Here is a 271,436-nt window from a genome sequence, read left to right as displayed (position 1 = left end):
ACACACAAGATAGTGAAAGCTGGGTCCAGGGGGGTCACCACCTTCTGGTCCTGTGGTGCTGCCAATGCACTGGATATACCAGCATTTATTATTAAGTTTAGTGAGGGCGGGGGTAGGTTAGTGAGGGATTTAGAGTCGTTTGATTATGAGGTGAGATGGTCACATGGGGATGGAGTAATTCTTTAACATAACATCTGTATGCAGAAGTACAATATACAGAGATAAGAATTTACATCAGTCATTTCTAACAGAGCCTTAAAACAGAAACACAGTCTTTCCATAACCTATGATTAGCAAGATATTAATCAGCAGTAACTGTTGCAGCAAAAGCTGGTTACAAACAATCCATAGAAACAGGACGTGAAGCTAGACAACCAGTTAGACCAGAAATTCTCAGAAGGGAGTATGCCTTAACCCTAAAGAGGCCTAGAAGAGCTGTGGCAAGATGTGGGCATTTATAGCCCTATCTTATCCATATGAACAGGTGCCCCTCATGCATCTGCTTATAGGCTCTCCACAAGGGTTCCATTCCATTTCCAGAGCTATGAACATCTGCTTTTCTGGGATAGGAATCTTGGTGATGTGAAACCTCCCTGACTGCACATCTGTTCATAGGCTCTTCACAGGGGGAAGCACATCATGCACTGTTGGCTCATTCTGGCAGCCCAACCTGGCATTGTCTTTACACAATCCTGCATGCAACTTTGTATTTACAATAACCAGGAGCATTTCATCTTTTATTCTGTAGCAGTAGTTTCAGGGGGTCTCCCTACAGAAGATGATACCTCCTCCCACCCCTCAAACATCTAGGCAGAACTTGAAATACATACTTGGTCATTTCAGGGAGCAAGTTGCTTTTCTTGGCAAATCATATTCTATTGCACCATAAATTCTCAAGGGTCCTATTTCAGAGCACTGAAATTTAAAATGTCTTGCTTTTCAACTGCTCTTAAGAATCTAAAATGTGCTTATTATTTATTGTTACAGATATTTAATTTCTCTTCCTATACTTCTTGCTAATTACTTAATTTCATGACAATTGATTTTTCTCAAGACTATTTTGCAAAAATATTCATAAGTTTAGCATTGATATTACCCTCAACACTGAAAATCTTTCCTTACTCTAAGCACGCATTTATTTAGCTTCCCCACATAGATTGCAGTGTACTGACCCAGGTTGGCCAGCAACAGGCAGTAGGTAACAAAGTTAGTTGTGTTTTTGTGTTTGTTTTTTCAAATTTAACCAAAGCCAGGTTAATATTAGTTAACATTCATTGAGCATTTCTTAAATGCCAGTCACTGGCCTAAATTCTTAAATGTATTAGCTTATTTAATCCTGAAAATAGTCATATGTAGAAAGTGCTGATATTGTTCTCCTTTTACAGTGAGGAAACAGGCATAGTAGGTCAACTAACTTGCCCCAGGTTGTAGTTAGCAATGACTGAAGCAGAGATTCAGCCATGCAGTCTGACTCCAAGTCACTACTGGGTGCTGCTTCTCAAATTTCTAACAAGTGTAAAACCTTGGTGCTCTAGATATATCTAGTTATTAATAGCCCACTTTCAAGTACAATCGTTATCTACAAGATTATGAAATAATGATTATAGCCTTCAATCACTTGATAATAAAGACAATGAGATCAGATTTCTTCTTAATGTCATCTTTTATTTTTATTTTTTGAAGCAAGGCCTTGCTCTATCTCCCAGGCTGGAGTGCAGTGGTGCAACCATGGCTCACTGCAGCGTCGACCTTGCAGGCTCAAGTGATCTTCCCACCTCAGTTTCTTGAAAAGCTGGGACTACAGGTGCGACACACCTGGCTAATTTTTGTATTTTTTGTAGAGATGGGATTTCGCCATGTTGCCCATGGCTGGTCTTGATCTCCTGGATTCAAGCGATCCCCTCACCTCAGCTTCCCAAAGTGCTGAGATTACAGACTTGAACCATCGTTCTGGGCCCTAAATGCCATCTTTTAATCCAGTGGTCTTTAAAGTTTTTTGATTGTGCCATTAAAAATTTTTGAACACACACAATTGTATGTTAATATTAATATATGATTATAATAGTATATAATTATATGTATATTAATATATAAAATACATTTTATAATACCCACAAAATGGAAATTTTAAAATAAAAAAAGCTATTTTATCTGTGATTAATTGTGGTAGTTTCAATCAATCATTGGCCAATCTCAAGGGAAATACACATATAGGTCAAAGTTAATTATAAGTTATAGTAGATGGAAATTTTTATTGCTAATAGCCCTCCTAGGTAGAGGGCTAAATTCTTATATGTATCATTTTGACTGACCTCGTCAGATGTTACTAGATCACCATTAGTTTTACACCACAATGAATGTGATGAGGAGTTTGTACCAGAAGTATGAGAAATGTCGGCTCTGTCTCTTTCTTTTTTCTTTTCTTCTGCTTACAATTTTAACAAGAGTTCCTGTCCAATTCTTTGCAGAAATCTTTTAAATTATGTTCCCATTTTTTGAGAGTTAATTCTCTATAAATCTGTTTAGCTAAGCCCAGATAAATGACAGTAAATACCAAGATAAGGAAAGTGACTGACTGAGAGCCAGAGCCACCATCAGCCTCTTCCCCAGGGGAGGCACTCGCATTCCTCCTCAGGACACCTTTTATGTGACAGATGATGACTCCCTGGCTAACTGAGGGTTCTACTGTTATAGTAAAGCAAAATTCTTATATTAGTGTATATTTACTAAATATAGCAAAGTATAGGAAAGCAAAATTCTTTCTAATATTTTAGATTAAAAATTAAAATAGAATTTGTTTTCACATCTCAGCAGATCAACTTGCTCATCCACTTTCAATAGCATTGTAATCAGTTTTAGCATTTACCATTTTCAGAAGAGCATTTCAAGGAAAGACATTTGTACATCATAGCAAGTCTGAAGAGTTGTATGGTACAAAGGCTGTGTGTCTGCTGAGGAAAGCCAGCTGTCTGTGCAGGCAATGCCATTCAGGGACAGTAGAACTCTAGTGGTATAGACAGAGACTGGGTCTCATGAGTCTGTGTCTTAGCTCTGTGGGCTGAGAAACACAATCTTGTTGGTACTGTCAGAGGGGGCAGATTCACACTAAGCAGACTCATAAGAGATGGATGTACACATCAGAGTGTCAGTTTGTTGACATGCAATGAGAACTGTAACAGATAAACCATGTATTTGTGTTCACAGATCAATGCATTTTCTTCCACTAGGAAAATAAATCCACATGAGGCGTGAGTTTATTAGCATGATTGAGGTCAGGAGGTCAAGTGATTAGAGTGGAGGGAACAAAAGCAGGAACAGTCAGAGATGAGGTAGAGAGATAGGCAGGGGCTGGGTCACGTGGGCCCTTGAGGCCATGTTAAGGAATCTGGATTATAAGAGATCACAAGCTATTGGGGGTGGTTTAGGTAAGAATATGATCTGATTTTCAAAGGGTTAATTCTGCATGCTGAGTGGAGAATCAACTCTAAGGGGATAGAAAGGATAGTTAAGAAATTAGAAAAGACAGGGCCAGGTGTGGTGGCTCACGCCTGTAATCCCAGCACTTTAGGAGGCTCAGGTGGGTGGATTACGAGGTCAGGAGATGGAGACCATCCTGGCTAACACGGTGAAACCCCGTCTCTACTAAAAATACAAAACAATTAGCCGGGCGTGGTGGCGGGCACCTGTACTCCCAGCTACTCGGGAGGCTGAAGCAGGAGAATGGCGTGAACCCGGGAGGCAGAGCTTGCAGTGAGCCGAGATCACGCCACTGCACTCCAGCCTGGGCGACAGAGTGAGACTCCATCTAACAAAAAAAAAAAAGAAAAGAAAAGAAATAAGCAAAGACAGTGCTGCAGAGGTTTTGACAAGAGTGGATGGTGGCTTTGGACTAGGGAGTGAAGCTGGGAAAAGGATGGATTTGGGTTGCTTTTTTTTTTCCATGGTAGAGCAATTAAGACTTGCTGAGAGATTAAGTAGGTGATTCCATGCTTACCAAACAACCTTCCAGCTGTAATTTGTCTTCTTAGTAGGTTTTCCTTCTAGAGAAGGAAGCACTGGTCAGGGAACATAGGGATCTGATATTTCTGCTGGTTCCAATTTTCTTCCCTGAGAATGTGTACCCGAGTCTAAGAGGGTTGTCTCTCTCTCTGTCTGAGCACCTACATATTTGAAACACTCTGAGCTCGTCCCAGTCATGTTAGACATGTGGGTTGAGAAGTGGAGGAAGATGATCTGAGCTACAGAGAAAGAGAAAGCAGACCACACCTCAAGCAGAGAAGAGAGCTAGAGAAAAGTCCTGGGCACATTTGAGTGCCCACTCCAGCTGTCAAGACCCAGTGGAATTTCTCACTGTAGGTTTCACAGACACTTTCCTAAGTCTTATACTCCAAACCGCACTGGGAATGAAATAAAGATTCTTATTCAATGTATCTATTAAATTTGTGATCTAGAATACAGGGAAATCATCATTGATTATATATGGTCCCAGGTTATACAGGCAGTATGAAATAAATATCAACCTCCAATAGCCACAAGGATGTGGGATGAGTAGTTATTGAGAAAGATTTCTATTTGTTGCCTAAAACCGAAAATGAGTTACCTTTGACTCACCTCTCTCCTTCACACCCTATCTGCCATCAGTCAATACGGTCTGTGGCTACTCCCTGTGTCCCACCCTCCTCCTCATCCCCACACGCTCACCCTCTCCCTCCCATCCTCATCTCACTCCTGGATTACTGCAACAATTCCTGGGGTGGTTTTTCTGACTGCTTTTCTATGGAGATGGGGTTGCAGGAGAGGACAAGAAGAGGGCGGAATCACGTAAGAACATCACAGAGGTGGCTTTGGGAAATGGCTTCAATTTCAACAGAGCAAGGGGTTGATATTAGGAAATGGGAGGCAGTCTGGAAGGAGATTAATATTGTTTCTGGGAGGGCCTTGAGTTTTGCACCAAAAAGTTCAGACTATTAGGTGGCCAAAGAAGAGTCATTTTTGGCTTTTGAGCAGAGACGTCCTCTTGTGTACCATTAGAAAATCAAACATGTGGCTGTGTTCAGGATGGCTTGGGCGGAAGTAGTGGGAGAGATGGCAGAGTGTTGAATACAAGGTCACTGCAAATAGGCAAAGTCATGAAAGCCTAAGCCAGGGTAGCATTCATGGAATGGAAATGAAAGGCCAGAAGGGAGTTAAGACACATTGTTTAAATTTGATTTTATCATCTCACTTCTATCTATAAAAACCTATAGAGGCTGTCTTTTGTTCATTGCCTTATTCAAATTCAGGCTCTTATACAAGCCTTCATTATTTGAGTCTCCCCTGTCTGATTGGTCGGATTTCTCAGTAGATGGTAAGCCCTTTGGAGGCAGGGACCACACTTTCTATTTATGTATACTACAGTGCTTACCACAGCACAGATGAATGATACATATTTGCTAATTAGGTGCACTGGAGTCAAAAACCTCCCTGCTTCATACAGGCACCATATCCTTTTTCTCTATGGTCTTTTCCCCCAGCTTTCCTTGATTTACTGAGAGAAACTTGTTCTTTAGCTCTGACTTAAGATGTAGACATTTATACTAATGCTTTAGCATATTCTGAGCAAATTTTGTTAGACATAGTGTTATTTATATTTATATCTCTTTCAGCTTATGGTTTGCCACATGGCAGGAAACATGCCAGAATATATGAAATCAGAAATGTTCTGGGGGAAAAAAAAGAATGTATTAAAATTCCAGTATGTTTAACGGACAATCTGTATTCTTGTTTTGAGAGTAACTTTGAAAAGTAGACCCAATGTAATTTATTGTTGAGTGCTTAGCCCATGCTCGTCTTTGATATCTCTGTATCTACATTTCTATTCAGATCTATAACTATACACTTTGGAAAGACAAACACCAAAATGTTAGCCATGATCACCTATAGGAAAAGAAATGGAATTGAAGAAGTGGGAAGGAGAGCAGCAAGTTGAACAAAAAGCTTTTATTTTAAAAATTCTGTAGTCTTTTGTATTTTTGGCACTTTTGAGCATATATTCTTAGGTTACTTTTTTGTCTTTGTTTTTTTCTTTTTGTTGTATTACTTTTATTTTAAAATATACTATTAATTAAAATACATATGTTATTAAAATTCAGAACAAAAATTCCTATCTTATGAAATTTGGGCCAATATCTAGAAATCAAATGTCAGGAGGATAAAAAGATTGATGACCAAATAAATTGCCCAGAGAGAAATCAGGCACAGCAAATACATTCCCAAGTAGTCCTGCCTCTCACCACATCAATCAGAGAATTAGGCCAGATCAAATCAACCTTGCTGTATGGAAAAATACAGTCTCATCCTGAGAAGCCTGCAGCTGCAGAATGTCATGGTGCCTCCCTCTTTGCCCTTTGAGATGTCAGTGAATAAAGAACCAGAATTTTCCCAGTCTGGTTTAGGAGAAGGCCACAAGTGTTCTAGGACAATAACCTGCTAGATCCCATGGCCAACCTTAATAGTCACTTTTGAAAAGTCCTGGAAATACAACAATTCAGCAATCTGTATGTCATTTACCATAGCTATACTGGATTGAGATGTACCGATCCCAAGATTCACTGCTGTTACAACCTGACAGACTGCATCAGAGTTAATACATTCATTCCCTTAGCTTATGTATTCATGGTATTTAAAACACTTTAAATGCAGTTGAAATTCAAATGTAAGAGGAAAATTTTGCTTCATGTGTCTGTTGCCAACAAGAGTGCTAGTACCATTTTAAATGAGAATACAGCTTTACTTAAATGAAAATCCCAATGTTTCTCTTGGGGGTAGACCTCATTCTTTCCTTCATAGAAAGAACTGTAAACTCAATAAATTCTTAATCTCTTGTATAATAATTAGATGAGAGCCAAGCATTTTCTTAAAGATCCTCTAAAAAGAATGGCTTTGGAATGACGACTAGAAAACATTTATGGAGTGTGGGAGCTATGCTTGCATTATTTGCTTAATTAATGTGCTTGGATGTTGTGTTTTCAGTCTATTCAACAATATTTAATCAATTATTAAATTTTCTTAGGGACATACACTTAAATGAAGCATTTTAATTGACTATTTTTAAAAAAACTCTGGGCTGCATGTAGTGGCTCAGGCCTATAATCCTGGCACTTTAGGAGGCTGAGGCAGAAAGATTACTTGAGGAGTTTGACACCAGCCTGGGCAAATGGCAAGACCCCACCTATACAAAATTAAAAATTAGCCAAGCATGGTGATGCATGCCTGTAGTCGCACCCAGCTACTCAGGGGGCTAAGGTGTGAAAGGTGTGAGGATTTCTTGAGCCCAGGAGTCTGAGGCTGTAGTGAGCTATGATTGCACCACTCCACCTTAGCCTGAGTGACAGAGCAAGACCCTGCCTCTAAAAAAGAAAAGAAAAGAAAACAAACAAACACACAAAAAAAACCTCTGAGGGTTTAAAAATCTTTCCAGAATAGCTGATCTGCTGATGTCAGCCTTTTAAAAAATATTATTACTGTCCAGGCACAGTGGCTCATGCCTGTAATCCCAGCACTTTGAGAGACCGAGGCAGGTGGATCACTTGAGGACGGGAGTTCGAGACCAGCCTGACCAACATAGCGAAACCCCCTCTGTACTAAAACTTTAAAATAAAATAAAATAAAATAAATTTCTTTCTTCACATGAATACAACCCTTCCCAATAACAGAGCTGCTGAAAGGCATCTTTATTATGGTCCTTGTTAAACTTTGTTGACTAAAAAGACAACAGGAACTCTGTATACCTGAATAACAGAAACTCAAATGACTCACTGAAAATGAACAGTTACTCATGGGAGAAATAGGTATGTGTAGAGGAGAAACTTGCTTCAGTAAGTTACTGGAATCTTCCTGAGGGAAATGCGTTTTACATGCATCTTTTAAAAATGGGGCCGGGCGTGGTGGCTCATGCATGTAATCCCAGCACTTTGGGAAACAGATGGAGACCATCCTGGCCAACACGGTGAAACCCCGTCTCTACTAAAAATACAAAAAATTAGCCGGGCGTGGTGGCGGGTGCCTGTAGTCCCAGCTACTGGGGAGGCTGAGGCAGGAGAATGGCGTGAATCTGGGAGGAGGAACTTGCAGTGAGCCGAGATCATGCCACTGCACTCCAGCCTGGGCAACAGAATGAGACTCCATCTCTGAAAAAAACAAAACAAAACAAAACAAAAACAACAACAACAACAAAAAAAGGTATTAAAAATGATGTCTCAAGCTAGCTAAGTCATACAAACTATTCAATTTGCCTTAGGATGCCACAAAATTGTAGTGGCATGATTAATTCTCTAACCCAGCAATTCCACACCTAGGTATATCCCCAAACAAATTGGAAACAAAATACTCGGACAAGAGTCTTCATAGCAGCACTATTCACAATGGTCAAAAGGTGAAAACAAGTGACCATCAATGGGTGAATGGACAAACAGATGTGGTCTATCCATACAATGGAACGTTATGCAGCCATAGAGAATCGAAGCACAGGTGTATGCCACAATGTAGATGAAACTAAAAAGCATGCTGCTATTAGAAATAAACCAGACATGAAAGGTCACATACTGGTTGATTAAATTTATATGAAATATGCAGAATAGGTAGGCCCATAGGAATAGAAAGCTGATTGGTAGTTACTAGGGGCTGGGGGAAAAAGGGAATAGGAATTTAACTACTTACCAGGTACAGAGTTTTATTTTGGGGAGATGGAATGCTTTAGTACTAGATAGAAGTGGTGGATGCACAACAGTGTGAATGGACTACATGCCACTGAATTGTTCACATTAAAATGGTTAATTTTATATTACGTGAATTTCATCTTTTAAAAAAAATGAAAAACCTAGCCAGGCGCAGTGGCTCACTCCGGTAATCCCAGCACTTTGGGAGGCTCAGGCAAATGGATTGCTTGAGCTCAGGACTTCAAGACCAGCCTGGGCAACATGGCAGAATCCAGTCTCTACAACAAATACGAAACAATGAGCCAGGCATGGTAATGCATGCCTGTAGTTCCAGCTACTTGGGAGGCTGAAGCAGGAGGATCACCAGAGCCCAAGAGATTGAGGCTGTGGTGAGCAGTGATTGCACCACTGCACTCCAGCCTGGGTGATAGAGTGATACCCTGTCTCAAAACAAAAACGAAAACAAAGCAAAACAAAAAAATCCCACACCAAAACAATTTGAGGTGTTCAAGAATAACAATTATACTCAAATAGCAACATTTCCCAAAATATGATCTGTGGGCCACTGGGCCACTGGGAGATTCTCAAACAAGGCTTCTGTGGTCCAGTGACCTGGAAAACACTGCATTCCATATTTCCACTTAGAGATTCACAATGCACATCACCTTATGAAGGCAGCTGAGAATGCCTGTAGCAAGGGAACCTGTGGAGCTCTGTTTAATCCTGAGTTTCCAAAACCTCCTGGGTCACAGAATCCCTTTGATGTAGACAGCATATTACTGAGACTGTGGGAAATGCTGCTCTGTGATGATAGATACACTGACTTTGATTTGTTTAGGATGATTGTTCAGTTCTTGAAGAACCATATTCAATAAAATCCTAAATTTTCCAGAAAATTGAAGATAAGCAATAGTGTGTTATCCAGAAAGGGAAGAATTCCAAATCTTTACATTGTTCTGGTTTGTCACTGACTGGGTTTGTGGGTGATAACCTTTCATTACAGGATTGACTTATAGAAATATTGCATGGCTTTGCTGGTTAAACACCTGATAATCAGTTTGAAACTGCAGGGCTATAAAAATATCCATCAACCTCTATTAAATGCAGTGAGGGTTGCAGTCTGGCAAAAAATAAGGTTCAGATTGTAAGGCTGAGAGCAAATATGATAGAGCCCAAAATTATTGATTAAGCTAGAAGAAAATTGGGCGCTTTGGCTTTCTATTTCCCATCATTCTTATTTTGTTCCTTTTTGTTTCCTTTACAATTGTCAAAGCAGTTTACAGGTTTAATAGAACAGGTTAGACAACTTCCTGGAAAAGTACCTAATTGGCATCAATAATAGTGGCAGGCCTTGTTAGGCCAGTAGTTTCTCGACACAAAATGCTTGCTCTAACTCATTGAAACATTTTAGTAAGTGTCAGTATTAATACATATTTCTTGCTGCAAATAAAATTTATTTCTAAATTCCAATTTAGAGAAATCTGGTGGCCTAGAAAATACTGTTCCCTGATGTAATGTGATTTTCCATGCTGTCATTCAATTGGGAATTTTCTCAGTATTTCAAATCACTAGTGAATTGATAATAACAAATTATATTGCTGCATTTGGCCATTACAAGTCCTTTTGCCATTTTGATTTAGTGGGTATGGTAGCCGATGGTCCTCTGAACTGCTGTAAAGAGGCAAATAACAGTAAACACTGGTCTGCTATGGAACAGGGGGTGTTTTCTGGGTTCTCAGCCAGGTGTCAAAGAGGAAGGTTTAGAGGTAATGTGAAGACCATTTTTTAGGAAGAATATCTTCCACCTCGCCTAGAAAATACAAGAAATTAAAAGGTTCTCTCAGGAAAAAACTTAAAATACTTTTTTTCCTTGAATTAATGTCATCTACTTTGTAAAAAATAATCTCTTTTGTAGAGTTATTTTGTATCTAACTTTGACCACCTATCACTGTGTTGGAAACAAACACAAAAACAATTAAAATCCAGGGAAATATTGATAAATATTTATATTTGCAAGTTAGGATTAGACAGGAGTGACAAAACCAATCCTGTGGACAATAAGACCTTTGAGTATAATAATTTTGGTCTGCCTGCAAAGACCTTTCCTACTTTCCATTCCTGGAAAACTCATATTTGTTCTTCAATATCAAGCAAATGTTACCTCTTCTATCAAATGATCCCTAACTTCCAGGTAGATATGGTATTCTACGTGTATAGTACTTGATCGATTCCTTTACTATTGTACTAAAACAACTTTAATTATTTGTTTACATGCCTCTTCCCCCTACTAGACTATGATGCCCAGAGAGAGCAGGAATTATTATTTATTCAATATATATTTATTGAGTGCTTACTATGTGCCAGGCCATTTTGCTTCTCCTTAGGACCACAATATACATCTCTTTATTCCCAAAATTAGTACATGCCTGTCCCCTCATGGAGGAGGCACTCAATAATCAGTTGCTAAATAAACAGCTGAGTGAGTGAAAGGGTGAATGAATGAATGAGCCCTATTGTGTAAGGTACAAAAGGCACCAATTTTACAGTGATGTTTCAGTTTCCCAATTTGCAAACAGAATTGGTATAAAGATAAGTTAAGCTACTAAGGAGAGCACGATTTGTCATTCTGCAGGGAGATGCAGTGACTCAATTCCTGGTTGACCTGTGGGGTTTACAGAAACTAGGGCTTAGTTTCTTTAAATTAACTTTAGGAGATGACAGTCCTGGCCTTGTCCCTTTTATGTGCTGGAGCACCACCCTAAAAACTGTTGGCTGGCTACATCATAGAGAATTCCCAGGGCTCTGTTGCTAGCAACCAGAGTGGAGAGAGGCAGGGAGGAAGGGAGAGAGAAAGAAAGTGAGAGAGAGAAGGAGAGAGAGAGAGAGAGAGAGAGAGAGAGAGAGATGGTCCAAAAAGGAAGGAATAATGCAAACTTGAGTCATTTGAAAGACAGTGGATTTTCCTGTTACTGCAATATGTTTGCTGCAGAATACATAAGGCTTGTTGATTATCCTCTTACAATACTTCTCTCTGACAGTCTATCCCTCTTCATAAATAATGTGCTAGACTTGATGTAGCTGTTGCAAATCATTTTGACATCAGGGAGTACTTTTCAAGATAAGCCTGGGCCATCCTCATCCCTGAACTCACTCATCAGCAGTTTGCCCACAAAGGTGGTCACTGGGGTAGGCTCAGAGAGGCCCCCAGCCTCTGAATTTCACAACTGAGATAAAGACTCATTATGTGGAGTCTGATCTGGTTCCATTAGCAAAATGATTTCTGTAGTTGGGTTTAGCATAAAGATAGGTAGGCTCAATCTTATCTGTGTTCCAAGTTAATTCCCTTTCCTGTTTTCTGCCTGGCTGTTCCAATCCCTTACCAGTCTTGCCAAGCCACCTCATTGTCAGCAGACAACATACCTCATATTTTAATGTTACAGAAGCATTTATCTTTTCTCCTTTCTATCTTTTCATCTTTCACCTGTTATTCTCTGATTTCCTTCTGCCTCAGAGAAAATGGGTATATATTAGTTACCCTTTGTAACAAATTACCCCAAAACTTAGCAGCTTAAAAGAACAAATATGTGTTATCTCATAGTTTCTGTGAGTCAGGAATTTGGAGGTTGCTTAGCTGAGTGGTTCTAGCACAGAGTCTTTCCATGAGGTTGCAGAGAAGATATCAGCTGGGGCTACAGTCATCTGAAAGCTAGACTAGGAGTGGAGGCTTCACTTCCAAGATGGCGTACTCACATAGCTGTTGGCAGGAGGCCTCAGTCCCTCACTGCCTGGCACCTCCCCAGACAGTGCTTGAGTGTTCAAGTGAAAAGTCAGCCGGCTTCCTCCAGATTGTGTGATCCAAGAGAAGAAGCATGGAGTAAGTCACATGCCCTTTACAACTTACTCTCAAAAGCTGAACATTGTCATTTCAACCACATTCTATTATTTAGAGGTAATTCACTAAGCATCCCTTGCACTCAAGAAGAGAGGAATTAGATCCTATTTTTTGAAGGAAGGGATAGAAAAGAATCTGTGGACATCTTTTCCAACCACCACAGAGGGATCTCTCTTCCTTTTTAGGGTGAATTCTTCAACCTGTGAGCTTGATCCCATCCCTTCCCACCTGGACTTGGCTAATCAATTATGCTGTCTCTCATAGTCTCATAATAGTAGATCCCATTTATTGAGTATCTACTATGTCCTGACCACGGTTCCAAGAACTTCATGTGGATAAAGTACTTAATACAAACAACAACTCCATAAGGTAGGGAAATGATTAACTCACTTTCACAATTGAGGAGACTAAAGCTCAGAAGATTGTGAGCCTCCTGAGCTCACAGAGGTGATATGTCCAACGTCACATAATAAGTAAAAAAGTTACACTTAAGGCCACTCCTGACTAATTTCATATCTATGCCCCCTCCACTAATCTATTTCCACAGCACCTCATATACTCCTTTAGTCTCTCCATCAGCTTCTTCTCCTTAGCCTTGACAAAGGCTCAAGTTGTCCTCATACAAAAATTACCTTCCTTTAAATCATACCTCATCTTGAGCTTTATCACATCTTCCCATCACCACAATTTTTTGCAATACTGGTCTGCACACCATCCGTGCATCTCTGCTGCATACAATGCCACAACTCCCATTTGTCCAACTCACAGCCATCTAGTGCTGCACTTGCCAATCTACTGAAATGGATTTCTCCAAGTAAGATCACCAGTGACTTCCTAAATTTTAAGTCCGATGCTTTCTTGTCAGCTCACATTCTGGTGTATTTGATCAATTCTAAGACATACAATTTTCAACATTTCTCAAATAGAGGTGTCTTTAAATCAATGGCACTTTGGGTTGATAAAACAAAGGTGTTTATACCTCCTGACATTTACACACTCTCCACTCTTGTAACATAGACATTTCTGTGGACAGGTTTTCCACCTTCCTGTCTGATAGCTCTACCCAGTCTTCTGCAGACCAAACTCAGATGGTGGTATAGACAAGCTGGTGGTAATCCATCTTCTTCCTTTATAAACTCCTGGGTAACATACTACAAAACCTTCCATACCACCTTTGTGCTGATAACTCCTTGTTATTCCTCCAGCCCCCATCTTTCCTTTTTATTTTTTTGAGACTGGGTCTCAGCTCACTGCAACCTCCACCTCTCAGGTTCAAGCGATTCCTGTGCCTCAACCTCCCAAGTAACTGGGATTACAGGTGTGTGCCACCATGCTGGGCTAATTTTTGTATTTTTTTAGTAGAGATGGAGTTTCCCCATGTTGCGCAGGCCAGTCTCGAACTCCTGGGCTCAAGGGATCCACCTGTCCTGGCCTCCCAAAGTGCTGGGATTACAGGCATGAGCCACTGCACCTGGCTCATCTTTCCTTTTAATTAATTGCTTATCTCCCATGCAACCTACAAGCACCACAAACTGCACGTTCCAAACAGTAACCTTCTTCCAGGCTAACTTCCTTGGTTTTATTCCCTGTCTTTGATGTTGTCATAACCATTGTCAAAGAGTGTCTCAGAGACATTTAGTTTTGTTTAAAGCACAGTTGACATTTATTAATATATGAGGGACACCAGTCCTATATAGATTTATCACCAAATAAGCAAGAAGGAAAAACCCTAGTCAATGGAACAGTGAGATGTTTTGTTTTGCCCTTTGGTGTGCTGATTGGCTGAAAACTATCAAGTTGTGCCTGAGCAGACTGCATGATTAACAGAGAAGGCAATTTCAGCTACTCATGATTTGTCTAAGAAATCTTGTGATTTCAGCTGTAGAGTAGGTAGGTGGTATGTTCATGTTGGGAACTGGCCGCTGGTGTGCTTCCTTTGTATCTGCAACTTAGCTAAGCTATTTCCTATTTCTCTCAGTATAATTCCTCACTTCCCTGTTGTGGTCAAATGCAGATCCAAGAGAACTCAGGTTGACCATGGAGACATTAGTATCTTCTTGATGCCGTACTGGATATTGGCTTGAGATAATAGCTCATAGTAACATTTAAGCAGCTGAATATCAGACAGCGGAGGAACTCAAGAAGTATGAGGACAATTGAAAATATAATTAAAAATTTTGTAATCCAATTGGTATCCAGTTTTCTAGTTGGCCTAGATCTAACCGGGAGAATAGTCCAATGTCTCTTTTTGACCCCTGATGTTCCTTGAATTCCCTTGAAGCTTTTTGAAAATTTCAGATTCCTTCTGCAGTGAATGGTTGGGCATCTAGCATTCAGTTAAGACACACAGACATGTTAGGAGGTCTTATTAGAGGGGTCCGAGGCTGGCTGGCAAATCTTTTAGTCGGGAAAATTGGCAGTCATTACAATGTTTGAGATAGGTGAATTAGGGCATTCACAGTTTATGGGAAAGGAGACAGCTGAGAGACGGGCAAAAAGGACTATGGCAGTCACTTTACAATCTAATACCTTGATACACAAAAGGAAAAAATGGAAGCAATAAAAGCAAGAGACAAGTAATAAAATGTAAACCCTAATCACAGATCCTAATCTGAAAGTCTTGTGTAGAAATTATACCTCATGTCATCTTCTTGATCTATGAATTCTTGGAGTAGCTATCTATTTTTGGAGCTGTGTGTATCTAAAAGGTTTGTTGTTGTTTTTTCTTTCATTAAACCTCAAGATTATATATCTCTAGTGGGACTGAATGTCCAGAATGTAGAATTCTTAGCACATTTACACTGGAAATCATTAATCCATGAGTTTACACCCTACAGCTGGTCAATATTTGTGGTTAAAAGTACTTGAGATGACCTTTCCATGGCTGATGTCTTGGGGCCTTTTTAGTATACCAAGTCTCTTGTTTTATATCATGTGTGACAGGACTGCGTGTGGGGAGCTGGGTGTGTGTTCAGGCCAGTTGCTTCTCTCTGTGCCTCAATGTTCCAGGTATCCTTAGAGGGGCTGAGATCCTAGGGATTCCTGGAGCCTGGCTGCATGGCCTGGCCACCCTCATGCCCTTGTGTTCTCCATGACAGGACAGCAAGGCTGAGGAGAATGGCTCCAACAGCTTCATGCACTCCATGGACCCACAGCTGGAGTGGCAAATGTAAACCACCCAGAACCTGGTGGACTCCTACGTGGCCATTGTCAACAAGACCATGTGGGACCTCACAGTTGGTATCATGCCCAAGACCATCATGCATGTCACGAGCAACAACATGCATGCACCGCCTCATGGGGGCAGGGGTCTCCTGTGGCACTGGGGAGGCAGGTGGCCATGTTGGCCTCAGGGAGATGCCAACCAGCCCTATGGGACCAGGTCCAGGGAGGGAGGCACAGTCCAGACCAGAGCTGTCTCATAGAAATATAACTTGGGACTGAGGACAGTGGCCCATGCCTGTAATCCCAGCACTTTCGGAGGCCAATGCAGGAGGATAGCTTGAGCCCAGGAGTTTGAGACCAGCCTGGGCAACATAGTGGGACCTGGTCTCTACACAAAAATTTTAAAAATAGCTGGGCTCGGTGGTGGCATGTGCCTGTAGTCCTAGCTACTCGACAGGCTGACATTGGAAGATCACTTTGAGCCCAAGAGGTTGAGGCTGTAGTGAGCAGTGATCTTGCCCACTGTACTCCAGCCTAGCGACAGAGCAAGATCCTATCTCCAAAAAAATTTTTTTTAAACTGAGTAGATAGGTGTCCTGGTGGCATGATAGGTCCTGGGTCCCCTCCCAGATCTGTGACCTTGGGCATGTGACTTTTCCTCTGGACCTCAGTGTCCCTATCTGAGTGAGAAAAGGGCAGTAGGGAGGCAGATCTTTGAGTCTAAGTGGTGTAGAAGCCACATCTGAAAAGCCATACTCAGGGCTCCAAGTCTAGCACACAGTCCCAGCAGGGCCCGGCGGGAGGCCAGGGCAGCACAGGCATCAGGTCCCAACCTCCTTCTTTCTTTGTCCACTCTCAGACCAGGGAGTTCATCTTCTCAGAGCTGCTGTCCAACCTGTACTCACGTGGGAACCAGAACACGCTGATGGAGGAGTCGGCAGAGCAGGCACAGCAGCACGACGAGATGCTGCGCAGGCACCACGTGCTGAAGGAGGTACTCAGCATTATTGGCGACATCAACACGACCACCGTCAGCACGCCCATGGGGGCCCATGGACAACTCCTGGCTTCAGGTGCAGAGTGTCCTTGCCAGACGCAGGTACCAGGGCTGGCCCCCATGGCCCCAAAGCCCCCCAGCCCTCATGGCTGAGCCTGGGGCCTCTTGGAACAGGCTTGGTGCCCAAGCTGGCAGATGTGGGTGCTCTCTGGAGCCATCAGAGAGCTCATGGTTTATGGTGTAAGGGCTGAGAACTTGGAGGAAGCTGTGTGTGGGGCTGTAGTCTGAGGCAGCCAGAGGCCTAGGAATGTCATCCTAGACCTGCCATACCTGTTGTGAAGTCTGAGTCATGCTGCCAGGGCAGGGCATCCAGCTCCCAGCCTGGGAGTGTTGAGAGCCAAATCCACTGCAGAGCAGGGGTAATAGTCAGGGTCCCACATCCTCTATCTGTTGGCAATCCAGTGGTGATCTAGGATAAAACCTCGAGAGTCCCATACACACGGTCAACCCACAACACACCTCACAGGCCAGGCAGGGACACACAGGCCCCTTCCCTCCCTCCCAGGTACCATCATAGTTGCTAGCGTGTGACTGAAGGCAGCGTCCCTAGCCCCCGCTGAAGCACTATCACCGGCCAGCAGGCTCATGCACCTTGGCCTGTTGCTCCTAGAGGTCGCCTCTGCTATTCAGCCAAGGGGACCACAGTGCCTGCTGGCCTGGCTGAGCTCCTCCAAGCAAGCCCACCCACCTCCCCAGCCATGGACTCTCCCTCTTCTGATTTTCCCAGCAGGAAGGGCCAAGCCTCACCTATGCGACCTGCAACCCCCAGCAAGCTGAGGCTCCCCTCTTAGACTTCTAAGTCTATAGCCAGTGGTATCCAGCCGCCTGCCCTCCTTGCTTCCCCCAGGGTCCCTTCAGAGGATCCTGGGCTTTCTGACTGCCCAGAGGGGGCTCCAGCAATCACTCCAGCCATCCATCCCTTTTAGCTTCATCATCCTGGTTCAAGCAGTGTCCTTTCCCTATCAGGCCTGGTGGCTGTTGCATTGGGCTCCCAAAGGTGAGAGGTGGCCTTGGACCAGTGGTTTGGAAGACAGGGTGACCAGAGAAGAGGGAAGCCCGAGGGTGGCCGAGCATTGGTCTTAACAATGGGTGCACTGCCTTGGTACTGTGGAAGAGGCCAGTGTGTGTGGGGTGGGGAGGGCTACAACAGCCCCCAGGAACTACCTGTGAAGCTCCGGCTCCTCCCTCTGCCTTCCTCCCATTTCCCTTCCAGCCCCTCTTTTCCAGGAATCTTGACACACCTGCACCTGCACCCTCCCCTCCCCGGCCCTCTCACAGCTGCTGTGGCACACCTGCTGTGGCACTTGCCTCACCAGCTCTCTGCTCACTTTTCTCTCTCCTGTTTTCTCTCTGCTTTCTCTCCAACTGCCAGCCGATTGGGTTAGGCAAGTCCATCATGTCCTGAGAGCCTCAGGCCCCACTTTGACCTCTAAATAGAGTCCTCCTCTTCTCAGAGACCTCCCTTTCCAAGCCTGCCTGGGCAGCCGTTCTGCGACTTGACAGTAGCTCCCTCAGCCCCAAAGCCAGCCCTCTTCATCTGTGACTTAGTCTGTTGTAGTGGTGAGCTGACACATCCAGGTGTGGCCGTTGCTGAAAACTTGTGCCCCCCTCTATGGCATGCCCTTGCCCTGTTCTATAAATATCTATAAATACCCATATATATATACATGTACACATGTAGGTACACGTGGCTGACCGCCTCACCTCTAGCGCTGGGAATCAATCACCGTGCTGTCCTTTTGGAGTCTTGTGGCCCAACAAGAGAAAGCTATCCCCTGACATTGCCCCTCCAGAGTGAACCACCTCCAGTGTGCCTCCCTGTCATGCCCGGCCTACGGAGAGCCAGCCCCTGCCATCCCTCCCATCCCCCACCAAGCATGGGAGCGCTGTGCAGGCAGCTGTGTGGCCTGACAGTCTCTACCAGTCCTGCTGTCCCTTGGCTGAGAATCAAACCCATTTCTGGATGGCGGGGAAATGTGTCCTCTGCTGGCTGTGTTCTCTGTGGAGCTCAGGGGAGGGGAAAGGCCAAGCCATTTCTAGGGTGCTGTTGGGAGCGGTGAAAAGACCGCACCCTTTCCAAGGGACAGTTTTCCTCGAAAGCCCGTGGAAGTTAGCTGGCTCTTATCCTGTGAAGCCGGCTCTGGCCACCAGGGGGCAGGGCCATGAACTCAGCCTAGAGGGAGTCTGGGGGGCAGCCGGCACTCTGGAGTGACACACAGAACAGGCCATCAGGTGCAGACAGGAGACAGAGGCAAGGGGACGGAAGAGAAGACACCTGGGGTGGGTGGAAGTCAGTTCCCTTAGGTGCTGGTACCTATCTTCCCTGCCACTGCTAGATCAGGCTTCTAGGCCTGTTGGCTGTCAGGGCCGGACTGCGCCCCATAGGTGCCATGGCAGTCCCCGTGGAATCCCCCAGGCGCCACCAGGCAGCATACTGCTAACAGGCCTGGAAGGTCCCGAACAAACTAGCTGGACATGCTCAAGACACTCTGGGGCTCCTTGTTCGATGGCACAAACTCCAGGACCCAGTGAGGGAAACGGGAACACACCAGGCTGAGCAGTATGGCTAAATCCATTTATTCCAAAATAAAAAGCAAAATAAACAGGAGTCGCATCACCAGGGAGCCACATCCCCATCCCCGCCTCCTTCCTCTGTCCTATGCTAGCAATAAATAAGTTTTCCAGCCACAAATAATTATTAGAACCTCCTCCCCATGTGCCAGCTCCAACCACCGCTAGGTACGATACAGGGGTGGCCCTATCCTCTGGAATATACAAAACGTTACACAGAAACAATATGTACACCGGGGAAGGGGGGCTACCCCAGCAGCCCATGCCCTCACCTGGTCCACAGTTAGCCCCACTGTCCTGCCTCAGCAACCTCTCTGAATAAGAAGATGGGAGCCCCCCTGAGGGAAAAGTTGCTATGGTGTGAGTAAGGAGGCCATCAGGCCTTCTCCAAACAAACCAACTCCACCAGCCTCTGGCTCTTAAATGACAATCATCATCATCCAGAAATTTAAGGACTCAGCCCTGGTCAGGGTGGCAAAGGGTCTGTTTGTCTTTCCCCATTAGACAGAGGTCTTGTCTTGCTACCCTAATTGTAAAGGGGTGACTGGGAAGGGGTGGTAGGGACATGGTGGCGGTGGAGACTCCAGCCCCACTTCTTCAGGCTTTGCTGACAGGAGCCTGCTTTTAACTTTTATTTTTATCCCATGACTTTTTTTTTAAATCCCATAACTTCTTTTTCATAACTTTTTTTGGTAACTTTTCATGAAACTTTTTTCTACTTTTTTGCCACAAGTTTTTTTGCCACAACTTTTTTACATTTTTTATCCCATAACTTTTTCACCCTGTAACTTTTTTAATCCCATAACTTTTTATTTTGTGTTCTTTTAATGAACACTTGCATAGTTATATTACAATTTTACAAAAATGAAACAGATTATCTCATGCCAAGCATGCCCAGCATTTGCACAGTATTAATACCTTTAATACTATAGTTTTCAAGACATGCAAAATAAAGTTTTAAGGCAAAAACAGCACTTTGCAACAATTTAATAATTTATTACATTACAGTAGCATCACACCAGCAGTCAATAATGCCACTTTAGGCAAAAGTATTTCAGTATTTCCATTATACATTCTATTTACAAGAATTCTTAAATTGGTAAAATTCATTCTAAGAAAACTTGGCAAATGAAGCTTTGGACTGGAATTGGCATTTCTTTCTCTACTTTTCCTTCCCATCATTTCTTTCTTTTAAACTACAATATTCATATTTTAAAATTTTTAGCTTATTACAGAACATTAAGATAGCAGTTTTATTTTTTAATAATTATATTATTTTAAAATGACTAAGATAAAATTTTAGAGAAACTATATTATGGATAGGGCTGATTTACATTTTCAAATTTTCTAAAAATCAGCTTTGGTTTTAGAGCTGATTTTTTTTCATGTCTGGAAAACCTATCAGGTTTAATCAAATACTTTTAAAATGATTATTATATATTGCAATCTTTAAATAGGTGTTTTGATTCTTCCTACAGAAATTCAAATTTATTCAGTTGAACTCACATTTTAAAATTCTATGTTTCTGATGAACTCTAACCTTCCAATGTTGCCTTCTAAGCAAATTGAAAGCTGCCTTATACTGAACGAGCAAAAGCACAAATACTTGGCTGAATGAAGTATCGCAAAAGACTGCATGCACTTTAAAGAAAGACTTAAGTTATTGTCATACAATTTCCATTCTTTTTAGCTTTTCTTAAATATATGACAAATACCTACACAAACAGTGGTGTTTCAGTTAATATAGTAAATTTATTTTCCAGACTGACATTCAGCTTAAATGTGCTGGTGTGTGATTTAATCCATAGGCACCTGATGAACACATTATTGTCAGATTGGTTACAGATGCTAAACGCTATCCGAGGGTCATTCCTAGTCACTGATATTTATCAGGGTAAAAGTGAAGTGGTTTCAATGATAAACTACCTTTGAAATAATTTATCAATGTATTAGATAAACCCAGTTTCAGAATGATAAAGAAAAAACATTAGACTAAATCATGTGGCTAATTAACAGTGGTCCGACAGTTACTTAAAGTAACTGTCTTTAAACTGAACTCAAAGATTGCAAAAGCGGCAAGTTCAGAAAAATAAAAGGCAAGAACAGGGCTTTAAGTTCATTTTAAACCCATGGGCTAGAAATCGTACCACTGTTAATTAGCCACATTATTTGGTCTAACATTTTTTCTTTATCATTCTGAAACTGGTTTTATCTAACATATTGATACATTCATACAATTTGGAAGAGTCAGTTGAAGTCACAAGGACCCAATATTTGCACTCTTTCAGTGAATGCAGGCAAATCTGTTATTCCATTGGTAAAATCATATTGTTGCTTTCCTGTTAATGTCATATTTATAAAAGTATCATGAGGATGACAAATGCTAAAAATGGAGATGGTTTAGTAACTAGAAATCCCCACCCCAGGGAGCACACATACATATCTTCCTACATCCTAATAATGTGATGTGTTTTGGAACACAGACACTAGAACTTCATGAAGTTTTAACTGTTGATTCTTTCTCAAGCATCATCAAGTTATGATTTAGGCAATGTATCACTGACATTCATTAATTCATCATGCATAGGCACAATCACATAAATATTGCACAAAACATGTCCCTAACTGAAACCGAGAGGTACAAAAACATATTTCACTCTTCGTAAAGAAATTTGTGAGGAAACATAACTCTGTGATTGTATAGACACATTTCCTGATAATACATTGACATTCACAAACAGTAGATTGTACTGCAGTTTGTAAACATTTTAAGTTGCATAAACTTCTCCTTGATTTTCAAAGATAGTGTAATACTGTCTACTAAAACTCTTTTTTGTTTAAACTAAGTACTCTCACATATATTAGTTTATAATAATGTTTGTTATTATTTTTTAAAGTGTTTTCCATTCAAGGAAAGGAAGTAAATTCCTATGTCAGAGTAACCAAGGTGGTTGAAGCATAGGTATTAGCCAGAGAGGTCTAGATGGTAAAATCAATCTTCAAGCCACAAAGAAGCTCCTTGAACAGAGAGGAATGCCAGGTGTCACACAGCTTTTTTTCATGCTAATTCATTCTTGACTAGAGCCTGTATGCCTCTTCCAGGGACATTTAAACTCATAAAGGATTTATTGTGATCTTTACTACATACGTTAAGAAAAATGCCAACCAGTGCCCTTTTGTGTACTGGGACATGTAGTCATGTGATTAAAACAGGTAACATGAACTCTGACTTTAAAATGTATTATAGATACAAATGCTCTAAGCTAGGAAAGGTTTTCCACATCCACAGTTAATATGGGAGCCTGTCATTCCTCAGAAATAATCCCTTTTTAAGTCATCGAAAAAGAGTACAACTGCTGCAGCTCATGATGCCATATCTTCATGAGCCCAGAGCACATACAAATCCTAAGGGAACTACCATAGTACAGCGCTAATTCTTGGCACTGGAACAAATGAAACACACTCTATCCTGCACATACTGCCAGAGCAGGCCACTTTCCTCTTCTGTGAAATTTAAAAAGCTCCTCCAAAGTGTTATTACTCCCATCATCAGTACACAGAAAATGGGGAAAAGGCTGTTTCCAGTTCTTGGCCTTTAAACAACTCTAAATGTCAGTACTCATAGTGGCATATTACAAAGTAATAAACAGGGCAAACCACATATTGAGCTAATGAAGAGCTCACTGTGATTAAGATTAGATCAAACAATAGCAGAACATAAGCAAATTTTATCTGAATTCTGTAATGAATATACAGGCTGCAATAACATTTAAAAAGCATGACAGCCTATTCCAAACCAGCGAGAATAGTTTTGTGCAAATAGTGGGTCTTTGTGTGTTTGAGCTCCTACCGTGTAAGGGCAAACTCGATATGCATGCTAATTACCTACAATTATGAAATTAAAAAAGAAAAATGCTAAAGGATGCCAGAGTGAACGTCAGTGAAAGCCACAGAGACCTACTCTCTTTTAACTTTTTACAAATAAACTATAAATTAGAAACGCAAATAATCATGAGTGGCTCTTACATTCAAATGAAGTAAATGCATTGTGTAGGAGATTAACCCCATAACTTGGTTTCTTTTTAAAAAATTTCTTGACCAGCTCTTTGATGATAGTGATGTTTATCTCTTTCTCAGCAGTCAAGCCCAGCAAAAGAATGGCACACAGGGATTGCTGCCCAAGCCTAGGTGCTCCTGGTAGTCCTGCATGATTGGCTGTGCAGTAGGGTTGTCGTGGGGAGCACCCTCCCTGGCCTCTCCTTGCGCAGGCTCCACCCTGTCTGTGAGGCTCACCTCACAAAGATCTTTGGAGAGAGGGAGGGGGGGATCTGAGTGCAGTGCGAGCTCCCCCTGCTCCTGCCTGCCCACCCTGCCTGAGGGCTCTACTCACCACCATGCTTGTCGGCAGCCCCAAGCTCCTGGGGGGCTGGGCTCCTGGACCGGGCTCATCAGCAGGGTTCTGGGAAGTGGCCAGGAATTTGCTGTGCCCCTTGTTGTAGTCGTCACAAGCCGCAACACCATCTCCTGCAGCTCCAGCAGCTTCACCTGGACGGAGGGGTGCTCAGCTGTCATGCTGCTGCCGGCGCCCACCCTCACACCGACCCCCACCCCCACCCACGCAGAAGATGTTGCACACCCTACCTTCATCTCCTCCCTGTCCTGGGCCAGCCTGATGATGTCTTTCAACTGGTGCCGCATCTTTGACACTGCCCCCTGGCTCTGTTTTGAGGTGATGAGCTTTCCTGCGGGAGGACAGGGCTCAGACCCTGGGGCCCCTCCGACGGCCCTGCAGGTCCCCCTGCTGTGCCCTGGCCTCCCACTCACTGATGGCATTTCTCTCTCCAGTACTGGATGAATTGAAGTTCTTGTTTCTCCACCAGCTCACTCAGGTCCGCCTTCTCCTCCAGGAGGTCCATAAAGCCGTTCTGGAGCCAAAATAATGGGGTCACATCTCGACAGCGACCTGCCACACCCATGCCCTTCTTGGCCCATGCCAGGACTCACTCACCTCCAGCTTCTCCATGACTTCCTGCAGGGCCCGGTGGGTCCCCCCACTCACAGACTTATCCCCAGTCCCTGGGGCTGGGACCGCTGCCTCTGGCTCCTTCTGGGCCAAGGCCACCGGGTTAGCCAGGCACTGGCAGCACACCCTCTGCTCTTTCACCTGCTCTCATAACTGTGCCTGCTTCTCCTGGGTACTGGCTCCAGCGAACTTGAAAAATGCCACCTGAGGGCAAGATGTGAGCATTCTTTTAGGGGCATACAGAAAACAAATGGGGCAGAGAGGTGGAGTGCAGCCCCTTCCCTTGGGACCTCAGAGTAGGCACCTGTTGGTCACAGGTGAAATGGTGTCTGACCACTGGCTCCCAGAAGCGGTGAGGGTCCAGAGAAATCAGAAGGCAGGGAAACTAAGATCATAAAGGGGTCTTGGAGGGACCAAAGAGGAAGGTGGCAAAATGGGTACAGGGGGAGTCAGGCTCACCATGGCCTCCCAGCTCTCCAGGTCCTCCGAGACGCTGGGCATGGGCCGAGGTGCCTCCTCCTCCTCACTGTCCAGATGTTCTCCTCCATCTCCTGTGGGAGGTGGCCAGAGGGGTCCTCAGACAACCCAACAACGGAGGTACTGTGGGCCCACCTCTGCCTCCCCCTCACTGTGTAACCCTGAGCCAGCCCCTCCCCAGAGAGGAATGAGCTGCTGTTCTTTATTTTTAAGAACCAAGATCTTACTATACCGCCCAGGCACAGTCCCACTACGAGTCGGTGCGGGAGTTCTGACCTGCTCCCTTTCTGACCTGGGCCAGTTCAGCCATCCTTAGGCAACTTGGTGGCCCCCTGCTCTCAGGAGGTCACCATATTGATGCCGAACTTAGTGCAGGCACCCGGTCGGCATAATGACCAGCTGTTCTAAAGGTCTCTTCCAACTCCTCAATCTTATGCTGCTAACAGTCCCCCCTTCCTCCTGTGGCTCTCTCCTCTTCTTCTGAGCGGTCTCCCGTACCTTCCCCAGGGATAGCCATGAGGCTCAACTGGGCCCGTAGCTGCTGGTTCTGCTGGCTGGCAGCTTCCAGGCGCTCCTAAGGGGCCAGGAAAGAGTGAGAAGGCATGGAGTTTGCCAGGTCATCCCCCTCATGGCCCCGTCCTCAGCAGCTCCGTCCCCTGGGTCTCCTGCAACTCTTGGTAGGCCATCTCAGCCACCACTTTGCCTCAAGCTTCCTGCTGCTGCAGGTGGTTCATTAGCTGGGTCTGCTGCAGTAACTGCCTGTGCACGCCTCCTTCTCAGAGATCAGCTGCTGATAGGCGGCCACCTGCTGCTGATAGGTGGTCAAGTACTGCTGCAGGTGACCCAGGTAATGTTCTGGCTGCTGCTGCAGACCCTGAGCCTCTTGGCTCTTCAGCTCCACCTGCAGGAAGACCCTGGATGTGAGGGCATATGGTGGCTGGCTTCCAGATTCTGGGCCCATTAATAGGGTAGTGAGGGCACTGTGGGGCTCTGTCGCCTGACCAGGCCCCTGGCCCCTTGCTCCACAAGGCCTAAGTGACTTCCTCCCTTTCCTAGAACCCCATACCTCCTTCCCCAGCCTCAAGTCTCATACCCTCTTCTGACCATTTAAACTAGGCCACAGACTGGTGGAAAAGCAGTGGGAGCCAACCACCATCTGCAAAGTATGCTGCATGCCTAATGCTTTCCATGTATTATTTCATTTAATCCTCAGCACCTCTGTAAGGAAAATGCTGACTTCCTTTTGAAGTTAAAGAAACAGAGACTTAGAGATGCAAAGTACTTGAATGGTGACCAGTGGAACTGAGGCTGGAACCCAGTTTTAATCTAAGGAGCCATTTTGTTTTGTTTTGAGACAGAGTGTCACTCTGTGGCCCAGGCTGGAGTGCAGTAGTGCAATCTCTGCTCACTGCAACCTCCCCCTTTTGGGCTTAAGTGATTCTCATGCCTCAGCCTCCTGAGTAGGTGGGATTACAGGCATGCGTGACCATGCCTGGCTAATTTTTGTTGTTGTTGTTGTTGTAATTTTAGTAGAGATGAGGTTTTACCATGTTGGCCAGGCTGATCTCAAACTCCCGACCTCAAGTGATTCTCCTGCCTCAGCCTCCTAAAATGCTGGGATTGTAGGCATAAGCCACCATGCCTGGCATAAGGAGCCTCTTATACCACTGTCTCTTCCCCTATGATTGGGAGTCTCCATGCCTCTACCTGGGATGATGATGTCCAGACCTGGGAGGAGCCCAGGGCTACCCACCTCTAAAAGTCAGAAGGCAGGAAGCAAGAAACAGTCACAAGACTGCCCTGGAGGGTGCTGGGGTCACGTGCCCCGAGGCTGGAGCTGCCTCTGGCCTGGCACCTCTCCTCCCCAGAGGCTGGTGCCTGCCTCCCAGCTCTTCTTGGATGGAGTTACCATCTCCTTCACCTCGCCCAGCTTCTCTTGCAGCTCCTTTACTTGCTGCTCCAACTGCAATGTGCTCTTGTTCTCATTGTTCTGGACAGAGAGAAGCAATCAGCAGACACCCACTGCAGCTGGAGACCCCAGAACTTGGTGTCTGCCTCCCATGGCACCGGGAAGGGTGGAGACAGGTTAGAAAAATCATCCCTTCTCTCCCACAGCCACCAGACCAGGACTCCGGCTCACAGGTGCCTTTAGAAGTAACATTTCATATGAGGGCTATACTGCCCCATTTTACAGGTGGGGAAACAAAGGCCTGGAGGGCTAGGGAGGAGGGCAGGCTCCCCAGGTGGGACAATGCACTAGCTCCTTGAAGCCACTCTGTGGCTTGGCCAGCTGCTGAAGCCTCTGCTCCTTCTCCTGAAGCCTCTCCTTTTGCCCCTGGTTCAGGAGACTTATGCGCTGATTGTTTTCAATCTGGGCCTGGAGCTCTCCTGCCACTCTTTCCAGTTCCTTCTTCAGGTGCTGCAGCTCCACCTCAGAGGGAACTGCTGGGGCCTCCGGGGACAGGGGTTCAGCTGAGAAGGGAAGCAGACACTAAGGGCCTCTGGATTCTCAAAAAACAAGAAACAAAAAAACCCTCCTCTTGGTGCACAGCTCCTCTCAGGCTCCCCAAACTTGGCCTCACTGCTGATGATTCCTTGCACCTAGATGGTAGCCAATCTTCCAAGCCACTTTCAGATAGCACTGTGGGTGGCTGACAATGGGCCCTCTTTGCTGATAGGGACACTGAGGCTCATGGAGATGATAAGACTTGCTGTCTCCTGGCACAGACCTCTTTCCCTCTGCCTCAAAGCCCTTCCATCCGCCCGCCTCCCTGGGGCATTCTAAGCCACCCACACAGCCCTCTGATACCAGTCCTGCTCCCAGGTCACACCAGCCCCAGCTTACTCAACTGCTTTTTGGACAAGCTCCTCTCCAGCTTCTCTAGCTGACGCGTATCGTGCTTCTTCTCCTTCTTCAATGTGCAAACCTGCCCAAAGCACATGGGAAAAGGGCCCTGGAGAGAGGGGCTGGTGGCTGGACAGGTTACCATCTCCCTCTCTGTCCCCACCTCCACAAAGCCCAGACCCATGACCACCTCTGGCTGTACTATTCCCATTTTACAGATGTCCAGAAAGATCCAGTGACCTATCTAAGGTGGGGACCTGAAGGGTCAGATCTCACCTCCTGCGACATTTTCCTCATCCTTTGCTGCCACCGGGCCCTCTCTCCTTTTATATGTTGAGCATATTCATCTCTCTCTAGCTGGACTTGTTTAAGTGACTCTTTCAACTGCAAGAATGGGCACAAAAGTTAGGAAGGGCTGTCACTAGTCCTCACCTGCTCCTGGACACCTGGGGTCATCTTCTTTCCACATCCCTCCTTCTGCAAAACCTCACCCGTATCAGGTGTGCTTTCAGCCATGACTTCTCCTGTATGGACTGCTCTAACTGCCACTCAATAAGAGCTTTACTGCAGCTCGAGAACTGGATGGCGAAGAGTGAGAAGTTTCGATCTGGGGACCCAGGGCCATTCCACACAGTGCCCCTTAAAAGGGCTAGGGCTAGGCTTAATATACAACTCGGTCAGTAAAGATCAAGGCATTTCCAAGCCCATGGTCTGGTTTTTAAAAGAACTCAGTCTAGTTTGGAAAGGACAGGGGAAGAGATCGAATTTACAGCTGGCTAACAGAGGCCCAGAGAGATCAGATAAAATTGCTATTGTTATCTGTTATTATTACCACTGTTTGAACCTTTATGGAGTGCTTGACCAGGTACCATGCTAGCAATCCCATTTAATCCTCACAACCACCATAGGAGACAGTTACTATGATTACCTCTATTGTGTAGATGAAAATACATGGAGAATTTAAGGTCAAGTGCTTGTCTAAGATCACTTAGGCAGAGCTGGGATTTGAACATCCAGGTCTATCCGATTCTCTAAGCCCATTTTTCTTGCTGGGGATGGAGGCACAGATAGGAAGGGGAAAGGTGATCTTTTGTTCACTTTTTGAAAGGGTGATACATTCGCATAGTCCAAAACTCAGAAGGTACAGAAGGGAAGTATCTCCCAGCCACCCTGTTGCTCTCTCCTGAATTTTTAATAAACCCTTGCAGACATGTTTTATGTATATTATCATAGTATGTACACACACACACACACACACACTTTTCCTCTCTCTGCAGAAATGGTAACATACTAAAGGTACTCTTCTGTACCTTCACAGTACAAGTACCCAATACTCCACCTAGGACTTGGCAAGGACCACAGCCAGGTAAGGGCAGGGCAGACACTTGGCCTCCAAGCTCTGCTTCCAGAGCTCACTCCCCACAGTGCCCCCCAACTCACCCACAGCAGCTGACTCAGCCCCAGGCTGCCTCTAACAACCATATACAAAAGCAGAAAGAAATGGCCATACTGCTCCTGGGCAGGACACCCCATCCTGCAGAAGGGGCTTTTAGGCTCACTCCTCCATCTGCAAAGCCAGGCTCCCAGGGAATGGGGCAAGCGGTTGAACTCACACTGATCTCCTTCTTCTCCTGTGTGGCAGCGACAACAGAGAGAGCCCGCTCTAACTCTCCTATACACTGCAATGTATATTGCAGGCGGCCAGCCAGATCCTTGGACTCTTCTGTAATGAGAGAGTTGAGATGGGGCCCAAAGGACTCTCCCTAAAGACCTGTCAAAGTGCCAGGTTGAAGGAGGACAGGGTGCCCAGATTCCCACCTTCAAAGTATCTGAGAGAACGTTTTGTGTGATATAGGTCCATATTTAGTTTCTCTTTCTGTATATTCAATCTCTGGATTTGAACTTTTGGGAGAAAAGCCAAGCAAGTGCTGAAAGAGAAGGAAAGAAACATTCTCCGGAGGACAGGAGGAAACTTCACACCTTCCACGCACCTCTAGCTCCCTTTCAGCTTTCTGTTTCTCATTGTTTGCCTTCTTTTCCTGTAGGAAGAGGAAGACAGAACTGTTACCAGGGGCAGGCAGAGATGGCACAGCAAGAGACAAGCCCCCAAAATGCCATCAATGCCCCAGGACAGGCCCACTCATGGGACCAGGTTATCAGGGACCCTGTGGGGTTGGGGTGGAATCTGAAGGGTGAGCCTTCTTCCCCAGGCTGGTAGTGGGCGAGATGAGACTGGGGCTTCTACATCTGAGTGCCCCCCAAACCCAGCAGTCACATCGCGAGGAAACAAAGAAATCACGTTATTTCTTCCAGCTGATGTTCCACTTGTTTCTTCTGTTGTTTCTGTGGGGAGAGTCAAATTAAGGTGATGGAGGGTGGCCCCCTCAACTCTATTCCCCAGACCAGGAAGCGGTAGGCAGGGGCCAGGAATGGATTTTAAAGGCAAAGTTCTCATGGGAACATGAACTGGTAAACTCTCCTCAAGCTCCCAAGGACAGAGGATTTGGGTCTTTGTTGGTTTTTGCCCACAGCTACAGAACTCGGTCTGAATCTGGAATCTCTTGAGAGGACAGCAATATAAACCTCTAGAGATGGAGTTTGAGAAAGGCCCCCCTTCTGCCAGCTTGTGATTTAGAAAAGTGCTTTCATTCAATAAACATTTACTGAGCATATGCGGGCCAGGTATAGTTCTTCACAGCAGATATAGGATGGAAAAGGACAGACAGGAGCCCTTGGCCCTGAGGTTTCCATTCTAGGGGGCCTTTAAATCTCACCCTCTCAGAGCAAACAGAGACCTTTGATACTCACTACCTCCTCTGGAAACACGAACCCAAAAGGGAGAGGTGGTTTGTCCAGAATCAAAGAGCAAATTAGGGACTGAGTCACAGCAGAAATATGGGGCCCCTGACAACCAGTCAGGCTAGCACTTCCCCGAGAGGTAACAACCCCAGGGCGTGTGTAGCAAGGACTGGAGCAGGGGTGTTTGGAGAGGAGAGAGTCGACAAAGAGGGCAGCAAAAGAAGAGCCACGCTGCATGCTCTGGGGTCCCTCTAGGTGAGGCTTGGGTGTCCCAGCTCCCTATTTGTCCTTGGCACCAGGGGCCCCCAGCTCCTTTCCTCAGGGCCCCAAGGGGAAACTGGAGCCCAGGATTGGCAGTGTGGAATCAGGGGATCCCACTGGACTCTTACCAAAGATTTGATGGTGTTATTCAGTTGACTGATTTTTACGGACCTCGAGTCCAGGACTACTGCTAGTTCTTGGCACAGGCTCTGAGGTGCATGCAGAGACGAGGAGGTGGAGGAGGAGTGAGGGAGAGGTAGAGAGAACAATCATTAAGGCTGGGGTGTGTGTGGGCTGTCTCAGCTGGCAGAGGGGCACCCAGTCTCCGCTGTGGGAGGAGGTTGGAGGGCTGGCCTGCAAGGTCACTGCACCTCCATCCAGAGCCTCTTACCTCTAGATCCTTCAGGGTAGCAGATGATGTAGGGCCCTCCCCGTGGATACTTGTTGCTGACTACAAGAGACGAGAGTGCACATGGAGATGTTCTGTCCCCCTCAGTGTCTAAGCCCTCTGACTTCCTTTCTTCCCCATCAACTGGCAACATTTTCTTTTCTGCCTATCTTGGACGCTTTGTCCCATAACTCCTTTGTGCCAACTTCTCTCATGGTTCTTATCTTCCCACCATCCCGCCCTGAGGCCCTTTCTGTGACTCCTGATGGCAAGTGGATGTTCTCATTGTCCTGGCTTCCCCTTGAGACTGGGGTCAGGAAAGTCAAACAGCAATGACCATATCCTGGGTGTCCTGGGTGTTTACAGCATGCCATATACTAGGGATTAACATAAAAACAACAATAACAAATCTCATTTAAACTTCACAAATGGAAGTCAAACAATACCACCTCTATTATACAGATGTAAAAAGAGAGGCCCAAAGAGCTCAAGCAGCTTGCCCTAAATCATATCCCTAGCAGATGGAGAGGCAGGATTCAAACCCAGAATTCCTTTTTTTTTTGAGACGGAGTCTTGCTCTGTCTCCCAGGCTGGAGTGCAGTGGCACAATGTCAACTCACTGCAAGCTGCATATCCCAGGTTCACTCCATTTTCCTGCCTCAGCCTCCTGAGTAGCTGGGACTACAGGGGCCCATCACCACGCCTGGCTAATTTTTTTGTATTTTTAGGAGAGACAGGGTTTCACCGTGTTAGCCAAGATGGTCTCGATCTCCTGGCCTCGTGATCCACCTGCCTCGGTCTCCTAAAGTACTAGGATTACAGGTGTGAGCCACCATGCCCGGCCAAACCCAGAATTATTAACCAGTACCCAACGGTCCATCCACAATCTTAACAACTACCCTCTACTGTGCCTTGGGCCCCCTGTCCCCAGGAGACTGGCCAGCCAAGACTCACATCCTCAGGTGGGTGGCAACCACCAGAAGTGACTGTTTCAGGGCTACTGCCATTTGTTTTCCTGTTCCTCTTCGCTCCTGCTGGAACACCAAGGCTGTTTCTCTGCCAATATTCTTTTAACTGTGGGAGAGAAGAGCAGTAACAGTCATGAGAACTATCAGCCCCTACAGCCACATCCTCCTTTACAGTTTTTACAAAATACTCTTATACACCATCTGATTTAATGACACCATCAACTGTACAAGGTGTTGTCACAATAATTTAGTAACTGAGAGGGATTGATATCATGGCTAGAAAAAAAAAAGAAAAAGGAGATACTGGAACTTTGAAACTCAGTCTTCTGACTCCAAGCTCTGGGGTTTTGCCAAGAATCAGCAGCTGCCAGGGACAAAAACCAGAGGCAGAGGTAGAAAAGTAAACATTAAGTAGGCAGGAACTGTATGCCATGTGGTTTAGAGTCATACATCCTCACATGTCTGTTAGTGTGAAGAAGTGCACCAGTACCTCTCAAACTTTTATATCAATGGGTCCTCATGGCAGAAGGCAGCCTTTCTGTTAAATCTGGGAATTTATCAGAAAGAGGACAACCCAAGCCTCATTTCAGAGAGAAATCTGGTATACTCTTAGAAACCTATGTGACTGTCATCCTTAAGTATATTAATGTTTTTTCTCTTGATCTCAAGAGAATCAAGGGAAACTGATGCTTCAGAAAGATGTCCCACATTTATCCTGTGGCACTCAAAGTACCCCAGGTTGAGATAATATGAGGAAGATTCAAGCTGTCAAGTTCAGTTTCCCAAGATCTATTCCACAGAAGATGAGCAAATCTCACTTCAGAGACTACTGACTGAAGGGCAGTCTGGTCCCTGAACCATGGAAAATTAGAATATGAGGTGGAGAACTCAGAAAAAAATGTTAAAATCTCTCTGGAAAGTAAAAGCCTGGGAGAAAACCAAACCAAACCCATTCTCCCATTGCCACCTAGAGATACTGTCAGCATTTTGAGCTCAGGGGGAAGTGTAGGCTTTTCCCACTCTCAATGTCTATGTTAAGGGAGTGAGGCAGCCTGAAACTTCTTGCCCCTAGGTCTCATAGTCTCCATTCTCCTTCCACCTGGAAATTTGTGCTGTGGCCAGAGGAACCAGAAATAGGGTGACAACATTTAGTGGACTGGGTCATAAGATCGAAGGCCAGTCTTGCAGTAATGACAGTTCCTAGGTGGATTGTGACATCACTACATTCCACTCCTCCTGGTCGGGGGGAGGGACCACATCAGCACATTATCTGAGTTGCCACTCCACGATGGGGGAGGGAAACACAGGGTTGGGACCCAGGTCCTTGGAGACACCAGTGCAAAGAGCCCAGGGAGGTTGACCTCGAGGCAGCAGGAGGGGGAGGACAGAGTCTTCAGCAGGAAGCCCCAGGAGTCACCAGCCCAAAGTCACCCAGGGAAAACTGGTGAGGGCAGGGCCTGTGGCTGGGGGACCCAGGTCCTTGGAGACGTGAGCCCAAAGAGCCCAGGGAGGTTGAGTTTGGGGCAGCAGGAGGTGAGGGCCCAGTAATGGAGTGGGAAGCCCCAGGAGTCACCCACCCAAAGTCACCCTGGGTGATTGGCGAGGGCAGGGACTGGGCTGTTTGCTGAAGGGGTGGGGCTGACTGACAAGACTTTGGTGGGGGAGGCCAGAGGTGCCAGGGTTGGGGGGCCCAGTCCGGTGTGCCTCAGGAGTGGTATGGACTCTGGCAGCGGTCTTGTCATCAGAGGGGATCTGTGGCTGGGTTGGGGGGCCATGACCTGATGCGTTTTTACCTTTTTCTTGGCTATGGCCAATTTGCCCTGTCGAGTTTCTTCTGCCATCGCGGGGTGGGGAGGGAGGCAGGGTTGGGGCCACTTCAGCAAAATCCCAGCGAGCACTGATCAACGCCTCCACTCACCTACCAGGCAGCTGTGCGACTGAGCCAGAGGAGGCGTAACCAGGGCACCAGTAGAATGCAGAATAGGGGCATGGCCTTAATGCTCCAAGCCCATTGGTCAATGAGAAAGATGAAAGGGAAAGGGGGTGTGGCCAGGCAGCAGTGTGTCCAGGGGGACCTGTGGCTCACAAGGAAAGCTGCCCATGCAAATACTGTCCCTGCCCACTCTGGGAGAGCAGAGGGGCCAGCTTTTGCTTTAAAGGCTTTAAAACTTTAAAAAATATATGTGTGTGTAATATATATATATATATATATGTATATATATATATCTGTGTGTCTGTGTATGTGTATCTATGTGTTCCTCTAGAGCTGTCTTCATTACCCAGCTTCTATGCAAGGTCTATGATTTTGGTCTATATTTTTCATCTTCAAATACAGTACAAAAATTACCAGTATTAACTTAACTGAGATATAGGTACTATAAAAATGGAAAATCTGTAGCATGCTTGATGATTAATGAAGCAGACAATATTATCCAACATTCCAATAAGATAAAATAATCACAATGATTTCTCTTTTCTGGAAAAACATTTCTCTCAAGAAACATGTCTAATATCTGTAAAAATACAAAGCTTTTGAGCCAGGTGTGGTGGCTCATGCCTGTAATCCCAGCACTTTGGGAGCCCAAGGCAGGTGGATCACCTGAGGTCAGGAGTTTGAGACCAGCCTGGCCAACATGGTGAAACCCTGTCTCTACAAAAATACAAAAACTAGCCAGGTGTGGTTGTGGGTGCCTGTAATCCCAGCTATTTGGGAGGCTGAGGCAGGAGAATCACTTTAACCCAGGAGACGGAGGTTGTAGTGAGCCAAGCTCACACCACTGCACTCCAGCATTGGTGACAGAGTAAGACTCTATCTCAAAAGAAATAAAATACAAAATAAAATTTAAAAGATTTCAATTTAATAAGCACTCAAAGCTCTTTACCAATTCAAAACAAATACAAGGCCTATTTTTCGAGAATCACCTGGCTTCTCTAAGCCTTGCAAATGAGACTGAATTTCTCACTTTGTACTTGGCTATGACTTGCAATCATGAAAACCAATAATTGGGTTATGTCACTGTGTACTGCTTGTTACCTGAATTTCACATGAGGCTGGGATCAAGGGTTGAATCTTTCATGATTTGCTCCATAACCTGTGTGCTTCTTATCCCAGACCAAACTAAGCTTTTGTATAGAGTTCTACAATTTACAGTTAGTAGACAAGAGTGGTTCTCAGTAATGTAGTCTCTGGACTAGCAGCACCAGCAGCACCTGAGAACTTTTTGTAAGTTCAAATTCTCAGGCCCTACCCTGGATCTGGTGAATCAGAAACTCTGGAGTAGGGCTCAGCAATCTGTGCTGCAGTAATCTCTCCAGGTGTTCAGGAACCTCTGGCATACAGCAGGTAGAAAAATGTGTTTCCTTCTGTAGGTCCAAAGCCAGGGATATTATATGTTCTGTCTCAATATGAAACAATGACATGCAATTAAAACTCAAAGTCTCCTTCCTACTCCCACCCTCCATCCAATGTGTTTTATTTTTATGAGTTCAATAAGAAAACAAGCGGCAATCAGAAGTTTAGTCTAAAAAGTATATTTACAAGTATTAGTTCTCATCCAGCCTGATCTCATACGTCCTCTTACAGCTAAAGTTTTAAAAAAGTATCTTCACAATATAAGTCTCAGGCATACTAGGAGTTCTATAATAAAACACCAAGTAGATCGGAATGTTCAAACTTACTAGAGAAGAAAAGTGGAATCATTGGCTATATTTTCAAGTTGGACTCAAAGGAAATTTAAGTTCTGAATATTTTTCACCTTCATACTTCCAAGTTAATAGAATTCAATCAGAGCACTCCATTCCTTCAAAGCCTGTAGCCAGGCAAAGTTTTACTGTATTACTTCTTGCTTTCAATGGATATAAATCAGTCCTGGTGGGCACATTTTGTATACCTGCAAAGATGCAGAACTAAACAGTTTCATCTGTTCCATATTAAAACAAAAGTCCTGTAAACCTTGGATGGTGAGTGTAATACTTCAGCACTAGCACCAAAGCCTCAAATATGAAAAAATACCAAGAACACCACTAGCAAACAAAACTAAACTCTCGGCCAGGAGCAGTAGTTCACACCTGTAATCCCAGGACATTGACAAGCCAAAGTGGGAGGATTACTTGAAGTCAGGAGTTCAAGACAAGCCTGGGAAGAATAGCGAATTCACATCTCCACAAAAAGTTTTAAAAAACACCTGGGCGTGGTGGCATACACCTGTAGTCCTAGCTACTTGGCAGGCTGAGGTGGGAAAATTGCTTCTGCCCAGGAGTTGGAGGCTGCAGTAGCTATGATTATGACACTGCACTCCAGCCTGGGTGACAGAGTGAGACCTAGATAATTACATTCTCTTCTGCTCCTGTTTACACTAAAATCACTAAGTTAAAACGCTTTCAAATTTGGCAGGATAAAAATTAAGTGAAATGTGACTTTGCAGTTTGGAGGGAGAAGGAAGGAAGGGAGGGAGGGAGGGAAGGAAGAAAGGAAGGAGGGAGGGAAGGAGGGAAGGAGGGAGGGAAGGAAGGAAAAGGAAAAGAAAGGAAAGGAAGAAGGAAGAAGGAAGGAAAAGGAAATAAAGGAAGGGAAGGAAGGAAAAGGAAATAAAGGAAGGAAAGAAAGGAAAAAAAGGAAGGAAAGAAAGGAAAGAAAAAAGAAAAGAAACGAAAAGAGGAAAGGAAAAAGGAAAGGAAAGGGAAGGAAATGGAAGGGTAGGAAGAAAGAAAAGAAAAAATAAAATGAAATGACAAATTACTTACTGGGAGAAAGTTTTTGTAACTTCGATGAAAAACAAAAGGTTTGTATCCTTAGCCTATAAAGAAATCTTTTAAATTACTCAGAAAAAAACCCAAATGATTTTCAACAGAAAATCGGCAATGGAGAAAGAGGCATTTCTCACAAAAATAAAAATGGCCAATAGATATATAAAAAAGGTTCAAAAGCACTAGAAATCAAGGAAATGTCATGAAAACAATGATATTTTCTGTATAAGGGCAGCAAAGATGACAAATGGGAGGGGAAACCTGGAGCTCTGTCCCTGCTGGTGGGAGTATAAACTGAGCCACTTTTCCTGGAGGATAATTTGAAAATTTCTATTAAGGACCCTAAAAATTATTACCCTCCAGAAATTCTACTTCTATAAATTTAGTCCAAAAATGCTTGCACGAGTCCATTAAAATGTATATATAAGAAAATTCTCCTCTGGGGTGGCAATGATTAACTTAATATACATCCAGCTATTAAAAATGATGATGCCAGGATATATTTACTGCCACAGAAATATGCCCAAAATATAGTAAGTGACAAAAGACTATCTATTATGGTTCTACTTTTTAAAATGTTTACATGCATAAAAAAGTATAAAAAGCAACAAGCCAGAATGTTTTGGGTGGAAAATTAAAGATTTTTCTTAATATTTGTCATCCAAATGATTACAAAAACAATGTGATTTCCTTTATAATCAGGGAGAAGTGTTGTTTTCATTTATTTATATTTAAATCTCTTTTCTTTTTCTTATTTTTTCTCCCATATGTATCCCATGTAGGTTAGCATCCCTGCCTCTTGAGGGAAACCAGCCCATTTTTGGGAAGTGCACTACATAAAGCTGCCCCATCTTCCTTTTATTTTAAGAGATCTGGAGACATTTTTATTTCAAATTGTTTTATTGTTCTCAGAATATTTTTTTTAATATATGAAATTGAAGAAAAGACAAAGGAAAGGCTGACTCCTTACCCTACTGGGGCTACTCTTCCAATTTTTGCTGCTACTGTTATGTATTAATATTCACTGGGTACTAAAAAGATGGGCAGCCCCTTAGATCCTTTTTTCTTACCTCTTTCTCATAATCCTACTTCATTCCTTCATTCACTTATTTTTGAAAGGGTCATGTGTACAAATACACAGCTCAGACAATTTTAAAATATAACTGTAAAAGTATGTGGCAAAATCCCATTCACAGTCTTATTCTCCCTCCACAGCCAAACACTTTTAATTGGTTTCTTATATATCTTTTCAGAATTTATCTTTGCAAATACACATGTATATTCTTACTCTACTCTTCTCTCTCAACACAAAAGGTAGCATACCATACATAGGATACCATTCCTTCTTCTTTTAAAAAAAAACACACAATCTATCCGAGTTCTTCTACATGAGTACAGAGGTCTTTCTCATTCTTCTTTTCAACTGCACAGTATGCATCATTTGGATGTACCACAGTTTACTTAACCAGTTCCCTGTTGGCGGACACTGAAATCGTCCCTATCATATTATTACAAACAATAATGCCAAGCATAACCACCTACGCACACCAAGTTCATTTCTGAATCTGCCTTTGATGAAGCCTCTGTTTGAATCACCACAAGGTCACAAGGCTGAAAAGTTAGCCCCTTTCTTAGTTTTCATTATGTACAGCAGTATGTAGCAAAAGACTCCCTCGGGCAAAGCAAACGTACTCTTTGGGGATTTACTTCATAATAATAAATGGATAAACAGAACACCAAGGAGAGCCATTTCTATTTAACCATGCATATATATGTATACAATACATGCATATGCATAGAAAGTATAAAATAAATAAATCCATCAAAACATTAAGCATTGTCTCAGTATGGTGGATCTATGGAGTGCTTTGTAGACCGCCCTCCTTGCCTATCAATTCTTTCTAATTTCACAACAGTAAATACGTACAATTTCTGCAATATAAAATTTCAAAAAATGTTAAATTAAGCTGCATGTATTTCTTCAGTCTGTCCTATATTTGTATGGTGCTCCAGAGTGCTCAAATATCACTTCATTAACAAAAAGTTATTTATTTTTCAAATATAGAGATGGCAGGGTCTTGCTCTGTCAACCAGGCTGGTCTTGAACTCCTAGCTCATCCTGGATCCTCCTACTTCCACCTCCCAAAGTGCTGGTATTACAAATGTGAGACATCACGCCCAGCCGGTTTCATTTCAGAAATCATTCCCCAGCACTCCATATATTACAAATAATTCCTTTCTTCTTCTTTAGATAGCATCGTAGTCATATCTCTATTACCTCACTTGTCACATGATAATCAGTTGCTCACCCATCCATCTCCCTTGATTGCTCATGAGCTCCTTGAGAAGAGTCTGATTTTCAGCACATTGATCAATGTGTGACACATACATGCTTCATACGCAGAGAAGGAAATGATTTCACTACAGTGTAATTATTCCCAGAATTCAATGCCTGTATTTCTAAATTGTTCTAGATACTCTGCCAACAACCTGAGAATGTTATGTTTTTTCCCGAAAACTTCCATGCATTACTGAGTGTCTACGGTCATAGTTAACTCAATTGCGATGTGACCTCTCGCCAAGCCCGTGCATAGTTTTTTTTTTTTAGGTGATTTTTAATTTTAATTTTTGATTTTGATTGTTTCCTTTTTGTTTTCTTAACTAGTAGTGTTTGGTAAACTTCAACATCTCTATATCCCTGTGTTTTTGCATCTGCTGGTCTCTGCTTCGAATAATGTCTCAAGGTTTTATTCACCTGGAAAACATTTCTACTCACCTTTAAAGAATCAGCTTAAATAGGCCTGGCATTGTGGCTCATGCCTGTAATCCCAGCACTTTGGGAGGCCAAGGCAGGCGGATCACCTGAGGTCAGTAGTTCAAGATTAGCCTGCCCAGTGTGGTGAAACCCCATCTCTACTAAAAATACAAAAAATAGTTGGGCGTGGTGGCGGATGCCTGTAATCTCAGCTACTCAGGAGGCTGAGGCAGGAGAATTGCTTGAACCTGGGAGGCAGAGGTTGCAGTGAGCTGAGATCACGCCACTGCACTCCAGCCTTGGTGACAGAGCGAGACTTCATCTAAAAAAAAAAAAAAACTTTAAATAATACCTTCTCTGAGAAGCCTTTATACTTCCTATTCTTTCAGGAACAGTTGAAAATTCCTCAATTTTTGAAACATTTGTACCTCTATTACTATGTATCAGGCACTGAACTGAATGCCTAGGATAGAAAGATGAGACTGTAGACCCTGCCCTCATGGAGCTCATGGTCTAGTATGGAAAACAGCCATATGAACAAATAACAACACTATAGGTATTCAGAGCTCAAATCCTATCCTAAATACTGCTAAATTAATGTTCTGTGAGGTTTTGAAAGTACTAGGGCCAGAGACAATATGGCTGCTTGGATGACTTTCCATCGAAGTTAACATTCGGCCCTCACCACCAAAGGTTGTGTGTGTGTGCCTCTTCCTTGCAACCCACCAAGGCCTAACACATCATATTGCCACTTCTGAAATTAGGAAACAGGCTCAGAAGTCCAAGAGCTTGACCAAAGTAACTAGCTGGTATGTAGCAGAACCAAGTCAGTATGATTCTTCTTCAATATCCTGCCTGTAACATGGGCAAGTGGCCTCAAAATCAACAAAAGACAAGTCGAAGTTGACATGCATCAACGGAGAGAGGCTCAAAAGGAAGAGTTTATACACAAGAACAGAACAGAAATGTTCTGGAAGTATGTCTGGGGATGTGAAGTAGGAGGGGGCACACCAGGTGTCACCTTGGTCAAGTGAATCTATAATTTCAACCTGGGCCTCACCCCCTGAGCTCCAGACTTAGCTATCTGTCTTTCTTACTCGAATATAAAATCCACAGGGCAGGACCTTAATCTCTAGTTTGTTCATCACAGATTAAAGCAGAGCTGGCTTATAGTAAGTACTTAATAAATACATGAATGAATAAATAAACTATCAAAGAAGCTAAAGAAACATTCCACACTCTCGGGGAAAGAGATTACCATGAAACAGGCCCTAGCAGTCACTCACAAATACAGTTGACCCTCATTATTTGTGAATCCCATATTTGCAAATTTGCTTACTTGCTAAAAGTGTCTTTGTAATCCCCAAATTAATACTTGCAGAGCTTTCAGGGTGGCTCCTGGATAGAGACACAGTAGTGAAAACTCTGTCACTCCTTGCACACGTCCCAAGTTAAGGTCAAATAAGGTAACCCTCAGTCTTCTTGTTTCAGCTCTCATACAAAGATGACCTGAGGACAGAGACAGTGGAGGACAGTGCAGGGTAGTGCAAGAAGCTGTGGCTCTGGGGTCTGATCAAGTCACCCCTTTCTTCTGTTAGGAAGCTTTCCCACTCCTCTGCCTGCTTTCGCATCTCTTCCAAAATACAAGCGATGGCGTGTGACTCCCTTGTTAGAGCAGGCTCTCAATAAATAGGCTTTGCTTGATTGCATTCGGTTCATCTTCGTTTATTTCCACCATAGAAAAAGTACCTTTAAACTGGCTGCCAGATATCATTCCCAGAATCAAAGGAGGAAAAACGTCAAATACTTGGTGAAGGTTCTTTGATGGGCGTAACTAAGTTTAGCCTTGCTTTGGGTTTTTCGAATTTGGCCCTCTTCAATTCCACGGGCCATGTGAGGGAAACACACAGCCCTCCCTGACAGGAGGGCCTTCTCCTGGCCTCCCTCCCTATACCCTGAACAGCGTAGCGGAGCCTGGCAATGTGCAGGAATCCCTTTCCCAGAGTGAGACTTTAGTGTAGAATAATGTGACCGAGGAGCTCTAACAGAGGAGTCCAGGCTGGGCATACGCACCCCAGGGTGGGGCCCTTCCAGCTCTCTCACACAAGGCAAAGCGAAGTCACAGCACTTCCTTTTGCGGAGTCTCCCAGTCCCACACAAGAGGATAACCCTTGGGCAGAAGCCCACACATAGAGCTCACATGGACAAACAATGCTCAGGGATGGTGCAGCGGGAACCTGTGTCAAGCAAGAGGAACATTATCCTAAAGCAGCATAATTGGAAATAAGGTTCCTTTGCCATAAAAAAACCTCACTCTTCCCATATGTTTGGAAGAATCATCCTCTTCCCTGCACCTCACTATGCAGAATTTTACTTGCACTTTGCTCTTCCTCCACTTACTGACCCTGCCTGGGGTCTTCCTGTCCGCCATTTTGGAGTCCTTGTTGGCACCCTCCAAACCACCTAATCCTCACCCTGTGCCTCGCTGACCACACGGAGAATGAGGAGGAGCTTGGAAAGCTGGTTTTCATTTGCAGTTCATATTCTTAAACACAGCTGTGTCTTCTCACAAGTCCAGATTAAGAAGTGACAGTATGAAGATTTGCTCTCCCCTTATCCAGAGCAAACCCTAAGGGGTAGGGGTGAAGATAATGGGGGGGGTGGGGAGAGTTTTTCTACTCAAACTTGTGTAGGAAGATATGACTTGAATATTGCTTGAATACTTACATATTTAAATATTGATGCTTTAAAATTTTGGCCTTTTTCTTTTCTTTTCTTTTCTTTTCTTTTCTTTCTTTTCTTTCTTGTCATCCAGGCTGGAGTGCAGTGGTGTGATCTCGGCTCACTGCAACCTCCACCTCCCAGGCTCAAGTGATTCTCCTGTCTCAGCCTCCTGAGTAGCTAGGATTACAGGCATGTGCCACCACATCTGGCTGATTTTTGTATTTTTATTAGAGATGGGGTTTCACTATGTTGACCAGGCTGGTCTCGAACTCCTGACCTCAAGTGGTCCACCCACCTCAGCCTCCCAAAGTGCTGGGATTACAGGCCTGAACCACCGCACCCAGCTCCCTTTTTTCTTTAGACAGGGTCTTGCTCTGTCACCCAGGCTAGAGAGCAGTGATGCAATCATGGCTTGCTTTAGCCTTAACTTCCCGGGCTTAAATGATCCTCCTGCCTCAGCCCCCTAAGTAGCTGGGACTACAGGTGGGCACCATCACACCTGGCTATTTTTTTTTTTTTTTGGTAGAGATGGGATCTCACTATGATGCCCAGGCTTGTCTCATACTCCTGGGCTCAAGTGATCCACCTGCTTTGGCCTCCCAAAGTGCTCTGATTACAGATGTGAGCCACCATGCTTGGCTACAGTTTTGTTTAACTGGGGGTAAAATACACATAAAATTTACCATTGTAACCATTCTTAAGTGTACGAGTCAGTAGTGTTCAGCACATTCATGTTGCTTTACAATGTGGTGACCACCCTCCCTTTCCAGGACTCTTTCATCTTAACAAATCTGAAACTCTTATCCGTTAAACAACAACTCTCCACGTCTCTCTCCCCACAGCCTTTGGCAACCACCATTCTGCTTCCTGTCTCTATAAATTTGGATACTGTAGACATCTCATATAAGAGAAATCACATAGTATTTGTCTTTTTGTGACTGGCTTATTTCACTTAGCATCTTGTCAATGTTCCTCCATGGTATAGCATGTAGCATGTGTCACAGTTTTCTTCTTCCTCTTCTTCTTCTTTTTTTTTCTTTTGAGACAGAGTCTAATTTTTGTATTTTTATTAGAGATGGGGTTTTTGCCATGTTGGCCAGACTGGTCTCGAGCTCCTGACCTCAGGTGATCCACCCGCCTTGGCCTCCCAAAGTGCTAAGATTACAGACATGAGCCACTGTGTCCAGCCCAGAGTTTTCTCCTTTTTTAAGGCTGAATAACATGCCGCTGTATGTACATGACACGTTTTGCTTATCTATTCATCCATGGTGGACACTGGGTTGCTTCCACCTCTTGGCTGTTGCAAACAATTTAGCTGTCAAATAGAGGTGTTGCTTTTCTTTTATTCCCTTGTTCTTGACCCTCCTTTGGATGGAGATTCTGACAGTACCTCAGGTAGTGTTGTTAGGGTAAAAATAATCAATGTTCAGTTTTTAAATGTAATTATATTATTTTACTTCTGAAATATACCTTGAAAACTAAAAGGAAGGGCTGAGGAGAACAGAGCCCTGAGTTTTTGCTAAGACAATTGTTGGGAAAAAGCTGAGTGTTGGGAGAAACTGAGGCAGGGCTTGCCTGTCTGACACATCCTCTGGAATGTATCTAGACTTGCTGGCTCTTTGCTTCTAGCCTTCCTAGGCTCCTACTCCCATTATCTCAAGTAGCAGAACATGTTCCATATAAACGCTAAACCATTACAGCTGTAAATCATGTGCTTAATGCAACATGTCCTTTTGACCTCCACATTCTCACCACGTTTCTTTGTTGGATTACCAATAAATAGCATGGGCTCCCAGAGCTCAGGGCCTTCTCAGTCTCCATGATGGTGATGGCCCCCTGGTGTCCCACCTTTCTCTCTCAAACTATTTCTCAATGCTTTGGCTTCGCCAGACTTTGTCACCCCCAAGACCTGGTGTTGGGTCTGATCACCCCAACATTCCTGGCTGCTCATTGTGGGGCAACAGAGACCCTGGTGAAGGAACGCTAGAGTGTGTGAAAGTGGAGGACGCATCATCAAAGGACATCCGAGGACGTCTAAAAGAAGCTCAGTGGCAAATCTGAGCACTTGGAAGAACCAGGGTAACAATGAGAAAAAGTGAAAGCAGACATTCTGCTTATTTAAATTTCTTACGGCATTTATTACAAAGATGGGGAGCGAAAGTTAGTACTCAGAATTTGTTATCACTCACTCTTTAGTGCAGTAAAGCAGTTTTGCCCATGGTTCCCGGAACAAGGGACTATGGAGTTGGAGGAATCGGAGAGAATTGGCAGAGATTTTTAAAAAGCGTATAAAGATGGAGCAAAAATTTCAGTCTTGGTTTGGTCAATATGGGCGCTAATAAAAGCAACTCTTGAGTCATTTCAAACAGATGATGAGGCAGATTCAGATGAGGAAGAGAAGGACGAGTGTAAAGAACTAAATTCAGATTCTGAACGTGAGAAACAGGAAATGGAGGAAATTAAAGAAAAGAAAGGGAAAATGAAAAAAGTATGTTTTACTAGCCCGTTGACTCCACCTGCTGAATTAAGTGAATAGCCACCTCTTCTCTCTTCCTTTAATGGGTGAGAAAATGAATTAGCTACAAAACTTTCCATTCCTGTAGTTGCAACATTAAAACTTGGAGCAATTGGTAGCACTAAGACCCAGTGGAATCTGAGGCTTGTTTATTCAGAGAGCACCTCAATAAACCAAGGCATATCTGGCACAGCCAGTGCCCTTACAAATGGCAACAATTGTCTGCCACCATGGTGGGCAGTGCTGCCGTGGACTTTTACAGTGCAGTTTCCATTTCTGTGCTTCCTGGGGAGCCACCGAAGGGGGTCCCCATGGGAGTTGAGGGACCTTGCCATCAGGAATAGTCAGTCTATTACTTGAAAGATCTAGAGAGGTTCCAAGATGGCTGAATAGGAACAGCTCCAGTCTACAGCTCCCAGCGTGAGTGACACAGAAGATGGGTGATTGCTGCATTTCCAACTGAGGTACCGGGTTCATCTCACTGGGGCTTGTTGGACAGTGGGTGCAGCCCAGGGAGCAGGGGAGGGCATTGTCTCACCTGGGAAGTGCAAGGGGTCGGGGAATTCCCTTTTCTAGCCAAGGGAAGCCATGACAGATGGTACCTGGAAAGTCGGGACACTCCCACCCTAATACTGCACTTTTCCAATGGTCTTAGCAAACAGCACACCAGGAGATTATATCCCACACCTGGCTCAGAGGGTCCCATGCCCACAGAGCCCACTCACTGCTAGCACAGCAGTCTGAGACCGAACTGCAAGATGGCAGCAAGGCTAGGGGAGAGGCGCCTGCCATTGCTGAGGCTTGAGTAGGTAAACAAAGTGGCCAAGAAGCTTGAACTGGGTGGAGCCCACTGCAGATCAAGGAGGCCTGCCTGCCTCTGTAGACTCCACCTCTGGGGGCAGGGCATAGCTGAACAAAAGGCAGCAGAAACTTCTGCAGACTTAAATGTCCCTGTCTGACAGCTTTGAAGAGAGTAGTGGTTCTCCCAGCATGGAGTTTCAGATCTGAGAATGGACATACTGCCTCCTCAAGTGGGTCCCTGAACCCCAAGTAGCCTAACTGGGAGACACCTCCCAGTAGGGGCCGACTGACACCTCATGCAGCTGGGTACCCCTCTGAGATGAAGCTTCCAGAGGAAGGATCAGGCAGAAACATTTGCTGTTCTGCAATATTTGCTGTTCTGCAGCCTCTGCTGGTGATACCCAGGCAAACAGCATCTGAAGTGGACCTTCAGCAAACTCCAACAGACATGCAGCTGAGGGTCCTGACTGTTAGAAGGAAAACTAACAAACAGAAAGGACATCCACAGCAAAACCCCATCTGTACATCACCATCATCAAAGACCAAAGGTAGATAAAACCACAAATATGGGGAGAAACCAGAGCAGAAAAGATGAAAATTCTAAAAATCAGAGCACCTCTTCTCTTCCAAAGGAATGCAGCTCCTTGCCAGCAACGGAACAAAGCTGGACAAAGAATGACTTTGACGAGTTGAGAGAAGAAGGCTTCAGATGATTGGTAATAACAAACTTCTCTGAGCTAAAGGAGGATGTTTGAACCCACCACAAAGAAGCTAAAAACCTTGAAAAAAGATTAGATGAAGGGATAACTAGAATAAACAGTGTAGAGAAGACCTTAAATGACCTGATGGAGCTGAAAACCATGGCACAAGAACTATGTGATGCATGCACAAGCTTCAGTAGCTGATTCAATCAAGTGGAAGGAAGGGTATCAGTGATTGAAGATCAAATGAATGAAATGAAGTGAGAAGAGTTTAGAGAAAAAAAGAGTAAAAAGAAATGAACAAGACCTCCAAGAAATATGGGACTATGTGAAAAGACCAAATCTACATCTGATTGGTGTACCTGAAAGTGACGGGGAGAATGGAACCAAGTTGGAAAACACTGTTCAGGATATTATCCAGGAGAACTTCCCCAATCTAGCAAGGTAGGCCAACATTCAAATTCAGGAAATACAGAGAATGCCACAAAGATACTCCTCAAGAAGAGCAACTCCAAAACACATAATTGTCAGATTCACCAAAGTTGAAATGAAGGAAAAAATGTTAAGGGAAGCCAGAAAGAAAGGTCGGGTTACCCACAAAGGGAAGCCCATCAAACTAACAGCGGCTCTCTCGGCAGAAACTCTACAAGCCAGAGGAGAGTGAGGGCCAATATTCAACATTCTTAAAGAGAAGAATTTTCAACCAAGAATTTCATATCCAGCCAAATTAAGCTTCGTAAGTGAAGGAGAAATAAAATCCTTTACAGATAAACAAATGTTGAGAGATTTTGTCACCACCAGGCCTGCCTTACAAGAGCTCCTGAAAGAAGCACTAAATATGGAAAGAGACAACTGGTAACAGCCACTGCAAAAACACGCAAAATTGTAAAGACTGTCGATGCTAGGAAGAAACTGCACCAACTAACAAGCAAAATAACCAGCTAACATCATAATGACAGGATCAAATTCACACATAACAATATTAACCTTGAATATGTAAATGGACTAAATGCTCCAATTAAAAGACACAGACTGGCAAATTGGATAAAGAGTCAAGACCCATCAGTGTGCTGTATTCAGGATCTCATGTGCAGAGACACACATAGGCTCAAAATAAAGGGTTGGAGAAAGATCTACCAAGCAAATGGAAAACAAAAAAAGCAGTAGTTGCAATCCTAGTCGCTGATAAAACAGACTTTAAACCAACAAAGATCAAAAGAGACAAAGAAGGCCATTGCATAATGGTAAAGGGATCAACTCAACAAGAAGAGCTAACTATCCTAAATATGCACCCAATACAGGAGCACCCAGATTCGTAAAGCAAGTCCATAGAGACCTACAAAGAGACTTAGACTCCCACACAATAATAATGGGACACTTTAGCACCCCACTGTCAACATAAGACAGATCAATGAGACAGAAAGTTAACAAGGATATCCGGGAATTGAACTCAGCTCTGCACCAAGCAGACCTAATAGACATCTACAGAACTCTCCACCCCAAATCAATAGAATATACATTCTTCTCATCACCACACCACACTTATTCCAAAATTGACCACATGGTTGTAAGTAAAGCACTCCTCAGCAAATGTAAAAGAACAGAAATTATATAACAAACTGTCCCTCAGACCACAGTGCAATCAAACTGGGACTCAGGACTAAGAAACTCATTCAAAACTGCTCAATTACATGGAAACTGAACAACCTGTTCCTGAATGACTACTGGGTACATAACGAAATGAAGGCAGAAATAGAGATGTTCTTTGAAACTAATGATAACAAAGACACAACATACCAGAATCTCTGGGACACATTTAAAGCAGTGTGTAAGGGAAGTTTATAGCACTAAATACCCAAAAAAGAAAGCAGGAAAGATAAAAAATTGACACCCTAACATCACAATTAAAAGAAATAGAGAAGCAAGAGCAAACACATTCAAAAGCTAGCATAAGGCAAGAAATAACTAAGATTAGAGCAGAACTGAAGCAAATAGAGACACAAAAAAACCCTTCAAAAAATTCAATGAATCCAGGAGCTGGTTTTTTGAAAAGATCAACAAAATTGATAGACCACTAGCAAGACTAATAAAGAAGAAAAGAGAGAAAATCAAATAGACACAATAAAAAATGATAAAGGGGATCTCACCACCTATCCCACAGAAATACAAACTACCATCAGAGAATACTATAAACACCTCTACGCAAATAAACTAGAAAATCTAGAAGAAATGGATAAATTCCTGGACACATACACCCTGCCAAGACTAAACCAGGAAGAAGCTGAATCCCTGAATAGACCAATAACAGGCTCTGAAATTGAGGCAATAGTTTATAGCCTACAAACAAAAAAAAAGTCCAGGACCAGATGGATTCACAGCCGAATTCTACCAGAGGTACAAAGAAGAGCTGGTGCCATTCCTTCTGAAACTATTCCAATCAACAGAAAAAGAGGGAATCCTGGAATCCTCCCTAACTCATTTTATGAGGTCAGCATCATCCTGATACCAAAGTCTGGCTGAGAGACAAATAAAAAAAGAGAATTTTAGACCAATATCCCTGATGAACATCAGTGCAAAAATCCTCAATAAAATACTGGCAAACCGAATCCAGCAGCACATCAAAAAGCTTATCCACCACGATCAAGTTGGCTTCATCCCTGGGATGAAAGACTGGTTCAACATATGCAAATCAATAAATGTAATCCATCATATAAACAGAACCAAAGACAAAAACCACATGATTATCTCAATAGATGCAGAAAAGGCCTTTGACAAAATTCAACAGCCCTTCATGCTAAAAACTCTCAATAAACTAGGTATTGATGGGATGTATCTCAAAATAATAAAAGCTATTTATGACAAACCCACAGCCAATATCATACTGAATGGGCAAAAACTGGAAGCATTCCTGGCCGGGCGCAGTGGCTCACGCTTGTAATCCCAGCACTTTGGGAGGCCGAGGTGGGCGGATCACGAGGTCAGGAGATCGAGACCACGGTGAAACCCCGTCTCTACTAAAAAATACAAAAAATTAGCCGGGCGTGGTGGGGGGCGCCTGTAGTCCCAGCTACTTGGAGAGGCTGAGGCAGGAGAATGGCGTGAACCCAGGAGGCGGAGCTTGCAGTGAGCCGTACCCCAGCCTGGGCGACAGAGCGAGACTCCGTCTCAAAAAAAAAAAAAAAACAAAACTGGAAGCATTCCCTTTGAAAACTGGCACAAGACAGGGATGCCCTGTCTCACCCCTCTTATTCAATGTAGTGTTGGAAGTTCTGGCCAGGGCAATCAGGCAGGAGAAAGAAATAAAGTGCTTTCAATTAGGAAAAGAGGAAGTCAAATTGTCCCTGTTTGCAGATGACAAGATTGTATATTTAGAAAACCCCATCATCTCAGCCCAAAATCTCCTTAAGCTGATAAGCAACTTCAGCAAAGTCTCAGGATACAAAATCAATGTGCAAAAATCACAAGCATTCCTATACACCAATAACAGACAGACAGCCAAATCTTGAGTGGGCTCCTATTCACAATTGCTTCAAAGAGAATAAAATACCTAGGAATCCAACTTACAAGAGATGTGAAGGACCTCTTTAAGGAGAACTACAAACCACTGCTCAACGAAATAAAAGAGGATACAAACAAATGGAAGAACTTTCCAAGCTCACGGATAGGAAGAATCAATATCCTGAAAATGGCCATACTGCCCAAGGTAATTTATAGATTCAATGCCATCTCCATTAAGCTACCAATGACTTTCTTCACAGAATTGGAAAAAAACTATTTAAAGTTCATATGGAACCAAAAAAGAGCCCACATTGCCAAGACAATCCTAAGCCAAAAGAACAAGGCTGGAGGCATCATGCTACCTGACTTCAAACTATACTACAAGGCCACAGTAACCAAAACAGCATGGTACTGGTACCAAAACAGAGAAATAGACCAATGGAACAGAACAGAGCCTTCAGAAATAATGTCACACATCTACAACAATCTGATCTTTGACAAACCTGATGAAAACAAGAAATGGGGAAAGGATTCCCTATTTAATAAATGGTGCTGGGAAAACTGGCTAGCCATATGTAGAAAGCTGAAAGTGGATCGCTTCCTTACACCTTATACAAAAATTAATTCAAGGTGGATTAAAGACTTAAATGTTAGACCTAAAACCATAGAAACTCTAGAAGAAAACCTAGACAATACCATTCAGGACATAGGCATGGGCAAGATCTTCATGAATAAAACACCAAAAGCAATGGCAACAAAAGCCAAAATTGACAAATGGGATCTAATTAAACTAAAGAGCTTCAGCACAGCAAAAGAAACTACCATCAGGTTGAACGGGCAACCTACAGAATGGCAGAAAATTTTTACAATCTACCCATCTGACAAAGGGCTAATATCCAGAATCTACAAAGAACTTAAACAAATTTACAGAAAAAAATCAAACAACCCCATCAAAAAGTGGGCAAAGGATATGAACAGACACTTCTCAAAAGAAGACATTTATGCAGCCAACAGACTCATGAAAAAATGCTCATCATCTCTGGCCATCAGAGAAATGCAAATCAAAACCACAATGAGATATCATCTCATACCAGTTAGAATGGCGATCATTAAAAAGTCAGGAAACAACAGATGCTGGAGAGGATGTGGAGAAATAGGAATGCTTTTACACTGTTGGTGGGACTGTAAATTTGTTCAACCATTGTGGAAGACAGTGTGGAAATTCCTCAAGGATCTAGAGCTAGAAATACCATTTGACCCAGCCATCCCATTACTGGGTATATACCCAAAGGATTATAAATCATTCTGCTATAAAGACACATGCACATGTATGTTTATTGCAGCACTATCACAATAGCAAAGACTTGGAACCAACCCAAATGTCCATCAATGATAGACTGGATTAAGAAAATGTGGCACATATACACCATGGAACACTATGCAGCCATTAAAAAGGATAAGTTCATGTCCTTTGTAGGGACATGGATGAAGCTGGAAACCATCATTCTCAGCAAACTATCGCAAGGACAGAAAACCAAACACGCATGTTCTCACTCATAGGTGGGAATTGAACAATGAGAACACTTGGACACAGGAAGGGGAACATCACACACCAGGGCCTGTCGTGGGGTGGCGGGAGGGGGGAGGGCTAGCATTAGGAGGTATACCTAATGTAAATGATGAGTAAATGGGTGCAGCACACCAACATGGCACATGTATACATATGTAACAAACCTGCACGTTGTGCACATGTACCCTAGAACTTAAAGTATAATAATAATGAAAAAAGAAAGATCTAGAGGTGTAACTGTGCATATGAGAATGATTGGTTCTGATTATACCGGAGAAATTCAATTAGTTGTTAGTTCCTCAACTCTGTGGTCTGCTTCCCTAGGAGAAAGAATTGCTCAGTTGTTGACATAAAGCTGGGAAGCAGCACAGTGAAAAGAACAGGAGGCTTTGGTAGTACTAATCCAACAGGAAAGGCTGTATATTGGGTTAATGAAGTATCTGACAAAAGACCTATTTGTACAGTAGACCTGCTGTTGGATGCTTACCGGTTGACACACAGGCTTGGTTGTCAGTAGCCCCCAGAAAAAATAAATAATGGGCTGCTTTGCATAGGGCAAGTAAAGTCATCTTGAAGCTTCCGTTTCATGGTTAACCTGCCTCTGCTAGAGAAGAACGATTTAATGAGCACACAAGGAACGTGTTCATTGTGGTATTTGTGGCCTTTATGATGGGAATGTTCAACCTCTACTCCTACTACATTGGTGCAAAACAAAATGAAGCCTTCACAACAGAGTTTTCAGACACTGTTCTGAGCTATATTAGGACTTTCTGAAGTGAAATCAGTGATCTTCAACTATAACCACAAATTCATTGCTATAATTTTCCAGGAAATCGAGGATGACACTGACGTGGAGTGGAAATTTGCAAGGGCCAAACTCTTGTTTTCCTGCTTTGGCGGGGGGGAGAGCACTTCCTGTTCTCTTCAATCTGGTGCAGGGTCCAGGGTCCCTGTTTTGTCTCTTGCTGAAGCTTAAGGGGTGGATTTCTGAGCTCTACTCAGGGTCATAAAAAAGGTTTCCAGGAAAGATGTAGAGATAAGTAAGTAGAGACAAGTAAGTAAGGAGGGATAAGTAAGTCTAAGTAGAGCTAAGTAAGTAGAGCTAAGGGAGATAAATATAGAGATAAATAGAGATAGGGACAGATAGAGATAGAGATAAATAGAGACAGAGACTTGCAGGAAATCACAGGAACTAATAGGTACCACAGGGACAGATAGGGATAGAAGAAGACTAGCAATATAAAATCAGTCCCCTAAAGAGGTACAAAAGCAAAGACTAGCAATATAAGGTCAGTGCCCTAAAGAGGTACAAAAGGAAAGACTAGCAAAGACTACCAGAGATTTGCAGGGACAGACGAGAACATTCTGAATTATGGAAATTAGCTATGGCTCAAAGGGCAAATATAAAAGGAATAGAGGGGAGGAAGAAAAAGCATAAAAATGCTTTTTCTTTTTTCTCCAACAGGACTCTTTGGTCCTTTAAACTTAAAGGAGGGATGCATTAGTGTCTGTGGTCTTTGCTGATGCACAAGCATTCCATTCTTTAATATGAGGAAGAAGATTTGTTTGTGTCTCTCCAGGTGACGATCAGGTGCCTGTGTGGGTGCTCACCAAACATCTGAAGATCTATCATGAGCCACAGCATCTAGTGGACCCACCTGTAGAGTGCAAATTGAAGGTTTAAGGATTGCTTTTAAGCCTTGATTTGCTTTGCTTGTGACTTCTGTTGGAAGGGGCTTGTTTCTCAATATCAGTGGCCTCCCAGCTACAGCCACAAAAGTTTTTGCTTCTGTTTCAGTAGATTTACTAACATGGGGGTGAGGGTATGCTTGTGTTCTTGCAGGAGATGAACGAACTGTGTGGATGCCCTCAAGATGCGTACAACCATGGAATGGGAGACTGGAGGGACCCATGGATCCTAACCATGGACCGGGTCCCCCAGTACGAGCCATGAGCCAGTTGAATCTGAATGAGAAGATGGAATGAGGGCCGACCGGAGTCATGATGCTTAACAGACTAATGCTTTCTGACTGAGCTCCTCTTTACCCTGAATACAAGAGACCCTAATAGTTAGGCAGGAGTATCATCACCCCTATTCAGCACGAAGAAATTACAGAAGACGGACCTTCATCCTTCTGCAACCCCTGTGATTAAGGGTCCTCTTGTAGAAGGGAAAGGGGAGATATGTGGGAAGCATTCAGACCAGAGTGACTCCGGTTTGAATAAGGGCTGAGAAAAATGAAGCTGGATCACCAACCGGCAATTAAGGGCTGCACAGCCTGCAATCACCTTGCTAATGATAGCTAGTAATAATGATACTTTCTCTTTTACAAAAAAGAGACGGGGGGCATGTTAGGAAAAAGCTGAGTGTTGGGAGAAACTGAGGCAGGGCTTGCATGTCTGACATAATGTCCTCTGGAATGTGTCTAGACTGGCTGGCTCCTTGCTTCTAGCCTTCCTAGGCTCCTACTCCCATTATCTCAAGTAGCAGAACATGTTCCATATAAACGCTAAACCATTACAGCTGTAAATCATGTGCTTAATGCAACATGTCCTTTTGACCTCCACATTCTCACCACGTTTCTTTGTTGGATTGCCAATAAATAGCATGGGCTCCCAGAGCGCTGGGCCTTCGCAGCCTCCACAATGGCAATGGCCCCCTGGTGTCCCATCTTTCTCTTTCAAACTATTTCTCAATCCTTTGACTCCGCTGGACTTTGTCACCCCCATGACCTGGTGTTGGGTCTCATCATACCAACAGACAATAGATTTGGAAAGAAAGCAGAGCTTCTTGGCTCTGGCTGCACTGGAGAAATTTGAAAAAGTACCAGTGCCCAGGCCCTCCACCCCAGAGAGTGTCAATGAATTGGTCTGGGCATGTTGGAATCAACTGAGAGCTTTTACACAGCACCACTGCCCAGGCCCCACCTGAGCCCCATTAAATTAGAAATGCTGGGGGCAGGGCCCAGGCACTGATGTATTTTGAAGCTTCCCCAGTTGAATTGATTCTAGCTGGAACTGAGAACCATTCCCATCTCCACCACACAGAAGGACCAAGGAAGGCCATCTGGGCTGGAATGGAGTTGGGAGAAGGCAGAGGCATGGTCTCATAGAAAGGGGAACAGCTGAGCAGAGTCATTCCCTAAATCTGTCACATCTGTATAAATCCTATCATTAAACTCTCCTCAATATGTAAACTACACTTACTATAGCTAATGTAATAAATGGAGGTGTTCTCAACATCTTCCTCCAAAAGCAAAAAACAAAAGCAGCTATCGTCAGTTACCTTGTGTGAGTGTCACCTGCTTCCTGCCAGATCCTGACTGATGTAGGTGTGCTGTGTTAGGCACCTGGTTGCAAAAAAATCAGAGGTGGTCTGGTTGCCACAAGCATGTGGTATAAGGCAACATCTGGACAAGAGCTGGACTTGAAAGCTGTTCACGAGCCTAAGTTTAGAAAACGCTTCTGCCACCAACCCTCGTTTCCCACGCCTCTCTCAGACCAGAATGGCCACATCTTCCTGTGCTGCTTTTGGCTCTGTTCTCTCCATGCCCATTACCTGCCCCAAATCTGCAGCCCAAATGCCAGCAGAGCACCAGTGTCTTGGGAGCTTCCACCTCAGGTCCTGGTGGGTATGGGGCAGTGGACACTACACCCACCTCCACCCAGAACAGTACCTTGTGGCTTCCCTGGGTAGAGGACTTCAGACAGGGTAATGTCAGCAAAAAGGGAACAACAAACTATGCTTGACATTTCCAGGACAAAGAACGATGACTACTCATTTGCTTGATGGATTTTATGCATTATGTTATTTTTGCTTTTTTGGTTGATTAATAAACTATACAAAGAGCATAAAACTTCAAGTATGCAGGTGAATACATTTTTATATATGTGTGTACCTGTGTAGCCGCCACTCTGAAGAAGATATAGAAACTTCCAACACTTCAGCAGACTCCCTGCACCCCTCCTGTTAGCAGTGGTAATTATCCATATGGGTCTGCAGCATCTTCAATTCTTGCCTCCTCCAAAGACAGAATTTGACTGAGGGGCATAAGGCAGAAGGAGAGACCAGGGGAAGTTTTAAAGCAGAAATGAAAGTTTACTGAAAAAGCTTTAGAGCAGGAAGGAAAGGAAGGAAAGTACACTTGGAAGAGAACCAAGTGGGTGACTTAAAAGACAAGTGCTTGGTTTGACATTTCGACTTGGGGTTTTTATACGTTGGCATACTTCTGGGGTCTTGTGTTGCTTCTCTCAACTCCTGAGATCTTATTGGGACGCTGCGGATCAACAGTATCAGGTGTTTCCTACCTATCAGGACAGTGTCTTTCCCTGGTGCCAGCTGTGACCAATTATTACTTTAGAAAAACGGTTCACAACTGCCTGACCATGACCTGATTGTTGCCTGACTTTCATGGTGTGTGTATGTGGGGAGCCCTCTCCTGCCCTGTTCACATCTGAGTAGCTACCCACGGTAACACTCCCAGTCAACTCTCCCTGCTCCCCACCCCCTGCTAAGGGCAACCATTATTTATTTTTCATTCTTTCACCATAGATTAGGTTATACTTACTCTTGAACTCCATGTAAATGGAATCACCTCTTATGTACTCTTTTATGTCTGGCTTCTTCCATTCAACATAGTATCTGTGAGATTTATCTGTGTTATTACATGCAGCAGTAGTGTTTTTCATTGCTATGTGGAATTTCCTTTATACATCTATCACAAATTATCCATTCTTCTGTTTTTTGTTTGTTTGTTTGGGACAGAGTCTCATTCTGTCTCCCAGGCTGGAGTGCAGTGGCACAATCTCGGCTCACTGCAACCTCTGCCTCCCAGATTCAAGAGATTCTCCTGCCTCAGCCTCCTGAGTAGCTGGGACTATAGGTACCTGACTAATTTCTGTATTTTTAGTAGAGATGGGGTTTCACCATGTTGGCCAGGCTGGTCTCGAACCCCTGACCTCAGGTGATCCACCTGCCTTGGCCTCCAAAAGTGTTGGGATTACAGGCGTGAGCCACCGCGCTTGGCCCCATTCTACTGTGAATAGACATTTGTGTTCTTAACAGTTTTGCTATTATGTATACAGCTGCTACAAACATTCTCAAACATGTCTTGAATACAAGCAGTAATTTCTCTTGGGAATAGACCTAGGAGTGGAACTGCTGGATCATAGGGGAGACACATGTTTTACCTTTAGAAGACACTGCCAAGTTTCCAAAATGATTGCACCAATTTACCCATCCACCAGCAATATATGAGATTCTCATGAATACTTGTTAGTATCAGTTTTTCTCACTTTGGCAATTCTGAGAAGGGTATGGTGGTATATCATTAGGTTTTAATTTGCATATTTCATATATTATTAAAGAAACCAATGAATTTATAAATCAAAAAAATCAAAAAGTTCCTTATGTAAATTGCCACCCCAACTTATTCCCAATAATCTTTTCTTGACTTTTCCCCAATATTTTATTATGAAAAATTTAAAATACAGCAAAGATGAAAGAATTTTACAGTGATATATATCCCACCATTTTTGTTCTTGTTTAATCACAAATATACCCATCTCTCCATTCTTGCATCCATCCACTTCACTTCTTTTAGTTTGTTTGTGATGGAATCTCCCTCTATTGCCCAGGCTGGAATGCAGTGACACAATCTCAGCTCACTGCAACCTCTGCCTCCTGGGTTCAAGTGACTCTCCTGCCTCAGCCTTCTGAGTAGCTGGGATTACAGGCACCTGACACCATGCCCAGCTAATTTTTGCATTTTTAGAAGAGATGAGGTGTCACCATGTTGGCTAGGCTGGTCTTGAACTCCTGACCTCAGGTGATCCGCCTGCCTTGGCTTTCCAAAGTGCTGGGATTACAGGTGCCTGCCACCATGCCCAGCTAATTTTTGTATTTTTAGTGGAGACGGGGTTTCACCATGTTGGCAGTGATTGGCCAGGCTGGTCTCGAACTCCTGACCTCAGGTGATCCACCTGCCTTGGCCTCCCAAAGTGCTGGGATTACAGGTGTGAGCCACCATGTCCGGCCCATCCACTTTACTTCTCTGAAGCATTTCAAATTAAATAGACATCATTACACCCTCTCCTTAAATACTTCACCATGCATATTATTACTAGAGTTTGATATTTCCTGATTTTTTCTTTTTGATCTTAGTAAAATCATATAAAACTTACTATCCAAACCATTTGTAAGTGTATAGTTCAGTAGTGTTAAGTACATTCATACTGTTGTGGAACCAATCTCCAGAACTTTCTCATCTTACAAAACTACAACTCCATACCAGTTAAACAACAACTTCTCGTTCACCCTTTCCCCCTAGCCCCTGGCAACCAACATTCTACTTTCTGTCTCTATGAATTTGACTACTCTGGGTATCTCATATGTATAGAATCACACTGGGTTTGTGACTGGTTTATTTTACTAAGCATAATGTCCTCAAGTGTCTTCCCTGTAGTAGTATGTAATAGGATTTCATTTCTTTTCAAGGCTGAATACTATTTTATTGTATGTGCTCAAATTTTTTCTTTCGATGTGAAATTTAAATTCAATGAAATAAAGAAAAAAACCCTTAAGTGCACATCCACTAAGTTTCAACAGTGTGTAATCCCAGATCACTCCCAAATGTTCCAGCACATCGCCTCTCAATCCATCTTTGTCCTCACCGTTCCTCCTAGAGGCAACTTCTCTTCCGAGTTAAAAACGAAAAAAACCCGTTTACTTTTAGGTTTGGAGGTACACGTGAAAGTTTGTTACATAGGTAAACTTGTGTCAAGGGGGTTTGTTGTACAGACTGTTTCATCACCCAGGTATTAAGCTTAGTACCCAATAGTTACCTTTTCTGCTCCTCTCCCTTCTCCCACCCTGCAACTTCATAAGCCCCAGTGTCTATTGTCCCCTTCTTTCTTTTTTTTTTTTTTTTTGAGATGGAGTCTCACTTTGTCACCCAGGCTAGAGTGCAGTGGCACAATCTTGGCTCACTGCACCCTCTGCCTCCTCGGTTCCAGTGATTCTCCTGCCTCAGCCTCCCGAGTAGCTGGGATTATAGGCACGCACCACTATGCCTGGCTAATTTTTGTATTTTTAGTAGGCATGGGATTTCATCATGCTGGCCAGGCTGGTCTCAAACTCCTGACAGGTGATCTGCCTGCCTTGGTGTCTCAAAGTGCTGGGATTACAGGCGTGAGCCACCACCCCCAGCCTGTTGTCCCCTTCTTTCTGTTCATGAGTTCCTATCATTTAGCTCCCATTTATAAGTGAGAACGTGGTATTGGGTTTTCTGTTCCTGTGTTAGTTTGCTAAGGATAATAGCCTCCAGTTCCCTGATTTTTCCACTATGGATTATTTTTGATTTTTCCACTATGGATTATTTCCACTATGGATTATTTTTCTGGAACTTCATATAAATCCAGTAATCTTTAAGTGTTTTCTTTCATTAGGTATGTGGCAGACTAGGGAAGCAAAAAACAGACAAAAAAAAAACCAAGATTGAGGTTTCCCCAGCCTCATGGAACTGTAAGTCCAATTAAACCTCTTTCTATTGTAAATTGCCCAGTCTTGGGTATGTTTTTATCAGCAGCATGAAAATGGACTAATACAGTAAAATGGTACCAGTAGAGTGGGGTGCTACTGAAAAGATACCCAAAAATGTGGAAGCAACTTTGGAACTGGGTAACAGACAGAGGTTGGAACAGTTTGGAGGGCTCAGAAGAAGACAGGAAAAAGTGGGAAAGTTTGGAACTTCCTAGAGACTTGTTGCATGGCTTTGACAAAATTGCTGATAGCGATATGAATAATAAGGTCCAGGCCAAGGTGGTCTCAGATGGAGATGAGTAACTTGCTGGGAACTGGAGCAAAAGTGACTCTTGTTATGTTTTAGCAAAGGGACTGGCAGCATTTTGCCCTTCCCCTAGAGATTGTGGAGCTTTGAACTTGAAAGAGATGATTTAGGGTATCTGGCAGAAGAAATTTCTAAGCAGCAAAGCATTCAAGAGGTGACTTGGGTGCTGTTAAAGGCATTCAGTTTTATAAGGGAAGCAGAGCATAAAAGTTCAGAAAATTTCCAGCCTAACAATATAGTAGAAAAGAAAATTCCATATTTTCTGGGGAAATTCACACCAGAAATTTGGTTAAGTAATGAGGAGCCGAATGTTAATCCCCAAGACAGTGGGGAAAATGTCTCCAGGGCATGTTAGAGGTCTTCATGGCAGCCCCTCCCATCACAGACCCAGAGGCCTAGGAGGAAAAAGTGGTTTAATGGGCCAGGCTCAGGGTCCCTGGGCTGTGTGCTGCCTAGGGACTTTGTGCCCTGCATCTCAGCTGCTTTAGTCATGGCTGAAAGAGGCCAATGTAGAGCTTGGGCCATGGCTTCAGAGGGTGCAGGCCTCAAGCATTGGCAGTTTCCATGTGGTGTTGAGCCTGTGAGTGCACAGAAGTCAAGAACTGAGGTTTGGGGACTTCTGCCTAGATTTCAGAAGATGTATGGAAATGCCTGGACGTCCAGGCAGAAGTTTCCTGAGGCTTCCCCAGCCACATGGAACTGTATGTCTGATTAAATCTCTTTCTCTTTCACTGCATGGAGAACCTCTGCTAGGGCAGTGTGGAAGGGAAATGTGGGGTTGGAACCTCCACACAGAGTCCCTACTGGGGCACCACCTAGTGGAGCTGCGAGAAGAGGGCCACTGTCCTCCAGACCCCAGAATGGTAGATCCACTGACAACTTGTACTGTGCACCTGGAAAAGCTGCAGACACTCAATGCTAGCCTGTGAAAGCAGCCAGAAAGTATCCTGCAAAGCCACAAGGGTGGAGCTGCCCAAGACCATGGGAACCCACCACTTGCATCAGCATGACCTGGATGTGAGACATGGAGTCAAAGGAGATCATTTTGGAGCTTTGACTGCCCCGCTGGATTTTGGACTTGCATGGGACCTGTTGCCCCTTTGTTTTGGCCAATTTCTCCCATTTGGAATGGCTGTATTTATCCAGTGCCCATACCCGCACTGTATCTAGGAAGTAACTAACCTGCTTTTGATTTTACAGGCTCATAGGTGGAAGGGACTTGCCTTGTCTCAAATGAGACTTTGGACTGTGAACTTTTGAGTTAATTCTGAAATGAGTTAAGATTTTGAGGGACTGTTTGGAAGGTATGATTGGTTTTGAAATGCAAAGACAGGAGATTTGGGAGGGGCCAGGAGTGGAATGATATGGTTTGGCTGTGTCCCCACCCAAATCTCATTTTGAATTCCCACATGTTGTGGGAGGGACCCTGTGGGAGATAATTGAATCATGGGGGCAAGTCTTTCCCATGCTGTTCTTATGACAGTGTATAAGTTCTCATGAGATCTGATGATTTTAAAAAGAGGAATTTCCCAGCACGAGTCTCTCTCTTTGCCTGCTGCCATCCATGTAAGATGTGACTTGCTCTTCCTTGCCTTCCATCATGATTGTGAGGCTACCCCAGCCACGTGGAACTGTAAGTGCAATTAAACCTCTTTCTTTTGTAAATTGCCCAGTCTTGGGTATGTCTATCAGCAGCATGAAAATGGACTAATACAATGAATGTCCCAGGACAGTAGATTCCAAGCTGTGCTCCCTGAAACCCCCAGGACTTTAGATTTAAATCAAATCCATGAAGTGGCCCAAGGGGATCTTCAGAAACTTAGGAGGGAGTTTAAGCTTAAAAATTGTAAAAGCCATTCTCCTAAATCAGTGAGCTTTAATGACTCAAAGGAACTTAAAAATTATATCATCAAACATTTTTACTTTCAGGTAAAGAAACCATGGACAGGTCTTGTTTCCCAGGACCTTCTGACAGAGGCTTTACTGATCTTGAATGCAGTCCACAGGTCTAAAGGAGGAAGGATGGACTGGCTGCTGGCCTGCCAACTGCAGGGGTTCATGTGGCTTGGTCTGCTTTACCAGTGTCCAGGTTGAACCCTTCATCACTGGTGTAATTCCTCAGTCAAGCCTACGCAAATCCAAGTGCTTATATTAAAATGAGTTATTTCAAATCAGCTTGCAACATGATGATGATGATGATGATTACTATTATCATTACCGAAACAGGGTCCCACTCTGCTGCCCAGGCTGGAGTGCCAGAGGCATGATCTCAACTCACTGCAGCCTCCACCTCCTGGGCTCAGGAGATATTCCCACCTCAGCCTCCTGAGTAGCTGGGACTATAGATGTGTGCCTTCACACCCAGCTAATTTTTATGTATTTTTTGTAGAGATGGGGTTTCACCATGTTGGCCAGGCTGGTCTGGAATTCCTGGACTCAACTAATCCACCTCCCTCAGCTTTCCAAAGTACTGGGATTATAGGCATGAGCCACCACGCCTGACCCAATTACTTTTAATAATAATAGTGCATGTGGTGTCGATTAACATTAGAGAACCCCATAATTAGAAGGACCCTCTGAAAGGCCCTAGGCAATGATTTTGAACCTTCTCTTTGGGCATGCACTGTTTTCAGAAGCTGATGAAAACTCTGGACCTTCCTCCCAGAAAAATGAACACACTTCCAGACACATTCCATCTGGCCCAAAATTTCAGGGGTGTATAAGACTCCTTGAAGCCCATACTTGAACTCCAGATTAAGTATTTGTGTTCTTCAGCATACACCCTGGGCAGAATTTTTCATCTGTCTTTGACGGAAGATCCAGATGGCAAAAACTTCATGGTTCACCTTTCCATCTGCCTGGTACACATCTTTTTATTTTAAACTTATTTATCTCATCAACACAGATGTAAAACAACAATCACAATCCTTTGAGTTATGCTAGAAAACGAAATAAGGAGACTTGAGTCAAGTAGCCAATACACATGGATAGGAGGGCACTTTTTCCTGTCATTAGTACCAAGATGATTGACATCTTCTCATCCCAGGCAAAGGGTGAAATGCACAAACCTAACGGCACTTTTTGCTCAGTTACTGTGTGACATATTCCTGATTTTAGATGCAGGTAAACTAACTCCCGAAAATGGACATTTAGTATTCATATATATACTAAATATTTAAGCTATGTGACCATCAGAGGTAATTTCATTACAACAAAGCATAAAGGAAAATATTTTTCAAAAGTACAGGAAAATACACATAATATGAGTTTCTCCAAGTCTTAAGAGGATGTGAGGAGCCTCAGGGGGTCACAGTAGCAGTTATAATCCTTGTTCCTACCTGCTACTGCAAGACTTCCAACCTCTTGCAAATTTCTCTCCAAATATTTCTCTTCCGCAGGGAGTGTCTCTCAGCGCTAGGGGTGCTGGACATGATGTCCTACACCATGATTTCCACCAGGTGGCAGCGCTATGTCAACAGGCACTGCCTTCAATTTCCGTAGGGAACCTTCCCCCCTGTGAGACAAAGAAAGCCTTTCTCCCTCTGCATTACTATCAGAGAGTCCCTAAAGAGACTAAAGTTTTGTTTTGCTTTGTTTTGTTTTGAGGGTACAGCTTGTTCAGCCCTTGTCTCTCCATAGGTATCAGACAGGCCCCTGAAAGCCAAATCGGAGACATGGCCACTGGGCTGTCTTTGGAATTGCTTTGCCCCTCTCATGACAAAGGCTTTCTCCCTGATTTGAGATTAGAAAAAAAAAAAAAAGACAAAGACGACAGGCTTTGCTGCTGGCTCTTCTCACCACTGGGTTGGTTGAGAGCTTGAGAATAAGACAAAGCTTGGGTGAGTCCCATCTCTGCCACTCACTAGCTATGAGGCTTCAGGCACAGTAACCTCTCCAAGCCTCTGTTTCCTCATCTGTAAAATGAGGAGAATGATGGTCCCTACTTCATAGGGCTGATGTACAGATTAAATGAGAGTCTAGCATAATCTCTGGTACATGAGATGCATGTAATCAATGCTAGAGCTTATTATGATAACCATATAGACCTACAGAAGTGACACAATTGCTAACAGTGGTTATTTCTGGTGGCGGGATCAGAGATGTTTTAAAATTTCTTCTTTGTTTTTCCAAATTCTCTTCAGCAGGCATGCATTGCTTTTACAATCATGAAAAGAGGCAATTAACATATAATAGATTGCTGATCCCATGTTCTTGATGATTTCTCTGAAACATTCAAACTTTCTCTGTGGCTCAATGAGCTCCCCAAAGCTGGGCCTATGTCTTATCTACTTTGGAGTCTTTAACACATAATTTGACACACAGTAGGCCATCAATACTCATTTCCTGAAAAAAATCTCAAAGGCAATTGCTTCAGTGTAACTAAACATCTTTTTTTCCTCCAAGAATTCTCTTTTCTCACTTAGCTCGAATTGCTAATCCTCTTGCCAAATTAATTAAAATCCTCTCCAGATTCTCCCCAGTCAAATTCCTTAGACTATTGAGTTGGTTTTAGGCGGTGACATGGTTTGTCTGTGTCCCCACCCAAATCTCATTGTGAATTGTAGCTCCTATAATTCCCATGTGTTATGGGAGGTAATTGAATCATGGGGGCAGGTCTTTCCATGCTGTTCTCTTGATAGTGAATGAGTGTCACAAGATCTGATGGTTTTTTAAAGGGGTGTTCCCCTACACAAACTCTCTTTTCCCTGCTGCCATTTAAGATGTGACTTTGCTTCTCATTCGCCTTCCACCATGATTTTGAGGCCTCCCAAGCCATGTAGAACTATAAAGGAAACCTCTTTCCTTTATAAATTACCCAGTTTCGGGTATGTGTTTATTAGCAGCTTGACAACAGACTAATACAGGCAGATTTCCAGAAAGCATTTTACCTGAGTTACCAGAATTCATGCTGGGGGGTGTATGGGGAGGGAGGTGGGAGGTGGTCATGGGTGGTTAGGTCATTGATTTGAGATCAAATCTTTTCAGTAGTTGAATGAAGACCTAAGAGCCAGAATAACCTAGATTATATAAAGAGATTATAAAAGGAAATAGGCATTTCTAAAAATGTATTACATTTTAAATTGAAACCCATAATGAAGAGGATGATTGTTCTTTACCCGTGGATAGAAAACACGGTTACTGATGATTACACTTGGCTATTACTGTCATTTGGTTCTTTTGATCTTTACTTTGAGTCAATGGAACTGTTCAGGCATTCTCTAAGGAGGACAGACACAAGCATGACACTGCATCAGCATTTCTTCTACAAAAGAAAAGTCAAAATAAACGACAGTAGCCCATAGCAGCTGATATATTTTAATCCTTTCCTCATATTATTAATAAACATGAGACTTTCTCTTTCCAGGGAAGTTGGATTTGTATGGGAATCCAAAGATAATTACAGCTGAGCCACTCTGAGGTAGAGCCCCTGAGAGGCATAGAAATCTCCAAAGTGGCCTCTTTTACACAGAATGTGGATATTCAGTTCTTCCTTTGATCCCAAGTTACAAACTAGGTTATTCTTTGCTTTAGATGTCCAACCATTCAGACTCCTAGCTGAGTCTTACAAGTTTCTAGCTCAGGAGAGAGTCGTTGGGTGGCAGGGGGTGGCTCTGTGGTTGCTGGTTATGTGGGGAACATGTGGGAAGTGCAAGGAGAAAGGAAAGCTCCAGGCTTGCACACATCAGTCAGGGCTGGTTCCTGTTCCTGTAACCTAAGATTTCTGTTGACATGGTGCCAATTCCCTGGCAGGCATGCAGAGAAGCCTCTGTTCTCTCTGCCACGCTGTGGTGTCCCACCTGGACACTTGGCCCCTGAAGCAGAGATCTGTCTGCTGCCGCCACAGGTCTTCTCTCCAGGCTGTTCAGATCTGGTCCTTGTAGGATGGAAGTGCACACACTGTCTCTGCCTGTCCCCAGGGAGCAAGATGTAAACTTCCTCCTTCATCATTCGGGCAAAAACTGAATAAATAGATGAACACCAAATTATGCAAATCTTCATCATGCAGGCCAGGTTGCCAAACATGCCCAGACCTGCTTAAGCTGAGAAGTAAGGGCTGATCAAGCTCACATCTAAAATCCTGGGTTATAAGAAAAATTCCAGCTGACTTGGAACACAGCCCCGACTCCTCTCACATGACCAGCAAAGAGCTGGTCCTGGAAAAATTCCACGTGTTTGGCCAGGCACGGTGGCTCACGCCTGTAATCCCGGCACTTTGGGGGGCCGAGGTAGGTGGATCACGAGGTCAAGAGATCAAGACCATCCTGGCCAACATGGTGAAACCCCATCTCTACTAAAAATACAAAAAATTAGCTGGGTGTGGTGGTGGGCACCTGTAGTCCCAGCTACTTGGGAGGCTGAGGCAGGAGAATCACTGGAACCCAGGAGGCAGAGGTTGCAGTGTGCCGAGATTGCGCCACTGCACTCCAGCCTGGCGACAGAGTGAGACTCCGTCTCAAAAAAAAAAAAAAAATCCACTTGTTCAAAGATGAGTCATCAAAAAGGAAGACATACAGGATCTCTGCAAATGTAGGAAAGGGATAGGAAAAACCAATGGCAGATGTGGAATACTCACCAGGAAGAGGCTGCCATGGAGCAGACACCGGTCTTAACCAAGCAATTGCCAGGCACTTAAAAACTTAATGAAATGGTTGCCTTTAAGAAAGAAAAGGATAAAATAAGCTCAGGGAAATGATGGTAAGATATCAGGAGGTGGAACATGAGCTCAGAAGAAAAGTGGAAAAGGAAAACAAAGGCAACTAGGACTAGTCAGGGTTCTCCAAAAAAACAGAACTAATATGATATCTGTCTGTCTATTATTTTGTGTGTGCATATAAAATATATATAATATTATACGTGTGTGTGTGTATGTATGTGTGTATATATATATATTCTAGAGGGAGAGAGAGAGTGAGATTTATTTTAAGGAATGGGCTGCCATGATTTTGGAGGCTGGCAGGGTGGGCTGGCAGGGTGGGCTGGCAGGATAGCCGCTGTTTCAGTACAAGTGCAAAGTTCATGTGCTGGCAGAATTCCTTCTTGCCTGGAAGAGGTCACTCTTTTGTTCTATTTAGGCCTCCAGTTGTTTGGCTGAGGGCCATCCACATTAGATAGAGTCATCTGCTTTACTCAAAGTCCAATGATTTAAATGTTAATCTCATCCAAAAACACCCTCATGGAAACATCCAGAGTAATGTTTGACCAAATATCTTAGTCTCATGACACAGCCAAGTTGACACATAAAATTTAACCATCTTACCTAACCAAACCAACGCAATGCTGATTCAAATCAAATTAACAACAAATTTCAAACTAGAGTGATCTGCTCCCCTTCAGATTGTCTCTTTGTAAGGGAGAATGGGCCATGAATGTCCTTCCATCAGGGATGAGGGTCTTTGCTCCCTACATTGCCTCCTGTAGTCACTGATAATGATATCAGTGAATCTAAACTCCCATGAGTGGGTCATAATGAATACTAGATTGATATTAGATTTTATCCTCGCTATCTGAAATAAGAATGACTGGCCTCCCTTGCCCCCAGAACTTTTAGACAGTTGGCTGAGCCCGGGACCCTGGGGACATGGGTGAGATCAATATGGCAGACTTGCCTCACTGTATTGCTTGAAGTCCTGTCAATAGCAGCCTTAATTTTAAATGTGATAGGAGTCAAATTAAACAGATTTGGTCCCTCTGTTGGTCAGACTAATCAGAGCAGCTGATGAGGTAGCATACTCATGGGAAAATGTGAATTTGGCCAAGGATCTGTTAGGCCTTGTGGTGGATTTTTGTGACAGGCAATTTGCCACGGGCTCTGATTGTCTCTGCATGCTCTTGCTGGGGATGACAAGAATGCAAGGTCCTGACTGTTGCTTGCTTGAGACATTTCTCAGGGTTGTGTTTGCAGTAGACAGCCTTGACAAAGCAATATCCCCCTGCCCCAGACAAAGGGCAAACTTGCTCACCACTTACTATTAAATTGTATGTTCCCAAGCTCAGTGTTCCTGTACAAACACACTGCGTGTACAGTAACCACCTGGGCCCCTCCACATCACCCCTGTGGGACTTGGGGACAAGGAAAACCAATGCTAACTAACACAAACCTCATGCAACTTGGTCTGCCAGAGTAGTGTAGTCCTTTGTCTCTGATCCAGTCTCATGTCATCTGCAAGCATCCATGAAACCATAACAGGCTTACTAGCTTGTAAGATAGGCAAAATTCCAGACTTTCATAGATTCCAACACACATGACCCAAGTAAGGCCAATCAGGTATTCTTCCCAAAGATATTTCCTCAAGAGCACTTCCCCAGAGTTCTTTCCCACTGATAGATGGGTGATGGGAAAGTGCCATCCATTTTATTTCTCTCTCCTTCCCTTTATTAGTTTATATACAAGTTGTTGGAAGTTAACTTTACAATTTGGTCTTTTGGTAACAGAATATTTACCTGTGATCAAATTTGAGTAATGAATATAGCCAGGGATAGATAAAATTGTTGTTGGCACTGAGTATCTTCTCATTTGGGAGAAAGGGTAGGAATATTTTCCCTGATAAGAAGGATAGCTGTATTTTTCGTTGTCGTATAGAAGTTCAGATATGTGTAAGAGGGTGCATACGGAAACTGAGTAGCCAAAGGGGTGGGCTGTGACAGTTATCACTTTAGAGCCTCTGAATTCCAAATCCACTCTTCGTTATCCTCCTTTGTGATACTGGAGCTGGATCCTCTAAATATTTCTTTGCCTGCTAGCACGATATTAAGTGCTGTCAATGGAGGGCTCTGGAGAGACACTGCAGGAAGAAGAGGCTCCCTTCCTTTCCTCTTGCTCCTGCTCTTGACTGGTGCATGGGGCACCCAGGGATGCTCATCCCTGGTGATTTCCTAAGGAGTTCTGCTAGCACCTCACTCAGCTCTCCAGCAAATTTAACAGCAACCCCACAGGCAGGTTTTCACCAAACGCTGCTGAAGCCCCAGATGGTGGCACAGTGTGTCTCATAAACGCTCCAGCAGTTGGCTCCCCTGAGTTTCAGTAACACACCACAGGTGAAGTCCTAGTGAGCGCCCGCACCTCAGAGGGCAGCTTCTCAGTGGGTGTTGTCAGCCCCCACCGGTGCATGGGTTTCTTGCATGCCAGCCCGGCCTCAAGCACTACAACAAACTTATCTGCCATCCTGCAGGCTCTATCCACACCATCTCCAAGGGCATCTGAGTCTCATTCCTGGGGACACCCTTTTCCAAGCTGGTTCCTTCCTTGGGTTCTCTGCTTGAGCCCTAGAGCTAGTGCCTGCCCCTATATCCACGATTCCTGTTTTTTGTTTGTTTATTTGTTTATTGTTTTTGAGACGGAATCTCACTCTATCGCCCAGGCTGGAGTGCAGTGGCGCGATCTCGGCTCACTCCAACCTCCACCTCTCGGGTTCAAGCGATTTTCCTGCCTCAGCCTCCAGAGTAGCTGAGATCACAGGGATGTGCCACCACACCCAGCTCATTTTTGTATTTTTAGTAGAGACAGGGTTTCACCATGTTGGCCAGGCTGGCCTGTATTTTTTTTTTTTTTATTGTGGTAAAACGTACATAACATTTATCATTTTAACCATTTTTAAGTGTACAATTCACTGACATTAGATACATTCACAATGTTTTGCAGCCATCACCACTATCTATTTCCCAAACTTTTCTATCATTCCAAGGTGAAACTCTATACCCATTGTAATAGTCTGTTCCTCATGCTGCTATAAAGATACTACCTGAGACTGGGTAATTTATGAAGAAAAGAGGTTTGATTGATTCACAGTTCTGCATGCCTGGGGAGGCCTCGGGAAACCCTGTCATGGTGGTAGGTGAAGGGGAAGCAAGGCAGATCTCTTCACAAAGTGGCAGGAGAGAGAGAAAAAGAAAGAGAGAGAGAGAGAAGGGAGCCACATACTTTTAAACCATCAAATCTCAGGAGAATTCACTCACTATCACAAGAATCACCTCCATGATCCAGCCATCTCCCACCAGGTCCCTCCATTGACATGGGATTACAGTTTGAGATGAGATTTGGGTGGGGACCCAGAGCCAAACCGTATCACCCACTAAACAATAACTTCCCATTCTCCCCTTCCTCCAGCTCCTGAAAACCTCCATTCTACTTTCTGTCTCTATGAATTGACTATTCATGGTACACTATATAAGTGGCACCATATAATATTTGCCCTTTTGAGTCTGGCTTATTTCATTTCGCATGTCAAGGTTTATCCATGTGGTAGCATGTATCAGAATTTCATTCCATTTTATGGCAGAATAACATTTCATTTTGTTTATCCATTCACCTGTTTCTGTAACCTTTAGACTTCTTTTTATCCCTTAGTGGGTAACCCCCTATTATTAGTTCATGATTATTTATATTACACTTTCTCTGTTGACATTGTATAGCTCCTGTCTCCTGCCTGATACATCTGTCTCAAGAAACTGCCTTTCCATCCCTGTGACTGATGGGGCCAATCATGGAACCTCATTTCCCTCACCATCTATCGCATTGGCCCATCACTCTGATAATAGTGCAGGGTCCCAGGGTAGGTAGGTACACAACCAACCAACAGCAATCCCATGCCTTCCCCAGGATGGAAGGATGAGTACTGGGAAAAGGCTTTTCACTGGGATTGCCACACTGGGGTTCTTGAGGCCACATTCCTAGATACGTATGGGGGCTCATCTTGTGATAGGAGAAATTGAGGCCAACTGGCAAAGAGCAATACAGATGAAAGTGAAAAATGGAGAGGTTTCTCATATACCTGGAGAAAGTGCAGCACGAGAAGAAGGTTAAAATTTAAGGCAGTGAGAGCACAAATAAGAGAGTGAGAAAGAGCAGCTGGATGTGCAGAGGACAGATCAGGAGATAGCGGATCATGATACCATGAATATCAGACTCTCAAGGGAGCATTTTCTAAAAGAAGGGATGAGTAAAAGTAGGCCGGAAAATGCCACTGGCTTGGGCACTAGGTTGTGGTTGACCCTGGTGACAGCAGAGGCCCGGCATGGCCTGGCCTCGGTGCCTCTCCACGGCCATCTCTGGCACCCCGGAGATGCCACCCTCTGGCTATACTTGCCATTCCACGGAGCTGCTACAGCTCTCAAGCTTCTCTGTTTTCCTTGACCCATCCCAGTTTGTCCTCTTGACCAACTCTGACTGATTCTCCAAAATTCAGCTCAACCTTTGGTCTCCAGGTCAGCTTCTCCCAAAGAGGAGGAGATGCTCCCCAGCCCTTTGTGTGGTCCCTTCCTTTGATGACGTGTGATTACACTGTTTACTGTGCATGTCTGCCTCCTCCTCCAGTCCGTGAGCTCCTTAAAAACAAGGACTTAGCCTTATGCATCTTTGTATTCCAAGCACTCAGCCCAGGGCCTGGCTCTGAAATGAGCTCAGTGCACATTAATGGATCAATGCCTGGAGGGGCGCACTGGCTGATCTGATCCTTTTTTAGAAAAACACGGTCTGGTTGCCATGGCGCTGAAAGAGCGCTTTCTATACCTGCTGTTTTCAGGATGAGCAAATCACTTTCAGCTGACCACACTGTGGCATCTGGCCAGCAGGATCTGCAGAATCCAGCAGGATGGATGCCGAGCCAACTCTGAGATGGAAGAGATACCTTTCCTCCTTCCGAGCAGGTAAACTATTGAGTAACATCAAAGAATTTCATTTTTTCTACCCCTGGAAGATTTAAAGGGCTCCTCTTTTGTCAATATCTCCCTAGCTCTCCTGCCAGTTTTCTCTCACCTCCTGCACAGTTTTTCTGTCTCCTTATCTGCTGCTACTCTAAGATCGGGCTTTAGCCTATAGGCCAAATCTGGCTCACCACCTGTTTTTGCAAACAAAGTTTTATTGGAAGACAGCCATACCCATTTGTTTACATATTGTCTATGGCTGCTTATACTCTATAATGGTAGAGCTATGGCAGAGATTGCATGCCTGCAAAACTGAACATATTTACTGTCTGGCCCCTTGCAAAAAATAAAAAGTTTTCTGATCGGTATACTAGACAATGAGCTTCAGCAGATAAGAGATGATAAGGAAATAGTGCAACTCAAAAATGGGACAAGGGAAATAGAAAGAGAAAAACAGAATATGCCCCTAGATTGTTGTATGGGCAATGGATGGGAGATGAAGAATACTACAGTATTTATAAACCAGATAGTAAAAGCTTAAACAAAAAAATAAGAGTAAGAGCCAAGGGAGGCTGAGGTGAGAGGATTGCTTGTGTGCTGGATCGCCTGACTGAGACCAGCCTGGGCAACAGAGGGAGACACCATTTCTATAAAAAATACAAAAAAATTAGCTTGGTGTGGTGTCACATGCCTGTAGTCCCAGCTACTCAGGTGGCTGAGGTGGGAGGACTTATTGAGCCCAGGAGGCCAAGGCTTTGATGAGCCAGGATCATACCATTATACTCCAGCCTGGGCAAAGAGCAGGACCCTGTCTTTAAAAAAAAAAAATTAAGAGCATTTTAAAAAGTGTACATATAAAATAACCACTGGAATAAAATTACAAACCTTTATAAATACAATTTTTAAAGTAAAAAAATACATTGCATGGAGAAACATAGCAGATATAATACATGATCAATATAAAGTAATGTGGCAGAATGGAGACCCAATATATCAGTTGTATCAGTAAATATGAGAGGACTCATAAAAAGAAAACATTTTTAATTTGACTCATCTTCATCAGCCTTCTTGGCTAGAACTCCCCATTCTCTCTTGAACCCATCCAATCAGGCTCCAGTTCTCACCACCCCCACAGAAACAACTCTTGTCAAGATAACCAATGGCTTTCAAAGTTTCTATTGCTCTCTTCCCAGTCCTTATTTTTCCAAGTCTCGCAGCAGCAGTTGACAAAGGTGATCCTGCTCTCCCCATCAAACACTTTTACTTTACCGATTTCTGGGATAGCACCTCTCCTGGTACAGGGGAAGGAAGGAAGACTTCCTTCCCAGAGACTTCTCAGAGTTTTTTGCTGGATTCTTCTCCTCTTCCTGATCTAATCGAAGGTTGTATTCTCCCAGGTCTCCTTCCATGGACCTCTTCTCTTTCCCCTCTCCACTTTTTCTCACAGTATCTTCCATCATTCCCCTGGCTTTCATGGACAGGCTGATGATCTCCAGATTTGTATCCCAGACCCTGAGGTCTTCCCTGAGCTTTAGACTCACAGACCCAACTGTCTACTCAGGTTGGCATTGGCATCCATCCTGCTGGATTCTGCAGATCCTGCGGCCCAGATGCCACAGTGTGGTCTGTTTGGGTATAGACTAGACATCTCAAACCTAACGTATTCAAAGCTAAATTACTGATTTGTCGTTCCTGGTTTGTTTCCTCTACAGTCTTCCCCATCTCAGGAAGCAGCAGCACCATTCAGCTCATTGCTTGCTTGAACAGGGGGAGTCTTCCTTGACCCCTCTCTGTCACATAATTTCTCAGTAAGTCCCGTTGGCTCTGGCCTGGCACAGTGGCTCAGGCCTGTAATTCCAACACTTTGGAAGGCCAGGGCAGGCAGATGGCTTGAGCCCAGGAGTTCAAGACCAGCCTGGGTACATGGTGAGACCCATGTCTCTATAAATACAAAAATTAGCTGGGCGTGGTGGCATGCACCTGTAGTCCTGTAGTCCCAGCTGCTTGGGAGGCTGAGAGGTGGGAGGATACCTTGATCCATGAGGTCAAGGCTGCAGTGAGCCATGATTGCACCACTGCACTACAGCCTGGGGAACAAGCGAGACCCAGTCTAAAAAAAAAAAAAAAAAAAAAAAAAAAGGCCTGTTAGCTCGATCACTCTTTAATCTGCCCCACCAAGATCTCTGAGGGCCGAGCCACCCTCCTGTCTGGTCTGGGCTACTCCTGTAGCCTCCTAACTGGCTGCCCCTCGCCTCTACTTCCGCCCCCTGCTTTTTCCCTCCACACCTCAGCCAGCGGGATGATTCTAAAATGCAGGTCAGATGACACCATCCCTGCTCAAAACCCTCCAACTGCTTCCCATCCACGCTTACAGGAAAATCCAAAGAACTCAACGTAACGTAACTTACACAGCCCTATATGTTCTGGCCCCTGTATCTCTCTCCAGCCTCATTTCCTACTTTTCCCTCTCCTTCACCACATTCCAGAGGCCCTGGCTTCTCTCCCGTTTCCAGGACACACCAAACACAGTCCTGCCTCAGGGCACTTCGCTGTCTGGAAGAGCCTTGCCCAGGCCTCAGTAAGGTTCTATGCTCACTGCATTCAGCTCTCTGCTCTTCTGAGGGGTCCTCATGACAATCACATACAAAACAGCACCGCTTCACTCGCTGCACTCAAACATTGCTTCACGTTTCCATAGTGCTCATCACCACTTGACAGTACATTGTATTAAACAGTTCTGAGTTTTTTGTTTTTTTTTTGAGATGGAGTCTCACTCTGTTGCCCAGGCTGGAGTGCAATGGTGCGATCTCAGCTCACTGCCACTTCTGCCTCCCAGGTTCAAGCAATTCTCCAGCCTCAGCCTCCCGAGTAGCTGGGACTATAGGTGCCTGCCACCAAGCCCAGCTAATTTTTTGTATTTTTAGTAGAGACGGGGTTTCACCATGTTAGCCAGGATGGTCTCAATCTCCTGACCTCATGATCTGCCCGCCTCGGCCTCCCAAAGTGCTGGGATTACAGGCGTGAGCCACCACGCCCAGCCCAGTGTTGTTTTTGAGATGGGGTCGGTCACTCGGGTTGAAGTCCAGTGTCACAACCTCGGCTCACTGCAACCTCTGCCTCCCAGGCTCGAGAGATCCTCCCACCTCAGCCTCCCAAGTTGCTGAGACCACAGGTATGTGCCACCACACCCGGTTAATTTTTTATATTTTTGATAGAGATGGGATTGTTGTCCAGGCTGGTCTTGAACTCCTGAGCTCAGGTGATCCACCTGCCTTGACCTCCCAAAGTTCTGGGATTACAGGTGTGAGCCACCATGCCCGGCCTAAACACTTTTATTTGTCTTTCTCTCCTCTAAAATATAAACTCCCTGAAGTGATGACTTTGTCTTATTCACTACTCTACTCTCAAAATGTGGCACAGTGCCTGAAAAATAGCATGCGCTCAATAAATGTTGAATGAATGGTGACATGGTCCTATTTTGGCCTGTGATTCAGTGTTTCCAAATTCCTGACAGATTTTAATCTTTGGGCATTAGGAATGAGAAAGCAAAGTATATAGGCAGTCCAGGGAATTTCTGAACTCCTAAATTAGGTACAGTTTGCCTCATATACGTTCATTTCTTTAAAAAATTTTGTCTGCTTTACAAAGAACTGTAGGCAGCCAGGAATCATGGCTCACACCTGTAATCCCAGCACTGTGTGTGGGAGGCTGAGGCAGGCTGATCACCTGAGGTCAGGAGTTCAAGACCAGCCTGGCCAACATGATGAAACCATGTCTCTCCCAAAAATACAAAAATTAGCTGGGTGTGGTAGCATGTGCCTGTAATCCCAGCTTCTAGGGACGCTGAGGCAGGAGAACTGCTTGAACCTGGGAGGGGGAGGTTGCAGTGAGCCGAGAGCACGCCACTGCACTCTAGCCTAGGCAACAGAGCGAGACTCCGTCTCAAATAAACAAACAAACAACTGTAGGCTATAGTAAAGATGCCAACAGTGGAAAATGCCAGTGAACATTATCAGATTGTATTAGAATAACAACACTGGGATTTTCTAGCAAGATTAACTACTACATGGAATTATGTGTCAAAGTTGCCAATTTAAGGACTTATTTTGCCTTCAAAACTTGTTATTTCTGGAACATCACTCATAGGATTTGTATAAAGTATAATGTGCATACAGACTTATTAGTATTTATTTGATATGCCAGAAAACTCACTGTTAGAAGCAGTCATGCCAGGAACACACTCATAACGTGCAGCAGCTACAGGCCAGGCTGGCTGATGAGAGGTTGAAAGCGTCTCATCTGTGCCCTTCCAGGAGTGGTTCCCAGAAATGTTGGTCTTAGCCTCTGACCCAGTGTCAGCGTTCTGTTCTCTTGTTCCTCCCTGATGTCAGTGGATTCATTTTTACCAAAAATGTCTTGATGTTTATTGTTAAGCTTGAATTCCCACACAATTTTAGCACTTCCCCCATTTTCTTGATGTCTCAAATGATTTTTCTCGGGACTCAGAGTTCAGAGAAACATGCATTTCCAGAGAAAAGTTGGGAAGGGACTCTTGCAGGAACACTGTCTATTTCACCTTGGTTTCTGGAAACAGGCACGTTGCAAGCTACAGTTTAGGACCTGATGCCGCTTTGAAGGTGTGTCAGCTGGACACAGAAAATGAGGTTATGGAAACAACGGTCCCAGCACAGCTCACTCTCCACCATTCTGCGCTCTCTCCCTTAGTCTTGTGGGGCTGGAGACACAGTGGCTTAGAAGTGGGGTGACCTGGTTGTGATCAAAAGGCTCCTCCCTCTGTTCACCATCCATGGAAAATGTGCCTCATCTTGCACCACACACCAGTGGAAAAGGGAATTTTAGGAAAACTAGGACAAACAAAATTGAATAGTTAGAGCAGAGCCTGTAGTATAGGAAGAACAGTGCTTAAAAATTACAGAAATTGCAAAGCATAAAATAAATAGAACACACTATATGAAATGTAAAACTCTCATGCATCATTTTCTAAAGAACAGTATCAAAAAGCAAACAATATTACTTCCTTGTTAGAAAACAATTTGGAAAAATGGGTCTTTTTTGCATTTTTGATACAATTTGCTTCAGTAATGCCACTGACTGGAATTTATTCTAAGGATGTGATTCTAAATGCACAAAAGGAGATTTATATATATGGATGTTGATTCAGCTCTTCCTTCTCTCCACCCAGAGCAGCCAGGCATGAGCTCATCCTCAAAGCTGGGCACACGGGGCCACTGTCCCAGGATGCTGAGTGCTTGGCCCTGTAAGGGATGAGGAAAGGAACTGTTCTGCATTGCAGACAGTGGGGCCTGATAAGGCTGTTCTGGCCACTAGATGGTGGTTGTGTTTATCGAAGACTACTGGATGCCTGCTAAATATCCGTGTTAGTCCATTTTCACACTGCTATAAAGAAATACCCCAGACTGGGTCATTTATAAAAGAAAGAGGTTTCATTGACTCACAGCTCCGCATGTTTGGGGAGACCTCAGGAAACTTACAATTATAAGGTCATGCTTTGGCAGAAGGAGGAGAAGCAAGTACCTTCCTCACAAGGAAGCAGGAAAGAGGGAGGGTGCACAAAGGGGGAAGAGCCCCTTATAAAACCATCAGATCTCGTGAGAACCCCCTCACTATCATGAGAACAGCATGGGGCAAACCACCCACATGATCTAATCACCTCCCACCAAGCCCCTCCCTTGACAAGTGGGGATTACAGTTGAGATACTGAGTTTGGAACTCAGGAGGCGATGCTTCTGCCCTCTTGACTCTGGTTAGAATGTGCATCAGGTGAATCCTGTTTAGTCCTGGTTCCTGAACCACAGAGGTAGTTGAACAGACTGGAGCTTATCCAGGCAATATGACCATCAGGAAACTGCATCACTGAGGAAGTTCTGAGGGAGCTGGAACTAGACCGTTTAAAGTGATGGCGGGACAAGCAACTGTCTCCTAGGAGCCAATGGCTAAGGGCAGAGGGAGCAGAGGGGTTCTGTACGGCCCTGGAGTGCAGAGCAAGTACTGGTGAACCGAAGTTACAGGGAGGCAGATGTTTGTCTAAGACAAAGAATCTTCTCTGGGTCAGAGCTGCCCGTGTGGACCGGAAGCCTGGGGAGGGAGTGAACAGCACACCTGAGAGAAGTTTGAGAGGAGGCTGAGGAGTTCCTCTGCTCCCCCAGAAAGTGTGGAGCAGGAACCACATCTCAGATGCCCGCAGGAGCCAGGTGGGTCATCAGGAGGAGTGGTCCAGCTACAGGCACACACATTAGAAATTAAAACCAACAGCAGCATCAATAAATACTGTGCAGTCCAAGCAAAACCTGCTGTGGAGGTGGGATTCAGTGATGCTCAAACTCTGCCGTGCAAAGTGGACAGGGGAGTGTATTGTTTCTTGGGGCTGCCGTAAGAAACAACCACAACTAGGGGGCCTAAACCACAGAACCTCACTGACTCACCGTTCTGGAGGCTGGAAGGCCAAGATCAAAGTGTTGGCCGAGACATGCTCCTGCTGAAGACGCTGGGGGAGGCTCCGTGTAGTTTCCGGGCGCCCCAGGCATTTGTGGCATGTGGCAGCATCTCTCTGATCTCTGCCTCCATCTTCACAGGGCGGTCTCTGCTCTGTGTGTGTCCAGATTTCCCTCTTTTTAATAAGGACGCTTGTCCTACTGGGTTCAGAGTCCACCCTACTCCAGCATGAGCTCATCTTCACTTAATTAAATGCATCTGCAATGACCTTTCCTGAATTAGGTCATACACTGGGGTGACTTTCTCGTTTTCGGGGACACAATTTAGTTCCTAACAGGGAGTCTGAAGTCCACCCTGCTGGAGACTTGTCAGCCTGGAACAACACCTCGCTTTGGAGGGGCTTTTGGCTTATGCGTCGGTTTTTGCCTGTCTCATCTTCCTTGCTTGAATAAGCTTCCTCCTTCCCACCAAGCTGCAAGGTCCGAGCACCATTTAGTGGCTGACCCACCTTCTCTCTGCAGAAGAGGAATAGGGCATCTGGGATGCCGTTAGTAAGAGCTGAGAGGGGGCTTGAAGGACCTTTCTGAGGTCCCTCTCCAGGGGCGGGACCTCTTCTGCTTGGAACCCTCTGGCTCAGAGGCTGCCACTGAAGGCTTCAGAAGGCAGAACCTGTGCATAGCTCCCGCACAGCCCTGGCTTTGCCCAGCTGTTGATTTGTGGGTAGCTGCTGCCCTCTGCTGGACAGAGTGAAACGTGCTCTCCTTCCATTTCCTAGGACTCTTGTCTCCCTATCACAAGTTCACAAACTCAGAGAGCAGAAAAGAATCAGAAGGTCAGCAGGCCCAGCCCCATTGTTCAGAGGCGGATACTGAGGCCAGAGAGGGGAAAGGCCTTGTTTAAGGTCACACGGACAGTTAGAGGAGGAGCTGGGACTAGAAATGGGTGGTCCTCCCTCAGCAGGGTCTGGAGGTGTGGGGTCCTGGAGGAGAAAGAGAAGGCACCTTACTCCTAGTAGAGACACCAGAAGGCTGGTGGGCAGTGTAACCAGGACCACCAGGTCAGCCCACTCATGTAGAAAAATCCCCTATCAGGCTGTGTGAGTGATCCCAGCTTTGCCTAACTCCACAATCCTAAAAAGTCACCTATAAACAGAATCTTTGTCAGTCAGATTATTTTCCCCTCTCCCACCTTTTCCTGTGTCCCAGATGCAGTTTTTGTGGCTCTTACCAATTTCATCATACAAGGCCCAGGGATAGTACAGTAGGGTAAGAGCATTGCTGTAACAAATAGACCCAAAATGTATAATAACTCAAAGACGAGGGAAGTTTACTTTTTGCTCGTCAATAGTTCAGTGAGCCTATCAGAAAAGGGAGGGGAATGGCCGGGCTTGGTAGCTAAAGCCTGTAATCCCAGCACTTTGGGAGGCCGAGGCGGGTGGATCACAAAGTCAGGAGATCGAGACCATCCTGGCTAACATGGTGAAACCTCGTCTCTACTAAAAATACAAAAAATTAGCTGGACGTGGTGGCGGGTGCCTGTAGTCCCAGCTACTCGGGAGGCTGAGGCAGGAGAATGGCGTGAACCTGGGAGGCGGGGCTTGCAGTGAGCCGAGATGGCGCCACTGCACTCCAGCCCCGGTGAAAAAAACAAGATCGTCTCCAGTGGCCATTCCTCACTTGGGTACCACTGAGTCTCTGATAAATGACTTAGTTATCAGATTTGGTTTCTAAATTTGGTGGATGTGGAGACAGAACTGTGATCATCTTTGGTGCCCTATTAATTCCAGACTCTTTAAGTAGATAGCATATGAGAGCAGAGTTCACCTTCTCCACCCTGAGAATGTTACACCTCTCCAGGATGGTGCCGCAGGAACCTCCACTCTGTCTAAATACTGAGACATCCTCTGGCTGAGCCCGATCAGAATATGAAATTGAGGCAGGAAAAAAGCTTGGACCTGAAATTTTCTTTTTGTCTTGAACGGGCAAGTGAATTTAGTCTTTGAACTTTCATTTCCTACCAGGAATTTCATAATAGTACATTGTTTCTATTACACTGTAGGCCATCTTATTGCTGGCATTTTATTATTGGGGTATCTTAATTTGTCATTTAATCTCCCTTTGGAACATGGGATGAGCTCTGTCAGACCATGTTGTTCCCAGACCAAGCGGAGGGTCAGGCTGCTGATTCTCGTGGCCCAATAACAAGATGCAGATGAACTGGGAAGGAAGGAAGTTTACTTTTGTAACCGGGTACAGGAAGAAGGCCTGGAATATATCACCAGACCAACTCAAAATTACGAAGTTTTCCAGGGCTGATATACCTTCTAAGCTATATGTCTACATGTAAGTGTGCATTCATCTAAAGACATAAGTGATTAACTTCTTCGAATCTATAACTACGGTGTGAAGACCTTCTTCTGGAGCCTCAGTAAATGTATTGAATCTAGATGGGTCCAAGTGCTGGGATGATTACCCTTATCATATCTCCTGCTAAATCATGGAGGTTTGAGGAGTTCATTTAGACCTCCAATAAAACTTGTGTCTTCAGACTCCTAGTAAAAACTTTTCTTTTCTTTTTTTTTTTTTTTTTTGAGATGGAGTCTCACTCTGTTGCCCAGGCTGGAGTGCAGTGGTGTGATCCCAGGTCACTGCAACCTCTGCCTCCCAGGTTCAAGCGATTCTCCTGCCCCAGCTTCCCGAGTAGTTGGGACTACAGGCTCCCGCCACCACACCTGGCTCATTTTGGTATTTTTAGTAGAGACAGAGTTTCACCATGTTGGCCAGGAGGCTGGTCTCAAACTCCTGAGCTCAGGTGATCTGCCTGCCTCAGCCTCCCAAAGTGCTGAGATTACAGGTGTGAGCCACCGTACCCAGCCAATAAAAACTTATTTAATCCTAAATGGGTCTGGTTAAGAATTCCTTCCTCCTCTTGTCATGGTTCAAGCCACAGGGAAGACTTAGGCAAAAACTTGTGGTGGGCTTTTGTTCTATTCCAGCCTTTGTATAAGGTCACTGGCTCTTTCAACTTTTAATATTTAACTTAACCACTCAGTCAGCACTGAAACAGTTGTTATGGAGGCCTGCCTGTTCAGCTGCTAGAGAGACCTAGGATGCCACAGTGTGGATGGGTAGAATTTGGGATGGGAAATAGACTAAGGAGGGAATCTTCAGCCAAGGGTACAGTGTCCTTGGAGAGAATTTGATGTATACATTTTAATTGTTCTGGCCTCAACTGATGCTTGGTTCATCTCCCAGGACTCTGTTTTCCCCACAGTCCTCTCCAGTGGGTGCTCCTTCATCCCTGGGCTGCTCTAGACCACAACCTCTGTGTCTTGGGTAAAACCTTGCTCCACTGAAGTTCTTGGCTCTTCCAGTCTAATCAGTGCCCACCATCTGCCAACCTCCTGTTGTCTGCCTTCATCAGTGAAGACCGTAACCAGAGGCTCTCAGCTTCCTCCCCACTCAGAAGCCTCCCGTGACCCTGGATGACATCAACACATTCCCATGAAGGGCCATACTAACACCCAAGCCCGCCCTATTGCTTCAATCTCTTGACCTACAATCATCCCCATCTTCACCCACATTAATGACAATTCTCATGGCAAATAATGACAATTTGTCATTATTCAGAAATGTACCATTTCTGAGATATAGGTTTATTATCCCTCATCTGAAAATCTGAAATTTGAAATGCTCTAAAATCCAAAACCTTTTGAGCACCATTGTGATGCTCAAAGGAAACAATCATTGGAGCATTTTGGATTTCAGGTTTTCAGATTAGGGATGCTGAACCTGTATAATGCAAATATTCCAAAATCTGAAAACATCTGAAATCTGAAACACTTCTGGTCCCAGGCATTTTAGATAAGAAATATGCAACCGGTATTACCTTCAACATCCCACTCTCTCTAACTGCAAACTTCCATCCTTCTAGCTCTCTAATTTACTTATTTCTTCACTTCTGCTTGTAAATGTTAAAGGAAAATAAATCTTGGGACCTCAAAGTCACTAAGCCAAAGGGAAAAGTCAATCTGGGAACTGCAGGTAAGCCTGCCTCTCATTATATTCCTAAACAAGATAGCTAGACAGAACTCAAAAGTCATCCCTCTGCTCACGTGAGACAAATGCATAGCTGATTGCTTCCTTTGCCCTATTGTTTCACTGAGCCAGGCTAAGGGTTAAGTGACTAGTCCTGTAAATTGTGTATTCAGTGAAAGGCTAATTAGAAACTCGAAAGAAGGCAACTGTTTTTCTCTTATCTACCTATCACCTGGAAGCCCCCTCCCTGTTTCCAGTCATCCCACCTTTCTGGACCACCTGATGTATGTCTTAACATATATTGATTGATATCTCATGTCTCCCTAAAATGTGTAAAACCAAGCTGTGCCCCAACCACCTTGCATACATGTCATCAGAACCTCCTGAGGCTATGTCATGGATGTGTCCTTAACCTTGGCAAAATAAACTTTCTAAATTGACTGAGACCCATCTCAGATATTTTGTGTTCACAATTGTTAACCACAGAGGGATTCTGAGTGAAGATGCCCTGACCTTTGACAAATCTCCTATCAGTGCGTAGTAGCAGCCTGAGCTGTCTTTATGGCTGAAACCAATAGGACAATTGGCTGAGGCCTGGGAGCCATCCTACCCCCAGAGAAGCCCTGATCTCCCCAAATTTGTTGAGATCTGTTTATTTTGCTGTGCAACTCCTTTTTTGGAGTTTTACTTGCTTCTAACAAGGAAGGCAAATTTTCCTGCTTCCATGATGATGGAAGGCAGATAACTCCTTTCTGGAGTTTGAGCTCATTTCCAACAGGGAAGATGAGTTTCAGTTTTTTCCTGCTTCTAGGATGGGAGAGAGCAGACTTCAGCCTGAGACTCATTACTAGGTAAGCAGCTGAACTGGAGTTTTCTCTTGGCTAGAATTAAGATTAACAGCCAGCTGTTCTTAATTTCGCCTTACCATTAGCGCACTCAGTGACCACATAAATTGTGTGATTGTTTGTTTCACTTAACTGTTTTTTTGTTGTTGTTTTGTTTCTGTTTCTTGTTGTTTTCATCTTTTTCCTATTGGGTTTGACCAACTCTATCCAACTTGATCAAATCCGAAGGAAAGTTCCAAATTATGGAGAACAAGACCTGTGAATTGGCTAAATTCCCGCAGCTGAAAAAGAAAAAAGAAAAAAACAGCCAGCAAAAGGAAAAAAAGTTTTTTTGATTTTGACTACCTGAGGGGATTTATTTACATAGCAAGGCCATCTTTTGCTAACCAGGCCAAACTGAAAGAGCAACGGTTGTCCCCCAGTGCTGCAGTTTGGAAACTAAGGTTCTGTCCTTATTTTCATCATGACTGCCTAAGTTTGGTTCCTAAATCAAGCCCTTTCTGGCTTGGTATTTGCATTATTTTTGAAATATCAGCAGTTTGTACTAGCTAAAATACAGTAATGAGATTTAAAGGGATTTTTTTTTAAGGAGCTTAATGGCTAAAAGCTTAAATAAAAGCTAACATCCAAGGTGTGTGTGTGTGTGTGTGTGTGTGTGTGTGTAGTTAAGGCCTTTTTTATTTCTCCAACTTTTTGAGCAAGTCTTTTTCTTCTCCGTCAACCAAATTCTGTTTTCTTCATTTTACTTCTGCTGCCTCTTCTTTCTCTTGCCAGCCTCTGCTGCATGAGGAATCTAAAATAGTTTCTAACAGCCTGGGTTTCCTTAAAGAAAACAGAGAAGGCACTAGACTCCCTTTTGGGGAGCAATCTCTGTTTTTCCTTATGGAACCCAAAGAGTGTAAAACAGAAAAGTTCGTCTCAGATCTTACACTGCTTCCTTTTGTATAGTGTTACCTGGTTTCTTTCTTTCTTTCTTCTTCTTTTGTTTTTTTTTTACTAAAATAATTATTTTAGTCAAAGACTGACAACAGAGTTTACTCTTGGGTGTTTAAAGTAAGGAAGAGAGTAGTTCAGACACTTAGAGAAATGTTTTTGTTAAAAAAAAAAAAGGAGAGTGCACTCATAAAACCATCACATGGTCTTAGCCTTATAATAATTCTCTTTTTGGAGACCCCGGATTCAGTGTGGGCTCTGCCCAGAGCTCAGATATCCAGTTAAAAGACAGACTAAATTTAGAACTACTTATATACATAAAATCAGTCTTCTAATATAATCCTGTGATAGATTTCTATAATTTTAGGTTTGATTTGGCATTCGTTTTTAATCTCCTCCTACTAGTGAGAGGTGAAGCCAGCTGGACTTCCTGGGTCAAGTGGGGACTTGGAGAACTTTTCTGTCTAGCTAGAGGATTATAAATGTACCAATCAGTGCTCTGTGTCTAGCTAAAAGATTGTAAATGCACCAATCAGCACTCTGTAAAAACGCACCAATCAGTGCTTTGTGTCTAGCTAAAGGATTGTAAATGCACCAATCAGCACTCTGTAAAAATGCACCAATCTGCACTCTGTGTCTAGCTAAAGGAATGTAAACGCACCAATCAGCACTCTGTGTCTAGCTAAAGGATTGTAAATGCACCAATCGGCACTCTGTAAAATGCACCAATCAGCACTCTGTAAAATGGACCAATCAGCACTCTGTAAAATGGACCAATCAGTGCTCTGTAAAATGGACCAATCACCAGACGTGGGTGGGGACAAATAAGGGAATAAAAGCTGGCCACCCCGGCCAGCAGCGGCAATCCACTCGGGTCCCCCTCCATGCTGTGGAAGCTTTGTTCTTTCACTCTTCATAATAAATCTTGCTGCTGCTCACTCTTTGGGTCCACGCTACCTTTATGAGCTATAACACTCACCATGAGGGTCTGCAGCTTCATTCCTGAAGTCAGTGAAACCAAAAACCCACCAGAAGGAACAAACAACTCTGGACGTGCCACCTTTAAGAGCTGTAACACTCACTCCGAGGTCCAAGGCTTCTTTCTTGAAGTCAGAGAGACCAAGAACCCACCAGAAGGAGTAAATTCTGGAAACACTAGGACCAGACTCCTTCTCTCTGTTCCTTGAGATGTAAATTTCACTATCTGATTTTTCATCTAAGAATTCCTTTAATATGCAAATGTAGGGTTATCTTAGCTGACAACTGCATAGGGTAATAAGATCAAGAAATTAGAAGTCTAAAACAAGAGGAAAAAATTAGATCTTGTGAAGTGATAAGTTGTACTTCTATCTGCGTGTATAATACATCTATGTATGTATGTGTCATGTATATGATGTCTCACTACTAAAAACATAAAAGTGTTTTTGGCTTAAAGAAAAAAAGGGGCTTTAAATCAAATACTTTATCAGAGAAAATAGAGATTTTAAGCCAAATGTCTTTTCAACTTCATGTGACTTAAGTAAATCTTTAACAAATAAGCTGATTTTGAAAGTAGTCATGAAATAAAATTAGAATTAGAATGGCTTCAGAATTGTCAACATATACTATTGTTTAAATTTATTGGTAAAGTGGTTTCATTTTTATCTCTGCTAGATGTCAAAATTTGGCATGAGGGTTATAAAACAATGAATGCAGCCCAAAGGAAAATTATCTTTGTGTAAACTTTCGTAAATAAGGCATTTAATATTGTTAATGAAAACAGCTAAATCCTGAGTTATTGGCAAAAAAAAAAAAAAAACATTTATCTAACCTTAAGTTTCTTACTTAGGAAAACCTGAAATTCACAGCCTATAAAAATGATTAACTGGGAAATAACTTTCAATGATAACTCTCACAGTTTTCAAAAGTAATCTGAGTAAACTATTAAAAAAAATTAGGTAAATGTAATGGAATAAATGCTTGTGATTAAACTTTTTATATAATTTAGAATCTAAAATTATATTGTTAAATAATAAGTACTCATTAAATGTCTGGGTCATTTCCAATTTAAAAAAGTAGGCCAGGTGCAGTGGCTCACACCTGTAATTCCAGCATTTTGGGAGGCTGAGGCAGGCAGATCATAGTCAGGAGACTGAGATCATCCTGACTAACACAGTGAAACCCCGTCTCTACTAAAAATACAAAAAATTAGCCAGGCGTGGTGGTGTGCGTCTGTAGTCCCAGCTACTCTGGAGGATGAGGCAGGAGGATGGCGTGAACCCGGGAGGCAGAACTTGCAGTGAGCCAAGATTGCGCCACTGCACTCCAGCCTGGGTGACAGAGCGAGACTCCGTCTCAAAAAAAAAAAAAAAAAAAATTACAGAAAAATATTTTTCTAAAAAGAGAAATGTGTTGTTATTTAAAGGAAAATAATTTTTTATCTAATTCAAAGGCTATTTAAAACTTACTTATGAAATAAGGTAAAAGTAACCATTAAGTAAAAGCAATGTAAAGAAAGTTAAACAGGTATTTCTGGCAAGAAAAGTTAGAAGGAAGATAATTTTATATGAGAAAGAATCTTGTATGGTAAATTTTTGGCCTAGAATAAAATGACCAGTTGTTGAAGAAAGAGGGATGTTCAGGACAAACCAGAAAGTTCAAGTGTTACTGGTAAAGGATCTTGACTACGAGTCATCCAGGTTCTTGGTGTTTTGAACAAAGAATTGGACAAAACGCACAAACAAAGCAATGAAAGAATGAAGCAATGAAAGCACAAATTTATTGAAATGAAAGTACACTTCACAGAGTGGGAGAAGGCTCCAGCAAGCAGCTCAAGAGCACTGGTTACAGAATTTTCTGGGGTTTACATACCCTCTAGAGGTTTCCCATTGGTTACTTGGTTACACCCTATGTAAACGAAGGAGTAGCCCATGACCAGTCTGATTGGTTGTGGGAGGGGACCAATCTGAGGTACTTTCCATTTTTTATCTGCAATGCAGTGCAAAGGTAGTAGCCTCTGATCCTTTTGTTACTTGGGTGTGGAGAGGTGGGGTTTTCCTTTTCATTCAATCCTAGAAACTCATCACAAATCAGCCTTAGGTTCCCTGTCTCTGGACCCTGTTCTCCTGCCTCATTTTCCCCTGAGAGATGTGATCCCCATAAATCTTTCTGGGAGGCAGAGGGACCAATGGTCTTTCTTCCATAACTACTTCATGCTGACTTGGGGCACAGTCCCTACCTACTGGGGATTACAGAACTCTCACCCTGCTCTGTCTAGTGGAGACAAGGTTACTTCTTGATGGCCGGGGTTAACATCATTATCTGAAACTGGCTGGTGGCCATACTGCATTATCATAATGGTCTCTAGGCAAGAAGAAATAAATCTGGTTAAAAGATTTAACAAACATGATCCAAAAACCAAGGCAAGTATAATAATTAATAGTGGACTGGCCAGAGGAAGGAGACATGAACCCCAAATTAGCATTTCGACTAGGCGCCCCATGACTCAGACAGCTGTTGTCATATCTTATGGTCCCAATTGGCTAGTTTTTGGGTGGCATCCCTTACTAATCCTGTTTGGTTGACATAAAAACAGCATTGTTCCTCTAGGAAAAAGACATAAGCCACCTTCTTCAGCATTTAGGAGATCCAGTCCCCTTCTATTTTGCAAAGCCACCACTGCCAAAGAGTCTATCTGATTTTGTAAGGTGATGATACTCTTGGGCAATATCACCCAAGCTTTCCATAAAATCCTTGGACAAGCATTGGTAATAGGATAGGGGAGTTGCAAGGCTGCTAACTCTCTTTCCTACTCCTGCTGTTATTCCTAGCTCTACCAAAAGTGGTAGCAGTTGGATGGCTCATTTGCGTCTGGTGGTTGCAGTTAAAAGTATAATGAAGGATTGATTGTTGGGAGCTATATTAATTTTGGGGGCTAAATAAACAACTGTATAGGTTCCAGTCCAATTGGCTGGTAAAACTTAAGTAGGAACTGGTCCCACACGGGAAAAAGGGTCCTTGTTTTTCAAGACAAAATTGTTTTCTATGGTGAACATGTGGGTTAGCTTGTTGTTTTCACTTTCTCAAGTGATTAAGGTCCCTGCTAAGGTGGCCAAGGGAAAATGTGAACACAGCTAGTGGGCCTACCTTGACAGTAATTAGACTATGTATTATTTAAAGTGTCAGTAACTAGGGATGGTTTCCATAAAAACTGTACAGGTTTTCTAAATGATGCAGCTTGGGTAACAGCATAGCTTACATGATCATGTGAGGGTTTAATCTGTACAGTGTAGTTACACTGGTGATTTTAGATGTCCCAGGGTCTGACCAAAATTTTGGCTTCTCTTAATACAAAGTGGTGCCTGGAATTTTAGTGCATTGTGCACTGATCTGTGCATTGATATTGGGCCCCAAATGGGTTTCTGAGGGGATGCAACCCCAGAAAGTTGCTCTGATAGGACTGGGGAAGGTTTACTGCTCATTCTGACATTGTAACCCTTGTCATTTCCATAATTTTGAGGCTATATAAGTTAGCCAGGTTCATTAATTTGAAAGGAGTTTCTCCCTTGTAGTTAGGATGATAAGTCATTTTTTCAAGGGCCTGAGATTGGGCTGGGATCAGGATTGGTAGTATGTTTGGATGATGATGGAGATAAACAAAGCCAACAGTGCTTTGCCAAAGCTGGACTGGTGGTATTTAACAGTCTTTGTATTAAAGTTTTTAATAAATACCCAGAATCTATTAATTACCAGAGGGGTAAAGTGAAACTCTGTTGTAAAATAAAGCTGATTCTCAGTATGCATGGTCTTAGTATACACAGGCTGTGGGTGACCATTATGGTATAAAAAAATACTCATTTGTTATTTTGTTCTATAAATAAAAATTAATTAAAACACTTTAAAAGAAGTGATTCAATCCATTTGGAAGAAAGCAATTAAATTGTAAAAATATAAAAATGGCTATTATTATATCCAACTTACAGTAAATATACAAGAAGGACACCAAGGAAAGTTGATAGGAATTTACTTATCTTTTGGCTGCCTTTTAAACAGGTACTTCAGGTCTTCCACAGGTTCATGGTGGCTGATGGGATCTTCAGGTTCCAGGTCTGGGGCTTCAGTTATTGCAGGTTGGACCCTGGAAAGATGTATCCAACTAACTATTCCCAGTACTTTGACTGGAGAAGGCATGGCCAGTACCACTGAAAATAATCCCTTCCATTTGGGTTGTAATTGTTCAGCAGGTGATCCCTCCTTCCATGTTTTAACAAGTACCTTATCTCCTGGCCTGATTTTGGGTTGCTGGTTAGTTCCTTGTGTGGGGAGTCTTTGAGTTCTAAACTTTTGTACAGCCTGCTGAAATTGTCCCAGGTTAATTAGGCATGTTACTAAACTGGCTGTTTCTGGATCAGTAATTAGATCATTATTTTAAAATGGCCAGCCAGGAGTGGTGGTTCATGCCTGTAATCCCAGCATTTTGGGAGACTGAGGCAGGCAAATCACCTGAGGTCAGAAGGTCAAGACCAGCCTGGCCAACATGATGAAACCCTGTCTCTACTAAAAATACAAAAACTAGTCAGGCATGGTGGTGCGTGCCTGTAATCCCAGCTACTCAGGAGGCTGAGGCAGGAGAATCACTTGAACCAGGGAGGCAGAGGTTGCAGTGAGCCAAGACTGTGCCATTGCACTCCAGCCTGGGTGACAAGAGCAAAACTCCATCTCAAAAAAAATGGCCTTCTGTATAACATTTCATATGAGCTCATATTAATTTTTACTCTAGGAGAATTATGGGTTTTTAAGAGGGCTACAGCCAAGAAGCTGACCCAAATTTCTAATGTTTTCTAACATAGCTTAGCTAACACCAATTTTAAGAGTTTGATTAGCCCTTTCTACTTTCCCATGTAAATAATTTTTTATTCTGAGAGCCTTAGCAGCCCCTTGAGTTCTAAAAGATAGGTCTTTATCACTTTAGAGGCTTTGGGGTAACCCAAACTAGGGGATTTATTTCCTTTAAAAGAAGCTTAGCAACTTCATGAGCCTTCTCTGTTCTCATAGAGCAAGCTTCAACCTAGCCAGTAAAAGTGTCTGTTACTACTACCAAAAACTTGTATACTTTGCACACTGGCATATGGGTGAAGTCTAATTGCCAGTCTTCCCCTTTAACGTTAGCCAATATGTTCACACATAGAATCTCTTTTACAATTAATTTTTCATAAACCTTCCACAACTTGTTCAAACCTTTTAGATTGTTCTTATCTCACTTAAAGCCATCCTTTCACCCTCTAAACTTAGGCAAGAAATCCACATTCCCATGCTTTTTACCAAAAGTACATTATCCTTTTCTTACATGAATTCTTTTCATAACTTACCTGGACCATCTACAAAATGCTTGGACTTTCTGAGTTTTCCTAAACATCTTTCTTTTTTAAACAACCAGTCATTTTACTTTAGGACAAGAATTTATCGTACAAGATCTTTTCTCATACAAAGCCACCATCTCTACAACCTTCCCTCACAAAAACATATCTTCATATATGTAAATTTCTTCACATCTCTCTCCCCTACTTACTGGTTCCTTACTACCTTGTTTCATAAATAACTCTTTTTTTAAAGTCCATAATTTGAATTAACTTTCAGATAACCTCCAAACTACACAAAATAATTCTTTCTCACCAATAACACATATTTTTTGGCATATTTTATATACAGAATTATATATTAACTATAATTCATATCTTTATGTATTAGTCTGTTTTCATGCTGCTGATAAAGACATACTCAAGACTGGGCAATTTACAAAAGAAAGAGGTTTATTGGACTTACATTTCCACATGGCTGGGAAGGCCTCACAATTATGGTGGAAGTCAAGGAAGAGCAAATCACATCTTATGTGGATGGCAGCAGGCAAAAGGAGAGCTTGTGCAGGGCAACTCCCATTTTCAAAACCATCAGATCTCATGAGACCCATTCACTATCATGAGAACAGCATAATTCAATCATCTCTCACCCACTGGATCCCTCCCCACAACACATGGCAATTATGGGAGCTATAAGAAGAGATTTGGGTGGGGATACAAAGCCAAACCATATCATCTTAGTAACCTTAAATTTTAGTGAAACCTTAGGAAGCAAAAAATCCTAAACTATCAGATATCAGCATTTCATAGATGAGAATAATTCCACAATTTTTGGAAACATATTCCTCCTTATCATAACCCTTTCTTAATTGCAAATGACCCAGATATCCAATGAGCATCAAAAATACTTTTAAGATTTTAAATTACACAAAATTTACCTAATCATTCATCCCATTTACATGTACTTAATTCTTTCATTTTTAACAGTTTATCTAGATTACTTCTGAAAACTGAGATATTAGACACCATCATTTAAAGTTAGTTCTTTGTTAACCATTTTTAATAGCTAATGAACATCCTGTGTTCACCTAAATAAGAACCTCAAAGTTAAATACATAGGTATTTTTGCCAATAACCCAGAAGATTTAGCTAACAATATTAAATTAGTCTCATTTGTCAAAGAAGCCACATAAACTAAGACCATTTTGTTTTGGCTGGGTTAATAGCTTTATAATCTTCTATGCCAAATGCTGACACTTCAACATTTCTAGCAAAGACTAATATAAAACCCAGACAAAAATGTATGCTGAAAATTCTGAAGACATTTCTATTTTCATTTTACCAATAATTTTAAAGCCAGCTTGTTTAGTAAAGATTTACTTAAGTCACATGAACTTGAAAATTGGTTGGACTTATTTATTTAATTTATGAGTGCTCTTTTATTTATAAGCTGATTTGGTTGACACAACATATAACAATAAGTGTACATACAAATAAACACATCTAGACATGTATATACACACACAAACGAAGATCCAATAGCTTTTGCCTTGGAACTCTAGCCATGAGATATCAATACAAGCTCACAGGTTTTACATGGTTACACTTTGTTTGCCCCAATAGGTAATCCAGTGAAGGCTGTGAACCAACATTTTGGATAAAGCAGTTTCAGTGGCAGTTTGACTTTTAAAGGCCAAACCTCCTCAGACTCCAAAGAACACGGGAGCCAAATAGCACCAAAGGAGAGCACCATATGCTGACCAGGCCTGACCCTTCTTAGAACAGCAGCACCAAAGCCTGGATACATGCAACGTCATCCCACTTTCCCATTCAACAGCAAACTCCAGATTCCAAACAATACTGGGACCAAATATTATTGCAAAAGAATATCAAATGTTTCCTCCTTAGATTATCAGGGTCAAATTCATTTCAATGGTTGAGGATGCAGCCAAGTGAGAAGTCAGGCAGAACAAATGGAGTGTTTCCTGTAGTGGTCTGCAAGAGAGAGAAAATTCTAAGGAGGGCTTAGTACTAGACCTGAGAACCTCTGCCTAGGGCATCCCCTTTGGAGAGGATGAGGTCTGAAGTTGGATCCCCTAGCGCATCCCCCTTTGAGGTCCAGTCTAAAAGTGTCAGATGTCTCTGACCTTAGGTGGGCACCAGTGTTACTTTGTATGTTTTCCCTCCAGAGGCAATGACCTAATATGAGCTTTTCTCTTGTCCCTGGATGCAGGTCTCAGCTTCTAGCATCCTACCAATTCAGATGGGCCATATCTTCCTGCATTCCTTGCAAGACTAAGGAGGTTCCTGAACACTGCAAAGTTAATGGTACCAAGGCTAGTGGGGTATTCCCCATGAAGAAATGGTGCAGGGGGTATATAAAAGATTGGGTTTATATTGGGTATATAAAAGATATATACAATTTCTATGGGGTTCAGGGCAAGCAAATTGATGCCAAAGCAATGAACATCAAGCTCCCCTAAGTGGAGGTCCAAGATGTAGAATGTATTCTAAAGCTTATGGGTCCCCAAAGGTCCTCAGCCAGTCAATAGATCGAGTAGGAGAAGGGAGGTCAAAACATCTAAGAGATATTATCTTTTGTCCTTACAGGCTAACTCTATGGGAGAATTTAGCTTAAGAAAGAGGGTTTAAGTCGCCTGAAATATGTGTGAGTTCACCCTGGACGAGCTTCGGCTGCCAACTGCATCACAAGTAGGGATCAGGGACTATAACTCAGGAAGATACAAAAGAGTCCCTCCGCCTTCTGGGCAGGGGAGCTATCCCAGGTTCACTCCTTGGCCTTCAGGTAACACTATAGAGTGGTCCCGGCCAGCTTCCCTCAATTACCAAGAAGCTACTAGGAAACCGCCACTGAAAGATTGAAAAAAGGAAAAGGACTCAGGTCCCTCACCTGAACCGGGAAGTGGTGGTCAGGCACTTTCACACAGAAACCTTTCAGTTTCACTGGAGACTGGCCCTGGTTAGAAACCTGCAGTTGCCTCTGTGCTTAGGCGCTGTCCACCGAGGGTCCCAAGCTGGAAAGGGAAAAAAAGAGAGAGAAAAGAGTTCCCCTGTAAGGAGCAGAGAGGAAAAGGGAAAACAAGAGAAGAAAAATAAATCCCAAACTTTGGGCTCTTCTCCTGGCTGGCTCGCCAATATATGTTACTGGTAGAGGGTCTTGACTATGAGTCATCCAGGTTCTTGGCATTTTGAACAAGGAATTGGACAAAATGCACAAACCAAGCAACGAAAGAATGAAGCAATGAACGCACAGATTTATTTAAATGAAAGTACACTCCACAGACTGGGATTGGGCTCCAGCAAGGAGCTCAAGAGGCCAGTTACAGACTTTCCTGGAGTTTAAATACCGTCTAGAAGTTTCCCATTGGTTGCTTGGTTATACCCTATGTAAATGAAGGAGCGGCCCATGACAAGTCTGATTGGTTGTGGGAGGTGACAAATCAGAGGCTGAAGTGAAATTACAAAGTTAAACATGAAGACTTGGTTTGCAACCAGTCTGATTGGTTGTGGAAGGGAACCAATCAGGTACTTTCCATTTTTCATCTGTGAGGCAGTGCAAAGACAGTAGCCTCTGATACTTTTGTTACTTGGGTGTGGAGAGGTAGGGTTTTCCTTTTGATTCAGTTCCAGGAAGTCAGGGCAAATTGGCCTTAGATTCCCTGCCTCCAGACCCTATTCTTCCACCTCACAAGCATGTCATGAATGGTCTGTGTAAATCGTAAGAAGATTTATAGAAAAAAACTTTTAGATAATCAAGTTGTCTATAATTAAAGGGAAATTGTTTTTAATGTTCTTTCTAGGAATTGGGTTTTGGTATTTTCTAAAAACCATTTATATACTAAAAAAATCTCAGCACTTTGGGAGGCCAAGGTGGGTGGCTCATGTGGTCACGAGTTCAAGACCAGCCTGGCCAAGATGGTGAAACCCCATCTCTACTAAAAATAGAAAAATTAGCCAGGCATGGTGGCAGGCGCCTGTAATCCCAGCTACTGGGGAGGCTGAGGCAGAGAATTTCTTGAACCCAGGATGTGGAGGTTGCAGTGAGCCGAGATTGTGCCACTGCACTCCAGCCTGGGTGACAGAGTGAGACTCCGTCACACACACACACACAAAAAAAGAATTGGTTAGAACAATGGAATTTTCTTGAAGTATTGATTCATTCTTAATAAAATTAAAATTAATAAAAGACATTATAATTTTTTAAGCAAATTTCAACTTGTATTGCATCTCGCTGTTTTAAGCTTTTTCTCCCCTTTTAAAGTGCCTGAAATAATCACTCTATTCTTCAACTCATTTTCAGCTTCTGTAAGCTTTTTTTTTGGGTTCTGTTGTGGTCTGATGCTAAAAATGTTTTCTCTTAAAGGTCTAAAGGAAATGTTTCCTTCCAACATAATATTCTGTGCTCTTGGCTTTAAATTGTTCTATGAAATCAAAAATTTTCACTTCATGACCCAGGAAACACTCTTCCTATGTCTAACTCTGTCCAGAGTTGGTTCCTGCCTGTGGGTTCTTGGTCTCACTGACTTCAAGAATGAAGCCGCGGACCCTCACTCTGAGTGTTACAGTTCTTAAAGATGGTGTGTCTGGAGTTTGTTCCTTCAGGTGTTCAGATGTGTCCAGAATTTCTTCCTTCTGGTGGGTTCGTGGTCTTGCTGATTTCAGGAGTGAAGCTGCAGACCTTTGCAGTGAGTGTTACAGCTCATACATGTAGCGCAGACCCAAAGAGTGAGCAGCAGCAAGATTTATTGTGAAGAGCGAAAGAACAAAGCTTCCAGAGTGTGGAAGAGAACCCAAGCTGGTTGTGGCTGCTGGTTTGGGTGGCCAGCTTTTATTCCCTTATTTGGCCCCACCCACGCCCTGCTGATTGGTCCATTTTACAGAGTGCTGATTGGTCCATTTTTAGAGTGCTGATTGGTGCATTTACAAACCTTTAGCTAGACACAGAGCACAGACTGGTGTGTTTTTACAGAGTGCTGATTGGTATGTTTACATACCTTTAGCTAGATACAGAGGGCTGATTGGTGCGTTTTTACAGAGTGCTGATTGGTGTGCTTACAAACCTTTAGCTAGACACAGAGTGCTGATTGGTGTGTTTTTACAGAGTGCTGATTGGAGTGTTTACAAACCTTTAGCTAGACACAGAGCGCTGATTGGTGTGTTTACAATCCTTTAGCTAGACAGAAAAGTTCTCCAACTCCCTACCCGACCCGGAAGCTCAGCTGGCTTCACCTCTCGTAACTAATTCAAGTATCTCTTTAATTAGTCTTGACTTGCAGTTAATCTAAATGGATTCTCATAGGGAACAGCAGTCACACTGCAGAAGCTCTTTTCTTTTGCTTTTAGGTAACTGGCCTAACAAATTTTACACTTTATATTGAAATAATTCCTATGTCATTATTACTAAGTTTTGGTCTGCTTAGAAAAAACTGAGATTAAAAGAAAAAATATTTTTCATTAATGTTATTACATCTGCGTAACTTTCTATATGTGCTTTTAAAGTCCTTGTGCCATCAAGTTACAGGGTTTAGACTCCTGGGTCTAAAAAGGATGCAAATTCCTGCTAAATCTTAAACACTGACAGCAGTTAAAGCTTTGTCTTCAGACCCTGTAGAAGATACCAATCAAAATAAACTGTGTTCATGAGACACAGGGCCAGAAATTAAAACTATTCAACTCCTCAAGACCCAGGAACTATCATGGAAGACATGGGTGTGTGACATTGTCTAAGGGCCAATTTTGAGAGGTAAAATAAGTTTAGTTTCTCTATAAATTAACCATTAATGTCAAAGGCACTGATGCAAGACTAGCATATGGGCCTCAGTCAGATTAACAAGGTTTTCTTGGAGCATTAACCCACTCCTTAATAAAAGATTATAAAAAAGGCTTATGGAAATTACATCTACGGTCAAGATGATTAAACTACTTAATATTATAGACTGTTCATAAAATTTTGGAAAACAAGTTTAATTGGCCTCATTCTGTCTTTATTAAGGCTTATTGTTTGGGAAATGAAGTCTCCTCTCAAAGAATAAAGGTTTTCACCTTAAAAAATACTTTGAGTTATCACTTTGTCTAAATGAATGACTTTACAATGACCTGTGATCCTACTTTGTGATATTAAGTGTTTTAAACTTTTTTATGTTTGACAAACCTTCCAAAATCAAATTCTAACTTTGGTTCTCATTAATTTTTTGATATTAATCCCCTGAAGTCCAAAAGAGACATATTTGGTTTATTTGATATAATAAAATCATACAGGAAGTATTGTCAAGTATGAAACAATGTTTAATCTTCTTTGGATTATATTTATGCACATACGTTATTGGTATGTGTTTGAGAATTGTATGAAATTCCTGTGATTCTGATATGTCTTGGCATATGTTATCAGTGGTAATTATTATTATTATGTAATTGTGGTAATTATAATTATGTAAAATTGTTGTATGCCACAGAAGTAACCAAATATCCTTGTCAATTGTGTCTTTATGACTGTTCTAAGACTTTTGTTATCCACAGTTGTTTTACTTTTATCCTATTCAAAAGGTGGTTTTATAATCAGCTGTGGGACTCTGACAGGTGCTCTTGAATGCAGGCTTCGAACAACTTTGGAGACTGTGACGCTAGAATAGAGGAAAAACTTCCGAGACTCCAATGGAGAGCTGAAGTGTTCATGAATATCAAGCAGAAAAGGAGTTAACTGCATGGACTGAACTAATAGAAAACTGAAATAGTCCTTTTATGACTTTTTGCCCAAAACATTGCTGACCCTTTGTTTTTCAGAGCCAAGAAAACTTTTCTTTTGGGCTATTTATAGCTTTTAACAATGGAGTAAAGTATATTCCTGTAAACAAAATTTGGAGCATATTTCTCTCTACCTGATTTCTCCAAAATTTAGAAACTAGTTGTGAGTATTCTTAACTTATGGCAATATAGTTATTTGCATACATGCAATAAGAATCTTTGAGAAAGATTCTTTCTCAAGCATGTTCCTTTGTAACAGGGCACAATTGGAGACACTGGTTATTTTACCAAGGTTTTGACTGGAATGGGATGCTTTCAGATACAAACAGACTCCTCTAAAGAATGAAAGTTGACTTTAGAGCCAATAAAAACTCCTTGAGAAAGCTGGTCTCATACCTTGTCTGCACAGTCCTGGAACAGGGTGACCTGTAGGGAGTAAAGAATGTCACTTTCTGACAGGCCCAGGAGCCCCAAGTTTTCTTGGGACCTTGAAGTGAGGAATTCACTCAACTAACGCAAGTATTTGCAGGCACAAGCCAGGCTTAATGCATTAAAGTTAAATCTGAGATTCTTAGTGGAATAAAGTTCCAGCAAAGCCAATAAAAAAAAAAGAGGAGCCTATATATAGCAAATAATTATTCTTCTGACTTTATGCAAATACTCCAGCCAAGTATAAAAAGACTACAACTTATTTTGCCAATGAATTTGTCCTATGACTTGTCTTTAGTGAAAATGAGACTGGAGAGAGGAAAATTATATTTCAACATAAACTATAGTACACCTGTCATTAGATTCTAGTCTCGCCTAATGTTTTTTCAATTTTTATTATTTTCTACAACTTGGATTGAATTCTAAAATTTTTCCTGGCTACAAGTCTCCAAAATAATGTTTTCAATTTTTTTCTTCTTTCCTTTACTTCCCCCCACCCCATTTTTCCTGATTTGAAATCACTTAAAATTAAGCAGTCTTTCTTAAAGCCCTACAAACTGAAGCTAGACAATGTAAACTTCAGAAGAAAATAATAGCAACCTATTTACACACATAAACCACTTTCATACCTGCCTACTGACATGGACTTCAGAGTAATACAGCCTATATCCATTTTCCAGGATTCTTCTTCATTTTGTTTGTTTGTTGTTGTTTTTCTTCCTTCCTCCCCCTATTTTCTCTTCAAAGGACATGAGACTTCATAACCTACTAAAAATGAGCTTTCCAAATAACGTGGTACTTATCCATGTAGGAATAAACTATCCTAGCCATGAGAGATCAGACAAAGCCTGAGACCAGAGACTTGTTTTCTTCTAAAATGCTGTCTCTGAGAGATTTTAAAAAGAAAAGGGGGGAGATGTGAGAGGAAAATAAATCTCAGGACTCCAAAATTACTAAGCCAAAGGGAAAAGTCAAGCTGGGAACTGCAGGGCAAACCTGCCTCCCATTCTATTCCTAAACAAGATAGCTACAAAGATAAAAAAGCTACGTACCTCCCTCACAAATTGCCCACAAGAAAATTCCTTGTGGACAAACGACAGAACTCAAAGTCATCCCTTTGCTCATGTGAGATAGATGCATATCTAATTGCTTCCTTTTCCCTATTGTTTCACTAAGCCAGACTAAGACATAAGTGACTATTCCTGTAAGTTACGTATTCAGTGAAAGGTTAATTAGAAACTCAAAAGAATGCAGTTGTACATATGACCTGGAAACCCAGGTCATAGGTATGTATTCAGTGAAAGGCTCATTAGAAACTCAAAAGAATGCAAATGTACCTGTGACCTGGGAGCCCCCTCCCTGCTTCATGTTATCCCATCTTTCCAGACGAAACTGATGTATGTCTTACATGTATTGATTGATGTCTCATGTCTCCCTAAAATGTATAAAACCAAGTTGTGCCCCAACCACCTTGGACACATGTTGTCATGCTGTCAAGACCTCCTGAAGCTGTCTTGGATGCATCCTTAACCTTAGCAAAATTAACTTTCTTTTTTTTTTTTTTTTTTTCTTGAGACAGAGTCTTGCTCTGTCGCCCAGGCTGGAGTGCAGTGGCGCAATCTCGGCTCACTGCAAGCTCCGCCTCCCGGGTTCACGCCATTCTCCTGCCTCAGCCTCTCCGAGTAGCTGGGACTACAGGCGCCCGCCACCACGCCCGGCTAATTTTTTTGTATTTTTTTTAGTAGAGACGGGGTTTCACCGTGGTCTCGATCTCCTGACCTCGTGATCCGCCCGCCTCGGCCTCCCAAAGTGCTGGGATTACAAGCGTGAGCCACCGCGCCCGGCCGCAAAATTAACTTTCTAAATTGACTGAGACCTATCCCAGGTATTTTGGGTTCACATAAAGTTTTAGATATGGACTTACTGTAAAAGCAAGGCTTGTTGTTTCTAAGAACTATATTGCGGAGATGAAAAGAGGTGGACTTTCAGGCTGGAAACTATCACATCCACATTCCTTTGCACATCAGCAGCAGAGTCTTTCTTTATCCATGGACACAATCCAGGCTCCTCCCTGAGAACTGCCTTGCAGTCAGCAGGAGATGAAGGGTGTTAGGACACTTGGAACTGAGAAGAGTTGGCCAGGCACGGTGGCTCTTGGCTGTAAACACAGCACTTCGGGAAGCCAAGACGGGCAGATCACTGAAGTCAGGAGTTCAAGACCAGCCTGGCCAACACCCTGTCTCTATTAAAAAATACAAAAAAATTACCTGTGCATGGTGGTGTGTGCCAGTAATCCCAGCTACTCGGGAGGCAGAGGCAAGAAAATCACTTGAACCCAGGAGGTGGAGGTTGCAGTGAGCTGAGATTGCGCCACTGTACTCCAGCCTGGCAGCCTGGGTGACAGAGTGGGACTCTGTCTCAAAAAAAAAAAAAAGAGAGAAGAGTTTATAATATAATGCAAGAAGGGAGGGGCAGACCTTAAAGACATAAACTTACTATGTTTCAACACCATACATTTGAAAGGGGCCACAGGACTGGCCCAGAAAGTACTTCATATGTATAAATGGGCTGCAGTTTGTCTGGTGGTATAGAACGTTAAGAATCTATTTCTTTGTTGAGACTTCAGCTTTCTCTTACTCCAAACATGCTGTGCTGTTTTGTCATGGAGGGCTGATGTCTTCAGTAGTAGATACCCCAAGTCTCTTGATGCCTCTTCTTTATCCCTATCAATTCTCTCTCTTTACTTCCTTCCCCTTCCAATCTAGAAGCCTATATTAGTGAGCTCAGGCTGCCTTAACAAAATACCATAGACTGGGAGGCTTATGCATAGAAATGTACTTATTCACAGTTCTAGAGACTAGAAATCCAAAATCAGAGTGCCAGCATGCTCAGGTTCTGGCATGGGCCCTCTTCCTAGCTTACAGATGGCTGTCTTCTCACTGTATCCTCACATGACAGAAAGAGAGCAAACTTCCTCATGTCTTATAGGAGCACTAATCCCAGCATGAGGGCTCTACTTTGTGACCTCATCTAAACCTAATTACCCCCCAAAAGGCCCAATCTCCAATTACCGATACATTGGGGGTTACGGCTTAAACATATATATTTTGGGGGGCACAATTAGCCCAAAATATGGCCCAAGTCTATCATTTTGGTCATGTCTTTTGCCAGTGGTCTTACTCTCTTGCCCTTTTGTCCTCCTGGTGCAACCTTTTAGTCAAACCCCAGTCTGGGATTAGGCCAGTAGTCCCTTTCCATGGGGCAGCTCCCAGCTGTTGAGCACTGCCAGGGAAAATCACAACAGATTAAGGACCTGTGGCCACTGAAAATTAGGGTCTCCCCAGATTCATGTACTGATATGAAAGAACTATCACTTGTACATGGTCTTAAGTTTAAAAAACAGCAAGATGCATTTCAGTAGGCTTAATACAATGATTTCTGTAGAAATGTAATGTGTTATCTATGTGAAATGGACTTGTATTTGCTTAGAAATAGTACAAGTTGGCTGGGCGCGGTGGCTCACACCTGTAATCCCAGCACTTTGGGAGGCCGAGGCAGGCAGATCACCTGAGGTCGGGAGATCGAGACCAGCCTGACCAACATGGAGAAACCCCGTCTCTACTAAAAATACATGGTATTTTTATTGGCATGGTGGTGGGTGCCTGTAATCCCAGCTACTAGTGAGGCTGAGGCAAGAGAATCACTTGAATCCGGGAGGGGGAGGTTGTGGTGAGCTAAGATTATGCCATTGCACTCCAGCCTGGGCAACAAGAGCAAAACTCCATCTCAAAAAAAAAAAAAAAAGAAAGAAAGAAAGAGTACAAGTTGTGAACCCAGCTGACAAAAGTATTTTTAAATGTAGAGGTTATTTAGGTTGTAAAAATATAAACAACACAAATGCATTCTAAATATTTGAAACCAGAGGCTGGGCACAGTGGCTCACACCTGTAATCCCAGCACTTTGGGAGGCTAATGCTGGAGGATCACTGGAGGCAGGTGTTGGAGACCAGCCTTGGCAACATAGCAAGACCTCTCTCTACAAAAACCAAAAAAATTAGCCAGGAGTGGTGGCACATGCCTTGAGAGGCTATGGCAGGAGAATGGCTTGATCTCATGAGTTCAAGGCTGCAGTGAGCCATGATGGCACTAATGCACTCCAGCCTGTACAACAGGGCGAGAAACTATCTCTAAAAAATGTGTGTGTATATTAAATATTAATATATATTAAATATATGTAATTGTCCCCTTCCCTCCTTAATCTTTATCTCTCTGGCTTTCCATTTCCAAGCCATATGTTGCTATAATATTTGAATTTTCCAAAGAGCTTGTATTATTTTTGTAATTAGAAAGAATAAAGATTAAGAAGATGAAGAAAGAACTATGGTCTATAAAGTCTATCAATTAGGTTACTGGGGCTGCCATAACAAAGCACCACAAGCTTGGTGGTTTAAAACATCAGAAATGTGTCATCCCAGAGTTCTAGAGGCTAGAAGTCTGAAATCAAGGCCTCAGCAGGGCTGTGCTTCCTTGAGTCCCTGGGTGGCATCCTTCCTTGCCTTGTTGCAGCTTCTGGTGGTGGCTGCCACCTGTGGTGTTCCCTGGCCTGCAGCTGCATCGCTCCATCTTCACTTGGCATTCTCCTTGTGCAAACCTGTCTGTGACCAAACTCTTCTAAGGACTCCAGTCATATTAAGGGCCCATCCTAATGACTTCATCTTGTTTACATCTGCAAAGACCCTATTTCCAAACAAGTTTATATTCCCAGGTACCAGGATTTGGGATTTCAATAAACATTTTGGGGGGACACAATTCAATCCATAACAGTCTCCAAGCTCAGCTGGGCCTCCAGCACTGGCCTGAATTGTTTCCACATCTCCCCAACAGGGTTTACGCTGGTGTTCTTTACAGGGGGTCTTGCAACCTCCTCCATCCTCCACAACATTACAGCCCAGCAACCTTCCCCTCACATTCAACAAGTGACTTTACCTCCTACTTCACGGAAGTCACAGAAAGGAAATCTCTGAATTTCATGCAGCTTCTGCCTCTCACTTCATTCATCCTCCTTTTCTGTTCACCGTCACCATGTTCTTCCACAGGTCTAATCTATGTCTTATTTTTTGGATCCCTTCTCACTGACACAGGGAGCCTGCTCCTCTCCCTGTTCCCTCCATACCAGGAAGTGACACAATGTATTCATTTTCTTAGAGTAAAACTATCTACAAGTAAATATTATTTTCTTCTCTTGGTTTTCCTCCCTTCTGCAATATGTCTATCAGCAAGCCTGATTTGCTTCCCTTTCAAAATAGCTTCTTCACATCTCCACTATTCGTACCTTGACCCAGGCAAGCTAAAGGGCACCAACAATGACTCCCGAACTAGTATCCTGCCTCCATCCTCATCCCATTCCAGCCCAATCTCCACACACAGTCAAAATCATCCTTTTAAAGTAGACATCAGACCATTCACTCCCCTGCTTAAAATGCTTCAGTGACTTCTCATTGCACTGAAAATACAATTTTCTTACCATGGCCCACGATATCTATATGATCTAGATTCTTCTTACCTATCTGATCTTATTTTATACCAGTCTCCTCTTCACTCACAATATTCTAGACAGATGGGTTTTCTTACTGTTTTTAACACTGGTCAAGCAGGTTTCTACTTTAGGACCTTGGCACATGCTCTCATTATGGCTAATTTCTTGTCATGTTCATGTCCTAGAGCAGATGTTCCTTCCTCAGAAAGGCCTGACCACCCATCTAAAGACCACCTTCATCTCACATCATGCTCTGTCAATTTTCCCTACTTTATTATTTTTAGAGTCTTTATCAATATCTGAAATGATGTATTAATCAGCTTATTTTTATTTTGCCAATCTGGTCCCGAAGACTACGAGCTCCTTGCAAATAGGAACTTTGTCATTTTTGTTCACTGCTGCCCCTCCAGTGCCTAGAACAATGCCTGGCACCTAGTAGGTGCTTGATAACCTTTATTGAATGACTATGTGACAGGTGCAGGACTCTTGTGCAGCACAGAAGATTCACAGAGGACACTACCTCACTCCCGTGACGTACACTGTTTAAGTCCTAAGAGGTCTCTTGAAGGTCAGAAGTTTGGTCACTCAGTGTCAAGCTGGAACACAGGAGTCCTTTCAAAGGTTCAGAATCCCATCACTAGGACCCAGTCTCCACCAGAACAACACATGACCATTTCTCTCTGAGACCCTGGCACTATCACAGTCAGTGAACAGGTCTCCATTTCTTCTGGATTCCACAGGCCTTGGTTCTGCAGGCTTTCATCTCAGAGAAAATCTTGTCACTCTGGCCACTTCTGCTTCTCACTCTCCAAGCCCCTGAATGCCTGCCTCCCGCCCAACCCTACTTTAACAGATTAGAAGATAAAGTTTTCCCTTACCTATGCCCTGGGAATCAAGGAGGGAGGGAAGGGAAACATACTTCTTTCCTCCTGATGCTTCTGTACCAGTGAAATCAAAATAGAATTAAATCTTACAACAAATTGCACTGCTTCAGCTATTGACACTATCCCACAGAATCCGAGGGACCTCACCTCCTCGTTTTTGGAGAACAGAGGCTGAAACAAATCTTCGCTAAGGGAGGCTGGAAATTGGGGCAAAACATTATTAATGGGTCACAGGCCAGAAAGGAGAGTCAATGAGAGAGGATTAATAAGGCCAGATCATCTGGCCCACAGGCTGGGCTGACTCATCCTGCACTCTGAAGCTTCTTCAGTGCACCAACCTGTGTTGGCTCCTGCTAGGGCTGCGTGAGCCTAAGGAAACAAGACTAAAAAAAATCAAGCCTGCGTATTAGTCTGTTTTCATGCTGCTAATAAAGACATACCCAAGAGTGGGCAATTTACAAAAGAAAGAGGTTCAATTGGACTTACAGTTCCACGTGGCTGGGGAAGCCTCACAATCATGGTGGAAGGCAAGGAGGAGCAAGTCACATCTTACATGGATGGCAGCAGGCAAAGAGAGCTTGTGCAGGAAAACTCCCCCTTATAATAACCATCATATCTCGTGAGACTTATTCACTATCATGAGAACAACACAGGCAAGACCTGCTCCCATGATTCAATTACCTCCCACTGGGTCCCTCCCACAACATATGAGAATTCAAGATGAGATTTGGGTGAGGACACAGCCAAACCATATCACTTTGGAACTCTCAGCTTCTCAAGGGGTAAATGTTGATTAAATGACTGTACGACAGGTGCCAGGGCTCTTATATGGCGCAGAAGATTCAGGGCGGATACCACCTCACTGCTGTGACACTCACTGTCAAAGCCCCAAGAGGCACCTTGAAGGGACCTCACTTCTCAAGAAAAGGAATTGTATACTCAGTTCAGGGAAGATTCCTGTATTAGTTATCTACTGTTACGTAACAAATTACTCCAAAACTAGCAGTTTAAAAAACAACAAATATTTACGGTCTCAATGTTTTTGAAAGTCAAAAATATGGGAGAAGTTTAGCTGGCAAGTTCTGGATCCGAGTCTTTCATAAGGTTAGATTCGAGATGTCATCTGGGGCTGTAGTCATCTGAAGGCTGGACTGGGGCTGGAAAATCTACCTCCTGCATAGCTCACCCCCATGGCTGTTGGCAGGAGGCCGCAGCTCCTCACTGACTATTGGCACTAATCATAAAAAAGTTGGAGTGGCTATATTAATGTTAGGCTAAATACATTATAAGATAAAAAGTATATTTTGAGATGAAGAATATTTCATAACAATAAAAATGTCATTTGTCAGTAAGATATAACAATTATAAATGTGTACATGCCTCATAACAAATTCAAAATACATAAAGCAAATGTGAAAGAACTAAAGGGAGAAATGGACAAATCCACAGTCGTGGTTAGATATTTTAACTTTCTCTCTTAGTTACTGATAGAACTAGATAAAAAATTAGTAATGATCATGAAAGTTGTCAGAATCTAAGTGGAATTACTTATGTCAAACTGTAACAAAAATAAATAAATAAGGCTGGGAGGCTGAGAAGCAGGGCGGTGTGTGTGTGTGTGTGGGGGGGGGTGTTGCACACATATCTATGATAAGAACACGATTACAAAGACTCTCTGAAGAGCTCTTACCCACCCATGCCTGTAACAAGAACTTTTGATTTCAGACTTCTAGCCTCTAGAACTCTGGGATGATACATTTCTGATGTTTTGGGAAGTCTTTGACAAATAACCATGAAGCACATGAAGACACAATCAACTCTATTAATCACCAGGAAAATGCATAAAAGCCACAATGAGATACAACTATTAGAATAGCTAAAATCTGGAAGGCCGGCAACATCAAATGTTAACAAGGATGTGGAGAAACTAGAACTCTTATATATTGCTCATAAGAACATAAAATAATACAACCACATAGGAAAAACTTGTGAAAATCTAATAAAATTAAATATGCATCTATTGTTTGACTTAGCAATTCCACACCTAGATATTTACCCAAGAGAAATGAAAACATATAGCTATAAAAAAAGATGTATGAGAATGTTCACAGCAGCATTATTCATAATGGTCCAGAATATGAAACAACCCAAATGTCTATCAACTTGTGAATAAATTAATAAATTGTAGTATATTCACACAATGGGATACTACAGAGCAAAAAAGGGCAAGTTTCTGATATGTGAAACAATATGGACTAATCTCTCACACACTATGGTCAATTAAAGACATCAGACACAGAATACGTATTACATTATTTCATTTATACAACAGTCTAGATCTAAGAGGAAAATAGAATAGTGATTGCCTGGTTGCAGAGGGTGGGATGACCAGGATGACACACAAGGGAACTTTGTGGGGTCAGCGAAAAATGTTCTTTATCTTGCTTGGTGTTGGGGTTACAAAAGGATATTGCTTTGTCGAAACCCATTGAACTATACATTTTTGTTCATTTTAATGTGTGCAAAATTTATTTCCCTCAAAGAAATGAACTTTAATAAAGAAAGAAAAATATATGATCATACATACACAATACTAGGGCCTCTTGCAGGGCACTTAAAGAACCCAACAGAGAAAGGGGCTAAACTCATTTGAAGCTTCATTAGCTATGTAGAAAATCTGCCTCTGCCCCCAGCTCACATTCTGGCCCAACACTTAGTTGTGTGACCATGGACAAGCTGTTTGATATCTCAGTCCCTTGAATCCCACATGTGAAGATTCAGAATAATTATAGAACCTATCTCACTAAATTGGTGAATAAATTCCATGAGATAAATTAGAACTAACTGGTACATAGTGAGTCCTCAACAAACGTAAACTATTATCATTATTGTGCAGACACAGTTTTCAAAGGAAAACCGTTTGGGAAATTCTGCCAAGGGCCATGAAGGGCCTAATGAAGTGTCTTGAGAAGAGAAGGGACACAGTCAGATTTGCCTTTCAGAAATAATGACTGGGCCAAGTGCAGTGGCTCACACCTGTAATCCCAGCACTTTGGAAGGCCGAGGTGGGCGGATCACGAGGTCAGGAGTTCGAGACCAGCCTGACCAACACGGTGAAACCTCGTCTCTACTAAAAACAAAAAAATTAGCTGGGCGTGGTGGTGCACACCTGTAATCCTAGCTACTCGGGAGGCTGAGGCAGGAGAATCGCTTGAACCCGGGAGGTGGAGGTTGCAGTGAGCCAAGATCACGCCACTGCACTCCAGTCTGGGTGAAAGAGCGAGACTCCGTCTGGAAAACAAAAAAGAAAAAAGAAAAGAAAGAATGACTGAAGCAGCAGTGGGGAGGATGAATTGGTCAGGGAGGAGGGAAGAACAGATTTGGAGTCCTTTCAGGACTGTCCTAACATGAAAATGGATGAGACATTATTGATCTAAGGAATTTTTTAGAAATAAAATAGTTTTATTCAAAGGATATAGATTTCAACATTTTAATAAAAATTAAATAAAAATAAAAGTAAAACAAGACAATTTTTCACATTTAAAGATATTAAAATAAATTCAAAATTGCCTAGTAAAATAGAAGCCAAATAAATTATAATATCAAATCTTGAAATAAAAGTGTTTAAAAATATAATTGTTCAATATTGCAGAAGGTTCTTAAGCAACCCACCCTGCTCATGTTGAATTTTAAGTACTTCTCCAGAACTGCACACTGGAACGGGAAGAGAAATAACATGGACTTTCACACTATTAGGAAAGGAGACTTCATTACAGTGAGCCCGTCTACTCCTGCACACTCCTGGGGTGGGATTGTGGGTCACAGGGAGATGTACGTGCTCGGCTTCAGTGGGTACTGCCGAAGAGCTCCCAAGTGGCTGGCTGCACCAACTAACACTCCCCCGAGCAGTGTAGGGGAGTCTCAGAGGGTCACTTGGCATTTTCCAACATTTTCATTTTAGCCATTTTTGCAGGTGTGCGCATTGCTGTTTTTATAACCAACACATTGTTTTTCTATTCCTTTTCTGTAGGGGGAACCCAGCTTTTCTAGGCCCTCCACCCTTTGGGCAGGAGGAACTGGGTGTGTGGGGTGGGGGGAACCATCTCTGGGTGGTTGGTCAGCTGGGTCCTAACCACAGGAGGCAGATAGACTGAGGCAGAAAGACAGACTGAGCAGAAAGACTTACCAGGCACCTCTTGCCTTTCCTCATCTCTGCTGGTTCATATCCTGCTCGCCACGTAAGGGCAGATTGGAATTTACCTTCTCCAGAAAGCCTCGGGTGACCCCTCATTCCTCCTCCCCCGTTCGCCAGCTTTTGTCTTAACATCGGCGGACCAAGAATGTGTGACACTGGGCAAATCATTAACCTCTCTGGGCCTATTTCCTTATCTGGGGAACATCCGCACTTGAGCAACAGAAGTCTAACGTCCCTATCTGATTTGACGTTTTGCGACCCTTTTAAGGCGCAGGGCGCGAAAGAACAGAAACAGAAGTGTCCGTTCAAGTAGGTCGAACGGGGTGTCACTCGTATAAAAGCCTATGCTTTGAAGGTTCTCCTGTGTCTCGGCCTGCAGGTCTCGCTCAGAGCTGTGTCCTTGAACATCCACCCTGCTAGGGTGGCTTGATGCACTTCTGTGCAAATCTGTTCGCTCGCAGCCCTACCTACCCCTCGCCCGAAGCGGAGAAAACCCTCGGCTGGGTCCTTCCGGGTTTTGTGTCGAATCTGCGGCGGCGACCTGGCGCCGCGTCGTGGGGTGGTGAATGTGCGGCAGTACGCGCGCCGCGTCGTTTACGCGGCGATTTCATCATGCTCCGAGCCGATCCGCGCGTGCCGCTTCCGTCGCCACCCTCTCTGGACCGCCCAGGGCCGCCGGCTCATGCCCTCTCCGCATCCAGTGCTGCTTAGAGGTGCTCGGGCCGCTCTGCTGCTGCTGCTGCCTCCCCGGCTCTTAGCCCGGCCCTCGCTCCTGCTCCGCCGGTCCCTCAGCGCGCCCTCCTGCGCCCGGATCTCCTTGCCCGCCGCCGCCTCCCGGAGCAGCATGGACGGCGCGGGGGCTGAGGAGGTGCTGGCACCTCTGAGGCTAGCAGTGCGCCAGCAGGTACCGGTGTTTTGCGCCCTCCGCTAAGCCTCCGGCTCTCCTCCCAGGGCCTTCTTTTGGCCATCCTTCCCTCCTCCCCGGGGAACTGTCCTTCTCTTCGGTTACCCCTTTCTTTCCCTTCATCCTCTGGCGTCTTCTTCGCCTCCCCCACTTTGGTCCCAAGTCCCCCGTGCGTCAGCCACTTCCTCTCTCGCGGACCTCCGTCCTCCTTTCTTTTTGGATGACTCCCTGGAACCCCTCCGACTTCTGCGTCCCTCTCCTCCGGCTCCGTTCTCCCTTCCCCATTCTGTCACAGCCCGCGTCCCCTCTATTTCCAGTGGGGCTGGGATCTGTGACCCTTTGGTTCTCCTCGCCTCCTAACTGAATAACCTTAACTTCAGTTTTCCAGGCTCTGCTCTACTGTTTGTGCACCCTGGGTGGAAAGCTTCCTAATTCTTTCCGTGGTCAATGATGAGCCGAAAAACTGCCAGTTCTTTCGTCTTACGGCCAGGCCCTTTAATCTTCAGGATGCTTTGAATAGTGTTTCCTCCTTAACATCTTCCTTCATGCAGTGCTTAGTTTAGCAGAATGATTGGCTGAGAAAATAGGGTTGAAACATGGATGTGGGGAGGTGTCGAACTTTTCTATTAATGCTGTGAACTCATCATCCTTTGCTCTTGTCACCTTTTCTGGCTTCTGAAAAGGCCATTTGGAACCAGTGAGCCCTCAGATCGTAAACCTGGGAAACTAAGTGTTGCGGAGTGAAGTCAGCCATCCTTAGTATGGAATATTTTGAAATTTGATTTTCCTGAAGGCGAGGGAAGGTTTCATGGGCTGGAGGACTTGGTGATTTAATATAGACCTCCTTTTCCTAGGGCACTGCCATAGAGATTAGAATTTAGAGATGGCAAGGAGAAGATTATTTCAGATGATTCCCATATCCAATTAGGGAGAGCCAGAGCTTTCAGTAGGACCCCGGAGATCATGACCTAGTAGTAAACACCAAACGGGTTTCTCCTGCATGGGCGCCTGATGCAATAATTTGCCTTAGCTACAGAGGGTGGAACCCTCTCTCGGAAATAATTCGTTGGGGCATAGCTGCCGCATATTCAGCCACTTTGCCATCTGTCCTCTTCGCTGGTTTGAGCCTGATCGATTTTAATAAATAGCCCTTCATTTTGAAATATCACCACGGGCTTAACTTTTTTCTTCATGATTGGTGTCAGAACACCGATTGCATATTCTGTCTCCCTCCACCCACCTTCCACTCCACAAATAAAATTAGGTGTGGTTCCTTTGTCTTTTCTTAACTTGCCATTTTAAAAAATATCCTTCCCTTTAGAAGGGAGCATACAACTAATTTGGGGGAAAAAAAAACACCACACCCAAACCCCTCCCTCTGCCACGTTAGCCTGGAACTGCAGTGAAAATCATCCATCGGTAGTTAAGACTGGATCTAGTTAACTAAAGTAAACTTTGATCGCCGCCGATTTCCGATGCTACTACTGTCTTGTGTATTGTTTATGTTGTCTTGATTATTAATTGTTTTGTACTTTAAGATATTTTCCGAATATGCGAGTTAGTTGATTTAAGTTAGTTTGGATATTTTTTTTATTTTCCAAGAACACACATATATCAGTTAGTTAATTGTGTGAATTACTGAGTCCGATGTCAGCTGAAAGATAATTTAAAGATGATCTAATTTTACGCATTTTTTGTATATAGGGAAATGAGACACACTGTCACCCCTATCCACTGTGGATAATTCCATTGTGAAGTGCAATTGAAAACCTTTCCGGAGTGGGATTTTTACTTAATGACTGGTCTTGTTAGTAGCACATGTTTCATAGAAATTTGTTAATCTGGAAAATGAATGAAGTGAGTTTGTCACTTTAAGAAAACAACGGTTAGTATTTGTGGCCAATAATAAAATTCAAACTTCGGGGAAATTTTAGAATTTGGGAAGACTCATATCTTTTGCTGTGAGCTTGGCAGCTTCACAGTCCTTAAAGATATTTGTGATGAGATGAGTGGTGATATTAACAAACGTGGATTTTTTTTTTGATAGTATTTGGATAATCTGCATAACTCAGTGAGCCAATGTTTTCCAGGTGACCAATGCATGATGTTATGAAATCAGGTATTGGTGAAAGAGCCATTCAAAGCTTAAGCTACATTAATAGATTTATTCTAACAGTACAAAAAAATTCATTGCTATAGTTTCTGAGTTAGAAATAACCTTGAAGCAATAACACTTCTCAGAGTTTTGAGGTAGTATCAAAAAATATCCACAATTATCCGAAACGGCTTTTAAAATTATTTTTCCTTTTCCACCTACGTATGTCTTTCTTCATATACTTTACCCAGAACGTCATATTGCAAAAGGAGCAGACTTTCCACATTGGTCTTTTAGGATTTTTCACAGATTAAGGTTACCAAAATAATAAGTGCCAAACTCAAAATTTAAAAACCCATGAGGAAACAAGCCACCTTGAGTGAGACTCAGGGGAAATGATAATAGAGTTAGATCCTCCAAAAGTATTAGAATAATCACATATTTTTAAAATGCTTAAGATAATTTTTTAAAATAAAAGAAGTATTCAAAAACATGAGCAAAGAACAAGAGACTACCAAAAACAATCACACAGAGTGAAAATGAACCACATATTGTATGGAAATGGATCACCGAAATTAGAAACTCTGTTGGGTGCCCAAGGGCTATATCAATTTAACAACTTTAATTACTCAGCTGAAAGTTTTTCATCCTATATAGGTAATATTTTGTTTGTTTTCTCAGATGACCTAGTCCACCATATTACTATAAATATGGAATTAGTATAGGTTGTTGGAAGTTAATAAAATAATTGAGAAATATTAGCAAGGAAAAAATTCCAACTGTAAAGAGAAAGGCAAAGGAAGATGAGCCAGCAGTGACTGAGAAGAATAGTCAGAGAAGTGGGAGGAAAACTGAATAATTTTTTAATTTTTTTGTAAGCGAGAGGAGAGAGATTTAAGAAGGTGGTCGATTTATTGGTTCTTCTGTGTTCTCAGTACAAATCTTGCTCTTTCCTACTTTTTAATCAATGCTTTTCTCTCCTCCTTTTTCACCCTCTATACCCAAAGGAAAAAATTCACCATGTGAGCAGTTATTTGTTAACTTGCCCGTGTGTTCTTCTGGATTATAAATGAAGAGGGCAGAGACCTTCATTCATAATGACCACTCACATAATAAACATTTGAATTACATCATTCTTTTTTTTTTTTTTTTTCATTTTGAGATGGAGTCTCACTTTGTCACCCAGGCTGGAGTATAGTAGCATGATCTTAGCTCACTGCAACCTCTGCCTTCTGGGTTCAAGTGATTCTCCTGCCTCAGCCTCCCGAGTGGCTGGGATTACAGGTGCCCCCCACCACGGCCGGATAATTTTTGTATTTTTGGTAATGATGGTGTATCACCATGTTGGCCAAGATGGTCTGAAACTCCTGACCTCAGGTGGTGAGGAGGGCCTTTCAAAGTGCTGGTATTACAGGTGTGAGCTACCACACTTGGCCTGAATTGCATCATTCTTACATAGACTTTTTAAAAGGCATGCTTAAAAACACATTCCTAACATTTCTCGACTTCTTAAACCAATCCTGAATATAAATTCTCTTTGTTGGCTAGGGAGATCTTGTGCGAAAACTCAAAGAAGATAAAGCACCCCAAGTAGACGTGGACAAAGCAGTGGCTGAGCTCAAAGCCCGCAAGAGGGTTCTGGAAGCAAAGGTGAGTCCTGGGATGCTAAAATATAAAATAGGAACATAAGTAGGTGTAGGATTGTTCATCTTTAATTTCTTTGGATGGGAGAGACCTAGAAAAGTTTCTGAACAAGTATCATTTGGTTTATCTGTTTATCCATGATGCCTTCTTCTCTTTTCCCTCTACCTGGTAGACTCTTCATCCTTTCAAAATGCAACTCAAAATGTCAACTTTTTAATAAAGCCTTCCTGACCCTGCAAATCCTGGACTCAATACGCTACATGAATTTCCATGGAAAGGATTGTGCTCTTCTTTACGACTTCTCTTATGCCTGGAAATAATGATTTTTGTTTGTTTGTTTGTTTTAAGGAAAAGGTCTGTTTATTTGATACCTGCTCCCAGACCTTTCAAACAATAGGTCTCCCATCACCAAACTTAAGTTGTTTTAGGGTCTTAAAGTAACCATTTTGCTATAGCAATCCACTAACAATTCAAATATTGCTTATATTGCTTATCAGTATCTACATCGAAGTAAACTTAGTCTTGTTTTTTTTTTTTTTTTGGGATGGAGTCTCACTCTGTTACCCAGGCTGGAGTGCAATGGTGCGATCTCAGCTGACTGCAACCTCTGCCTCCCAGGTTCAAGTGATTCTCCTGCCTCAGCCTCCCAAGTAGCTGGGATTACAGGTGCCCACCACCACGCCTGGCTAATTTTTGTATTTTTAGTAGAGACGGTGTTTTGCCATGTTGGCCAGGCCAGGCTTGAACTCCTGACCTCAGGTGATCCACCCACTTCGGCCTCCCAAAGTACTGAGATTACAGGTGTGAGCCACCGCACCTGGCCAAGCTTAGTCTTGTAATCTTGGAAATGATCATATATTTTCCTAAATGATTAAAGATATCTTTTATATTACTCAAAGGGAAAAAAAGACCTATGGCTTCTATTGTTTTTAACCTATCAAAATCTTGTCTGTTTGATAAATTTTATATTTAATTCTGGTGAGGAATAAACTACATTCAGATATATAAGTTCAGATTCCCACCCACCCCTCCAATCACTCACTTTTTATTTAATCTCTAACAGGAGCTGGCATTACAGCCCAAAGATGATATTGTAGACCGAGCAAAAATGGAAGATACCCTGAAGAGGAGGTTTTTCTATGATCAAGCTTTTGCTATTTATGGAGGTAAGGGATTAATGACAAAAAGAAGTTGTGTTGTTAGTAGCTCTAATATTATACTTAAATCAAGAACATGGCTTGCCTGTTGGTATCCACTTGTATCAGGCCACAAAGCAGAGGATGGATGTTTTGCTTTTGTTTGCTCGGAGTCACCATTTGGTGTAATACCTGTTATTTTTCTCCACTGCGTTTATTCTTGGAGAGCACTTTTTTCGATTAGGATGTAGGGAATTGTTGGAGGCCCATGTATGCATTTGATGTGTCTGTGTGCTCATGTACTCTTTAAAATGCAACGGAGACTGAAGAGCAACAGAGGGCCATTGTAGTACTGGCTAACTATACTATGCCCCTTCACACGGGGCAGTGATAAAACAATCCTTAGATTATTCTTTATGGTCATCTGCCAGGAGAAAACATTCTTCTCAGGGATGTAGATAAATCACTCTGAATGCCATATGAAGGTATATAGGCAAATACAATTCACTGATGAAATGTAAAACTATATTTTTCATAGTCAGCGGATTATTACAACAACATTAGACATATAGTACTTTGCCACTGAAAGTCGACTTGAGTTTGGCTAAGTGGATCTGTAAATATTTACCCTTTTGAGGTTAAATAGTGCCTCAAATACCCAGGAATAAATTAGAGAATTGGATGCTAAAATTATAGATCATTGTTATCAGATATTGTGAGAAATTATTTTGTAATTTTTACGGCAGAAAACTGTAATCTGCTTTTTCATTCTGTTCTCTAAGGGGGAACTTTTGTTGTAGATTTTGGGCAAGTCCTACTTGAAATTACAAATACAGAATTGGTAAATGGCGTAAGAGCTTTTTTACTTTACTTCCATCAGCTAGCTGAAAGCAAGGCTCTTCAGTATTGAGGAATTTGCATTGTTGACTTGAATACACTTGTAGGGAGTATAGGTATCAGTTTCTCATGTCTCCTTGCCTTCATTTGTTCAGAGTGACAAGGTAAAGTGCGTGTTTTCCTCTCATATCCTATAGGTGTTAGTGGTCTGTATGACTTTGGGCCAGTTGGCTGTGCTTTGAAGAACAATATTATTCAGACCTGGAGGCAGCACTTTATCCAAGAGGAACAGATCCTGGAGATCGATTGCACCATGCTCACCCCTGAGCCAGTTTTAAAGTGAGATCTTACTTTGGAGTGGGGGGAATCCTACTTTAAATAAAGCAACTTATTAAATTATTTAATATACTTATCTAAATAACTTCCTGATTATAAAGAACTACTTATTTCATGTAGAAAATATGGAAAATATGGAAAAACAAAGAAATGTATACCTTCTGCTCACAGATAGCCACGTTAAGATGATTGTGTTTGTCCTTCCTGTTTTTTCTGTATGTCGCTATGTATTTCAGTGTTAGCAGTACACTGCCTATTTTCATGTAATATAGATGAACATATACTCATGTCATTAACTATTCATCTAAAGCATTTTTAATGATAGCATTCTGTTTTATGGAAGTGCCATAATATGTTAGTTTGTGCCGTTTTGAAAGCGTTAAGGTGTTTCTCATTTTTGACTGCACCGAATATCTTGATAGATGGATTTTTGGGTATATCCTTGATTATTTCCTTAATACAAGTTTTTAGAAGTTCTGAGCAAAGGTATATTTGTAGAGATTTTCAATTAAATACTATTTGTATTGAAGTTTCAATGCAGAAACTTAGATTATTCCTACCAACATAATTGAAAATAGGGCAGAATTTCTTTCTTTTTTTTTTTTTGAGACGGAGTCTTGCTCTGTCACCCAGGCTGGAGTGCAGTGGCTTGATCTCGGCTCACTGCAAGCTCCGCCTCCCGGGTTCACGCCATTCTCCTGCCTCAGCCTCCCAAGTAGCTGGGACTACAGGCGCCCGCCACCACGTCTGGCTAATTTTTTTTTGTATTTTTAGTAGAGATGGAGTTTCACCGTGTTAGCCAGGATGGTCTCGATCTCCTGACCTCGTGATCCGCCTGCCTCGGCCTCCCAAAGTACGGCAGAATTTCAGAATGTGAAACTGAAAGAGGAATTCTTGCCATTTTGTAACTCATCATTATTCATTTAAGGTTGCCTGGTGGAGAGCTAATTTTTACTATTGGCATCCGTTAGGTTCTCTTAATAATTTCAGCCAATTAAGATGAGGAATTCTGAATGATGGCTCTATAAGATCAGGACTACCTATCATTTTAGCTACTTGTTCCACCAATAGGAACTTTGTAGAGATAATACCAATGTCAGTACAGGTTTCAGTGGCAGAAAACACTTTCCTTAAGGTTCAGTGTCTATACTGAGCTGCCATGAATTCTTAACTAGTCAAATTCCCAATGATTTTGGCCTTTGCTTAGATCACTAATAATAATGGCATAGGCGTGGATTAATTGATCCTGAAGAACAGTACAGACTTTATGACAACTTGTAGAAAAGAATTGTCTTTTTATTGTCTAGTTAACATCCTTTTTCTTATGGGAAGGAAGAATGTGGGAGAGGGTGAGAAATAGATTTGAGGAAGAATTTTCTCTGGCATACATTACTATCTGTCATGGATACATCATTACTGTAGATATGGGAGCTTCCATCTTTGAGATATACAGATATAAACATTGATGGGGAATTATCTTATAAGGTAATATCTATGTGTAATTTGTATAAGAATGACAAATTGGGTTGGTGTTTGTTAATTTAGGACCTCTGGCCATGTAGACAAATTTGCTGACTTCATGGTGAAAGATGTAAAAAATGGAGAATGTTTTCGTGCTGACCATCTATTAAAAGGTGAGGTTCTTCATCTCTTTCAGGTAGAATTGATCAAAATAAAAGGTTTAAACTTTCTCTCAGATGTTTTTCATTAAATTTATTATTGAGGCATAACATTCAAAGAGTAAAGTGCACAGATCTTAAGTATATAGATCAAATCCCTTGTTTTTAAAAAAGTTATATGTAGATAATTAGTTACATACAGATAATTTTTCTAATTAGCAAATGAATCAAGACAATACCATGACTGCTGCTGTAAAATCAACCATAGGATTCATGTAAATTAAGAACTTTATCCTTGGAGTTACTTTTTAATTGTCTAGCATTGAAACTGAAAAGTGCATTGTCCTTTTTCCCGTTGATTGACATATGTCAACACTGTTCTTCCAGCTCATTTACAGAAATTGATGTCTGATAAGAAGTGTTCTGTCGAAAAGAAATCAGAGATGGAAAGTGTTTTGGCCCAGGTGAGTACTCTAGAGATGTTATCAGAGTAACCTAGGTGGTCGCTGTCCTTCTTTCAGTGTTTAATGACTGTTGCATTTCCCATTATGCTGACCCTGGCCACATTGTAACGAAGCAGAGGTTAATTCTGTCCTTTATAGCATCTCTTTTTTTGCGTTTTTATTTTCTTCTCTCTTTTGCGACTAACCCTTTATTTCAGTCAAAACTAACAGGTCAGTGTAAGTAGGCATTAAATTTGTCTGACCTTGGAAACTACTTTTCTGGATTTAATAGCTAAAACCACAGGAGTGACTGATGATGGGTAGTATTCAGCACTGGTGTGGAGATTTCGGGGCAGATAATGACCCCGAAATCACTGGCTACTTGATCTGCCTCTGCTTGGACCCTGATTTTGTGCTATTATTCTTAGAACCTCATGAGCAGGTCCCGACTTTTCTGTCCTTGCTTTTCTCAGTTTGCCTGTAGGCCTAAAGTTTTATAATTTGTATAATATTTAAGCTGACAAATTTTAGAGAAGACAAAAAAGAGACCACAGAGATAATTTATTTTGACCTTTTACCAATTGCAGGAATACTTTCTATATTAGAAGTAGTTCTTATCCTTTTTTTGGGTCACAGACCACCCTAAGAATATGATCAAAACTGCACGTCTCCCTGGGAGGATGCATGTGCTCACATATATATATATAGCTGGTGTCTCACCTCATCTATCGGCTATTCCATTTAGGCAAAGTACATTTCTCCAACACCATGTTTAGTCATGAGGTCTACTGAGGCTCACCTCTTAAATTTTATTTACTTCCTTGGGCAAAAAACAAAAAACCAGTACTGTGATTATACCTATTTTCTTTATACCGATCTCTCTCTCTCTCTCTCTCTGCCTGAATATAGAACTCCCTAATTTGTTGTTTTTTTGTCATGGGAATTACTGGATACTTTTCCACTGTTGTCCTAATTTTTTTTTTAAGCATGCTTTTTTTTCTCTGTGATAGTTAACTTTCCAACATAGCTAAAATAATTTCTCCTTCTTCATTTACATTGAAAACTTTCTTAATTTGGCTGTTGAATCATCTGCTGATTTATTTTGATCCTTGTGGAGTATAATTTTATCCCTTGCTTGAAGCTTATTGTTTTAGTACAGTTACTCATGATTTAGAAAATTATTTCTTATATTTTGATACTGTTGAAGCCCCACGTTCATCTCATTTTCTTTTCCAAAGGCATGCCCTTTATTAGAAAAAATGGAAAATGCCTCTAAGTATCCCTAAAATTTTCCATTCAGAATTTTAGATTTACTGAGGTTTTGTGTATATATGTTTTTGATCTTAACAGTATCATTCATTTCCAAGTACATTGTCAGAGTTGGGAAGTAACTAGTTGATTTGACAAGTCAATTTATTGTTTGAGCATTGGCCTTCTCTTTTATTTCAGATCTGTGTTCTAGGAGAGCAATTTGTTTTTTGACTTGCCATATCAGATACATACATGTACAGCTGTCAATATAATCTTCAATGAAAAGTAAGGGACCCATGGGAAATGGTATGGCACTCAGAAATGGCCCTGGTGGATTCACTGGCTGAAAGCCCATCGGTTGCTTAAGCACAGAGTAGCGTTTTCTGCACCTTAGTGTCTGACTCCTTTTCAGCTTTATGAAGCATGATTGTTTGTTTAAAAGGCCCTGATTCACCTTCTGTGGTAGGAAGACCTCTACTCCTATTATGTGGATTTAACAGCTCAGAACGAATTCTTTTGTTTCTTTTCTCTGCCAGTTTTTGTGGCCCATCTCTGGATGTTCCAGTTTTAAAAATCATTTTTAACTTGTTTATGAAAAATTCAAAACGTACAAAATTTTATGTGTTAAATAAAAACATAATAAATAATTATGTACCTATCACCCTGCTTCACTGTTAGATTTTTCTGTATCTATTCCCCTCTCACTTGCCTGACTTCTTTCCCCTAATTTTTTGTGTGTGGTAGGGTGGGGACAGAGTCCCACTCTGTAGCCCAGGCTGGAGTGCAGGGGCACGAACATGGCTCACTGCAGCCATGACCTCCTGAGCTCAAGCAGTCCTCCTGTCTGGGCCTCCCAAAGTGCTAGGATTACAGATGTGAGCCATGGTGCCCAGCCTGAATTTTTTTGAAGCAGATCTCAGTCATTATTTTATTATACCTGTAAATTTTTCATTATCTATCTGTAAAAGAGAAAAATCCTTTAAAAATAAAGGATTTTTAAAGGATTTAAAAAATCCTTTTCAATCCTCTTACCTTGGGAAATGTTAATAATTTAATATCATCAAATATTTAATCAGTGTTCATGTTTTCTAGGCTGTCTTAAATGTTTCCAGTTTTTAAAATTTGAATTGGGATCCAGATAAAGTCTATACTTGTGATAGGTTGATATGTTTCTTAAATCTCTTCCAATCTGTATGGCCTTCCTTCATTCCCTTTTTCCCCCGCATTTTCATTAAAATGTTTTTCAAGAAGCTGAGTCATTTGTTCCTTACTGTTCTCTACTGTCTGGATTTGGCTAATTATGTTACTGTAGTGAGGTTACACATGTTCATCTTTTTCTGTATTAGATTTAGAGGCTTGACCAGGTATTTTTGGCAAGACATTTGGTTATGTGGTGTTATGGACTTCTGTCCAGAGGTACATAGTACCTGGTTAGCTCTACTGTGGGCTGTGGCCATTGATGTCCATTGTTTAGATGCATTAACTGATGAGGGGGTTTCAAAATGGTGATTTTTGTCATTCTGGTTTTTTTTTTTTTTTTTTAGCTAGACTATTTCTATGTGAAAAAACTTTTTCTATCAACTATTTGATTTATCTGAGACACCATTTGTAAAGAAAAGTGAGAATAAGTGCTTCATCCATTCTCCCACCCCTTGTCTTTTTAAACCTGTTTTCCATTGGTTGGTTCCCTAACATCCTTCAGAAATGCATGAGTTCCTGCCTGCCTTTTCCTTTTTTCCTCCTACTGTTGTGAACTTTAGATTCAAATATTTGATATTCATTCAGTTGCAGTTATCTTATTGATGGTTAAATTGTCCAGTCTTTGGTGACTAGGAGTTCTCTGCTGAGTCCTTTTGACACAGCCCTAGTAGTCTCTGAAAACTTCGTTTAATATGACAAGATATTGCCATCTCATCTTGTACATTTCCTGTCCCGGACTTGGAATCAGACATTTCTCCAAGGAGCCCTGGTACTTATTAGTGGGGATAATACTGATCACTAATTATAGACCTTGTCAGTGATCTGAGCTAGGACATTGATATTTTAAAAGATAAACTTTTCATGAGTTAATATAGATACTTAATAGTTTACTTAAAATTAGGTTTATGGGGTTTTTACTATATTAATCTTAAGTCTCTCTCCTTTACCCTCACCAAAAATCCCAGTTCTCAGCAACAAAACATAATGATTGACATGCCTTATCTCCCACTGTATACATTAACAGTCTCAGAATGACAATACCAACACCACCATCAGCAATATGAATGTTGAAAACAGTTAAAAACACTTTTATTGTTCTTTTCTTTAGGGATATGCCAGCAGTGTGTAGTCTTACAGTCTGATAACTGTATTTAAAGTCACTTGGAGTCATTCTGTCTGTGTGGTTATGTCATCAGCTAGATATGCAGTTAGTCCATATATTTTCAGTATTCAGGGTTTCATTTTTAAAAATTTGTTCTATAATCATATAGCACAATAGCAAAGACTTGGAACCAACCCAAATGTCCATCAGTGATAGACTGGATTAAGAAAATGTGGTACATATATACCATGGAATACTATGCAGCCATAAAAAAGGATGAGCCCATGTCCTTTGTAGGGACATGGATAAAGCTGGAAACAATCATTCTCAGCAAACTCTGACAAGGACAGAAAACCAAACACTGCATGTTCTCACTCATAGGTGGGAATTGAACAATGAGAACACTTGGACACAGGGTGGGGAACATCATACACCTGGGCCTGTCGGGGGGTGGGAGGCTGGGGGAGGGATAGCTACCTAATGTAAATGACGAGTTGATGGGTGCGGCAAACCAACATGGCACATGTATACCTATGTATCAAACCTGCACGTTGTGCATGTGTACCCTAGAACTTAAAGTATAATAAAATTAAATTTAAAATTTGTTTCATAATCATATAAAGCATTTTTTATACCTCCAAAGGCAAATCTAAAAAACAAGGTATATTTAAGTAGTCTGCTATCTTTCTCTTCCCTTTACCTTCCCTCCTTCCACTTCCCTGCTTCCTGAGCAGTTTTTAACTTAACTTCTTTTTTAAAAAAAATAGAATATAAACAAAGACATATAGATATTTGTATGCCCTCCTTTCTAGATAAATGGTTGCATTCCATACACACTTTTCTCCATTGTGGTTTTCTTCACATAACAAAATATTTCAGAGATTGGTCCCTCATAGTATATAGAGATTGCCTCCTTCCATTTTATAGCTACATAATCGGCATTGTGTGGATATATTTTATATAACCAGTTGTCTACTGCTGGACATTTAGGTTATTTCCCATTTTTAACATTACAGATAGTGCTGCATTGAATAATCTTGTGCTTATATCTTTTCATGTTTTTGCTATTGTGTCTTTGGGATAGATGCCTAGAAATGGGATTGCTGGGTCAAAGGATAAATACAAATGTAATAGTGTTAGATATTGCCAGATTCCCTTTCCCAGGGGTTTTGATTTCTATCTGTATTGGCGGAATCTTTTTCCTCCTGATTTCTTTTTAAATTATGCCTTTATTGGAAAACACTATATATTCTTGAATTACCTGGGAAATAGATGTTCCTCAGGCTCTTTAACTTTCTGCTGTAGTAGGACCAGCTTATATTTATGATACTCATGTCTTGAAGTTCACTGCAACAGTTTCCTCATTGATCTAGCCTCTTGGGTAATTGTATAATGTTGTTTTGTGGATTCCTCCTAGAAATTCTGTAGAAATAGAGTCTAGAAGGCTTAATATTTTAAATTGCACATTCAAATCTGGAACATTTAGTTAGTGTGAGTGGGTTATGGAGTGGAAATACCATTGGATTTATGAGGGTAGCAAATATAATTGCTCTTTATTGAGTAGGTATTATGTACCAGGTCCTGCCTGTGCTAAGTACTTTACATGTTTTGTTTAATCTTCATAATATTCCTACATAGCAAGGTAGAAGCTGTTCTCCCCTGTTCTTAAGAGAGGTTAGGTAAGAACTTAATCTTTAGTCACACAACCCATAAGTGATGTACAGTTGGGAGATACGCCCAGGTCTTTCTGAACTCAAAGCTTCAGTTCTTAGGGCCATTAATTGATTTATTGAATTATTTTATTTCTGTTAGGAGACTTTTAAGTTTTAAATATTGCATACTATTAGATGGTTTGTCATAGTCACTTGAAATTCTTAAATTGGAGGGCATACATCATTTTACAGGATTTGGCATTGATGATCAATGTATAGAATGTGCAATACACTGGAAAATGCTGAGGTGAATAAGATACAGCTTCTGTCTTCTAGGCGCTTAATATCTAATGGGAAAGGAAAGTTCAATGCACATTTAATTACTCCATTGAGGAGAGGGTGGTGGCTATTAATAGTATATTTGCTTGACTGGATCTTTAAAATACAGAGAAATGCAGAAATGCACCTTAAATGTGTTCAGAATAGTAAAATTCAGCTTTGAAAACTTATTTAGGTAATTTCAGATTCTTGCCAACTAATAACTGTTATAATTGAGTAAGAGGTATTTTGCTTTATCTTTCACTTTGAAACAGTGACTATATGAGTTTTAGGTCCCAGAAAGATACTTTTTTTCTCTCTTGATAAACGGAAAGTGTATAAATTGGTTATGGTTTTAATGTGGGTGTCCTGAAGGTTAGGTTAATTGTGATGTTCCTGAATTTTGTGTGAGTTGTAACAGTGGATGGCTAGGGTTATATATATAATACTTTATATCTTATGCCTTGTTTTCTCTGTCTTTTACACTATTTTCTTTATATGTCCTTTAGCTTGATAACTATGGACAGCAAGAACTTGCAGATCTTTTTGTGAACTATAATGTAAAATCTCCCATTACTGGAAATGATCTATCCCCTCCAGTATCTTTTAACTTAATGTTCAAGACATTCATTGGGCCTGGAGGAAACATGCCTGGGTATGTATCACTTATTGTTTACCTGTTTATGTAATGAAGTTTTTAAAATTGCTTATATTAAAAGGCAAATATCAATGTTATGAAGGAAAAATTTTTAAAAAGTGATATACAGAAGTACAGATGAATGTATTATGGAGAAATAATGGCAGAAATAAGTCTTAAAAAATTCTTTCTGAATATAATTTCTTTTTTGATATATATGTATTTTTTTTCCATAAAATAGATATAAAGTCTCTGATCACTGTATCTTCTAGTTACAGCTGCATAGGGTAGAAGGGACAGTTGAAGAATGGTTTTAAAAGCCATTGAACTTATTGCTGAAGGATATTTTAGAAACCATTTAGTTTAGCATGCCACTGTCCAATGGAACTTTCTGCAGTGATGGAAATGTTCTGTAATCTGTGTTGTCCAGTATGATTAGCTACCAGCACATTTGGCTCTTGAGCACTCATAATGGGTCCAGTTCTTCGGAGGCACTGAATTTTACAATTTATTTCATCTTAATTGGAATTTAAATAGACATGTGACTGGTGGCCTACCATATTGGACAGCATAGGTATAGCCTGTTGATTTGAAAGATGTGGTTTTCATGGATAAAGAATATCTGGTTAGTTTACAGTATGATTCAGAATTGGAATCTTTATCTTCTGATTCCTTGTCCACTGTTTAACAGACTTAGCCAATGTTCCATTTCATAGCTTTAGATATTTTTCTTATGATAGGGTAAGAGAGTAAGTTTTTGCTACATGAGCTAGATAGATCGTGTTTCCCAGAGTACGGAATGAAGAATAAGAAAAATTAATTGTGACAAAATGTGTCACAGTTAATTATTCTAATGAGACAGGTTGATTTGGAATGTTTCATGGAAAGAGGCCAGCAGCAAGCCTTTCATTTTGGCCGTATGTACAGAGAGTCATAAAATGAGACATAACGTGTGACCCAGACATTCCATTTCTGGGAATTAATCTAAGGAAATAATTCAGAAGGAAAGGAAATTATACTTAGAAGAAGTATATAAATTAAAAGTAGAAATAACCTATTCAGTAATTTGAGAGTGGTTAAACAAATTATGGTAAAGTGGATTAGTTTAGGATAATATTCTGCCACTATTAAATGTGAGAAATTTGTGCCATTATTTAGAAAATGGGAAGTATAAAATGAGTAATACATAATTTTATACATACTAACTGTAAATATACGTATAAACTTTACTTACATTTGGATGAAATCTGGAAAGAGCCATAAAAATCAAAAGAGTTGGTCTGTTAAGTAAGAAGAGGGTACAATTTTAGGGTTTTTACCCCTTGGTTTTAAAGTTATTTTAGTAAAATACTTATTTTGAAGTAGGCCATTGGGAACGCTTCCTTCGTGGGTGTTTTGCACAGAATATTTCCTAGGAAATTGAGAGGGCAGTGGCTGTAATAGTGTATTTGCTTGACTATATCTTTAAAATACAGAGAAATGTGGAAGCCTGTGGTTGAAAATATAAAATACTGCAGAGAATAAAATGATCTGAAAAACATTGAAAATTACCTGGCTTGGTGAGGTGATAGTTAGTGATAAGTGAGTGCTGATGTTAAATGTGAGCCCATACTGATTTCTTTTTAGCACCTCAGTTAAGTTTTAATATGTGGGTTAACAGGGCTAAACATAGGCATGGGTATTATTTTCCAAAGGACCTAAGATTGTCATCTGCCTCCACGTACATGATGACTTAGAAGACATCAGGGGTTTAAGGGGCACTATGGGAGAGGTGGTGTTTTTTGTTTGTTTGTTTGTTTGTTTGTTTCAAGATGGAGTTTCGCTCTTGTTGCCCAGGCTGGAGTGCAATGGCGTGATCTCGGCTCACTGCAACCTCTGCCTCCCAGGTTCAAGCGATTCTCCTGCCTCAGCCTCCTGAGTAGCTGGGATTACAGGCATGTGCCACCACACCTGGCTAATTTTGTATTTTTAGTAGAGACAGGGTTTCTCCATGTTGGTCAGGCTGATCTCGAACTCCCGACCTCAGGTGATCCGCCCACCTCAGCCTCCCAAAGTGCTGGGATTACAGGTGTGAGTGACTGCGCCTGACCTGAGGTGGTGTTTTTAAATTAATTTTTATTTCTGCTTTTTGAGAAGTGGGGTTTTGACTCACTGGTGTAATTAAATGAAATGGCATTGCCAAAGTAGTATTGCCACACTAATTACTTAATACATTTTCTAATACTTGCTATGAAAATGTTTGCTACGGAGGAAAATATTTCTAAAACTTCATTTTAGGGCCTGTACAACTTTGTTGTGAAAATGGTATATTTAGGACTTTTAGGATTTGTATCTAGAATTTCAGGATTGTTGGAAAACATAATTTCTTTCTTTGTAACAGACTGACTGACTTAAATTTATAGGTACTTGAGACCAGAAACTGCACAGGGGATTTTCTTGAATTTCAAACGACTTTTGGAGTTCAACCAAGGAAAGTTGCCTTTTGCTGCTGCCCAGATTGGAAATTCTTTTAGAAATGAGATCTCCCCTCGATCTGGACTGATCAGAGTCAGGTACTGCTCAGGTTACTCTTACAAATTAGTGAATGACCTTGGCATTGCATTGAAAATGAAAGCTTGCTGTTTTGAAACAATTCTGCTTCATAATCCTGATTATGAATTTATTTTTGTCTTCTCCAAAAATCATGTTTTACATTTGGAATCTCTAAATGTAATCTCCAGGATGACAGGCAGTTTTGAGTGACAAAAGTGAACTTGAAGGGCAAGGAAGGAGGGTGGAGAATATCTTAAGAGTCTCACTTGCTCCAAAATTACCTTTTTCCTTGTTCATCATATATTTCGAGGATGGTGATATCTTGATTGTCTAAACCAAGGCAATACTGGCAATGGTGAGGTGTATAAAAGTGTGGGGTGGGGTCGGGTGGGGGTAGGGTGAAAGTTGTGTCAGGAGGATTGTTCTAGGTATCTAGGGTAGACAACATTGCTGAAGTTGGGGTGAGAATGTATCAGTAACCAACTGGAGTTCTGGACACAACCTCCGTCCAGGTATTTGGGGGGCCTATATGACAGAAAGGCCAGCAGGCAAGCTTACCCTCATCACTCATGTTCACTCACTTGCCTCTATTCAAATAGCCTACTTTTGTCTGATCTATCCAGGGATGTGTGGGAAGGCATATTGGGGCTGGTGAGTTCCACATTTCTTTAGAAATTTATTATGACCTAGCTGTTTATGACTTAAGTTTTTTGTGATTTCTATACATGTTATTCCTGGTATCATCTCTTAGAGTAATACATTCCATATAAAATACAAGGTGTAGCTAAACATAACTTTCTAAGGCCCCAAAGTGTTTTCCCAGCCCCAGCGCCCACCCGTTTCCTGTCTTCTCTTCTTACTCACTGTAATTACAGACTTGAGTCATAACATAGCCCAGTCACTGACTCTGGATTAAAGCATCCACAGCACCTGCCTCATCTTGTTAGTTCCCATGATGCCATCGGGGAGAAGATGCCTACGTTCTGCGCCAACTGTGTCTCTAGGCCCTTCAGGTTTACGGTTTAGGAAGGAGGGACTTACAGAGGAAAGAATGTGCACAACTTAGAGAAAGTTGGGGGAAGGACCCCTCTGGGCTTTCATGTAAAAAGAGGAGGTCATCAGAAACTTTAGGCAGGTATGATAGCAATGAAAAATTTGTCAGATTTGAGTCTTTGTTTTATTTCCTAGTGTCTGAGTGTTTTTGTTTTTTTTTTTTGTTTTTGACCGTTTCGTTACCTAGCAAGCATGCCTTCCCAAACTGAGGAAGCTGTGTAAGACTGACCTTGTCTAAAGCCAGTGTTACGAAGAGGGTTTACACAGAATAGCTAGGGGAAGATTATTGAGAAGGACTGAGAAGTAAGGCAGTGTCTGGGGCCTGTGCAGTAAAAAAGTGGTGAGTAGGGAAACCAGCTTGGAACTTGGGAGTGATCCCAGGGGTTAACTGGTAGAAAGGCTCTGGGGCTTCTCAACAGTGGATTCTTTGGTCATTTTCACTTCAAAGTGTTGTGTCTGAATTCTGGCTAGTTTTGTTATGTCCCTTTCAAGTTCCTGACCAGAAGTCCACTGATTTTTTCATGAGTCAGCATCCTCCTGGCTTTTGTTCCATGGTAGGACTAGGATTGGTTTATTTAGTGTTCCGATTCTTCTTGATGGCAGAGTTCTCTGGTGATTAATCTTTGCATAGCTGTATTTCTTTTTGTTAGTTTAGGGGTATTAGATTGTTCATACGAAGATTTTCTAAAATTTTATTTTATTTTGATAGACTTGTCTGTCTTCCTAGCTTGTGTGTATTTTAGTTCTCTGCAGTTTCAGGTACAGTCTCTGAACTCAGATACAGTTACTCAGAATTCTGATGATTCCTGCCTCCTATCTATGAGAGCTGAGATTATTGATGAGTAAATTTTGTATGATTTGTATGATTTCAAGTCACACAGTGTGGTGCTTTGATATGCTTGTACATTGTGAAATGATTACCACAGTCAAGCTAATTAACAATTATCACCTCACATAGTTACTTTTTTTTTTTTTAGTGGCGAGATCTACTTAACATCTACTCTTTGAGCGGATTTCAGGTATACAGTGAATCATTAACTATAGACACTGTGCTGAGATTTGTGACGGAACAGATGGAAAGACTTTGGCAGCAGCATTTTGGAGATTCTAGGCAGGGCCCGTAATTTATCCTGTCCCGCATTGTAGATGTTCAGTTGCTGTCAGCCCAATTATAAGCTATGTGAGGACAAACACCATGTTTGTTTTGCTCACATTTATATGGGTGCAGAAGATGTTTCCTAATTGTTGAAAGACAACTAAAACATAGGTGCTATAGGACCAAATAAGAGACACTATTAAAAAATAAAATTTAAAAAATTAAACCTCTTTTGCAGTGTGTTTCATGTATTTTTAGGATCCATTTGAGCAATTTTACATTACTTGTAAAACATCTGAGATGATCATGGAAGTACACCAGAAAATGTGATTTTTCTTAAAAGAAGAGAGATTGATTTTGACTGATAAAATTAACTTGAAACACTTTCCTTCAAATAGCTACTAAATTGCATTCAGAGAAATCTCTTCGGGAAACCATTACTATGTGCGCTTCATCGTTAGGTAATTAGCTTGATGTTAGCTTGTTCAATTCATGCCTTATGTCCTTTGCCTTGAATAACACTTTATTTAAGAAGCTCTTACTCCAAAGAAACCAGCTGTATGATGCCATTATCAGTCATTTACTTTTTTGTAGCAGTAAAAAAGAAGAAATCAAACTGCTATGAAAGCTAAAGAACCATTTCATTTCACTTTTAATTTCCCATTCTTTAAAATGGGATGAAGAACTTCATTTAGTGTATACTTATAAAGACTTGCTAATGCTTTAAGGAAAACCATTTTATCTGGATGTCACTATTCAATATCTTATTTCTTATTTTGCATGTGATATTTGCGTATGTTTTCCTAATTTAAAAAACTGTATTAATCTGCCTTTAACAAGTTATTTTCAGTTATAATCTTGGATGTAGCTGGAGGGAAGGAATTAATACTTCAGAGAAGTTAGATCGTGTTTATTTTAAATAGTGAGTAATAAAATTTTCATTAATGTGTTTAAAAATAACCTTCACATGTACCCCATAAATTTGTAGAAATATAATACATCAAAAAAATAAAAATAACAACTACCCAGACAAATTTAATTCAAAGTTTTTTTGGCCATTCCCTTAGGGAACCAACTTTCTGTTTAGTGAAAAAGACTACTATAGTATGGAGCCTTTATCACTAGAATGCAGTTGAAAATAGGGGCCTTATTGTTTTTTGTTTGTTTGTTTTTTGTAGTTAAATATGCAGATTTATCGCTTATGTTTTTGCTTTCAGAGAATTCACAATGGCAGAAATTGAGCACTTTGTAGATCCCAGTGAGAAAGACCACCCCAAGTTCCAGAATGTGGCAGACCTTCACCTTTATTTGTATTCAGCAAAAGCCCAGGTCAGCGGACAGTCTGCTCGGAAAATGCGCCTGGGAGATGCTGTTGAACAGGTAGGATTCTGGAGGTAACTTAACTTAGATTGTGCCTGTTCAGGGTTTGCAGCAATTAGCAAATTCTATGTGTTCTGGGTGACAAAATATTTTATTTTGGCAGTCATTTGCTTTTTATACAGTACTTGATTTTGTACAGAATTTATTATACAATATTATTATAGTAAGAGAAAAATCACCTGAACATCTCAATTTGTGGGCCTTGGGGGAAAAAAATGTTTAGCATAGCACTTGGAAAATAGATCTTGGTTTGCATTGTGCCTCACCAATTTAACTCTCAACAGTATGTACTACTTTGGGGGAGACAGAATTGGACCCACAGAAAGCAAGCCATCTTGGTTTCAGACTCTTCTCTATTACCCATAGCAGCGGAATAAGGCCTTGCATATAGGCACTTTGTAAATATTTGCCTGGAGAAGTGAGTGCGTGAAAACTTGCCAACAGTAGCTGCTGTCCACTAGTGGAGTGAGTTGCCTGAGGGAGCGGTGAGCTTCCTGGCCCTGAAAATACTCCTGGCAAGGTTGGACGATAGCTTGTCAGCCACTTTGCCGAGAAGACCTCTGCAGTGTATGGAGATGGGGCTAGATGTTTTCTAAGGTCCTTGCAAACACTAAAATGATTACGTGTACTCTATGGGGTTCACAAATTTCAGTGGGTAAGGATACATTAAAAGCCCCTCAACATGTCTCATTACTTTGGTTAATTCAGAAGGGAATGTCTTTGCCATTCTTTAGTGTCAATTATGAATATTGTTTTTAGCACTGTAGATTTAGAAGGTATGAGGTAATGTGCTGAATTTTTGCTGACCCAGTAAGTATGTTGGACAGATTTTGAATAACTCCATTATCATCATCTTGATATTAACCCCTTAAAAAATAACCAAGATCTCATTCTGAGTATTTGAAATTGTTCTGCAAGCAAGATAAAATAGTTTGCGTTGGGTTTCAAATATTTTTCAGTAGAAGGAGTCAATGGAAACTGATATCTTGGCTTTGAAGAGTATTAATGTGTGTTTTCTTTTCTTCCTCCATGCTTGCTTGCTTATTGGTTGATTTAGGGTGTGATTAATAACACAGTATTAGGCTATTTCATTGGCCGCATCTACCTCTACCTCACGAAGGTTGGAATATCTCCAGATAAACTCCGCTTCCGGCAGCACATGGAGAATGAGATGGCCCATTATGCCTGTGACTGTTGGGATGCAGAATCCAAAACATCCTACGTAAGTGGAGTGCTGTTTACCATGTGATTTTCACATTGTTAACTTAGGAGCACAGGTATCAAAATGGATTTTTGTGCACTTTATGTCACAGAGGAACAAAGGGAAAAGAAAAGAGATCTTTTCCTGAGAAAACGGAAAAAGCAGTTGCCTCCTGCCTTTTTTATAAGTGTCCTAAGGAGCCCGTTTTAGTCTTAGATAGCTGAGAGAGAGAGTTAGTTGATGATGGGACAGTGCTGATGTGTACACTGCTGTACAGTGTATTGGCAGCATTACCGGCAATATCCTGTAGTGGATCTAAGACACATTGGCCTCTCCTTCCTGGGAAGAGTCCCAGCAAACATTGGAAATGGTGGAGAGGTTGAGTAAAGAAAGTCACAGTGCTCTTAGCTCAGTGAGCTATGTGGTAGCTTTGAGGAATATACTAGTTGATTCTGATCTCTTGCTTAAGAACTACCTTTCTCAAATGTTATGTATTTAACTCAAAATTCACAGACTATCTCCAGGTACCCTCCTGCCCCTGTGCCCTGTCACCCCTCCAGCCTCCACCACCAAACATGAACATCAGTACTGAGGCTGAGGGATGAAAGGCATTTGCATATAGGAGATGCTGTCTATATTGGTGGCAGGACGAAATGTGGCATCTAAAACAAGGCTGAGAGTCTTTTGGCATTTCCCTTATTGGGTGTTAGAGAGGCTTCCTTGCCTACATAGAAAGAGACTTTAGTCCAGGGTCATTGGTTCCAGTATACCCTTGGTTTAGTTTTTACTTTTTAAAATGGCTTTCTTTTTATGGATTTTTAAAAATTAAAAATCAAAATTAGTCATATTTAAAAAAGTAATGACTACTTTTTTTTAAAACAAAAAGGAAAAAATAATTCTGAAAAATATTAGGTAGAAAATTAAACTTCCAGTTGTATGCCTCTCCCCAGGTGTTTTATGTCTCTTCTCTATATTGAGCAAACATTTTCTATAAAGGACCAGATGGTAAATATTTTTAGTTTTATGAGTCTCTGTCACATAACTTTGTTGTTTTTTACAGCTTTTAAAAAATGTCCAAATTGGCTGGGTGTGGTGGCTCATGCTTGTAATCCTAGCACTTTGGGAGGCCGAGATGGGAGGATTGCTTGAGCTCAGAAATTTGAGACCAGCCTGGGCAACATAGCAAGACCCTGTCTCTACAAAAAATACAAAAATTAGCCAGGTGTGATAGCACGTCCCTGTAGTTTCAGCTGCTTGGGAGGCTGAGGTGGTAAGATCACATGAGCCCGGGAAGTTGAGGCTATAGTGAGCCATGATTGCACCACTGAACTCAAGCCTGGGCGACAGAGTGAGGCCCTGTCTCAAACAAACAAAAAAAGATCATGCTTAGCTCCATGGTCTTGGGTATGTCTGCCTTCTCTAGATGATTTTTCTATGTATTCTAACACACACATGCATAAATGCATAATAATATGCATATGTTTATAAATGGCTATTAATGATGTTGTTTTTAATATATTCTTTTTCCCTTGTGGAATTAGAAAGAATGACTGTAATCTGTTAGGATTTTCTAAGCAAGCTTGCTTGACATATGTCAAAATGATAATAGTAATTATTCTTAGGATTATGGGTGATCATTAATTTCTTTACACTTTTTAGATTTTCTGGGACTTCTTTTTATTTTCAGATCAAACCAATAAAATGTTTTTCCTTTTGTATGAGAAAAGATTATTTCTTTTCTTTTTGTTTCATACCCAGCTCCTTCTCTTAGTTTGCTCTGACTCTAATTTCAGATTAAACCAGATGTTGTTCTTGCTGTCTCAGTTAAGTGATTTGCTTAAGTCTCACAGCCAGTGAGTGGTGAGGCTGGGATATAAACCTGGCTGTCTGAAGCCAGGCTCATGCTCTTAACAGTTAGGCTGTACTGCTTTATAAACCCCACTGTATGCCTGCTAGTCCTTATCTGAGTGCCCCTGTGAGGGTTGGGGATCAGAAAATGGAAAGTCACTGGAAAACAGGGCTAAATGAAACAAGAAGCTCCAGAGTCCCAGAGGCTCTTAAGGAGAGGAGAGAACTCCCTTAGAGAGTTTAATACTTTTTGTGTGCTTTATATATTTTTTTAATAAAAAAAGTTACCATTGCAGTTAATGCCACACCAGTTCTATTTCTGTCCAGAGAAGTAACCACTATCCCAACGTTGTTATTCTCAGGCGAGTTTTTGTAATTTTACCTTTTAGTACATAAATGTTAGTTGACATCTGTAGTAAATTACAACCACCAAACTATATGATTAAGAACGTAAGTATACTTACCAGTCGACATGTATAGGGAATGTCAGATTGCCAGGTTACCTGTTTTTAGGCTTTGTTCTTTAATTCCTTTTGTTGTTGTTTTGTGTTGGAGTTTCTGAGCTCATATGAGTTTTATGTTTGCTTGCTTTATTACAAACACCCCATGTGATAACATGTGCTTGGAAAGCTTAGTAGTTTTTTCTTTTCTTTTTTTTTTTTTTTTTTTTTGCTACAGAGTCTCACTCTGTCACCCAGGCTGGAGTGCAGTGGTGCATTCTCAGCTCACTGCAGCCTCCGCCTCCTGGGTTCAAGCGATTCTCCTGCCTTGGCCTCCCGAGTAGCTGGGATTACAGATGCGTGGCACTGCCCCCGGCTAATTTTTGTATTTCGTGAAGACGGGGTTTCTCCATGTTATTAGCCAGGCTGGTCTTGAACATCTGACCTCAGGTGATCCGCCCACCCCAGCCTCCCAAAGTGCTGGGATTACAGACACGAGCCACTATGTCTGGCCAAGCTTAGTAGTTTTGATGGTTGAATTTCCCCAAACTCTTTGGATCAAGGGCAAAAAAAAAATGAATCTTCATGAGAAGGACTAACTAGATATCTACCAAAATAAGCTTTTTACAAACTCTTGTTCTTATGGAAATAACGGGTTCTTAAGAGTTTCTCATAGTTGGGGTTTCTGTAAGAAAGCACCACATACAGAGTGGCTTATAAACAAGAGACATTGATTTCTCACCGTTCTGGAGGCTGGAAGTCAAAGATCAGGGTGCCAGCATCGTCTGATACTTGTGAGGGCCCCATTCTCAGTCGCATACTGCCAACTTGTTGTATCCTCACACGGTGAAAGAGGGCAAGAGAGCTCTCTGGGGTCCCAAATTCCAGTGATTAGGGCTCCATCCTCATGACCTAATCACCTCCCAAAGGCACCTCCTCCTAATACCATCACGTTGGGAGTTAGGATTTCAATATACGAATTTTGCCAAGGACACAAGCATTCAATTCATTGCAGGTTCTTTGAAAATAATTTAAATTTTGCTTTTTAAAAGTATCTTATGTGTATATTTATAAAAAAGGGAACCTGGCATCAATGTGATCATAATGCTCTTATATAATTTTATTGTGTGACCTAAACTTTACCCACTCTTATACTGAGTTTTCTTTTGTTCAGTAAAGAAAGTGAATTGAATCCAAATGCCCACATTTATGGCCAGCTGAAGTATGTTAGTTAAGTCAGCCATCTGATATCAAGTTGTGAGAACAGTAGGTACTTCATCTAAAGAATAGTGGTTTCTGCCAAATTCATTTGATTCCTGTTCACAAATTTGAACCAAATTTACAGGCTTTGTCTAGGTTCACATTTAATTTCCATAATTAAATTCCAGAATATATTAGTTTACCCTGCAGACTCAGTGTAACAATATAAATCCATCCAGAAAGGAAGACTACTTTGTGTACAGTGTGAATTATATATTTTTTCCCTTTCCTTTCCGTTCCGTTCCGTTCCTTTCCGTTCCGTTCCGTTCCGTTCCGTTCCTTTCCTTTCCTTTCCATTCCTTTCCTTTCCTTGATGGGGTCTCACTATGTTGCCCAGATTGGTCTCAAACTCCTGGCCTCAAGTGATCCATCCACCTCAGCCTCCCAAGTTCCCGATATTACAGGCATGAGCCATCACGCCCAGATCAGTGTGAATTATATTTTATAGGCTTATTACCTGCCTGATATATGAGGCTATTCCCATTTCAAATATTTATAAAATTTGAATGAAGATTTTATAATCGAATTATCCTTGAATATATGAAAGGGTTATAATCTGCATGCATTTGTGAATGAACCCAATGTAAGTAATAATAAGTAAGTAATATTTTTATTGATTATATCTTTTTAGGGTTGGATTGAGATTGTTGGATGTGCTGATCGTTCCTGTTATGACCTCTCCTGTCATGCACGAGCCACCAAAGTCCCACTTGTAGCTGAGAAACCTCTGAAAGAACCCATATCCTTTCTGGTCACTCCAAAAACTCAGGATTCACATGTGAATATCTTGCTAATGAATAAATCCAAGTCTTTACCTTGTTCTATGGATAAATGGAGATGTTTTAGACACTGTAGTAACACTTGTTTAAACCTATTATTTTACCTATCCCTTTGTTCCTTTCCTATTCTCTGTACTTGTAGTCTGAAGTGTGCCCACTCAATGTTTGGCCTTTAAAAGAAGCATATTTAGAAAAATGCTCTGAATATCTGTCAGAGCGTTAATAGTTTTTCTCAGCTGTTTCCAAAATGCACTTCACACCTGCACCTACCTACATGCTCTTTAAATAAAGGGTACCTGGTGAAAGCTTTTTCCATTAAAAGATGAGTGCCATTTGATAGTAGATGAAATAATTTAGCTCACTTGGTCTGAAAATCAGCAAAATAGAAATTTTGTTTTTTTACTAGGCATTGAATTTATGAGCTGATTTCTTAGGGGTAGGTCAGTGACAGGAAATAGATCTTGTTTTGGGCATTTTAGGAATAAATTCTTATCAGAAGTTCTTATGCTATGGGTTGGGTCATTGCTGATTAGATAACATCTCTTTTTTCTCACTGTAACTGGAAAAGTTTCTATTGATGGTGTTAATTTTCGGTGAGATTTGTCTGAATGATTTTGTGGACAGGTGTTTCATCTTGCCTTAAAATCAGAATAAACAGGATCTGGAGAACTGATAGAGAGCTGGGGTGGTTTTAAGTTGATAATTGATTGTTCTCAGGCTCATTTTCTGAAATACTGAGGCAGTGCTGTAGTTTTGGATTCCTTGACTACTTCATACAAAACAGTCAATGTTGTTCAGTTTGAACCCAATAAGGGAGCAATTGGTAAGGCGTATAAGAAGGATGCAAAACTGGTGATGGAGTATCTTGCCATTTGTGATGAGTGCTACATTACAGAAATGGAAATGCTGCTGAATGAGAAAGGGTAAGATATCAGATGTTTACTCTTCCATGGGCTCCAGTCAGTTGTGTCATCTGCCAGGTTCTGAAAGTTAGGGTGAGATTAACTTCTTAAGATATTTTGCAGGTAAGTGCTGTATCTTGGCTGCATTTGAAGGACTGTCTTTGCTGAGATTTTGGCATTATAGCCTGAAAAAAGATTTGAAATAGAATATAAAAACTTTTTTTTTTTCCTAGTAACTGTCTTAAACAAAGAGACTTGTCCAGCCAGGCCAAGGAAGGGTTAGAAACTACATCTACTATCTCTCAGGTCACTTCTCTCTCCTTTTTGGAGGTTTAGAATACTCTGTAATTGTTTAAGCGTGAATATAAACAATAGAGAAGGCCGGGCACGGTGGCTCACGGCTGTAATCCCAGCACTTTGGGAGGCTGAGGTGGGCGGATCATGAGATCAACAGATCGAGACCATCCTGGCTAACACAGTGAAACCCCGTCTCTACTAAAAATACAAAAAAATTATCCTGGCGTGGTGGCAGGCACCTGTAGTCCCAGCTACTCAGGAAGCTGAGGCAGGAGAATGGCATGAACCTGGGAGGCGGAGCTTGCAGTGAGCCACCATCGCGCCACTGCACTCCAGCCTGGGCAACAGAGTGAGACTCCGTCTCAGAAAAAAAAAAAACAAAAAAAATAGAGAAAGGCCTTTAACGGAATACAACAAAATCCAGCACTGAACAATGTAAAACTTACAATATCTAGCAAACAATAAAAATTATTATATATATGAAAAAGCAGGAAAGTGAGGAGTAAAGTCAGTCGAAAGAAACACCCAGAAAAAATAAACATGATGCAGTAAATACATAAGGATGTTAAAGCACTTATTATAAATATGCTTCATGTACTCAAGGGTGTAAAGGAAAACATGAACATGTGAGGTGAGAAATGGAAAAATATATGTGTAATATGGATATAAACACATGTTTTTATATATATAAACAACATGAAACATTTAGAGGCGATATCTCAAATGAAAATGTCACTGGATGGGATTAACAGTAGATTAAACATTACAGAAGAAAGGTCATTGAACTTAAAGACATAGCAACTCTCCAAAATGAAGCATAGAAAAAAATGAGACTGGGAAAAAAATGTGCAGTGCGACAATATCAGGCAGTCTAATGCATGTGTAATTGAGAGTCCTAGAGAGGGTGTATAGAAAAAATATTATACAGTAGCTGGAAAATTTCCAAATTTGATGAAAACGGTAAAACTACAGATTCAAGAAGCTTAGCCCCAAGCAGGATAAACACAAAGATGACCACATGAAGACCCATGAGAATCAAATAGCTATAAACCAGGGATGAAGAGAAGAACCTTTAAAGCAGCTAGTGGGGAAAAAGACTCATTACATAAAAGCAAACGAAGATAAGAATGATTAGAATTCATACCAAACCTACGCAGATCACAATATAATGGAATGAAATCTTTTAAAGTGCTTGAAGACAAAATTCCTACATCCAGCAAAAATATCTTTCAAAAGTGAAGAGGAAGTACTTTAAGACCAAGCTTATCCAACCTGCGGCCCGCAGGCTGCATGTGGCCCAGGATGGCTTTTGATGCTGCCCAACACAAATTCATAAACTTTGAAAAAACATTATGAGGTTTTTTTGCAATTTTTTTTTTCTTAGCTCATCAGCTGTCATTAGTGTTAGTGTATTTTATGTGCAGTCCAAGACAGTTCTTCTAGTGTGGCCCAGGGAAGCCCAAAGATTGAACACCTCTGTTTTAGACAATCCAGGGCTCTGAAAGTGCATTGCCAGCAGACCTCCACTATGAGAATTTAAGGCACTTCTTCAGGCAGAAGTATGAAAGTTTAGATGTACCCAGAGGATTTGAGAGATCTAGAAATGATAAATATGTGGGTAAATAGAAATGGCATTTTCTCTCTCATCTCTTAATTTCTTTAAAAGATAATGGAGTATTTAAAGTAAAAATAATAATATGGGATTTATAACGTGGAAGTAAAATGTATGCTATCAATAGCACAAAGGGTGGGAGCAAAGAATTGGGAATATACTCTTGTGAGGTGTATACATTATATGTGAAATGGTGTAATATTACTTGAAGATAAACTATGATAAGTTAAAAAATGGATAGAGTGAACTCTAGAGCAATCACCTGGAAAAAAAACCACAAAAAAACCAAGGGGTGTAACTAATAAACCAGTAGTGGAGATAAAGTAGAATAAGAAAAAATATTCCACAAGAAGATGGGAAAAGAGGAAAAGGAACAAAGAACAGATGGGACAAAGATGAACTCTTGCAAGTTGAAGATATCTGTTTCAGAAAAATTTAAAAACATTTCTGGTCTTCCACAATTAACATCTATTTATACTAAAACAATATCAAATCCCATTAAAATGAACTAAGTTATATTACTAGTTAAATAACATTATCCATAAACACAGTTTGCTTTATTAATTATTCTCAAATAATGGCTGTCTCCTTGTCAATTGCAACTCTTTTTTTTTTTTTTGAGATGGTGTCTCACTCTGTCACCCAGGCTGGAGTGCAGTGGTGTGATCTCAGCTCACTGCAACCTCCGCTTCCCAGGTTCAAGCAATTCTCCTGCCTCAGCCTCCCGAGTAGCTGGGACTCGTGCACCACCACGCCTAGCCAATTTTTTGTATTTTTAGTAGAGACGGGGTTTCACCATGTTGACCAGACTGGTCTTGAACTTCTGACCTAAGGTGATCCACCTGCCTTGGCCTCCCAAAGTGATGGGATTACAGGTGTGAGCCACCACGCCTGACCCAATTGCAACTGTTTTATAGCTGTTAACTATGATACACTTAGACGGTGCTCACAGAGAGGATGCATATGACACTGTGTTTGTAATGGAACCTTTAATGCATGCACACACAGACTTCAGAGAGAATAGTAAAAACGGAAGAATTTAGTGAACACCAGTCAGATGAGGCATGGGATTATCACAGGTGGAAACTAGCAAAATACAGTTGTAACATATGCCAACGATCCAGCTTCCGAGACAACCACATGAGGGCTCTCTATCCTAGCACTGAATTGCTTGGGAGGCAAGAGAAATCCAAATTGATATTCAAAATGTGAGGAAATAACTCCTAAGCTGAAATACAGGTATTACATGAAGCTCTTTATAAAGATGAATTCTTATAACCTGAAACGAAATGGGCATATCTCAGGACACAAATACATGGCAGCCATGATTTTGAGGGGGATGATGTTTTATATTGCCATATGAAACAGAAACATTAAACTTCTTTTAAACTGATCTTCATCAACACAAATGTCAAAAAATAGTGTGGGTATTGGATTGTAAGATTATTTCTGTTAGATGGCATGCTGGTTCGTTTGTAAATTTGTTGGGACTGTAATGAGAACCCTTGTGTTTTTACCAGCAGGCCAATTTCTGAGAAAGTTGTTATTATTCTAAAACTGGATTTTCAAAAAGTTGTTTTTGGTTTTACCTTGATCTCAAAACCAAAGGAATTTGTCATTAAGTCACTTGTGGAATTTTATAAAACTAGTCAAAATTTGGTGTATCTCCTCAGAGTACTTTTTGGTGCCATTGTTAGACTAATACTTAATTGGTGTTTCTTATGAAATAATTTAAATTTGACATCACTTATTATATCTGGAGAGTTGATCAAGTTATAAAAATAAAAAACAATTTAGCAATCTACAAAATTCCTTTAAATTAAGGCACGGGGTGCCTGTTTGAACTAATACAAAATGTGTTTTGTTTCTTTGTAGGGAATTCACAATCGAAACTGAAGGGAAAACATTTCAGTTAACAAAAGACATGGTCAATGTGAAGAGATTCCAGAAAACACTATATGGTAAATTTGTAAAAATAATAAACAAAAAGTCACTGCTCCTTAAAGCTTTTGTTATTGTTTGAGACAGGGTCTTGCTCTGTCACCGAGGCTGGAGTGCAGTGGCACAACCTCTGCCTCCTGGGAAAAAGCGTTCCTCCCTCCTGTCTCAGCCTCCCAGTTAGCTGGGACTACAGGTGCACGCTACCATATCCAACTAATTTTTGTATTTTTTGTAGAGATGAGGTTTTTGCCATGTTGCCCAAGCTGCTCTTAAACTCCTAGGCTCAAGCAGTCCACCCGCCTTTGCGTCCCAAAGTGCTGGGATTACAGGCATGAGCGACCATGCCTGGCCCTCATTCCCTGTCTTCTTTGGCAAAATAACTTGTTAAAAAGTCATTTAGGGGCCAGGTGCAGTGGCTCACGCCTGTAATCCCAGCACTCTGGGAGGCCAAGGTGGGTAGATCACGAGGTCAGGAGTTCGAGACCAGCCTGGCCAACATGGTGAAACTCCGTCTCTACTAAAAATACAAAAATTAGCTAGGCATGGAGGCACATACCTGTAATCCCAGCTACTCGGGAGGCTGAGGCAGGAGAATCCCTTGAACCCGGGAGGTGGAGGTTGCGGTGAGCCGAGATCATGCCATTGCAGTCCAGCCTGGGCGACGGTGCAAGACTCCGTCTCAAAAAAAAAAAAAAAGTAATTTAGACCAGTGATGTTTCATGCTTTTTTAAAAGTTAAGAAGATGATTTTTTTGTAGAACAAATTCTGTGAATTAGGCAATGAGTAATTTGGAGCATGTATGAAGGATGCTGAAGTTTATTTGTGGCTGAATTGAAATTCCTGGAAACAGAGTAGTAGTGGGTGTTTGAGAAGCTACTGCCAGTGGAGAGAGTGAGCATAGCTTTCCTTTTGTTTTTGGCTTGTCTTGTAGCCAGGCTTCAGTGAGCAGTGGTAGGAGTAAGCAGGGGCTTCTCCATCACGCTCTGGGGCTTTATAGCCATGATCCTGGCAGCTGGTTCAGAGCTGCACATCACCGTTACTCGGATACCACAGAAGGATGGGGGGCCGTGCCTTGATCATGTTTTTAAAGTATTACTGTTTATCATAGACAAACAGGCTCTCTTTTCCCCTACATGTGTGAGTTTTTGGTACCAATGATCTCATTTCCCAAAAAACATAAACTCTCCAAGGTTATGACCAGTTATCTTAGACCTGGACATTGCTTAGCAGTGCTTCTTCCTTTCCACATAATAAGTAATAATTATCAGTGTATTTCCTGTGTATACCACGGGTGTTGTCTTACCCACAGGAAGAGCTGTGAGCCCCTGTAAGATGTCTTTGATGGAGTGCTGTTCTTTGAGCAAACTCTCCCCTAAGGGCGTCCTGACCCCAGAACCTTGGTGATACAATGCCAGTAATTTGGTTCTGAACAAGTTCTTATCAAGATAACAAGCTAAAACGTTAAACAAACACAAACCATGTAATACTTTTTTGTATGTAGGAATCGTTTTTGTGAATTTTGCCAGCTGTGTTAGATTTTAAATTCTAGCAAAATCTTATTAAAAGCCTTAGATTTTTTATGCTTTCTGGGTAGCTGAGGCAGGTAATAGAGACAAAGTGTAGCTGCTGCTATTCATAGTTTGCCAACTGGTGAAGGAATATTCTGGTAACTCAGGTTTCATTTTTACACAGTATAAACAGAATTTGGTGAAAGATTTTTTCACTCCAACTTTCTCTTCAAAGGCATGTTTCCCATCAGCAAATAGTTTTTAGGTATATTCTAGTTTCTTTGTTCTGATACGCAGAGATAAAAATCCATCTAGAATAGAGATATTTTTAGTGCTAAGAATTTTTTTCTTTTCTTTTTTCTTTTCTTTTTTTTTTTTTTCTTTGAGACAAAGTTTCGCCCTTGTTTTCCAGGCTGGAGTGCAATGGCGTGATCCTGGCTCACTGCAACCTCTGCCTCCTGGGTTCAAGCGATTCTCCTGCCTCAGCCTCCTGCGTAGCTGGGATTACAGGCACCCGCCACCACACCCAGCTAATTTTTGTATTTTTAGTAGAGACGGGGTTTCACCATGTTGGCCAGGCTGGTCTCGAACTCCTGACCTCAGATGATCCACCCACCTCAGCCCCCCAAAATGCTGGGATTACAGGTGTGAGCCACCGCAGCCAGAGAATTGTTCAGAGAGAATCTGAAATGCATTATGTGGTATTTGAGAGAATGTTATTGAATTTCTATCTCTTTTGCAGTGGAAGAAGTTGTTCCGAATGTAATTGAACCCTCCTTCGGCCTGGGTAGGATCATGTATACGGTATTTGAACATACATTCCATGTACGAGAAGGAGATGAACAGAGAACAGTAAGTTGTCGTGTACAGTGTGCTGTTGTTATAGTGTCAGAAAATAAAAATTTTCTGAATTACATCGTGAAGTACATTAATAAGACTCTAGAATGATCAATTAGTTATTACTATAATCTAGTGCTATTAACACTCATCTTTGCTTAATATGTATAGACAAACCAGTTTCCTGTGTTATCTTATTTGAGCTTTAGGTTATTGTAGAAGCTATTGTTTTAGTTGCCTGGTGCTCTCTATTCTTAGACTGAACCTATTTACTTTGGGGAACAATCTGTATTATGTCAATGGAAGGAATGGTACTTTCTGGATATGCTGTGTTTCAGAAAATTGGGAAGGGTGAGATGACTCATAGAATTTAGCCAGACCACTAAGCTGTATCTATACTCTGGTAAAGTATCAAAGGGAACCCTCTCAAACTGCATAAAATTGTCTGGGGTACTTCTGGGGTAAAGATGTGAATTCCTAGGTTCTACTCCAGAGATGCTGATTCACTAGGTCTGAGACCCAGGGATCTGGGTGTCTTTTTAAAAAAATAAAAATCCTGGGTTATTTCACTGTGAAAACTTGACAGATCATAAATGGGATAATAGTTATCTGGGGTATAGCCTTTCCTAGCATTCAAGTATTGCTGAAGATAGAAGTTTATAAGAAGTCTTCATTAGCTCCCACAAATTTTCTTTTGGGTCTGATGCTTCTGAATCACTGCTGCTCGCCTTCTTCCTCTTTATCTCCTTGCCTTACTTCACCATTTTTACCTCACCTCTGCCTGCAGAAGTTACACTCCTGGGCACATTACTAGGAAAGCCAACCAGAAGAATGGCTAGAAAGGAGAGGTTGTATATGTCAGGTTAATTGAAAGAAACAGCGTCATCCACTTGGCCATTCTAAAGCTTGAGTGTATGTAATGTTAGACATCAACCCTGTGGTTCTTTCTAGGACATTTAACCTTGAAGAATGAACTAGTGAGTTCTTGGCACCAGTACTTTAGTCTGACACACTATTGTAATACATAGCTAATAAAGTTAGTATGGTACTCTCTGCCCTAAAGTTGCATCTTCATTTCCCAACCTTGAAGGAGCAGCCCTATTCATTCAACAGATTGTAAGAACCTGGGCTAGGCCCCAGGTGCGCAAACATAAGGCTTGGTTCTTTTTGAGAAATGATGACAAACATAACTGCATGTGTTCTTTTTAGATGTCAAGTCTGCTTCAAGCTTTGTCTGCTTATTTTTGTAATAAAAAGGTTTTAGAAAATCTTTTAGCTGTTCCTTTGAATCTAACAATATTAATATAACTAGAGCTTTAATAGAAATTTCATAAGGGCTAAACAAGAATAAATTAGTCACAGTGTTTTATGAATTGCATGAATTCCCATCATGAAGAGAAATTTGATTAGGCTGTGGGAAGCCAAAAATGTTTCTTAAATTATTAGCACCTAGTTCCTCAATCCATTTGCCTATAAATTTGGTGTAAAAACATTGCTAGTGAAATTTTAAAAATTATTTTTCTATAAAGGCAGGTCCCTATTACTCTCTTATATGAAATAGAAATATCTCAAGATGGAGGAAGGGAATAGAATTCTGAACCTTCTGTGATGTGAGCAGCCATATTGGTGGAATACAGGCCTGCCTTAGAGTGGGATATTCATTGCTTGGCAACAAAGGTTAATTGAACTTTGGGTGAGAGGCTAAAGTGGAACCTGTGTCATTCATTATTTTTATGGGACAAATTTATTCTGTGTTTTGCCTTCAAGTGAACCTTTTGTACAAGTATTAAGAACTGCCTTCAGTTCCCATTTCCAACCTAAAGTGGCAAATTGGTTTGCCTTCCACAGAATATTTTTATTTTCGCCTTTTTTTTTTTTGGTTTCGCTTTGTTGCTCAGCTGGAGTGCAGTGGCACAATCTCAGCTGACTACAGCCTCAAACTTCTGGGCTCAAGCAATCCTCCTGCTTCAGCCTCCCAAGTAGCTGGGACCACAGGTGCGCCTCACAATGCCCAGCTAATTTTTTAGTTTTTGTAGAGATGGGGTCTTGCCATGTTGCCCTAGCTGGTCTTGAATTCCTGGGCGCAAGCAATTCTTCTGCCTCAGCCTCCCAAAGTGCTGGGATTACAGGCATGCGCCACTGTGCCCAGCCTTATTTTTGCTTTCTTTGATTTCTGAGTTACTCAGAAACTATTTCAGGGCAGTTTAAGAAGACTGTACTTTTTGGTGTAGGTATATGGAACATCTTTTTTTGTTTTGTACTATTTCTTTTGGACGTACGTTTGTGAGCTAATTAAACTTTTCTGTTTCACTTGGTCACTAAGGTTCATAGGTTTCTCTCTTAAAAGACAGAATGGGCTTTGGTTTGGGTCACTGCCACTTGTTTGAATATTTAGGTAGTCTCCACAGAAAGTCTTTTATGTGGAACCAAAAAATTACCATCTTTTATATACAGTAGATTTCAGAATGCTTTCACATTATTTGACTTTTTTAGTAACGGGCTTGTGAAGCAAGCAGAGCAGGTGGTAGAGACCTGCTTTTTAGCTGGAGAAACTAAGGTTCAGAAAGAGTTCATGAGTTGGCCTAAATTCGGAGCTGAAACCAGGTGTTTCTGATGCTGGTTCTGCTTCTCTTTTGCCATACTGCTTTTCATGTCATGTTTTCTGGCATTTTGGTAATGACGTTATGCTTGAACACTTGCTGAATATTAACCTCTTTTGGTTTGGGATATTAGGATTTAGATATTTACAACTTAACATATTTGGATTTTTTTCTTTTTAAACCATCCAGTTCTTCAGTTTTCCTGCTGTAGTTGCTCCATTCAAATGTTCCGTCCTCCCACTGAGCCAAAACCAGGAGTTCATGCCATTTGTCAAGGAATTATGTAAGCAAATTCAATTGGGTTAAACTCCATGGGAACACCATCAAGGAGACTGAATTTTAGGAAATGTATCGTTTATTTCAATAAAAATATAGATTGAATAAAGAATATAAATGATTTTATAAACAGTACATGATTTTAGCCTGTACTCTTACTTCTGAGAGGATATGCTTGCTCAGATGTTTTATTCTGGCATTTGAGTGAGTCAAGGTAGGACCAAGAGTCAGATTTAAAAATTATTTACTTCTCATACTGACCTTGGTGCTCAGTTCATTGAGGGAACCTGAGTGGAGTGTAGCAACCATAGTGGATCTATAGCCACAGAATCCACAGCCCTGAAAGGAATCCTGGTGGTCATCTGGCACATCCCACTTATTTCAGAGTTGGGAAATGGGGAGAGTCCATTGACCTGCTTAGAGCCATAAAAATAGAGGTGGTGGAGTCAGGACTCACCTTCTGGCCTTGGCTCTTGGTCCCATATTTGTTCCCCCTATAGCTATATCAGATGGAGGTATGAGTGAAGATTTGGATTCCTGCAAGGGATTTATTAAACTTTAGGGATATTTCTTTCTCTTGCAACTCAACTTGTTGCTTTCTTGTCTTGGTCTCTTTTGTAAGTCTCCTGGGCTTGTAAGACAGTAGTTAGATAATACTGGGCTTAACTCCATTGTTTTATTTTTAATTTACTTTGTTTATTTTGGATAGCGGAAGCCCTGACCAGGCACGGAGTGTCTCACAAAGTAGACGATTCCTCTGGGTCAATTGGAAGGCGCTATGCCAGGACTGATGAGATTGGCGTGGCTTTTGGTGTCACCATTGACTTTGACACAGTGAACAAGACCCCCCACACTGCAACTCTGAGGGACCGTGACTCAATGCGGCAGATAAGAGCAGAGGTATCTGGCCTTCTCTTTGGCATTTTTAGCCTTAGAAATGTGTACTGCTTCTTACTGATTTGTGTTGGATTTCGATGTGTTTATGCTCCCTTTCCTTTTTTTTCTTTTTAATTTTAATGAACGGCTTGTATCAGACAGAGCCCAGATTCTCAAGTCCCCCTGGTTTAATTATGAAAATATGCATTAGCACTTCTCTAATATTTTATAAACATTTGTGTTGCTCCGGGCTCATTCTCCAGCAGTTTGCTTTTATACTTGTTTGTTTATTGGGCAATAGAAATATGATCCTAAGAATTTGTTGCCATAGTTTTATTGGTAGGCTTTTGAGGGGTTAGACATTTTAATCTTTTATTTTTACAGACACGTATGTATAAGCTTTTCCATGTTCATATATTCAAAACAGTGAATCATGTTTCAGTAATTTTGGTCAATAGGAAGGCAGTAATGGAGATGGTAGAAGCACAAGAGGGGAAGGATGTGTGGTAAGGGAAAGGAAAGAGTAGCTGCTTTAATTGACATCTGCCTGCCTAATTTATCACCTTTGAGCACATACTTCAAGTGCCTGTTCCGTGCTTAGCTTAATACAGATAGTAATAGGGAAAACAGAAGCAAAAAACTGCTTTTTTTTCTGAAGGAGTTTATAGTCTAATCCAGAAGTCGTGAATTTCTAGCTTGACTTTTTAGAGACCATCTGGCTACTCTGGAGCTGTGTCCCCATCTGGGTGTGGTTCTCAAAAGTGTGGTCCCTAGACCAGCAGCATCAGTATCCCCTGGAAATGTATGAGATAAGCAAAACCTCCACCCCAGACCTACTACATCATAAACTAGGGGTGGAGAGGCAGAGGGGGCAGGCAGAACTTCTTTAGTTTTAGCAAGACCTCCAGATGATCCCGACGTGCACTCAAGTTTGAGAACCATTGCTGTGTGGCAGCCAGTGTTTGGTTTTGGCTGAGGAACAGTAGCCTTGGTCAGAGCTCTCCAGTTTGCCAGTCTTATATAACTCCCTCACACGAGTTACTTGACTGAATCCTGTTTGTTCTAATAGTTAAATTTAATACACATGAAGTAACTTTAAGGGACATGGAGATTTAGAAAAGTTAGGAAAGGCTTTGTGGCAGAATTGAGTTGTCTGGGGGAACTGGTGGGCGTTGTGGGCTAGAAGAAGAGCATGAACCCATTCCCGGCATGACATTGTTTGGCTCTGTATAAGGTCTCCTGAGTTCAGGATGAATCTTATTCTTAAAAATCTGAACAAGTTGGTTGATACTTGGCTTCTCTTTCCTTGTCTGTAGGTCTCTGAGCTGCCCAGCATAGTCCGAGACCTGGCCAATGGCAACATCACATGGGCCGATGTGGAGGCCAGGTATCCTCTGTTTGAAGGCCAAGAGACTGGTAAAAAAGAGACAATCGAGGAATGAGGACAATTTTGACAACTTTTGACCACTTGCGCTAATAAAAAAAAAACAAACAAACAACTCTTATGTCCACTTTACAAAAGAAAACAGCATTGTGATTACTCCCAGGGACCGTATTTTATCTTCAGTGGCTGCCTGATTTTACCCCCACAATTAAAATTGAAGGAATCCTGAACAAACTTGTGATCTATTTGCTCGTGTTTTTACATTTTCGGCAAGGCTGTGTCTCCCACGTTTGGGTAGACATGCTCATGGCTTAATGTTAAACACAGTTAACACTTTTTAAAAAATTAACAGCTTTATTGGGGTATAATTTACATACCATAAAAATAGCCTGTTTTAAGTGTACAGTTCAATGATGTTTAGTATATTTACAGAGTTGTGCAACCACCACCACAAACCAATTTTAGAACATTTTCATCACTCCAAAATAAGTCTCATGCTCATTTACCTCACTCCCATTCTAACCTCAGCCCAGGCAACCATTCCTCTACTTTCTGTCTATTGGTTTACCTTTTCTATTCTTTATCTTTTTCTGAGAAAATGATGCATTGCGCAGGTACTGTGACAGCAGTCTCCAAGCAGGTGAAATGACTTCTGGGAAAGCCTGAGGCGAGGATGGGGTGGCAGGAGTGGTGCAGTGGAGGAGGAAGTGTGCTGGAGTGGTGCTTTAGGGCTGCTAACCCCACTGTTTGCAGATTCTCCAGGAGGGGAGGGCCTTGACAGATTTGCCTTCTATCTTAAGGCATGCTTGCACTCGGCACCACTGGTAGCCTGGAAATCATTAAGCTCCTGATGCTAGGGGAACCCATCCGTCTCGTCTGATTTAGCAATTCCTGACCATTGCAGTGTCTTGATTCTAGCCTGGTAGTTTTTGGCTCAGGTTTTAAGATACTTTACTTCTTTTATGTTTTTGTATAGAAAACTCAGAAGACTATGCTTATTTGTAAGGGAAAAATTCCAGGTTGTGTGAATTTGAGCAGCTGTTTATTTGCAGAGCTATGACCTTATCTAGTGTGCCCACTTCTTCCCCTGCAGTATTGGATAGAGGAGTGTTGATCTCCAGTGTGCCCTTTTGTCTCTGGTATGAAGAACAATTGAAGTTGTGATTTCTTAGATGTAAAGTAGGAATCTCCCAGGGATTTCCCTCATTTCTGTCTCATCTCCGATGGTGCCTACTGCAGTGCTATACATACTAGGTCTTCAATAAATAGTCTTTGGATGAGTCTTGAATTTTTGAACAGCCTTCTTTTTTGAACAAACCTCTTTGGGAGGAAAGCCTTATACTGAAGCATACTTCTGTCTCTGCTTTTATGAGCATTCATTATTAAATTAGAAGGAGCTAGATTTTAAATAAACTGAGTTTTCATTTTCTAGGGATTTCTCTCACTTCGAATTCCATATAATATAGCTTGTAACTGGGCATATGTTCTAGCAGCTTTACATTGGCAGGGGGCTGCCCTAACTTTGAATTTATTTACTTCCTTTTACAGCAGGTACCTCCATAGTCAAACAGTCACCACAGCCTCAGACATTGGTTTAAGCTCATTAATAGGGAAAGACACATTAAATACGTAGTGAGATTTACCTATCAGGTTGGTGCCAAAATAGTTGCGGTTTTTGCCATTAAAAGTAATGACAGGCTGGGCACGGTGGCTCACGCCTGTAATCCCAGCACTTTGGGAGGCCAAGGCGGGCGGATCATCTGAGGTCAGGAGTTCGAGACCAGCTTGGCCAACACGGTGAAACCCCGTCTACTAAAAATACAAACATCAGCCAGGTGTGGTGGCACCTTCCTGTACTCCCAGCTACATGGGAGGCTGAGGCAGGAGAATCTCTTGAACCTGGGAGGCGGAGGTTGCAGTTAGCTGAGATTGTGCCACTGCACTCCAGTCTGGGCACAGAGCAAGACTCCATCTCAAAAAAAATAATAATAAATAAATAATGACAAAAACCATAATTACTTTTGCACCAACCTAATACTTTGGATCAGAAAGGGATTGGAACCAAACCTCTCTTCCCTTTTCATTGGCAAATACATTTGTCATGAGGTAGAGGCTGGATATTGAATCTGCAAGGCCTCTTTTGTTCCTTCCCCTGGGTAGCAATGCGTGATTTTTCCTGGATCACCTGCTCTAAAGCAGGACTCTAAAGTGACTGATACCTGAGTGAGGGAGACAGGCTGGCAGCAGAGCTCTCTGGTTCTGTCTGTACCATGTTTGCTTGATTTTAAGCACAAGCAGTTGAAGTGCTGTTTTCTAAATGAAGAGACTCTTTACACACAAGTTTGCGTATGCGTACTCACACACCTCTTCTTTTCAAGCCCAATGTGTATTTAAAGCATGGGTCTTTCTGGCTTAATGCCCTTTGAGGCCTTTTATATTATTTATATACCTGTATGTACCGGACTGTGGGCTAAACAAGAGCGAGATGAATAGCACTGTATCTCAGAGAAGTTACTCCTGTTTATTACCTCTCCCAAAAATAATGATGGGGGAAGGTCAGATTCTAACTAATTTCCATGGACTGTTATGTAAGAACACAGGAATTAGGTTTTTAATACTTAGGTTGGAATTCGGGGCATTCAGTCAAATGCAATGTGGAGTTACTTCTAGAGAGGCTATCTGTGCCTGGCTTCTGCAAGACTCCACCACCTTAATATTGCCCAACAGCTCATAATAGCAAAATAGTGAATATAGATGGTTTTACAGAAAAGGAATTCATCACCAAGTCTAAAGAACATGGAAATGATCTTACTATTTTCATGAGCTGGTACTAAAGATGTCAGACGTCTCGAGTTCTTTGTGATAAGAACTTGCAAAATCATTTTTTTCATTATAAGTCACATGAAGTAGATTCATTCTAGACCTTTATTTACCACTCCCTTAACCAGTGTAATTGCAGGGTAATGGCAGCAACTGTCTTAGTCAGTGGAGTCTATTCCTTGAGAGGGCTGGATGCCCTAGAGATAAATCCAAATTATCTCTGGTTATAGTTGCCCTGAAATGAACCTTCTTTCCCAAAGGAAAACTATTATCTGTATCTCTTGGGCTGGGCTAGGATGGAGAGGCTTTGAGAGCATTGCTTGCACTGGCATCTTTGCTGATAGTCTGGCAATGTTTAAGGCAGGTGTTTGTGGCATTTGGCCAACACCAAAGTGAAATTTAATTGAAGATTCAGTAAGTATAAGTGGATGACTAATTTTGCTGTGCCTCAACGTTCGCCTGTTGTTGCCTGTTCAATAATTCTTGGTTATTGAGCTGCCTCTAGCAGTAATTGTGTTAAGGCTGTGTGGATATCTAGAGGAATGTCTCCTCTGGAAATTGGGATGTGATTTGGGAGTATCAACAGGGGTTGCTTGAGAGGTGCGGCCTGCAGCTTCGCCCTCCTGGCTAAGAGCCCCTTCACTCTTGCTGGCGACATGCCCCCCTCTTGCTGGATGGGCTGTTTTCCTTGCGTGTTGAAGGACACACCTTTGAAAATCTGTTGCCTCAGTAAAAGATGTTGGGGCAGTAGTTCTCAACCCTGGCTGCACATTAAAGTAACTTGAGCTTTAAAAATAACTCATGTCTGGGCTCCTCCTTAAACCAATTTAATGAGTTGAGGGTGGGAGCTGGGCATCGCTATGTTAAGTCTCTTAGGAGAAGCACCACTATCACTGTTGCACCTTGTGAACTTTCTGGCCGTGTGAAAGGCTGGACCCATTGCTCTCTCAAAAGAGGTTTCCTCTGAGAATGTGAATGTGTAGGACATTGTATCCAGTGAGACAATTAGAGAAGTAGATGTGAGAGTGGGGAAGTGAGCAGTAAGATTTCTGTTTTCCCAGGGAATTTTAGGGAACCTTATTCTTGCTGCATGAGCGTAGTGGTGCCAAAGAGCAGAGGGGTGCTGTGAGCTCCGGGCCAGAAATAAAGTAAGCTGGCTTCTTGTCCTGACTCTTCTAGTGTCTGAACCTAATGATAGTTTCAGGAACTTGAGGCTGGGAAGAGAGAGCCCTTCTCTCTTTGGGAGCCAGAGCTCTCTGTGCTTTTTTTAATGTGTAAGACTTAGTGCACAAGTGAGCCTGCATAGAATTTGCCAGCCTCTGCCTGCATTTGTCGGGTCTTAAAACTCAATCACCAATAATTAGCACAAAAGCAGTTATGCTAACTAAAACAATTTAGGCAAATTGAAACCTTTTTTGGCTCATCAAAACTCACTGTTCTGCATCTAAGTGTGAACTAATTGACAGAGAGATTAAGTACAATAAAATTGTGGGAAAGAAAAAACCCACTGGCAAGCTTTAGAAAGTCTTTATTAATGTTTTTTTAAAAAAACTTGAGCCCAGATTTTCCATTTTTTTGTCCAGCCTGTCAAGTCCACCTGCACTCTGTATCAGAATCGGGCCACTTCTCACCACCTTCGTGGCCACCAGCTTGGGGCAAGCCACCATCATCACCCATCTGGTTTATTGCAAAAGACTTGTCTGAACTCTCTGTTTGTGCCCTTGCCCCTTCATCAGCAGTTTTCCACCTGGCACCAGAGTGATTGCATTGGTCCTCAAAACTCAGTGGCCTTCCTTTCCTTTCCTTTCCTTTCCTTTCCTTTCCTTTCCTTTCCTTTCCTTTCCTTTCCTTTCCTTTCCTTTCCGATTTCCTTTCCCCTTTCCTTTCCCCTTTCCTTTCCCCTTTTCTTTCCTTCTCTTTCTTTCTTTTTCTTTCAGATGGAGTCTTGCTCTATCGCCCAGGCTGGAGTGCAATGGCGCGATCTCAGCTCACTGCAACCTCCGTCTCCCAGGTTCAAGCGATTCTCCTGCCTCAACCTCCCGAGTAGCTGGGATTACAGGTGCCTGCCACTGTGCCTGGCTAATTTTTGTGTTTTTAGTAGAGACAGGGTTTCACCATGTTGGCCAGGCTAGTCTTGAACTCCTGACCTCAGGTGATCCACCACCTCGGCCTCCCAAAGTGCTGTGATTACAGGTATGAGCCACCTTGCTGGTCCAGCTTTTCTTGTCCTGCAAGAATAACGTAGATCTACAGCCACCCCCGTGCCAACCACCCCCATGCTGACCCTTTTCCAGTGGCCCAGCATGCCCAGGACAGGACCTTGGTACTCAGTGATATTCTATCTGCCTGCAGTGCTTCCTCCAAAGATAGGGTTCCCACAACCACTCCCTCATCTCGGGACGTCATTCAGCAGTCGCCTCAGTGAGGCCTTGCTTAGCTGCTTCATCTGAAGTTTCAATGTGCGCCACATCCCCCCCACAACCCCCACATTCAGACACATCCCTTTCATATCGCCTTCCTTGTTTTCTTTTTCCTCTTGAGCACTAAACACTTTAAACATATTTTACTTTTTTATTTTAATTTTTGGTCTCCCCATTAGAATGTAAGTTCCGCAAGGACAAGGATTTGGGTCTGTTTTGTTCTTGGCTGTATCCTCATTGCCTAGGGAAGTGCCTAGCACTTAGTAAGTCCTCAGTGAATATATGAATGACTTAATGAACGAATGAATCGTTCCCTGCAGGACAGCTCTACATTTCTGTATTTTGTTATAAAAATTGGCTTAGTTAGAAATGGCTACTCTCACACACAACTCACCCCTTGGCTCAAGCCCTACGTCTGTACTCTGCAAAAGGCCTGCAGCCACTGAATGGTTGGGCAGGAAGGCAGGTTTCCAAACTTAATAGAGTGGTGCCCTTTTTGAAGGAAACAAGACATCAAAAGCCTCTGTATACACCAGGAGTCCCCATTTTGAGAAACTTTAGCTAATGTTGTATATTTACCCTAAGACCATCTTCCGTTTGACACAGAAAAAGAGGTAACTGGTAAGCATTTTTAAAGATTATCACTAAAATAAAAGTAAATTTAAAAATCTTTATAACACTGGTGGACTCTGAGAAGAGGTTCCATGCAGAGAAACTGTAAGACTTCAAGGTCTTTTAGGGACAAGAGTTCCTGGGCTGGTCAAGGCACCCTGAAAGGAACAGTATCACTGGGTAACTGGTATTGGCATTTTGGGGTTGGACCAGATGTGGCCCTGCCTTCGAGCCCTTTATGACCTGACGGTGAGGCCTAACCTCACATACAGTGAGGGTGGCCATGGAGGAGGCTTGGCCCTGGGCCTAGAAAGGTGACGTCGCCCCGTGCAGTGGTGAGGTGGGTCCTATGGGACACACGGCGAGCGCAGGGCCTCGTAAGCACTCCTGCAGCCTGTTCACACATGGGTCCATGCCTCCCGAGATGTGTTTCAGGGGGCCTGGGTTGGGGCATCTAAAACACAGCCAGGCCTGAGCACCACCAACTTAGGGAATTCTTGCTAGCTAAATTAGAGCATTTTAATTTTATCTTGATGTTAGGGGTTTATAAACTTGGATCTGTAGTTCCTTCAAGGATTTCTGTAGAGGTGTCATGCTGTATTTATACCCATCTGTGTTTTTCTAGGGGAATGGATCTATCCCATCTCCAAGGGGTCAGCTGCCCAAATGAAATCCAGGTCTGATTGCAGGTCATGGGGGCCTCTTTCCAGATGGAGCTCCTTTACGGGGAAACCCACCAGCATGGTCACCTCATTTCTTCAGATGCAAAGACCTTCACATTCAAGTCTGCAATGAAGGGGGAGGGGGGTGGCCCAGAATCTTTCAAGCTGAAGGATGAGATGGATCTGGAGACACCAGGCTGGGGTGTTAATTTGCTTAGGAATTGGGGGCCTCCATAGAGCACACGTGGAAAGTCCCTGAATGGCCAGAGGGAATATGGATTCCCTTGTAATTGCAGGTACAGCATTTGGGCAGAGCAGGAAGCACAGGGAAAAGAGGTGGCTGCATGATCGCTCATGGGCCCCCCACTGGCCTTCCCCAGAGAACACCGGACTAGAACTGGGGTTGAAGGAAGAAATGATGAGTCTTAGAATTTCTCCACCTTCCTGGGTGGAAGGGCCTCTGTGGGGATTCGTGATGCTGGATTGTTTATCATGGTTGGGCCTTAGAAAGCTAGAGGGGGCCTTACTTGGCGCTCTACAGAGCTAATTCAGAAGCACAGTTAATTACTTCATCGTATTCACAGCAGAAGCTGAAGGACAGTTTTTTTCTGGAACTGGAATCATCAGCTCCTACTTGCCCCTGCTCAATCATTTGTCCACCAAGCAGACACTGAGGTGGAACTCAGGACGTCACCTCAGAAAATCCCTTCTACTCAGGTTCTCCTTCCAAAGTGCAGTAGCTGACATTCAGAATTTCCTATGGATCTGGCTTTCATCATTCATTTATCCAAGTAGCATCTGTGGCCCCTGCTGTGTACGCAGACAAATGTGGGGTTTAAGTAGGGTGATCATATAATTTATTGTCCAGACCAAGACTCGTGAGATTGAAAGGTATGCTATTAATTACATGAGGTCACAGGAATCATCCTGGACTAACGGGGGCAATCCATGTCTTGTCCCAGCTTAGGTAACTGCTGAAGGGCAGCCTGCGTCCAATGCCAGTGGGAAGCCGAGAACCATTGAGGCGTGGAGCCCCTTGAGGTGAGGTTAATCTGGAAACAGCTGCAGGAGAGTCTGCAGGGTGTGATGGAGGCCCTCCCGCTCCAGTCTGCTGTCACTCGTGAAGTAGAGAAGAGGTGATGCCCTCTGTCTGGGACTGGCCTCTGGGCTCTGGTAAAGGTAGGGTATGGAGCCACAGACAGATTTCTCCCGCTGTGCAAAGCCAGTGGATCTCTGGGACTTCTTTGTGCCTTCGGTCATTCTTGTGGGTAAACCAGCTCTGGGGGGAACAAATAGGAAAGGCTGGTTTATTTAATGAATGTTTCTAGGGTTTCTCCTGAGTGCAGAATTCTTGCTGTGGGCCTAAGAAACAGCACATGCCCCCTGGAATGACCAGCCCAGCACTGGCGTCTGCGGAGACTGCTGAAGGAACCCCTAGAGGGGACACTTCTGACTAATGGATAGGTTTTGCCGGGTGATGGTTCTGTGACGAGGGAGGCCTGCTACAGCGCTGTGTGGGAGGGCCTTGAGGCCTAAACAAAGAAATCCCTAAGAGGAAAATCTGGCAGAAACTCAGCCAACAGGGCAGTGATGCCCTCTGCCCATTCCTCCTGCTAATTAACATGTCTAAGTGGCACAGCCCCCTCAGGAAAATTAATGGCACCTTCGAGGCGGAGCCTGGAAGCCATCCTGGGCATACTGATGAGTAGATTCACATGTTTTCTTTCTTTTTTTTTTTTTTTTGAGACCGAACCTCACCCTGTCACCTAGGCTGGAGTGCAGTGGTGTGATCTCAGCTCACTGCAACCTCCGCCTGCTGGGTTCAAGCGATTCTCTTGCCTTAGCCTCCCGAATACCTGGGAGTGCCACCATACCTGGCTAATTTTTGTATTTTTAGTAGATGTGGGGGTTTCACCATGTTGACCAGGCTGATCTAGAACTCCTGACCTCAGGCGATCTGCCCACCTGCCTGCTGGGATTACAGGCATGAGCTACCACTCCTGGCCTCGCTGTTACTTTCTACAGCACGTATGTGTGTTGGAAAGAAGAGACAAGGGATGTGTCTTTTTTTGCTGGCCCACACCCCAGCTGTCAGAATTACCCGGGGGCTTGTGAAGCGTGTGGATTCCTAGACCCCACCAAGTATGACTCCTGAAGCCTGCTGTGCAACATGCCACCCAGTTGCTTCCAGGTGTGCTCTCAGAACAGAGGGCTGGGCTCCCTGGCTGAAGGGGTCCCCCCGCTTCAAGCCCCTCCTATGCTCTCGGCCACCCCAGCCACTGGTTCCACCTGAGGCACAGCTGTTTACCACCAAACCCTCCCCTACCCTGGCTGAAATGTCACTCTAGGAAAGGACTCCCCTTGGGCCTCCCAGCCCTAGGCCTGCCTCCATGCCCCATGACATGTGCGGGGGATACTTTCCATTTTCTAGTCCCTTCACCTGTCCCTCGTAGGACAGCTCTCTTCCCATCCAGCTGCGTCAGCACACATCCCCCACCTGCCCAGGGCCTCTGAAGATGCTGGAGAAAACACAAGTAGCACAGTTGGGCCTCTTTCCCTATTCTGTTTCTGGGGCATCCGGAGGTCCGGGCCTGCATGGGGGTGAAGGCGAAAGAAGTAGGGAGGGCAGCTGAGGTCCTTGTGCCTAGAAGCCAGCTGGCTTGAGGCCACTGTGGGCATGGACTAGGAGATGGACAGGGCAGGGGGCTGAGGACAGGCGCAGCCTGCAGGAGCCGATGTGTCTTTTGCCTGCCTTTTCCTTGTGTTGTTCTCAACCAGATTATGAGTTTCTTGAAACAGGAAACTTGTCTTTCTGTTACTTCCATACCTGGCACACCCTGGTGTTCTGTGAATGGGAAATGATGGAGGAAGGTGCGTGCGCCTCCCTCTCTGGGTCTGTGCGTGTGTTCCTACAAGTGTCTCTGTGTTCGTGCCCTTGTGTCATTTCCATCTGGGCCTCCCTCTCTGTGGCCGCGGGAATGTCGGCCTCCATCTCTAGGGAAGTCTATATGCTGGAGGGACTTTCTGCGAGTGCCATCCCCCACAGGTCTTGAGGCTTCAGGCCCTCGGGTAGCACCTCCACCATGGGCACTCCCAGCAGGGGACCCGGAGAGAAATGCCATCCCTGCCATTCACCTCCTGCCCCACAGATGTTCCACCACCCGGCACTCCTGCCACCGTGTGTCATTTACCAGCTTGTACCCCAGCAGGTACTTTCTAGCTGCACTTTGATGATGACCCAGGGACTTGGAGTTGTGCTGGGGTCAGGGCTCTGTCTGTTACTCTCTCTTGGAGTGGGGCCAAGAGGCTGGTGTGAGGACCTGCGGCTGGCTCAGGTCTTCCCCAGTTGTGTAAATCAGGGTGGGTGAAAGGGTTAAACAGGGACCCTAAGGGCCCCCAGGATCTGGGTGCTGGAACTTGCCTGCTACGGAGAAGGAGAGTCTGCTAATGAGGCCACTTTCCAGGAAGGCCAGCTCCACGAGGTGCTGCCGGTGCCGAAGCAGATGCTAATGAGGACTGGCTTGGCTTGAGGAACAGGTGCCTAATGAGCTTAACAAGTGGGGATCCAGAGAGATGGCCTAATGGCTCTGGTGGCATTTTAAGGGCAGAGCTCAGTGGGAGCCATAACCGGGAGACCGAGTAATGAGGGATTCAGGGCTGGGGTGGGACCAAGGAGGAGCCTCCTTTGAACTGGAGAGAGAGCATATTGAAGTGCCTGCTGAACAAAGATTAGCAACTTTGATGCTCTTCTCGGTGTTGGCCTTGGCAGGCCTGGCCTCTCAGCAGGGATCACAGGCCCTTGGTCCCTCCAAGGAGCAAAGGACAGTTGGCATAATAAGCCGGGGGCTGCATTAAGAAGCAGTGATGAATGCCTGGGACTTGGTGCCAGGCTCTGCAGCGTCTGCTCTGATAAGCACCTGCTCACAGCCTCATCTGGCCACAGAAATCTCCAAGTGGCCTCTTGGGGGCCAAACCATTTGCAGCTCCTTGCTCTACAAGAGCCCCAATGATGCTAATGGATGCGGCCATCATTGCTGCCACTGGGTGTGCAGTAAGACTGTCTAAGATACCCTGAGTTCTGAGTTCTGTCACTTGAGAAAATAAGGGCGCCCCAACCTCCCTGCCCTCTTGACAAGAGAAGCAAGGCTCACACTTAACCTGCATTGCACTCCCACACAGCTGGTGGTGAGAAATGGAATGAGCTGATGGCATGGGCACCCAAAGCCTACCGCAAGTCAGATAACGTTCAGTTCATCTTTTTCAGCCAAATTGAAAGGACACTTAATTAAACAGCCAGCTGATAGGTCATTTTTGGTGACAGATCACTATGCAGTTTTGACTGTACATCTCAGCAGGAGTATAGAGAATTGACTATCTGGAGTGCCAGATCATCTACCGAATTGAAAAGGCTTCTCAGCACACCCCACTGTAAACAATTAAAAAAGAAAAGAATTGATGCTGAGTCCTGATTTATTCTAGCAATAAATATTCACCTGTAGATTCATGAGCCATTAACTTCCTATCCATTTCATTCAGCTGTGTTTTCAATAAATTTTCCTTTTTAGGTTTAACTAGTTACTTATAAAAACTTTAGGTATCCATGTTGGTTTAATCAGTGGCTTACTGTATTTTGTATCAAAAAATAATTGTAATAATTCAACGCAGAAGATTATTTTAAAATCCCTTGAACCTTTGGTCATAGAAAATGAAATATTTTAATTTTAATTCGTACATATATTGTGTGGCAGAGAAGTATGACAAAGTGAGCAATAAAACACTTTCAGCCGTAAAAGTAATGCATTAGTATAAAATTCTGTAGGGCAATGGAATGAAGCTACACATTAAAGAGGAAGGAAACAATGTAACATTTCCCACAATTCAAGCAGAGCTGGCCAGCCTGAGCAACATGACCAGACCCCGTCTCTACAAAAAAATACAAAAATCAGCCCAGCATGGTGGTGTGTGCCTGTAGTCCCAGCTATTCGGGAGGCTGGGTTGGGAAGATCACCTGAGCCCAGGAAGCAGAGTTTGCAGTGAGCTGAGATCTTGCCACTGCACCCTAGCCTGGGTGACAGAGTGAGACCCTGTCTCAAAACAAAAAAAAAAAAAAAAAAAAAAAGAAGAAGAAGAAGACGAAGAAGAAGAAGAGCTGGGTCAGGTGTTTTTAAAATAGATGAGGGTGGATGTTAAATCACTATCGTGTTCAGAATTCATTGGATGTATTTTAAAGTGTTGCAGCAGTTTTATTTAAAAACGTAAATATTTACAAAATGGCAGAAATCACACCTTTGAAGGATTTAAAACTTAAGTAAAAAATACTACATGTCAACTTTAAAATGTGCAAGATGGGATACATGATTTTTCAAAATTTATTTTTGTAGGGGTTACCTAGAGCATTGGTTCCTTTTGGAAGCAATGACCTGATGCTTCTCCCTCCCTGACTCCTGCGGCTCTGCTGCAGGGACACGGACGGAAGCCAAGCCTGGAAGCTGCCCTGGTGGTCGACTGACGGGCCATGTCTATCCTTCCCACCAGATTCCAGAGCCTTGGCCTTTGGGACAGGCCCTGGCTTGCTGGATGAGCTGCACACCTCCTCCAGGCTGAGTCAAACTGCCCTTGGTTGGGGGCTGGGGCCAGGTATTAGCCTGGTTGGAGTGATAAGGGACAGACCCGCCTGCAGGTGCTTTGACCATAAAGACTCCAAACCTACTAGAGGTCAGAGAGAGAGAGAGAACTGGCCCGAGGCCAGGGCCCGAGTCCACTAAGGAAGATGGATGTGGCCCCTCAGACCCAGCCACGATCCTTGGCCTACACCACTCTTCGGGTGCCTGGGTGACTTGACCCGAGGGGAGGCCACTTCCAAGAGGCACGGTTGATTTCACAGAGAGCAGAGATGTTTCTGAAGGGGAGGCTGGAGGGCAAAGGGCAATGGGGCATGAGTTTCAATCACCGAAGACATGGTTGGTTTCTGCTATTCCCATCCCACGACCCCTCCTCCATGCCTCTGCTCCTCGTTTTGCCCTGCACGATGCAACTGGTTGACCTAAGGATGTGGCTGCCCTCATGGCATCTTCCTCAATTCCCTAATCTGTGGACTTAGGCAGAGAAGGGGTCTCCCAAGAGAGGAAGCCAGTCCTGGAAGCCCGCCCCTGAGGCGGGAGGATGGCTGGGGAGGGGACAGAGCAACAAGGGTGGGGTACAAGTGAGCCTCTGTAGGTGAGAGCCCCTGGGATAAGGCAGCCCAACTGATCCTTTAGTCCAGTTGGCATACCCCACCCAACTGCAGGGGCACCACTGAGCGTGGAGGCCAAGGGCCAGTGCAGGACCACACCATCGCCTGGCTGCTGGCTCCGTGAGTAGGGCAGGGGAGCCCCGTGTCTGCTACTATAAATAGCTGTGTGTGTTGGATAGGCCCTTCTCTGCTCTGGGCCTCAGTTTCCTCTCTACAGTGAGGCCCTGGCCAGAGAGGCTGGGATGGGCAAATGCCTGCAGACATCTGACTGGCTCTTCTCAGGGGGTCCTGTGAATTCCCTCTGCTTCCTCTTGCACTGAAACTGGTGGCCCCCACTCTTCCCTGTCCCTTGGAGTCCCCCTTGGCTGCTGCACCCCCTCTTTCCTGCCAGGCTGGAGAGCTGGTCTCTCCCCTCCCATCTCCTACCCCATGAGAGCCTGCCCAGCCAGGAGAACCCAGAGGAAGAAGGTGGAAGAGGACAGGGGAGCTGTGCAGGTGGGTGACCAAGGGATCACACGGTGGCCGTCTGCTTGATGCTGTGGAAACTGATCCGCGTGGGTGATGTAGGGATGGACATGGCCCGGGCCACAGGGACTTGAAGGGTGTGATGGTCCTGCCAGCGGTGCCACCTCTTCCTCACGGCTGAGCGCACCTGCAGGGAAGGCAGAGGCTCAGCCGGCTCCCAGGGACCAACCCTGGGCTTCTGGGACCATCCCCTCCCCTGCTGTCTGCTCTCATGGGTTGACTGCCACCCTCATGACAAGGAACTGTCTGCTTCCAAAACCGAGGTCTTTCCCTGATGCTGTTGCCTCTCTCCAGGGGCCCCTTCCTTATCCTTCTCCTGGAGAGGCTTGACTCCACACCTCCTTTACTCCACACTGTCCTCCCAGATCATCCAGTTTCCTCTGGACACACTGCCTTCCCTTCCCTGACTCACTCTGCCACCTCAAAATTAGCATCTTGGGACCAGAGAGCGCAGCTTGGAGACTTGGCCCCTTCAGCCTTCTTGGGCCCCTGCTCCTGCAGGGCATTGGTGGTGCACGCCCAGCTCACACACCTCCACGCCTCCTCCTCCCTCCTGAAGACCGTCCCTCTGCACCCCTCACCTTCTCTACCTCCTGCTAGACTCCCCTGCCTGACTAACCATGGCGTTTACTGCCTGAAAGGGAAAGCTGTCTGTCCTGGTCATTTCTAAAGTTGGCGGTACCCAGTGCCATTTAAGCTTCATTTGTTTGGTAATTGAGGAATGTTTTTGGAAATTGGATGGTGTCTCTCACATCCTAGCTTGCACATGGTTCAAACAGAATAAATGCTCCATAAACATCCTTGTTTGTTTGCCTTACTGGCCCCCTCTTTTCTTCTCATCCAGCCCACTGGACCCGTCCCTGCTGATGGACTTAGCAAGTGGAATGTGCTTTCATCCACAGAGACACAGGCCTGCATAGACCCCTCGCCAGTGCCCTGTGCAGAGACAGGCAAGTGCATTCCTCTGGAGTGTTTGGAAGCTTCCGGGCCCTAGGGGCTGTGTCTGCTCTTTGCTCCATGTCCTCATCCACCCCCGCCCAGGTATGAGTGCGCTTCTCCCGTGCGTCAGCTGCACTGGGGCTCTGGGCCTCATGGTTGGCGCCAAGCTTCACGGCCGCCTGACTCCCAAGAGCCTGCTCTTGGTGTGTGGGCTTTTCTGTGGCAGGTAGCGGGGAATGTGCTGGTCTCTCTTCTGCTCCCTGAGTCCATACAGACCTGACTGCATGGCACACATCTCTTTCTGGAAGCTTCCTCCTGTCACCACCTCTGCTCTGGCTTCTGTCTTCCATGAGGCCCTGCAGCCTGGGCTTCCCTGCTCACCCAGCTCTCTGAGTGCACGTGTGGGGCGCTGGCATGTTATTTCGGGGCTGCATAGTTGACCTTCTAAACTGGCTCCAGCTCCTGTGAGAAGGATTCCTATTCCCCTAAGGCCGGGTGGTATCTCAAGCCTTCCTCTCCCTGGCACTCCAGCAAGGCCAGGCAGCACCAATGGAGCCGCCCTGGAGTGGGGTCTGAGGACTTGGATATCCCAGGCCACCCCGAGGGCCCGGCCTCATACCTCTCCATTGAAGAAGCAGTAGAAGACAGACACGAAGAAACCCTGGAAAGGAGGGAAAGGAGGGAGTGGTCAGTGACCTGCCTGCGCAGCTGTTCTGCCTGGTGGGGTGGCATTGGGGACAGGATGGTGGGGGGGGGACAAGTTGACCCAGGAACCCCTGGAGTCAGAGCTGGGTGGGGTCCTAGCCTCAAGGTGCAGATATTCCACGGTCCACTCTGAGTGAGCAGTGGTCACAGGCCTGGAGCCAGGCAGACTCCAGTCTCCTCAACATTGTGTGACCCATCCCAGGGCATTTGGCCGGGCTGCCTGCATCCTCAGAACAGGTGCTGGGACAGTAGGTGTGGGCTGGTAGGACACAGACCCAGGCTGGGATGGGGATGACCGGCCAGGCTCAGGCTGAGCGTATAAAGGCTTCTAACTCTGTGGATGTAACTGAGCCATGCGTGTGCCAGTCCCACGCGACCTTCTTAGTGAGGGGATGACTGCCAGAGCAGCCTCAGGAAAGCTCACTGTGGGGCCCCATCTGGTCACAGGCCCCACCTGGAACGACTGCAGGAAGGAGTTGAAATAGATGAACACGATCTGCGACAGGTCGTCCTCCCCGGGATTGACGAAGAAGAGCATGTAGGTGATGCCCAGGAGGGGCAGGAGCACCAGGGTGGCCTTCACTGCCTTCCTGGGGGCGAGAGGTGGACACAGGTCTGAGCCTATGCGGCAGGCAGGGCCTCACCCGGTGGGACAGCGGGAGACAGTGGCGGTGTTTCTTCTGGGAGCTTGAGCGAGCTCCCTGGGTGAGGCCTGGGGCAGAGGGCTCTGCCACGAAGCAGGGGGATGGCCCGATGACCTCCTCCTCTCCCCGTTGCGGGGTCAAGGCATCCCCTCATGTACCTGTACTGGATTGTCTCAGATGTGGTGGACGCGCGTAACTTTGTCATTAGGATCCTGACGATGTTGAACAGAAATACGAAATTGATCTGGAGGGAGGGCAGGCATGGGAAAGAGGGAAAAGGAAGGAGCACATGTTTGAGATGAGCCGAGAGGCAGCCCCCTTCCCCACAACCCCCTGGAAACCCATGTCCCATGCACACACCTATCCTACCTGTCCCCCTAGCACCTGCCAGCATCCCAAGGCCTGTGTTCCTCCCTCGCCAGGATGGGGAGACAGCCCCATTTTCCAGGGCCTGTGTCTCCAGCCCAGGCCTGAGGAGGAAAGGCGGCAGCCTCTGTGGGTCATGACTGAGAGCACAGGGCACGCCCTCTGAGGCTGAGAAAGCCCCCAACCCTCTCCCCTGCATAGGGACCCTACAGAAGCCCCCTTCCCCTCTCTGCCACGGGGTCCCTACTTGTTGACTGAGGGGCTCTCTGAGTCCCTTGCACTGCCACTGGCTCTAGGTCGGCCTGAGGTCCTTCTGACTGAGGACAGCACTGCCATGGTGGGGCGGACAAGGCCAGATGGAGGGATTAAGAACTCAGTTGCCGAATGAGTGATTAATCTGCCAGCATCCCACCCCTGTGCCCAGGAACTCCAGAGCCTTCATAGGCACCCTAGACAGGGAAGATGGATGGGCTGTGGGGCTGGTTCTGAGGCCCCAGGAAGGGCCTCATTTATCTTCATTCTGAGTTTTCGCTCAGCACCAGCGCCTCCCCACCCAGCCCCTGGCCCTGGAACTGGCCTGTGTGGCTCCCCAGCCACTCCCTGCTGGGTGTGGGTCCCCATGGGCCTGCGAGTGCCTGTTCGTCTGTATCGGCTGTGACTGTGACTGTGTTGTCCCCTGGGAGCTGCGGTGTGGGTCTGTGGGTCTATCCTTTAAGCACTTGTGCAAGTGTGTTAGCCTCATAGAGCGTGTGCATGCGTGAGCATGGATCTGGCGCCCCGGCACATCCGTGTTTCTCTTCACCTGCCTCCGAGCATAGGCAGGCAGGCAAGGGAGTGCGTGTCGGCCTGACACAGTGGGGCTGTTTCCTGACAAAGTGCTCATGGGCCAGAGGGAGACACATGTTAGCCCAGGGGTGTCTGCTGGCTCATGTGTGCACACCCACTCACACACACACACACCTCTGACGCTCTGTCAAGAAAATCCATTGCTTCTTAAGCTTGGGCTGGGCCCTTCTAACCCTCCCAAGTTCTGAATCCTGGCTGGGAGAGGAGGGACACAGGATACAGGCAGGTATCCTAAGCCTGTCAACCTGTAGCCTCTGGATGCTTCCCACAAGCTTTTGGGTAGCCCTAGGGGCAGGGAGAGCTCACACCCCACCTCAGCCACTGCCTGCTGCTCTCTTACCACATAGTGGTATGGCCTGGGGGTCCCAGGGAGGGCTGGGGGTGGAAAGCCTTCAGCGGGGCTGCCATGACCTGATACCCCCAGCTTTCTCCTAGGGCTCACCTAATTTCCAGCTCCTGGGTCTCTGGCATATTCCCCTGGATCATGGGACACAAGTCACCTTAACATATAAGTGAATCCTAATTTTCTCATACAAGTAATACAAAGTATTTGACCTTTTCTGATTCTTCCTGACTTCCCTGAGAGCAGAACTGTTGGAATCAAAATATATTCTCATTTCTGCCACATTTTCTTGAATTCAATATCAATCGTCCAACATCCATCAACCCATTAATCAATTCAATTATCCACCCACTTTTATTCATCCATCCATCCATCCATCCATCCATCCATCCATCTACCCAACAACCAATTCATTCAATTATCCACCTACTCTTTTATCTATCTATCCACGTACCCATCCATCTACCCATCCATCTACCTGCCCAATAACCAATCCACTCAGTTATCCACCTACTCTTTTATCTGCCCATCCACTGGCCCATGCATCTCCATCCATCTACCTAGCAACCAAGGCCTTGTCTCCATCCTTACACTTGGCAGGCATTTAGTTATGTGGCCCCACTCATCTCAGCTTGGGTCTATGTAACCTGAAAATCCTTCTTTCCTTTGAGCCTGTTTCCCAGCCTCCCCCTTCACACCACCACAGGTACCTTCCTCTCTCTCCAGGGAGCCTTCTGGTCACCCTGCCCACACTGAGCTCTCCAGCTTTCCATTCTTGGACTCTACCTCCCCGCTAAAAACACACTCCAGTTCTTTAGTAAGAACTGTCTATTGTACCCTGCCCTCGTTCAGCCTATTTCTGGTTTTATTTAATTGTTCATTCATTCAATGAATCAATGGACCATGTGTCAGGCTCTGAGCCAGGCATCAGCGATGGCGAAGTGGACAGGCAGTCACAGCCCCTGCTTGCAGAGGGCTTGTGGCCTAGCTGGGGGCCTGGAGGGGTTGGGGGAGATGACATCTTTCCTAAGGTGTCAGAAAGACCTGGAGAAATGGCAGATGGGCTAAGAACTGAAGATGAGGCCCCCCTCCCAAATGAACTGAAGCACCAAGTCCTAGTCTCATGGCTCAAATTTTGACTGTTGCAATTTGCAGTTGTGTGGCCTTGGGTAAGTTGCTTAACCTCATGAGCTCCTGCTTCCTTGTCTGCCCCCAAGAGGGCTAACCACAGAGCTTGCCTTAGAAGATCAGCATGGGCTGAAATAGTCACAGAGAGCACTAAGACCTGTGTCTGGCCTAGTGACTGCCAATCCTTTCCCATGACACCAACAGTGACAACGCCAGCAAGAAGTCAGGCTTCCTGCAAACTCAACCACCTGATTCACTTCTCAGAACCAGAAATAAGTGAGTGTCTCTTAGCAGCAGAAATGCAGCTGTGAGCTGCTGGGGAGTGTAGGGATGGCAGGAACACCAAACACATGTCCAACCTCGAGGACAACAGGCAGATGGTGGGGACAAAGCAGGAGACCTGCCTTTGAGCCTCAGCTCTGCTAGCTATTAGTGGTGACCTTGGGCAAGCCACTTCATCTCTCTCGGCTTCTTCCAATGTCAAATGGAGAGCATAACCCTACTTCTTTTAGGACTTGAGCATGCAAGGGTTGGAAATAATGTAGATAGGGCTTCTGGAAGGGCTCAGCTTGGAATCTGGAAGCCCCTGTTGGTGCAAAGAGCTGGGCCCAAAGGAAAGAAGGAAAGGGCTCGTGAGCACAGACGCAGGGTTGGAGCCGGAGAAGGGGTCTGGAAGAGGAAGCAGGGAGCTGGGTCTTGACACTGAGCTCTTGCATTCCTCGCCTCCCTTTCTCTTGGCATTTCCCATCCAACATCTTTACAGTTGGGGCTTACTCTCTGCCACCATTGGTCCCCCATCCAGGCCAGCCTTCCTTGGCTCAGTTCCAGGCTCATCAAAAGCCTTATTCCTCCAGGATGACCCTCGGCAGCTGGTTGGGAGGGAAAGGATCTCATGGGGTTTCCGTACACACTGAGGGGTGAGTGACTCACTGCAGCTGGGAGTCCAAGGACAATCCTACTAGCTGCTGACAAAACCTGGCTTCTGCCTCTGAAGTGAACCAAGCCCTGATGGTGGAATTTCCAGCAGTGGGTGAAAAACCTTCCTAGTCGTCATCAGTTCACATATATCAAGGACACTCCAAAGATGGAGGTCAAATGAAACCCGAAGTTACAGAAAAAGGAGAGTAAGAAAATAAAACAGATAAGTAATAATTGTCTCCAAGGTAGACAAAAGAAAGCCCCACCAGGCACCTTCTGTGTGCAGGAGGAGATGGTACTCTCGCTGAGTCTCCCAGAAGGAACTGTGGCCCTTTAAGGAAGCTGGTACATACAGGAGCCTGAAATTACTGAGCCTGAAATAAGTCTTACATAAATGCCAGTCTCTTACGGGGCTTTTTTGTATGTCTTTCTTTCTTTCTCTCTCTTTTTTTTAAAGGTATGATATATAATGGGTTCCTTTTGCAGAATGCAGCCTCTACTTAAACTCTCTCTTAAAGCTCATTGTGGATTAAAGATATGTGGCAATTATACCTTAGGTGCAAATACATTTGGCAAAGGGCGGGGAGCTGGGCAAGGAACAATTGCTCATTATGCTTCATCCCGGTATTCACCGCTTCAGGTTGGGGGTGGTGGGCTGGACCTGGAGAGGGTCACTGGGGGCCAAGGGGAACGTAGGTCTGGAATGAACAGAAGCCCGCACACTCTTCTCTTGCCACCAGCTGCCTGCTCACCTGACCGTCTCAGCATTGTACAGTGTCAAACCGGGAGGGCACAGGAAGTCTACCCATCAGATCCTTTCTCCTCCCAGAGAAAGAGCCCTGAGGTCACCAGAGTGGTGTGGGGCTGCGCCAGGGCATCAAGCATGAGGAAGGGAAGGCCGGGTGGTGCTGGGGCACAGGGTGGCATGGACTGGGTATGGGGGTGGCATATAGAGTGTGTGCCCAGGGCTGCCCATGCCACATCTTTCCCAGCATCTCTGCCTGGGTGGGCCCTCTTCTGTCCTCTTGGCACCAAGCCCCATCCCAGCCACCGATGAGGACTTACCAGGAGCACGAGAATGATCGGGCCTTGGTAGATGTAGTCCACCAGGTCGCCGGGCTCCTTGCCAAACCAGCACCTGCGAAGATGGGGTGGCTGTAGGGGGCCTGCTGAGCTGGAACTGGGGGACCCCCCCAGACTTGGGCCCAGGGTCCTCCGGCTTTACCCTTCCTGAGACCCAACCTCCAGGACTGCCCCTTCCCAGAAAGCCTTGGTGGAAATACCAGCTCCACTGACCGCCCTCACCCACCAGGCTGTCTTTTGCCCTACGTGGTGGGTCTGATCTCTCCAGCCTGACTGAGGACAGGCCATGGGTCTCTTTCTCCTCCTCTTTCGCCTGCCCCATTGCAGACTGCTAGGCATAGGACTGCGCATGCAGGAGGCACAGGAATAAAGGGAGAGCTGGGCTCCCCCTTGCTGGCCCAGGGCCAATTGCCTTAGGCCATCTGTTCCCATATTGCTTGAAACCCGCTGTTCCGTGTGCCAGGCACTCACTCGGCCACACAAAGCAGCAGATGTGGAAGTGGAGCCTTCTACCTCCAGCCTGGAATTTTGCGTCTTTGAGCCAATGCTTGTGCACCCAGTGAGGGGAGCTGCTGCCTGGCTGGCCTCACTGGCTGCCAGAGGCTTGATTCATTCTCTTGGGATGCTGGTCAGGGGAAATGCTTTAGGGTCTGGGTCAGCCAGCAACTACTGGACCACAGGGAGGGGCCATCAACTTTGGGGAACTCATTCCTCTGAAATCTTGGAGGTCATCCAGTGCAGACCTGCCTCAGATAGGATTCTCCCTGTCTCCCAGGGTTTCTGGTCTCTGCTTGGACCCCTGCTTTGACAGGAAGCTCACCACCTACCAAGGCAGCCCTCTTCTTCTTGGCAGCTTTTACTCTTACAAGCTCTTCCTAATGTTGAGTTCCTGGAACTCTACTCCATTCTTGCCCCACCCTGAGAACAGATCCCCTCTGCTCTCTCCAGGCTCTGAGACAGACCCCGTGGAGGTTTGCATACAGGCTGATGTTCCCCAGTCCCCGCTGCTCTCAGCTGGTGACACGTGACTTTCTGGCTGCTCCTTGGCTGACCCATGGCCAGAGTTGCTGTCATTTGGGCTGTGGCTCAGCATATCACAGCCTCTGGCATAGGGAGAACCTCAGGATGGGACACTGCACCCAGGCAGAGACTGAGACTTCAGAAAAAAAAACAAGCTCTGTTAAATGCTCATGGACTCTTTAAATGCTCATGGACAGCTCTGGATGTCATGTGCGGCCTTGGCCCCTACCACATACCCCAGGCCAGAGCTGCCACATCTAAGTCTGAGAAAGCCTTACAAAGACCAAAGGGGTCATGCATTGGGTTGGGGGGGGCACTTCAAGGAACCACAATTCCTAACTTAATTCAGCAAAGTTCCTTGAGCCCTACCACGTGAATACCTCTGAGTGCAGGGCTATTTTTTTCAGTTTAAGGGCAACAGGAACGTGGATCTGTCTAGGTGTGGCTACAATTCCTGCTCCACAGCTTGGCCAGAGCCCAAGGCTGACCTGTCCTAACGCCCCCATGCCCTTCCCCATGACCCCCCATGGCTGGCCCATCCACTTACTGTTCATTCTCATAGTAGAGCTTGCTGATGGCCCAGGCGACGATGATGGGGAAAGGGATGCCTGAAAGAAGGACAGACTTGGGCTGCAGGGGACAGATGGACAGGGACCTTCTTGTAGGACATACCGCGGGGTACCACAACAGGGCTAGGATCATGTTTTTACTCTTCCAACAGCAGGCCACCCATAACCCCAGGGGAACCCTGTCCCTCTACCCCTGGCCCATGCCCCTGCCCCTCTCTCCAAGCAGGGATGTGTGATTTTGTGATAGAGAAGTAGAGCCAGCCAGTTTCTGAGCCAGAGACAAAGGCCTTTGGACAGGTCCTTCCTGGCAGGGGGAAAAGAGCTATTTGAGGAATATCCTTTGGAGGGATCTTTGCTTGTTCCTCACCAGCATGGAGGGAAGTAGCTGCATCAATGGGACTGCGCTGGGGGTGGAGGGTAGGGCCAGGCTCTGGTCCTTGGACCCAAGATGAAGGGAAATGGCCTGGTGAGAAGTCCTCCCCCCAACTAGGCCCTGCTGCCCCCGGGACCCTCACACCATCCGATGAAGAGGAAGAGCCACTTGCGTAGGCGCTCAGTGGAGTAGGTCATGACGATGGCTGTGTGCAGGTAGCAGCCTTCCACAAACATCCAGAAGAAGTTGGTCACCACGAAGTAGTTGAAGACGGTGGTGATGCAGCGGCACCAGACCTGTGTGCAGGGCAGAGGCTGTCGGGAGGCTGCCTGGGGACCAGGCAGGACATACCCATCCCCAGGCAGGGCAACAAGACACAGGGCTTCCCAAAGGGGGTTCATGGACATGCCATCAAATACCAGAGAACCCCACTCTGAAAAGCCTCATCCTTCTCCAGTGCTTTTTCACTCTTTCAGATTAAGTTAAGGTGCCATTCTCCACTGGGGCCAGTGTGTTTTTTTAACTTCTCCCTAACTCTTTCTAATTTTTCTTTCTAGTAAAGAGAGCGAGAGTCTGGCTCTGAGCTTTCTGTAGGCAGAGGCTGGAATTCAACCATCTTATTGTGTTTTCATTTTAGTTTTTTTGAGTCTTTGTCAATCCATAGCAAGTCAGACCTGCTTTCTTTTGGGGATGGGATATGGAATTTCATTTAGAAAAAAATGAAAAAATAAAAGTGAGTAAAGTGAGTCAAGGGTGTATGAAGTGGGGCTGTGGCCAGGGAGGGGATTCTCCAGAGACTCTGGGTTTGGGAACTTCTGGACTTGGCACAATCATTACTAGCTCTGGTGGGAGACTTGCAAAGTACACGGCCCCCAGCAAGTCACTGCACCTCTCTGAACCTCAAAAAGTCACCCTGCCTTCCAGGGTGGTTGAAGGAGAGAGAGGATGGCAAAGACAGGCACGAAGGTAGCTGTGTTGTGGCTGTGGTTGTGCCTGCTGTGTTTTCGTGCCTTCCCAGCAGAGAGGAATTTGTCCCTGTCCCTCTGAGCAAGGCTACCTTCCCCAAGCACCAAGGCTACCTTCCCAAAGGAGGCAGAGAGGGGAAGACTCTGCCCCTTTAGAGCCACGCAGTGGGCCACAGCAGGGCCAGGGTCTAGGCCATGGGCTTCCAGGCTAGAGCTCCTCTCAACAGACCCCACCTGGTCATCTTCCCCACAGGCTCATCCCCAGGGCACCTTGAGAGCCAAGGCTGGGACATGGGGAATGATGGAGCCAGCTCAAGGTCCGGGAAGCTGTGTATCAGGGGCTCTGCTTCTGCACACAGCCCATCCTCTCTGTCTGGCTCTGACAGCCCCAGTTCTCAGATAACCCTCCTGTGCTGAGCTGTTGGCTGCTTCTGGGCTTCCCTGCACTGTCCCTGTGGCTGTCTGTCTCCTTTTTTCTGAGAAAGTCCTGCTGAGGTGGGAAGCTACCAAGCCCCTCCTCCCAACCCTACTTTTCGTCCGTGGTTGATGATGTCCTATTAGCACAAACCTACGTTGGAGCTGGAAGGCACCCTCAACTTGAGTGAACCTGTTTGGTTCTGAGGCAGGGTTCTATGTGGGGCCATGTTAAGGATCACACCAGGCTGGTGTCTGCTCAGGCACAGCCCACCCAAAGGAAATGTACTGAGAAGTCTCTGTTGGTGTGCCACAGGGCTCTGTGATGGCCCAAGACTAGTCTACAGTTTCACAATGGCTTGGACACAGTACACAGCAATGGACAGAAATCCAGAGTGGACAGTTAGCATGTGGGATAGCCCCTTATGTAGGGGTATCATCACTGCATGTGACCTTGGCGAGTCACTTAACCTCTGTGAGTCTCAGTTTCCATGTCTATGTAATGGGAAAAATGATCCCTGCTGGTCTCACTGGGATTAAGTGAAAGAAAGCTCAACAGAGGTTAGTTCTAGCCTCCTTTTCTCAAAGGCGTCTTTGAGGGCACCTGAACCCACAAGATGAGGAGTGGACTAGGATAAATATGTCTAGAGTCAGCTTTGTGAAGCTCCCAGCCTGGCAGCTTCCTGCTCCTCCCAGCCCAGCTCTGGTGGGACAATGGCTAGGGTAGAGGTAAGCTCAGGTCTGGTTTTGCACCTGAGCCACAGCCCAGATGAGAGCATTCTGGCCATGGGTCAGCCAAGAAGCAGCCAGAAAGCCAGGTGTCACCAGCTGAGAGTAACGGGGACTGGTGAACATCAGTCTCTATGTGCAAATCTCCAAGGGGTCTGTCTCAAGAGCCTGGAGAGAGCAGAAGGGATCTGTTCTCAGAGTGGGGGCAAGAATGGGGTGGAGATGCAGAAGCTCAACCTTAGGAAGAGCTTGTAAGAGTAAAAGCTGCCCAAGAAGAGGGCTGCTTTAGTAGGTAGTGAACTTCCCGTCAAAGGAGGGGTCCAAGCAGAGACCAGACAGATGGGTGCCCCCGGAGCCCAGAGCCCCCCAGGTCTAGTCCCGAGTCTCCCTGAGCAGTGACCTCATTGCTCTCGTGCACTTCATGGTCAATGAGCTGCAGCAGGAACCACATGACATTTCGCAGGATAAAGGTGGTGATGAGGTTCCAGTGAATCACATTCCGCAGACAGCGGATGCTCCTGTGGGAGGTGCAGGTCAAGGGTCAGCCAGGGTCAGGGGTCAACTGGGCTGGGTTCCCCCTGAGGCCAGGTAGAGACTCAGCCTGGGATGAGGGCAGGGCTGCACTAGGAGCCACTTCCCACCCATGGTGACCACAGTTGGGCCTCTGAGTCCAGCTCCCACTCTGCACCCCACATGACTGCTGGTGATCCATGCCCTGGCACCCCACCCAAACCCCCCTTTCTCCACGGGCCCTTTTATCTGCTGGGCCCCAGAATGGAGGTGAGAATGTCCGGGAGAGGTGAAGGGGGTGCCGTAGCAGGAGGGATGAGGAGAAAGCAAGGTGGAAGTGTGGACTCACCGCAGGCCCAGGAAGAGCAGGAAGGCAGCCACCAGGGCTGCCACAGATATGCAGTGGCCCAGGTAGTTGACGACTAGGGCAATGCGGTAGTGCAGGTCATACTTCCTCTGCTGGACAGACAGACACGGGCAGGGCAGATGAGGGCATGGGCACATGGGGGTGGGGCTGGGTACTCCAGCCATGGCCACCTCTGTGTCCTGACCTTGGGGGCAGAAGTACTCCAGGTGTCATTGCCAGGCCTGGCTCTTAGAGTTTGTTCCTATTGGCCGTGGGTGGCTCTTGTTGTTATAAATGGCTGTGGTCAGGCCTTCCAACATGCATTTATTTTTATTTTTTTAAAGATGGGGTATCACTCTGTTGCCCAGGCTGGGGTCCAGTGGCTATTCACATGTGTGATCATAGTGCACCACAGCCTTGATCTGCAGGCCTGAAGCAATCCTCCCACCTCAGCCTCTCAAGTAGCTGGGACTACAGACATGTGCCACTGTGCCTGGCACCAACATGCATTTTTGGGGGCACATTTTGAGAGGTATGGGTACAGATTCTTTTTAAAAATTCTAGACTCTAGAATGCCTCTCCTGAGTTTAGTCTCAGCCCAGATCCCAGCTGGCTGAGTGACTGAGGGTGAGTTGATTTTTATCTCTGGACCTCAGTTTTGATGTCTGTACAATGGGGCCAACCTGCCATCCTATCTCAGAAGCAATGGCCTATGGGAGGCCTGGGGTGGGGTACATTGAGATTAGTCTGCCCTGGAGACCACACGAGGGGGTGCACTGTCTATAGAGAATTTAGAAATTCTATCCAAACTGAATAAAAGTCAGTTGACTTTTAATTATCGCCAAGTGTTGGCAATTTGAAACAAAGTTAGTGATGAAATACTCCTTCCTGCCAGGGAGAGCCACCCCTCCTCCCTACCCACCCACTGTGTTGATTCTTCACTGCTGGAGGGGCAGAGAGAGTGGAGGTGAGGACCGAAGGGCTGGAGGCCCCCCTGCCCATTGAGTGGCCTTCCTGCAGAACCCCTGTGGCTCACATTTTGCAGAATCACTTTCTCAGGGCGGGGGAATGTTTTTCCCTCTCAATTTGGACTTCATTTGGGGCAAAGTCCCAGCCCCACTGAGGACTGTGCTGGGTAATGAGGAGGGGATGGAGCTGAGATGCATTCTTTCAGGTCAGGAATGAGGCGTAGCCTTAAGGAGAGGAGTTTGGTGCCTCAGAAGCACCGAATTGAATTCCAGAGCGAGAGCTGGAGCAGGGCTCCAGAGAGGCAGAGCAGGACCCAGCTTCCCATGGGGACAGCCCTTGGGGTGCTGCATTTGTTTCCATGTGGAGTCACAGAATCAGAATGCCAGATAGGGAAACTGAGGCCCAGAGGGAGAGGAAGGTGTGCAGTCACACAGCCTCTAAGATGTTGGGAGCATTGATTACACGGTCATTCCCTTTTTGTGTCACATGCCACCTTGGCTTTGTCCTTTAGCAACCCAAGCTCTCTTGAAGGTAGGACTCCATGTCCCCCTTCTCTACTCCCCTACAGTGTCACTGAGCACAGGGCAGGACACTGGGGGCAGGGGCAGGAGGTACAGAAGGGAGTGACTGGGTGACACAAGGACTGGTCTGCCCGCCTTGGGATCTTCTGTGCTCAACCTGCGTCCAGATACCTGTGTGAGGCCTGGGGTCACAGCAGGTGAGGGCTACTCACCTTGTCATCCAAAATGGGCTCACACTGTGAGTAGTTGATCTTTGAGGCCCACGTCCCATTCTCCAAGCATTCTCGATAGGCATTCCCTACAAAAAATGCCAACTGCCAAGAGTCAGGTCACTCCCCTCCTCAAGAACCCTCCCTGGCTCCCTGGTGCCCACAGGATAAGGTATACACACCTCAGCTCTCCTAGGGCAGGAAATACAATGTGCATCTGAAAGTTTACATGTAAGTCACTTATGTGAAAATAGCACAAAAGGTTCATCTTACAAAATAGCTAAAGGCATGCTAAAACCTATTTTAGATACAATCTTTGGCTAGCATTTTGTACACTTTCATTTTGTTCATGTGCTTCAAAACTGAATCCAATTGTGAGGAGTGGGTTGTGCCTGAAGATTCACTGCTTTCAGCATGCCACATAATTTACATCCTCATCTCAATTGTTTTATGTTTATGAGGTCCATACTTCACCAATATCAGCACTTCCATTTTAATAATAGCTACCTTTTATATAGCATGTGTTTCCCATGTACCACTTCCTCTTCTAACTGCTGTGGATAAACATGTCCATTCAATCTCCACAACCACCCCATGAAGTAGGCATTAATATGAACCCATTTCAAAGAGGAGGAAACTGAGGGCTAAAGAGATTATTAAGCTACTGGCCAAGGATACAAAGATGACAAGAGGATTCAAACCCAGAAGTTCTGGCTTCAGGTCTTCTGTTCTTAACCTTTAGGCCATATCAAGTAGTGGCAAACAGGAATGAGTGAATGCTGGGGACTCAGGGCTGGGCCACTGCCCTCGGGCTGCTGCTGCCTGGGAGGCCACTGCGTGATATTTCTAAATGTTCAAGAACCAGCCTCTGTATTCAAGTTGGAACATGATGTGTGAAAAGACATTTCAAACAGCAATGTCCTGTGCACAAAAGTGCAGGTTTTGTCAAGGGGGAAGGTAGGAAAGTTGAAAAATGCTCACATTTGCCTTTCTCTCTATCTCAGCTCCAACTGTCAAGGTCTGGCTCCTAAGCCACCGCCTCCATACGCCAGCTCCAACCAGGAGGAAGCCCTCCCACCTGAGAAGGCCCGGAGCTCTCGAAGCCTGCCTCGGCTCTACCTTCATCACTAGTGTGTTTCTCACCTCCCCGGTGGGTTACAAATGCTGAACGTTCCATTGTTTGGGGGTGATTTCCACCAAGGTTTAGATCTCTGACTAATGGGCAGTTGTCTGTGAATTTTTCTTTTTAGCATATGTTAGATATACAATGTAAAGCTAATTAAAATAAATAGCTGGCAGAGCACAGACTTGCAGAGCACAGACTTGCAGAGCTGGAGGGGGAACCTTAGGTTGTTTTTGGAAGCAGCATGTTCTGAAATAATTAAGTTACTTAAAAACCCACTTCCGTTGCCCCCGATGAGTTTGAAGCAATGGAATTGGGAAGGAGCACTTGCCGAAGAGCAAAATCAATGGGGAAGATTCTATTAGTTTAATTGTTTTTTAGTTTGGTGCCTGGAGCTCATCCATTCTTCAAACCCAGGGACGTGACTGGCCTATTCCTTCCTCCTGGGCCAAGGCCCATCCCTGGCAGGGCCCTGCCCTCCTCCTGCCAAGTGAGTCAGGGAATGCCCTGGTCTGAGGCTGATTCTGACTCTCAGGAAGAGGAAGCCTGCTCCCCACCCCTAGCCATGGCGCCCAACTCCCCAGGTGGGCTCTAATTTGATACCTAGGACCATCTTTCCTTACCAACATTCGCGCTCATGAAAGGGAAAGGCTATCTCAACTTGTGAGGGTCAGTGATGGTGATGTCACTGAACTAAAAAAGTAAAAGTATGTAAGGAGGGTAAGTTCTTTCGTGAAATGAACAGTCCCTCCCTGATGGGGGTTTACAGTGCCTCTGAACAGTCTATGTGAGGTGAGGCAGACCAGGATCCTGCCTGTGCTTCAAAGGGCAGAAAAATTTATCTTCTATGTGTTCATAGATATTATCCAGCTTTCCTGAAGCTCAGTGCTAGGCCCCTTCCTTCAGGAAGACTTCCTTGATTGCTTCCACTCTATAGCTCTCTCTCTCCTGAGCACCTCCAGTCCTGACCGCCTGAGCCCCACACTCCAGCCCTTGCCCCATGACCAGCCCTGAGCTGTCCAGGTGAGTGAGTCTGGTCACTCTGATCAGTGTGGGGGCTCCCTGAGGACAGCGCCTCAGAACACTTGTTTCCCGAATATGATATCTCATGGTGGCACTGATCATGGGGTGGGCTTGCAGGTGGGAGGGGGTCAGGATAGAAATGCTGCAAATCAGAGACCTTTCCTCTCCCTCACACCAATGCCCATGGGGTCCCAAGTTCCATGGATTCTGTCTCCTCCTTTTCTTTTTCCAGAGTCAACTCCCCTCCTGCCCATCCCTCCATCTGCTGTCTAGTCTTCTTGCCTGGACTGCTACAACAGCCTCCTCTCCTCCCGCCTCCCTGCTTCTTTTCTTGCCACCTTGACCATGTTGATTCCTGCTTAAAGCCATCAGTGGCTCTTTATTGCTCTCAAGAATAAAGTCCAATTTCTTAGCATGATAGTCAAGGCCCTTGACATCCGGGTCCCAGCCTAACTGTCCTGACCCATCTCCAGCATTCTACATGGCCACTGGCATTGGCACAAATAGGCTTGGCACACACCCTCTTTGTGTGGATCCACCACTTAAAGCACCTCCTCCTTCTTACCCACTGCTCATGGATGAACTCCTACCCATGTTTAACCCCACACTCAAATGCCACCTCCTGCATGGAGCCATCCCCAACACCCCTAGGTCTGAAGCAGTCCTTTCTTTGTTTTCTCCTCTATCCCTTCCCTTCTCTTGTAACATAGTGTTTCCACTTTATTGCCCTTGAACCACAATAACACATACATTTTATGTTATAATCCAGTACACACACACACACACACACAGAGAGTCCAGTTTCAAAAAGCAAGATTTAGCTTGCGCACAGCTGTACTATTTTCCTTTCCAGCCTATCCTAATGTCTTCTGTTCATTTCACACACACCGATCATGACTCACTAAATTGACTCCACAGTCCACTCTTGTGTCACAATCCATAGTTTGAAAAACACAAATTCTGTTTTAGTGCATTTGCCATAATTCACTATGAACTTCATCTCTTTGGACCTAATCCTTCTTTTCTTTGCTACTGGACTTGAGCTCCTTGGGGATAGACAAGTAAGTAGAAGCCATATTGGGGCCACCAGATCTCCCTCAGGACAGAGCCATTGAGGAAATGTCGGCTGAACAAAATTGACTCAGACCTGCTGACCCCTGGGAAAGCAGGTGGGATGCAGAAGCTTGAGGGGAGTTCCCTCTCTGGCAGCCCAGCCCTGCCTGCAGATGAGCTTCTGGTTACAGACACTGGGTATCAAAGGACTGGAGGACAGATGTGCCCTACTCTTCAGGGGAGCTGTCTGCTGTAGCAAATGAGGGCACTGGGCCCTCAGGCACAGCCTCGGACAGGAGGGAGTAAGACAGAAAGAATCCCTTCCATCCCCTGGGAAATGTAGATGGATGGGCACACACTCTGAGGGCTGATGGCAAGGCTAGAATTGTGGGGCTGGATGCAGAGACGTGGGTGCCCATTACCATAGCAACACAGGTGCCCCTGCTGAGGATCAGTGCTGATGATGTGGAGTGTGGGCTTCCAGGGGCATTAGGGTCTGAACGATGCAGGCAGGGTCTTCTCTTGCAGGACTCTGTAGTCTGGGAGGCCTGGTTTCCATGCCCAGAGTGGCCCAGGCCTGCCAAAAACCCCCCATTACAATGGGCTCTCCCCGTTTCAGATGCTGACACTTTGCAAAGAGTTCCTGGTCCAGGCAGTTACCTGGGGTGGTCCTGAAGCCTGGCTGGGACATGAGCGCCTATATTCTAGCTGTAGTTTTGTCCCTGGATAGCTAGGTGACCATGACTAAGTCCCTTCCCTCTTGGTCTCAGTTTTGCCTCTTAGAAAAATTACAGTAAATTGATACTCTATGATGTTATTGGCATCTCAGGTGGATCAATTATATGTTATGTGAGACTCCCCAGTCTACTAAATGCCAGTTAGCACCCCCAAGCTATTGTGACACCTCCAAGCATCCTGACATCACCTTCAAATGGTTGGCACTTCTATCTCTGATACCTTCTGGAAAGACATGGACCATAGGAGACAGGGACCATGAGGGACTATTTTTGGTGTTAGTTTTGGGGGAAGGAGTACAAGGGACAGGGGTAGGCATGGAGAAAAGAGTTAATGGGACTGTGGTAAGGCACAGCAATGGGGTCATTGGCTATTTGCAAAGAAAAGGACAGGAAGTGAGGGAAAGGCTGGATATGGTGGCTCATGCCTGTAATCCCAACATTTTGGGAGACCAAGGCAGGTGAATTGCTTGAGCCCAAGAGTTTGAAACCAGCCTGAGCAACATGATGAAACCCCAACTCTCAAAAGAAAGAAAAAGCCAGGCGTGGTGGTGTGTGCCTGTAGTCTCAGGTACTCAGAAGGCTGAAGTGAGAGGATTGCTTGACCCTGGGAGGCAGAGGTTGCAGTGAGCTGAGATTGTGCCACTGCACTCCAGCCTGGGTGACAGAGTGAGACCCTGTGATGATGATGATGATGATGATGATGATGATGATAATGATAGAAGAAGAAGGAGGATGAAGAGGAGGAGGAGGAGGAGGAGAAGGAGAAGAAGAAGAAGAAGAAGAAGAAGAGGAAGAGGAAGAGGAGGAAGAGGAAGAGGAGGAAGAGGAAGAGGAAGAAGAAGAAGAAGAAGAAGAAGAAGAAGAGGAAGAAGAAGAAGAAGAAGAAGAAGAGGTAGTACTAGTAGTAGTAGTGGTAAAGGAGAGAAGGTGATGACATCGAGGTGGGGAGGGCCAGAAGCAATATTTACAGAAGGAATGAAGTCACTACATGGGATCGGAACTTTCAGCACCGCGGACAGCACAACTCCATTCTTCATCCCTGCCTATCTCTAAGGTTGGGGACCTCGGAGAGCTCCTAAGAACCAGCCTTCCCACCCAATATTCAGAACTTGGCCATGGGCCCACCCCATCGAGGTCAAGCTAATTCATGCCCCTTTTCAAGGCCCAGCTCCAGCCCCACCTCCTCCAGGTAGTTTCCATGACTGTTCCAGCTCCCCAAGGGTCCAGCTTCTTGTGTCTGCCTGGCTCATGCTAGGCTGGGATTGTTCTTTCACTGACCCCTATAAAAGTGTTGTACTTTCCTAACCAGCCCAGGTTCTCTGGAGCAGAAGTTTACCTTATTTTGTACAAGGCTGAGAACACCTAAAGGCATGGCCTGGGTTGCTGTCATCTCTGGCCCTTTCTTAAGCACTGCACAGAGCTGAGCACACAGGATCTCAGGATGCACCAAGGCTGATGCTGTTTCCTAGGTTACTTGGGAACTCATTGAAGGTAGGAGGCTCAGAGTGGGCCAGGAGGACAGTCTGCCACCTTGTATGCCCATGCTCCACCAAGATGCATGGCAAATACAAAACAGTCACACATACATGCAGGAGGAAGCCAGGTCTCATGCCAAGACACCATGGGTAGGCTGACTCAGCTGCCAAAACTGCAGACATTGCAGTCCAACCCCACATGGGGGAGGGGTGTCAGTCTCAAACAGCAAACCTGTGGGCAGCATCCTCCAGGTTCCTGGCATGAAAGCTTTGACTGTTCCAAGGGAAGCAAGTTGGAAACTGAGTTATCAGGCATCTCCTTGGGAATTAGGAAGGAAGGCAACTTCTGCATTTGGTCTGGTGGGACTGGAAGAGAGAAACTGACACATCTGGGGTCACTCAACCATGAAGAGGCAGAAGATCTCTCTCCCCTGGGACATGCTTCCTCACGGGAGACCCTGGAGTTGGTGTACCTGGGAAAGAGAGGCTCTCCCTGTGACCCTGTGTTTCAGCAGGTGCAGCCAGTTATGCCACCTCTTCAGTGTCATTGCTACTTGGTGTCCAGATCTGCAGAAGATAATACCTTAGGGGCCAGATATCCCACCCTCAGTTCCCTTTGCTGCCTGTAGTTGGGCCACTCCAGATCCAGCCATCTTCTTGTCTGGCTTGGGGCCTAGGTGGGAAATCTTTGACCATGACTTTGAGTCACCTTTCTTACCTACTTTTTTTTTTTTTTTTGAGATGGGGTCTCACTCTGTCACCCAGGTTGGAGGGCAGTGGTGTGATCTTAGCTCACTGCAGCCTTGAACTCCTGTACTCAAGTGATCCTCCTGCCTCAGCCTCCTGAGTAATGGGACTATAGGCATGTGCCACCATGCCATGATAATTTGTTAATTTTTTGTTTGTTTTGTAGAAACAGGGTCTCACTATGTGGCTTTGGCTGGTCTCAAACTCCTGGCCTCGAGTGATCCTCCTGCCTCAGCCTCCCAAAATGTTGGGATTGCAGGCATGAGCCACCATGCCTGGCCATCTTTCTTGCTTTTTGTGGGAAAAACCTCTCAGCCAATGTCTCCTCCCAGCTTGGCCTCCACTTCCTGGACTGGATTGCTTTTCATCCCCAGTTAAGAGACTTCTGGGGAAGGTGGCCAGAGCTGGGGTGGTCAGACGTATAGTCCTAGTACTAACAGCATGATTTTCCTGAGCTTCCCAAACGAGGTGCATCTCCTTGAGTCAGCATCCTGCATTGCTTGGAGGCCACTGCAGGCTAAGGAGGACTGACCAACTTTGAGGCCCACCTTGCATACTTCTGTCTTGATCGGATCACAGCAAATTGGTTGTCAGAGGGGAACAGGCAGCTGGTGATGTTCACCCAAGCTCAGACCCAGACTGACGTAGAAGTGCTAGATTGAGCTTGGGAGTCCACTATTGCCAACCCCAGCCACTAGGTGGGAAAGGCATCCCCAGGGCCCTTTGCTGGTGATGTCTGGGATTCAGGCCAGGGAGCTTGGATTCCATTTCTTAGTATTGTATGGACACAGCTCTCTGAGCCTCGGCTGCCTGTTCTGGACCTCCAGAGACCCTCAGCTCCCTATTTCCACAGGACTTTTCACTCACGGTGCCCTGCCATCCTTAAGCAGGACCTGTAAGCATACTTACAGGAGTCAGTGGGGAAACTGAGTCATAGAGGCACTGGGCAATTTAATGGAGACCATACTGGGTCTATGAAAAAGGGAAGGGGGAGTGGAACCTAGCTCACTGTATAAGCTCTGCCCTCCCCAGAGAGGGGGCAGTGGGAGGAGGCCCCTACCTCATGCTCCCGCCTCTACTGTACAGGGCTCCCTCCTTCCAGCCATCCTAGCAAAGCTCAATGGGCTCGTCGCCATGACACCGGCCTGTGGAGGAAGGTGGGAAGAGGACGAACAGAGGACTCCTGTGGCAGAAGCTGCCTTGGAACTGAGAAACATCACTAGAACTCATCAAGCCCTCCACCCACCTGGTACAGATAAACTGAGGTCTGAAGAGGGGAGACAACCTGCCCAAAGTGAGAAAAGCAGTCAGTAGGATGGCCAGAATTAGAACTGGCTCTCAGTCCATAGTTCCTGTGAAGTAATGCAGGGAGAAGACAGCTGGCTGGCAGGATGCCAGCAGCATCCCTCCAGGGGGGCAAGGGGCTGCCTTTCTCTACAGGCTTTTAGGGACCAGACCTTCTCAGTCTAGATAGACAGAATTCCCCCTCCCAGGACATCCCCAGAAGCCACAGAGTTCTGGGGGCTCTCAGAGACAGCAGGAGACCACCACCCCAGAAGGATGATAGCCATTCTTGGTGTGAGCGGGATTTTCCCCTACCCAAGGACATGATGGCCACTCCTTCCAGGCCCCAGGCCACCTTCAACTCCCCTCCCCTTGCTGACAATGCCTTAGCTGTCTACAGGGAGCACGAAGCAGCATCATCTCCCCTATGTGCCATGGCCCCACGAGGTCAGCATGTTCTCTGTCCCCTTCACACAGATAAGAAAACTGGGACTTGGACAAGGAGTGCCTGCCAGTCCCTCAGTGAGTCATGGCAAACCCAGGACTTAGATCCAGCCCTGCTAAATCTGAGCCCAGGTTCCTCCCACTCTCCCTTGCCCCAGCCGCTCTCCTGGCAGGTGCTGCGTGTGAAAGGGACCACCTGCCTGACTCTGGAGCACCTGGTGAGGGTGGGTAGTCAGAGGGGCCCAAATGCCTGCACCTGGGGCCCAGCCAAGAAGCCCTGTGGGGAGCTCCCTGAGGATCACTGAGATGGGGCTCCTCCTTCAGCCCATCTTCAGGGCTCCAGGCTCTGCTGTGGCACTGGTGGTAAGGAGTGCACAGGGAAGGATGCTGGGACCTCTGACTTAAGGAGCAGGAGGGAGGAGAGGAAAGGGCCAAGGCCCAGGTCCCCAGTCAGCCCTTGATTGAGATTTAGATGGCACATTTTGAAAATCAAGCAGTATCCTTCCAGAGTATTCTGGTCCCGTACCACAGGGCTACGGACAAGCAGCCGCTGTCTCTAAAGCCAGCAGAATCGAGGCCCATGCCCTGGTCCAACATTTGAGGCCTCCATGATCTGGCTTCTGCTTCCCTCCCTCCTCTTCCACTTCTGCTCCCACCCTCCCTTCCATCTGACACATCATTAGCTCAATTTTTCAAGTCACTGTTCAACAGCACTTCCTCCATGAAGTCTTCCAAATTTACTCTCCCTTCCTCTTGGAATAACTCCCTTCCATGTGCTCTGACTGTCTTCACTGTGCTATTTTACTTGGGAGCATATATCAAAAAGTTCTCTTTGAGAGTCTGCCTGTCTGTCACTCTTTCTAGAACAGGAGCCCCTGGAAGACAGGCTCAGGTCTCATGCACCTTTGAAAAGCTTGTCTCTAGGCTCCTCAATGCTTTCTGGGGAAAAGGGTAAAATACTCACAACCCCAATAAGGGGTGAGGCTGAGCAAGATGATTAGGTGGCTGGAGGATTCCTGGGGAGAGCAGGAGACAGGAAAGATCAATACGCGTGCAGAGGTGGGTAGAAGCTAGAGCAGAAGCCAGGAGTTTCCAGAGCCAGCAGAGGCCTATCAGGGCCCAGACTTGCTGTAGAACTCTGGGCAGCTGTGTTTCCCTCTTCTGGCCAGTCATTTCCTACCCTTAAGTGGCGAGGGGAAGGCTGGACTCAGCACATAGAGGGCTCTGCAGCTGGGCAGCTCTGGGGTGTCTGGATGGCCACAAGGGCATCCACTTCTGCTCTATTTCTCTTCCTTCCTTCTTTTCTTAGCTAAACCTCTGTGATGGCCATGCCTGTCCTGCCTTCCCTCTCTCCCAGCAGGGAAGTTGTTCTCACACATGGAGTAACTTGTGGCCCTTGGAGAATGGAATAGAGTCAGGGTGGGATCAGGTCTCGCTGGAGTCTGAGAATGCAGACCTGAGTTTCTGGATTTACAGCTTCTACTTCTTCAACTCAGAGGGCAGGGTCTATCTGGGGTCCTCCTGAGGCTTACACCCCTGCACTGCACCTGTCCTTAACAAATGTGGCATCCCAACTGCTCCAAGACCTTTAAAGTTTACCCCCACTCCCTCTAGAAAGCCTCCCAGGAATGTCCCAGTGTCCACCAAGCCCCTCTTCCCGATCTCTGACTGTTGATTTGCACAAGCCTCGTTGATAAACAGCCTGGGGCTTCCTGAGGGCAGGTCGCAGCCTTTCTTATCACCTCTGACTCTTGGGGCTGAAGAAGGGATTCCTGCGTAAGCAGGCAGACCCAATGGGAGAGACCCCTCTAGCTGGAGACCACTCAGCTTATGTGTTTCCATTGTAACACAACCAGTGCTTCAGCAAGTCTCTAGAATGGGGTTCTGGGAAGTGGGGACCCCTAACGTCCCCATGTGGCTAGGTTAGATGGGATGCCCCTTCTTCGCCTGTCCTGGCAGATGCCTCAGTACAGATGACCCCAGCCGTTCCCGATAGGACATTGCGGAGCTTGAGGTCAAGGAGGCTGAGGCTGAGCCAAGCTGCACTTAGTGGTTCCACAGAAGGAAAACGGACCATGGCCAGGAGGGAGGTGGGAAGACCCTCCTTTGCAGCCAAAAGGAATGCAGGGACAGGCAAGATGAGGTGCAGGAGGAGGGCAGATAGAAGGAGGGATGGGAGTGGGGAGACAGTGGGTTTGGAGATGGAGTGGGGGGATGGAGAAGGCAGTAGGGAGAGATGGAGAAAGAGAGAGAGAGGTAGAAAATGAGAGAATCTGAGAAAGACATAGAAACATACACCCAGAAACAGAACCACACATAGAGAAAAACAGAAACAGACAGGGAGACAATGCGAGAGACACAGAGACAGAGATGTGCACACAGAGATGGGCTCAGAGAAGTCCGTGTGGAATGGGGAGAGGTGGGAGGAAAATGGAATTATAAGTGCCCCACTTCTGGCCAAACCACTTCCATGCTAATCCACTTCCTTTCTGCCTACAGATAGGGAGACAGGCCCACAAAAGGGATGAGACTTGCCCCAATTAAATTGTATGTGGACATTTAGGATTGTTTCTAGCCACCCAGGATTTGAACCTGGGTTCGGGGAATCCTGGGGGGAGACCGAGGCTACCTCCCCGCCTAGAGCTAAAATGCCAGATCCTTACTTCCCAGGCTCCCGTGTAGCCAGAGCTTTGGCATGGGATTTGGGGCTCCACATACTCCCCCATCCATCAGATGCACCTACCCGAGGGTATTAGTGTACTGGGGGCCCCCAGATGGAGACAGGGAGAAAGCCTCTCCAGAGATAACTGCAGGAAGCTTAAGACTCCAGGTTGGCCAGGTGCAGTGGCTCACGCCTATACTCCCAGCACTTTGGGAGCCAGAGACAGGAGGATCGCTTGAGTCCGGGAGTTCAAGACCAGCTCTGGCAAAATGGCAAGATCCCACCTCTACAAAAAATTTACAAATTAGCCAGGTATGGTGGCATGTGCCTGCAATTTCAGCTACTCGGGAGGCTGAGGCAGGAGGATCACTTGGGCACAGGAATTCGAGATTGCAGTGATCCTTAATCATGCCACTGGACTCCAGCCTGGGTGGTAGACTGAGACCCTGTCTCAAAAAAAAAAAAAAAAAAAAAAAGACTCTAGAGTAGTGGTGGTAGTGGTGGCAGTGGTGGTAGCAGTGGTGGTAGCAGGGCTGTGGCCCACCTGGTGGCCAGGGCTGGTGGTGTTGGCAGGGCCTTTCAGGGAGAGGGAGGTCCCCTCACTGGGCCAGCTCTGCCTTGTGTTCTTGGCTTGGGGCCCCAAATCTGGTTCTCTAGCCCACTCAGTGATTCCATAAACTCCCCAATATCTTTTTAAAAAATTTCTTCTCTGCTTAACCTAGCAGAGTTGCTTTTCGAGAGGCAGCAGAACCTGGGTTTGAATCCTTGTTCTGCTACAAGTGACTTAATTGCTCCACACCTCAGTTTCCCCATGTGTAAAATGAGGATAATGCTATGTCTCTGTCACTGGATGGTGCAAGGATTGAATGAGTTAAACCACAGTACAAACACGTGGAAGCTCAGCCACTGAAGCGCCAGCACAGGTTGTGTAGAGAACACCCGAGGAGACTCGTGTGCTTAACTTGGCTCTGCCACTGACTAGCATGTGTGGCCATGCACTAGTCCCTTCCCTTCCCTTGGCCCTGCTGCATCTGGAAATAGCTCTGGGTAAGATGGCTCAAGGCTCTGACCCAGCCTCCGAAACTCACACACTGTAGCTATTTGCTCATTCCACATCCTGAGGACTTCTAAATGCTTTATTTGCACTCTTGGTGCTCTCTTGAGCTTCTCCCAACCCAGCCAGCTGCTTCCTGGACGTCTCCACTCAGGTGTCCCTCCAGCTCCTCAAAGTCAACACATCCCCAACCGTGCTCAGCTGTTTCCTGTGTGCCTAACGCTTTACTTTGCCATCTCTCACCGTATCTTGTCAATTTCAAATGCCCAAGGTTGCTGGCGTCTTCACCCTCGTTTGCTCCTATAGCCTGCGGTCTACCTGGGTCTGTGCAGAAGTCCCCTTACCTCTCCTTTCCCTCCAGAGAACAGTGTGCTCCCCAAATTGAGCTTCTCTGCTCACAAGCTCACCCAGGCTCCCTCTCCAGATGGTGAAGTCCTGTAGAATGGCCTGCATCACCTGCCCTCCATGCCCCTCCCCAGCCTCATTGTTTCTTTCTCCTACTCCCTGTTCTCCATACAACACTCACTCCTCCCAAGGCACAAAGCCCGGCCTCTCTCCATGCCTTTGCTCAGTCCCCTCAGCCTAGACGGCCTCTCCTGTGCCTATTACGCACTCACCTGCTAAAATCCAACCTGTCCCCAGAAGTCCAGCTCAGAGGGCTAAGTCCTCCTTCATCCTCCAGGCCGGAGGTATGAGTCTTCTTTCCAAATCTCTAAGCTCTCTTCACAAACTGAATGCCTCTTGTGGAGGCAGTACCGCCCCATGGTTAATAGCGAGGGCTGTGGATTCACCTGCCTGCACTGGTGCATAGGAACTGATTAGGACTTTGAACAAGTTACTTCATGTGTCTGAGACTCAGTGTTCTTGCCTGCAATATGGGCATAAAAGCAGTACGTATCTCAGAGAGAGTGTGGGCGAGTGGGATTATGGATGCCTGAGATTTGGATACAAAGCTCTCTCAGTGGTAACTGGCACCTGGAAAATGATCAACACTTGATAGCTTTGTGGCAGATTATCTGTGCTCAGCTGAGCTGAAAAATCGCAGAGAATAATATCGAAACTGCTATCCCCACCCGGGCGATTCCTGCTCTCTAAGGAATGAGGCTTCAATTCGGGTTTGGCTATAGCATAACAAAATTGGGGCAGGAAGTGGAGCCTGAATGCTCCTCTTCTTCCCCTAGGCTTCTCATGGAGTTTTCTCCCTCTTTCATTCTTTTTAAAGGAAGGATCCCATGGAAAAGGCAAACAGAGAAGAAGGAAGCAGCACTGATGTGAAGAAAGGGGAGGAGGGAAATCAATCATGCATTTCCACAGTCATTAGCAGCCTCTGCTCTTCCCACCTAGGCTGACCTCACACCCCAGGTGCTGGTTAGTGGTAAGTGCTCCCCACCCTCCACAAGCTCCTCTCATTCTCCAGCAGTTGCAGTGCAGGCAGCACTTTGGTCTAAATGAAGAAAATTGTTCATTATATACCAGCGGCTAATTGGCCCTACTTTTACCAGCCTGGGTGGTGCCCCAACCTTTTATCAGCTTCTCATTAGACTTAATTGATATGAATGGCCTGATATGTGCTGTCTGCAGCACCTTTGGGAAGTCTTCCTTGTTACCCTGCCCCCACACCCCAATCCCATAGAACTTGTGCTTCACCCCTAATTAGGGCATTCATCATTCTGTTCTTTTTGTCCGTTGCAATTGTGAGTGAGAGCCTCAATACAGGGCCTGTGCAGTGGCTGGCACATAGTGGTGTTCCACAAATTGACTGAGTATTACTGTACTCAGCTGGGCTATGAAGAAGAGACCCAGGCCCTGCCCTGGGAAAGGGGGGCCTCCAGGCTGGTTGGGGAGAACAAGGCATAGCCCAGCCTGGGGTAAGAACGAAAGCAGAGCTCCCTGAGGTTCACAGGCTGTGGGCTGAGATGCTCCATCACCCCACTTTACTGGATGGCCCTTAATCTCCAGGCCCAGTCTGAATCAGACACGCTGATCTCCATTGCCCCACCCCACACAGCTCACGGAATCCTAAAAATAGTTTTATAAGGTCAGGACTAGGAAGGCACAGGGAAATCATTCCTTCTGCTTGCACACCTCCTAGCTTGGGGATCTTACTTCCTTCTAGGGAGATCTGTTTTAATCATGGATGGGAAGCATGTGCTCCCTGGGCCCACCAGAGCCCTCAGTTGGTGCAGCCAGAAGAGTGCGGCTTGGCATCAGGTGCAGGTACATCTCTCTTGCCTTCTAACCATCTCTCATGGCAAAGCCCTCAGCCTCAGCTTCTGAAAGCTTGTGTGTGTGTGTGTGTGTGTGTGTGTGTGTGTGTGTGTGTGTGTGTGGTGAAGGTGAAGCTGGGCCACCACTCAGACACAGACACTCTGAGATGGCTTCTGAGGATGTTTCCAGGATGAGAGGCTTCAGACAAACAATCCAGATAGGGTCTCAGCGTGCTTGACAACTGGGGTCCGGCTGGAGATGTGAGGGGGGTTCTAGGTGGTGCAGTGATTGCTGCCCCCACAGCCTCCCGCAGACCACACGCCTGGCTCCCATCCCATGTTCCACAGGGCACAGACAGGCACCTACACACACGCACACACTCAGAACCCACACTGAACGACCCCACCTGGAGGCTGTGTAATTCCAGCAACCTCTACTGCCCTTTTCCCCAGAGCCTCAAGCCAGTCCATGATTTGCCAGGAGGAAGGCAGGCACGGGTTGTTCTCCTTGAGAGATGGTGCTGGGGTGCTGATTCAGACACCACTCATTATGGGGGCGCAGGAATAATGCTGCCCACAGCCCCTGACTCAGCCCAGCAGGTCAGTCCTGGGACCTCCGATTAGGGAAGATGCAACACCCCGCACCCTCTGGCTTAGCAGAACCTACGCCTGCATGTCCTCCCCGCAAAACATGCGCTCGCCCCAGCCCTCCTGCCTCCTACCCTCCTCCTCTCCTCTCTGGTAGTAGGGTCTGGTCACTGCACTCACTCTGGGGGATTTGGGACTTAGCATATCCGCCCTCCTGGGATAGGTCCCCCTCCTGGGCAGGGGAAGCATTGTCTAAACAATGAAGCCCTAATGAGGAACTTCAGGCAACGGGAACCTACAATGAGGGAGGGAGGTTTACATTCAAAGAGGAGGAAGTATTTCCTTCTCCCCTTTTTTGGGCTGTCACCGCATGGAGCATGGGAATTGTGGGCAAATCACTGGCTTACTGAGATTAGACGCTGTATTGGGGGTAGAAGCAGAAGGCGCGCCCCCAACATTGTAAGGGGTCCTTAACGCCAGCGGTCTGCGGTACCGCGGCCCTCAGCAGCTTTGTGTCGCTGGGTCCAGAATCCTCTTTACTCCCTAAACCGCCTTCCCAGGAGGCCGGTGAAGAGCAGGCAGCGAGGGCCGGGGGCACTCACGGGTCGTGTTGTACTTGACGCCGTTGAAGTACTCGGGGCACGGCCTCTCCACGAGGGCTCCGGCAGCGCTGCGGGGCCAGCAGGTTCCGATCTGGTCCAAGGTCGTGTTGCAGTAGGAGTAGGGACCTGGTGGCGGGAGAGAGCGCAGTAGGGCTCAAAGGGGCCAGCAGCGACGCTGGGCTCTCGGAGCGCGGGGTCGGGGCGCACCCAGCGCGCGAGAGAAGGAGCCCGCGCAACCTCCGACCGCTCGCCTCCCGCCTACCCTCGGGGTCCAGGGGTGGCCCCCAGCCGTCCAAAAGCAGCTCTTCAGCCAGCGCCAGGCTGCAGTTGGCCTCCAGCAGGCTGTGGAGCAGTGCCACGTCCATCGCGCCCCGCAGCCGCGTGCCGAGAGGGAGTGGGAGTGCGCGCCCGGCGTGGCTGCGAGGGAGTGGACGCGAGAGTGAGCGGCCGAGAGGGCGCGGGGTCCTGGCCCCCGCCAGCCCAGCCCCGATCTCCCGGGCAGCCTCTGGGCCCCACCTCCGGTCGCCCAGAGCTGTCAAGTGGGGACCTTCCCGGAGAGGAGCCGCTGAGCGCACGGAGCTGCGGGTACAGCCGCTCCGCCGCGGCCAATGGCTGCGCCGGGGGGCGGGGCCGGGCGGCTCCTCACGGAGGGGCTCAGTCTCCAGCCTCTGGGCCCTCCACCCTGCCCAGAGTGCGGCTTCTCAGTTCGCAGCTCTTTTCCACTCGCGGCGTCCAGAGGAGGGCGGTGGGCTGGAGAGCGTGGGCCTGGGGTGACGGAATGCCCATGTGCGGGGATCGCAGGCCCCCGAGCTGCAGGGGGCAGCAAAGCGCGCCCACCTGCCCGCCTGCCCGAGGAGAACACTGCAGCTCTGCTAACCGAGGGACAGCCGCGACCCAAAGTTCGGCAGCTCTCCGCCTGAGCTTCCCCTCCCTGAGCGAGGACACTGGAGGGAGGCAGGGATGGAGAGCCCATGGGCAGATCTGCATCCTCCAAAAGCCTCTATAGCCTCTGGGAAGGAAATGGATTGAGGAGGCCTGGAGGGAAACAGGGAGACACCCAGGAGTCTAATGAGATCAAGTGGCCTGAGTGGGTTGAAGACCTTGGATCAGGCCGTGGAAGCTGGAATGGAGAGAGATTTCGGAGGGGCAGCCAGACCTGGTGAGGAGGAACTGGAGTGGGTGGCTGGTTTTAAGCAGGAGCCCGGAGGCAAGGATAACATCAGGTTTCCTGCTTGAGTGACTGGGTGGCCATTTAATCAGATGGAGTAAGTCTAGGGGAGAAATTGGCTGAAATTATCTGGAAGGCTTTATACACCCAGGTGTTAGTGCCTTGGGCACCAGAAAGAATAAGGGAAGAAGTGAGAATGTGTCTCTCTTCCTTGAGGCTTGGGCAGGGCCTCACCTGACCCTGGTTTCCACACCAGTAGTGGGGCAGGGGTGGGGAGAATCAGGGCCCACAGCAGGTGTGGAGGAGCTGGCAACCTTCCCAGAGAACTTGCCCAGGCCCCCCACCCCACCCTGGACCAGAATGCCTCCTTGGTGATCTGCTGTGGCTGCACCCTCAGAGTGCCCAGGGCGGGCCTGCTGTGTCTGCCAGCTGAGTGGGGCATCAGGCTCGGGAAGCAGGGCCTGAGGTGAGGCATGCTTCCACTCAGGCTGCATTTTGGTCCAGCCTCTGACTCTGCTCTCCCTGCCATGGTACCACAGGCAGGATGCTTGCCCTCTCTTCTGGAGCTTTCTCCATCAGTGAAATCTTCCCTGAGGCCCCTCTCAGCTCTGAGACTCTCTGATTCTGAGTTATGAGATGGAGAGTCTGGGGAAGACATACATGTGTGTTGTGTGTTGTTTGTTTCTATCTTTAGAGGGCAAGGAGAGCTGGAACCTAGTCTCAGAAACCAGTCCTGTTCCCCTGCCATCCTCCACATAAACCTAAGCTGCTAGGAAAGGCTGAGACCACCATGAACTAGCACCATGCCCTGGGCAGAGAGAGGTGAAGCAGCAGGCAGGCTGCTTTTGTGTGCTCTGCTCTCACCAGCCGCCATATTAATGGTGCTGTCACTGCCCAGGCAGAGCGAGTGAGACCATACTAAGACCAGGGCTGAGCCCTGGAATCTCTCCAGGGCCTGCTGACTGGCAGGTACAAGGTGCTGAGCAGCCAGCCAGGTCTATCCTCTGCCTCCTGAATGGGCAGCGAGAGCCCAGGCTCAGCTCTGGGCAGCTGCAGGGGTAGAGGTTCCTTGGTCTTCATATTATCCACTGCCAGGAGCAGGGGAGGACCTAGGCAGAGTCCTACCCTCAGCTCCTAAACTGAGCCCTGTTACCCAGGGTCCCACACAGGCCAGAGTGTGGCTGCCCAGGTCAGCCCATGTATTCACAGGGAAATAGTGTCCCTCATATACAAGGGATAGCCCTTCCCTTCACACAGCACAGTGCAGCACGGAGGAAGGGAGAAATCCTAAGCCAAGCTTAAGTTATTATCCTTGTTCGTTACTGGAGCCACCACCTAGGTGGTGCCTAAAGCACCTATAGATGCAGCTATGTCCAAGACGTGGTGTGCTCCCAATGACCAGAGGCCAGGGACTTCTCATCTCATGCAGATTTCTGCAGAATGGAGGGTTGGCCTGGGTGAACTGGATCGCTCTTAACTGGGAGAGCTCACATACCAAAGATTCTTCTGGGAAGTGACCATTTTTCAGGGGCAGAGTCAAAGGCTCTTCTGCATCCTGAGTGAGCAGTTGGGGTCTGAGCACAGACCCACAGACCCACAGACCCAAGGTCCCCTGGATGTGGGGCCATTTCTTCATGGATCTTATTATTATAGGCACAGTTGTCATTCTAGATGTGACAGAGGGAAAACTAGAAAAGGTAGCAGTTTGGGAACAAATTGATTTTACAGCTCACTGTAGTGTCTTCAAATAGGTAAATGAGGAAGAAATTGGGAAGAGCCCCAAAATTCCCTCAGTTTTACTGAGTCCAAGTACAAACAAACAAAGACAGGGGCATTTTTGCTGACTAAAGAAGCAGAGGTAGATTACAGGCTTTGGGATAGTGATGGGTTCCCAGGGCTGCAGGCCAGCCCCATCCCAGCTGGAGACCAGGAATTAGGGGATAAGTATTTGGAACAGTTTGTGTGTCCCCAAGCTGCTGGGGACAGGTTGGCAAATAGGTTCAGGGAAGTGTGACAGGTACTTTGGAAGACCCCTGTGTACCATGAGCAGCAGAGTAAGGCAGGTGCCTCTGGTGCCCTGCATCCCATCCCATGGCCCACCTCTGATGTCAGCTGCAGCAGCAGTGGACAGTTTCAGGCCAGCTCAGACACACTTGCAAAGTCTAATACATGGCATCAAACAGGCATGTAGGCACAACAGAATCACACACAGAGCCACAGTTATGCATCTTCACCATACATACACATTCTCTCATTCATCCTCTACCACTCAAATGTCAGCTGGAAAACAGGATTTAAAGGGACAGGATGCATCTTTGCTTCTCTAAGGCACTGTCCTTGGTTAGACTACATAGACAGGGAGTCTATTAAGGCACAGCTGGAATAGTCGTGGTGTTTCCTGGGAATTACGATGGGGTTGCTGAGGGCACAGAGGTTCCAGAGGGGCCTGAAGGTGCTGCACTCTTGCCCTGTGCCACTGGAGGCAGGGGTCCCAGGCCAGGCACCCCCTCCTCACCCTATCCTACTCCACTGCAGGACAGAGGAAGCGGCCTGGTGTCTTCATGTCAAACCATGAGACTAAGCTGTGGGGACAGAAAGGACCCTTAGTGACATCCAATCCCACATTCTTGTTTTACAGATGGACAATAGGATTCCCAGACAAGGAAAAGAGGTTTCCCTCCCCTAGTTCTCCCAGGCCATCCTCATCTCTGCAGCAGCCCAAATGGGCTCCCTGTCTCCTCATGGCAGATAAAACGATGTTTTATAATTATGATCCTGTCACTCTTCCTCATAGGAGTGCCGCCAACCCGTTGCCCTTGAGATGGAGACCACCTCTTTGGTATTGCAAAGAAGGTCCTTCGTGATCATCTATCCCTCATCCTCATCCTTCTGCTCCATTTGAAAGGCCCTCCAGAACAATGTGTCATTCCTGGGAACCATTCGCTATCTCTGTTCCTGGTTTGTATTTCTGCACTGGAAATGGCCTTACAGCTCCACACTCATCCTTCAGACATGCAGCTCCTTGGTGACCCCATCTGCTGGGTGCTGGCCTATGTCACATCCAGGTTGCTTTTTATTCATTGTCTCATCTACCAGCCCATGCCTCCCCAAGGGCAGGGCTGGTCCTGTTCACTAACCCATCCCCAGCACCCATTGGAATGCTCTAGACTTCAGCCCAGTGAATCACTAAGAAAGAACAGATACCTTGGCAGAAGAGCTGAGGAAAGCCCAGGTCCCTGTCTTCAGGCCAAGGCTGTCTTCCCATTTGACCAACCCTGGTATGTGTGTGTAGGTTGCATTGAGGAATTATTTCAAGGTATCTTTGAATCCATTCGGATTCTTGGCCAGGTGCGGTGGCTCACACCTATAATCTCAGCACTTGGGGAAGCGAAGGCAGGCAGATTGCTTGAGCATAGGAATTCAAGACCAGCCTACAAAAAATTATAAAAAATAAACAGTCCATTTGGATTTTTATATCATCTATGGATAGGATAAATAATATGCTTCATAATATATGCCCTAATATTTTTCAAATATATGTAGATGCCTCTGTGATGAATAAAATAGAAATAATCTATTTAAAGCCTGCCTGAAGTCATAATTGCTCTGTGATTATGCATGCGTTTCCTTTTTCAGGGGCATGCAATTGAATTGATCATAGATTCATGACCCTTTGTCATTATTAGCCTGTGCATTAGCCCATGCATGGCTTAACTTTATTTTTTAGTCTTTATTTTATTTAGTCTTTTTATTGTATGTAGTAGACAATATAATAAGCCTACCACCCAACTGGAAACTACATCATTACCAGTCACTTATCTATTTATTTCTATTCTCCTTCCCCAGAGGGAACATTCCCTTGACTATTGCATTTGTCATTCTCTGGCTCATATTTTTTTCCAGTTTTCTCACAGGTATGTACATCTAAAAGATACAGTGTTTGGTTTTACTTGGTTTTGACCTCTGTGTTAGTCATGATGCATTTCCTCAAGCAGTGGACACTGAAAATAAGGTCATTATCAATTTGGGGATTTGAGAAATGATTCCTGAAGCTCAAGGGGCTCCCTAGCAGCCTCTACATCCACCTCTACATCCGGTCATGGTTCATGCGGGGTGATGCATCCCCAGAGTGGCTGCTAGGCAGCGTCACCAGCGATGCGGTGGTTGAATATTTAATGACATGGGGAAATGTTCACTCTGAGTTATAAGAGGAAAAAGCAGGTGATGAAACTATGGACACGCTATTATCCCATTTAAAAAAACAAAGAAAAGAAAAAGAAAATGAAGAAAACAATTGAACATGAGGCTCTATGGATGCATAAATTTTTGAGGGATATGAGGCATTATAAAAATTCCTGGGTTGTGGGAGAATGAGTACTTACTGTCTTCTCCTGTGAGTTAAATTTTTTTGTGCCCAATTTTATAGAAATCATGTGGATCCCTTTTGCAAATGGATGAATGCTGTTAGAAGCTGAACAGGCAAGGCTGTATGTTTGGAGAAGCTGGGACCCTATCCACTGCACTCAGAGAGGGGACCATCCGCTAAGGGAGACAGGGAAGAGTCTGTGCCACCTGCTGGAGGGAGGGCAGAGGAAGGCAGGGAGAAGGTTGTGGGTCTGCTGACAAACCCACGCTGCCTCTGAGGGTGAGGGAAGGTTGGGCTTTCCTGAAGGGAGGGGCCTCCATTTCCTGTCTGATGCTGGCATGGCCTGTGCTGGGTGTCCCTGTGGGCTCTCATTCAGCCTTCACTGTGAGCCTCCGAGGTGGACTTAGATCCATTGCTAAACAGATGAGGAAACTAGCTTCAGATGGTGTTACAGGCTAAACTGTGTTGCTCCAAAATTCGTATGTTGAAGTCCTAACTCCCAGTACCTTAGAATGTGGCCTTGTTTGGATTTAGGGTCTTCGACGAGGTGATTAAAGTAAAGTAAGGTAAGTGGGCTTTAATCCCATAGGACTGGTGTTCTTAGAAGAAGAAGAGATTGGGACACAGACATGCAGAGGAGAGACCACGTGAAGACATAGGGAGAAGATGGCCATCTGCAAGCCAAGTGGGGCGGCCTCAGGAGGAACCAACCCTGCCCACAGCTTGATCTTGGCCTTCCAGCCTCCAGAATGGTGAGACAATCAGCTTCTGCTCAAGCCCCTAGTCTGCAGTGCTATGTTCCATGGCCCCAGGACACTAACACAGATGGGTTAGGTGAGTTTCCAGGGGCTGGGCGAGGCCACTGGGTGGCAGAGCTAGGATCCAGACTTGGGTCTACCTGATCCCAACACCTGAGCTCTTGACTGCCCCAGTGGAAGGAGAACAGGCAGCAAGACTTTCTCTTTGATGCCTGGCTCGGGCAGTACCTGGAGGCTGGGTCTGGGTGCTGGCCAGCACCTTTGTTTCCTTGTGCCCTGGCAGTGGCCCCAGGCCCGAGCGAGGGTCATCCCCACTCCCATCCTGTGGATGCAGACCTGGGAAGGCCAGGATACAAGCTGGGACACTGGAGACATCTCTCTGGAACCCAGCAGAATCCAGGGCTCTGTGCAGCTCTGCAGTGGCTGGCCCTGACCCTGTGAATCAGCCACTGGAAACCTCTAAGGGGCCAGAACTCAGGGCCGGGCTGCTGCTTTGCAAGTCCTTACCAGGAAGTCACACCTGTAGCCACGGCAACCAGAAAATGTTTAGCACCTTCTGCCAGTCTCCCCGGAGTTGGAAAGCTGAGGGGTCATCCCCTTGGACTCCTGAATGCCAGCCCAGCTGACTTCCATCATGGGAGTTGGGATGGGGAGTGACCTCCCAGCCAAGCCCTTCATTATCAGTGGCAAGGCTGAACCTAGAATGGGGAAGGGCCTGCCTAAGGGCCCCCAGCAAGGCAGAAATCAAACCAGGACTGGAAACCAGCACCCCACCCACCATCCTGCTGAGCCTGGGCTGGCCCCAGGAAAGCCTCTTCCTCCCCCAGGGCCCACCCACATCTCCGGGGGCTGCTGCAGGGTGGTGGCGGAGGATGCCTACCTGAGAGGTTGGTGAGGGTCATGATGGTGTGGCAGTACCGCTCCAGAAGTGCCCACAGGGGCTGGTCTTTGGGCACCTGGGTCTGCCCGGCTGCCTAGGGGACAGCAGGGATGAGGGTCAAAGATCAGGCCCAGGCTAGCCATTGACAGCGCCTGTCTGCCCCCATCCTATCCTATCACTCATCCCTTACTCCTCTTAGTACAGAGAGGGAGAACAAGGAGGGAGATGCCCATGACCACATGGAGCAGCAGCAGAGCCTGGCCTGGGCTAGACCCAAGAAAGGCCACAGAAATGGCCCAGTGCAGTGTTGCCTCCTGGGCAGAGGCTGCTCTGTCCATCCCTCAGCCCCCAAGGCTGTCTCCTCCTCAGGCTAGCATGTGTCCCTGTGATGGGGCTCGTGTCCTTTTGTCAGCAAAGCCGGGTGGGGGGTGGGTTCCATTAGTTGTTCATTCAACCAACAAATAAATATCAGAACACCTACTGTGTGTCAGACCCTGGCTGGGGGACCTGATGGGTGTCCTTCGGGTAGTCCCAGGCCAGGTAGGGATCCTCTAGACTTAGAAAGTGCAGAAGGAAGAGGAGGCAAATGCATGATTTAACTTTGTTTCCCTGTCACACAGGTAAGCAGGCACTTGCAACGAAGAGCATTAGGTTAATACATGAGAGAGGTGCCTAACCTGGATTCAGGAAGACAGGGAAGGCTTACTGGGAGAGGTAGCATTTTGGGGCAAACAGAAAGATGAGTAGGGACAAAAGAAGGGACCATAGGGCCAGCTTAGGCACTCACTAGGGAAGAGATGTGATTGTTGCAATAATGACAATTCCATCCAAAAGATAGAAAAGCACCCAAGATCCCATCTCCTAAAAAATCATCAGAATGGGTGCTGGATGTGCACGGATAAAGTAGATGTGGGCATGTGCACCTGTGAAGGGACCATCTTCTGGTGGGAAAGATGGATAGGATGTACAGCTTTACAGCATGTACGATTTACTGAGGAGGGCAGGGGTAGCATCACAGAAGAGGTCATGCTAACGTGGGTTTTGAAGGGTGAGTAGGAGCTTGCCAAGCTGATCAGGCCAGGAAGGGCATTCTAGGTAGAGAGCACAGCATGTGCAAAGGCAGAGAGGCTGGCAAATACATGGTGTATGACTGAATGAGAGCAATGCACTCCGAATTCTAACCCTTGGCCCCATTCCTCCCAAGACCACTCCTTTTCTTGTTCTATGGTCAGTGTGTGTGTGTGAGTACATGCACACATGTGTGTGACTTTTGTGCCCCTCCTAACCCTGACATTCCTGATTCTGGGATTCCAGAAGGCACTGCTCCATCAGTGGGCAGCCCCTTCTCTTCCTGCTGCCTGTCAGATGTACTCTTCCTGGCAGCTGGGTCAATGTTTGCCCCAGGATGTCCCCAGGGGCCAGAGCCCAAAAGCCCTCAAACATCACATTCTCCACATTGGGCTCAGTCCATTTCCTGTGCTGGGACTGGAAGCTGCATGCTCAGCCTCACCACGTCAGCCTGGAGCTTCTAATGAATGATCCCACCTGCTCAGACAGGAGAGTGCTGCCCCCTGCACCCCTCCTGGAAGCCTAGGGTGAGGCAGACACCACTTAGAGGCACTCACCGCACCTGTGTTCTGCTAAACTCCCACCCACGATGCGAGGTACAGAGGGAAACGCAGGGGAGCAGGTGTGTGTGTTGTGTGTGTGTGTCACGGCACTGTGGGGGCCTCCTGAGCTGTCAGCTAGGAGTTCTGGCCTCTTGGCCTGCAGGACAAACACTGGGGGCCGTGGTCTTGCTGTCCACATATCAAGGGAGATGCTGAGAGTTCCTCAGCTCCAGCTTCTCAGGCATCAGGAAGACCTTGCTGACCCAGTGAGCCACTGCCAGGGGTTGGGGGGCTGGGGAGGGGAGGGAACACTCCAGACACTGAGACCTTCCAGGAAGAATTCTCAGGCCCTACTTTTGGCTGGGTCTGGGGAGAGTGAGGGCTTTAGGCCTGACCCATCACCCTCTTTACGGCCGCCATCCCCCTTGTTTGAGAAGCAGCTAGTAACGCCCTCCATGGGAGAGTTCCCAGTGAATCCCAGCCTCTGGACGTCAGGGTACGGGCAACCCAGAAGCATGCAGTGTCCACGGTGCGCCCTTAGGCAGATGCAGCCATTCCATTTCAGATGTTAGTGCCTTCTCTCAAAGCCCCTGAGCTGTGACATTTGTATCCCCATCACTGAGGTGATCTCCTGTTTGACTTTACCAGGGGTTCTGACACCTGCTTTGAACCCATGATGGGGTCAGGGCATCCTCCCCCAGGACTCAGGCAATGTGGGTTGTCCTTGCCTTGGATTCTGTGATCTCAGGCTGTAGCCATCTTCTGGCTGAGCAAGCACTTTGTGGGTAGTGGGCACAGGGTTACCATACTCTGCAATTGATGCTTGCTCTTTGGGTCTGGGCAAAATTTGGGACAGGCATATCAGAAGTAATTTTTGGAATAACCCCAGATCCCGGCTTCATCTCCTATAACTTCTCTGCTGGCTCCAAAAGCTGGCACAGCCAAAGATACTCATTCTCTTCAAGGGGCTTGTTTGGGTGGATTTGACTCGGTCTGAATTTGTAATCTACCCTGCAGGTGTCAATTTTGGGCAGAGCCCCTGGTGGTGGTGGTGTTGGGTGGGCAGGGAGGAGGAGGAAAGAGAGGCTTCTGTCCTCAGAAGACACATGGTCCAGGAAAGTCAGGGACAGACACATCTTGGATAATTCCATTCCAAGGACTTGAGAAGAGCTCTTAGAGTGGGTAGAGTGCACACATCCCTGTGTGCAGAGTTCTGGGGATGCTGGGCCTAGCTGTGTGGCCTTAGCAAGCCACTTAAGTTCTCTGAGCCTTGATCTCCTCCTCTTTAAAATGGGGATAATACAAATCCCATAGGATTTTGTGTGCATTCAACAAATTACTGTAGGTCAAGAGCCTGGCACGTAGAATAAACATGCTGAATGGTGACTCTTGGCAAGGACTTTGGGAGGGGGCTAGTTAGAGAGCTCTCCCAAGGTCCAGTTCAAGCTCTTCACACCCAGAAAAGCTTCCTGGAAACCCTGTGCCCCCCTTTCCCAGCTCTCCAGTCAATGTGGGATTCCGTTTGCCCTCAGCAGCTTTCCCTTGGATAATGGGACCCTGAAGGCACAGCCTCCACCTCCCCCACTGAGCTCATCCCTCAGCAGTGCTCAGTGAATGCTCATTGAGGAAACCGAAGGCCGTTCGGAGAACTGGGCATTGGAGCAGAATCTAAAAGGATGGAAGGACTTGGGCCATAAGTAGGGCAGTAAGAAGAGGAGAAAGTGACCCAGGCAGGAGCTGAGAGAGCAAAGCCTCAGAGGCAGGCGAGCCCAGGGCCCACACACGAAACCGCAGCATCTGCTATGGGGGTGCCAAGAGAAGGAGAGGGGAGACAGGCAGAAAGGGGAGGCTTCTTTCATGCGAAGTCAGCACTTACTCTAGTGCTAGACTTGCCTCTAAATGCCCTACAGAAGACGGCGGATTTAATCCTCACAGCAGTCTCTGAGGTAGCTGCAAATAACCCCATTTCACAGATGAGACTGCTGAGGCCCAGGGAAGCAAAGTCACCCACCAAAGGTCCCACTTCAGGTAAGGGGCAGAGGCAGGATTCAAGCCCAGTCAGTCAGTAGGTTACGGCTTGGTCAGGTACCCATGGGAAGAGCTGATCCTGGGTGAGGAACTGAAGACCTGTGGGTCACGGATGCTGAGAGGACCCCAGCCCCAGATGGGGTGGCTGTGGGGCTCAGGAGGCTGCTCAAGTGAGAAGCCCCTCTCTTGCCACAGATGAGCAGGGGCCTTGGAGGCAGAGACCTGGGTCACGGGAGGCAGACCCAGCCAGTGGGCAGGACCTTGCACAAGAGAGATGAGGAATTATAAATATTAGGTCTTAGCCCCCGGTTCCTGACACAGAGTCCCTAAAACCTTTGGAATTTCCTGGGTGACAGGAGTGTCATTTTTTCTAATGAGGTGACTCTTGGTGGGCTCCCAAATGGAGCTGGTTACCAGAGAAACCAAGCCATGGTTAGAAGGTTGGAGCTTTCAGCACCTTCCTACACCTTGGGGAAGGGAGAGGGGCTGGAGATTGGGTTAATATGCCTCTCTAATGGAGCCTCCATGAAACCACTCAAAGGTGGGATTGGGGGCTTCCAGTTGGTGACCACCTGGTGGTGCTGGGAGGGTGGCATCCAGTGAGGGCACGGTGCTCTGCGCCCTCCCCACAGCTTGGCCTGTGTGCCTCTCCACCTGGCTGTTCAGCTATACCCTTTGTGATAGACTTTAAAGTAAACCGGTAAATAGAAATGTTTCCTTGAATTTTGCAAAATGTTATAGCACATTATTGAACCCAAAGAGAGGGTCATGGGAATTCTTGATTTATGTAGCCTGTCCGTCGGGAGAATGAGAAGTCCTGTCTTGCGACTGGCATCTGAATTGGGGGCAGTCTTGTGGGACTGAGCCTTTACCTATGGGGGCTGATGCCAACTCCAGGAAGATAGCATCAGAATTGAATTGAATTGGAGGACACCCAGTTGGGGTCCCCAGAGAAGTGGAGAATTGCTTGGGGCAGAAAATCCATACTTTTGGTGTCAGAGTTGTGTCAGAGTGTAGAGAAGAAATAGACTGTTTTCCTGTTTCCATTTTTCTCTCTTCTGAGGGAAACATCTTGGACATCTGTGCTGATTAGCTCTTGGCTGTTCTAGGGCAGACAGCTCCCCACCATCCACACCCCAGCCCATGAAACTGACTGTAGGCTGTGGGAGCCCAGGGTCCACATCTGTGCCCCTAGTCCCTAGTTCAGAGCCTGGCACATAGCAGGTGCTCAATAAATGTTTGTCGACTGACTGACTGCTTGGATGGATTAATGAAACCATGGCCCCCTCAGCCAGGTAGAGCTACAACCCCACTCCTAATTCTGGGAGCCCAGGCTCTGGGCTTTTCCTGCTTGTTATATTTCCTTCTCTCTGAACTTCGCTCGGAGCCTAGCCTGTGTGAGGGCCCAGGTCCTGGTTCCCGCCTCTCAGTGCCTGGCATGGAGGCCCTCACCTTAGAAGAGGCAAAGGAGAGGCCCTGGCTGGGGAAGGACGCAGGAGTGAGAGCCAAGACTCCAGCTGCTCTTCTTCCACCTTGGGTCCTATCCAAACAGAACCTGTGCCCAGGGCCCAGACAGGCCTCAAATGTGTCGCCTCCCTGGAGCTTGGGGGTCTGGCCCAGTCTAGCGTTCCCTCCAGGGCCTGGCGACAAAGCTTGTGTCTAAATTTAGCCTGTGGTCTAAGCTGGGGAGATTTACAGGACCACTTGTCCTGGGCCCAGGCTGCCAGGGACCGGAGGGGAATGGGGTGAGCTCCCTCCCTCTGCTTCCCAAGGTCAGAGAAGGACTTAGCTGGGAGGAGCAGGATTCCACTCCATGTTTGCTTTCATTCAGTGGATTTCATTGAGCCTGAGCTCAGGCCCTGCCCCTTAGGGAGCACAGAGTTAGTGGAAGGAGCAAGAGGAGAGGGAAGAGGAGAAGGAGGAGGCTTGGAGGGGAAGACTGGAAAAGAGGGGAAGAGGAGTGCAGAGAAGGAGGAAGAGGGAAGGGAGGAAAGGAGGAAGGAGGAGCAGAGAGGAGAGGGGATGATGAGGAGGAGAGAAGAAGGGGTCAGAAAAGGGAGAGGGGGAGAATGGGGAGGAGAGAAGGAAGGAAGGGGAGGAAGAGGAGTGTGGGGGAAGGAGGTGGAGGAGACTGGGAAGAGAAAGGGGAGGAGGTGGGGGAGGAAGGAAGGATGCAGGAATGGGGAGGAGGGGAAAGAGGGGAGGAAGGTGGATATGAGGAAGGAGGGAGAGGAGGAGGCAGTCAGGCCCTGCACAGACATAGGGGGCAGTAATGGGAGCTGAGACTGGCCAAGGGGAGGGTGAGGGGTGGGGAGTCAGATGAGGAAAGTGGGTCATTGTTTTCTGGCGTGTCCAGGCAGGCTCCTTGGAAGAGGAGACTTTAGATACTCAGTTCTAACTTGTAGAGTGTTGGATGTTGAGTGAGGACCCCCACGGCCCCCTGGGCAGCTCCCAGCGGCTTTCTTGTTCCTAAGTCTGTGCTCGGCCAAGTTCGTCTTCCTAGGATGCACCACTCTTCCTTCGCAGTTCCCCTCCAGCTCTCCCGGGAGGCTTTAGGCCTCTCCTCGTTCTGCTGTTCTCTCTTCTCTCTGAACGCCCATGAATCCCTCTCCCCTCAGCCCTGCTTGTCTCACCTGTGCCGAGCCCCGGGCCCTGAACTCTGACTGGAGTAGGAGGGGGAAGGGGAGGGGAGGGAGAGGTGACTTGGCCCAACATAGGGGCAGGAACTGGCCAGCAGGAGGTCCTGTAACAGGCCACTTGGCCTAAAGTTGTCTCCTTAATTATCAACACATCTAATGTCCAGTTTGCATAAAAGTCACATCTCTTCTGATTTGTTTGCCATCTGTCTGAATGTCCTAAAAATAACTCGACATTAAAATTAAATAACATTAAAATTAAGCTTTTGTTAAAGGAAAAGAATCAGGAGTCAGGCTGCAGGTTGGAATCCTGGCCCTGCCACGTACCAGCTGAGTGGCCCTGAGCACATGAGCTCACCTCACTTCCTCATCTGCAAAATGGGGATAGGATGGTTTTAACTCATGGGGTTGATGTGAAGCTAAAAGTAGGCGAGGTGCATCAGTGCCCATGATAGGCCCTGTAGGGCTGCTGAGTAATATAAAATAAGCTTATTGAATAATCTGTCCCCCATGGGTTTGCAATGACTGAAAATTAGAATTTTGAGAAAGACAAACATCGCATGTTATCACTTATTTGTGGGATTTAAAATTCAAAACAATTGAACTCATGGAGATAGAGAGCAGAAGAATGGTTAGCAGAGGCTGAGAAGGGTAGTAGGGGATGGGCTAATGGGTACCAAAAAAAAAAAAAACCAGAATGAATAAGACGTAGTATTTCATAGTACAACAGGGTGCTGTAGTCAATAATTTAATTTACATTTAAAAATAACTAAAAGTATAATTGGATTGTCTGTAGCACATAGGATAAATTCTTGAGGGGATAGATACCCCATTTTACATGATGTGATTTTTACACATTGCATGCCTGTATCAAAATACCTCATGTACCCCATAAATATATACACCTACTATGTACCCACAAAAATCAAAAATAAAAATTAAGGACAGGTGCGGTGGTTCACTCCTGCAATCCCAGCACTTTGGGAGGCCAAGGTGGGTGGATCACGAGGTCAGGAGATCGAGACCATCCTGGCCAACATGGTGAAACCCAATCTCTACTAAAAGTACAAAAAAAATTAGCTGGGTGTGGTGGCAGGTGCCTGTAATCCTAGCTACTCAAGAGGCTGAGGCAGGAGAATCGCTTGAACCCAGGAGGCGGAGGTTGCAGTGAGCTGAGATTGTGCCACTGCACTCCAGCCTGGGCAACAGAGCAAGACTCTGTCTCAAAAAAATAAAATAAAATAATTAAAATTAAAATTTAAAAAGTTAGAATTTTAGAAAAAGTGACTGTAGATAAACTGGCTATAGATAAAATGGTTTAAATTAAATGAAATAGAATATGACAGCTAAGAGGATAAAGAGTAGTCCCATAATTCTTAAAGTGCTGCAAATTTGAGACTTAGGAGGAATACAAAATTAAGCAGGCATTGCCCTCAGACAGATTAAAAAAAATACTGAAACACCAACAAAATGGCAAAAACAGAGACTAAATTAGCTAGTGAGGCTAGAAAACGCTCAGAAGAGAGTTGAATTTTTGGGAAAAGTCATTAGCTGCTGGCAAATGGCCCTGGAGCCCGGCTCTGCAGACCCTCAGTGTGTGTATGTTAGGGGACACTGTGGACTCGGTCTTTGGTGTGAGTCGGACAGGTCAGGGAGGGTCCAGGGACTGCCAGGGACTTCTCTGCGTTTTATTCTCTTTGTTGAGCCTTCTTGGGGCAGATGGGCCCACCAGAAGCCAGGACCTGGGGCAAGAGGTCATAGAGGCACCATCCTGAGACCCTGGGGGGTGTCTCGCTGTCCAAAGCTCCAAGGAGCTGGACTTAGCAGGGGCTGAGAGCCTCCTGCGATCTTCACAGAGTGGGAGGCAAGTGGCATTGCTGAGCCTCTTTAAACTTGTTTCCTGTCTGTGAATAAGTGGCCCCACCTTCCTGGTGTTTGAGTAAGGTGCCTAACACCACTTAACAGCTGCTAGATTACCACCTGCCTCCAGAGCAGCTTCCTGAAGGCCTCCACGGGGAATAGGGAGCACCAGGGTCAAGGCTGGGTGGGTTCCTCCGGGCCCTCAGTGTGCCCTGGGCCAGGGCATCCTCTTCACTCAAAAGCACCAGCTGGAACCCTTACAATTGCAGATCAGACCAGGCGCCTCCCCTGCTCAGAGAACTCCCCATGTCCTCAGATCCCACCAGGACCCATACAGCTCTGCAGTCTCCTACATATGTCTTTTCAGGGTTGGGGCCCTGGGGCCTTACCCCCAACTTGCTCCCCTATCCCTTCCCTTGAATTACCCATCTCCAACCCTGCTATGCTGCCCACCTCCCACCAGGCTCCCCCATCGTGTCAAGGGCCCTCATACCTGCACATGCTTCTTCTGAGCCCATTTGCTGGAACTTGTAAATACAGACTCCTTTCTTTCCTGCCACACCCCCTTCTGGGCTATAAACTCCACAAGAACAGGAACCAGATTAGCGTTCAGACCCTGGATCCTCCCCATGGGCAGTCCTCCTTAAATACTGGATGAATAACTGAGAAGCCTCCAAGGCCGGACTCTCCTGGGCTGCCTTCCCTCCCCACTGCCTGCTCCAGGTCTCATCATCTCAGGACCCAGGAAAAAGTCCCATTGCCATGAAGGCCCCGTGAGAGGAAGGCTGGGCTTTGGCATCAGAAAGGCCGAGGTTTAAGTGCTCTCCAGCTGCTTGCATGCTGAGTGGCTGTGGGTAAGTAACTAGTCTCTATCCCAGTCTGGGATCCCCGGGAGAGCTAGGGGCAGGGCCTGGGATGACCTCAAGGGAAGCTGAGACCACAGTGTTGCCCTGAGAATCCTAGCGCACCTCTGGAGCAGCCAGCAGAAGCTTCCTCCGTCTAACCAGCTTAGGCGGCTGGCAGCATGGTCCCCAGAGGGACGGGCTGAGGGGCAACACTTGCTCCAACACTTGGATCTCCTGGAAGGCACCTGTCTGGAGAACAAGTGGGAGAGGGCAAGAGAGCTCAAAGCCCCGGATGTCTTGGGGGCAGAAGGGTGGATGGTGAACCCCCTGCACAACCTTCACCCATCCCAATTGCCAGTCTGCAATGTCACTCAAAGGACTCAGCAGGTCTGGGGGCCATCTGCCTATCGGACACTGACCACAGCTCAGCATACTACCTGCCTCCCACCTCTCTTTTCCACCTGGCCAGGCCCCCAGGAAGGCAGGGACCCTCATGTCCTCATGCTGAATCTGTGGCACCTGGCACAAAAGCATGGCTGGCATTCACTGCGTGCTCACACCACACCAAGCACGATGCTGCGTGCTTTACTTGTATTACCTCAATGTTCCTCAAAACAAGCCTGTTCAGTAAGCACTGTTGTCATCCTCATTTTACTGATGAGGAAACTGAGGATTTGAGTAACCTGTCCAAGGTCACACATTAAGCAGCAAAGCAGGGATTTGGATTGGTTTTGTTGGCAAATATCTGTTGAATTACTATTGAATGTATTATCCTCCTTATACATATAGGGACGCTAAGCCCCAGAAAATGGTCCCCAAGGCTGGTCTGTGGCAGAGTCAGGACAGTGACAGACCTCTTAGCTTCCACTCTGGCACCACTTCTCAGATTGTGAGGCCTAGGACAGGTCACCCTCCCACTCTGGGCCTCAGTTTCCCAATCTGTAAAATGGGGAGAAGGCTGGAGGTGGACCACTCCCACCAGCCTCTCCCCCACTTCTTCAGCTCTCTTTTGATGGTCGCTCTGTGTCCCTTCACCCCACCTTCCATCGGCGGCCCCTGACTCTGGACAAAGGCACGGGGTATGGCTGGATGAAGCTCAGAGTCTCGAGAAACCCTTGGAGAGGCTGGTTCTCCCAGAGCCCACTCTGTCGCCATCGCTCATGTGGTACCGGGGGCTGCCTGATTCCAGGCACTGGGAGGAAGGATGGAGACGAGGCAGCAGGGGCAGGAGGCGGCTCTCTGCGGGTCCCTGGGGGTAAGGGTCAGAACTAGGGGTGGGCTGGGGAAAGAAGTCAAGGATCCTGCAGGAGAGGTGGAGGGGGGATCATGGGGGTGGGGAGAGAATGGATAGGAGACAGGAAACCTTGGAACCTGAGGTAGTCAAGTTCTGGATGCTAGGATGTCACCCCAGAACCCTCTGCTTATTCACAGGGGTCTCCCAGTCTCATCCTGGCAGGCCTCACAGTTTCATCTTCCCTCCCCCTGCCCCCTCACCCAGACACGGAATCTCCAGTTCATCATCAGACACAGGGATCCCCAATCCAGCCCAGCCACCAGGCCCTGAGACCCCGCCCCCAGCCATGAGAGCTGGGAGCTCCGCGCTCCTGGCGCCCCACCTCGGGGACTCCCACTCCCTGCACTTACTTGGAGCAGCGGTGGGAGGAGGCAGAGCAGGCAGAGGAGGAGGTGTGGGATGTAGAGGAGGCCTGGGGGCCCTGAGGGACCCCTCATGCCAGTAGTGGCTGGGGGTTAGGGACTGGAGTGTGCTGCCCAGCACAGTGGCCACACCCTGGCCAGTCTCACCCCACCCGGCCCTGGAGGGGAGGCCAAGGTAAGGCCCTGGGCACGAGGAGGTATTCTCCACCCACTTCTTCCACAGGGCAGCGGTGACCCCGCCCCACAGCCCACAGCCTCCAGGTTATTTATAGCTGGTCCCGAACAGGGACAGCTGCTGCTACCCAGCTAGCCAAGGGGCTATGTTCTCCCTCCAGCCTGCAGAGAAGGGGTTAATACTTTCTATCTGCTGCCGGGTTAATACTTTCTATCTGCTGCCAGCATTGCCTGGGGCTGTTGCTCCCCAGGTGGGAGAGAGGAATTGAGAAAGGGAGGAGGGGGCCTAGGCTGTGGTCCCTGCTTGAGCACAGGGTTGGGCTGCCCTGGGTCTCAGCTGAGCCAGCACTGCCTAACACCTATCTGGGGAGCTTTTAACAGGTGCTAATGCCTACTGGGATGACTGAGATGGGAGTGTGGATGCTGGGGTAAATAGTAGTACTGTATCGATGCACATCTGCCGATTCTGTTACTGTACTGTGGGTAGGTGAGAGAATGTTCTTGTTCTTGGAAAATACACATTAAGGATTAAAGGGGCACCATGTTTCTAACATACTTTCAAATGGTTCAGAAATACACTCACATAGATAGATATATAGATAGAACAAGAGAGCAGATGGGGCAAAATGTAAATTGTTGGTAAATCTGGTAAAGGGGTATAGGATATGCTTTGGATCATTCTTCCAACTTTTCTGTACATTTGAAATTCTATCAAAATAAAATGCTTTAAAAAAAAAAAAAAAACCCAACCAACAGCAAATACAGCCATGGCAGGGCTCACCCAGAGATTCCAATGACATAGCTTGGGATAGGGCCCAGGTGTCTGTATGTTTCAGGAAATGGCTAGGGATCCTGATGTCAGGTGGCTGAGCAGTGCTGTTCTTGAGGGGACAGGTTTAACCTGGGTCTGGGTCAGGGCTCATGAGGGGAGGTCTGTTCTTCTGGAGCCTCAGAAGCCTCCTTAGGAGCTGTTCCTGACAGGTGGGCCTGGTGCAGGGGGTTTAAAAGCTTAAGCCAAAGTTGCACATTGCTTGTTGTTAGGATCTGAGGGGAAAGCATGTGAGGAATGTGATTAGTGGGGCACCAAGCTTTCTCCTGGAGATGCAGGCAGGGTGGAGAGAGACCTTGGAAAACTCAGTCCCAATTTAAGTAACTCAGACACTCTGTGCTCCTTCTAGTCTCCCTATCTAAGACATGGGACACTTTTCTGTCCTTGAGTGCCTCCTCCCTACCCTCAGCCTCTTCCTCCAGGCAGCCTTCCTGGTTGTTCCAGCTCCCACCTCCCTCTCCTGTGAAATCTCGCAGGTCAGAGTCTGAAGCCCTGCCTCACTGGTGTGGACTGTTCTCCAAGCTCTGCGAGGATAAGGATGAATGTGGATGTGCCCCAATCTTCCTCTCCTTGTTTTTTCTTCCCCCTTCCCTCCTCTTTTGTACAGAGCTTAGTCTCAGTGGTACAGGGAAATCTTTACAGGAAAAGTGGAGGAAGAATTGACCAGATTCCTCATTTATTTGAAGGTGCAGAGTGAAAACCCTATCCCAAGTCCTGGGGCAGGATTTGGCTTTCCCAGACCCAGCCAGATGGGCTTGGTCAGAGAGGGCTCCTTGTAGAAGGTGGATACCTCCTACAAAACATCATAAGCTGGGCAGGACTTTGAGGGCTGTGCAGACTCTAAAAGATGGCTGGGACAGTTCCCTTCAGCAGCCTTCAGCTGGAGGTCTCCAGGGGCCAGCCTAATAGCAGGCACCGAGAGCAGAGGCCAGCCTCAGAGTGTGCAGGGACATGGGAAGGAGAGGCATGGGGAACCCATGATACCTGGCATGCATAACTGATGGGAGGTGGGACATGGCACAGATGCTGGGCCAGCTCGGGGGAGTGAGAGGGCACTTCCTAGGAAGGTACTGCAGGAGCACCTTGAAGGGTTTAAACAGATGGAGGAAGGGGAGACCCTTACTGCAAATGGGGAAATCTCCTGAGCAGAAGCAAGGAGCAAGGTCTCATGCAGCTGGGAGCCTGGCTGGGTGGGGCAAGCTGGAGGGAAGCCAGATTCTCTGCAGCTTTAGGAGGGTCCGGGTAACAGTAGGCACTGTGGTGCTTAGCCCAGGTTCCTCTCTGGGTGGGGTGTTCTGGGTGCCTGTCTTATCTTGGGCTGCTGTAGCAGAGTACCATACCCTGGGTGGCCTTAACAACAGACATTGATTTCTCTCTATTCTGGAGGCGGTGACATCCAAGATCAGGGTGCCAGCATGGTCAGGTTCTGATGAGGGCTCTCTCTTGGGTTTGCAGGTGGCTGCCTTCTTGCTGTTTCCTCACATGCAGAGACATTGGACTCTTGTCTCTTCCTCTTCTTCTAAAGGTACTAATTCCATCATGGGGGTTCGTCCCTCATGACCTCACCTAACCCTAAACCCTAATTACCTCCCAAATAGCATCACATTAGGGGTTAAAGCTTCAACTCAAGAATCTGGGGGGCACACACATTCAATCCATGGCAGTGCCATTCCCCTGGCTTTCCTTGTGCTTCTAAATAGGTCCCCTTTCACAACGTAGAACTTTCTTAGAACTTTCCTGGGGCAATGAGAACCACTTTTTGCACAAAGTATCCAGGAATTTATATCCTCCCAACCCCCTAAGGGCATCCTTAGCATTGACTGATTGTTGTTCCTTTGCCTGGAGGTGGAAGGAACTCTGAAGTGTAATGGACATTCTAGAACTCCTTGTGGAACCAGGCAGACGCTGGGACTCTGCCTGGGATCTTTTCCATTCTCTGTCCTGCTTTGCCTCGTCTCTTACTTTCTTTACGCATCCCTGCACAGGAATCCTCACCTTTGGGGAACCCCATGTAAGGGAGCCTAAATGGTCAAAGAAGTCTGGACTTGATCCCTCTAAATGGAAGGTGTTAACAACAAACAACAACAATAAAAAAACAAAAAACTTGAACTTCTGGGGTTTTCTCTAGACAGTCTTTCACTTTCTGAGGCTGCTGGTGGTAGAAGAAACCCTGCCTAGCAACGTGATCTGAGCAGGTTAATAACAACATTGTCATTTATAAGCTTTGTGTTACTAAGGGTAGATTCAGGGTGGAGAGGAGGCTTTATGTTTTTGAAAATGCCTTCATGGGCCTTTTTGGTGATGAAAGGCAAACTCAGCGTGATCTAAAAGAGAAGTGTGTGGAAAGAGACCTAACTAGCTTTGTAAAGCAAAGCTATTGAAATGACTAGATTGAGCACGGCATTCCAAGATGGAGAAGGTGTAGAAGGGGTAGGAGCTGAGCTCTAGAAAGGAGGAGGAAAAAGAAGAGGAGACACGGACTGGGGGCCCAGGCCAGGTCCAAGCATGGATGAACTGGGAGCTTCCCTATGGTGGTGAACTGTCAATGAATGTTATGCCTCATCTTCAGAAAAGTCTACAATACACAACAGCCTGTGCCAGCAGTGAAGGAGGAGGTGCTGGGGCATGTTGGATACAGGGTTAGGAGAGGTGAGAGGTTGCAGGAAGCGGGAGCTGGACTGGACATTTCTTTGTTTTGTCCCAAGATGGTACTGTCCTTCTGAGAAATGCTCCATCCTCTACTCCAACGCTGCTCAGCCTTTTTTTTCCCATTATTATTTACAAGGAGGCTTTTTAGATATTTATTTTCCTGATTGCCCTCCCTCCTACTATGAAATTTTAATACCACAGACATACTGTATGTGTGTCATGTACTTGCCTCTTTGGAGGGCCACAGACCATTCTCATATCAGATGGTTCTGCCTCCTAAGAACTGATTTTGTTCCCTTAGGAGCAAAGAACAGGCATGCTCTTCTCCAGCCATGTGATCTGGCTAGCAGCCAGCCACTGTGGATTGGCCAGATGCTATTGACCAAGCTGGACAATGAGAGTGTCTCACCCCGCTGACCATGGTTGGTTGGTGCAGGAATGGACAGCTCATCTGAAATTACCCAGTCATAGCCCTCCTCTGGGATTTTTATTTTTATTTTTTGAGACAGGGTCTTATGCTGTCACCTAGGCTGGAGTACAGTGGCATGATCATGGCTCACTATAGCTACCTTCCAGGGTCACGTGATCTTCACACCTCAGCCTCCTGAGTAGCTGGAACTGCAGGCGTAGGCCACCATGCTCAGCTAATTTTTAAAACGTTTTTTGTAGACACAGAGTCTCACTATGTTACCTAGGCTGGTCTCGAACTCCTGGGCTCCAGCGAACCTCCCATCTTGGCCTCCCAAAGTGCTGGGATTACAGGTATGAGCCACCTTGCTCAGCTGGAATTTTTAAACTTTGCTCCAAAGAGAGAGCCTATTCCTTTCTCGTGAAGAACCAGAGATGCCAAGTGTAGCGGGTTCATCAAGAGCCAAGCCAAGAGCATGGGCAGAGAAGAGAGGAGGAGAGAAGGGCCCGGTAGCCTTTAAGGCTTCAATTCCAGTTGGACCGGAGGCCAGCCTTGCCCCTGCCTCCAGTAAGGGAGCTTTCTAATATACCTTGCTTTATGTTTAAAGTTTGTTTCTGTTGCTCACTACCCCTGGAATTCTGACCAACACAGAAGTGTTCAGGAATTGAACAGGAGTAGACTTTAGAGTAAAAAGTGACCAGGAAAATGCAAGGCACCCCACCCACTTGCCTGGGAGCCAGCACTGTTGCAGGGAGCCTAGACCTTCTGTAAATCTAATAGGATGGGGTGGCTGGGTCATTGTATGTGGTTGTGAAAGGAAACGGTGACTTTCAAAGGCTAGAGGACTTAGGGACACATGTGTCCCTGAGCAGGGGAGGGGCAGAGGAGGGTCGGCATTCTAGAAGGTTTGCTCAGGCAGCAGGGTAGTCTTGGGTTGGAAGTGGCAAGCCTGGAGTTAAGAAGTCAGTGTGGGCAAATGCAGCAGCCCAGGCAGGAAGGGATGAGCTGGTCCTTGCAGTCCAAGGAGGTGTCTAAGGAAAGGCAGCACCTGTCGAGAAAGGGACCTCTGCCCTGCCTTTGGGGCCACCACAGGGACCCCATCTCTGCCTGTGACTAAGACTGCTCAGACCCAGTGCCATAGGAGATGAGGTGCCTTGGGTCCCGCAGAGGGAGTTCCCGGCTCCATGCCGACCTTGTGGCCAGGTGACATTCCCCAGGTTTCTAATGCTGTCTCCTTAATTTAGCTGCGGTCACACCAATTTAGCCTCAGGCTGCAGACTCTGCTCTTGCCATGCAATTTCAGAACACAATTTTCAGCATTGTTGAAAGAACAGACATTGATTTGGGCCAGTTTTAATTTTTGTTTTTACCCCATGGGTTCCATGGGATGTTACTTTGATTCCACTCTCTTTTTTGCCTCCCAAATCCCGGTTCAGGAAGGCCAGGGCAGAGCAGGAGTGACGATGCAGTTCTGTTGTCACTGGTCTCTAAAGAAAAACAGGTCACATTTGATTAATAGAGATTAAGTCAGCTCTGGTGGAGCTTCTACCTGCTCATGAACGAGCCCTGAACTTTGTGCCTGAGAACAGCTGTGGAGCCTGTGTTTTCCGGAATAGTCCAGGCTCCGGTGCCCAGTGGCATCAGGCCTGGCTCTGTTTGTCCTGTCTGTGGATTCACAGCTGTGCCCTGTCCCGTGTGCATGCTCCTCCCAGGAGCAGGCGCCATGGGCTGTCCTGGGCAGAAACCCGTGGAGGGGATCCCAGGTGGCGCAGGGAGGCTGAGGCTGCCCTGGAGGGCTTGGCCTGTGCCAGGGTCTGGGCTCTACCCCACGGGGCCTGTCCCTGCCCCTGCTCCTGCCCCAGCATCTTTTGTGGCCCACGAGATGCCTAACTTTCTCCCTCCACTCTTTCTCCCTCGGTTCTCCTGCCTGTAAAACAAAATAATACCTGTCATGGGTGGCCATTGTGAGGACCATGTGAGGACCTGTGTGGACAAACTCTGCCCAGAAATGTGAGAGGTTGCCGTTATTGTTATTTTGTTTCAAAGTCAATGAACACTGAAGGCCTACTATGTGCAAGACCCTGTGCAAGACCTGACCGTGGGTGCTTAGAACAAAGAAGGTTATTAGATGTCAAGTGAACGAATGGACAGGGAGGACCCCGGGAGCCTCAGGGCAAGCAGCGTGGAGTGGTCAAGGGCAGGGTCACACAGTGGGCAGGCTCTGGATGCCATTACCTATGCCTGCCTTTCCTGGACCCCTACAAGAACACTGGGCCGGGAGGCAGGAGACAGTGTTTGGTTTGAACTTAACACAATTTTATTTATTGAGCAACTATTAAGTGCAGGAGACAGGGAGAGAAGACACAGTGGTTGCCCCAGCTTGTTGGGGGAGACAACAAGTAAACAGGCAAGGCCTATGGGGGGAGGAGTAAGCATCACCAACCCATGCACCCCGCCAGTGGGGCCGGGGAAGGCGGCTTAAGGAATGAGGGGACCTCAGCTGAGTGAGGCTGGAGGTGTCGACAGCAAATCAGCGAGAACAAGGCAGGCCCACAGACCAGCAGGTGGTTTGTATGGGTGGCATCTGTCATAGATGGGTGCCTGAGGGGATGTTTTAGCCAGTTTGGGCTGTGGAACAATATCATAGACTCAGCGGCTTATAAACAATAGGACTTTCTTTCTCACAGTTCTGGAGGCTGGCAGGTGCAAGCTCAAGGTGCTGGCAGGTGGTGTCTGGTGTGGAACTACTTCCTGGCCTCCAGATGGCCATCTTCTCCTCATAGCCTCACAGGGCAGAGACAGAGCAAGCTCTCCCATCCCTTTATATAAGGACAAGAATCCCATCATGAAGGGTCTGCCCTCCTGACTAGTCACCTCTCAGAGGCCACATTTCCTAAGACCATCACAATGGGGGTTAGGATTTCAGTATTTGGCTTTGGGGTACGGGAGTGGGACATAAACATTCAGTCCATTACAGGGGGACTACTAGCGTGAGGCAGGGCCGTGGGCAGAGCTCAGTCCTGGGGCATGTGTGCTGGGTAAGGCAGCCTTTGGAGGTTTCCACTATGGGAGTGACAAGGGCTGGAATGTGGGAAAAATAGGGTGGAGGATGGCTTGGCTGGGACACACCCAGAGGCAGGGAGATCAGGCGGGGGACTCTGCAGGGAAGTGGTGGTGGCCTGAGTCCTGGTCCAGATGCTGCTACCCAGAGAACACTGGAGCCAGAAGGGACCTTGACAGTCATTCAATTCATGCTTCCATCTCACAGGTGGAGAAACCAAGGCCCCATGAGGCCTGGGACCTGGCATTTTAAGGAAGGCCATCCCCAGGAAGGCTTCTTCCTCAGCCACTTAGCTGGCCCTCTCCCCAACCTCTTTCTGCCTGCTCAGTGAGACAAAGCAATGACACATGTCTCTTCCTCTTGTTCTGGGCCACGCTGCCTCTACTGCAGGATGACGTTGTGGGGCCTTGAGCTTGGGGCTCCCCAGAGGGCAAGAGCCTGAGACAGCAGGTCAATAAAAGGTGAGTGGTCCACGGGATTGGCAGATCCTGGACTCAGTCCTTCACTGGGCAAATGTCAGGCCCAGTGGCTGGGCAGCTTGAGGGCATTTCCACCTGAATGCGGGGACAAGGCCACCGGCCAGTGGCATCAGACTGGCAAGGAGAGGAGGTGGCCTTTTGTAATGGAGTCACCTGTGTCCAGAACAGCTGTCCTCCCCTTGGGCCATGGGAGGACAAAGGAGTAAGCCAGAGGAAACCAGAGCCGAATGCCACATTGACTTCAGAGTGCTCTCCTGGTGGCTGGCGGGGCTGGGTGGGGTAGTGTGAGAATGAAGCCAGCGGCCTGCAAGGTTTGTCCTCTGCCTAGTTCACTTGGCCTGGAGACTGAACTGGGAGGGAGGATTCCAGTCCAGCTGTGTGACTTACTGGCTGTGAGCCCTTGGAGAAAAGGGATTCACTGTCTCGACCTCAAGTTTCTCATCTGTGAAATGGAATCGTCTCCATGGCTGAGCTGCCTTACATTGCCCCTGGGTCATGTTTATGTTCTTAGGGGTCTAGCCTCCCTGCCAGGGGTTCCCTGGTCTCTGCTTGGCTACTCCCTGGGCTGGGGCTGCTGGCCTCTCCGGCAGACACTCTGATCATCATCATAGCCTGCCGGTGAGTGGCCTGAGCTAGCCTGTCAGTAGAGAAGGGTGGGATCCACTTCCTTCCACTCTGATCTCTTCTCCACAGCCCTCAGTTATTCCTGGAATTAGACAGAGCCCTGAAAAAATGCGAAGTAGGGGACGTGGAAGTATGACAGCTGCAACTAGCACCTCCTGGCTCACCCCTCCCACCTTCCCAAGATACACCGAAGTTATCAATAATGCTGAAGGCTAGAAATAAGCCAGAAGCAAGGGGAGATGTTTAACTAATTGAAGCCCAAAGAAAGAAGGGAAACAGAACAACACTGAAGCCACTGTTTGCCCTGCCTTCCATCTGGGGAAAGGAGGAAAGCCGTGTTCCTACTGTGTGAGGAACTGCATTCTCTTTGGCCTCCCTCATCCATATCTCTTACCATGTGGTGACAGCTGTCCTTTGAGATTTAACTCAAGTTGCTGTGAGCACGCTATCCTGCCTCCCTGAGGGGGTTCAGTGACCTCCATGGGCATGTATGTGTTCCAGGGAGCTCAAGTTCTCATGGCCCCCTCCAGTCAGAGTCCCAGCTTCTTTTTTTTTTTTTTTGAGACAGGGTCTCTTGCTCTTGTGCCCAGGCTGAAGTGCAGTGGCACAATCATAGATCACTGCAGCCTCCACTTCCCAGGATCAAGCAATTCTCCCACCTCAGCCTCCCAAGTAGCTGGGACCAACCATGCCCAGGTTTTTTTTTTTTTTTTTTTTTTTTGTAGATAAGGGGGTCTCACTATGTTGCCCAGGCTGGTCTCGAACTCCTGGACTCTGATTTCTTCTGTGGGCCCAGCTCTGTGCCAGCTCTGATCAGGAAATATGGGAAGAGGAGACCCAGGCCCATCCATGGAGATGAGATGGGGGAAGGAAGAGAAGCAGAGGAAAAATCCAGCCTCTTTCTTGGGAGGCTGACGTACCCACAGTCAGGGAACAGCCTAGGCTGGGTGTGAGCTGGAGGCTGTGAGATTGTGCAGGAGGGTTGGGAGGTCACGGGGGCTGGAACCCGCGGCACAGGATCCCAGGGGAATCACAGGATGGAAACGACTGGGTGGTGGAGAAAAGGGAAAGAAACTCATTCCCATTGCTTTACGCTCTGGGAAGGCCATCACAATGCTATTCTTAGAAGGAAGCATATTTAATGGGAAAGTTAAATCCCACACCCATCTAAACCCTTGACTTCTGCATTTCCAAATACAGGGCTTGGTGAGTTACCTGAAACTGTATTAATAACAGCTAATGCATAAGTAGCCTTGGTCCCTGGTAGGCATAATTCTAATTCTTTCGGTTGTACCCTATAAATGTATATTCCCTATATAAAACCATATTGTTATCTGTGTTTTAGGGATGAAGAAACTGAAGCACAGAGAGCTGAGGTCATGGGCCCAAGGTCACAGCACTAATAATAAGCAGTGGATCTAGGAGTTGACCCAGCAGTCTGGGTCAGGAGTCCACGCTCTTAACTACCGTGCTATGGTGCCCTTCTGTGTGAAGGGCCACCCAACACCTGTAGGTCCTTAGAAATACCTCTTTTGTTTTCCCAGGGCTTGCTATGAAATGAGAGTATCACTCTCCCATCCCCCGCCCCTAGTCCTCCTACTGAATTTCAGAGCCCATCTAGCCATCAACTACCCGCCCCTCTGCTGCTCTTACCAGGAGGCTGTTTGTGAAGGCAAAATTGGAATTTTTGAGTACAATTTTCTTTCTCTTTCTCTTTCCTTAAGAAATACAGTTCTCTCAAACTGAGCACCAGAGCTATTGATTCAGCAATAATAGAAAGTATTTGTGTGGAGAACCACGCCTCCTTGAACAATCTGCTAATGTTCTCGTTGGCAGGTATGTAGAATATTGACAAAGGAAATTCAGGTTGTCCTGAATTTCCCCCAGCTTCTCAAGAAGAAGGGGAAATTAGTTTTTGAACATGGCGTAAATACCATCACTGGTGTCCCCAAATATTGATTCTTTGCAGTGTCTTTTATTATATGCACACAGTAGGAGCTCAGTAGGAATTGACTAAAGCCAGATTGCCTGGTGAGAATTCTGTCTGCTGCGCTCTAGCTGTGTGACCTTGGGCGAGTGACTTCCATTCTCTGGGTCACAATTCCCTTTGTAAAGTGGAGCTGATAATAATTTCATGGTACCTACCTCTTTGGATCATGGGGAACTACGTGTATGAATCTAGGCCCAGTGGTTAAATCAGCGCCTGGCCCATCGTACACCCTCAGTCAAGACTAGCTGCTACTGCGACAGGCTTCAAGTGGAAAAGTGAGTGCAAAATATGGCTTGGATGGAAGAGGTCACCCTGGCCACCTTGCTCCTGATTATTGGCACCAGAAGTGACTTTGATCTTTTACAGATATTTGCACTGTTGACGAAAATCTAGTAAGAGTTGGCAAATTAATATTGTATACAAAAATAGAGAATTTTGCAAGTAACTTTAGATAACATCTAACTTGATTTCCCTCATTTTAGATGTGCAAAATGAGGCCCAGAGAGGGGAAGGGCTTGCTCAGGCTTCTACAGTTGGTCCCTGTCAGAGCTGGGACTTAAGTCCCTCCAGGAAACAGGCTACGCTGCTTCTCCAGGTTCATTTCTTTATCCATGGCTGTGACCAAATAAAAGATTCGAAGGTCAGAGAATCAACATACTGCCTTTGGGAAAAGAAATCACAGCTCAAGTTGGCATGTTTGGTGCTGAGGTACCAGCATACACTGCTAGGGAGGGACAGCAGCCATCAGTTTAACAACCAGGCCTCTAAGCCGTGTGACTAGTTAACCAGGGAATTCTTTTTTTTTTAATTATTATTTTTTGAGATGGAATTTCACTCTTATTGGCCAGGCTGGAGTGCAATGGCGCAATCTCGGCTCACGGCAACCTCAGCCTCCTGGGTTCAAGCGATTTTCCTGCCTCGGTCTCCTGAGTGGGACTACAGGCATGTGCCACCATGCCTGGCTAATTTTGTATTTGTAGTAGAGACGGGGTTTCCTCATGTTAGTCAGGCTGGTCTCGAACTCCCGACCTCTGGTGATCCGCCCACCTCGACCTCCCAAAGTACTGGGATTACAGGCATGAGCCACTGCACCCAGCCAACCAGGGGATTCTTTCTGAGAAGTTCTCACCATGATTTTCATCCTGGTCATTGATGACTGAGCCCATCGGTCAGTTCTAATCATTAGAACCATGATGATGACATTGCAGGAGCCAGAGATGCTTTTCTACCCAGTTCTCAGGGAGGGTGAGTGACACCCTGAGAAATATTATTTGTATCTTAGCTACTTAGTGGTAGATTTAAAACCAGAACCCAGAACTGCTAACTTCCCAACTAGGAGTCTAACTGCAACAAAAGAGTACCTCTTTAAGCAAGTCTTCTGACAGTGATTTTCTGGATTGCAGTGTTTTTATTTTTTATTTTTTGAGACAGAATCTTGCTTGTCACTCAGGCTGGAGTGCAGTGATGCGATCTTGGCTCACTGCAACCTCCGCCTCACAGGTTCAAGCGATTCTCATGCTTCAGGCACCCAAATAGCTGGGACTAGAGGCATGAACCACCATGCCTGACTAATTTTTATATTTTTAGTGGAGATGGGGTTTTACCATGTTGGCCAGGCTGGTCTTGAACTCCTGGCCTCAAGTGATCCACCTACCTCGGCCTCCCAAAGTGCTGGGATTACAGGCGTGAGCTACTGTGCCTGGCCAGCGTTTTTTAAAAATATTTCAGAAAATCCCCCAACTCTGGCCCTTATAAAGACAAACCCCATAGACACAGGGAAGAGGATTTGATGCCCATCTAGATTTGAGGCTGTAGATATATATAGAGAGAGGCAAGAGATTACTCCCCTGGAGAAAGCTAGGTTAAGCTGTTGGTCATCTTTGACTTGTGACCGGCTCTGAGATTACAGAAGGTCTAACCTAGGACTACTCAAAAGAGGGTGCTCCTAGATGCTGCCATTGTGAAATTTTGGCCACTAGCCTTCAAGAAGTACAGAAATTGAGAGTGTTTAGAAACTTTTATGGCAAGTGATAGAGTAGTTTTGTGCTTGCTGAATCTAATAAGAACAATGTGAACATACATTTTGTAGATCTTTATGGTTTGTTTCATTTTTTTCTGAAGATCTGTTTTTGTTGTATTTCTCAGAAATATTCATCCACCATTGATTGACAATAATGAAAGAAAATTCTGGCCCTTCACCTTAGGTGAGGTTTGAGAAGCTCTGCTGTCTAGGTCTCTTCTCCAGAGATTCTGAGGCAGTTGGTCAAGGATGCAGGCTGAGCACCTGCTGGGGTCAGGGCTGCCCAGGTGATTCCACTGTGCAGCCAGGATTGAGAAACTCTGCCATCCCGGATCAGCAGCAGCGGCATCACCCGGGAACGTGCTAGAAATGCAAACTCTAGGGCCCACCTCAGAGTCACTGAATCAGAGGTTCTGGGGGTGGCGGAGCAGCAATCTGTGTTTTAAAAGTCCTCAAGTTTATTCTAATGCAAGCTGGCATTTGAGAACTATTGCCCTAGACTAAGTTCCTGTCTCCCAGCATTGCTGTGGGTCTGGCCTGACAGGCAGAGATGTGCACATACTGATCCAGTGAACATCTAGAACTGAAGCACAAACATGCCCTCCAGCTGCTCAGAACCTTTCCCCTCACTATACAAGTGTACCACCCAAGATTCAGCCTGAAGAGCAGGGCAGAAATCTCTTTATATCCCTGAAGATGATCTCTTTCTTCTTTCTTCTCTCTGATGAGAAATCCAGCATTACCTATTTTTTACTTATTCATAACTCACTCATTCATTTACTGAATCATTTGTTGAACCAAAGATTCTTGAGTTCTCTCTGTATGCGGGTGTGATGTGGGTCTGAGATACAGAGTTGAAGGAAAGATGTAGGTAGAAAGGATAGGTGCAGGGAGTAAGGGGATTTGATTGGCACCTGACTGGTCCTGGTTCTGGCCCTCCTTCCTATGAGTAAGTCACAGCCCTGTTCTTATCTATAAAATGGGTGAAGTTTGGACTAGATGAACCCTTAGAGTCCTTCCATCTGTAATGACCTGGGCCTCCAAAGGAGGGCTAGTGGCTGAGGCACAGCACTAGGCCCATAGCAAATAGGCATAGAGCAAGTTCTCAGTCATCATTGGAGGAGTCAATGGATGGATGGGTGCAAAAATGGTTGGATGTTGTGAGGACAAGCATAAAGTCTTTCTGGGGGCAGAATAAGTCGTGTGTGTGTGTGTGTGTGTGTGTGTGTGTGCGTGCTCCTGAGCTGTGAGCAATGGTGACCCGTCAAGTCCTGCATCACTGCTGTCCTGGGTCCTGGCTGCCTAGCTTCACAGGCAGAGCAAGTAGGACATCCCAGCAACCTAAGTAATCAGAGCATGGGGGCGGCTAGGGGCAGGGCAAACTCTCCAAGGTTGCCCAATCCCATTTCCTGTATGAGCCAGAGGCTCCCTATGCAGCTCACCAACAGCAGAGCACCCTGCTTAGGCTTGTACAGGTCCTCCTCATCAGCTACTCAGATCCCACCAGCATTTTGTTGGGGGAATGGTTCTCCTCCAGGCTGCCTTCCCTAACTGCACCAACCCTCAGTAATCTCCCAGCTCTGTGCTGCTATAGCCCCCGAAGTCTTGCTCTCCAGCCCTTGCTCTCTCCCTAGCCTGGACTCTTCTCAGCTGCCCCCACTATCTTGGAAGCTCCATGGACATTCATAAATACTTACTTCGAGAATTATTTTTAATAACATAAGAAATACATAAAGACATTATCATTATTAAAAAATAGAAATAAGACAAATGTCCCCCTTGGCCCTCCCAAAACCATCTGTCTCCCCTGAGAAGACTTCTTATCAGTTTCCTGAGTTTCTTTCCACACTTAAAATTTTGCATTTACATTTGAATTTTTGTATTTTCATTTGTTGTGAGGCTGTTGACACAAATATTATACTGTATGGATGCTCTTTTCACTCCACAATGTGTCTTAGAGACTTGTCCAAGCCAGTAGTTTTGTGCTATATATCACCTGTGTGTCATCTATATGTTACCTATGTTATGGCATAAATATGGCATAAAATACCATTTATGTTAACGGCTGCCTTTTGTACCAGAGCAAGGATACATGCCCTTATTAGTGGAGGTGTGGTACATTTTCAGTTTCACAGTGATGAACTCTGCTGCAGAGAACACTTTTCATGTGCCCCCTTGTGTAACATATGGAAACATTTCTCCAAGTTGTAAACTCAGAAATGGAATTGCTGAATTGGAGGCTATGCACACTTTGTATTTCAATAATGCTGCTAAACTACCCTTCAAATTGCTGGCCTCCCAGCACCTGAGGCCCCCAGTACGTCCCACCCCAGTCTATAACAACCCTCAATCTTCATTTTGCCAATCTGATAAGCAGGAAGGTGAATCTCATTCTTGCTTTAATTGGCATGTCTCTGCTTACTCATGAGGTAGAGCATATTTTCATATTGGCCATTGGTAGAGGAACTGCTCGTGGAATAAATTAGGTACTTAATAAAGACACTGATAAGGGAGGAGAAGAGTGGTGTGGCTCTGGGCAGGTTGTCTGTGAGGTTCCAGATCACAGACCTAGTCCAGGAAGGATGTTCATGGGACCAGGCTGGGGTGCAGGTGAGGAAGACATTTCTGACACATAGAATGACAGAGTGGCACAGCCAGAGACCAGGCTGGGGCCCTCACCTCACCTCCTAACTGGATGTCCCTCACTATCAGAACTGTCACTGTCTGAACCCAGGAGCCCAATAGATGTGCATAGTGAGGATTATAGCATTTTTGACTACAACTTGCTTCAATTATTTATTGCTGCATAACAAACTATACCAACATGTAGCGGTAAAAAAAAAATAAGTTATTCGCTCATGTTTCTGCAATTTGAGGAGGGCTCAACGGGGGCAGCTCAGCTGTCAACGTGTTACCGAATGTCAGGGGTTCAGCCTAGGTTGCTTGCTGCGCAGCAAGCCAATCACTGAGACACCAAGTGTTGCCAGGAAAGAAAGGCTTTATTATGGGTGACATCCACCCGAAGATGGGAGACAAGTCTCAAATCTGACTTTCTTGTTGACCAAAGTTAGGAGTTTGTAGAGCAGGGAAGGAAGAAGAGCTAGTGAACAGGCAGCAGATGGTCAGATGAGAGGTCTGGCCTCTCATTTTCTGGATAAGGTGATCTGGAATGTATCAGTTTCTTGATCCTATCTGGGAGGCCTGATGGTCGATTTCCTGAGAAAGGAACTCATAAGTTTCTCAAGCTTCAGTTCTATGGGAAAATTGGGCCAGTTTCAAATGGACAGTTCCATGAGTTGTCTGCTGGGGTTGGAACATTCAAGAAGAGTTCTTCATTTACTGTCTGGAGACTGGGCTGGGATGGCTGGACCAGCCAGGGCCACCTCTCTCTATGTGGTCTTTCCAAGTGGTTTAGCTCAGGCTTCCTCACAGCATAGTGGTTTCAGGGAAGTGACACTTTTTACATGGTAGCTGGCTCCCCCAAGAGTGCAAAAGTGGAAGCTGCCAGGTCTTCTTGAATGCCAGGAATGCCCAGGATGTCATTGATGCTTCATTCATTGCAAACCAGCAACAGGACCAGTGGAGGGGAAATAGTTTCCACCTCTTTAGCAGAGAGGTGGCAAGGGCCCTTTGCAAAAGAGCATGTGGGCCCTACCCCACATGGAAACACACTTGAAATCCTTTCTAAGCAAATTGAGAAAAAAAGGAGAATGCATTATAAGGACATGGAGTGTCTCAGATAACCCCAGGCTGGAAATGCAGCTGTGGATTGGAAAGAGCCATCAGTAACCCAGGCTGCACCTCCCTCGCCTCCCTGAGGGCAACCTGGTCTCCCTCAGGCGTCCTCCTCCTCTCCCTGTGAACCAGCTTTCTGTGCTTTTTCATGTTCATGGACTCTATAGTTTTCCCCAGAATAGCACCCTGGGCTCCCCAGTTTTCAAGTTTCTGAAAGTTTTTCTGAATCCCACTTCCAAACCCCAGACTGGCCCAGCCTGGTGCAGTTGTCCTAGATGAGGAAAGTGAGGCTGAGAGACTTTGAAGGTACTGCCCAGCACAGCTAAGCAGCAAAGCTAGGTTCTGAATGTGGGTCCCCCATCTCACCCCAGAGTGAAGGCTCAGTGCAGGCTGAGCACTCACAGGGCCCTGCCCTTCTTCTTCCTGCAGCCCTTGTCAAGCTCAGGTCTGTAGGGGTTGAGCAGAGCTGGGTCTGTCAGGCCAGGCCTCTGCCTTCTTGGCAGCCTCCTTTGTGCCCTGCTTGGAGGGGGCAGCATCCTGCCATGCAGAAGAGGTGGGTCCATTTCGAGTGTAACTCTTCTAGAAGAAGGGCTTCACTCACCCCAACTGAGTGCCTTCACTCTAGCTCCAGTGTGGGCTGGAGGTTCTGAGGCTCAGTGCAGAAAGGGGCAGGCAGGAAAGCTCACTTCTGCAACTGCTCAGTGCAGGCCATCCTTCTTGCTGCAACGCTGATGGAAAGGCTAGCTGCACCCCTCTGGGTCTGCCTGCCTGGCTGGGATGAGACTCTTTGGGGCTGCCTCTGACCTGGCACTCTCCCCTACAGTCTGTGCAAAAACCTAGCTCATGGCACTACAGTCACCTGTACCACTTTCTAAGCTTTCTCCCTGAAACAAGGGTTGTCCTGTTTTAAGGGACCCCTGAGCTGCAGATCATCTGACCCTTCCTCTTTGCAGGGCCTTGGCTGATGTCAACCATAGCCTGGAATGTCCCCCACCCCCAGCTCTACCTAAGGACATCCTCCTCACCCTCTAAGACTCAAGGAAAAGGCCACCTCCTCCATGATGCCTCTCTAGGTTTCTGAGAACTGTTTCCACTTTCATTAGAACGTCTGCCTCCTTTCAACTTTGATTAGGGATTTTGGACACAGGCAGCAAGGCCTGGAATATCCTCACGATATATCATTTTTTCATTCAACAACTATTTATTGAATGCCTACTCTGTGCAGGCACTGCTCTAGCACTGGGAAACAGAAGAGGTATAACTCACTGCCCTCATGGATCTGAGATTCTGCTGTCGGAATTAGGCAATAAACAAGATGACTAAGTTAAGTGCATGGTGAGTCACATCTTGGTAGGTGTCATGGGGGTAAAGTTAAGGCGGGAAGGGAGATGAGTGCTGGGGATAGGGCAGAATGGGCAATTTAAAAGGAGTGGGGGAAGACCTCACTGAGAAGGGGATATCAGAACAAAGACTTGAAGGAGGTGAGGGAGTGGGTCATGAGGCCCTCTGGAGGATGAGCCTGGTAGGGAGCAGCTGCCAAGGGCCTGGGCAGGAGCATGCCTGGCATGTTTGAAGCACAGTGTGGCAAGAGCACAGAGGAAAAGAGGGAGGGAGATAGAAGGCAGGGCCAGCCAAGACATGAGGCAAGGTCATGCAGGGCCCTGTGGGCCATTGTAAGGCCACTGACTCTAACACTGAAGGAAATGGGGCTACTGGGCAGTATCTCTGTTATCTTATTATTAATAATAAAGAAAAGGACATGGTAAGCAACCATGAAATTAATAGTAATTTATAATAATAATTAATATTATTTTTAGTTTTCTCTATCCACCAAGCACTGTGTTAAGCACTTAATATAAATAATCTCATTTAATTCTCACAACCTCGCTATGAGATGGTACTCTCATTATTTCTGTTTTGCAAATGAAGAAATTGAGACTCAGAGAGGTTTAGCAACTTTTCCAAGGTAGAACAGCTAGGAAATCTTGGAATAGGAATTTGAATTCAGGCAGCCTGCTTCCTGAAGCCACACCCTGGATCATCTCTTATGCTGCCTTGAATTAATGAATAGGGATTAATCGAATCCTTCCTAGCTGTCATACTGGGATGTTTAGTCCCAAGATGAGACAATGTGGTGCATGCCATGACTGTATCAGAATCTCGTAGATGAGTGCCCATCTATTCATCCATCTGTAGGGAAAGGAAAGAGAGATCAGACTGTTACTGTGTCTATGTAGAAAGGGAAGGCATAAGAAACTCCATTTTGACCTGTACCCTGAACAATTGCTTTGCCCTGAGATGCTGTTAATCTGTAACTTTGCCCCAACCTCTTTGCCAATTTTTTCCCAAGCTTTTAGATGTAAAGTTCCCTGTTCTGGAAACCATGGGCAGAATTGTTCTATCATTTGAAATAGCATAATTAGATTTTCTGTAGAAGCTTCAACTCTCCCTCTTCCTAAGAGAATTTTAATGAAGCTGAGAGAAGAGGCATATTTACTTTCAGTTTGCCCCATTTTTACCCTGGGTTCCTCCGAGCACACAAGCTTACCACAAGGCTGACCGTAGACGTACTCGGGAATCTCTCATCGGCAGTCCTCAAGGCTCTTGTTCTTAGCATACCTTCACCCTAGAGAAAGGCACCCACGTTGGGCGGCAGATGAAGGGGTGGCCTGCCCCTCTACACCTGTGGGTATATCTCTTCAGGTGGGATGAGAGACTGAGAAAAGAAATAAGACACAGAGACAAAGTATACAGAAACAACAGTGGGCCCAGGAGACCAGCACTCAGCATACCAAGGACCTACACCAGCACTGGTCTCTGAGTTCCCTCAGTTTTTATTGATTATTATTTTCACTATCTCAGCAAGAGGAATGCGGTAGGAAAGTAGGGTGGTAACAGAGAAGGTCAGCAAGAAAACATGTGAGCAAAAGAATCTGTGTCATAATTAAGTTCAAGGGGGTGGTACTATGCCTGGATGTGCACATAGGCCAGATTTATGTTTCATTCTGCCCAAACATCTCAGTGGGGTAAAGAATAACAAAGCAGCATTGCTGCCAACATGTCTTGCCTCCTGCCATAGGGCAGTTTTTCTCCTATCTCAGAATTGAACAAATGTACAATCGGGTTTTATACCAAGACATTCAGTTCCCAGGGGCAGGCAGGAGACAGTGGCCTTCCTCTATCTGAACTGCAAGAGGCTTTCCTCGTTTACTAATCCACCTCAGCACAGACCCTTTATGGGTGTCAGGCTGGGGGTGGTCAGGTGTTTCTCATCCCACGAGGCCATATTTCAGACTATCACATGGGGAGAAACCTTGGACAATATCTGGCTTTCCAGGGCAGAGGTCCCTGCGGCTTTCCACAGTGCATTGTGCCCCTGGTTTATTGAGACTAGAGAATGGCGATGACTTTTACCAAGCATACTGCTTGTAAACATTTTGTTAACAAGGCACATCCTGCACAGCCCTAGATCCCTTAAACCTTGATTCCATACAACATATGTTTTTCTGAGCTCAAGGTTGGGGCAAAGAGGTTGGGGCAAAGTTACAGATTAACAGCACCTCAGGGCAAAGCAATTTTTCAGGGTACAGGTCAAAATGGAGTTTCTTATGTCTTCCCTTTCTACATAGACACAGTAACAGTCTGATCTCTCTTTCTTTTCCTACACCATCCATCCATCATCCATCCATCCATCCATCTATTCATCCATCATCCATCCATCCATCCATCCATCACTCATCCATCCATCCATCCATCCATCCATCCATACATACATACATTTACTCTTCCTTCCCTCCATTTCTCCATTTCTCCCTCCCTCCCTCCTTCTCTATATCTATTCACTCATCAACTCACCCAACTATTTAGCATTCCTTGAGGTTTCCTATGTACTCAGACCATGCTGGACCAGGGGTCCTCATCTGTTCCCTGTTGTTCTTTTCTTATTCTGTAAAGGAGGGAAGAAGGAACTGAAGAGGAACCTCATATCCCACCCCAGCTCTATCCTGCCTAGCCCTGTGACCTCTCTGGGCCTCAGCCTCTCTGTCTTCAGGGGGGCTTCTTCTAGTAGTTGTCAGTCCACTCTGATGTTTCCTGGCTATGGGGCCTGCTCATTCGGGGCAGGGGAGCCCCACCTCCATGCTGTTTCTGCTACCTGGATGTGGGGTCTTGGGAGAACCCTGGCTGCATACGTGCTTCAGCCTCCTTCTGGAGGCCAGGTGGGAGGTCTGCCCTTAGTGTGGGACACCATGAGCTTGCCCCTCCCACCTTCCTTTTGTGTGAGCTCAGTGCTGTAGGAACCAGGCCCAGTGTGGGAAGAAATTTCATTTTCACTCTCTACCTCCATCCCTGCCTGGATAGCTCAGCCCTGCCCAGAGCCTGTGTGGCTATGGAGCTGCTCACCTAGGCAGAGGTGAGACCTGAGACGGAGTAGGGATGGCCTCCAGCCAAAGTGGAGGCCTGCTTACTGAGGACAGAATGACAGAGCCCAGCTCACTGCCCTGCCCTGCCTTTAAAGTCCTGCTCACATTTTACCTCCTTGGAGAAGTCTGATATGAGACAGTTGGAAGGGTAAGGAAGGATTATGCATGCATGCACACACACAGGCATGTATGTGTGTGTGCACACATATAGAGATATACAGACAGACGGGACACACACAAGCAAACACACCCACACTTCCTCGGGCAGGGCATACCTGCTCCCTTAGCTAGTGTCTCTGAATCAGGCCATGTTGTTTGTCTTTCTTTGCCCATCCTTTCTGCTTGTCCCTCTTCTCTTGGCTGGTCTGGGTTCTGTCATCTCTCCTCTGCTCAAAAACAATCTCTTAGGCCTCTGGGCATCCATTGTGATAGGCAGAAGAATGGTTCCTGAAGAGGTCCACATCCTAATCCCAGAACCTGTGAACATTAGGTCACATGGCAAAGGGAAATTAAGGTTCACATGCAATTAAGATTTCAGTCTTAGTCTGTGTGTGCTGCTGTAACAAAATACCTGAGACTGGATAACTTGTAAAGGACAGACATTTATTTCTTACAGTTCTGGAGGTTGGAAGTCCAAGATCAAGGCACGGGCTGGTTCGCTGTCTCTGCTGGAAGCCCAGTCTCTGCTTCTAACATGGTGCCTTGTTGCTGTGTCCTCTGGAGGAGACATACACTGAGTGCTCCCATGGCAGAGAAGCAAAGGGCTTATACTAGTTTCCTCCAGCCCTTTTATAAGGCACAAATCCATGACTGAATCACTGTCCAAAAGACCCCATCTCCCTCTCCCAATATCACCACCATGGGGATTAAGCTTTAACACATGAATTTTTGGAGAAGACACATTTAAACCATAGCAGTTTCTAATCAGCTGACTTGAGATGGGGTGATTATCCTGGATTATCCAGATGGACCCATTGTAATCACAAGAATACTTACAAGTAGAAGAGGGGGCAGGAGAATGAGAAGCAGAGAGACGGCAGTGTGGGAAAGACTTGGGGCAGTGTTGCTGGCTTTGATGCAGGAAGGGGCCATGAGGCAAGGAATGCAAGCAGATTCTACAGGCTGGAAAAGCCAAGGAAGCAGTTCGTCCCCTAGAACCTCCAGAAGGATTGCAGCCCTGCTGACACCTTGATTTTAGCTCCATGAAACCCATTTTGGACATCTGACTTTTAGTGTGGTGAGAGAATACATTTGTGGGTTTAAGCCATTAAGTTCGTGGTGATTTGTTACAGCAGCAATCAGAAATGAATACATTCATCCATTTAGCTGGCCTTTCTCTCACTTGACACTCTGACTTGTGTTACAGTTCCCTGTGACTGGCTGCAGGGACATTATTGTCCTGTTAGTTGACAACTTGCAAAACCATACACAATGGCTCTGACTGGCTGTGGGACCCTGGAAATGCCCCCTTTGCTTTCTTGTCCTCATCCCTCCATCTCTGCAGTTGGGGTTGAGTTAAGGGCCCTTCAGCTTCGACATCCTGGGTCTTGGAGTTTTCTATAAACTGGGCATGAGTTCCACTAGTATGTTGGAGGAAGGGAACTAGGAGCCACCAGAGGGACAGGCCAGCCTGGGGTCTGCCTCTCCAGTCTCAAGTATAGGACCAGCCTGTCTCACAACAGCCTCATTCTTGGGGAAACATCACTCCAGGGTCAGAGGCCACCAGGGCTGTTTCTCTCCTGCTTCAAACAAACTTTCTTGAGGCTGGAAGACTGTCTGCTGGATGTGAGCCTGGATGGTGCTATCATCTGAAAAGTGGGAAAACTTGAGGGTTTAATGCCATCGTCAGAAGTCCACCAGAAGACTGGAAAATGCTCTGGATAGTTTTCCGTTCTGTTGCCATCTACCTGCCTGCAGCAGAGGCTGAAGTAGCCGCCCACATCTCCTGGGCCCTTCCCTTGTTGTACTGTAAACATTTGCAACTCTTTGCCTAAAGACTTATTCTGACAGCCAGAGTCTCCTCCCCGCAAGCATGTCAGGCCAAGGGCTGGAGATTTAAAGGTTTCTGGATCAGCCTTCAATCTATGACTGGCAGGCAATGATATATAACTACCCCCACTCCCTCGCCCCTCAGGTGGGATAACTGGAAGGCACGTGTCTTACACTGGCTCTCAGCATTCCCTGGCAGGATGAAGCTCTACTTACTCAGAAGTACAACACTATTTATTGTGGGGATCTCCAAAATATAACCTTGGATCCTTGTTTCAGGATCTGCTTTTGGGGAATCCAAACCAAGATACCCACATTTCCTCACTAATTCCCCTTCCTCTAGTTTCTGCTCTGCCACTTACTTGCTGCTGGGGAGCCCTGAGCCACGGTCCTCTGTGGAATGGGGCTTATGCTATCTAATGCTTGACTGCCTATATTGCCTCCCCTGGTGCCCACCACCCTAGAAGAAGCCCCAGTCTGGAATCAAGAGGTGATTGCCTGCACCTCTTTGGAGCTGAGGGCAGGGGGCCCTGTCTCATGGCCATGATGGCATCAGGGGCCAGCATTCTCTGCTTGTGACCTGCTCAGCTTTGGGGGCTCAGACCCGTCACTCACTCACCTCTGAGATAGTGAATGAGCTCATCTGCACAGTTCAGCCTCCTGGGTAGGACAAGGGAAGCAGAGGGGAAGGAGAAAAGGGGTGCAGGTGGAAATAAACAGTCTGGCTTTAGTCCTAGGACCAGACAGGGCAGGGAGGGCTGAGATACTAAGAAGGGTCAAGGCCTGTGTGGCTTTGAACAGGAAGAACCTCACCCCTCCTAGAAGCCAAGGTCATCAACTATGGCCCTGATCCTCTTCTTTCTGTTTCAGAACATCGTTTAAGCCCCTCTAGCTAGACCCATTGCCTTCATCTGAACCCATCTTCTCATCCTGCCTCATTCTCAATCTATTCTCAACTGGACTCTCCCCAGATACATTCTAGATTTCCCACCTGTAGGCCTGGGGGCAGCCAGGAGTCCTAAACTGAGGGAACAGTGCATACGAAGGCCCAACAATGAGGACAAGCATGGTGAATCCAGAGACCACTGAGCTGCAGTGCTTGACCCGCTGCATTGAGAAGTTTGGAATTATAAAAGCAATGGGGAGCCATGGAAGGCTTTATGTTGGGGGAGATGGGGCTCAGCTTCTTTTCCATCTACTTGGGTCAGATCCATCCTTTAGGGATGGTGGCAGGCTCAAATGCTCGCAAGTAATTTGGAACTTTCCACATCTCTTGTCCTGGCCCCTAAATGCCAGTAGCACTCCATTGGCATTTTGATAATGGAAAATAACCCCCTGGAGAGGGCTATGCCCTCCCAAGTTGAGGACCACTGATGGGGAACCTCACTGGTACCCTGGGCAGTGGCTGGATGCATGGAGAGGCAGTGAGGGCAGGGGCTGGAGGGATGGGCAGGACCCTGAACCGGGGCCTGGGAACCAGGGAAGGGGCTACCTCTTGCCTACCCAGTGCCCCTGAGTCCCAGAACAAAAGCAGCATCCTCATCAGCTCCCTTGGGGCCGGGTTGGGCACATGACTTTCCCTCTTCCCTTCAAGAGCTGCTCCCTCCACCCCCTGCTCCCCTCCCTCCCCTGCTGCTGCTACTGAGGGCTTACTACTGGGTGTCAGAAGGCAAGTTCCAGCCAATAGGAGAGGAAAGAGTGCGAGGACACCCAAGGACACTCGAGAGGCTGGCAACAGTGGTGGTTGCCTTCGGGTGCCTAGGGATCCTTTCTGCCTTATAAATTTTGTTGCACGTTCATGTGTGACTTATTTAAGTTTTATATTGTTAAAAAAAAGTAATTTCAAATGTCAGAAGAGTTGCAAGAAATGTACAAGGAACTCCCATCTACCCTTCACTCAAATTCATCAATTGTTGCCATTTTGCCATCTTTGTGTTATCATCATTGCCCCGTGTATATGTATAAATATATATACTTAACAACATTGACAGCCATGCATACACAAATATGCACATTATGCCTTAAATAGTTCCTACTTCCGTGTGCATTTCCTAAAAACAAAGACATTCTTTTACATAACCACAGTACAGTGATCACAATCAGGAACTAGAACCCTGACATAGTACTATTAGCTAAGCCACATGGTCCATATTCAGATTTTGCCAGTGGTCCCAATAAAGTCCTTTCCAGTTGCATTTTCCCTGTCCAGGATCCCCTCCAGGATCAGGTGTTGTGTTTCTTTGTTCTCCTTTAATTGGGGGTGGTTCCTCAGCCTTCCCTTGTCTCTCATAACCTTGCCACTCTTGTTATTTTGTAGGGTGTCCCTCCATTTGGAATTGTCTGATGTTTCCTCATGATTAGCTTCAGAAAACCAGTGGTGTTTAAAATAACAATGCGGAGTTGTTGAAGCCTAGGAGCCTAAGAAATGGAGGAAGCCTCCTGTAAGAGGTTTTGGAGGCTGGCAAGCCAGGTTTTGAAGCTCAGTTTTGTCATGATTCATTCACCCATTCAGGAACGAACTATTGAACACGTATGATGAATCTGGCACTGCTCTAGTGTCCTGGAATATATGAGTGAACAAAGACAAAACCTTCACCCTGTAGAGTGTCGTGGGTTGAAGAGTGATGCCCCTTCCCTGCAGCCTCACAGTGGGACCCTGTTTGGATACAGGGTCTTTGTAGATGTAATTAAGGAACAGATCTTGAGATCAACCTGGATTACTAGGATGGGTCCTCCTTCCAATAATGAGTGCCCTTATGAGAGACAGAAGACACGGACACACAGCGGGGAAGGATGCGTGGAGACTCAGGCAGAGGTTGGAATTAGGCTGTCACAAGCCATGGGATGCCAGGAGCTGCCAGAACCTGGATCCTCCTCTGGAGCTTTTGGAGGGAGCATGACTCTGTCGGCACCTTGATTTTGGACTTCTGGCCTCCACGACTGTGAGAGAATAAATCTCTGCTGTTTAAGCCCCCTGGTCTGTGGCGCTTTGTTACAGCAGTACCAGGAAACCAATACCTGGAGGGTCCATTCTAGTGGGTGGTGTAGGGGCAGGCTGTGCCCCAGCAATGAGCTTCAGCAAATTTCTTTACTTCACCAGCTTTTCGTTGCCTTCTTTAAAAATCAGGATAATGGCACCTGACTCAAGCGGGGATTAATGGATAATGAAAAGCAAGTACCTAGAACATAGGAGGTGCTTTATAATTGACAGCAGTTACTACTGCAGCCTGCAAATACCTCCAACAAGAACCTAAAAGAAAAGTTTGCTCAGGCAATGCTCTTCTTGGCAGGTAGCTGCAGAGCAACTCCATCTGATCAGATTCCAGCTCCCTAGGAGCCAGCAGGTGGTACAGAATTCTAGAGAGTTCTGTTCCTTTAAGCAGATGCAAAAGGGATAAATTGGCCTCTGCAGCCTCCTGGCTCAGAACACCTAAACCAGCATGCTTTTACGCTTCCAGGCAGGCCAGGGTCTGCCAGAGTCCATTGTCTCCTGAAGGGTTGATTAATTGGGAGCCGGTAATTGGTTTTGGTTGCGGGACTGGGGAGGTCACAGCCTCTCGGGGATGGAGAGCTCTATGTGTGAAGATACACGGGGAAAGGTGGCTGGAGCCCAGAGCTGTGAGGGAAGAATGGGACTTCTTTCGTGTGTGCGTGTGTGCGTGTGTGTGTGTGTGTGTGTGTGTGTCTGAGGGAGAGAGAGAGATTGAGAATTATGACTCCTCTCTGAGCCTCTTTCAGGACAACATGGGGTGCAGTGATTTCTTTTTTTGAGACAGAGTCCCACTCTGTCACCCAGGCTGGAGTGCAGGGGCATGATCTCGGCTCACTGCAACCTTTGCCTCCCAGGTTCAAGCAATTGTCCTGCCTCAGCCTCCCAAGTAGCTGGGATTACAGGTGCGCGACACCACACCTAGCTAATTTTGTGTTTTAGTAGAGATGGGGTTTCTCCATGTTGGCCAGGCTGGTCTCAAACTCCTGACCTCAGATGATCTCCCTGCCTTGGCTTCCCAAAGTGCTGAGATTACAGGTATGAGCCACCATGCCCGGCTGGGGTGCAGTGATGTTCAGCAAGTGAGGCTGCAGGCCCCAGAGTAGTTATTCTGCCACCATCCCCTGGAGAGCCTGTAGGTGTTGGGAACTCGGAAAGCTCCCCCTTGGCCTTCTAGGCCCCAAGAGTTTCCCTGGCCTCTTTCATGTAAAAGATGTCCTAGCCATGGTGTAGGCGGTGATTGGGCCAGTGCCACTGTCACCAGCAGGTGGGGGCAGAGGCCACAGGGTCCTGTTCGAAGGTGGGGGCCTGGACCCCATAGCTTCTTGAAGGCTCTTCTGGGGCCAGGACTCCTAGTCCCACCAAAATGGCCCCATGTCCCTGAGAAAAAATGGTTGCTGAGCGGCAATAAACATGGGACTTCAGATGGTTTGCCAGCTACCCAGAAGCAACAGCCTGGTGTCTGTTGATATTTTAGGTTGCATGATGCAATTCCACCTTAAATTTGCATAGCCATTTTTTTCCTGCTGAAGCCCTGTCACATCAATCTATTCAATGCCAGCACCTCTTCCTGCCCTGTAGATCAGCGAAAACCTCTTTCTGTTCCCCTAAATGGTAAACTGAGGCTCCACAAAGTAAGGGGCTTTCCCGTCACCACTCAGCAAGTCAGAGCAGCTTGATAACTACTGAGTGATCCGTATAGACAGCCCCCCACCACCAACAGAGATGTGCCTCTTAGTGAAGGATGGGGACCTTGTTACCTGGGTAATTCCCTTTGCCTCATCTGCATGGACAGCACTTAGTGTTCAAACGGTGTTGAGCACAGAGCAGGGAGAGCCTCTGCAGCCAGAAGATAGAAGATGCCACACAGGGCGGCACCTCGGAGCAGCACATTTGTATAACCACACGACAGTCCACGGGCATCTTCTGCAAAGATCCTGGCAGCTTACACTGATAGCTTGAGTCATGCAAATTGCTAGATTAGGTTTTCATTTATTTGCAGATGAATATCCCTCCCCGGAGGCAGGAGGAGGGAGGAGAGCACTGTCTCTTTTTAATTATTTGGGGTATTATTTTCAAAGCGCTCTGAGCTGAGGCCCAGGACTGAGGGTGATTTTGATTCTCTAGCGAGTCCTGTTCTGACTGCTATTCACAATAATATGCCCTGTAAATCGTCCAGGACCCAGGCTGATCCTAACCACTTCCTCCCATCCCTGACTGCTGCCTCATCCCTCCCCTTCTCTTTGCAACCCCTGCCTCTTTCCTCAAGCAATAAAGCATTGGGAAGTACTGCTGCACACAGTCCTAGGTGTAGGTCGGTGGGGGGACAGGGGTCAGCAGGCAGATGCCCATGCAGAGGAGCAGGATCCCCTGGGGGAGCAGCTTCCACACTTGCCGCCTTTGGCCAGCCTTGAAGGATAAGTCAGATCAGGTCACTCCTCTATTCAAGCGCCTTCAATGGCTCCCACCTCACTCACAGCAAGAACCATGGGCCTTACAGTGGCCCACAAGGCTCTCCACACCCATGAACTCCTGCCACCCTCTCCCTCTTTCACTCTCCTTCCACAGCACCAACCTCCTTGCTGTTCCTGGAACTTGCCGGGTGCTCTCCCATCTCAGGGCCTGTGCCCCAGCTGCTCCCTCTGCCCAGAAGGAACCAGAGCATTGCCCTTGCAGAATGAAAGCTGCCTTGCCTAAGAGGTTCCTCTACCTTCCCCCTTCTGTCAGAGGCGTGCGAACCAGAGCAACTCCATCTTGAATAGGAGCTCGGTAAAATGAGGCTGAAACCTACCGGGCTGCATTCCCAGATGGTTAAGGCATTCTAAGTCACAGGATGAGACAGGAGGTTGGCTCAAGACACAGGTCATAAAGATCTTGCTGATAAAACAGATTGCAGTAAAGAAGCCAGCTAAAACCCTCTAAAACCAAGATGGCCATGAGGGTGACCCCTGGTCGTCCTCATTGCTACACTCCCACCAGCGCCATGACAGTATATGAATGTTATGGCAACGTCAGGAAGTTACCCTATATGGTCTAAAAATGGGAGGCATGAATAATCCACCCCTTGTTTAGCATATCATCAAGAAATAACCATAAAAATGAGCAACCAGCAGCCCTCAGTTCTGCTCTGTCTGTGGAATAGTCATTCTTTTATTTTTTTCCTTTCTTAAAAAACGCGGTGGCTCACGCTTGTAATCCCAGCACTTTGGGAGGCCGAGGCGGGCGGATCATGAGGTCAGGAGATCGAGACCATGGTGAAACCCCGTCTCTACTAAAAAATAGAAAAAATTAGCCAGGCGTGGTGGCGGGCGCCTGTAGTCCCAGCTACTTGGAGAGGCTGAGTCAGGAGAATGGCGTGAACCCGGGAGGGGGAGCTTGCAGTGAGCCGAGATTGCGCCACTGCACTCCAGCCTGGGCGACAGAGCAAGACTCCGTCTCAAAAAAAAAAAAAAAAAAAAAAAAAAAACTTGCTTTCACTTTACTTTATGGACTTGCCCTGAATTCTTGCTTGCATCAGATCCAAGAACCCTCTTTTGGATCTGGATCAGGGTGTGGATCGGGACCCTTTTCCTGTAACACTTCCACCCTTGGGCAACTCACAACCACGGGCTCACAGACTCAAGGTTGCAGAGGCTTCAAGTGGGGACTGAGTGCGTGCAATCCATGTCCTGGAGCTCCCCGTGGGACCAGACTGAAACTGACTCCAGTCCCTGCTCTGCTGCCCCGTTCTGCCCTGCTTCCTCGCTTCCTCACTTCCCTCAATACATAACGTGCCCAGATCCTCATCTCAGGCTCCGCTTCTAGGGAACTGGATGCAAGACTCACATTATTTAAAATTGCAAACCATATCTCTCACCTGCATCCCCTTCACTCCCTGCTTTATTTTTCCTAACTTATCATCTTCTAATACATACCTTCAGTTATTTCTTGGTTTTCTTCTTTTGCCCTGTGTAGCGGGTAAAGCCTTAGTTAGAAGGCAGGAATTTTGTCTGTTTTGTTGCCTTTGTTCACAGTCTGTAAACAGTAGCTGCTCAATAAATAGTCATTGCATGAATGTATTCATGGATTAAGTATTGCTATAGCTGTGAGTGCAGTGGGTACCCAAGGGCTGGGCTCAGGGAGTACTCCTGGGATGGACAGGTTGGGGACTGGCGGGGACCAGCTACAGGAGGAGGAAGAGGAGGGAAGTCTGGCGAGGGCAGCAGAGTGGGACTGCAAGCAGGGCATTCAGGGTTCAGGGTGACGCCATGGAGGGCAGGTGAGGGAAGAGCTGCAAGAGTGTGCTAGGCCTTTAGGCTCTGTCCTGCAGCAAAGTGCTTTATGCTAAAAGCACAGTCCGGGCACAGTGGCACAAGTCTGTAATCCTAGCACTTTGAAAGGCGGAGACAGGCAGATCACTTGAAGTCAGGAGTTTGAGACCAGCCTGGCTAACATGGCGAAACCCTGATTCTACTTTAAAAATACAAAAATCAGCCAGGCGTGGTGGCATGCACCTGTAGTCCCAGCTACTCAGGAGGCTGAGGCTGCAGTGAGCCGAGATCGTACCACTGCCCTCCAGCCTGGGCGACAGAGAGAGACCTTGTCTCAAAAATTAAAAAACCACAGGATGCTTTTCTGAAAGGTCACCTCTCCTAATCATGGCAGCAGCAGAGGAGAGTTCCTAGAAGTGGGAGGAAATTTTCCTAGCACCATGCCAGCACCATGTCTGCCCCTGAGGTCTTTCCTCAGACCGAGAACAATCCTAGGAATGAGAGGCAGCTCTTGCTGAGATCCCTGCAGGCTGGGGCCCAGAACACACTTTGCCCCATCACCCCTCATCTAATCCTTACCCAACCTAAGGGGGCGCTCTTAGGATCACCCAGTTTATAGATGCAGAAACTGAAAGCTCAGCCACGATGCCTGCACAGCAGAGCCAGGATTCAAGCCCAGGTCGGTCTGTCTGTCTGTCTGTCTGTCTGTCTGTCCATGGGGTTATGCAGACTCTGGGAGCACCTCTCTGGTTCCTTTACCCTGGTGCACAGAGCCCACCTGGTTACTGAGCGCATGAACCATCTGCACTCACCCATCCACCCACCCTGCTTTGCAGCCGTGCACAGCTAGAATGGAAACTCAGCCTGCGCCTTGCTTACTGTGTGGCCCTAGGCAGATTCCTTAACCTTTCTGAGCCTCAGCTTTCACATCTGTAAAATAGGGACAGTTGTAATCACTCAGCAGGCACTGTGCTAGGCATTGGAGATACAGCATCAAACATAGACAGTCTCTGCCCTCGTGTACTTGTTAGACAAACTAGACAAACTCTTCCAAATAATTAAATGCCAAAGAAGAGCATAAAATACAGCACCTCACAGCCTCGTTTTATGGATCGCATGGCTTAGGAGAGGTGTATGTCTATCTCAGCAGAGGGACCTCAGTGCGGATGAGGTGACTTCTCGTCTGCAAACCTGCCCCTGGAAATAGAGTGGAGCTGAGAAGCAAGTGAAGGAAGGAGCAGGACCCAGAAGAAGCGAATAGTAGGGCCAGGAGGAACTGCTGGGGACAGCCCAGCTGAAAATGGCTAAAATCCTGCCTCCAACTTGGCACTTTGTTTCTGACTAAGCCTGGGCTTTTTCTAGCTTCCTGCCTCTTTTGCTTCTTTGGTGTGACTGGGGAAATTGAGGCGAGGAAAGCAGTCGGGACTTGCTGACCACATGGCTGCAGCCCTCAGTACCTGGCCCTCCTGCCAACATTTGCACCGCCATGGTGGCACCACACTGCTGATGGCTTGTCCACCTCTCCTGCCCAAAGCCTTGAGATGAAAGCCTTTCTTGTGCAAGAGGGGCTGAGATGGAGAGGAGAAGCAGGGCTGAGAGGCCTGCAATCCTCAGAGGAGATCCAGGGCAACATCTTCCTGTAACCACTTACCCACGGAGAGCATGTGAGCTCACCCAAGGCCACACAGCTGATGAGAGATGTGGCTGCGTCCAGAATCCAGGTGTCCCAATTGCAGGCCAAGACTCTGCTGCACATGGTAACCACCAAGCTTCAAAACCGCAGGCTGCTCCCTCCCTCTCTGAGCCTCAGTCTTCCCATCCGTGAATTGGGTAGCTGACTCCCTGGTCCTCAAGGTTCTGTCTGTATGGGGACCCCTCCCCACTTTTTGCCAGCTGTTGGGAAGATGAGGCAGTGGGTGGGCTCCACTCAGGGTGCCCTCCCTCCCCACGACTTTGGGGTTCCAGGCACACCTTTCTACTGTCATTCCCCCACGGCAAGGCAGGAGCAAGGGGGCTTATCTGGCTGTCTGAAAGCCAAACGGCTGGCCTCTCTGACTGGGTTGTCAGAAGCTTTCTGCCTTTGCCGCCTCGGTAGAAAAGATGACTTCTTTTGCAGTACTGAAGGTGAAGCAAGCAGTTATGCCTTTTGAGGTCTGAAATGGGCACAGGACCCCAGGGGAGAGGCGGAGCAGGTATTTTGCTGGCTAGCAGAATGGACGGCTGACATCGTTCTTGGATCTGGAAGTTATCATTACAAAGAAAAAACACATTGCTTTCTTCTCAACGCGTCAGGTAGTCAGTCTGCAGTCTAACAGCGGAAAATGGATGGCTTGCTTAATTACAGGATGTGTGCTCGCTCTGTCTACAGCCATGTGGCCCGACAGTCACAGCCAGGCTGAACTCTTCAGCAGATGGTCAGCATCTGCCACCCTAGGTATTTTGAGGGGGTGTCCCCTCCACCCCGGCACGCTCCTGCCCTGCCTTCCTGATGCTGCTCACATTTTGCCTGCCCACCCAAGCTCAGGCCTACTGCTGCCGCCTCCATGAGAAAGTCTTCCACCGAGGAGTTCAGTGCACACTATGTCCCCCACTGCAAGACCCCAATTGCAGTGGTTAAAAAAAATCGATATATTTTTATTTAAAAAAAAATCATCCACCTCCCCCAAGAACATGCCCTACCCTTCTCCAAAGCCACAGAGAGTCATCTCTGCCTCTTTCCCAGGGAAGGAACAGCAGGAGCCCTGGCAGAGGAGGCTCTGCTAACTCTGACCCCGTGCACTTCCTTTTTTTTCTTTTTCTTTCCTCCCTTCCTTCCTTCCTTCCTTCCTTCCTTCCTTCCTTCCTTCCTTCCTTCCTTCCTTCCTCTTTCTTTCTTTGTTTTTCTTTCTTTTGAGAGAGAGAGAGTCTTGCTCTGTCATCCAGGCTGGAGTGCAGTGGCACAATCTTGGCTCACAGCTCACTGCAACCTCCACCTCCAGGGTTCAAGTGATTCTCCTGCCTCAGCCTCCTGAACAGGTGGGACTATAGGCATGTGCCACCACACCTGGCTATTTTTTTCTTTTTTTTTTTTGAGTAGAGACGGGGTTTCGCCATGTTGCCCAGGCTGATCTTGAACTCCTGTCCTCAGGTGATCCACTCGCCTCGGCCTCCCACACTGCTGGGTGGCCCATGTACTTCTCCAGCTCCTGTCACTGTAGCTCATCTCACCAGCTGCCCTGCCTTCCTAAAGCTGTGCACGCCACTCCTGCCCACGTCCCGCCACCTTTGATCACAGAAATGCCTATGCCAGGACATCAGTTCCTCCCCACTGCCCCCTTTTCCAGCCCCCAGCTCCTTGGTTGTCACCGCTCTGCCTGTGGAAGCCCGCCCCCAGCCCACATGGGCCTCTACAGGAGCCCTCAAGGACCCTCCCAGTGGCTGTGCTCCTCCCTGTCTCTCCTGGTGCTTGCCCTGGCTGTGCCTCCTGCCAGAGGCAGCCAGCCACACCCAGGCCACGTTCCCACCCTCTGCAGGGGTGTTGAGCTCCTCAGGCCTAAAAGGAGGCCCAGAAGTGATCTCCTGTAGACCAGCATCCCACTGGGTGCTGGGCTGTGGGAGCCCTGTTTCACCATCCCAGCAGGAGCCCACTCAGCCTCTGCTTGCACATCCCATAGTAGTGGGGAACTCACTCCCTTTACATGCTCTGCTGGCTCCCCAGGCAGCCCTGCCACGTGGGGCAACTCTGTTGTCCTTCCTTGTGCTCAGCCCTCATCACCCTGCCTTGAGAGACCTTCTGACCCCTCACATATCCCAACTTTGGTTTCTGTTGGGAGGTGGTTCCCATCTGCTGGGAGAGCAAGCTGGGCAGGAGGTCATGGCCTTCACGGCCACACTAGGCAGGGGGTCTGGGCGCAACCTCACCACCCCTGTCCTTCGCTCAGACCCTCCAACAGTGCATATGGTCTGGGCCATAGGGAGCCTGGGGCCTCCCTGACTGCCCCTGCTGACTGTGCCCCACTGAGCCGGGGTGCAGCATCCACCTAGCACCATCCAGGGGCCCAGCGGCCTCGCAGCCTGGCCTCACCCAGGTTCCCGCTTTCCTCAGAAGAATCTAAAAACCAGATTACTTTCTGGTGTTTTCCATACCAGGTTCCCACTACCCAGGCCAAATGGGAGAATCTGTTTGGCTTTGAACACATCCGTCTTCTGGAGCTCTTTAGAACACTCAGCTTCGGTGAACATGCATATTGGATTCTTGGACTCTGGAAATATTCATGCAGTATTTGACCCTCCCAGTCTGGATTCCAAATTCAGTCATTCCCAGAGCATACCCTTTTCTCTGGTTTTTGGCAAGTGGGCTGGGGAGCAGGTCAGGCTCCACCTCGCACATGCTGTGTGCATCCCCAGGGAGGTCAGTGGCTGCTGCGATGAGGGCAGTCATGAAGCAGGATCCCACGCCACCTGCCATGATGCTGCCCACAACAGGACAGCTCACCTGCCAGCCTATCCATGTCCGCCACTGGACGGCTCGCCTGCTGTCCCATCCATGCCCGTCACAGGACGGCTCGCCCACCAGCCGGCCCACCCAGTCCACCCCACTGGCTGGCTCTGCCACCTCTCATGTCCCCGATTCCTCTCCTGTCATGCCTCATGAAGCCTATGCCCCAGCTGGTCTCCTCACCCTCATACCCCACTTGCCCTCCTTCCTTGTGGTCATGCTTTTCTGGAAACCTCCAATGCTCACCTTGCCTTCCTTCTTCAGGGTCAAGCTCTGGGCCCTCCCCTTGCCTCCAGATGGGCTCCCCACACCCCACTGACCTTCTCAGGGATCCCTCAGGCCCCGCTGACCTCTTGGGGGCTCCCCAGTCCCCCTGACCTCCTCAGGGCTTCCTCTAGCCCACCTTCCAGCCCTGCTCTGATGGAGCCAGTGTGATCACGAGATTCCCACATAGCAAGAGCCTGGAGGTGGGGTAGGTGCTGAGGCGAGATAATAGAACCAGAATCAGGGCAGTGGCGGGGCGATGAGGGCCACTAGGTGGATTTGAGAGCTGTTTAGGAGGTAATGTCAAGGCCTGGAGAAGCCGGTGGTGCAGACCAAGGGTGAGAGAGGAAGAAGCTAGGGTGGCAGTCATGTGTCTGGCATGGATAAGGCTTGTACAGGAGTGACCTTGCTGGGCTGGGGAGAGGGGAGGAGGAGCAGGGCAGGGGGACCGGGAGATGGGCAGTGTGCATTTGGACCTGCTCAGTTTGAGGGTCCACAGGCTAGGCCAGTAGAGGCAGCTGGATACTGCAGTGGTGGGGAAAGGACAGCAAGTAGGTCTGAAATACAGAGCTGCTCTATGGATGAACTTCTAGAAGGAGTGAGTGATTCTTGGATGCTCCCAATGATATATCAATAGAGGCAGCACAGATGGCTCTGTCATGATTCAGAAGACCTTTTCGAATCATTCAGGAGCCTAGGCCCTGAAGGATCTAGGACATCAGGGATCATCGGTCTACACTCAGACCACCTTATTATACAGTCCTGCTTTACTAACAGTGTGAAGCCTGAGCTGGGGGTAGATGGAAAGGAAGTACTTTGTGCTCTGTTCCCTTGGTACCCAGAATGGGTCTTGGATCAGCAACATCTGCATCCCTAGGGACATTTCAGAAATGCAAATTATTTGCCCCCCTCAGATCTACAGATTCAGAATCTGCATTTTGACAGACTCCCAAGTAATTTGTGAGCTCAGTACAGTTTGAGAAGCACCAGCCCAGGCCAGCAGTTCTCAATCTTCCATACATTTGAATCACCAGGGGAGCTTTACAAGGTACTGATGCCTGGGTGGCATCTCCAAGAATTTCTGATCTAATTGGTCTGGGGTAAGGCCCAGGATTCAGGACTTTTACAGCTGCCTAGGTAAGTCTAATGCATATCCAGGGTGAAAACCCCTGCCCTGGCACCACCCAACCTTCTTTGACTGACTACAGCTGGGGATATTGAAGGTGAATGACATTGTAGAAGTAACTTTGCATCTTTGGGCCTCAAGTTGGAAACCTGCAACCCCTCTAACTACCCCCATCCCCATTCCCATGTGCCTGGTGGGATCCTGGAGGAGGGCAGGCAATGTGGGCAGTCCCAGAAACCTCAGCCATGAAGAGCCAGCTGGTTCTTCACACAACCAGCTGCAAGCCCCCCCACCAGGCCTCTACTGCAGGCCAGGCCAAGACAGGGAACAGCCAAGGTGAAGAATCTGGGAGGGCATCCCTAGTCCTTGCCCTGGGAAGTTCTAGCTGGCAGGGAAGACCTTCAAAGACCAAAGGGAAGAGAGCCCACCATGCCAGGGTAAGAGAAGGGGTAGGGATATTTTCTGGGTAGAGTGCCCAGGTCTTCCTCCCTCTCTCACCTGGAGAGAAAAGCTGGAGAAATTAGGTGCCAACTCTAGGATGTGCCCAGGAACCTCATTATTTCTGGGAAAATTCAGATTTTAAGATGCATTCCTTTCTATTATTCCTTGCTACTCAAAGCGTGGTCCCTGGACCAGCAACGTCTGCGTCACTTGGGAGCTTGTTGGGAATACAGAATCTCAGCCCTACTGGCTCAGATGTACTGGATCAGAATTCAGAGTTTAGCAAGATCTCCAGGTGATGCACAGGCACATTAGTTTGGAAAACCTTGTCTCCTGGTCCCCAGCTGAAATACAGTGTCCAGGACCACGAGACAGGTGGGTCCAAGCTTCTTAGAGGCCCTGCCTGTCAAAAGGGTTCCAGGCTCCTCCCGGTGGGCCGCCTCATGGTTCCTCTGCCTGGTTAGGCCTGGCAGAACCTCCATGAATCAAAAGGTGGCAGGAAATGGACCTTTCTCTCCTAAGGAGGATCCACACAGAATCTCCTTTCCAGCCTCCGCCTGCTGCTTCCTGCCCTGCACTGCCCTCTGGTGGCCATGGAAGCCATTGCCACCTGGCATTGCCCCCGTCTCCAGCAGATCCAGGACCCAGGGATGAAACTGTGTGTTGCTTATGGTGGATGGACGAAGACTCGTCATTGTCCTCTGATATAAGGCTCAGGGACCCCAAAAACATGATGGAGGCAGTTTGAAAAGCACTGAGCTTCAGCAGCAGGATGGCAAATGGGCCAGGGGTGCTGGCTCAACCCTTCTCCCCATCACAGCTCTTTCCTGTACCACTTGCTGGAGTCTTTTCAGAGGTGGGGCATGGGCTAGAGAGGAGGGGAGGAGTTCTGTGTTGCAAGGACATGCAGGTAGGAGGTTGCTGGACTGGTTCCAAGAGCACTGTTGGTGGGTACCGGCCTTGAGGCAGCAGCCAGGGTGTGCAGGGCCTTATGCACTGTTGCTGGGCTGGGCCCTTATCCCCGCGGGACACAGTTTAAAGCAGGATAGAGCCTGGCCTGCACCAGCTTTGGAAGGTTTCTCTGGGGAGAACAGACTGGGGTTGGGGACACTGGGAGTTGAAAGACCTGTGAGGGGCCATGCCACATTTTGGAAAGTAGTTGTGGGCTTCACGTAGGCCTGGCCCGAGTGGAGAAATGCTGATGCCCCTCCTACATCCCAGGGAAAATGAGGAAACCCAGTGCTAAGAGCTGGCTGGAAATGAGCTGGCTGTTTGAGTAAGAAGAGATGTACGACCTTGTGAAGGTCCTTCTAGGGACGTGGCCCCAGGCCTTCCCAGAGGTCAGAGGCCCTGGGTTCTTGACCATATGGATGGACAGCCTGAGTCCCGGCTCTGCCCTGCTGGTCAGCCTCAGCCGACCATTTCCCGAGGCTCCATCACCACCAGGTCCGTCATAACCTGGACAGAGCCCAGGCTCCAATGCTGCCCCTGCCACTGATCACTTAGCACTCTGGGTGGAGCCAGTCCCCTCCCCTCCCAGACCTCGGCTTCCTCACCTGCAGCAACAGGAGCTTGGCCTAGAGGTCTTCTAGCTCTTGCAGGTGCCTTTCCACTTTAAGAACCTGAGATCCTGTTCCTCTGGTGGAAAAACCAGGCTCCCCAGGACCTGTCCCACACCCCAGCCAACGAGACATTTCATGTCTCTTGCAGATGCTCTTGCTGCCTCTTCCCATTCCTTCAGCATGCTGGCTGAACTTCCCACAGCCAGCACCCGTGAGTCTTCACTCGAGGCTTCTCTCTTGAGCTGCACTGTCCAAATACAGGTAAGTTGGACATGCTGGGGAATTAACGCCCCTCAGGAGCAGCCCTCAGTCATGATGACAGGAGGCGGTGTGCAAGTGTAGCAGTTCCCCGGGTGGGATAACTCCGAGCCACGTGCTCTACGCTGGCCCCAGAGCCCCCAGCACGACGGCGTTCCAATTGCCCACAGTGGTAAGGCTTTGATGACACACCCTGTGTGGCTGTCTGCTCTGCTTTCCTTCCCACGTCCTAATTGATGTTTCCTGGGATCTCCCTTCAAATCAACTATCAGCACTGAAATCCTTGTCTTAGAGTCTGCTTCTATTGGAATCCAAACCAAGATAGTATCCAGCTAAGCCACTTTTTGTTCATGATCTTTGGTGTGGGGTAGTGTAAGGGCAGACGCCCTAGGCGGGGTGCTGGGGGAACCCTTGCTTTTCACTTGTGACCTTGGGACCAGGTAACAGGAATGAAGAGGTAGGGCTGAGACCTGACCTGCTTTTAGCGGGGCTGTGGGGCAAGACTGTAGATGCTCTGGTCATGACTTCCCCTCTGGGGCAGGCCCTCCTCTGCCAGGCTGGCCTCAGACAATGGGGCCCTTGCAGGCAGCCACAAAGCAGATGCCCTCGTTGATGGAGCATGTCTCAGAGCAGCTGATGAGACACACCTCAGCACCTGGCAGCCAGCCTCCTGCATGGCCTTCTCCACCGTCTCCTTCTCTGGGTGGAGTCCAAAGAACTTCTTGGAGCCTACCATATAGTGGGGGTGCAGGGCAGCCATGGCGACCAGGTTCCCATCTGCCTTCAGCAGGCTGGCCAGGCTCTGCAGGGCTATCCAGTACATGTCCACATCAGGACAGGCACTCTTCAGGGGACACCTGGGTTGACCCCAGTGGATGCAGCTTGGTCATATCGCACTTCAGCAACCACGTGACTGTCCAGCAAAGCTGGTTCTCCTTCTCATGCCACCTGCTTCTATGGAGGAGGGTCACAGAGATGACATGATGATTATGATAGCAGCCCCTCAGCCCCCACCACCACCCTCTGGGCAAAACCTGTGACTTATCCTGTTCAGCAACTCTTTGAGCGAGATTATTATTTTCCTCATTATAAAGATGAAGAAACTGAGGCACAGACTTGCTCACGTCTACACAGCTGTAGGTGACAGCAGATTCGATAACCCCCCTTCCCCTCCTCCTGTGCCTCCTTCTTTTAAACAACCGAATAGTTTTTGGTATATTACATCATTAATTTCATTAAGTAGTAAATTATATAACAAAATTTGTCGTTTTGATCAAAGTATACAGTTCAGTGACATTAATTGCACTCACACAGTTGTGCACCCATCACCAACTGTCTTTCCAACATTTTTGCGTCACTCCATATGGAAACTCTGTACTCATTAAACAGTAACTCCCCATTCCCCATTCTCCCTCCCGGCAGCCCCTGGTAACCTCCTATCTACTTTCTGTTTCTGGATTTGCCTATTCTAGACATTTCATGTATGGGGAGCCTACAGTATTTGTCCTTCACTGTTTGGTTCATTTCACTTAGCGTAACATCTTTAGGTTCAGCCACGCCGGAACTCCCTGCTTCTTGAAACACACTCTTTACTTGGCTTCTTGAGGCACTGCACCCTCGTGGTTCTCCCTTTTCATGTCTCCCTGAACACCCTCCTCCACTCCCTAGCCTTAGAACACAGCATCTCCTCCCCATCCACACTTGCCGCTTGATGGCCTCAGCCATCCACGGATGACTCCCAGAGTCAGGCTCCAGCCCTGGAGTCGCCGGGAGGCCCAGACATGTACACCCAGTGGCTCCTCCGTGGGTATTCCACTTCAGCGTCAGGCAGGCGACTCCGACACATTGCCCAGGCTGAGAAGTCAACATCTGCTGCCTACACCTGCTCCTTCCGTGTCATTTCCCTCCTAATACTGGCAACTCCATCCTTCCTGTGGCTGTGGCCAAAAACCTTGGAGTTGCCCTTGACTCTTCACTCTCTCTTACATCCAAACCATCAGCAAATCCTGTTAGCTCCACCTGCAGAGTGATTCCAAACTCCAGCCACCTCCAGCCCCTGCAGGCCTCCTGCTTTTGGCTCTTCCCTGGAGGATGCCAGCACCTGCTGCTGCTCTGCCCAATGCTGCCCTCACCTCCCAAGGCCTAGCATGATGAACGGTTCTTTAAGAAATGTAGACGCTATGCTGGGCGCGGTGGCTCAAGCCTGTAATCCCAGCACTTTGGGAGGCCGAGGCGGGCGGATCACGAGGTCAGGAGATCGAGACCACGGTGAAACCCCGTCTCTACTAAAAATACAAAAAAATTAGCCGGGCGCAGTGGCGGGCGCCTGTAGTCCCAGCTACTCAGGAGGCTGAGGCAGGAGAATGGCGTGAACCTGGGAGGCGGAGCTTGCAGTGAGCCGAGATCGCGCCACTGCACTCCAGCCTGGGCGACAGAGCGAGACTCTGTCTCAAAAAAAAAAAAAAAAAAAAAAAAAAAAGAAATGTAGACGCTATCATGCCATTCTCTTCTCCAGTGCCCGGGAGATCCACAGCACCATCCTCCCTCCTTACCATGGCCCTCAAGGCCCCACAGGATGTGGTCTCCGCCTCCCTGACACCTAACTCTCCTCCTCACTCCACCCCTCCTGCAGTGCCCTTTTCACTGTCCTCGACACACGGGTGGCTCCTCCCCACCACTGGGCCTTTGCCCCTGCTGCTCACACTGCCTGACACTCCCTTTCCTCGGGTCTTTATGCCCTTTCTCCCTTCCTTCACTGGGACACTACTTGGAGTGCTCCTTGGAGAGGCCCTTTCCCACCATCCCACCTCCCACAGTGCCCCGCCTCGCTCTGGCAACTCCTAGAGTTTGCAGTGCACACCCTGCCCAACTGTGCATGGCGGCCCTAAATCATCTGAGCTTTAGTTCTTGCTATTACTACTGACTGGCTGTTTGACCTTACCTGGGCTGGCCTCCTCTCTCCCTGCTCTCTTACCTGAGCCTCAGTCTCCCCTTGTGTGCACTGAAGGACTTGGTGATAGCCTCTACTGGCTCACCCCATTCTGATACCCCAGGGCAGGGATTTGTAAACTGAGCTATGTGGTTTACCTTTGGATATCCATGAACTCTGTCAGTTTTGTGTAGAAAATTTGTGTGTGTTTGTGTGTGTGTGTATCAGAACTCTCATCAGATTTTCAAAGGGATTCAAGTGCCCAGAAAGGCTACAAAGCCTGGCTTTATGGACTGTCTGCAGGGGAGGCCGGCAGAGACAGGCAGACAGCCGGCAGTGTGTTCATTATGTCTGTTCTCTAATTTTCCCTCAGCATGAGCCTGTGAGCCCCACAAGTTCTCCCATTTTATAGGTGAAGAAACTGAGGCCCACTGCCAGAGACTCATGCCCAGCTCCTTGGCCTCCAAGGTCTGTACTCAGACCCATTGAGCTGCCACCTGGCAGAGGCCCTCATGGGTTCACAGAGCTTGGCTGGGCTGACTTCGCAGCATCTTTGGTGAGCCGTAGCTGCTTGCCTCCAACCCGCAGCTCTTGCTGTCAGCTGTAACTCTGTACTGCCCCCAAAGTGGAGACCGGCCGTTCACCTGAAGGGAAGCTTCGGAAGAGGTTTTCCAGTTTAAATTTCAGGATTTCATTTTTGGCCACAGTGCTGAGTCGAAGGCATAGTAGGTTAGTAAGTAGTCCCAGGGGTGGAGCTCTTTCTCACAGTCTTTTCCTCCTGCATACAGGTTGCCCTCCAACTGGCTGAGGACCCCTCGGTGCCTTCCCACTCCTCAATCATGGTAGGTACACCCCTGCCCTTCCAGCCTTTCCCACCAGGAGTTTCATAGCCTCCTGGAACCAGCGCCTGCCTCTCAGGGAGGTGCTCAGATTCCTCACAGATGAAGCCAGAGCCACCGTGTGAGCTTTTCTGGCTGGAGTTTATCTGCTTGATAAATTACCAAAATCATAAGAACACAACAGGATCACCAGGGCCGGCTCGCACGAGTTCCTGCTTCGACATGGTGTTTTGAGTGTAGGGGCTGCTGGAGGCAGGGAGGGAGAGACTTACACAGAGGGACAGAGACACAGAATGAGAGAGACAGACAGGCAAAGAGACAAACGGAGACAAAGACAGAGGCAAAGAGAGATCAAGGGTCTGCAACAGTTCAAGGATGTTTCACTCTTGGAGTTTGGTCGGAAAACAAGAATCAGAGTGGAAAAGCCCCTTGGGGGAGGAAACAGGATCTAAAGATGGCTAAGATTTCACTGATGAAGGTCAGTGAGCTTGCTCTTGAAAACAGGCTGGTCCTGGCTGGGCATGGCGGCTCATGCCTGTAATCCCAGCACTTTTGGAGGCTGAGGTGAGAGAACTGCTTAAGCCCAGGAGTTTGAGGCCAGGAGACCAGCCTGGGCAACACAGCAAGACCACACGTCTCTCTAAAAAAGAATAAATAAATAAATAAATAAATAAACAGCTTGTCCTTAACTTGATTCACTATTCTCTGCTGCCTTTAATCCTGTTTACTTTATTTACTTGCTAATTAATCTCTTCTTTTTGACTAGTGCAGAAGTAAATTTAGCCAGGGTCCATATGCTTGGACAAACCATTTATAAAGTGTTGCCATTCATGAACAGAACATGTGATTAAAATTGCAAAGAACTTACTACATACCACACCCAAACCCACACACCCACACACGTGTGTGTGCACACATGCATACCCACAGACACACAAATGAGTACAAGTAAAACTCAAGAAACCTGAATAAGATCAGTAGATTGTATCAATGTCAATATCCTGGTTGTGATAGTGTACTATTATTCTAAAAGATGTTACCACTGGGGGAACCTGGGTAGGGGGTACACTGGATCTCTCTGTATTATTTCTTACAGCTGCATATGAATCTACAATTATCTTGAAATAAAAAGTTTTATTAAAAGAGAGTTGCCAAAGCTCTTTCCAAAATTCATCTTATAGGGATTTCAGGCAGCAGACTGTCATGTCTTTTGCAAATGGGCAAGTCTGGGGCCTTGGCTGGTGATGAGCTGCCCCTCTGCAGATGCTGTAAGAGCAGATCGAGGGAGACACCTTGGAAGGTCCCTAGCACTCACAGAGTACCTACTATGTGCTGGGCATCACCTTGTCATCTTCACAACAATCTGCAAAGCACATGCTGATGCGCCCCCTTAGAGATAAGGAAGCTGAAGGTCACGTGCCTTACCCAGCAAAGGATGGAATTCAGATTCCAATTCAAGGCTGTATGCCCAATGCCAAAATAAAGACCAACTCCAAGCCTCATCCTCACGTTGTCCTCCTGTCTTCATCACTTCACAGAACTGCTTAAATGTTACTGTGCCTAGGAGTCACCTGGGGACTGGGTTATAATGCAGGCTCTAGTTCTGAGGTTCCGCATGTCTAATAAGCTCCCAGACACTACTGAGGCCACTACACTTTGAGCACTAAGGCCCCGTCCCACCACCCAGAATCAAAGATGGTCAACATTTTTTTTTTTTTTTTTTTGAGGCAGGATCTCGCTCTGTCACTCAGGCTGGAGTACAATGGCACGACAACGGCTCACTGCAGCCTCGACCTCCTAGGCTCAAGTGATTCTCCCACCTCAGCCTCCCAAGTGGCTGGGACTACAAGAATTCACCACCACACCTGGCTAAATTTTTTTATTTTTTGTAAAGGTGGGGTCTCCCTATGTTGCCCAGGCTGGTCTTGAATTCCTGGGCTCAAGTGATCCTCCCACCTTGAGCTCCCAAATTGCTAGGATTATAGGGGTGAACCATCAGGACTGGCCTTATTTTTTATTTCTTTAGGTTCTGAGTTCACAAGAAAACATTTCAAAAGAGTGTAGATTTTAATCCATTTTTTCATCATAATTCTTGTCATTTTATTATGTTAAATATAAATTTTCCTCTTTCCTGAAATTAACAGAGCTCATACTCTGTGGGATTTCAGTTTAGTGAGAAAAGTGTCAATTACATAATAAATGGTGATGGCATAACTGCCTATCTGGTTGGAAGAAAATAAAATTAAATGTCTGCCCAGTTTATTAAAAATGAATTTCAAGCCTGGGCAACATAGCGAGATCTTGCTTCTGCAAAAAAAATAAAAATTAGCTGAGTGGGATGGCGTGTGCCTACAGTCCCAGCTAATAAGAAGGCTGAGGTAGGAGGATTGCTTGTACCCAGAAGTTCAAGGCTGCAGTGAGCTATGATCCCACCACTGCACCCCAGCTTGGGAAACCAAGCAAGACCTGGTCTCAAAAAAAAAAATTCATATTGAAATCCAATTAACATGAATTCTAGGTGGGTTAAAATGATTGGTGACATTGAGGGTCTTATATTTGTCCCAGCGTTTCTCATGTCAGAATTGGCCTCTGCCTCTGCCCTCTTGCATCTGAAAAGTCTTTGCAGGGCTGTGATCTCCTCACTGTGTGTACCTATCTGGATCACTTTGTTCTCCCAGCCCTGGGCCAAACTCACTTCTCCGTGTCACCAGGAAGGCTTGGGAATGTCAGTTTTGGGGGCTGTTCAAGTAAGGTTGACTTAATTGCTCTCCAGTGCTTGGCAGGTAAGAGACTTGCAGGTTTTCCTTGCTGTAAATAATGTTGTAATTAATACCCCTGTACATTTGCTTTTTCTATATCTGGATTCTTTTTCTGTATTTCTGCATTCTGTATTTTGGATTCCTATACATAGGATTCCTGGGTCAGAGTTCTAAAAACTTTTAGTATAAATAATTTAGGCAAATAATCCCCAAATTTTTTTCCAAAAGGAAAATAGTGTTTTTTCTTTTTAATTTTTTAGGAAAAATATTTAATTTTTCTCTAACAAAATATGAGATAATGTAATACAATTTAAAATAATAAATGTGGTTTTTTTTCTCTTCAGGCTTTCTTCAATCTAGGTTTAGAAAATCCTCTCCTACCCAGAAGTTTGATAACGATTTGACTGTGATAGCTTCTATGGTTGATTTTTAGAAGGACATTTAGCCTTTATTTTGGTGTTTGGTGTGAGACAAGGGTCTGAGTAACTGCTGGCAACTCACCAGAGAAAACAGTCTCATTTACACTGGCAAGTTCCCTCTTTGGACTCATTTCTTCACCCCACAGAGCCAGGCAGGAAGAGAAGTAGCAAGGTATCAGGGAGCGTGGAATGCTGAGATGGTAGTTTCCCTAATCTTGAAAAGGAGCTTGATACTTTTCTTATCTGTCTGACTTTTCAAGTGGTCTTATTTTCTTGATAGGCAGCTTGAAATTTGCCCCTTTGCTTACTATTGCAACAGAAGTCCTCTTGAATGGAAATTTCCTTGCTCTATTTTTTAAAAAAATCATTGTATAGAAAGGTGACTAAGATGAGGTGCACATTCTTAAAAGGGCCTGAAGCTTAGCCCTGTCATGAACAAAGTGTTGTCACATTGATGAAGGCAAACCTAAGGACAGTGGTTCTCAACCGGGGACAATTTTGCCTCCCAGGGGACATTTGACAATGTCTGGGGACATTTTTGGTTGTTGTAACTTTAGAGTGTACTGGCATCTAGGGGGTAGATGCCAGGGATGCTGCTAAAAATCCTACAACACAGTTCCGCACCCCCACCCAACAAGGAATTATCTGGCCTGAAGAGCCAATAGTACTGAGGTTGAGAAACTCGTTCTTAGAATATATCCGTAAGAGGCTTCACTTTGAGAAGATTGCCCTAGTGCCGTTAGGACCCTTGGTTAGGCCAGAGTCACGAGGCATGTAGGGATGGAGAAGGCCTGAGTGGTGGAGAAGCAGGTGGAAGCCAGAGGGTAGAGACTCTGAATGCCAAGGGGGAGTTTGGATTCACTCCTCTGGCAGCAGGAGGCACTGGAGGCCTTGCATTAGGAGGGGCATCCTCTATCCATCCAAGGACATCCAATTGCAGCAGGATGTGTAGTTCTGGGAAGGATGGTCTCTTCCCGCCCTGTACAGACCCCCTAGATGACCACGTCCTGCCGCAGGGGCTCTGTGTAATCCCTGGATAGTACATGCATGTCCACGGTTCAACTCCTTAAGTGTTAATGCTGGGCATCTTCCATGTGCCTCTCCATTCTGCTTTCCATCCTCTCTAGGCTACTTCAGGTGCCAGGAAGCTGACATGTGGACTGTAGTCACCACTCCCTTCCCTCTAAATTTGGCAGGATATTGGAGGAAGGTAGGAGAAGGAGGTCTGGGTATTTATTCTTTAGCTACTCTATTAGTCCGTTTTCATACTGCTAATAAAGACATACCCAAGACTGGGTAATTTATGCAGGAAAGAGGTTTCATGGACTCACTGTTCCACATGGCTGGGGAGGCCTCACAATCATGGCTGAAGGCAAGGAGAAGCAAGTCATGTCTTACATGGATGTCAGCAGGCAAAAAGAAAGCATGTGCAGGGAAATCCCTCTTATAAAACCATCAGATTTCAAGAAACTTATTCACCATCATAAGAACAGCATGGGAAAGACCTGCCCCAATGGTTCAATTACTTCCCACCGGGTCCCTCCCACAACATGTGGGAATTGTGGGAGCTACAATTCAAGATGAGATTTGGGTGGTGACACAGCCAAATCATATCAGATCTTTTGCTATTGGCTGCTGCAGGAGGCCCTCTCTGCACAGCTCTGTCTCAGTCTCACTGGGATGATGGCACCTCCATGCTGCTAGCCCTCAGGTTCTGTGATGGTGCTTTCTATGAGTCAACTTGGCTAGGCCATGGTGCCCAAATAGGTGGTCAGTCATGATCCTGGCTGTTTGTGTGAGGGTGTTTTTGGATGACATTCACATTTAAACTTTGAGTAAAGAAGATTGCCCTCCATAATGTGGGCAGGCCTCATCCAATCAGCTGATGTCCCAAGTAGAACAAAAGGCTGGCCTTCCCCAAGCAAGAGGGAGTTCTGGCAGCAGCTGGTCTTTGGACTTGAACTGCAACATTGGCTTTTCCTGGTTCCACCCTTCAGAGTTTGGACTTACTGGCCTCCACAATTACACAAGCCAATTACTTAAAATAGATCTGATTCTCTCAGTGTACACATCCTGGGTTCTGTTTCTCTAGAGAACCCTAACTAATAGAGGTACCATATGTCTTCCTTCCACCCTGCCCACAACTTAGTTAGTACCGTGCGTTTATTGCACACGCCTCAAATCATGTAACGTGAGCCCTGCAGTTTCCCGCCTGCTCTGTATGCTTTTTGCAGGCCAGCACGACAGCCGCAGGCCTCTCTGGAGGCTGCCCAGGCACCCGCCCCTTGGAAGCCAGGCCCTGACCACCGCTGGGTGTTCCTGCCTCTGTGGCATTCCCCTGTCTATTGGGCCCTGTGGATTCAGAATTGTTTGTTTACTTAAAGCCAGAACAAGGCATTCCTGTCCTTCCCACTTTTAGGGCAAGAGGCCTGAACCTCCAGTGTAGCAGATTCATTTCTGTCTGGTTTGTGGCCAACTCAGAGCCATTTCCTAGTGCCAAAAACAGAGACTGAGCTTTTCTCTGTCTGTGGGAGATTTTACAACCCAGTCCCATTTCAAAGAGAAGACTGAGGCCAGGAGTGTCTTACCCAGAGTTGCCTGGTGAGTCAGCGGCCAGGAAGCCAGACCCCTCTAACAGTTTATGCTTTATGACCAGGCGCCCTTGTTCTCATTCATGGAGATTGACGACAATTTCTGCTCTTCTCCCAGTGACCTACACAGTGATGCCAAGTCAGCCATTCTGCTCTGCCTCCTGGGGTCTGAACTGTGTTCTCCAGCAGGGATGGGGGATGCATGAAGCTGAGCCCACTGCCTGGCCTAGAGAGAGCCACTGGGCCCCACTCACCACCAGGGGACAAGATGGGGATCTCACTGTGCACTCAGGTCACAACACCAGTGACTTAGAGGAATGACTTTGGGCCTTACAATCAGTGAAGTGGGCACACAGGTGGGGAAACATGGGTCTGACACCTACTGGAGGCCACACAGCAGCATGTTGCTGCCAGGGCTGAGAGTTGCACCCAGGGCTGGGTACCATCAATTGCCTTTGACGGACATGGGTTGGTCCCTAGAGGCAGCAGGGCCAGGGAGGCTGCAGCCCCAGCTGTCATAGCTCTGGGGTTGGGGAAACCTCAGGTATGTCAGTGTGGCTGGGAGGTGGTGAGAGTTGCACTCCCTTCTGCATCCCCCTAGAAGGAGAAGCTCAAGGAGAGGCATACTTGGGAGGAGCCATGGGATGAGGCTGGAATGCTGGGGGTGGAGCCTGGAGAGCTTGGAGCCCTCATAAGACCTGACAGCCAGGAGGGGGCACATTTCAGGGACACCATGGAGGGTGGCTTCACTGGGGGTGATGAGTACCAGAAGCACTTCCTGCCCAGGGACTACTTGGCTACTTACTACAGCTTCGATGGCAGCCCCTCACCCGAGGCCGAGATGCTGAAGTTTAACTTGGAATGTCTCCACAAGACCTTCGGCCCTGGTGAGCAGAGGGTGGCCCTTCCCCTCAAGCCTCTCTCCAAGGAACCTGGATGGGGATGGGGAGAAGGTGTCCTGGGGGCAGTCTGGTCTCCTCTAGGGGTTTTTGGGGATGGGCTGGGGGAGCTTCTGGGGCCCTGCCCCTCTCTTTGGGCAGCTGTTATGCTGGAGGTTTAGTCTGTCTGCCCATGGCTCAGGAGCTGTGTGCCAGCTGAAGGATTAGGACCTATGGGAAGAGCACAGCCCCATGCAGTTCCCACACTGCTCTCCATTAGCCCCTAGGTCTTTGGGGTGGAGCAGAAAAGGCTCTCCAGGTCATCATCAAGTTCAGTCTTGACCTTGCACAGCCAGGCCTCTCGGGCCCCCAGAAGGCCAAGGGCAAACAGCGGGGTTGCAGCGGGACAGGATCGCCTGTGCCCGGAGTGTGCAGCCCAGATGTGTCTGTGATGAGGACCTGGAAAAGCCCTGCCCTGGGACAAGGATTGCTAGGTGGGATCTCAACCCTAAGCAAGGGGCTCAGGCCCCAAGGACCTCAACTGAGCCATCTGTACGATGGATGGTGACTTCTGCCTGTCTCCCAATGATCACTGCCCTCCCCACGGTGACCCCATGATTTGATCGTGTCTTCTAAACTCAAGCAGCCATGTCCTCACTTTGGGCACTTGACTGGGGAACAGTAAGGGTGAGTCTCCTGGTGGTCTGTGGGATAAGAGGGGGTTAAAAGGCTGCTGAGCCTGGAGGAGCAGGCTGGTGTGTGAGGCAGAAATCAGAGAACAGCCAGACTGGGTGTGACCAAGCTTGGAAGGCCAAGTGATGGCCCCACGCCAGGGCTCCAGACAGAATGTTGGAAGTCATGCTTCATTCCAGCTTCCAGGTGACCCTGGATTCACTCCTGGGGCCATCTTCCCAGATCATCTCCTTAGCCCCAGCTTCCTATTCCTGTATGCTTACACCCCTTCCCACTCCAAGGAACAAGAAACCCATCCAGGAAGGGCTGGACTTCCAGGGGAGGCTCCCAGATCCCAGTCAGCCTGAAACTTAAAGGGCCACTGCCCCCAGCATGTCCTCTCTGAACTCTCCAGCCTGAATCTTCCCCAGAATAGGGCTTGGGCCTCTGTTCTCTGTCCCAGAAATATTATGCTCTTGGCTTATATTCTTGACTGAAAGATATTGGGCTAATTGTTTAACCTTTTACAGACTCAGTTTTCTAATCTGTAAAATGAAAACAGTGATAGTAGTCACTACACAGGGTAGTTCTGAGGTGTAAATGGAAATCAACGCATATAAAATATTTGGCATGAGGCTTGGCTTACAGGGAGCCACCAATCCGTGATAACCACCAAGCACGTTTGCCCCTTGGGTAAGACCAGGGTCTGTGTCCTCACCCCTGTGCCTTGGGTCTCGTTTCTTTTACCCATCCATTACCAGTCTTTCCCTCCCACAGGAGGCCTCCAAGGGGACACGCTGATCGACATTGGCTCAGGTCCTACCATCTACCAAGTTCTCGCTGCCTGTGAGTCCTTCCAAGACATCACTCTCTCCGACTTTACCGACCGCAACCGGGAGGAGCTGGAAAAGTGGCTGAAGAAGGAGCCAGGAGCCTATGACTGGACCCCGGTGGTGAAATTCTCCTGTGAGCTGGAAGGAAACAGGTAGGGGTGCAGAGGTTGGGGAGGGGGTTCCCAGTCAACCTTCTTTCTCAAAAGTCTCCCTGGCCTCTTGGTTGTCTGTGACATTTTCAGGACAATAGGACCTTCAGGTATAGGACCAGATGTCCTGTGGTGGGGATAGAGTAGATGGACCCCGAAGTTTCAGGATTACAGCAGTTTTAGGGGCAAGTCTCTGATCACAGGACTATGTTGAGGTGTGATATAGTCAAGTATGAACACTGAAAACCAGATGATTTTCATCTCTTCCTTCTTCTCTTCCTTCCTTACCCTCATCTATATATCTACCTCTCTATCTTCTATGTATCTAACTATCCATGCATATCCATCCATCCATCCATCCATCCATCCACCCACCTGTTCATCCATCCATCCATCCATCCATCCATCCATCCATCCATCCAATTCATGCATCCACCCACCCATCCATATCCATCCATCCATCCATCCATCCATCCAGCTAGCCATTCACCCATCCACCCATCTATCCATCCTTCCATTCATCCATCCATCAATATTCATCCATCCACCCACCCATCCATTCATCCATCCATCCACATTCATATCTATCCATCCGTCCATCCACATACATCCTCCCATCCATCCATCCACCCATCCATCCATATCCATCTATACATCCATCAATCCATCCACCCATCCATCCATATCCATCTATCCACCCATCCATCCATCCATCCATGTCCAACCATATTCATCCATCCATCCACCCATCCATCCATCTTTCCTTCTTCCCTCTATTGTCTGTACCTGTGTGACTGACTATATAATGTATAATGACGTGAACCCACCACCCAACCTGAGTACTCGAATATAATGAAGACTTACCTGTGCTTCTCTGTGACTCCTTGCCTCTGCCTTTCCCAACCTAAGGTAATCACGAATATGAATTTTATGCTTATCATTCCCTTTTTCAAAAAAATTTTTTCTTGCATACTTATGTATATCTAAACAATCTAGTTTTAGTCACCTTTGAGCTTTATAGCAGAGTAATTTGCTCTGTGTCATTTGCGATTTGCTTTTCATCACTCAAAATTATATTTTTAAGATAGCTATATTCATACATTATCTGTAGTAAATTCATTAATTCATTCATCCATCCATCCAATAATGTTTGTTAACTGCCCCATCTGTGCTTGGGGTGGCTTTGTCCCTCCTGGGGATTAAGGGAAGGGGGCTCACATGGAATCAGCGCGAGAAAGTTTCCTATAATTGTTCTGGCCATTCTCCCTAACCATTTTTCTTTGGGAGAAACTGAGGCTCAGATTGAAGAAAAGCCTGCTGTCAGGTCACACAGGGACTCAGGGACAGCAATCCTTTGGGGATCCAGAGATCATCTCCATCTGCTGGTCACAGTGGACTGAGAGTTCCCTTCAGAACCTCAAAGTGCCTCCCCGACTCCCTCTCTCTCTGCAGCAGCCGATGGGAGGAGAAGGAGGAGAAGCTGTGGGCATCGGTCAAGCGAGTGCTCAAGTGCGATGTCCACCTGGGCAACCCGCTGGCCCCGGCTGTGTTGCCCTCCACCGACTGTGTGCTCACCCTGCTGGCCATGGAGTGTGCCTGCTGTAGCCTTGATGCCTACCGCGCTGCACTGTGCAACCTTGCATCACTGCTCAAGCCGGGTGGCCACCTGGTGACCACGGTCACGCTTCAGCTCTCGTCCTACATGGTGGGGAAGCGTGAATTTTCCTGCGTGGCCCTGGAGAAGGAGGAGGTGGAGCAGGCTGTCCTGGATGCTGGCTTTGACATTGAACAGCTCCTACACAGTCCCCAGAGCTACTCTGTCACCAATGCTGCCAACACTGGGGTCTGCTTCATTGTGGCTCGCAAGAAGCCTGGTCCCTGAGCCAGGAGGGCCAGCCAGAAGTCTGGTCAGGCTGTGAGGCCTTAGCCATCTGTATGCTAGAGCGGGGTGAGGAATGCATACTGTCTAACAGCCTCTGATTTCACCACTAACATTCCATATGAAATTCTGAGATTCTAACATCCTTGTTTTAGAATTCTAAGTTTCCAACATTCCTCATTCTAGGATCCTAGGAGTGGAATTTTCCATTTTCTAATATACTAAGCCTTACAGCTGTCTTAGATGTGATCTGACTCCTGTGTGACTGTGGAGCACCCCGGGACGTGGTTTTAGAGTCTACCTAATATATTAAGGACAAGGAAACCTCTGAGTCTACCTAATATGTTATGGACAAGGAAACCTCTGGACAGTGGTATATTGGGGAATGTTTTATAACCAGCTCTGTAATGGAAAAGCACTGATGTGTGGCAGTCACCAATTTCTGTGGTGTAAATACTCCCACCATGGTTGATTTCAAGCCACCGGTGGTTTAATAACCAGATCATAAATCTCCTAAAAATTTTACAGTTGACTCTCATGAGCTGATTGGAGTCAGCTGGAACATACCACTGCCTCTAGACTAAGGTCAGCAGATTTAGCAAATACAGACTGCCCCGGTTCATTGAATTTTAGATAAATGAAATAAATCTTTAAGGTTAAGTAGGTCCCCAGAACTGCATGGAACATGCTTAATCTAAACAATGATTTGTTGTTCACCTGAAATTCAAATTTGGCTGGGTGTCCTGTATTTCATCTGGCAACCCTACTTCAGATCCAAGTGTAAGGTACATGTATGTGCTTTGGTCAAGGAATAGGCCAAGGCAGAGCTCCATGCCTGCATGACTCAGTGGGTTTGGTGCACAGGCACACACCTCCACTTGTTATACAACCTGTTTGTGTAAGTTCATACTTGGTCTGAGCCACTGTTGTCTGTAAACGGTAATTGTCCTGCTAATGCTGTACAGGGGCTCTTGGGGTTCGGCTCGGCTCAACATGCCTTGACATGGCGGGTGTGCTGGCGCCCAGCGAGACAGAGAGAGAAAGCCAAAGCTGTCCGTCTTGCAGATGGACAGGAAGGAGCCGGGACACAGCTCAGCTTGCTCATGCCCAGAGAGAGAAAAAGTTAAGCTGCTGACCCTGAAGGCAAGAGAGAGCAGGCTGCACAGCTGTGTGTGGAAGCCGCGGGCTCAAGCAGCCAAGACAGGGCGGACAGTGTGAGAGAGCTAGTGTGAGTAAGCTGTTGATGAGAGCTGTTGCTGAATAAAGCCATATTCACCTGCCTATGGGCCCCAAGTGTTCTTTCTGTCCATCTACCCACTGCCCTCAGACTTCAGCATGGGCTGGACCTGGACTCCAGGACCTGACACCAAGTGAGAAGAGGAGCAGCCCAGGGATCAAGGGTATTCCTCATACATAAGGTACCTTTGTGCAAATTAGGAAGAGGTGCTCCTGCAGATGGACACATTGCAGAAAGGAGTGTTCAGGGCTGATTAATTGAGAAAAGCTGTTCCATCTCCCTGTGGAAGGGCTATGAGAACAAGGTGCCTCTTCTGGGCAGACCAATTAGAGAAAGGTGTCCCTTCCTTAAGGCTGATTGGGTCGCACTACTGAACACCTGTCAGCCTCCCTTTTTCCCTCAACCCCAATCTGTGCCTTTGTGTGGGTACACCTTGGGCACAGCAACCTTGATAAGAGCCAGGAGACCTGGAATCTACTCTCAGCCCTGCCACTAATTGTTTCACTTCTCTGGGCCTTGTATTCCTACCCATGAGATTTAATCTAATAATCTACAGGAACATCATAAGAACAGCAGGAAGTCATTGATGTGAAAGTGCTTTTTTTTTTTTTGGAGACAGAGTCTCACTCTGTCGCCCAGGCTGGAGTGCAGTGGCACGATCTCGGCTCACTGCAAGCTCCACCTCCTGGGTTCGGGCCATTCTCCTGCCTCAGCCTCCCGAGTAGCTGGGACTACAGGTGCCCACCACCACGCCTGGCTAATTTTTTGTAGTTTTAGTAGAGACGGGGTTTCACCGTGTTAGCCAGGATGGTGAAAGTGCTTTTTTTAAGGTGTAGTTTCACTCTTGTTGTCTAAGCTGGCGTGCAATGGTGCGATCTCAGCTCACTGCAAGCTCTGCCTCCTGGGTTCAAGTGATTCTCCTGCCTCAGCCTCCTGAGTAGCTGGGATTACAGGCGTGCACCACCATGCCCAACAAATTTTTGTGCTTTAAAAAGTAAAAGGTTTTGCACAAATTGACCCATTGATGTTATTCCCCCAGAGGGTCAGGGCTGAGATGGTCTTTCAAAATTACCCACTCTAATCTCCGGGTTTTTTGTTTGTTTGTTTTGAGACACAGTCGCACTCTATTGCCCAGGCTGGAGTGCAGTGGTGCAATCTCAGCTCACTGCAACCTCAGCTTCCCACGTTCAAGTGATCCTCTTGCTGCAGCCTCCCAAGTCGCTGGGACTACAGGCATGCACCACCACACTCGGCTAATTTTTTTATTTTTAGTATAGGCAGGGTTTCACCATGTTGGCCAGGCTGGTCTTGAACCTCTGACCTCAAGTGATCCTCCCTTCTTGGCCTCCCAAGGTGCTGGGATTACAGGCATGAGCCACCACGCCCAGCCAAATCTCCATTTTTTTTATAGTCAGGGACAATGAGGTCCTAAGAGGGAAAGCAACTTGTCCAGAGACACACAGCAAGCTGGTGACAGAGCTGGAGTAAGAACTCAGGTGTTCTGACTTCTCGTTCACCCAGTGTACCCTCATTCCATCAGGTCTCCCCACCCGGCTTGGAAGGGCAGGGGGCTCTGCTTCCCTTTGGCTCTCTTTTAGCATAGAGTCGTTTCTGTGATAACATCCCTGCCAGCATTCCTTCCCTTCCTGGATCATGCTTTACCCCAGACAGCATGTGGACCCCAGCTCTTCTCTCAGTACAGCTCTCTCCAGCCTTGTCTGGAGAGGCATTGAATATGGGTAGTTTTATTTTTATTTTTATTTTTATTTTTTTGAGACCTAGTTTCACTCTTGTTGCCCAGGCTGGAGTACAATGGCATGTTCTTGGCTCATTACAACCTCCGCCTCCTGGGTTCAAGTGATTCTCTGGCCTCAGCCTCCTGAGCAGCTGGAATTACAGGCGTCCACCACCATGCCTGGCTAATTTTTGTGTTTTTAGTAGAGACGGGGTTTCACCATGTTGGCCAGGCTGGTCTCGAACTCCTGATGTCAGGTGATTCGCCCGCCTTGGGCTCCCAAAGTGCTGGGATTACAGGTGTGAACCACTGCCGAATATGGGTAGTTTTAGACATGCTCATGGCAGAATGATCAACAGGCGGAAGAAGTGGGAGGTCCAGCTGATGTGGATCCCTGAGAGCCCATGTCCACAAACAGGGGAAGAATAGTGGCTAAAATAGGTCTTGCAGGGAATTTTAAAGACAGATGAAGTGTCTGTTGAGGCAGCCAAAAAGGGGCCAGCTTCTGCCAGGTGGCAGCCAGGCAATGTCCAGGAGAGGAGATTGCCAAGGAAAGGAGGCTACAAATGCCCCCTCCTTGTGATGTCAGGATCTCCCTTTAGGGAGCGATCTGGCCAAGACACAGGGAAAAGACACAGAATCCAGACCCGGGGCTCTGCTCCTTGGACGGCTCAGTGCAGAGAGTCAGCTGGCTGCCTGGAAGGAGAGAGTGGGCAAGGGTGTGAGGGAATCTTTGGGGGCTGTGGAAACTGTTCTAGCCTGTGAAACAGGACCAAGATGGACTGAGCGACTATGCTGTGCTCCTGTCATTTGTCCATAAGTACTCTCTACATGCTCTAATAAAACATTTTGTTTTACTCTATCCAGTGGGCAGAACCTGTGATATGCTGTCAAGACTATGGGGGGAAGGAGTCTTTAGAGAAGAAAACCCCACTGTGACTAAAGGAAGGAACCTTCCGTTTGGGGCAGAGAAGTGGACTTGTAAGTCATGACCATCCGTCCACAGAACTGTTTCATCATGCAACACTGAAACTCTGTACCCATTAGACAGTAACTCCTGGTCTCCCTTCCCCTCGCCCCCAGCAACCACCATTCTACTTTGTCTTTATAAATGTGACTACCCTAAGTACCTCATATAAGTGTAATCATACAGTATTTGTCCATTTGTGACTGGCTTATTTCACTTAGCATAATGCCTTCAGGTTCATCCATGTTGCACTGTGTCAGAATTTCCTTCCTTTTCAAGGTTGAGTTATATACCGTCGTATGGATACGCCACATTTTGTTTATCCATTCATCCGCTGATGGACACTTGGTTGTGTTTGTGTTTGGGCTATTGTGAATAATGCCATTATGAGGCCAGCCACAGGTAAAACTCACTGAATTCTCACAACAGCTCATGTGGACAGTATTATTTTGAAATTCCATTTTACAGGTGAGGAAACTGAGGCACAGACTTCCTCAAAGTAGCTACTAAGTAGAGAGCTGGGCTTATGAACCCAAGCATTGTCATTCCAGAGCCTGAGCTTAACCTGGACCCCACACTGTCATCTCACAGGGGTGCCAGAAGAACATCTAACCAGGCTTGGGGGAAGTCCAGGAATCCTTCATGGAGGTGATCTGTGAGCCGAGACTGAAGAGTGAATAGTTCACTGATGGCTGATGGAGAGAAGAAGGGCTAGCGATTCCCAGCAGAGGGAAAACCTGTGTGTTGTGGCTAATTACACAAAAACCCATCTCCACTCCTAAGTCATGGCCCCTGTGGTCCTGAAGTAACATGAATTTGAAAACAGAGGACACAGGAGATTTATTATCTGTGTGGTACCCCCCACTTCCTACCTATCCACCTCCACCACATCATAGGAATCAAGTATCAAGGCCAAGCCAGACTTGGAGAGATGCCAGTAGAAGCATTTCATAGGCTCAAAAGGATGTACATTTCCCAATCTCTTCCTGACCTATTTCTAACTTCTGTATTCTTATGGGGGCGGAGCTGGAGGTTGAAGGGGCTGTAGGGGAGGTGGAGAAGAGGAGGATGAAACCCCCACAGCTCTTTTGCCCTCTGCCTGTAAGTTCAGCCTATCTTATCCTAATGCATTCTTGGCTCTTTGCTGAGAAATGCTGCTTATCTTGCGACTCCATTCTAATCTCAAAAACCCTGCATTTATTCTTTTTCCTAGAACTTTGAAAAAACCCAAGCTCAGGGAACATGGTTGTTTACCAGAGGCATTTTAACTGCTTATCTAGAAAGGAAAGGAAAAAAATGTTGGCCATTCTGGTCATCTCAGCTTAGGCAGCACAGAGGTCATGGAGAAATTTTTGTAGGCAACTGCTTCTACTTATGGGAAAAGCTATAAAAACATACAGTTGCGTACAAGCACAGAAGTGAGACGGGCCCAGGCTCGTGTGGAGATCAAGGACTGCAAGACTTGAGCTCTGAGATCCTGCACATGTGGGCATGTTATATGTGCAATAAGTGTGTGGGGTGTCATGAATTGAGATCCTAAAAAAAGAATCGGAGGTGTAGAAACATGTCATCTTGAAACAAAAGAACACCAGTGTTCCAGAGGTTGTTAGTTGTTCTCCTGTGCCCAGTATGCCCATTAACTTCTTCATAGTAATAGATTTTTTTATCTGGGCTCCATTTAGCTGGGCAAGGCTGCCTTAAAGACTACATTTCCTAGTCCCCTTTGAAGCTTTGTGCGGCCAAGTGAGTGAGTTCTGACCGAAGGGATTTGAGCAGAAGTGTCGTACCAGCTTCTGGACGCCTTCCTTAAGATGTGGTAAACCTGGACTCTGCTATTTATTCTTCATCCTTTACCCTGTCCTGTGATCTGGAATGTGGCTGCTGGCATCTTGGTCTAGGGGGTCAAGGCCACACATGGCGGAGAAACAAGACAGAGGGAAACTGGGAACCTAATGATGTGAAGCACTACATGAGCCCTGGGTTTTTATGTGAGAGACAAATAGACTTTCATCTTGTTAAGTCACTGATATTGTTGTTACCCTTATTATTATTATGGTAGAAATGCCAGAGAAGTGGTGTTGTGTCTCTTTCAGTGCATAAGGAGGTGTATAACGTTGATAGTCCCATGGCTGGGGACGATAACTTTGATCACTTGGTTAATGGGTTGGCCAACTTCTCCATCATAAAGTGAACATTTTCTCCTTTGTAATTAAGCAGTATCTTGTGAAGAGATTCTTTGAGACTACATAAATATCCTGGATCCACTAGTTTTAGCATCCATTGATGATTCTTATCTGAATGAATTATTATCATTATCCTGATTGCCAAACGATGATTGGCAAATTCCATCATCTTTTCTACATTTATGAGTTGACATTCAAATGTAAGGAGAGGCTTTCCCTTCTCCTTTATTCATATATATAAACATGGACTCATGGATTCTTATTTTATTCAGTTGGTTATAATCTATGACTATCATAACTTACTCTGATGTAAAGATTTAGCCAGTAGGAGCCCTTCTAAGCTGGGTGGTTTGTTCTTCTGACATGATTCCCTCATTTTTTTGAGTACTTCCTTACTAAGTTACTCTTATTTTAAGTTTCTCTGTCACTCTGAATGGAAATGGGTACTAACCATTACAATTAGGCATAGAAGTAAAAGAAATGGATGAGGGCTCTAGGGCTGCCTCCTTCAGCTCTGGACCTAGAGACCCAGCACTTAGCATGCCAGGGGCAGGAAGGGGTTCACAAAGCAGTCACCCTTCAGCCAGAGTTGAGCTGGGAAGGCACTGGTTGCTGCTTGCTCCAAACAGCCTTGTTTTTGTGAAGGACTCAAGCCAGGAAACCTGGGATAGTCACAGAGAAGAAACCCTGTGACTATCCTCAAGGCCTGCCTTAAAGCTGAGGATACATCGTGGTCTCTGCATAGAGACTGAAGTAGAAGGGAAAAATCCCTACAACCATCAGCCCAGGTGCATGGAGTTCAAATATTCAGGTAACCAACCTAGAGGAAAGTGTTTCAATTGAACCATCAGAGCAAGGGAGCCAGGTTTGTACAGAGCTGTAGACTAAGAAGTCAGAGAACCAGGGGAGAGGGAGAGCAAGAGGCAGAAGATTAAAAATTGTGAGCAGCAAGAGGCATCTCCAGGGCACATATAGAAAATCATATTTGTACAGCCTGGGGTAAATGGAGAAGACTGTTCATGGTAGTAATGGCCTATGGTCTCTGGCCAGACAGGCTCCATTTAGCTGTCCTGAAGCCTGAGGAGATTGTGACTCCAGCATCCCTGTAATCAATTTGCGATACATTAGTATGGACCATCCCTGTGGGAATATCTGGTCTAGCAAACCCTGGAGAAAGAGACCACTGCCCCACAATTGATTGAGTTTTCACTCATTCTTAGAGATTTATAGTATTTAGTTTGAAAAGATAAGCTGCTTTAATAAAAGACTCCCTCATCCTCACTTCCAAAAATAGAAAAAGAAAGTAAAAAAAATAAAAACACTAAGCTCAAACCAGATGAAAGTGTATTTCTCTCACCTGTAACCATCTGAAGTCCATGTCACCATGTGACTCTCTCGGCTCCATGCAGCCATTCAGGGAACCAGGTTCCTTCCATCTTATCTCTGCCATCCCCCAGGATAGCACACTTAAACTTGAGTGAGCATCAGAAGTACCTGGAAGTCTTATAAACACAGATTACTGGGCCCCACCCTCAGAGTTTCTGGTTCAGTACATCTGATGTAGGGACTGAGAATTTGCATTTCTAGTTTTCAAGTGGTGCTGATGCTGGTGTTTGGGGGGCAGCTATACTTTTGAGAATCACTGTTCTTTTTTTTTCGAGACAGAGTCTTGCACTGTCACCCAGGCTGCAGTGCAGTGGCGCAATCTCGGCTCACTGCAAGCTCCGCCTCCTGGGTTAACGCCATTCTCTTGCCTCAGCCTCCCAAGTAGCTGGGACTACAGGCACTCGCCACCACGCCCAGCTAATTTTTTGTATTTTTAGCAGAGACGGGGTTTCACCATGTTAGCCAGGATGGTCTTGATCTCCTGACCTTGTGATCCGCCCGCCTCGGCCTCCCAAAGTGCTGGGATTACAGGCGTGAGCCATCACGCCCGGCCGAGAATCACTGTTCTTAGGTGTGGCTTTTGTCTTTAGGGTCACAGCACATGCTCATTGTTGCAGCTGGTGCTTTGGCTTACAGGAGAGAAAAGAGGATGAAAGACATAGGGCCTGGTTTTAAGGTGCCAGCCCTCTTATTCTGCTGGTGACAAACTTAGTTCCACGGCTGCCTCTGACTTCAAGAAAGCCTGGGAAATACCACGTGGCTTGGAAGTCATTTGCCCAGCTCCAAACATATAACCATGCATGACGGAAAGAATGGATTCTGTTGGGCAACTAGCAGACTTCACACAGGACTTCACCACTTTGGAAGCATTTTCAATTCATTTACTCAGACTAGAATTTTTATGCAGAATCCTACTTTGGAGGAGACTATGTTATGATTTCCAAAGAATGTCTGCACCATTTCAACAGGAATTTTTCACAGGGAGGCACTGACAGCTATGTCTGAAGGTTTAGGGTCTGTACTTGCTAGTGAAAACATTAGAATGTGAAGCAACTGCCAAAAGTCTCAGCTTGGCCCCAGAGAAGGCACCTTTATCTGGACAGCATCCAAGGAGCTTTGATCAAGAATTTCCCAGGGCCATTCCAGGGCAAGTGTGCAGCAAAGTAGGTTGGGTTTATATTATTTAGGGGTGTGTGTGTGTATGCGTGTGTGTTTGTGTGTGTGTGTGTGAACTAACTGGTTCTTTTTCTCTGGGGGCAACCTTCTTCCTCCCTTGATTTATTTTAAGGAATTGGCTCACATGATTGTGGGGACTGGCAAGTCTGAAACCTGCAAGGCAGGCTGGCAGGTTGGAGACACAGGGAAGAGTTGATATTGCAGCTTGAGTCCAAAGGCAGGCTGGAGACAGAACACGTTCTTCCTTGGGGAACCTTAGTCTTTTGCTTTTAAGTCAATCAACTTACTGGATGAGGCCCACCCACACTGTGAAGGGTAAGCTGCTTTACTCAAAGTCTACACATAGCAACATCTAGGCTGGCATTTGACCAAAGTGCAGGGTATCATGACCTAGCCAAGTTGACACATGAAATTAACTATCACATTGGTGGAGAATTATACATTCTTCTTGATTAAAATGGACATTTTCTCAAAACCCCATGGGACACCTCTGCTATCTTCTTTCCTCTCCCCAGTCAGTCCCCATGCACAGACCTGCACAAATGGCTGGGCCTCATCATTCCTGACAGTGAGGAGGTCTTGGATGTGCCAGGCCTAGTGAAAGACCAACAATCTCACTGGGGGGGTGGCTGTCCTATCTCCTCCTACTGGAGCCTGGCTGGGGCCTGGGTCCCCCCTCCATCTCCAGTCTCATGTTGGCGACCATGTGGATACAGCCTGGGAGCAGAGATTGGGAGGTGGTGGATAAGATAGAGCTATGGGGGGAGTGTGCGAATAAGCTGTTTCTTCATATTGCCAAGGACAGTGGCCTGGGCTGGACCCCCTGTCCTTATCTTTGGGGATGGTGACCACACAGCTGGGAAGGTCTGAGAGTCACATCATTAGAAGGAGTTTCACAATGTTCTTCCAACCCCGCTAGTCCAGACATGTTGCATTTGGTCAGATCCCTGTTCTCAGCCTCCAACCCTGACAGCCAGTCCCTGGGAGGACATGGTTATGGGGACAAGCGTGTGTGCTTCTATTCTCTGGAACCCCCTGATCCAAGCCCTCCAGACACTCAAGGAGCCCTCGGTTGGGGGGGATTCATTCGGTCAGTCACGTCCCTGGAACATCCTGGAGGAGGCAACGCTTGATCCTCACAATCTTGCAAAACATCTGGCCCCCATGTAGCAGGCCTCACCTTCCTGCTCCAAGCCCCACAACACACCAGATGCATCCTGCTTCCAGAACCAAACAGGGCACCAGACAGAATTCAGGGGGTCCAGAAATTCCTGTGGGTAGACTCACACAAATACAGGAGCTCATCGACTCAGAGATGCACAGAGCCACAGCAGTATGGTGATGGATATGATTTCACACACACACACACACACACACACACACACACACCCCTTTCTCCTCTGTGTGACAGCTGTGTTATGAGGCAAGGCCATCTAAATTGTCCCTCCAATGTAAAGACCATTGAATTTTTCTCCCTCCCTTTCTTCTCTACCTCAGGGACATGGAGTTAATTAATAACATAGCTCTTGTCAATTCATGATATCCTGCCATCACTGGCCCTTGAGAGGCCATCTTTTATTAACTAATGAATCAACAGAAATAATATAAAAGATGCTTAAGAAACAAATACACTCATGACACCCAGAGCATTGACGAATACGAATACCTGCGTCATTCTCATCTGCTATGTCCTTGACCTCCTCCTTCCCAGGTAACTGCTGACCTGAATCATAGCTTCATTTCCTTGCTTTTATTTTTAGAAAGCTTTACCAAAGCTCTATTTTTCTACAAGAATTTATGACTTATTGGTTTAAGTTGTTTTTAGGCTTATACAAAGATTTTATGCTATCTGTCATCTTTTGGGAGTTAACCTTTGCATTCATATTCCCATTGTTAAGATTTCATGTGTAGTCCATTGCATTGTTGAGAAGGTGAATGAAATGACTGCCCATCACTAATGAGGTGCATGCTCATCTTGGCTAAATCTGGCTTTAGGTCAATGGGTAACACGGAGAAATTATTACTTTCTGGGTACCAGGCAAGCATGTTTTATAGTTCTTGCTTATTTAGCAGGCTTCGTGGGTTTATCCCTGTTTTATGAAACCTGGAAAAGCATTTTCTTTTTAAGTGATTGTAGATATTTACAATGATTGGGTCCTTATTTTGATGGCATTGCTGTTTTTATCTCCAGCATGTTTTTTTTAATAAGAAGACCTCAATTACCATTCATGTTCAGGCAGGAGAGCAGGGCTCCCTTAGGTTTGTGAGAATGTTCCAGCTCATATCATGTTCTACATCACAGGAACACGATGTAGAGAAATGAGGATTCCTTGTGGAGAATTGGTGGAAAAGAATGGGACACATGATGTGATCTAGTCTTTCCCAGATGTCTGGCAGCACACCCTCTGCCCTTCCACGATGACCAGATTGCGCTTTTTACTTGCCACCTTAAGGTTAAGGTTCTTTTATTCCCAGGAGCCAGCTATGTGCCTGGAAAAAGAATGCATTCCTGCACTTCTCTTGCTTAACCTCTCATTCCATTGTGAAAAAAGAGTTTCAGGGCCAGGAAAGTGACAGACAGACAGACACACACACACGTGCACTTAACCATGTCTAGCCTAAGTTTTACCTGGACCACTGATTGGTGCAGTTGTCTCCCAGCTAGTCTCCCTGCTTCCATACAGTAAGTCCTCATTTAGTATCATCCATAGGTTTTTGGAAATTGCAGCTTTCAGCGAAATGACATATAACAAAACCAGTGTTACCACAGGCTAATTGCTATAAACAAGAGTTGAGTTCCTGGCATATTTCTGGTCCCAAAAGATCACCAAACTTCTAAATAAACAGCAAGATGCTTCAAATATTAAACACTGAAATAAGTGTGAGCTACACATACAATTAAGAAAAATTCACTTAAAAAGGTAAGATAATTACTTACCTGCTTATTCCAGTTCAGGATCACGAGTGGTCAGGGCACAAGGCCTGCCCTGGACAGGACAACATTCCATCACAGGAAGCACTCACACCCACACCCACATCAGTCACTCACCCAGTCACTCACACGAGGACCATGTAGACACACACATTCACCCAACGTGCACACCTTTGGGATGATGGAGGAAACCCATGCAGACATGGGGAGGACCCGCAAACTCCACACAGACAGTAGCCCCAGCTGGGAACTGATTTTTTTTTTCTTTTCAACGTCATAATGAAACAATGTTGAAGGAAGCAATGTTTTTTGAGGATCATTGTACTTGCCCTTAATCTACAATCTATTCTCAAAACAAAAGCCAAAGAGATCCTGTGAAAACCTAAGTCAGATACTGTCTCTCCTCTGCCCAAAACTCTCCAAAGGATTCCCCATTCAGAGGAAAAGCCAAGCCCTAGGCTGGGCTTGGTGGCTCACGTCTGTAATCCCAGCACTTTGGGAGGCCGAGGTGGGCGGATCATGAGGTCAGGAGATCGAGATCATCCTGGCTAACACGGTGAAACCCTGTCTCTACTAAAAATACAAAAAAAAAAAAAAAAAAAAAAAAAAAAAAAAAAAAATTAGCCGGGCAAGGTGGCAGGCACTTGTAGTCCCAGCTACTCGGGAGGCTGAGGCAGGAGAATGGCGTGAACCCGGGAGGCAGAGCTTGCAGTGAGCTGAGATCGCACCACTGCACTGCAGCCTGGGCAACAGAGGAAGCCTCTGTCTCAAAAAATAAAAATTAAAAAATAAATAAATAAATAAAAATAAAAATGCAAAATTAGCCAGGCGCGGTGGCGCATGCCTGTAATCCCAGCTACTCAGGAGGCTGAGGCAGGAGAATCACTTGAACCTGGAAGGCGGAGGTTGCAGTGAGCCGAGATCACGCCATTGTACTCCAGCCTGGGCAACAAGAGTGAAACTCTGTTGCAAAAAATAAATAAATAAATAAATAAATAAATAAATAAATAAATAAAAAGAAAAAAAGAAAAAGAAGAAAAGCCAAGCCCTTCTGATGGCCCTATACCACCAGGCCCCTGTTTCCATCTCCTCTCCGCTCCCTCTGGCCTCCAAATTTTACCAGCACTCAGGCTCGTCGCCCTTGCAGGGCCTCTGCATTTGCTGTTTCTTCTGCCTGCAGTGCTGTCCTTCCAAGTCTCTGCATAGCTCACATCCTCTCTTCCTTGCTGAAGTTCTACCACCAAAGTGATCTTATCCAGTCAACTTTTAAAAATTATAATTTCTGCTCGCCATAAAAAGTCCTCCTATACTCCTTCCATGCTTTTTTTTCCTCTTTAAATCTATGATTTTTGGGGGCCAGCTGCAGTGACTCACTTCTGTAATCTCAGCACTTTGGGAAGCTGCATATCCTCAAGCCATCCTTCAGACAGGAGGATAGCTTGAGGCCAGGAGTTGAAGACCAGCTTGGGCAACATAGTGAGACCCTATCTCTATAAACAAACAAACAAACAACCAGGTATGGTGGTACATGCCAGTAGGCCCAGCTCCTTGGGAGGTTGAGGCGGGAGGATCATTTGAGCTCAAAAATTTGAGCTTACAGTGAGCTATGATTGTGCCACTGAACCCCGCTTAGGTGACAGAATGAGATGCTGCCTCTAAAATACGTACATACATACATATATCTATGATACCCTTTAAACTATCTGCAGTGCTCTGTGTTTTCTATGCATTTATAAATTTTTTTCTGTCCATCTCCCCATTTCCATCTTTCCCCATTCTCTCTTCAAGAAGGCATATATTTTACAGTGTTAAATCTGCAGCACCCATACACCTGGCACGTGGTAAGAGCTCAACAAATATTTTTAAAGGAGTAAATGAATGGAGGAATGAATGATTTTTTCTCTTTTCACCTTCGTCTGCCTCCATGGGGGAAATCTCTCTTTCTTCTGACCTACTATATAACACCTACTATCTGTGATACACAACAGCGGTCCTCAACATTTTTGGCACCAGGGACCAGTTTCATGGAAGACAGTTTTTCCATGGGAGGTGGGTGATGGTTTTGGGATGAAACTGTTCCACCTCA

At 45.9% G+C, this 271,436-nt stretch overlaps 4 protein-coding genes and 1 long non-coding RNA gene across 12 annotated transcripts; 2 read left to right on the top strand and 3 right to left on the bottom strand.

Annotated features, from left to right (window-relative positions):
- Positions 1–23,503: 23,503 nt before the first annotated feature.
- LOC129490081 (putative golgin subfamily A member 8F) lies at positions 23,504–34,252 on the bottom strand. Its single transcript, XM_055293526.2, is given in 20 exon segments — positions 23,504–23,685; positions 23,772–23,813; positions 23,816–23,926; positions 24,023–24,123; positions 24,206–24,306; positions 24,864–24,955; positions 25,380–25,455; positions 26,803–26,871; positions 27,139–27,353; positions 27,727–27,808; positions 28,003–28,110; positions 28,218–28,304; positions 29,340–29,449; positions 29,545–29,628; positions 29,714–29,787; positions 30,026–30,069; positions 30,915–30,995; positions 31,178–31,237; positions 32,129–32,248; positions 33,936–34,252. Coding segments are annotated over 20 exon segments (1,887 nt in total). The 5' UTR covers positions 33,984–34,252.
- A 27,881-nt stretch (positions 34,253–62,133) lies between these two features.
- Positions 62,134–107,939, bottom strand: LOC129490084 (uncharacterized). Of its 2 annotated transcripts, XR_008660156.2 has the most exons (7): positions 107,361–107,939; positions 92,475–92,598; positions 82,429–91,558; positions 77,404–78,392; positions 75,152–75,804; positions 65,874–65,953; positions 62,134–65,259 (listed from the first exon to the last, which is right to left on the bottom strand). It is a non-coding gene; the product is annotated as an uncharacterized lncRNA (long non-coding RNA). The 2 variants fall into 2 exon arrangements; XR_008660157.2 differs by lacking the exons at positions 62,134–65,259; positions 65,874–65,953 and adding an exon at positions 71,961–73,049.
- A 108-nt stretch (positions 107,940–108,047) lies between these two features.
- GARS1 (glycyl-tRNA synthetase 1) lies at positions 108,048–146,599 on the top strand. Of its 2 annotated transcripts, none has more exons than XM_055293520.2 (17): positions 108,048–108,273; positions 111,917–112,018; positions 113,076–113,178; positions 114,183–114,324; positions 115,867–115,955; positions 116,328–116,404; positions 122,416–122,561; positions 124,946–125,095; positions 128,442–128,604; positions 129,662–129,826; positions 133,985–134,092; positions 134,910–135,055; positions 138,819–138,904; positions 141,135–141,244; positions 144,019–144,112; positions 144,815–145,005; positions 146,298–146,599. In XM_055293520.2, the coding sequence occupies exons 1-17, from the start codon at positions 108,052–108,054 to the stop codon at positions 146,421–146,423; spliced, it is 2,220 nt and encodes a 739-aa protein (XP_055149495.1). In that variant the 5' UTR covers positions 108,048–108,051; the 3' UTR covers positions 146,424–146,599. The 2 variants fall into 2 exon arrangements, with proteins under 2 accessions (XP_055149495.1, XP_055149494.1); XM_055293519.2 differs by having other exon boundaries at positions 133,985–134,097; positions 134,915–135,055.
- An 11,502-nt stretch (positions 146,600–158,101) lies between these two features.
- On the bottom strand, positions 158,102–206,114 carry CRHR2 (corticotropin releasing hormone receptor 2). 5 transcript variants are annotated; one of them, XM_055293512.2, is made up of 13 exons: positions 206,028–206,114; positions 195,405–195,498; positions 188,233–188,358; positions 173,237–173,322; positions 171,538–171,647; positions 171,079–171,196; positions 168,713–168,866; positions 168,176–168,236; positions 166,591–166,663; positions 162,083–162,168; positions 161,735–161,870; positions 161,195–161,236; positions 158,798–159,763 (listed from the first exon to the last, which is right to left on the bottom strand). In XM_055293512.2, exons 1-13 carry the CDS (start codon positions 206,112–206,114, stop codon positions 159,623–159,625), a joined length of 1,314 nt encoding a protein of 437 aa, XP_055149487.1. In that variant the 3' UTR covers positions 158,798–159,622. The 5 variants fall into 5 exon arrangements, with proteins under 5 accessions (XP_055149488.1, XP_055149489.1, XP_055149487.1 ...); XM_055293513.2 differs by lacking the exons at positions 195,405–195,498; positions 206,028–206,114 and adding an exon at positions 188,495–188,780 and having other exon boundaries at positions 158,102–159,763; XM_055293514.2 differs by lacking the exons at positions 195,405–195,498; positions 206,028–206,114 and adding an exon at positions 188,495–188,780 and having other exon boundaries at positions 158,102–159,763; positions 171,538–171,644.
- Positions 206,115–254,056: 47,942 nt separating this feature from the next.
- INMT (indolethylamine N-methyltransferase) lies at positions 254,057–259,219 on the top strand. 2 transcript variants are annotated; one of them, XM_055293518.2, is made up of 3 exons: positions 254,057–254,210; positions 255,654–255,858; positions 257,308–259,219. In XM_055293518.2, the coding sequence occupies exons 1-3, from the start codon at positions 254,057–254,059 to the stop codon at positions 257,735–257,737; spliced, it is 789 nt and encodes a 262-aa protein (XP_055149493.1). In that variant the 3' UTR covers positions 257,738–259,219. The 2 variants fall into 2 exon arrangements, with proteins under 2 accessions (XP_055149493.1, XP_055149492.1); XM_055293517.2 differs by having other exon boundaries at positions 255,651–255,858.
- Positions 259,220–271,436: the final 12,217 nt, after the last annotated feature.

The sequence above is a fragment of the Symphalangus syndactylus genome, chromosome 9 (assembly GCF_028878055.3).
Source record: "Symphalangus syndactylus isolate Jambi chromosome 9, NHGRI_mSymSyn1-v2.1_pri, whole genome shotgun sequence".
Taxonomy (NCBI): domain Eukaryota; kingdom Metazoa; phylum Chordata; class Mammalia; order Primates; family Hylobatidae; genus Symphalangus; species Symphalangus syndactylus.
This window is presented reverse-complemented; position numbering and strand designations above follow the sequence as displayed.

Coding starts and splice junctions, on each gene's coding strand:
- GARS1 (XM_055293520.2), top strand. CDS start 108,052: ATGCCCTCTCCGCATCCAGTGCTGCTTAGAGGTGCTCGGGCCGCTCTG. Junction 135,056..138,818: donor ATGCTGCTGAATGAGAAAGG/GTAAGATATCAG, acceptor GTTTCTTTGTAG/GGAATTCACAATCGAAACTG. Junction 138,905..141,134: donor ATTCCAGAAAACACTATATG/GTAAATTTGTAA, acceptor TCTCTTTTGCAG/TGGAAGAAGTTGTTCCGAAT.
- CRHR2 (XM_055293512.2), bottom strand. CDS start 206,114: ATGAGGGGTCCCTCAGGGCCCCCAGGCCTCCTCTACATCCCACACCTC. Junction 168,867..171,078: donor AAGTGCACGAGAGCAATGAG/GTCACTGCTCAG, acceptor CCCTGCACACAG/GTCTGGTGCCGCTGCATCAC. Junction 161,237..161,734: donor CCTTCCTGCAGTCGTTCCAG/GTGGGGCCTGTG, acceptor CCTCCTTTCCAG/GGTTTCTTCGTGTCTGTCTT.
- INMT (XM_055293517.2), top strand. CDS start 254,057: ATGGAGGGTGGCTTCACTGGGGGTGATGAGTACCAGAAGCACTTCCTG. Junction 254,211..255,650: donor CCACAAGACCTTCGGCCCTG/GTGAGCAGAGGG, acceptor TCCCTCCCACAG/GAGGCCTCCAAGGGGACACG. Junction 255,859..257,307: donor TGTGAGCTGGAAGGAAACAG/GTAGGGGTGCAG, acceptor CTCTCTCTGCAG/CAGCCGATGGGAGGAGAAGG.